The 288358-nt window shown below is 44.2% G+C and overlaps 1 protein-coding gene across 4 annotated transcripts; it reads left to right on the top strand.

Annotated features, from left to right (window-relative positions):
• The first annotated feature begins 24391 nt into the window (after window positions 1-24391).
• On the top strand, window positions 24392-210946 carry CBFB (core-binding factor subunit beta). Of its 4 annotated transcripts, none has more exons than XM_085639689.1 (6): window positions 24392-25137; window positions 34740-34826; window positions 53976-54092; window positions 124957-125073; window positions 139245-139340; window positions 204355-210946. In XM_085639689.1, the coding sequence occupies exons 1-6, from the start codon at window positions 25060-25062 to the stop codon at window positions 204361-204363; spliced, it is 504 nt and encodes a 167-aa protein (XP_085495815.1). In that variant the 5' UTR covers window positions 24392-25059; the 3' UTR covers window positions 204364-210946. The 4 variants fall into 4 exon arrangements, with proteins under 4 accessions (XP_085495815.1, XP_085495812.1, XP_085495813.1 ...); XM_085639686.1 differs by having other exon boundaries at window positions 204372-210946; XM_085639687.1 differs by having other exon boundaries at window positions 139245-139373; window positions 204355-208886.
• The last annotated feature ends 77412 nt before the right edge of the window (window positions 210947-288358 follow it).

Consider the following 288358-nt stretch of genomic DNA (forward strand, 5'->3'; position numbering starts at 1 on the left):
CGCTTGACCTCCTGCGGGACATCGATCTGCCCTGCCTGTCTGACGTAGATAGGGACGACCTCGATGGAGACATAACAGTCGATGAGGTGGCGGGTGCCATCCGTGCGCTGAACTCGGGTAAGGCCTCAGGCCCTAATGGTTTGCCGATTGACTTGTATAAGCTGTTCCCGGATAGGGTTGCCCCTCACCTGCGCGCCATGTTTGTGGAGGCGCGGGGGGGTGGGTCCCTACCGTTGGACCAGAGACTGGCGACGATTGTTGTAATACACAAGGAGGGTAAACCCCGAGATAAGTGTTCCTCCTATCGGCCAATATCACTCCTTAATGCTGAGCCGAAAATTCTGGCTAAAATTCTGGCAGGCCGCTTGGTCAGGGTGCTCGGAGACTTGATCCATCCGGACCAATCCGGCTTTATCCCGCACCGTAACACTGCGTTGAACCTTCGGCGCCTCCATGGATTGATTGCCAGGGCGGGCACGATCCGAGAACCAGCTATTGTGGCATCTCTCGATGCCGCGATGGCTTTTGATACGGTGGAATGGGCATATCTGTGGGCAGTGCTTGCCAAGTTCGGCTTTGGCCCTGGTTTTTTGAGCTGGGTGAGGTTGCTGTATGAGGGTCCCCTTGCGAGTGTTGTGGTAAACGGGCGGGCGTCGACTCCGTTCCAGCTTGGGAGGGGAACTCGGCAGGGGTGCCCCTTGTCGCCTTTGTTGTTCGCCCTTGCCCTCGAGCCGCTGGCGGCGTGGATACGCTGGCATCCGGATATACGTGGACTTAGGTGGTCGCCCGAGCACGAGGACCGTATATCGCTCTATGCCGATGACATCCTGTTATATCTCGCCTCGCCCAAGAACTCGCTTATAGTGGTTTGTGACGTTCTGACGTCCTTTGGCAGGAACTCGGGTCTCGTCATCAATTGGAGTAAATCGTATTTGTATGTTCTGAGCGGCGAGGTTCCGCCTGTCCCGCGAACGTGTTCGATCCAGATCGCCCAGCAGGGCTTTGTGTACCTGGGGATTTTTATCTCCACTGACTCCACCCTGCGGTATGAGAGAAACCTGCTCCCCCCACTGGCGCGCTTGCGGCGGGATGTTGCGGGCTGGCGGAAGCTGCCGCTCTCCCTCGTTGGGCGCGCCGCCTTGTTTAAAATGATGTCTCTCCCCCGGTTCCTCTATGCCTTGCAGAATACCCTTGATTGGGTACCGGCCAGTTACTTTCGGGAGGTTGAAAGCCTCCAACGATCGTTGTTGTGGGATGGAAGGCCGCGCATAGCGATTGCTAAGTTGACGCTTCCGTGGTACGACGGGGGTATTGCGCTTCTGGACATTCGACGCTATTATTGGGCCACCCAGTTGAGCGCGATTAATCATGGTTTCTATGGTCCGGCTCTAAGCCCCGGCTATGCCATGGACCGATGGTTGCTGCGCGGCGGTAATTATCATAGAGCGTTGTACTCTCGGGCGCTGGACTCGTCCCTCACGGGGCCCACTGGGGTGGCGGTGCGCGTGTGGAGGTTGGCGACTGACTCGTTGGGCTGGAAGGATAGGCTCACCCTAGCTACCCCGTTGTTTGAATCTGAAAAATTGGGGAGGCTCTGGCATACGAAAGGTTTTGATAAATGGGACTTGATTGGAATCTCCAGGGTTGGAGATTTGCTGATTAAGGGGAGGGTGAAGTCCTTTGAAGAGCTGCAGCAGGAGTATGAGTTGGGGAAATCCGAGTTCTTCCGCTATGTTCAAGTGCGTCATGCCCTGCGATCAGTTCTCGTAGACGGTGAGAAGGTGCCTGAGTCCTCTCCATTGGAGGATCGGATCCTCGACGGCCATATGCCGGAGAGTACGATTTCTCTCATATATAAGAAATTGATAAATGTTCGGGCGGACCTGCTGTTGGGGCTGAGGGACCAGTGGACTAGGGACGGGCTCGAACTGGATGACGAGGATTGGCAGTCTGCGGTCTCCTCTCCTAAGGAGGTCGCGATCCCATCACGACTGAGGCTGGTGCAGCTCAAAATACTCCACAGAACCTATGTCACGGGGCCTAGGCTGGTTCATATGGGGTTCTCTGAGGAGGGTTTATGTAGGAGGGGCTGCGGTATGGTGGGCACCTTTATGCATATCATTTGGGAGTGTGGCGTTATCATGGAATTCTGGAGGAGAGTCCATACGGTGATGGGGGAGGTGACGGGCATTGTTATGCAGCCGGAGGCGCGGTGCTGTCTCCTGAATGTTTGGGGGCCTACCGATCACGATGAGGGACAGACCCAGAGGTTGACACTGGGTAATATGGTGGCTATGCGAGACATCGCGCGCCTGTGGGGCTCAGCGGGTCCCCCCACATTGACTGCGTGGAAAGAAAACATGGACTGGAGTATGCTGAGGGAAAAGACAGTATATTGTGCTAGAGGGCGCCCCCGGAAGTGGCATGCCATTTGGGGGAGGTGGAACCAGTATAGGGGGGGCATATGTCTTGCCCCTGATTTGGATCCCCCCGATGAACAGCTCTCTCCTTAACATTCTTTCCAGCTTTTGTATATGTATCTGATTGTTAATTGACTTTTTGGGCCTCTGCTTTTCCCCCCTTTTTCCTCTTAACACAGTGTTGTGACTGTTAGACGAGGGGGGTCTGCTCTCCCCTGAGGGGCAATCACCAGTGGTATTCAGTGTCCTTCGCCTTGCTGGGGTTTTGTGTGAGTTTGTGTTTATTTAAAATAGAACCTTTTTTGCTTCTCCTCTATGCACTGTGGACGTTTCTTTGTTCTGCTTTCTCAAAGCTGCCGAACCTCCGGGATGTCGGCTAAATAGCTGTGGCCATGTTTTCAAGAATAAAGGTTTTCCAAAAAAAACAAACCAAAAAAAAAAAAACAGTATGGATCCACCAATGAGGCCTATAGTGTGCAGTATTGACTCTGTGTTGGAACCTTTAAGAAAGTATATTGACTGCTTTTTGAGGTCCATAGTTAGTGGTTTGAAATCTTACGTTAGAGATTCTTCTTATATTATTTCACTTTTAGAGGGGAAACCCTTTAACAGAGAGACTCAGTGTCTGGGGACCCTTGACATTGAGTCTCTTTATATGAACATCCCTCAAGAGAACACCATAGAAGTGGGATTTGAATCTGGAGGGGGTCAATAAGGATTTTGTAATTGAATGTACCTCTATGATTTTGAAAAATAACATTTTTCTTTTTAAGGACCAATTATTCAGACAAAAAAAGGGGACTAGCATGGGGGCTACATGCGCCCCAAGTCTGGCATGTCTATATGTGGGGGAGTTCGAAAGACAGCACATATAAAATGAATTGGCCCCTCTTTTCCGAAAATGTAGCTGGCTGGTACCTCTACATTGACAATATTCTTTTCATCTGGGAAGGGGAGACAGATAAGTTGGATGACTTTCTTAGCTGGCTAAATTTAGGTGACCCAAATTTGAAATTTACTTCTCAGTACACTAAGACCAAAGTAGACTTAATTGATATTTCGATCAAGGAAAGGGATGGGCATTTGGCGGTGGAACTATATACAAAGCCAATGAATAAAAACACACTGCTTCACTATTCAAGTTTTCACCCCAAATCTCAAAGAGACAACATTCCCTTTAGTCAGTTTCTCCGGCTTCGGAGAAACTGTTCTAGCCTTGATGATTTTAATAAGCATTCATAGGTTTTAAAGGGGAAACTGAAAGATAGAGGCTACCAGAAGAGGCTGATTTCACATTCTTTTAAGTGAGCCAGATTTTATTATAGGGACTCTATGACCAATAAAACTGGAAGGAAAAAAGATAAGGAAATGAATAGGATTGTATTTGTTAGCCAGTTCTCAAATGTCAGTAAGAACATTTAAAATGTGATAAATAGAAATTGGCAAATCCTCAATGATAAAGAGACCATTAAACTTGAGAAACCTCTATTTGCCTTTAAGAGAAATAGGAATTTGAGGAATGAACTTGTTCACACATATAGAGGGGAAGCACGCAATATGCAAAGAACGTTGGATAATACTGTGGCCAAAGGTAATTCTAGATGTGGATCATGCACAATGCATACAGATTAAAGAAATAAGCCAAAATGGATTGGTATTGTCATCTAAGACACTGAACAATTGTTGTGGCAAGAATGCTGTGTATCTACTAACTTGCCCCTGTGGATTGGGCTATGTAGAAGTGACTAAGTAGAGAGCTTCGCATGAGAATATATGAACATAAATCAGCCAGAAGGACTAAAAAATGAATGCCCCCTTAGTGGCCCATTTTGAGGAACTAGGCCATAAAGAACAGGATATTCAATGGTTTATTTTGGAAAAAATCACCATTGGTAGGAGAGGATGTGACGTTAATCTGAAACGAAAGGCAAGGGAACAATGGTAAATTTCCAAATTGAATATAGTTCGCAACAGTCTAAACTCCAGAGAAGAATGGGACCGTCTACGGAGTGTTAATTAACCACTTGTTTCTTAGATATACATGTGGTGTCCCGTTTTTTGACTAATAATCTGTTTCTGACTTTTTAGTATAATTATAGGTGGCATTCTAATATTAGTCCATGTGAGGTATCCGCCCATTCTGAGGGGGATTCTGTATGTTATTCTAGCTCTTTAATATACATGCATTAATTGCTTATTTTTTAATGGATAGATTTATTCGTTAATTACACTGATAGCTTGATATAGTGTCTTTTAGTTGAATATTTTAGGGAGATTTAGTTTATTATAATTTGTTTGTTTAAAAAATCATAGGGTTACTGCATCGCATTTATTATATAATATCTATGAATTGGAGGCAATAGCAACAATTGGATGATGCTCAAATAGGGTACTCTATGGTTCTTTATAGAATGGAGAGTAGTGAGATTTTACTACAAGATGGCACCCGCGGTGGTTGTAGGAATCATAATGTGATTTAGTCACATGATTGGCATCTTCCAGTATAAAGTAGTGTTGTTTACGTAATGCCATGTTTGAACACAGTGGATATTGTCCTGTAGAGACGTCACCTGGTAAGGAGAGGTAAGGAGCCCTTTTTCCCTTCTGAGTTCTGAATTGGCAGTATAGGAGTGTCTAAATAGGGAGTTCTTATTTATATAGTAGCGGGGGTAAAGGTATTAGCAAGGTCAGTGTACCGCTAACTAGAGTAACATAATGAGGGTCAGTAGGAGAGTACTGAGATTCTACTACAAGATGGCACCCGCAGTGTTTGCAGGAATCATGATGTGACTAAGTCACATGATCGGCTTCCACCGATATAAAGTAGCACCATTTGTGTAAGGCCATGTTTGATGGGACACAGCGAATATTGCCCCGTAGAGACATCAGCTTTTGTAGGTAAGGAGATGTGATGATCTCTTTTCCCTTTTGAGTTCTGAATCGGAAGGTTAGATTTGTTTAAATTGGGAGTTTTTATTTATGGAGTAGCGGTAATGGTATCAGTATGCTTAGAGTACCGCAAACTCCAGAAATGCAATTTCATCTCGAAAACCGAAATGGTAGGTTAAGAGAGGTCAAATAGGGTGCCTTAAATCTATATAGCGGTGGTAAAGGTACTAGCAAGTTTAGAGTACCGCTAACCATAGTAACATAATAGGGAGCGGTATGGATAGGGTCCCCATATATAAGGTTCCTTGAGGGATGTCAACTTCTTAGTTCAAACCCAGAGAGGGCTCCTATTGATTATATACTAAAAGCGAGAGTGAGCTCATATTTGTACATACTTAAGCCTGAGTTAGCTGATAAATGCATATACAGCTAACCATATGCTGATGGCTTTAATTCTTTAGAGCCTTACAAAGAGACAGTATACACCTTTTAAGTGTTTTGAGTAAAGATGAAATTTAGGATTATAAGCACTAATTACCCTCAGCGTCAGAATGAGAACGTATAATCATCTAATTGTAGGCTATAATCAGATTAGGAAAAGAAGATGGGATTATGTATCTCTTTAGATTAGGAGAGAAAGTCTCTAACCGTGACTGAAAGTAATAATGCTTATGGCTCACATATCTTTCACAGATGACAAGTGGCTTGACGGTGTGGTAGGAGTTGCCAACTGAACAAGGGACTCTCTCGAATGAGAAGTCTTTTTCCCTGTCTGAATACTTTCCTTGTCTGAATAACGACCGAAGGGAAGTACCATATACCCGATTTTAAGGTAAAAAGTGTATTTGGCTATGCAATATTATTCTGATAGCTTTCGCCTTGGTTTTAAATTTAAATTTAAATCTAGGTTTTATTTATTTTATTAGTTACAGGCACTGGAATCTCTAATCAATCTATTATTGCAACAGACAGCTTGTGGACGTCAGAAATAGGTAACCTCAAGGATTTTCAATAGTGCTAGTACAGTGGAATCCATTATTTATATGGTTTCCCAATTCTAAGCTTTTCAATCTGTTTTGCAGGTCCATGTGTGATTTATATTTATAAACTTTTTAGTCTTCAACCCTTACGGGTGGATTCTATTACCTGCAGTGAGGCCTGCTTGAAGCTTTATTATTGATACTAACAGAGGCACCCCGTTGATTATGTGTTGGGTGAGAAAATCTCCCATAGAAGTGGTAAAGTAATCAAGTGGTGGCTACTTCAGGAGGGTAGTACTTATAGCTCCCCGTTACTTTTTATCTATGATACCTCTAGAGAGGAAGGTTGGGAGCATATCATTTGTATGTAAGCTTTTTGACATTCCTAGCCTTTATTGATAACCCAGGATGGGTATTCCAACTGTGGATTATTATAAACATTGTATGTTTTTAATTTAAAAAAAAGAGTGGTTTTGATTAAGTTATGATTGTTGAATGTATCACTAGGATATAAATGTTTTGTTTGATTTTTGAGTCAGTGGATATGTGTAATTTATATATTTTTTGTTTTGTATATTGTATAGCGAACAAACAGTGAATGGGAGATTTCTTTTTCCTGAAGAAGGTGGCTGTGATACCATAATATCCACCGAAACGCGTAAACGCTTTGTTATTTCTTAGAACACTAGATCTTTGGGACATTTTGTGAGTCAAAAGACACTAACGATTCGACATGAAACAAATGATCCAACACAGACTAGTACCGATTTAATGACATGATATTCTGTCTGATCTGTTCTCCCACGGTGTTGTTGTCTTTTTAATGTAGTTATATTTATTTACGTAAACTGTATTATTTGCATCGTTCTATGTTTTTTTCTTATGATACAACTAATTGTTGTTTCTTTATATTGTATTTGTACATGCCTAAGCTTTTAACGAACAGTGTTATGTTTTTATAATAACGAGTATACAGAGGAAACTGGCTTAATAAATTTTGCTCCTTTGAGAGTAAAGATATTCTTAATAATTTTGTAACGTTTTTTCCACTTTATGTTTGTTTATATTTTGGTGATACGGGTGTGTGTAAATTGAGTGATTGATTGTGCCAAAGAGGATTTCTTTATTTGAACTTGGTCTTGCTGGTGCCCCACCTCTTTGGTGTCAATAGGGCCCCTCTCTCTTTTTTGAGATATTATTATGTTACCCCTAAAATATGTTTCTCATACTTTAATGGAGATTTGTCTGAAAGGATCAAAGGTATTAAGGATCCAGAAACAGATTTCCAATGGAGTGAGGTGTTAACCTTACCTGTAGAGGCAGAACTGTGCATCTGTAATCCATTGAGTGGGGGTGTTTCCAACAGTTTTGAAACATATACAGGCTACCTGTGCTTAATCTATATCACAGATGCAGATGGTGGGCATCAACACTTTTTCTTTGAGATCAGGACTTTTTTTTCCATCATCAGACTTTGAAGCAGAATAAGTGAGAAAAAGACAGAAAATAAAGAGGAGGAGAAAGATATAAAAACAATGAAAAAGGTAGAAAGCAGTTGGATGTTCTCTAATACAATACGTCCTACTTACCTAAAGTCACTGTATCCAACATCCCCCCTTATAGTCGTGCTCTTAGACCATGAGTAGTGCTTAGGTTGTAAAAAAATAATGAGTGGAGGTGTTAAGAGTCTTTGTTAGGAGAACGAGGTACACGCTGCTGATTGCCAGGCTTGCAAATACCGAAGCTGCCCAGCCTTGATTCTAGCTCATGCCTCTTTCTTCCACAACCCTCCACTTTCTGTCACGTTATCTCTCTCTTGCAGGTTCTTTTTCACCACTGTATTCTCCCTTTGTAACTCTTTTCCTGTCCTTCTCTTCCAACTTCTGTCTCTCTTTGTTGCCTCTTTCTTACTCTGGGTCAAATTCTGATGATGAAAAAAAAGGTTCTGGACAAAAAGGAGTGGTGGGGCTTGCCACAAGCATCCAATTTCACAATTTAAGCACTAGTTGGATCCCTTTCGTTATTTCAACAACTTCTATTAAACACTCACCAAATCTAGAAAGAATCCACACAATAGGAGTCAAATGAATCCAACCAAAGCAGATCAAAGACATTCACACAGAACGATATATGACAGATTTTAGAGGCCTTCTGCATCAAAGGCACTCTTTAGATCGAAGAAAGCAAAGCAGAATAGCCTTCCCTAGTGCCCATACAAGGAGATTGGCAAGAACAAATGGGAAATTTGATTAGCAGTTCCCACAAAGACCAAAAACAAGTCTTTAAGGGGCTAAGCACCTGGTCTTTTGAAGTGGAAGTTTAAATCCAGACAAAAAACACTTTTCTGGACGTCTTGAACTTCATATCAAATGGGAGATGGCTAGACTGGTAGTATGTATAGATTTGTGAGGGGGGCATCATGGCACACCCAAGGGTGAGTACAAAAAACAATACTGGGACTCGATGCTTCTTACAAGAAGCTGAGATACAAACAGTTTCAGACAGGAGCAGATTCCATCAAGACTCGCCTGCCTGGTGACATACAGCAACTACAACCACATTGCATACAGGGAGCCCCTCAAGTCTGCTCTGCCTTGCAACTACAACTCCACTGTCAGCTAGGAAGCCTGAAACCTACATCTACTCATCCCAGAGTAGGAGGAAGGCGAAGAAGCTGGCCAGACCTTTGAACAGTGCAACTTATTTGCTCACCTACATGCAAGGGACAACTAGAACAACTGGAAGCTCCTGTCCTGGAAGCTGAAAACTCTCACCACATTAGGACTTTGTGAACCAGCCTGGTGGTTTTCTAAATGCCTCGATCTGCATGCAGCCCTTCACTAAAGGCTTTGATTAAGCTTGAAATACAGTCTTAAGTGCAGCTACTCTGCCCTACCTCCCAAGGAGGCACATCTCTTGCTTCCCCTGGAGGAAATGACCCTGAGTGACAAGAAGTCATACAGCATCTCACCTTAGAAGATGACGAGTAACAATAACCTGTCCATGGATGCATGTGAACTCTACCCAGTGGAGTAAATCTGTCTGCTGAGCTCAGTCCTATGTACCAACATTTGCGCTTTGAGGGACCATCCTGCAGCATTTCCTGTTTCATTTAAGCTTGGGAAAGGGATTATGACCGGGTTCTGGCCTAGGACCAGAACAAGTGTCACTGGGGCACATATGAATGTTCACAGACACTGAGGAGATGCATGCGGGTCCGGTACCTGGCAGGCGTCTGTGCCCATGCTGAGGACCATGTTTTTGTCTGCCCAGTCATGCATTACACATTGCATCATAGGTAGAGTGATCCTAGCCTTCTACACAAAAAGGGAGTCTTCAGGGGCTCATAGCTGTTAACTCTGTGTCACCATTGCATTGTTCCAGAGAGACCCTATCCCTAAATTCTGGCGAAGTTGCCTTCTATCTACTAGCATGGCAATTTTTGACTACCTGAGTAGCCTGTAAAATTGCTCGAAATCCCTATAGGCCAAAAGGACCAGGATTTTGTGACTAAAATATTTTCATTTCCAGACAATGGTACCAGAAGTCCAAGGACCCCAGGATTTAAACGCTCAGTGCTGGCATCTGTTGTCATCTGCCATCTGCAGCTTACAAGTTCGAATCCCATGGACGCAGCTCAGCCTCCCGTCCTTCTGAGGCTGATCAATCGGGTGCCATTACATTATGTCATAGCAACACCTGCTATTGCTAGCGCTTAAAAATTATAATCCTGTGGCCAAGGAGTAAGAACCCAAGTGGAAACCAGACATGAACTGATTTTAAGGAAAGAGTATGCATTGTATAAACGAACACTTGATTACTGTGAAAATCCTTGACTGCAAGATAAGTGGCTTGCATCATACTGCCATACAAACTATGTAGGCAGGTCTCAAACATCTAATTCCAAGCAGTGACTAAGTTTAAAGAGTTTCAGGGTCAATTTATATATTTCTAGTTTCATAAAATGTGGTTCTAGACAAAGATGTTCGAGTTCTGTACTTACCAGTACCAGTATCTAAATATCCAAACAGTACCCCAGGGGTGCCTCATAAAATATTTCAGCACTCTGTACAGCTCCAATGAGGTGAAACTCCATGGGATAATGGTGGCCTGTTAGATTTGATTAGAGGTGATCTCCAAACCACAGACCATTACCCCAAATGGCTTGCTAATGATGCAGAATTTTGGGCCTACACTCTTACCATTTGTCCTACGCTGAACCTTTCTTATCCGCCTGAGAGGTGAGGAGAGTTACATTTAATCAATCAATCAATATCAATTAATAGTGTAACCCATTTGGCTACACAATAAAGACCAGGAATCAGTAACTATATTAAGAAGGTTTATTACAACTTAGCAATCAAATTGAGGTACACGACTCTCAACACCATGCTATAAAGATAAAGAATAACAACTGGGAAACCTAACTTCCTACAGAAGTTTATACCTAATAATATCAAGCAAACAAGAGGTTCAGTCACAGCAATACAAAAGATTAACATTAGTATCTGATGCTCAGAGAAGAGTCTCATATTTTCTTGTCTATACATGAGTACATCTAAATTAACTAAATTAGAGTACAAGCTAAGAGGATGATTCTGAACTCTAAAGGATCTAAAAAATCAGGGAACTTCAATAAAGGAAGAATAGATCGGGCAGGAAAAATAAATAGGCAGGTGTCAGCATTGCAGAAGCCCGGTTAAGAGTATTCATGGGTCAGGGGAATAAGTATTCACCTAAGCCACACTTAAGAAAGAATCAAAGGGAAGCATAGAGGTCTAACCTCTCACAGTCCAAAGGAAAGTGCACTATACGGTCCGGACAGGTTCTGAAAGTGTTTTGAAGAGAATTCTGGTCCTTCTGAAAAAAGATATGTCTGAACAATAGGTTAGAATGAAAGAGTCTCTCAGATAACACCTCTCTGTATGCATCACCAGGGGTACCATTGTCCTTCTCCGTTCTTACTTTGTAGACTGCAACATTAGCAAAGCATCTCACACTGGACAAGGGAACAACATCGTCCTCTCACACTCAGGTTAGATTGTAACATTGCTAAATAGGCTTTTCAGTGAACACACCGGCTCTCCATGTTCTTTTGTCAAGGTCTTCACAGGCTCTCTCTCTCTAACACTAGTACAGTAATGTATCTATTCTCAAACTAACAATGTGTGTCAATCTCTGCAACAAAAGTAATGTTAGCAGTAAATGGAAAAAAAGTATTTTATGCAGCTTTGAAAAACACAGGTTGTCTAATGTCAAATTCAACTATTTCAACCACTCAGCACTCTTGAAGATATGATCGACAGAGCACTGCCCGTCTACCCGTTGGGGAGGTGGGGGCTGAAGGAATCAGGTCGACGGGAGCAGGGCTGAAAGGAGAATATGTACTTAACATCGTTGAGCCTAATCCAACCACGCCTAAGTTCCTACCTAAGGTTATAAACCTGTTTGTTTTATACTCATTAAATAGGGAGAAAGAGGTCAGCTTAGGGGTTCATCCAGGTGGAAACAAAGGGAAATCTATGGAAAAAGTTACATACTCGCTCTTATTGAATCCCTTTACTAGCGAGGGAGACGTTAGCATGAACATAAGTGAACAACCTATTGATAGCACAGGGAATTTCACAGTTAACGGCTATACCATCGTTACTTGGAATATAGCCGGACTGGCAAGCAAAAAGGACAAGTTGGGCTGGGTGGATTTTATTAATAAACATGACATTATTTGTTTACAAGAAACCTGGAGTACTGATCACGTTTATTTTGAAGGGTTTACTTCCTATGATTTATTAGCTATACCCTCTATGGCTGGCAGAGCAAAGGGTGGGCTGTTAATCCTTCTGTCAAATAAATTTCCTTTGGTAGTCAAAATCGTAATCAAAGTACGATACCACTCGCAGATATTGTGGTTGCATCATAAAGACGGCTGGGATGTCTTACTGATTAATTTTTATAGTAATATTTTTGACTCAACTCGTCACAATGTAGTTATTGAATTAGAGAATGAAATAGATAATCTGGTTACAGCAGTTAATACAAACCTTGCTATTGTATGGTTTGGAGATTTTAATACTCCAATTTGTACATTGTCTATGACTAAAGTTTGTGGGTTTAGGAATGATGAAGGGGATGATTGTATACACTTCCTGCACAACAACTATGGAGATACCCTAAATACAGTTTTGGCGAAATATGACCTCAATTTAATGCAATGTGCACAGGATGGGTATGGGAGGGAGATACCAACCTTCACTGGAAGAAATGCCAATACCACGACTGACCATGTTTTAGTATCCGCAAACATTGTACATTTATATTCTACTCCATGGATTACCGAATTGTTACTTAGTGATCATAATTGTATTATCATGTCAATGGTTGTGTGGGGCAATACATTTGTAATACAACAAACGGTTACTGGTAATATTATCCCGTGTAGACCAAACGATACCAGAATCAGGTGGAAAGGTACAAACTCAGATAAAATTTTAAAAAATATTGTTTTAGAATGTGGTAAGGAGACATATGACAGTCTTGAAATGGAGGTTGAATCGGCTACGATATTAACAAATTTTAGTAAAATTAATTATACCATTGATAAGCTATTAACCGCACCACCGAGTAGGACGCATACACACAATAGGGGTTGGTTCAACCGTACCTGTACCAACTCGCTGAACCAGTTAAAACAGGCACTCTCCAGCAGACCCAGGGATAAAGTGTTAGTTCAAAACCTAAGATTAGATTACAAACTAGCCTTAAAACAGAGGAAGAAGGAGCTCCAAGAGGAGGTATGGGATAAACGTTTGTTGGCTGCGGGTACATCTAATAACAAGTTATTCTGGGAAACTGTTAACTCAACGTTTCTTAAAAATGAATCTTATCCTGAAATATTTTTCTAGCATTTTTAATCCATGTGATGAAGTTACTGAGGACTTTATAAATCCCAGTAAATGGCCCATTATTCCCCTAAATATCACCCTTGATGAGGTTGAGCTGGGAATTAGAGGTAGCAAAGGGGGAAAAGCGCCGGGCCAGGTTGGTGTACCCATAGATGTCTATAATACTGTGCTAGAACTATGGGGCCCGATACTCACTAGAGTCTTTAACGCTGCAGTTATAGAGGAAGTTCCCATGACCTGGGGCCAATCAGTTATTATCCCCATTTATAAAAAAGGGAATAAATCAGAAGCCAAGAACTATCGGCCAATTTCCCTATTAGACTCATCAGTAAAGGTGATGAGTAGAGTTTTACTAGTAAAATTGGAAGAGTGGGTTGCAGATAATGGGATTTTATCACAAGCTCAATATGGTTTTAGAAAGGGGGATGGGTACTTTAGAACAGTGTATTAACTTAGAGCTTTTAATTGTTAAATATACATATGCTAAACAAGGGGGCCTCTTTGTATGCTTTGCTGATTTTAGCAGCCCCTTCGATTTAGTGAACCATGCTATACTCTGGCCAGTTCTACTTAACCTTGGTGCCCCAGAGCCTATTATTTACTTTCTTGCAAGGCTATACGAGAAATTATCAACTCGAGTCCGGTATGGCCAATGGAGCGAATGCACTTCTAATTTTAAGGTTAAACATGGCATCCGCCAAGGCTGCGTCTTAGCACCATTGCTTTTTACTTTTTTTATTAACGAAGTTGACGCAGTCCTTAAGTTGATACAGGCAGATGCCCCCAAGCTGAGGGCCAGGATGTACTGGTTCTGCTTTATGCAGATGATGCTGTGCTTTTATCTAGAACACTGGTAGGCCTACAGCGATTAATAGATGGGTTTGCAGATTTTATCAACGGGAGGGAGTTGTTGATGAACAAGGCAAAACATATACAATGGCTTGGGGTATAAAACCCAGGAAAATGAAATCTTTTTTTATAGACGGGGAAAGAGTGGAATCTGTTGACAATTTTTGTTAGCTGGGGTTAACCTTCTCCGGTGACAGTAAATGGACACGCAAAATGTCTCATATCCGTGTTAGGATGTCAAAAAGTGTGCATGGGGTCTTTAGGTTTGCCTCCAAACTAGGGGACCGCCGTATTGAAGATATTGCATACATCTATAAAGCTAGATGCGCCTCCATTGCATTATATGGCGCAGGGGTATGTGGTTACCATTCCAGTCAACAACTGTAATTAGAGGAAAACTCTTTTTTTTAAAAGCTTCTGTGCCTGCCCGCATCAGCATCCTCTGAGCTAATCCATTGTGAAGTGGGGCTCAACTACCTGTCAGACTTGATCGCACTGAGACCTCTATTGCTCTGGAGATCAATTTGGTCTATGAGGAGACAATATTTACTCAACCAATTATCAAGGACTGCCTGCGATTGGACAATTGTTTTAAGATCCCTTGGCTAAAATATATAGCAAACGTTAATAGAGATCTATTTAAGCTCATGATCTTGGAAAATCCAACTGATGTGATAGGTCTGTCCAAACAGGGGATAAAGAACACTTTTGTGTCCCATAAGAAGGAGTGCAGGATGAGAATCGTGGGAAAACAAACCACATATCAGCTTTACCAATTGTATATAGACTTCAATGGCTTCCAAAGCTACCTATCACTAGTTACAAGACCCTCTCACCGCTTTGTATTAACAAGGATAAAACTAGGCCTTGTTCATTATCTAGTCGCATTCCCCGAAATGAAACAGCGACCACTCACACCATGCCCATGTGATGATCATACTAAGCAGAGTACTATGCACTTTCTACTTTTATGCGATCTGTATCTGAACTATAGAATTGTCTATTTAAAACCTTTGCTCAAGAAATATAATGTTATAACCACCAATGCTGCTATGAGCCTATTGTTTACACTAAGAGAGCCCGAGATTTATTTTTTTACTGCAACATTTATTTTAAAATCAATTCATGAGAGAAAAAGTATGGTCTTTTAATGTACTTATTAACTGAGATTGTATTTTTATAATTGCACTTAATCGATTCTATATGTATGTTTGCTACTTTTATGAATCTGTAATTGGATTTTAGTGTCTGTGTACGCATATTTGCTTTTATGGTTGCTACACAATCCGAATAAAGCTTACTGAACTAAACTGAACTATTCACTCAATGGTGCACATTTAATATGCTTTTGCACATTTAAACACAAATAAATGTAGATTGTCAGTACATTACAGTCACATTACATGTGGCATATAGTAAAATCTTAAATGTATATGTATAGGAACTACATTTAAATGCAAAATATGGAACATTTGAGCACGCATTAAATAAATCCATGTTGTTTCTAATATAAGTGAAATTTCATAAAGTGAGGATGATTTCTACTCAACATCTAACAATACATGTAATTTAATATATTGAGACACACCTTATGTAAGTCAATGTTATTCTTGTAGTGAGTACATGTCTACTAAGTAAGTGTGGTTTATTAATATTATCATTTAATTCGGTTAAGGCACACTGTATGAGTAAATTCACTAATCCTACGGTGAATGCACTTTTGTAATAATGTCCAGTGCAACACTTATTTTAATGTTGTTAGACCACACGAGAAACATGTGCTAAGTGCACGTTTAGTTCATGTAATTGTGACATATAAAGATGTAGCCAATTTTGCGCTGCACTACTGACTTGGACCCTGCTTAAACATTTAGTTTAACTGCAGTAGTTAGCACTAGAAACAACAAAGCTAGCATCTTTCATTCAAATTTTATTGTTATACAATTTTATGTTTTTCATTAAAGAATTATTTCTTTTTAATAAATAATCTTGACTAGACATTTGTGCTCATTGTGATTACCGGGCTTGCGCTGTCCTGCATCTGAGTGAACTTTTACACTACCTCTGATTAGATATGTTTTGACCGCTGGACCAAACTACTCAGAAGAATCAAGGCGGCTTCTTCGACCTAACTTTACATCACAAACTCTATACCAAGCATCCTGGGTCCGTATTATACTAAGTGACTCAAGGCACAAGGGTGAGTGTGCCCCTTTTCTGCACCCAAGGGCACTCTTTGTTATTACAGAAGGTTCTAGATACACTTGTATGTCCCCTGCTATACAATAGAACGCACCAGGGCGATATCAAGGGGGCGATCCCTCATTTCCAAGGGGGAGTGGGCACATGCAACTGAAGAATCATTTTGCTTCTGCACCTGAGCCATAATATAGACACATGGGCAGAGGCAGAAAAAGCTGTCAGTGGGCACACTGACTGTGCCCAAAATTGAGGTGGCAAACAGTTAATGCGTGGCCGAGGGTGCTCATGAAAAGAGGTCCCATGGATCCTAAAGTGATCACACAAGATTAACGCCACAACTATCTAGCAGAAACAACCTGATTTCACAGGATCTTAACAAATGAGCTGAAGCATGAAATAACAGATATGATTGCCATGTTACAGACAACCTTAGCAAACCAGAAAGATTGGCTTTGCAACATCTAAAAGAAGATTCAGAGATTATTATAAGAAAAGCAGATAAGGGGGCAATATTGTAATGAAGAGGGTACAATATGAAAATGAAATCTTGCCTCGATTAAACCACACCGCAAATTATCAGAAGTTGACTATTAATCTTATGCCGCCCGTAACTAGGCACATTAATGCAAGATTGAAAGCATAGCTGGGGAAATAATTAATGAATGCCAATAATGATGCCTATTTAAAAGTAGATAATCTTAGATATCTGTGCATATACACTTTACACAAAATACATAAAAAAGCTAAGTTCCCAACTGGATGGTCTATTATCTCAGGAATTAATTCACCAACCGAACAATTCTCAAAATAGGTAGATATCTTCCTGAGTCCATTTGTTAATAATGTGCCTTCTCATATTAGAGACACACAGCATATACTCAATATCTTAGGTGATGTCATTTGGGAATCTGGTATGCTATTAGTTACACTTGAGTTCATTTCATTATATACAAACAGTGAACATGAAAAGGGTATCCAGGCATTGTATTTTACCTTAGAAAGAGACCTGTAAACTTTTTTCATCTTACAGGCATGTTACTTGAGATAACAGCTATGATACTGCATAACAAAATTATCTGGATTGAGAGAAGAACATGCAGGAAAGAAACATTGTGTGATGCAGTGCTTCATGCTAGGAGTTCACAATACAAATCCCATTTGAAAGCTATACCGTTTGGAGGGATGCCTAGAGCATGAAGAAATTGTAGTAAAGAAGATGATTTTTTAAGCAACATGAGGGATATACACTATAGATTCTTCAAGAGGGTGTATAATGGGCAAATATTCATGGCTGACTCTAAAAGAACACTACAACTCAGAAAGGAAGCAAACTGAAAGACAGGATAAAGAGCGGAAAGAAAACATTTGATACAATAAGATTAAAAACATCATAAGGACAAGACACAGAACGACTGAGTAGGGTAGTCAATAGCTCTTGGGGCATTCTTACAAACGAGCTACAAACAGCAAAGTGGGCCACTAAGAACCCTAGTGTTACCTTTAGAAGAGGATTAACAATAAGAAATTGTATGAGCCCTAGCTATCCATGAGCACATAAAAATAAGAATTGGTTAACTAGATCTAGCAAAGGCTTTCATTAGTGTGGTAATTGTAGTATTTGCATATATGCAGATGACAAAAATATGATTTTCAATATAATACCAATAGAAAATACATAATTAAAATATAAATATGTCTGAATAAATGTGCTGTCTATGTAAGTATATGCAAATATGGTAGAATAAATATTGGAAGCATGATCAGAATTTTGAAAAGTCGAATTATGGAGGTTCCAAGAACAATTAGCCAAAGTGATGTTAGATATCCAATATCATCACATTATGCAGAATGTCAAACTAGAGAATGTGCTATCAGGATTAGGTTCCATGGCATGAAACATATCCCTATAGACCCAAGAAAAGGGAAAAGGGAGCTTATATTATGAAGGGTTCAAGCCATGTGGATATTGAAATTGAGAGCCATTGAAAAGAGCCTGGATATAGACCAGGAATTGTAATACTTCGGGGATACTAAATTTTGAATGAAATTTGTGATAAAGTTTAACTTTCTGTTAAGGACTAAAGAGTTGGGGAGAAGTTTGTTCCTTTTCTTCATTACATTATATAAGAGTGTATAAAGGGAAGTATAATCAGAAATGTTACTGTTGATTTTGATTTAAAACTTTATTTCGGTCATATACCATAAAAGTCACAAGTCAAAAGTGCAGTACATAAGCCCAATTAAGAGTACAGTTAATAACGAGACACAATGTTTAAAATACAATGTGGGCTTTGAGTGACAACTTGACAAATGACATAAAATCATAAAAATATGGGTTAATATCATAATTAAAATAATAATATGATAGAGATGATAGATACAAATGGATCACTTATCAGGAAAAAAAAACTGGGAAGAAGAAAAGTGGGAATCCCTTAGGATCGCCCTTAGTGATAAAAATCTGGAAACTTTCTGGGCCATAGTAAGCTTGGGTGACAGGGAAGGGAGATCGGCTAACGAGCCTAACATAGCGCCTGAAGTTTGGGAAACCCACTTTGGGTCATTAAATGCCATCGGGGATGGTGGCTCTGCCAATTTTACTCCCCCTAATATGACAGCGGAGGTCCACTTGGCGGGGTTTCTGGAGATCATCATGACCGAGGTGGAAAATGCCATTAAAAAGTTGCACCCCAACAAAGCGCCACGTTTACACAAACTACCAGGGGACCTTTTCCGGGAAAAACCAAAAATATGGGTACCCTATCTATGTGCCCTTTTCAATGCTGTTCTGAAGGGTCTGGATCCCCCTGATACCTGGCGTGGGGCAGAGATAGTGCCCATACTTAAAAAAGGTTGTCCCCTCTCACCCTCCAACTACAGGCCGATTAGTTTAATTGATATCACCCAAAAACTTCTCGGCCGGGTGCTCTTGGACCGTCTCCAGGGCTGGATGGAGGAAGAACAAATACTAAGTCCCTACCAGGCCGGCTTCAGATCAAACATGTCAACCGTAGATCTGATATTCAGATTACAACTACTTTTCTGGAAAACGGTGACAATAGAGGGTGGCAGCCTCTATCTTATATTTGTTGATCTGAAGTCGGCCTTTGATTTGGTTCCTCGGGAGAAGCTCTGGAAGGTGCTGAGCGATCTTGGGATTCCTCCATATCTTCTCAAGGTCATAGAGAGGCTGCACCTGGGAAACTTTGTGCAAGTACGCTGTGGAAAATATGGGGAACTCACTTCTCGCTTCCCTGTCCAAAAGGGGGGTACGACAGGGTTGCGTACTGGCCCCTACCTTATTTTGTCTTTTCATTAATGGTCTGGTCGACTATCTTACAAACATCAAGGACATTGATGCTCCCAAGCTAGCATCAGGGAGGGTGCCTGCGCTGATGTTTGCAGATGACACCCTATTACTCTCAAAAACATAAATGGGCATCCAGCGCACGCTCGATGGCTTTGCTCATTTTTGTAAGCTGCGAGGGCTGGAGATCAATCTAAATAAAACCAAATATATGGTCTTCAACCCTCCTAGCACGTCTAGGCCAAACCCTTCGCTAAGTGGTACTCTTTTAGGAAGAGTAAAGATATTTGACTATTTGGGAGTCACCCTATCAGAGCATTTTGAATGGGGGCCTCAGTTGGCCCAAGCAAGACTGCGGTTAAGCCAGACAGTGGGTGGTATAATGAAGATGTACAGAAGTTCAGTTTGTAAACCAGTAGCCCCTGTGGTGGAAATTTACAAAGCTCAAGCAAGGGGCGCCACGCTATATGGGGTAGAGCTGTGGGGGCATTTCTCCACCTCTAATTTAGCGAAGGTTGAGAATAACTTTGTGCGGCAGCTCATGGGCCTACCCCGTAGTACTCCTCTTATTCTCCTCCGCATGGATATGGGTATCAGGCACCTTGAACAAGAGATTGCCCTGAGACCACTGACATTTTGGAGGAGGCTTTGGGTAACCCCAAAGCTCTCTGTTTATAGGGCTGAGCTAAAGGAGCTTCTGACCTTAAGTACTATTAGAAAGCTGCCGTGGCTCCGTCACATATGGGATCTAGCCACCAAGCTAGGTAAACCGGGTCTCTGGAGAACTCCCGAAGCATCATGTGCCACGACATCGAGGCTTGAACTAGTCAAATGGTTTAGACAAACCAATTTAATGTCCCTAGAAGAAAGTGCCTCATGTGGTCATTTAACAGCAGAATTTTTGCTAGTTAAAAATATATACAGTTAGGAACAGTTTCTGGACTTCATCCAACCCCCACTGGCTAGGAAACTTTACTTGCAATTTAGACTAGGGACCCTCCCCTTATTAGCAATTACCAGCAAGTGAGTCAAAGAACAAAAGGGGGAATGCCCTGCATGTAATTATAAGGTGGAGTCCGAAATACATGTTCTGTTCCTCTGTTCAGCCTATCGGATGCTGCGTAAGCGTTGCTTAATACAACTCTGCAAGAACCTAGGCTTTGTGCGCTGCACAGAGGCCTACAGAGTTTTAAACTTTGATACTCACCCACCAATAGTCTTCACTGTATCCCGATTTTTAAATAGCATGTGGCACATTCGATGAGATATTCTTAAGCAGAACCACGGGGCTGTAGAAATGCATTGAATTTAGTTAAGGTTAATTAATTATATGTACGTTCTGGGTTTAGTGCCTCAGTCACACATTTGTTGCTGTGTATTATTCATTGAGTGCTGCTTTCCCCTTGTCGGCTGCACCTATCTTTTATCTCTTTTACTGGCTGATGACTGTATCATGAGCTTTTTTAGTTCCTGTGAGATTTTTAACCTGTGTATGTCCACTGGATGACTTGTTCAATATATGAATTTGAGAAATTTATAATTTTCTAATTACAAAATGTACCATACCTGTTTTATTGTGAACTGTACTTTGATGGCCCTAGTGGCCGAAATAGTCATTTGGATTGGATTGGATAGAGATAAAAATATTATCAATGTTAAAAATGGCACATTAGATTTACATTAGATTTACATAATTACTAAAATTCAGACACTGTGCATGGAGCAAGGAACAATATCCAGATCGACAAGATTGTGCTCAGACAGTAAGGGGTGAGAGCGAGATAACTTTGCACCAGATTGACCAAGCACTCTCTAGAAACTTAGCAATCAAAAACAATCGGATTGACGAGGTGTTACTGTCAATTAGCATTACATTCAGCATTAACATTATTCTTTTTTTGATAAATGGATACCACTATGGACTCTTTTCTTTCTATATGATTTTGAATGTGATGAATACCATGTCAAGATGTTGAGTATTTGCAGAGAGTTGAGATAACCACCTTGTACAATGAGAAACAGATGGGAATTTTGCAGTCTATATCATAATAAACTCATGGGTGTGATTTCACATTTGAGAACAGACACTAAGTGGATCATATCCAAACAATTACACAAGACTGAATTTCTGTGCCAAAGGGAGACGAAAAAGACCTGCTTGGAGGGTTGAGAGGGTTTTGTGCCTATAATGTACAATTGCACCACCTTTGCTTTCATTTTATCGGATTAAATAGATCAATCATGGTATTTAAAGTTTGAGTTTTGTAGAAACACCTAATTGATATAGTATACTCCATTTGATATCTGGAAATCTACAGCTTTCTCATTTCAAAATGGCACCTGACTTAAATTTGGTACTACAATGAGACAATACACTTGGTAGACACACTACCATCTCCCTCCTTGAAAGCTATTCATGCTGCTTTGGGTTGTGACTTTTTAAGTAATTTGATGGGGACAATTAAAACCAACTAACTAGACACCCATATTTTAAAATATACGAGGATTAGATTGTAAGACTTTTAAAGGTGACTGCAAGTTGTGACTTAAGGTCTAATGGTACTTTTTTAGTGCCCCTACTATGTGAATATTTCAAAGATGAAGGCCAACAAAGACGCCGAGGGCGGAAGATGAATGAACAGTGCAGGGAAATGACTAAGCCTGGGCAAAGCACTACGCTACGCTCGCGTAGTTTACGAAGTTTGCGCTACTTCGCACTACGTGAATTGCACGTAGCACAGTGCAAACACGTGTAGCGAAGCTTTCCGTAGTGCAGCGGTCATTTTTTGCTTGCTCGCGGTCCTCAACGTCAAGTTGGCGACCGCAAGCAAGCAAAATTACATCCCGGCGAGACTTTTTCCTTGTTCGCGATCAGCAACGTCAAGTTGGCGATCGCGAGCGTGGAAAATAAACATCTCGGCGAGATTCTCAACGTGGGGAGGTCAGGTTTCTCATTGCGAGTGGTCGCGTATGCTCGCGACCGCTCGCGATGAGAAACTACCAGTCCGCGTTGAGAAAGCTGCAGCTCGAGTAAAAATCTACTCGAGCGGCAGAAAACTACAGCTCGCACTGTGCAAGATGCTGTTTTCAATGATTGCACAGTGACGGATGCTTGTCCGCACTGTGCAATCATGGAAAACGGCATCTTGCACAGTGCGAACAGGGTACTACGCAGTTCGCGAAGTGCTACGCGTAGCTCGCGTAGTGTGAAGTGCACTTTGCGAGGCTACGCGTAGCGCTACTTCGCGAACTACGCCCAGGGTTAGAAACGACCCACTCTTGAGACGTGAGTACTGAAATGCTTATTCTTGGCCTATGATGGATAATTATACTGAAGAGCCTTTTGGGCCAAAGTTGTGACTTATGTTTGTATTTGATTTTCCACTTTTAGATATATACCTGTTCACTGTATAGCCGGCCCTAGGAGACATTTTCTCAGTAGGACAGGCGCAACAAGTTCTAAAACATAAGAACACTATTTTACTAATATGAGTTGTATAACACTTAGCAGCAGTAACCATGGAGCTAAAATACCAAATAAAAATTAATGTTTTGTGCCCGAGTAGGAACTTAGACAGTGGCACGACAATTCTAATCGAAGGAATAATGAATTTCGAGCATGTGGCACAGAACACAGACACAAGGTAAGTGAGTTTTCACTCGTTATGTTGACTTTTAAAGATTACCTGGGAGTTGACTGAATAACCAGCATATACAGATGTTTTCCACATACTGGTTGTTCCTGTGAGAAGACCACTGAAAATAGTCCTAGAATGGAGGTGTCATTTCATGCGCTAATATTGAGAGGGACAGAATGGTTTGGGTAACGTGGCCATAGATGTAGTCGCTTGATGACTTAAAGGGTATATGCAAGGAGGCAGCATTACTTGAGTTATGGCACCACCATGGTTTCCATGTATGGGGAGGTCAAAGGTTTCTTATAAGAGACACAGAGTTTAAGTATATAAGGGATGGTGACGATAAGATATAATTGAATGTATAGGAGAATAGAGTTTCACTACACAGTCAGTATGCATTTGATGGGTGTTTAATCTCACATAGAATATCAGTCATACATTCTGACTCCACTCGGAGAATATGCTGAGAAGAACACAATGTAACGGGTTATAAGGTTAGTGCACACACAGTCGACCTTAAACGTAGTTGGGGACATTTCACATTTACTATCTACACAATTTGCCAGATTCTCTGCAAATACGGATATTGCCTATCACAAACTTGCACCTGCACTTCTTTCATCTGCAAGGGTTAGTGCCAGCACTTCTCAGCACTGCTACGAAGCTTTTTAATGGGAGAGTACTGGCACTTCTCATCAGCAAACATGTACCCTGGGACAAGGATTACCCGCACTTCTATAATTTCATTTGAAACCCTGTTGCTGGTTTAAATGTACAACATTCCCAAACTCTGCTTTCGTCCGGGACGCACGCGACGACTGCTCGAATCCCCGGTGGGCACGTGCGCCAGCTCAGGAGCCGGGTCTCTGGTCCAGGACAAAGGGTGGATTTGCATTGTGCCGGTGCCAGCTGTATTGTCAGGACGTCCTGGGGGGCATGTACTTAAAACCCCATTAGAAGTGTCCCGTGGCAGAGGGCAGGGGTGTGTAATGAATGCCCTGGCCCTGCACTTCTACAAGTGCTGTATTTTCAAGCGGTGTGGGGCGAACGCGGAGCGAGTTAATCGCTTTACATAGAAGGAAGGGGCGGGTGGAAGGGCGGAGAGGAGGTAAGGAGTGGGGAGTGTAGGGGAGGGAGAGGAAGGGGTGGGGAAAGGTGAGGGAAGGCAGGGGAGGGGCGGGGGCGGAGGCGGTGGCTGCCGTCCAGCAGCCCCAGCACACACTTACTGTGCATGTCTAAGCTGCTGGAGTTTGCCAGGAGGAGGAAGTGAGTCCGAGGGAGTGCGCGAGCCCAGCAGCAGCCTGCCTGACAGGGTCTGAACTCTGAAACTAGCGCTGAATGTGATGACCGGAGACCGCAGTGAGAGCTTGGGGCCAGTCTGGCTATAGAATCCGCAGGGAGAGTCTGTCCTGGAGCGGGAGTTCTAGACATATATTCTGGTCAGAGCGCAGTGAGAATCTGCCCTGCCTGGGACCTGAATCCGCAGTGAGAAGCTGCCCTGCCTGGGACCTAAACCCGCAGTAAGAAGCTGTCTTGCCTGGAACCTGAACCCTCAGTGAAAATCTGCCCTGCCTGGGACCTGGACGGACCCTTAGTAAATATTTGCCCTTCCTGGAACCTGAACCCTCAGTGAGAATCCGCCCTGCCCCTGACCTGAGGTGGCTGAGCAGCAACCGTCCGCAGGGACCCCGTTGAGACAGTAGGACCAGTCGCAGGGACTGAGTCTGTCATTTCGCTCCGGGGCTCCGGCTCTGAGCTGCGGGGATACGCCGCATCCGGAGTATCTGGTCTGGAACTCGGGCAGAGCGCAGCGGGGCAGGGGACCCGGGCCTGCACCATCTCTCCGGGGCCCCCTCCCTCCCGGATACAAGCATGCCGCGGGTGGTGCCGGATCAGCGCAGCAAGTTCGAAAACGAGGAGTTCTTCAGGAAACTGAGCCGAGAGTGTGAGGTGAGACCCGGGAGTCTGATCCCCGGGGTCCCGGTGCAGGGGGAGGGGGCATCTTGAGGGAAGCTGGGAGGGGGGGGGGGGCTGGCAGCAGCATGGCGAGCTGTGAGGAGAACGGATCCTCTTCAAGGGATGAGGGTTGAGGAGATGGATGCAGGGGACGAGAGAGCTGTCCTTAAACACATGGAACCTGGCACCAACAGTAGTGCCTAGAGATTTATAGCAGTGTATTATAGCGCTACATACCCCAGTGCTGCCGTTTCTAAGGGTGTAAGTAGCATACATTACTGTTAAATGTAAGGGTGCTGGTCACTCTGGAGGTGGCTAGACGACGGGTGAAAGCGCGTCCACTCACTGACGGCAGTGGACAGAGACCACCAACACGAGCGGCTCCCAGGTAGGACTGGGTGGCTGCAGTCGAGGCCGCAGGCGGGACTGCGGGGCAGTCGTGGCTGCAGGTGGGCCAGTGGGCAGTCGTGGCTGCAGGTGGGACAGTGGGCAGTCGTGGCTGCAGGTGGGACAGTGGGCAGTCGTGGCTGCAGATGGTGCTGCGGGGCAGTCGTGGCTGCAGGTGGGACAGTGGGCAGTCGTGGCTGCAGGTGGGACAGTGGGCAGTCGTGGCTGCAGGTGGGACAGTGGGCAGTGGTGGCTGCAGATGGTGCTGCGGGGCAGTCGTCACTGCAGGTGGGGCTGCGGGGCAGTCGTGGCTGCAGGTAGGAATGTGGAGCAGTCGTGGCTGCAGGTGGTATTGTGGGGCAGTCGTGGCTGCAGGTTGGACTGTGGGGCAGTAGTGGCTGAGGGTGGGACTGTGGGGCAGTCGAGGCTGCGGATGGGTCAGTGGGGCAGTCGAGGCTTTAGGTGGGGTTGCGGGGCAGTCGTAGCTGAAGGTGGGACTGCGGGGCGGTCGTGGCTGCAGGTGGGACTGCGGGGCGGTCGTAGCTGCAGGTGGAACTGCGGGGCAGTCGTGGCTGCCGGTGGGACTGCGGGGCAGTCGTGGGTGCGGTGGGACTGCGGGGCGGTCGTGGCTGCAGGTGGGACTGTGGGGCAGTCGTGGGTGCGGTGGGACTGCGGGGCGGTCGTGGCTGCAGGTGGGACTGTGGGGCAGTCGTGGCTGCAGGTGGGACTATGGGGCAGTCCGAACACAGCAGCACCCATGGGTCGGCTGGAGCAATCGAGAGTGCTGTGGGGCGGGGGTGGGGGTGGGGGGTGTCTAGACATTACAAGGGTCCAGGTGTCGGAGTATGTTCATTCAAGTGCTGTGGTATTCAGATGAAAATGCTGGAGTACTTAAAAGTGCTTGGATGTGGGTTTTAGGGCAAAGTGCCGTGGATATTTGGGTGAAAGTGCCATAGGTATGTGATGCAAGTGCTGAGGTACTTGATTGGAGGTGAGTGGGATTTTATGGTGGAAGTGGTATGGGTATTTGTATTAAAGTGCTGGGGTATCTGATTGAAGGTGCATGTGGTTTTTGGGTGGACGTGCTTTGGGTATTTGTATGGAAGTGCTGGGGTATTTGATAGAAGGTGTCTGGGGTAGTTGGGTAGAAGTGCTCTGGGTATTTGGGTGGAGGCGCTGTGGGTTTTTGTATGGACGTGTTGGGGTATTTGAAGGTGCATGGGGTATTTGGGTAGGAACACTGATGGTATTTATATGGAAGTGCTTGGCTATTTGATTAAAGGTGCGTAAGGGCATTAGGGTGGAAGTGCTGTGGGTATTTCCATGGAAGTGCTGGTGTATAAGATTGAAGGGGCGTGGGGTATTTTGGTGGGAGTGCTCAGGGTATGTATATGGAAGTGCTGAGGTATTTTATTGAAGATGTGTGGGGTATTTGGGTGGAAGTACATTGGGTATTTTAGCACAAGTGCTGTCTGGTTGAAAGTGTTTGGAGGTATGTCGGTGAAAGATTGGGATATTTTGTTAAAAAGTGGCTGGTGTATTTAGGTGGCAGTGCTGGGAGATATTCGGGCAAATGCGCCGGGGGGCACCAGAGTGGAAATGCTGGGGCAAGCGATGAAAGAGATCAGGTATTTATTGTGGGTAGAAGTAAGCGACGCACGTTAAGACTGTGCAGTAACTTGATTGGCTATGCGAAGAGATGGGATTATAGGGGAAGATTAAGTAATTTATTGAAAAAGAAGAGGGGGTTTTACTGGGGTCTTTAGGGCATGGGTCTAGTACTGGGGGAGTAGACATTAGTACATGAGGAGAAAGGGCAGACGGGGTTGTAACGAGGTACACAAGGAAAAGCCACCAGCATTTGGGAAATAAGAGAAACGCTTCAAGGAAAGGGGGGATTTAGATAAAAGGGGGTGCATTTGAGAGAGACAAGATGAGGAGCTGGGATCGGAGTAAAGTTAATTGGGGTAGACATGGGGCGGCTAGAACAGTCAAGCTGTTGAGATCAGGTCATCAGGACATGTATGGAGTAGTGGTGGGGAGGTTGGGGTGTGAGGTGGGTTTTTTGGGGAGCAGGCGAGAGCTGCTGGGACCTTTGTGAGATAGATAGTTATCAGCCTTTTGGGGGAAGCAGAGATGGAGCTTAGGGGGGCAGAGGGTGCGGAGATGGGGAAGGAGGGGGGGGGGCAGAGGTGGGCCAGAGGTAGGGCTCTGGGGTGCAGCGATTGGTGTATCGGGGAGCAGTATGGGACTCTGGTGAAGCAGGGAATGGTCTGTTGGGGGCTGAGATGGGGTCTCTGGTGGCTCATAAATGGAGCTTTCAGTTGAGCAAAGCTAGGGCTGCTTGGGAATAGAGATGCGGTCACTGAGGGAGCTCCGGCAGGGAAACATGGGCAGAAGAGGAGGGGCTCCAGCCTCCAGGGTGCTGTCGGGTCAGCTCATGGGGCCGAGATGAGGCGCTTGGGGGCTACACATAATAGGGTTAGTGGGAGCCAAGATTTGACTATTGAGGGTGCGCGGGTTGGTTACTGCAGAAGCCGAGCTGGTGGAGCCGAGGAACGAACAAGGGACTATTGGAGCAGATTATGGGGATCCCGAGGGAGAAAATAAAAGGTTCTCGAGGGAAGATGATGCTGTGGAAGGGGCAGAACTACTGACGGGGCTGAGGCGGGGCTTCGGAGGGAGCCCCGGGGGGCAGAGGTGTGAATGTTGCTGAGGCAGAGATGGGTCTATTGGGATAGACGGGGTTCTGACTCTCGGGGTAGGGTAGCTATGGGCTGTTCCTGGAGTTGGGATTGGGCCACTAGAATCAGAAATTGGGATATTGGAACAAACATGGAGGTATGGGGGCAAATATGGACTGTTGTGGTAAACCTAATGTTATTGTTGGGAAGAGGGGAGGCGGTGGTCCGGGGGTGGGGGGTAAAATAACGCGTCGGTTGAGGCAGAGGATATTTCACACGTCACTGGACACATCGTTGCTCAGGGCCATGGTCAGATGACGTCATGCCGTCCAACGCATGGCACGCGCCTCCGGGTGATGCGCCTGTCCCCTCTCCCATTGCCTTCCTTGACTACTCAGCAGTGTGTAGGCCTCTTCCTAGTGCTCGCACTCTGGTAGTTTGTCTGACTCCCGTGCCTGACCCCCTCAGCAGAGTCTGCCTACTTCTCATCTTCTGCGTGCCTACTTACGGCACCGCGTCCTGTCACGCACCTGTCTGCTTCTTCACCCACCCTCTTAACATTAACGCTTAAGTGTGCTCTTTCCATCGGTGCTTGCCTACAGTGGCGTACACAGGGCATCATGGGCCCTGCTGCAAGCAAGGACGTGGACCCCCGATTCCTGGTAACTAGGGCTCAGTGGGCCTCTCTGGACTCTTGGCCCTGGTGTCACAGCCCCTGCCGCACCATTGAGAGCTACGCCCCTGCTTGTCTCACCACCCATAGCACAGCGCTGCACAGTGCACCTGCCTCTTGCACACAAGACGCGTGCCTCCCCACTACTGTAACACAATTCCTCACGTCACTCGTCCTATCAGGGGCGGGCCTAATACTGCCCCTACCTCTCCCACTACAGTCACTCTCCCCCTTCTCATTCGTAGGGACTTTTAAAGCACAGCGGTCACTTTAAGAGCCTCTTGGCGCTACGGGGTAGGCAGTTGTGCTGATTTGCAATTCCACTGGATCACACTGCTTGGAGTAGAGCAAGGTTTTAAGAGCCTTTCCAAATCCATATGAAGAAGGTTCGAGGCGCATTTCAAGAGACAGAGAATTCCACAATGGAGCACCACAACGCTTTCGCCCCCCCTCGTTTCATGTTTCATGAAGGGATTATATACATCGCTTTAGTTTGTTATCTGATTCCTCGAAGGCATTTAATTTCTTGAAATTCTTTACAAGAAATTTAGGTCCGATGTCATAGCACCTTTTTGTGAAAGACAAGCTGCCTTAAATAATCCTTTTACTCACAGAGAGCCAATGAAGCTGACGCAGGTAGCTGGAACCTCCTTCATTTGTTTACTTCACGCCCCAATTAGCAGCATGAATGAATCTCCTCCCCCCCCCCCCCCACCCCACACACTGGCAGTTCCCCACCCCGTACCTTTTAGATGTACTACTTTCGTCTACGCCCCTTTAACAGCCACCCTGCTGGACTAGCGCGCAGAATACAGAGTTCGCGGTTCCAAGGTGGCACACAGTGCCCCCTCCCTCCCCAGCGCATATTTCCCTTTGAGTTAAGCTGCCCCTCTGCACCCCCACCGCAGCTTAAAAGCAGACGCCTGGAGTGAGCCAGGCTGAGACTAAAGCATTTTTTTTTTTTACTTTGCAAACTTCCTCTCGCGCTCTAAATTTAAACTTCCTGTTTCACGCAGACAGGCGCATGAAAAGCCAGGCAGCAGTTGCAGGCCGCCCTGCAGGCACGGGAGGGCGCATGCATGTGGGAGCATTTCCCGCCAGCTGAAGTCCTCTGCTGGAGGCGCATGCGCGTGTGTGCTGCACCCCACCATGAGCCTCCAGCTGAAGGTGCACACACGAGTGAGCTCCACTGCCAGCACCTCTGCACTGCACTCCCAGCGGGGGCCCTCGTATGAAGGTATGCGCACGTGTGCCGCACGTCTGCCAGCGGCCACCGGCTGGTGGCACATAGATGCCAAGTTCCCAGCTAGGGGCGCTCGCTAGAGGGACATACATGTGAGCAGCACTCCCAGCAGGCCCCTGGTTGTAGGTACATACATGTGTGATCTGCACTAGCAGCAGGAGTCCATGTGCGGAGCTAAACACATTACACGAGCCCTTGACTGGAGGCTCATACATATCGTACTGGCAGATCCCCTTGGAACATGCATGTGCAGTACTAGCACCAGTCCTCAGCTAGAGCCACATGCGTGTGTGCACTGCATTGCCAAAAGGAACCATTCCCTGCAGGCACGTGTGCACTACCCTCCGGACTGGAGCCAATGCCTGGAGGCACATACATGTGTGCACTGCCCTCCGGACAGGAGCCCATGCTTGGAGGCACATACATGTGTGCCGTGCCCTCCTGACAACAGCCCATGCCTGGCGGCACATACATGTGTGCACTGCCTGCCAGACTGGAGCTAATGCCTGGAGGCACGTACATGTGTGCACTGCCCTCCGGACAGAAGCCCATGCCTGGAGGCACATACATGTGTGCACTGCACTGTGTGCACTACCCGCCGGAAAAGAGCCCATGCCTGGAGGCACATATATGTGTGCACTGCCCTTCAGACTGGAGCCCATGCCTGGAGGCACATACATAAGTGCACTGCACTGTGTGCACTACACTCCGGACAGGAGCCCATGCCTGGAGGTACATACATGTGTGAACTGCACTTCGGACAGGAGCCCATGCCTGAAGGCACATACATGTGTGCGCTGCCCTCCGGACAGGAGGCCATGCCTGGAGGCACATACATGTGTGCACTGCCTCCGAATAGGAGCCCATGCCTGAAGGCACATACATATGTGAACTACACTCATAGCAGGATGCTATGCCTGGTGGCAGGCGCGCAACGCCCATTGGGCTCAAAAGGCTTCAGCCCTCCCCATCGTGTGTGTCAGCCCGGGCTGAGAAAGCTTCCCGGGCACACACACAGCCGCACCCGAGTACTTCACAGGCCTTTAAAAAAGACAATTTACGTGTTAACGAGGCTTTGTTGCTGTTCACCCCTTCTTAGAGCCCCTGCATCTCCACTCTGCATATTGCTGGAAGAGTCAGCCCTCCCCGAAATATTTCGTAGCCCTCCAACATGGTGCACTGCACTCCCAACAGGAGCCACGGGCTTCTCACACATACATTTGTGCGCTGCACTCCGAGCAGGAGCCCTCACCTGGAAGCAGGCGCGCAACACCCAGGGCTTCAGCCCCCCCCCCCCCCCCGTCGTGTGTGGCAACCCGGGCTGAGACACCTTCCCGGGCAAAAAAGCAGCCGCACCCGAGCACTTCACAGGTCTTTAAAAGACCATTTGCATGTTAATGAGGCCTCCCTGTTGTTTCACCCCCTCTAAGAGCCCCTGCAGCTCCACTCTGCCTATTGCTCACCCCTTCTAAGAGCCCCTGCAGCTCCACTCTGCCTATTGCTTAAAGTTCAGCCCCCCCCCGAAATTTTTGCTCAGCCCCCCCGAAATTTTTGCTCAGCCCCCCCCCCCCCCGAAATTTTGCTCTAGTTGCGCCTCTGCCTGGAAGCACATACATGTGCACTCCTAGCAGGAGCCACTGGCTGCTCGCACATACGTGTGTGCGCTGCAGTCCGAGCAGGATCCCTCACCTGGAACAACATGCACGTGCATGCTGCTCGGCACTCCCAGCAGAAGCTTCTGGCTGCTAGCACATAAATGCATGCTCTGCACTCCGAGCAGGGGCCCTCTCGTGGAAGTGCATACTTGTTCATGCTGCATTGCACTCCCAGCAAAAGCCACTGGCTGCTAGTATATACATGTGTGCGCTGCACTCCCAGCAGGATACCTCGCCTGGAAACACATACATGTGCACTCCAAGCAGAAGCCAAGCCCACTGGCTGCTTGCACATACATGTTTGCGTTGCATTCCGAGCAGGGTCCCTCTCCTGGGACCACATACATGTGCACTCCAAGCAGGAGCTACTGGCTGGTAGCACCTACATGCGTGCACTGCATTCCGTGCAGGGGCCTTCGCGTGGAAGCACATACATGTGCACTCCGAGCAGAGGCCTTCGCGTGGAAGCACACACATGTGCACTCCAAGCAGGAGCCAAGCCCACTGGCTGCTTGCACATACATGTTTGCGTTGCATTCCCAGCTAGATCTCTCTCCTGGAACCACATACATGTGCACTCCAAGCAGGAGCTACTGGCTCGTAGCACCTACATGCGTGCGCTGCATTCCGAGCAGAGGCCTTCGCGCGGAAGCACATACATGTGCACTCCGAGCAGGGGCATTCGCGTGGAAGCACACACATGTGCACTCCAAGCAGGAGCCAAGCCCACTGGCTGCTTGCACTTCCATGTGCGCGCTGTACTCCGAGCAGAGGCCCTCTAACGGAAGCAATGCTGTGTAACAGGGCCCAGACCCAGTCTGACACGGAGTCCAGATGTTAACGAGCCCTCGGGGCGGCCCCTGTCACGAGCTCTCAGGATGTCTGCAGAGGCCGACATTATCAGATCCCTGCGGCTCGTGACTCCGTCTCGTCACGAAAAACACGCGTAGAGTATCTGTGACAGCTTTATTTGTGCGGGAGCGACAGATAAGGAGGAAAACTCGGCACATGTTTACAACTCAGTGAATAAATGTTGCGCGTTTCTATCTTTCCCTGCTTACAAATGTATCCCTGCAATGTATCAAATACAGGCAGACTCCACGTTGCTGTTGTTTAACTTTTTTGTTTTTCTGCACTTTATCATATTGGTTGAAATAAAATGCCAGAAATAGTATAAGATGTTGACATTAAGATGAGAAGTACATTCTGAGCTGAGTAAGCTATGAACAGAGATATGGGTTTTGTACAACGATAGTGTGTGAAATAATTTTTACCGAGCCTGAGCCGAATCTATCTTTCTAGATCACCTGTTGCCCTGTTGTATTCTTCCCAAAATGGAGGGTTAGCGGAAGTAACACCCCACACTCTATGACACCTTGTGATGGCGTCACAGTAATTGACAGAACATGGGCTTTGGTCCACTTTGAGCTTCTTCGACCAGCTATTGTCATTTTTGAAACCTCTGTTCAAAAATCCAGGTTGAAGTCAACATGCAAAAACAACCATCCACTAAAAGTAATTAGGCTTAAAAACAGTATTCTAACATCCGGGCCATAGGAATTATGCTTCATGGAAAGACCAAACGATGTGGCAGGGTTGACTAAATTATGCAACAAGATAAGGGAAATTATGTGACGTAATATGGCACATTTTCTGATAGCATTACTTCAATATTTTGTCATTTTACACATGGTAACACTGTCTGTGGAAAGATTTCTACTCATTTGTAGTAGTTTAACTACCAAATACAGCAATAAGCAACTGAGTGATAAACATTTGCGAATGGCCTTCTACTGTGCAGGACTACGTCACGTTTTTAGCAACGTTTGATCTGTTTGAGCTAGAAATGAATATTTTTGTTTAAATCTGCAGTTTATGCAGCAGATGACGGATTTTGTGGTAAATGCGGCAATCTATAATTATGCGGGAAATGCTGCAACTGCAGAACCACATAATTCCAGAAGCCCTGACTACAAGTTGAATCAAAGGATTTACATAAGTCCATGGGTGATGCAGGCTGCCGCATGGGGTGGGCCTTTTCTCCTCTTACTTCATAAGCCTCTTGTCTGCATGTATGTATGGCCTAGCGCAAACATAACTACAAAGCGACAGTGGTGCATGTGGGGAGCAGCATACAATGGCGGTGAAACAAGCGCTAATCGGTGGAGCTGGACTTCTTTGTGAGAAGTCCATATATAGAGTAGGTACAAACGATTTGTTCGCGGAAGGGTAGAGGTTCCTTTAAGAATCACTGGCCATTTAACCTAACACTTGTGTTGTCATATTACTTTATAATATTTAGTATTTATGCAATAGTAACTTTACTCGGTCTGTTAATATGTATTTCCAGATATATTTCTTCTCTTTTCCTTCTTAGTTTACATTAGTGATCCAATTAGCCATGATAGTTCATTACTTGTAAGCTTCTATTATGTTAATTGCATTCAAACTAGTAAATACACTTATCTATATTGTAGATATCGCTTTGTACTTTCTCTTACAGTAATCTTTAAAAAAAATATATAGTGCCATCATTTTTTTAAATAATTTAATACATTTAAAAAATAGATAATTGAAACAACTTTCATTCTGTCACTATACTTATTGGATATAATGTATTTTTTTCCTTTAAATCAAATATAAATGTTCTAACTTATTAAAAGAAAAAATAGTGGTTTGTGTGTTTTGAGTCATGATGTACTTCTTGCCTGTTTTGTTTTTCTTCTTCTATGGATCAATGTTAAATGTTGTTTGGATTGAACAAGGGCAGAGGGCCCTACTGCTCCAAGGATTAATGACAGCAATAAGCATTTATAAAAGGCCAATCTCATTTCCTGCGGCCTAAACTTTGCAGGCACGTAGGCCTGAATTGGATGCCCTCTCAGGCCATCCCTCTAGAGCCTGACATCTGATCACAGTAAGAGGCTTGACTCCTGGTGTCCTCTTCTCTGCAGATTAAGTACACCGGCTTCAGGGACCGACCGCACGAGGAGAGGCAGGCCCGCTTCCAGAACGCGTGCCGCGATGGCCGCTCGGAAATCGTAAGTGTCCCATGTCCTCTACCTTTATACAGAATTATGTGTAATACCGTAGATTTATTTTGTGATTTTAACCTGTGTGTATGTACTCTCATCGTATTGTAATGGTTTTAAATTAACTATAACACGCAAACAAATACCTTGGTTTTCAAAAGGAAGAGGAGGCAGGGAAAGAGATCAACCCAAATGAAATGGGATATTCCTTTTTAAGGACGATTTCCTGGTTCTTTAAATGGACTATAGAACTATGATGTGATACGTCCATGATCCTATAGATTTGAATGTTTACAAGAGCTCCCACTTTATTTAGATAAAGGAATTGAGTCACAAAGATGGAAAGAGGGTTGCCCTGGATCACACAGTTTGGTCAAATGCTTTAGCCAGAATTAGTGCGTGGGTCTCTTGATTCCACAAGTAACAAGTTAATTACATAGTAATTAAAGCACACTTCTAATATTTCAAATCCTAATTTGATTTTAGTATTTTCTTAAACAGGTGTTGCTTAGAGCTTTTCATCCTCTGTTCCACCACTCCGCATTCTTCCTCTTCTTTCTATCTTGCATATACTTTGAGACAACTCCAATACCGGTTCCTAAAATCTTCGTTGCCTCTCTAAATATTATGGTGGCTTAAAATGTCATATTTTTTGAAGATTTGCTTTATTGTTGTGCCCTTTTCCTTTTTTGTTTTTTTATTTTGAGATTTTCCATGTCTATTAAATTACCACTGTGCACAGATACCTCCTTTTATCTCACCACATCTTCAGAGCGCTTCTAGTAGTTTTCTGGCCCCAGTTTGTGGTAGAGCGGGGTTTTCACTAGTGTCTTAAGATAGTGTTTCCGCTAGCTCCCACATCCACCAACAACCTTTCTTTGCAATTTATGTGGCCTCTAAGAGACACCCAACAGTCCCCTTACAAGCCTAGCGGCAACAAGCCCCCTATTAACAATGGTCTCCGAAGAGGGCTCCTGGGCATCAGATGTGCAGCTTTGTCAAAGGCATGAAGCGATAAATCCGCTCTACTATAGCACAGTCGAAGACAAGATACTCAATGGTAATTAAATACCGAATTTGAAGAGTATAATGATGGCTGAGAGGTAAGCTGAAAGATTGTCAGTAAAATAAACCCGCGTCGGCAAAGCCAAAACTTGTGACCTTAACAAGTCCGTTTGATTATGAAATTAATTTTTTAAAAACTCACAAGCATATCACAAAAAATAAAAAGAAGAAAAACACACTGCTGCCTAAATGCGGTAACCATATGCTTGCAATAAGAAATTTAAATTCACCATTATATATCATTTTAACACGATGGTATGAGAGCTTCCTAAGATGCAGATATACTTGGAACAGGTATGCAAAACCCTTTTTAGCTTTGAAACATACCATAGGAATTCATGATTCTTACTGGTGCAAAAAAAAGGTAGCATTGGCTTTGAATTTCTCTAACCTGAAGACATAGTTTAAACACACAGGATACCCTATGAGATGGACACATGTTAACACAGACAGACAAAAATGTACAATGAGTTGAGCCACTGCACCTGATTTAGAGGGTGGCGGGTGGGTTGATCTGTCACAAACGTGGCACATATTCCTTCCGCCGTATTACAAGGACCATACACTTGTAGTAAGTCGAATGCGATCTCTGTCACATTTTTGACAGAGTATCCCTTCTGCCAAGTTATATATAAGGCCCACAGTCTTTACTATTGTATTTTTGATATAAATATAGAGTCTCTTGTATCTCAGCCATCCATGTGGCTTTAATAATGCTCTTTAGTTCAATTGATTTAATTGAAGTGAACCTAGGCTACAACTCCTAAATGCATTTCATTGCGACATGATAATTACGGCTGTAAATATGATGACATAGGGTCTAGCGGTAAGCCAATTTATGGTTCTCGGTTGCTATTGAGCTTGGTAGCTATTTAACATAACGATTTACGATCCGCGCATCTTTAGGCTTTATAAAATACAGTAGGATTGCTGCTTTCTCCCCCATTGCTGATCAGTGATCACATAAATTCTTTCTCCTTCCTGCCTCTTGTCTTTTTTTTTTTTTTATAAGTGTATTTCAATGTTATTTTAATTGGATGCTCTTAATTGCAGATCTTTCGCTCTCCTTGCAGTGCGCCTTGGCCTGTCCTGACCTTCGTTTTACGCTCCGCCAAACATCACAACATCAGTAGATGCTTGCTATGCGCGAGCTTGAGCAAAGCATTGGTGTTCTAATGATAACCAATGCTTGGAAAATGGAAATTGGCAGAATCTTCCACTCTCTTTTGCAGTCTCTGTAAAAAAAACAATGATTGAATGGGCATAGACACCGTCTGTCTCTATGCCACCCAGTCTTGTGCCTTTTTTACCTTTCCCATTATGATAAGTATAATAAGTGTCTTACTAGTCTTAGCATGCTTAATGTTGTTGCCTCAAATACCAATACTGCCTTAAACTCCACCTCATGACAGGGGATAGCTGGTAGCTACCAATGGGCATGGAGTATTAATACCGTCACGTACCCAAAGTGGTCTTTCGACACTCACAGTGACTAAACATACTGTAGAGACTTCAGGTTCCAGTACTCTCAGTCCTGGACCATTTCTGAGCAGATCATCCAGAGCAGATTTTGCTTTTCATTCAGAGACTTGTAGTCCTAAGTTTATAATGAGAGTCATAACTACAATTCCCAGAATGCAAAGTAAAACTCTAAATTGGACAAGCTACTCATGCATATACAGGGGAAGCTTGAGAGCTTTGACAGTCCACCCATCATAAAGCCTCACCAGTGGCGAAAGGTGCTTTGGTTCACTATAGGCAAATCTCACACAAGGACTGTTTAAAGAGCCCACTAGGTGTTCAAGTTTATCTTAAAATGGAGATTCCATTCTCAGTCACAAGTAGATTTAAAATTGCAGGTTTGTGGTAAACAAAATTATGTACTTTTTATTTTCTGGTTCAAGGGTCTTGCCAAGGTTACCAGATGATTCCATTTCACCTGGGACACCAGTTTCCAGTCCTGAGCTTGCTTTTAACTACACTATTAAAGTTTAAAAAAACATAAACAACATACTCATATGATATCTAACTTCTTAACAAACGCAGATATCTCAAATATGTTTTTACATTTAATGTTAACCTGCTTAAATCCACGTTTCTTTAGCGACTTTAAATTATTTTCAAGGAATACTGGGCAATTAATCACACTGAATTATTCATATGTCCATTCGAACCACCTACATTTATTTAGCAGAATTTATTTATGATATTTTAGCGTTACCGCTACCCTAGAAGGTGTCAGTGCCCTTTGCATTTTTGACACATAAAAAAAGATCAAGGTTCCTAAACTACATGTAGACAATGAAAACAGCATTGGTTGAATTTGAAATTCAAATAATATAAAGATTATGGTTAAGAAAGCGATGGAAGAGAGGTGGGTGAGAAAGAAGAAGGTAAGAAGACAGAGCATCCTAGGTAGAGACCAATTGTTCTTCATCTGTTGGTGAGGAGGAGGAAATGAGAATTAAACGTGTGTACTGAATTGTATAGTTTTCAGTTTTCTTGAAAAGTCAAGATTTATTTTGGGATTTCATGGTCTGGGAGTGAGTTCCACAATGAAGGAGCAGAACCAGAAACATATTTTGCCTTTGATTTTAGCTGTAGAATTTGTTTCCTACAGAGTTAATCAATACCTCTCAAAGGGCCTCATGTAGGTAGCATACCAGTTACCACTTCTAAAATACCGAACGATACCGAATCGGTATTTTAGAAGTGGTAACTCGTATGTAGGTAATGAGTCGGTATTTTTTACCGATTCGTTACAAGTCGGTAATTACCGAATCGGTATTTGGAGGGTATGCCTCATTACCGAATCGGTAAATACCGATTCGGTAATGGGGGGAACACATGAAAGGGTGGCAGGGTGTCACATTGACACCCTGTTGCACCCCTGATTCAGCCATGTGTGCACATGTGGCACACATACATGCCCTAAGGGCATGTATGTATGCCACATTGCACACTGCTACGCGCGTAAAAATGCTTAAACACATACATTAATTATTTACCACCAACTATAAGTTGGTGGTAAATACCGACTCTAAAACACACCCACACACTCCCCCTACATCTCGATTTTGGCTTCGGAATTTACCGAATCGGTAAAATTACCGATTCGGACTAGTTACCGATTCGGTAACATTACCGATTCGGTATTATTACCGAATCGGTAATTTTACCGATTCGGTAAATTCCGAAGCCAAAACTTGTCCCCCTACATACCAATAGCCAAAATACCGGTCGGTAACGGTATAATTACCGAAAATCGGCCGTTACCGACCGGTGTTTGGCTACCTACATGAGGCCCAAAATGTTTAGGTCAGAGTGGAGATATGCAGGTTGTTGATGCCTTTAAAGTCTTCCATTTTGTACCCGACAATTAACCTCATTACCCCTTACCCATTACCTTTAACCCCTTACACTTAGCCCATGCCTTACCCAGAAACCCTTACACTTAATCCATTGAAGTTACCTCTTTTCCTTCACACTGTTATCCTAAAAGTATTATTTTCATATTACTTTAATTTTTGTATTATTATACTCACAATGAAATGACAAATGACGATATGGTCTAGGGTGAAGTTGTTGTTCATGTTATGAGTATTTGTAGAGTGCACGTCTCACCCGGAAGGGTGTCCTGGCCCTGAAAAGCAAAAGCGGTGTGGGCCGAGTCAGGGTCGATACTAAGTGAAGGGCCCATGTCTTTAGTTTCTAGTAAAGTTCAAGAACTGAGGAGGTGGCTCTAATGTGCAGGAGTAGGTCGTTCCAGACTTTGGGAACAAAGTAGGAGATCCGGCTGCCAGATCTGCTTCTGTGTATGCTGGGGATGTGTGCGAGTAGGACACCGGCTGAGCAGAGGAGTCAGGTAGGAATGTGGAAGTTAACGCAATTGTTGAGATTGGTAGGGCCGATGTTGTGCAAGGCTTTGTATGTGTGCATGAGGAGTGTGAAGAGTGCTTGGTTGTGGATGGAGAGCTAGTGGAGGTCTTTGAGGTGTGGAGTGATGTGGGTGTGGAGGGAGGCATCTGAATGTGAGTCTGACAGCAGAATTCTGTATGTTCTAGAGTCCTCTGGTCAGATTTGCATTGATTCCTATGTAGAGTGCGTTTCCATGGTCCAACCTAATGGTGATGAAGGCTCTGGTGATGGTTCTGCAGGTGCTGAAGGGAAGCCACTTGGTAATTGTAGGAGGCTGGCTTAGTATATGGTGCTCAATTATGTAAGTGTAGCACCCTGCAGTAAACAAGACAACCCTTATGGTGATTTTAGTGGTCTTAGACAACAGTAGAAAGCTCTCTAAGTGGTAACTGTGGAGAGCAGCCTTCAGGCCTAGTCCAGAAGGAGTGTAAAGCAGCTTGTTTTACCAGCACTTAATCTTATGGTATAGGTTAAGTGAAAAAGAACCGCACAGTGTAGTTATAAAAAAAATGTATTTATTATTAACACTCACTAACACAACACGATATCCCCTACAATACACACAATACTTAGTCAAAAGATTACGTAAGTAGCACAAATACACAGTGGTCCCCAGGGGGAGACCAAACCATATACTAAAATAGTGGAATGTGAACCATGACTCAAGTCAAGAATGGACCCAGAAGACATAGAAGAGTCAGGGACCCGAGGTGTGTATTTAGGAACTTCACGGAGGCCGTGGGCAGAGTATGAACACGACCGTGTGATGAACACAAGTCAACGGGTACGTCGCATTTGCAGTTTTGAAGAAGGAACTTTCCCAGCAGACCCTGAAGAAACCACGTGGCAGATGAAAGGTTGGAGAGTCACCCCACTCGTGGATACCCCAGTAAGCAGGATACCTGCACCAGGGAAGTCAGGTGCATATGTGTCAAGTGACGTCGGAAACTGCCGAAGACCACAATGGAGGACTTCAGGAAAGATGCCGCTAGAGAAGAAGACAAAGGAGTCCGGTGGAAGCCAAAGGTGGATTCAAGATGGGAAGAACCTGAAAGCAGAGGGGACAGACTCTATGCCACTCAGAAGTGACCAGGCCAAGCCGTGGCAACAGCAAGTGGACACTGTGCACAGGGGTTCTGCTCTAGCGATTACGACAAGGTATACTGGCTTTCAACTTGCTAGGATGACAGTGCAAACTTCGACGGAGTTGTAGAGCCACCACTTGTGTTGCTGAACCTTTCAGAGTCTGTAGGAGCTCGGGATCAGCAGACCGGTCAGCTGGATAGCTGTGCCTGCAGATGCAGGGAAGTGACTCCTTCACTTCAAGGGAGATTCCATCAGGTGTCTTGGATGTCCACAGGTCCTGTGAGGAACCTGTATTGAGCACAGGAACAGACGTTGCAGAAAGACTGGCAGGACGACGAGACCAGGAGCAACAGGAGTCTTCCCAGTTGCAGTCTTGATGTCCAGAGCGAAGTCCAGAGTGCCCAGACGGTCGAAGATGAAGTGGTTTCGAATCTGAATCTCGTCCCACAAAGAATCTAGGAACCCACCCACAGGTAAGCCCTTAAGTACCCTAAGGAAATGGTTGGAACGATTCAGGGGTCCCTCCCAGAGGAGGAACTGGACAGTGGGGAGGATACTCCCATGTCCTTTGTCCAGTTTCACGCCAGAGCGGAAGCCAGCGGCTCCCTGAACTGGTTTGGACTGGAGTATGCAAGGAGGGCACCAAATGTGCCCTTCAAGCAGTCTGAGTGGTGCTAGTAAACGCCCCCATCCTGTCCCAATACACTACGTCCTGTCTGGGAGATGGTCACACCTCCCTGTGACAGGAAACCTATGGTCCTGCCTTCCCCAGGTCGAGCTTGGCTCAGCTGCAGGAAGGCATGTGGTCGGCAGCAGCCATAGTTTGCTGTGCTGGTCATAAAGACTGGTACGGGGAGCAATGAGGGCCTTCTTGAGCAGCTTTTCAGTGCATATGATTCCAACATGTTTGATACCAAACACGACAGGGCTTGTTAGAGCCAGTTTAGAGATAGCCATTGCGTAATGAAGCATGGCCACTCTATGTATCGTAATGGCTGATGCACTTACAACCCAGGAGAATGAACTCCGATGGTTGTAGGAGTGTCTTGCTCATGCAGGGGCACCCTCACACTTAGAACTGAGCACCCTGCCTTCAGGATTGAAAGGTCTGCCTTGGGGGTGACTTATAGGTTTTAAGTGCAGTGACCTCAGATATAAGAAAACTTATATCTGTCGTAAGCGGTGGTACCACTAGCTTACACAGGCTGCAATGGCAGGCCTGTAGTCACAACTTGAGTGTTCTCTCATGGGTGGCATAAGACATGCTGCAGCTCATGGGAGACCCCTTTGAACCTATGCCCTGGGTACCTCGGTACCATATACTAGGGACTTACAAGGGTACACCAGTAGCCAATCTGGAGTGTACCTAAGTACTCACCATGTCCAAACCTTCTCACAATAATCTTCTTGAGCTTCTTGAATGTGTGGAAACAGGAGATGGGGGACTGTGTTCACCATGGCCTGTTATAACGAGGCGGTCCTCAACTACTATTCTGAGGTTCTTTCCATGGGTGGATGTGTTGGGCGTGGATGCAAAGTCAGCAGGCCACCTGTGGATTCCCATAGCGAGATGTCTTTACTGAAGATGACTACTTCTGTCTTGTCTATATTGAGGTTCAGAACGTTGTTTTTCATCCATCTGGTGACTGCAGACATGCAGGCGGAGGTGTTGGTTTGTGTGTTCAATGGTTTATCGGTGAGCGAGAAGGTGATTCCATGAGGAAATGCCCTCAAAGAATTGGCATAGCAATGAAATGGATGCTAACAAAGGGTATGCCATCCATTGGTCTGTTATTGTGTCATTAACATTTTCTTCCGCTCACTACTGTATACACCATGGGGCAATGTGTCAGCCCACTTCAGCCATTGCCAGGGATTCTGCTTTTTCACAAGGAGCAGATCCACATAGAAAGACATTCGCATGACTTCTATGACAAGTTGTGCAGTTGAGACCTAAACAATATTTTCCCTTTTAATAAATGTCATTTATCTATTTTTTTTTATTGATGAAGGCCCAGCAGCTTCCTTAACAATAATGTTTTGCAAATGCTTCTTATAATATAGTATTAAAGATATCTACTTGGTATCAAATTACTACTGGGAGGATAACTGAGTAGCCTAACCTACCCGCTGTCGAATAACGGAAAGCATAGTTATTATTTTTGCAACATGATTTGTGGACAGAGGAGTGGCTATAGGTTCCTGATGCCAGACAACCTAGCCCTGCTATAAAGCTGTGAAAATCGCCTTTGGGTAAAGGATGTTAAGGCAGAGGTAGTTTGTCAAGGGGTAGGTATAATCTTTAGGACATGAAACCACTTGATTATATGGGAATGAAGCAGACGGACAATCAAGGGTGCATAAATTGATATCTCTGTGGGTCTTGCATATACACTTAGATGAAGCCATAAGCACTACTTATTCTCCAGCTGTATGAGATGGGTGTTATTTTGGCTGGCGCAGAACGGTTTATATTTCACCGGGCATGGTGTGAATAACATAATTCACCATGCACATTGTTTCAAAGGGCAGGATTTCTTCTGGCACATTATTTGATGGGTGTCGTGTCTCCTTGCAGTGCTTGGATGCTGGTTTCCATCCGCATAGTGTAGTTTCTCCTGTTATTGTACTCGTGATTGGTGACCTTATTATTGGCATACGAATTCAGTGGGTGAACATTATCTACACTGCGTTTACGATGGGAGACAGTTGTGCAGTGTGGCAATCACCCTACTCAACGCATCAGGTCTTTCACCAGTCCAGAATGTCTCTGTGGGAGCATGCCCATGTTCCTGGCTTCAGAGAAATGTTTCTGGGATAAAATCTGAGGATGTTGGGTGAATTCATGAGCTACCCCCTTATGAACTGCAAACATAATATATAAGCACCGCATGGGCACCCCCAAATGGAAGGAATATTCTGCGCTGAAGAATATCAAAGACCATGAAACACGTGTCTGGCTATCTCCTGTATGCACAGTGAGTTTTTACTGCAAAACTGACTGAAATGGGAGGACACTGAACTGCATATATAAGGCACTGCAAGAAGACTGGTGTAACATCAGAGAGTAGGAACCTCACCTTCTCAGCTACCTCCGATATAGTCTCTCTGGCTTTCAATGTGCACTCGTGAGGTGGTGCAGAGCTCTGCCATGGTGCAGGTACACCATAGAAGTGGTGCCTTGTCTCAAAGCACCATAGCTTTGCAAGAGGACTCCTTCTTGTGTCTTGGTTTCTCTGTCCATTCCGATTCCTCGTTGAGTTCCTGACCGCAGCTGATGATCCTGGACTGCATCCATTTCTTTGGCGCCTACTTGGCTTTTTGTCAGCTTCTACTCTTGTTTCAACCCAGCATGTTTCCAGGCGTACCTCAGGTTTTCCTTTTTTCCATTAACTTCCTAACTCATATCCCTGCTCTATTGCCTGAATGCTTCCTTCGCCCTCCGTTAGCTTTTAGCTTCCATTCCTGAAGCATAAGTTAATGCGAACATCTGGTCTATCTTGGGTGCAGTGAAAGCGGCAGTTTCTTTCTTTGCTGCCGGTACCAACCAATACGTACAGGAAGCAGTAATAATGTTCATTACAAATTTCTTAAGGTGAACTCTGATTATTGTCCTGCAAAATATTGCAAACAAAAAAAACATTCCTCGCGCCACAGCCGCCTCCGTCGCTCCTCTGTTGTTGCTGAAGAGTCAGGAAGCACACAGGCTTCCCTAAGACAATCACAAAGCAGCACTGCAGTGTTGTAATTGGTCTGAGCGCCGTGGTTCGGAGCTCAGATGGTGCCTGGGGCCTGGGCATGTTCTCCACCAGGCTGTGTAATGCAGCCTGGTGGGGGAACATGCAAAGTATCCTTGACGGTTTGGCCAGGCCAAGAAGGCTGGCCAAGCAGGTATGCGCACTTAGGGGCCTATTAGGACGGCGGTCGGAAATTCTCCCCGACCGCCATGGTAGCGGGAAAAGACCGCCCGCAAGGACCGTGGCATAACCGCCGGCCCAATTAGGATGCTTCGCAGTCGAAATCCGACTGTGGTGGTCGGATTCTGTCGATTAACATTGCTGCGGTTGCTGCTGCCAGCAGCTCCGCTGCGGTGTGAAAAGGAGCATGTCATGCATGTCACTGCACTGCGTGGCAGGCACTGCACAGTGCCTGCCACCTGGTACAGGGACATGTAGAGGGGTACCATGGGTACCCCCCATGTCACCCACACCCCCCCCAACACATTGGGAGACCGCAATGGGCCCCCAGAGACATTCTCCACATGTCGCTGAAAGGCTGGCTACCGCCGGCATTATAAGCATGCCGGGTGAGCCTGGCCCTGCACCGGCATCATTGTAGCGGTCCAGTTCCGCCCACTAGGCATGCGTGCGGACTGGTACCGGCAGAAAAGTGGCGGGTGGAGATTCTCACCGCCGCGGTCGTCACCACCATGCTAATGGGACCGGCGGTTTTCAGGGTTGCGATCGCGGGCGGATGTCCACCGCTGGTCCGGCGGTTACCACCGCCGGCCTGGCAGTGTCCATCCATCCACCATCCTAATAGACCCCTTAGTGTGCACAGTCCACTCCTCCTCTCTGAGCCACCAGCCCCGTCCCAACCTAACCCAGCCCAGCAGCAACGAAAAATAAAATAATAACATTATTATCATTTTATTTTTCCCTTTCCACTGCTCTGAGAGCAGTGGGGCGACACTCCTCTGCCACAGTTCCTTCACAAAGTAAATCAATAAACTTGTCTTGGACCTGTCCCTCTTCAAAGTAATCCAATAAACCTTTCTAAGATCTGTTCCTCCACAAAGTAATCCAATAAACATGTCTTAGACCTGTTCCTCCACAAAGTAATCCAATATAACTGTCTTGGACCTGTTTCTCCGTAACGTAATTCAGTGCACCTGTCTTGGACCTGTTCCCCCATAAAGCAATTCAATAAACCTGCCTTGGACCTGTTCTTCCACAAAGTAATTCAATGAAGATGTCTAAGACCTGTTCCTCCACAAAGTAATCCAATAAACCTGTCTAGGACCTGTTCCTCCACAAAGTAATCCAATATAACTGTCTTGGACCTGTTCCCCCATAAAGCAATTCAATAAACCTGTCTTGGACCTGTTCTTCCACAAAGTAATTCAATAAACCTGTCTAGGACCTGTTCCTCCACAAAGTAATCCAATAAACCTGTCAAGGACCTGTTCCTCCACAAAGTTTTCCAATAATCCTACCTAGGACCTGCTTCTCCACAAAGTAATTCAATACACCTGTCTTGGACCTGTTCCTCCACAAAGTAATCCAATAAACCTGTCTTGGACCTGTTCCTTCACAAAGTACCCAATAAACCTGTCTTGGACCTGTTCGTCCACAAAGTATTCCAATAATCCTACCTAGGTCCTGCTTCTCCACAAAGTAATTCAATACATCTGTCTTGGACCTGTTCCTCCACAAAGTAATTCAATACACTTGTCTTGGGCCTGTTTCTCAACAAAGTAATTCAATTAACCTGTCTAGGACTTAATAAACAATGTAAGACATGATGATCAAGGTGTAGTAATACCACGTTGTCGCGTCACGGTGACCAGCACATTGCCTTTCATAGATCCTGCGGTTCATGTAGCTCTTGGACTGATCCTCTTGCTCGGTAGCCGTGCAGGCGCAGGTCTGTGGCCTTGAAGCACTCGCGTCCCCTGTAATACCATGCCACCGGAACATGGCCATAATTGTTGGTTATCTCGGCATGTGCAGTGGCCCATGGTTGATTTTACAAAAACATCGACATACTTTTTAAATCTCTAAAAACAGGTTTGTCCATTTCTTTATTGTGTGCGTTTTCGCTATAGGAGAAAAATACAGTTTTTATCTCTTAAATCTGAGATCTGGCAAACAAGACCTTATTGCTGTCTGATCACACACGCTGGATGTGTATTTGAAATACATTGATGAACATTGGTCTCTCAATCCGCAGGCTAACGGAGAGTTTTCCAGGAGCGAAACTAGCAGGAGGTTTTTTTTAGGTCTTGCCTAGAGGCATCTTTAGTAATATTTTGTTTAAGAACTGTTGTGTACAATACAATGTATGGAGGGGGCTATGGGTCATCCCTTTCCTCATGACTGGATGCAGTGCTTGAAAAGGAAAATTCTTTGTTCCTTATTCAATGGCTTTCCTTCCCATTCGTGTTTGTTACACCTATGGGGAATTGCTCCTTTACACTGCTTCTGATTGGATGAGTTCTAGACTTCCGCTGCTGGTTTAAGGGGACTCTTTTCAGATCTGGCAATTGAGACAGCTTTACTCGCTAGACTATTCGTTTCCAACAAATGTAAGGATAATATACACACAGAAAGGGACTTTTGGTCAATAGACTCCATTCATTGGTATGTTTAATTGTCATTCACAGTTTGCTTCCACCCACCAGCCCATAGGGCGATGGGTCAGACCACTCTACTCACTGGCTACTTTCACTTTGAGTAACTGCACAACGGTTGGGCACGTTGGTCACTTCTACTTGAAATAAGTTCCCCTTTTTTCAGTCACACAACTCTTTCAAAGTGTGCTTTTTTATTTTTAGTTTTGTATTTTATCCTTAATTTTTTTTTATTTGGCTTGCTCTCAAGATGATCAGTTATATGGTGATTTATATCCTGAATCATTTTTAAGGTGGCTGTTAAAATGTTTATGTGACATTGCAGCTCTGTAGATGCCTGCAATTTGAGGACTTCGTTGGGAAATTTCTTTTAATCGCTTAATAAAAAGTGATGGTAAAATACATGGCACAAAGAGACTTGTCTTTAAAAAAAATGATAAAACACAGAGATCAGTGATTGTTTTTAAATTTTTAAATGTGTATTGCAAGAATATGTGGCGCTTTGCTTTTCTTTTCGTGGCATATGTGTGCAATAAAAAGTGCACCTCTCCTGCCCCCTTGAAATGCATAGCCATTGCACCAGCATGTTAAGGCAAGCTCTCTTAGCTTTGCCAATGCTTCTTTACTTTTCTTTCAGCACTTTATGAGAGTGTGTGTCGTTCCATATTCTCTACCTCATCCTTGTGTTCCCTTCATATCTCTGCTTGCAACTCTCAGCTTTCACCATCCCTGCTCATTCATTGCTCTCCTATCCTGCTTCCAATTTTTTTATTTACTTTTTTAAGATGGCATTTCTTTGTAGGGCACCTCCCCTGTATCCTCTCCATCAGTTGCTCCCAGGAAATATGAGAAATATGGTGTCGTTTCGGAGGTGCTGTCTATGCAAGATGTGGACTGATATAGTGGGTGTTGCACAGCAAAGATGCATAGTTTTGGAGGTGCTGTCTGTGAGGGATGTGATGTAGTGGAGAAGGTGCTAAAAAGGGGTTTGTATAGGAGCACTCAAATAAACTTGTACCAAAAAATAGTCCACAGAGGTTTTGTAGTGAAACATTATTCTATTGTCTTGATAAATAGATGAGAAATAAACATCAACACAGTCAGCATGTGTTTCGTCTCATTGGACTTCCTCAAGGCTAATGTAGAAGATTTCAGAAGTAACCACAAAATAAGGTGGATGCGAATAATAAGAATTGTGGTAGTTCCGACTACTATGTGTTGAAGATGTCTGTTGCTGATCTTCACATAAGATTTGTAGGGGAGTTGAACCTGTAGATAAATCGATATTGCAGCAGCACAGTGGTTTCAGCTCAAAATTGGCAAGTGCCGCGATATAATGCAGAGTTACATTTGAAATATCGTAAAACTAACTCTCCAGGGTAAATGCAAGGAGGCAGGCAGAGTAGATGCTATGATAAGTCTGTTATGCCTGTATGCCGGTGGGGTTTGTGCATGTACCTGGAGTAGTTGTTGTATGGGAGAGATATGGTGCACTTTAAAATGTGCTGCCTATGGGTGATGTGGTATAGCCCAGAAGGTTTTATATACGAGACGTGGTTTAGTTTAGGCGTTGCTGCCTAGAAATGTTTTGATGCGGTGGAGGGAAGTTCTCTTTAGTAGATATGGGGGCTATTTGAAAAAGTATGCTCTAGGGAACATGTGGCGAAGCAAACGGTTTGATCTGTGTATTCATTGGGAATATGTGGTATATGGATGATGTATGATTTAGTGAAAATGATGAAGTCTAGTGAAGCAGATGTTTAGTTGAGATGCGGTGTAGCATGGGAGGTGTTGTACAGAAGGGATCTGGTGTAGTGGAGTATGCGCTGCATAGAAGAATTGTGCAGTAGTGTAGGAGGTGACGTCTGAGAGATATGGCGTAGTGGAGTCAGTAGTAGAGTTGCATAGGAGAGATGTGGTACAGGTTTGTATGTGCTGTCGATGAGAGATGTGATATAGCAAAGAAAGGTTATATATATGAGATGTGTTAATGTGAGCCATTGCTGTACAGGAGAGATTTGGTGTGGTGGAGGGAAGTGTTACTTAGTGGCTATGGGGTGTATTTGAAAAAGTATTATTTAGGGAAGATGTGGTGCAGGTAGAGGTGTGGTCTGTGCCATCGTTCGGGGGAGATGTGGTACAGGGATGTTGTGTGAACATGATATGGTCTAGTGAAGCTGATGAAGATGTATGTAGTGTAATACAGGAGGTATTTTAGAGGAGGTACATGATGTTTTTGTGGAATTGTGCACAAGAGATTGCTTTGAAGCAGAGGATCATTGATGGGATTTGGTGTATTGTGGTTTAGATGAGTTATGGTGTATTGGAAGAATTGTAGTTTAGTCAAGAGGGGTACTGTAATGGGTAGCAATGAGTCTGACACTAGGAACCTTGATGCTTAACATTGCTTTGTGGCTATACCATTAAGTTTCATTGTCTCAGTATTAAAGTTAAAATGCAGAGCTGAAAGCCGGTGTTTAAGAGGTTTAGAACCCGTAATACTTACTTTTAGGCTGGAAGGAGGAGAGGGGCTCAAAACTGATAATTGCATGAACCTTTCTGTGTTTATGAGTGACCTGTAAGCTGTTCCAGCAACCCCTGTTGTGGCTCTTTTACACGTCAGTACTTGAAGCCTTCACTCAGACTCCAAAAAACAGGAAGGATGCTCTCACCGTCAATGGCAACAGAATAACCTGTGAGCAATGTAGGTGTGAAGCTTTTCAAGACAACTTATTAGCTACTGAGTTTATGCAAAAAAGCATAAAGTGCACATTGGATTGAGAAGAGGCAGCATCACATGGACAGAATGGAAGGGAGGCAAACCAAGTGCCTACCAAGGGAAAAGCAACTGAAAAGTGGACCATGTTTAATTTTAGCCTGGTTAAATACAATCTGTGTTCAGGATTCATGATCCAAATTAGATATGGTTCTTTGCCTGAGGTGGTGGAAATTGCCATATAACTGAGGACTGAAATCATGTCAAGTGACCACTCAATTCTAACCTCCTCTCTATATGAGATAAATCTATGTTTTACCAGATCTTTGGTTTGGGGGCCAATACATTCTGGGGAATCAAAAGAGAAGGCTCAGCCCCAAGTTATAAAAAATATTCCTGATGTATGCCAACCGGGGTATGGCGATCATATTATTTAGATTTAAACAATTCTGTAACACCTTTCTCGAGAAGCCAGCGTCTGGAGTGCCCCATAGGTTCAGCCATAGTAGTAAAGGGGCCATACCAACATGGTCCTCCAAAAAGCGCATGCCCAGTTCTTAATGCGAGATAAAGCTAGAAGTAGTTTTGGGAGTGGCCCAAAGCCTAGACAGAAATTTATTTTTCAGCTGCCTGCAGTTTCATTGGAACAGCATGGCACCAAACCCCTGCCCCATTAACTCCAAATGAAAGGCATTTGATCTTATAGAGCTGACACATCTCCTTAATCAGCTTATGGCCTAGCTTTTTGGTAAATATAAAAATAATTTCACAGGTAGCCCCCATCTTCTGAGTTATCTTATTAATCTGCCTGTACCACGTCCCATTAGCATCAAGGAAGATACCTAAATAATTGAAAAAGGTCCTTTTGCTATAGGGGTCTCCCCAATAAAAAACATTTGGACCTTGTATTTTTGGGGCCGCAAGCCATAATAAATGATTTTTGATAATTCACCTTAAGGTTTACATTTGTCATAAAATGAAATCATTAAAGTCATTCAAAAGATTCTGGAGACCATTAGCTATTAGTGCTAAAAGAACCGCGTCCTCCGTGTATAAAAGTACTGGGACTGCGCAGGAGCGAACTCTGGGAACGTCTTCACTACAGGGGCCAAAAAAAGGATCTAAGAAATTGTAAAAATATAAAAGCAAAATAGGGGCTAATATACAGCCCTGCATTACCCCTCTGGTAACCTTTATTGGATGTGTACAGTTCCCAGGCTGTGTATAACGCACTTTTAAGGTTGTGTCCCAATGTAGGCGCCTTACCAGGTCCAACAATGGAGGGTCAACTCCTGCATGTTCCATCAATTACCACAACGTCCCGATAGCTACTAGGTCAAAGGCACAGGAGAGGTCCATAAGTGCACCTCTCCTGGCTTTAATGTACTTCCCCAGTATTAGGGATAAATTGGGAGTTTGTTCCACAGTCCCGGGTTGTAAGCCATATTGGGCCATTGAAAAAAGAGACTTGGCCTCTTCCCAATCCTCCAATTTTCCAAAAAAGACTCGCCCTAATATTTTTGCCATGGAATCTCATACTTAGATTGGCCGGTAGCATGCTGGGAGGTTCCTATCACCTTTTTTTTTATAAATTGGCACAATGATGGATTCACTCCAAGAGTCAATTGGATTCTACCTAACCATTGCCCATTAAATATTTATTAATGGTGCCCAAAAGTTTACATTGTACTTAAACAGATCTATTGGGAGCCCCTCGGCACCTTGCGCATTTCCACTTGCAGCGCTCTAAACTGTTTTGGTGACAGTTGCTAAGTCAATACAACTTCCTACCCATTTGCTCATTAAAAAAGAGCAGATCTACCCTAGTGCCCAATACATACTCCCCTCCCTGATTACAGGAATTAAAGATAAGATAAATATGATCAATGCAGTCCTATATTTAATTTAAATGTAGAACAAAATTAAACATTTTGAATTAAATATTTAATGTAAATATATTAATTAAAATTAAAATCATTTTTTAAAGATTTATTTAGTAAACTGTTTATATTTATTTATTATGTATTAAAAATCATTAACATTTATGTTACATTTTTTTTATTTGAAATGCTTATTAAAATAATTTTAAAAGACTAATTGTTTTTCATTTATTTGTTAACATTTCAGAAAATGTATATATATTTTAAAGAAGTCTAAATAAATATATTTATTTTGACATTATTTCCTATTGGGTTTATTTTAAGCTCCTACCTCCATTATTTTCCATGGAAGGGTGTTGCAGTACCAGTGGTTGGCTTTGTGAGGTGCTGTACTTACTCCAGGTCTGAGCTGGAGTACATTTACTACTCTTTTGAGTCCCTTTTTGTCAGTACTAACTTTAGAAGTGGCGTTTGTGACTAGCAATGGTCTTACTGTTTAGTGGGCGGGCCATGTTGCTCCCTAATCCCCTGCTTAGCCCTCCCTTACCCCTTCCCACTCCTCCTTAAACCCCTCCTTTTTTAGTGGTAAGTTTTCCCTATTCTCCAGCCACTCCCCATCCCTCCCACATTTACTTCTAAATCGTAGGTGTTCGTATCTAGAGATCACAGGTAGGAGATCTCCACACAGAAAAGATAGAGGCGAAGGCCTCCGTATGCAGGTTTGTGAGTAGCATTTTGTAGTACATGAGTGGTACCATTTTAGAACTGGTAAATGTACAACAAAATGCAGCTTGTGAATAGAGCCCATTGTGTTTGGAAGCTACGGCAGAGCCAACACAATCTTAGGTATCGTCATCCTGGTGATGTTTTCTTCATAAACATAGCATCTTGTTTTATTTTGTTTACTGGGTGGAGGCACTTCTAAAGTAATTAGTGACATGGTTTTCCTTAACACAATATCCACCCACGCAAGTCATTAACCCAATCTGTCCCCAAATAACAAGCATTGGCATAGCCAATAGGTCTCGCCATTGGGACCTCATAAGTGTTTAGCCATGCAACAGTTGCATAACTAAATACTTATAAGGTTCCAAAAGCGAGACCTATTGGCTATGCCAAGCGGCCGTGCGGCCGCGAAAGTGAAAGTGATCGTGATCGCGATCAAACATCAAAGCGGCCGCGAAAGTGAAAGTAATCGTGGTAAAGCGTGGCGCCCGCGCACAGGCACTGTAACTCTAGGCTGGCCTGGTAGCACTTTTTGGAGCCCTCTCAATAAGTCTCGCCAGACCAGCGCATGCGCTGGGTGAGGCGAGACCTAAAAAAGCATGCAAACTGAAAAATACACTTGTGGTAGAAAGACGTTCAGTTGCTTTACCTGTCAGTTTACTTGCATGACTCGTGGGATGGAGAACAGATGGATAGGACACCCAAGTATGTTGTTACATATTTTTGAGTGCTTTGTGCTTTTAAAATTGAACTGTTCCTAATTTAACAGCTTTTCTGTTTAAGTCTCTCTTGTAGAAATTGGCGTGGTCTTATTGTCTACTGTAGTTAAATCTCGGCTTCTCCCTCCAAATTGTGTGATCTTGGGCAAATCTATTCCTCTCCCTTTGCTTTACTTCTATTATCTAACAAAGACTGGGAATACATAGAACAGGCAATCCATTTAGCATTATGCACCACACCTAAAATGTACAAAAAAATGATCCAGTGGCACGCGCTCAGGGCTACAATGCAAACATCTAAGTAACCATCTGACTATGAAGCCAAAATAGGAAATGGAAAAAACATATTGCATAAAGGAGCCTGTTTTGTTTGGCAAAGAAAAAACACAAGCATCGGTACCAACAGCGATTTAAGCTGAAATCTAAAATACCAGACTGTAATGTCAGCAAAAATAGCCTTGATTCAAAGCTATAATTTATATCTGAACGGGCAATGGAAAATGACGTTAAAATGGAATCAGATGTTTGTAACTCGATGCGGACGAGAAATGATGAGTGTGTGCTTTTTTGACTTTTAAGAAGTATTGTCTTTACTGCCTGGCTGCAGACATAAACTGATGTAAAAATAAATGGCTGCTTGCATAATTTATAAAATGCCTGGCTCCCTGATCCTGTTTGTATTGATTTCTCTAAAAGGCTTTTGTGGCCACGGGAACCAATCTGTCTCTCCAGTTTTTTCCGGCCAGCTGGCAGGCTGAGCAGCGGCAGGCACCGACGCGGGAGTATGTGGACTTGGAAAGGGAGACGGGCAAGGTAAGTGGTGCGCACTCTCAAATGTCGCTGTGAAGTCTGGGTAAGCTGTTTGGACCTCAAAATGGCGCTGTGAACTGGGGTACACATTATGCAACCTAAATAGAGCAGCACGGGTCTAGGTAAACTGTGTGAAACCTAAAATGGCTCTATGCAATGTGAATAAACGGTATGCCCCTTCAAATGGCGCTGTGCAGTCTGGGTAAATTAGGTGCATCGTCAAAAGGGGCTGTGAAGTGACTTATTGGCTTCCATTGGTGTAAGAACCCTGACCTCGTGCTGGGTTCCAGGGTGAACCCTCAAACATCCTTGTGAAGTGGGCAAGTGAGTGAACATTATGGCTTTGAGCTTTGTATGTGGTATAAACCCTGATATGTGTCCTTAGGTATAAACACTTTGGCTTTTCTCTGGATATGCAGTGCGTCCTTTCGAATGTCACTGTGCAGAAACACTCAGGGTTCCATTTCGCTTAGCATTGTGCATTTTCAAACATTTCCTTGTGCGCTATCGCCATCACTTCAAACTGGGTAAGCATGGTGCCACCCCACTCCTGCTCTTAGGCAGTACCATGACGTCAAGCTGGGAAGCAGCATGCACTCTCATACGTGTGCTTGGACTGTAATATGGGCGTTAGTACTATAACATTGATCTGGGTACTCTGTGCAGGAGAGCCCGTGCAGGTAAGAGCGGTGGGGCCGGGTTGGGGGTGATTTGACAGATGACCACGAAGGAAAATTAATTAAATAATACATTTTCCGTCATCGTCATCTATCGAAAACCCCCCCTGACCCCGCTGCTCTTACCTGTATGGGCCCTGCTGACTCTGCATGCACGCCCACATTAACAACATTGCTTCGATTTGGATAAGTGGTGTATGCTCAGATGTCTTTGGACACTAACATCATGATGCACCATGATGATTTCACACATTACTTACCTTCCCCAGGAAGATTGCAATGATTTTAAGTAATTGTGCAATAAAAGTATCTATCTATCTATCTATCTTATCTATCTATCTATCTATCTATCTATCTATCTATCTATCTATCTATCTATCTATCTATCTATCTATCTATCTATCTATCTATCTATCTATCTATCTATCTATCTATCTATCTATCTATCTATCTATCTATCTATCTATCTATCTATCTATCTTCCCCAGGATGGATATGGGAAGGTTCAGAATGTCTGCTTTCGAAACAACCCTGTGATTGGACCTTGTTTTGGCCAATAAGGACCTGCCCCCCGGTAGGCAGGATGCAAAGAATAACATAATGCATGCCACTGTAGAGAGATGAGCAGATTTCCCTAAAGACCCTGTGTCTTCCTTCCCAATCCAAATGCAATTAAAAACAAAGATAATTCAATTTACTGTAATGAGAATTAGAAAATATACTTACAGCTTGGATTCTGTAGCTGTAATCGAAAGAATGAGCCCCAAAATCAGGCCCACATGGAAGAAGTGAGAAAGCAACAAATGGTTCCGGATATCTCACAAACAAATTCACAGCAACGCCATAATCAAAATTAAGTCAACTTTCGAGCACAACTGTATTTCCCAAGGACAAACGTCTCCCTATGATGTTTGATAATCACAGTCATGTTTTGTTCAGATTGTGGCTCGTCATTCTTTAAGAATTTATTTATTCTACTGGATCATTTAGTACATTATAAACACTACACCATTAACAAATTCAAACAGTGGGGCCATCATCCCAGACATGTCGTAAAACAGCAGTAATTCCATACAAAGGGACCAGTGTGTGCAGAACATTACAGTAGGAATAATCGCCTGTTAATCCTTCTCCCCAAAATATGTGCACCACTCCCCATGGCTGCCGGTATATGCTTAACCCTCAGATTCCTGCCTCTCGTCTGCACCTCCCCCATCTCCTCTAGTCAATCTGATATAGCTGACAGCCTTTGAGGTATTAAAGTTTACTCTTGGCTCACACCAAACAACCACCACGCTTGATATTCAGTATGCAAAAATCATTTCGATGCCCTAAAGGAAAGACATTTCTGCGGCAGTAATGACAGGGAAGGTGTCATAGGTGCTATTTTCAGATGACTGAAGGATGAGTTTCAGAATCAGAAATGAAAATGTGTTTCTCCAAAGAAGACTTTTAACCACTAGTTTTAGGTTTCTAATCGTAAGGAGATTGTCTACTGTAGAACAAAGGGACGAGAAGATCACACTTGGACCGTCAGACTCATAGGGGTGCGGCGGTCTCCCAACCACCCTATTATGATATGGATGGCCGGACAGCCACAGCCCGCCACAGTTGCCAGAGAACCGCCGTTCCCTGGTGGTGTTGCGGCGATCAGGAGGCAGTAATATGCTTGGCAGGACCACCACGGTTCCAACTAGCACATTACAAGTTTGCTCTCCACCATTGCTTTCATGGTAGTTCCACCGCCATGAAAACCGTGGCCGAGAGGAAACATAGGGGACCCTACAGGGCCCCTTGTTGCCTCATGCCCTGTGAATGCACACAGGGGGGCAGAACATGTGCCCACCTGTGTGCATGCACATCAGTTCCTGCACGGCATGGACTTTACAGTCCATGCCATGCATCAACTGTTTTTGGCGTTCCCATTGCCGTGCCCATTTTCAGGGCACCTCGTAGGAATGTCAAAAGCATAGCGCGTTAGACAGGAGGAAACTCCTAATCTGGCGGGCTGTCTGACCGCAGCTTTGCCTTTGTGGACCCGGTGCCGCACTGCCAAAGTCATAATCAGGTCCTTAGTGTTCGGGCAGTCATTAAGAATTCCTCGTTAAGAATTCTAGTTGACAAGAGCTCTCTATTCCCATGGCAACAAAGCATAGGGATGCTAAACGTGTAGGATTGGATCAAGTCTTTTTTATGGCTCATAGTTTGATAATGAACTCCTGCTTGAGAATCCTCCGGGAGACTAAGTCCCTGGTGGGTTTGATGCACTTGCCATTTCCTCCAAGCCATTGCCTCGGTACATGAAGTTATTTTTCTGAGCAGCTGTTTAGAATTTGTGAAGTAAACCCATGGCCATTTGTCTGAAAAGGTACAAACACACACCTGCTATTTACGACTCCGCCTTGGGAGAAATTCTTTGTAATTGTTACAACCACAACTTCATTTAACATTTTGGGAGAGGCAGTCATTACTTTTATTTTGGAAGTCCAAAATCTGGTGTGATTAAAATATTTCAAGTCTTCCTACTTTTGTGGGTGGGAAGTCAAAAACAGGCTATGCATAAAACTTTGGAAGCCAGTCCGTTTTCTGGAAGCCTAGTAAACATGACTTTCCTTACAGTTTCTTGTACTAAGTGACTTTTCTAACAAAAAAATAGAAGTAAATGCATAGCACGCTGTGCCCGACACCAAATTCTGCTCTCTTTTCTTCTTCTTGTCGAAGAAAAAACACACAATGAGGATCAACCATTAGATTGGTAAGATTCCAAATCTGAGAACAAAACCATCTGGGTTCCTACAAATCCTACAAAACCTATAAAATACATAAATAAAGAGCTCCGGGCTTTGAATACAGAAGCTCACCCCACCTGCCAGCACTCTCTGGTCACCTATGAGCCCCTGAGCTGCTCTGTCTGCGGTTTCATAGCTGAGACCGGGGTTCAGCAGGGACAGGGCGTAGGGGAAAGACAGACCACACTAATTATTGGAAGATGGGACTAATAAACTGCAGATCCCTCCCAAAACATGCAATCGAGTTTAGGCTTCTAATTGAGGAGGAAGAGCTGGAGGTTCTGTTTCTAACAGAAACCTGGCTCCGAGAAAGCTCTATCCCAGAGATTGTAAACGCCCTTCCCCAGGGCTTTGAAATATACTGCCTTGAAAGAGCGGGTACAATAGGAGGGGGCATATCTATTATTTGCAAATCACATCTAGCCTGTGTCATCACCCCCCTCAATATTGCTAAGTGTGAGGCCTTTGCCTTCAGACTGTCTCCCACCCCGGCATGCTCCTTTTCAGGCTGCCTTATCTACAGGCCACCAGGGACCTGTACACCGTTCCTAGAAATAGCCCCAGACATCTTGGCCGGCATGATAATAGGGAAAAGCGCCTTTACTGTTCTAGGTGACTTCAACATCCATTTGGACAATCAAACTAATCCTTCGACTATGAGATGTCTAGCCAACTTGGATGCCCTACAACTCACACAACTGGTGCATCTGCCCACTCATGAAAAGGGCCATATTCTGGATCCCAATTTCTCTAATGACCCCAGACTGGAGCCATTGGCCCCCATACGTATGCCATGGACAGACCACCTCTTCATCCCAAACTGGTTTCTAAAACCCCATATTACAGAGCCCAAAAATGTAAGCCCTGTACTGGGACGTAAATGGCCAAGGCGAACTCCCGAAGCCTGGATCACAGACCTTGAGTCGTCCACCCTACCAGAAACGAAAGACTTGGAAGAAGCCCATAAAAATTGGCTAACCTGGATAAACGGATCCATAGATCGGAACTGCAGGAAGCCAGGTCCAATAAAGTAAAAAAACTCCAACAGATTGTCCTGGTTCAGCCCTGAGCTGGTCGCTCAAAAGAAAAGCTGCAAAAAGCTAGAACGAAGCTGGAGAATAACTTATGACCCTAAGCTCAAAATAGCCTACAAATTAGCTATCCAGCAATATCATGAGAATATCAGGAAAGTGCAAGCTGCCTTTTTAGAAGAAAAAATTGAGAAGTGCCCTAACTCTTCAAAAGAGCTGTTCAAAATTGTAAAATCCCTCTCTACAATTGACTCAGGCGCAAACGTCTCTCATTGCTCAAAAGAGGGATGTAATGGGTTAGCCACAATTTTAAGTGCAAGGTGGAAAATATTTACAATTCACTCCACCCTAACATAAGCTCACCAGCAGACACCTAAGCCCCCAACACCTCTCCTGAACCCCCCAAGAGTGCAGAACAGTCAGTACTCTTCCCCTCCCCTGTTCTACTCACCTTCCCCAAACTGAGTGAGGAACAGGTTGGGTCCCTGCTACAGAACATTAAATCAGGGTCCCCTCTGGACCCGGTGCCACCTCATATTCTCACTCAAGGGGGGAAATGTGTCCTAACTCAACTCCCCCACCTTGTTTCCCTATCCCTCGAAAATGGCAGAGTGCCCAAAGAGTGGAAACATGCCATTGTAAAACCTCTACTGAAACAAACCCAACTCGACCCAGCCTCTCTGGCGAACTACCGCCCAGTTTCACTGTTACCCATCCTGGGCAAGATCGCAGAGAAGCACGTGAAGAGCACTATTTCACAATTTCTCGAAGACAATGGTATACACCAAACCCAGATGGGATTTCGACCAAAACACAGCACAGAGTTAGCCTTACTTGTTGAAATTGAAAAATTAAAAAGCATCTTAGACCAGGGAAGAGCCGCCGCGATCGTGCTATTAGATCTAAGCGCGGCCTTCGACACAGTAGACCATGCTGTATTGGTCAACAGGCTCAAGGACATTGGAATCAGAGGCACAGCCAACCAATGGTTGGCCTCTTTCCTGAAGGGCAGATCTTTCCAATGTATGGAGGCCAGAATTCTATCAGACTCCTTTCCAGCTTCTTGTGGGGAGGGGGGGGGGGGTAGCTCAGAGATCTTCTCTGAGCCCGACTCTCTTTAATATCTACCTGAGCCCACTAGCTCACATAGTTCAGGAGTTTCGTTTTTCCATTGTGTCATATGCCGACGACACACAGCTAGTTGTCCCAATCTCAGATTCCATCAATTCAGACCATAGGCAACTAGCCCCCTGCCTAGAAAAGATTGGTTCATGGATGGCCGACTGTAGTCTTAAGCTGAACGGGATAAAATCGAGCTTATCATTTTGGGCAGCAACTTCAGCCCACGCTCGGAGAGCCCTTGGCCAGCAAAATGGGGTCCGCCTCCCCCCCCCCCCTAAAACTTACATAAAAAACCTGCGGATGTGGCTGGACCAGAACCTAATGATGGAAATCCAAGCTAAAAAACTTTCTAGTACCTGTTTTGGGATACTTTGAATGATTAGGAAAATAATGAGCCTGCTCCCAGAAAACTTAAGGAAGATGGTGGTTCACGCCTTGGTGGTGTCGAGGCTTGACTACGGCAATGCCTTATACCTGGGCTCCCCCAAATATGTCACAGACAGACTGCAGGTAGTAGAGAATGCAGCAGCTCGACTGCTTCTAAAGATACCCAGACATCAGTCAGTAAGAGCTTCCCTTAAAGAGCTACACTGGCTTCCGGTCCAGTCCATGATCAAATTCAAGTCACTCTTCTTGGCCCATAGAGCCATGTACGGGTAGGCCCTGCGCTGGTACGAGATCTTATCTCCCACTACTCACCTCGTCGCCATCTCAGATCAGGATCAAATTTTATGATGAATACCACCAGAATCAAGAGATCCAGATGGGGTGGAAGGTCGTTCAAACACCAGGTACCCAAACTGTGGAACAGTATGGACCCAGAACTCCGAATGATTGAGAACAAACTGACCTTTAAAAAGAAACTTAAAACATGGCTGTTCCCCTAAATCTCTGTGCATGATATCTCCCTGTCTTGTTTCATACTAGCGCTGGGATGCCTATGGGTAGCCATGCACGCTATAAATCCCTAAACCTAAAGTAGAGAGGTTTGCAAGCAGCACAGTGAAGACAACTGTATGGCAATAATACTATCAGGCTCTATATCCCTTCTTCAGGATCTTGAGTGGGCAGCAAATTCTGAGGGGATCATTTGCTCTAGATATGGCTTTGCTGTTTGGCCATGGACAATGCAAAGAAGTCTATCTCATGGACATTATTGGCTTGAGTTGTGGGTGGTCAGTGTCAAGCCAGCTGTGCAGAGTCAATGGGATAGTGTAAATTGCCCCTATTGCAGCCGGTAAGGTAGCGTTCCTCTGGTCCTACAAAGGTCCATAAATGACTCTATAAGAGGATTGGATGTAGAGGATAGGATGTAGCCTTACAGCTAGAGCAGTCGACATCGAAGCTGGGGAACTGGGTTCGAGTCTCGGCAACGACGCTCCACATCCTGTGATTGTAGGCAAATCACTTAATCTCCCCATGCCTGACAAAAATGAATGTGTCCATCTGTAACAAAACTTGTGCTCATTTAAAAGCACTCTGATACCCGATTTCTCTGGTCTAGTTCACGCTATATAAAACTATATACTGCCCACAACTGAGTCGCTTTTTATGTATGTATTTGGTATTTGTAGGGTGCAAACTTAGGCAAAGTTAGTATAGAGCTGTGCAGAGTCAAAGGCATAGACACAGGCACCCAGTGATTTGAGAGGTATCTGGTTGGTGGACTGTTACTGCATCATCATGTTGGATTCTTTAAAGAGGTGTGTATTCAACTCTCTCCTAAATTGGAGCAGCTCTGGGGTGGTCCTGATGGATGTTCTTCTAGGTCCTGGTTGCACACTCGGAAAAGACCTGTTGCCTTGTTTTTCTTTTACTTTTTGTTGTTGTACTTTTGGTGGCTGTGTGTGGGTGAGCAAGGGAATGTCCTAAGAGGATAGCATGTATCACAACCATACCCGGCATTCGCGCCCACCATTAGCCATGTTCCAAAAGTGGATAAATGTTTCTTAACCGCGTCAATGTCCGCACGCACTTGGATACCTCATTGTGAGTGGTTAGTGGAGGAGTAGCATCCACAATTTTGATGTTTGTCATGATGTGGCATTTGATACATGGCAAACTATGTTTGTGTAGTCTCTAGCCTTCCCAAAGAGCACAGCTACGGGTTAATAGCTGATAAATGTGTTCAAACGTGTTCATGGCCTTTGAGGAGAGGGGTTGGGGGGGGGGGGGGGGAGATCTACACCTCTCTCAAAATGTATCCTTTAAATTATGCAAGCACTAAATGTCTAAACATTTTTGGATTGTGAATTGTAGTTTTGTGTGTGTGACATTGCTTGCTCTGTTTAAAGCCCTTTGGCCATAAATGCAAATGGCGGTATTCAAATCCGTTGGGTAAAAGGAAGTGATTGGTTACCACAGTTCTGATATTTGCAATGGGTAAATAAAGCAGCCCCTATTATTTGAGATGTTCAAATATTGAAAAGCTGAAAGAAGCGTAATCTTTGTTTTAGAAAACTGGTAATTCTGGTTTTGTCTTATAATGCCAACTACTATAGCAAACATTTTGCATAAATCAACTTTTCAGTTGAACAAGTGTTTATGCGGAATTGCACTTATGGCCAGCCCTAACTAAATGTCTTCGTTTTGTTGGCAAAGAATACCCTGACTTTGATTTTTAGATTACACTTCTGTTTTTGTGTCATTGGAAAGGAAATCATTTAAATTATAAAGCTGTGGTCCTGGCCTTTTCCCACCTTCCGTTTTTATTGCCCATTTGTCTGACCTTTATTTGCGCTTGATTCAACTAACATTAAACGTGTGTGTGTTTTGCATCTGTAAATTTGTTCACACACTAAAAAATACAAGATTTATTATTTTTAAATAAACTGAAAAATGTCAATGAAATGACACAATCGTGGTGGATGCCCGCAGTCATGGGAGAGTCTCTGCACTCATGGTGGAGGCTCAGCAGTCGTGGGGGAGTCTTCGTTCTCGTGGTGGAGGACCCGCAGTCATGGGGGAGTCTTCGCACTCCTGGTGGAGGCCCAGCAGTTGTGGGGGAGTCTCCGCACTTCTGGTGGAGGCCCAGCCATTGAGGGGGAGTCTCCACACTCGTGGTGGCGGCCCAGCCATCGTGGGAGAGTCTCCGCACTCGTGGTGGAGGCCCAGCAGTCGTTGGGGAGTCTCCGCACTCATGGTGGAGGCCCCACAGTCGTGGTGGAGTCTCCGCCCTCATGGTGGAGGCCCGCAGTCGTGGGAGAGTCTCTGCACTCATGGTGGAGGCCCCGCAGTCGTGGGGGAGTCTCCTCACTCCTGGTGGAGGCCCAGCAGTTGTGGGGGAGTCTCTGCACTCCTGGTGGAGGCCCAGCAGTCGTGGGGGAGTCTTCGCACTCGTGGTGGAGGCCCAGCTGTCGTGGGGGGGTCTCTGCACTCCTGGTGGAGGCCCAGCAGTCGTGGGGGAGTCTCCGCACTCGTGGTGGAGGCCCAGCTGTCGTGGGGGAGTCTCTGCACTTGTGGTGGAGGCCCAGTAGTCATTGGGGAGTCTCCGCAATCATGGTGGAGGCCCTGCATTAGTGGGGGAGTCTCCGCGCTCATGGTGGAGGCCTCGCAGTCGTGGTGTAGTCTCCGCACTCCTGGTGGAGGTCCAGCAGTCATGGGGGAGTCTCCGCTCTCGTGGTGAAGACCCCGCAGTCGTGGGGGAGTTTCCACACTCGTGGTGAAGGCCCAGCAGTTGTGGGGGAGTCTCCGCATTCGTGGGGGAGGCCCAGCCATCGTGGGGGAGTTTCCCCACTCGTGGTGGATGCCCAGCCGTCGTGGGGGAGTCTCCACACTTGTGGTGGAGGCCCAGCCGTCGTGGGGCAGTCTCCGCTCTCGTGGTGGAGGCTCCGCAGTGGTGGGGGAGTCTCTGCACTCTTGGTGGAGGCCCAGCAGTCGTTGGGGAGTCTCTGCACTCATGGTGGAGGCCCCAAATTAGTGGGGGAGTCCCCGCGCTCATGGTGGAGGCCCCGCAGTCATGGTGGAGTCTCCGCACTCATGGTGGAGGTCCAGCAGTCATGGGGGAGTCTCCGCTCTCGTGGTGGAGGCCCCGCAGTCGTGGGGGAGTTTCCACACTCGTGGTGGAGGCCCAGCAGTTGTGGGGGAGTCTCTGCACTCGTGGTGGAGGCCCAGCCGTCGTGGGGGGAGTCTCCACACTCGTGGTGGAGGCCCAGCAGTCGTGGGGCAGTCTCCGCTCTTGTGGTGGAGGCCCAGCGGTCGTGGGGGAGTCTCCGCACTCAGGGCGGATTCTCCGCAATGTGAACTCTCATTGCGGAGATTCCTCCCTCGCGTGGAGAGTCCCTCACGACAGGGGAGAATCCCCCGTGACTGTGTGGCCTCTGCCATGAGTGCGGAGGCCCTTTGTGAGTCAGGCCCTCAGTCTTTATCTGGGCTGAAGGATGACAAAGAGAACATTTTCCATATTTGGTGACCAGAGTGTTTTAACCCTGCAAGTATTTCCATTGATCTAAATAAAAACATAATTGTGCCTCCTTGGGGGAGTGAGGGGGGCACTAAAGGGTTTCTGGCATTTTGCAATAGCATCTTTGGCATCGTGAGATTATGCCCTATAATGCATATCATGGGAACAAATCCCCTGACAGAGCTTAGAAGTCCCCATATAGATGAACCCTCCCCACCCCTTTTAATTTTGTCTAGCATAAAAAGCCAGTGTCACCAGACTTTAAGTGATCAATAGAAAAAGAGCTTTAAGAAGCGCGATTTTCCAGAGGCGATGTGGCTCCGCCCACATGTTGATCTTCCTACCTAAAACATTTGATGGGGCTGAGGTTGTGTGTTCCTACTGAGAAAGATTGCTCATGTTGCACCTTATTCCTGGTTGGAAAACTTATGGGCAATACAATAGCCCTGTGTTGGACATGACAAGCCAATGATGCATTCATCCTATGCCATAGTTCTCATCTGTTTCATGTGATAAGTAACAACGACAGAAGTAGGTTTGGCCTATTCCTTATGAAAAGCATATTTTAAAGTCAATAGGCCGATATGGGTGGGTTATTATTCGCTGTTTTAAAGCTTGTGGGCGGGTATTTTGTTACATGGAAACTCACAAATTGCAGTAAAAGGTACGACTTTTAACATTGGTTATTCCGTCTGACAAGCTCCTAGTGTGGAATATTTGCACTGCGAGGAACCGTGTTATGTCCCTTTGGGACAGGTTGTATATTGTTTTGTCAAATGTAATTTTCTACATATTTGTTATTTTAAGACTGTATAGCTGCGGGATGCCTTGTACGAAAGCTTATGTTCATACAGTAGGTTTGAGTTGCTTATGACGGCAAAGCTAGGGGTAAATTCTACAGACCAGGTTGGTTCATTGAGAACATTATGTCCAATGCCATTGGTCTGAAATGTTTGTTATGAAAAGTTCAGGCATCGCCCGTAGTCCTGTCTTGCGTATTGTGAACATCCAATGGACCTTTAACCCCTTCAGTGCCCGCCCCTTTCCCCGCCCTGTGCCGGCCGTTGCATTAGCGGGCGGGGTCTATGACGAGCTGGACTCGTCATGGGCACAGCGCAACCGCGGCCCATGACGAGTCCAGCTCGTCATGGGCACTGAAGGGGTTAAGAGTGAATTATTATACTTTGTTAAACCCTGTTGACAGGTATTTAGATACATGGAATCTTGCAGACCACAGGAGTAGGCAATAGTTTTGTTGCCATTTGGACAAACCCTGGGAGTAGAAGATTTGCACCGTGATATTCATTGTTGGGCCCTCTGAGGATGGGTTGTATATTGTTTGCCAACTGTAATTTTGTAAATATTTGTAATTTTATGACTGTATACCTGATGGGTGCAAATCGGTAACGTTTCTATTCAGTGCAGTAGCCTTAATTGCTTATGATGACAAACCATTGGTAAAGTTTATTGGAGGTTTACAGACCAGATAAACCCGGTACTGGTGGCCTGCAGATAGTTCTGTGTTCCCCACTGAAAGTTGGTGCTTTGGGCATGGCTCCAGTTTGCCCTTTAAGGCCGGCCATATTTGCCATAGTACCAGGCAACAGTTACATTAAATGTACAATGAGCACTCCTGGTTTGTGCAATGCTCAGCCTAGTACGCTTCTCTAACGGTACTTACTCACTAATGGTTTCCATGTCACCTCAGTTGTTTTTCAGTGCGGTAAAGTTCTCTAGCACTACATAAGGCACATGTTTCCGACCCAGTGTACCTCTCTGCCGGTGATCAACTCGATACTATAAATTATGTGGGCCATACTCTTGGAAAACTTGAATCCTCTCCAATGGCTGTGAGCTACCTATGGAATAAAGATGCATGCGTGTTTAGGAAACAGATCTCAAACGTCACACAAGATGCCACCGGCTCCCCAAGGAGTCCGCCGCCATCTTGTTGATGTTAGAAAATGGCATCACAGAGTGCCTTGAAGCTGGGCAAGGGCGAGCTTAAATGATCTCTGCTTTTGGACTGTACTATTTGCTTTGCCGGTGACTGTGATATCCGTTGAGGGAAGCTTACACTGTTGTTTTTTGTGCTATGCATGTTCTGTGTGAGAGAACATAGCAATTGACCACAAACTGCATGGTATATGTTCTGGCAAACGCTCACACTGCAGCTGGCTATACAGTACCTTTTCTGTGTAGTTAGACGCATGTTTGAATACATTTCATTATAGAAATTTCAAATTCCCTAGTCTGAAGGTGGCCTCGGGGGTTAGAGGATGTCTGTGAATTTGTGTTTTTTTCCCTCCCTATTTCTGTCATGCTCATTCTTTATAGACAAAGGTGGTGACGGAGAGGGAGACTGTGTCTCTGGGATACGTGTTGAATTAATGTGCCAGGAAAAACACAAATCAGTGAGGAATGTGCGCATGATCTGGGTTGGTATTGTTGTGCGTGGGTAGGATCTCCATGACATCACCAACTTAGTAGGTATAGGTGCGACGCTGTGCTTCAGGCCCCCTTTCCTACTTAAATTGCCAAAGAAGACAGCGCATGGCAGGAAACCTATGTGAAATCACATACACAATCCTGGAATCGCCTTTGCCTCTGTTTTACCCCTCACAGCTTCCGTCATACCCCAGGGCACCTTTGTGACGCAGAAGGTACGTCCTCAGTGGGCTCTGCTACCCTCGGGTCAGCTGTACGCATCTGGCCTGTCTGGGGTTGGGGAGCCATGGGATAGGCACACACGGGTGCTCACTGCGTGAAAGAGGCTAGTTAATGCAGATTCCTGATGTGCGGGTCATAAGTGTACCTGTTCGGGTAGAGAGCAAAAAACGCTCTCATCTGTGTCTGAAGGAAAGTAAAACTCCTAAAAGTCCTTGCATCTCTGCAGAGGAACAGTAAGCAGAATTTTTAGCCCCAAATTGATGAGCTTGGCATCAATATGGGCGTTTTTAGGTCGAGCCTAGGCAGCTCGCATGTGCTGTCTGCAAGACCTGTTGTTATCACCTCTATCGGCTTTTGGCATGCCCATGAATTGCCATTTGTTCGTTGTAGTGCCATTTAGAAATACCGGGCTTTTATTGGTGCATTGGGTCTGGTTCTCCCGCCTTTGCGTGCTTGGGTCACGGCCAGGTGACTTCCCTCATTGTTTGCTTGCGCTGGCCATCCCAATACGTCCCACGGTTCCTCCTGGTCATCCTGATCTACCTTCTTAATTTGTAGGCTATCAACATCATTTTAGGCTTTCAGGCCGTTCCACAGAGCAATGCTCTGCTCCGCACGTGCAAAGTGGCAATTTCTGTCCGGTATCTGTTGAGCTATGCCAATAGCTCTAGCTCAAAAAAAAATGCGAGACCTATTGCATTTCTAATGCTTGTTTTTTCTTGTTGGGCCACCAGAATTTGGACGCCGATCACAGGTTCAAGAAGGCTTGTCAGGCCCAGAAGCTGTCCTACTGGGGCCCTCGCGGAGCTGCACGTGCTGCACTTGTTCGGGGCAGGGCAGGTCACTCTTCCTAATTCGTACCAAACCCGAGGCCGAGCATTGGCTCCACGACAGGGGTGCCAGCACATTGTGTTTCTTTTCTGCTTGTCTCCTCAGGCACTTTACCTGCTGCTGCTCCCCTTGTTCTGATGAATACCTTTTTACCAGGCCCATTTGTTTATCCAAGGAGTCTTTATGTTAGCCCATTAGCAGTGAGATGTTCACACCTGCAGTTGAAAGGCTATTTCTGCCCTCTCACCCACTGGGCTGTTTCACCATGACTGTCTACAAGAAAAAAAGAAAAGGTCTGGAACTAAATGTTACTTTGCACAAGTTTGCCAGTTGGCACTGTGACATATAATCAGGGCCGCGGGAATTATGCGTTTCTACAGCCACAGCAGTTTCTGCATGATCATGTTTTTTCCTCATTTTGCCACATTATGCACCTTCTGCTGTGTAATTTGAATATTAAACAAAAAAATAATTCTGTTTAAAGCTCAAACAGATCAAACATTATTCAACAAAAAGATCTACACGTAGTTTGAGCAGTGACAGACCCTTTTCAAAGATTAACCAGTCACCTTTCAGTTGCTGATAGCTGTTTTCAGGTGTTAAACTGACTCTAATGTATTGGATACAGCTCTGCCAGACAGTTGATAAATTGACAAACTAAAGAAATAATACTGCTACAGATTGAGCTACATTATGCCGCATAATTTACCTTCCCTAGCTACATCATTTTGTCAACCATTGCCATATAATTCCAGTGGCCCTTCATATAATACAATTCACCGTTCCTGACTTTTCATTCAACAGCATGTTGCACTCTGGGCTTGTTTTGCTTTCAACACTGCCTTTATTGGTTCCAGATCCAAGCATGCAAATTTCTGTTGGCTATGACGCTAGAATTTGCCTAAGGTGTAACGTATAACATTAAGTCACACGCCATCTACGCGTACATTTTTTTGCAAAGTCATGTAGTCCATTTAAAATAACTGCTTGCTTCACACCTACAACTAAAAGTAAATTTTGCTCACATATTTTGCAAGAGTTCACACTCTAATTTACATCATACATTAAAACAAGCATTGGCAATGTGAATCATTTTGTCTTTTTCTGTAGTGGAAAATGTAATGCCGAGCTTTGCAACGCAAAAAAGGTACAACATTGACAGCAGCAGCACACCCTTCCCTAACATACAAAATAAGTAAAATACATGTTGCAGAAACAGGAGGGATATCACACGGTTCTCTCATACATACAGAACAGGTACAATACAAGTAGCTAACACACTAAAGAGAGAGTGGGAGGAGTTAAAGGTCTGTTGTTCCTTCTCCATAAACAGACATAGGCGTGCAAGAAGTACAACAGTCCTGAAGAAACAGCCAAATCTCTTATGGATTAACCATACATTTGTGTACTTACATATGGTGATGAACGCTCACCTACCTAGTGTGGTACGCTTCATCAATGGGTTACACCTCTAGCACTGGGAGGCATCTAAGAGAACTACTGTTCCTTGGTTGAACAGTCTCCTGTTTACGAGTGTCCGACTTTGGCTGAGGTTATGGCCCTCAAGTCGATATTTATGTTCTCACTCAGTCTTATAATAAATTCTGTGTAGGTGAGCTAAAAATGATTTTCACTGGTGTTTACTGCTACAAGATTAACAAGCATTGGCATAGCCAATAGGTCTCGCCTTTGGGACCTTATAAGTGTTTAACCATGCAACAGTTGCATAAGTAAACACGTATAAGGTCCCAAAAGCGAGACCTATTGGCTATGCCATTACTTGTTTTAACTGCTGCAATCTATTGAAGCCTCACGGAGAACATCAAAGCGGTCGTGCGCCCGCGAAAGTGATCGCGATCAAACATCAAAGCGGCCGTATGGCCGCGAAAGTGAAAGTAATCGCGGTAAAGCGCGACTCGCGCGCCGCGCACATGCACTGTAGGTCTAGGCTGGCCTGGTAGCACTTTTTGGAGCCCTCACAAAATGTCTCGCCAGACCAGCGCATGCGCTGGGTCAGGCGAGACCTAAACACAGGAGGGCCGAGCAACACACAATGCTTATCTTTTCCATCACCATGTTTCGGTTCTCGAATATTGCCCCTTTTGGGTCTGGTGCCGCATACAGGTCTTGGTATCTCGCATTGAATATTGTGAAATAGTCCCTGATTCATAAGGCATGTTATGCAATTGCATTCGATATGTCCTTTGTGTTTTCATATGATGGGGCAAAAGGAGTGGAAACAATCTCTCTTCATATAGCAAGTACATCCCGGGCAGAAACAGTGTAACCTTGCGTACAGCAGAGGACAGATACAACTAGAGCCGCTGAAAGTGCTGCTGCTGTCACTCGGAGACTCGCTGTCACTGCTGTAACAGTGTCATATCCTGAAGTCTTGCTGTTGTAATGTCCTTTAGCTCCAGCTCTTGCCATTCACATGCACATTTGTCAGTGAACCTTAGACCTCAAAGCTGAACCCTTGCTAGACAAATTCAGAGGCTTTCACTCCTCATGGAACCAAAGGGAATGAATGGAGTGGCATGTGAACAGTAGGCAGCACCAGGGTATCCTCCTGGGTAATAGTGCGCTCTACAAATCTGCATTACATACCATAATATGCCCCATATAAAGAAAATTCGACAACAACAACAAAAAATGCTTCTGTGCTGTTCTTTTGTACCCCCCACCATTATGCCTTCTGTTTCTATAACCCCCCTCTATTAGATATTCCTTGCTCTCTCTTTCTGTCCAGCCTCTAACTCTATCCATTCACTAATTTCCTACCTTTCCCCATGTTTACCTCTTTGGTTTATGCTTTTGTCTCTTCTGGGTCTTTTCTCATCTCTTGTTTCACCTTTATTTATCTTGTTCTCCTTTTATCTTATTTCATTTCCCTCACATTCCTCATCAACACCCGTTTCTATCCCAATTTAATCTATTATAGATACCCCTTATAGATACCCCTATCACACCCTTCTCATTTTTCCCACTATCTCACCCTCTCTATCTCTCACATACGCCCCTGAAGGTCCACGCCATTTGGGCAGAGGTTGACCACCGCATGTCAGCGGGATGGATACGAGATTTCTTAGACTCACATAGATAAAAATGTGACATGATGGATATGAAACCCCCCTCATGAAGGACTGTGTCCAACATGCACTGGGATTGCATACACATCAGAATGGACAAATGATTACTTTTAACCCGGGTGGGAGAACTGAAGCATGTGTGCCCTCAAGGCGAAAGAGCTCCTGATTGGAGGCACGGCTCATATCCTCCCCAGCTATTCCTACCAATCCTGTACTAGCCATCCAACATACAGTCACTGACCAGGGCCAGCCCCGTTATCCAAAAACCTATTTATTTTTTATTTTTTTAAATAAAATTTGTCGATTCTTTCGTAGCTAATTTTTTTGTCACAAATTCTAATATTAAACTTTATAGACTTGATTATGGCTGGCCTGGAAAACATGAGATATTTATCGCATCCGATATATTTCAGTACAGCGGGGATCGGATTTTCTTGGGTCTGAACAATAGCACCCAATTGCTATTTTTGACAGACAAATGGGGCATAACATGTAAATATTGGTACTTAATGCACCTAAATCCACGTGTTTTATTATTTACTGGGATTTTTCCCATGATAAGCTATGGCAGGTTTTACCAGCGAAAGATGCATAAAGTGCAGTGCTTATCACCCAAGTCGTAATTGCAGTACGTGTGATAAAAGGAGATATTGCACAGACCGTATTCGCAGCCGCAGTCCGTGCAAGTAACAGTGGTGGGGCCGCGTGGGGGGAGTTTCGAGGGACGATGCAGAGAGAAAATTAAATAATTTATTAATTCTCCCTCTGCATCGTCCCTCGAAATCCCCCCCACACGGCCCGCGTCCCCACGCTGTTACCTGCACAGACCGCAGCTGCGTATTTGGGCCGACTGTGGTGGAGGCCAAAGCTGGATATCTTGCATGGGCAGAAATGTATTTCCTTGCACACAATTAGTTTGTTTCGAAGGACCCTGGTTGTTGGATCCCACTCTAAATATGCATTTCATATGGACAGAAAAAAGGGCCTACCTGCCAGGGCTTCGAGCGACAACCTTACCTAGATTTCCACCAGCTTCAAAGGCAAGTTGTAGTTGGAATCCTGGCATTCAAATTATGCAATTGCTTATGTTAAATGGTTTTTGATTTTTTTACAATGCATATATATAGCTGCCCTTTTAAACAGGACCAAAATTGGCAATCTGAAGATTAGGAAAGATGGTGGTGAACCAATGTTTTTTGTAGCTGCTGATCCATGTTAGTTGTCTCTGCTGATTTCAAACCTTATCTTCACCCCAAAAAATTGTATTCTGATGAAAAATTAGGTGAAGATGCGTGCTTGGTTTTCCCAGCTTCATGTGCATGTTTAATGGGCTTGATGATACGTTTAGGACTAAATTCAGATCTTTTTGCAGGATCAAAATCCAGAGTTGTGTAATAATTCTAACAACTGTGTGGTTTCCTTCTGACAGAAACCAGCAAGTTATACCCCACAATTGTCGACACAACTTGTATTCAGGGTCTGCGTAGGGCAAATGTAGTGGCTCTTAGTAGGCGCAGCCGCGGCTGCTGCACGTAAGAACGGTGGGGCGGTGGGGCCAGATGAGGGGGGATTTCGAGAGACAACCACGAGGGAAAATTAATTATTTATTTAGTTTTCCCTTGTGGTCGTCTCTCGAAATCCCCCCTCACCTGGCCCCACCGCCGCTCTTACCTGCAGCGGCCGCGGCTGAGTAGGTGGCTGTACCTCCTTAAATTTGAAGCGTAAGATCCAAGTCCCTCATTCCCTCACAACTAATCTTTAGATTACTAGGAAGGCACATCTGGATTGATTATATTTTCATAAATACCAGTAAGTGGGCCTTATATGATGATTTAGAGTTAAAACAAAGACTCAAGAGTTGACTGTGGTTCGGTGACAGATCTTCCCGAGACCACATAACGATGATGAGTGTCTGTTGCAATCAATAAAAAAGCAGGACAGAGCAACAGATGCACTTGGCAAATGAAAAAGCCCATGTAGTATCAACCTCCCCACCAAAAATAGGTGCCTGGCAGATGAAACTGATCTATGTAAATCTGCTGATGCTCACTCCCTACTACTGTAAATTCGTTTTACAAAACATAAGCCAAATTAGGCATACAGGCTAACTGCAGTGCAATAAAAATACCAGAATATGAAATAATACTCCTTGTGGCATAACAAAATCACAGATAGAGGAAGATTGGGTGGTGGAAAGTGGAAGGCAAAAAACTGAGCTCTATGTGGCTAGTGGAAATATTCAAGGCCCTGGGCTCGCCTCAAGTTGTGCTTGTGGAGGCCCAAGTTATATTTGTAAGACTAAGAACACGGGCTAGTAGTATTTGGGTGAGGTTGCCTCTTTCTGCGTAAGAACAAATTCTGAAGACTGGCGAGCTTGGGGATTGTTTGCCCAGTCGTGTGCCACATTGCATCACCCCAATGAAAATCATTCCCGCCTTTAGCAAGTGTGGTAGCTAGCTCAGTAGGTTGGGAGCTGGCTGCCATGTTTTGTGTGGGGCCTGCTAATAATAATTTTGAATCCTGGCCAACTCTGCTTCCAGTCTTCTGGGGGATATTATGAGCACTACTTATTATCCAAGTGTCCAGAGATAATTTAGCTTGTGTCCAGGACTAAGTAAAATTAAAATATTGTGATTTAAAAAAAAGTTGTAGCATATTGTGCACTGGAATGCATTTATTTTGACACCATGTTTCACTTCTCAAAAGTGAGCTTTCTGGGCATGTTACGCGGAGTGTGTTAGGAGAGTGAATACATAGTCCTTTTGCTTTCCGAGCGTTTTTCATGGATGAAGAAAGAAGGGGCGGCTGCAGGACTATTTATGCATGCAGGATTTATGAAGGTTGTTTATCTAAAAGCACTGTCGCGCTGCGGCTAAATTTAGAAGGCCCTGAGTAAATAACGCCCAGACAGTTCTGTGGGATGACTGGATAGATAAATACTTGATGGAATTTTCAGCTCCGCGTAGCTGCGGGGTAAACCAAGCGCTTGGCAGGCCGGCCATGCATAGTTGTGAGGTCGCCAAACAGGTTGGCAGATGAGCCCAGTAGGACACAGAGTCTACATTGTACGGGCAGCGCCTGGCCAACAATTTACGCTAACATCGCTCATGGCGGATACTCTGGCAAGGCCCGCGTGTGTATGTTGGCCAACGGCGGCTGTGTCAGACACAGCGGGCACTCTGTATCATTTACCTTCTGAAAGCTCCTTGTGAAATAGCAGAAATGTGCATTTCAAGATGGGGAAATCTGTGCTGTGGAGTCCATGCTGTCTTCTAGGCCTTTAATCTTGTATCCTTAATTCATGTAGCTAGGGCTGGTGAACCACTAAAACCCATGTCTTGATGACAATCACTGCAGATTCAATTAGTCTGAATTCAGGGGAGGTCTTCAAATATATGCTAGAATTTTCAATTGCTCTTTAAGAGTCTTCAGGTTGCTGAATTAGATGCACACCTGAGTGCTGTTTGCACCGCTTGCCATTTGCGTCACGGCCAATCGCAACTGTCTGCTATTTACGGTGAAGGTGTTGGCCTAATCGCTTACCGAAGAGTTAGACGCGCTACACTTGTGTAGGTTACACAAAAGCTAGAGGGATATAATGTCCACCGTAACATCAGGATATAAGTGTGCTAAATTTAGTGTGAAATCAGATGCCTGTGCTTGCATCTTTGCAGTCTTTTTACATTAGAGGATGAACAGGCTTGTCACAATTTGCGTTCCTTGCACCACAGTGAAAGGATTTCACATGAAATTGACCTTGAAACATTTGCATAGCACCAGTGCTTGAAATGGAAAAATAGAAGTGCAGGTACTCTGCACCAAAGTACCTGCTTGTTTCTGAGAAGTGCCCGTACTCTCCTATTAAAAGTATTACGTCTCTCTTAAGAAGTGCAGGTACTCTCCCTCTCAAAATAAAAAAGTGGGGTACTCAGTACCGGACAGTACCGGCCCATTTAAAGCACTGCATAGCACTCAAGTCGCCTTAGTGTCCGAATGCTACAACTGACTCCTTCCGTCTTTCGTCTCGGGTACCTTAGGAACCGATCCCAGTACCTTTCCCAATAACACCCGTGAAATTTGTGGTTACGGAGCAATAGAAAGTTCTATTACTACCTGCCTGTCATCACTGTATGTTGTCTTCTGGCCAACTCAGTAGGAAGAGCGTGTGCCGGTGGCTCCAGGTGGAGAGCACAGGTGCTCATTTTTTCTTCATCGTTCTTTGACACTGACAGTGCTTAATTTGAGCAGATGTTTTCCGGCGCTCAGCACCAGCACTTAATCATCAAAACCGGCGCTTTTCATAAGCACCATTTAAGGACACATTTGTTTATAGGGGAAATTAAGTGATTTGCCCAGAATCACAGGATGTTGAGCTGACGCAGAGACTTGAACCTCATTTCCCAGCTCCGAAGTCAGCAGCTCTAGACATTACGCCCCATCCTCACCCCACTTTCATGGTTAATAGTTGGTTCTGTTTTAGGCTGTGCTATCAGGAGAAATGAGCTGGTGCAAGCTGCCTCCTGGCGAGAGCTCCGGCACTCATTTTTTCACAAATTAACCATTTGGACGCTGAGCGAAAGAGAGCAAGCCCGAAATGGGAGAAAGAAGGAGGAAGGGAAGGATAAGAAAATGGTGACAAAGGAAAAACGCAGTGATGAAAAAGAACAGGCAAGAGTGAAATAAAGAGACAGGAACTGAAGGGTGTCAGCTTGCTGTGGAATTAAAACTAGACAGCCTTGGTATTCTGCTGCACTGAAGTTTGGCAGTGCTGGTGGTGGTCTCCTAAACAACTCTGGGCCCTTGCACTTACATTTTTATTACAAATTAAGTACTGGAACATCTGCTTACCCTCCTCTATTACTTAATTTGAGCCAGTGGTTTCTGGTGCTTGGCACCGGCCCTTAATTGTCAACACCGGGGCTTGTAACAGTAAGCCAGCTGTCAATTTTAAAGATGAGCATAACAACAGTTGTTTATTAATTCAGTATTCATAAAAAATGACTTGACTGCTGCTCAAGCCATTCTTATAGCTTTGGGAGCCTGGAAGAGGCTGAATTGTCACACTGTAGTGTTAGTAGTTGTATGGGTGCCGCCACTGGCAGCGCTGACAGCGGCACGCTGCAGCGGTCTCCTGACGAGAGCCCTGGCACTTATTATTTTACAAATTAAGCACTGGCCTCCTCCCTGTGCAAATCTAAGTTTCGAGTTCTTGTAAAGGTCTGGATCGTGTTGTCTCTCTGGGATGTCTCCAATCGAGGTGGCGGTGGGTGAAATAATGACAAGATGGCTCCCATTTTTTTTTAACAGAATACAAAAGTAAGCCATGGAAGACTGTCTTTGGGTGTAGTTCTTGGTCTCAATATTACACGAAACCCCAAAAATAATGTGTTTACAATCACAATGTCTTCTTCCAAATATATGATTAACCTATATATTTTAGCTGAGACAATATGTTGTTGTTATTAATTTATTGTATCAGCTAAAAACCATAAGATAATCACAGTCTACTTCAAATGATGTTTTTTAAAAATGTTTTTCAAAATGAAACATTTCAGAAATCCCAAAATAAAACCAGTGCATTCAATTGTTATTATTATTATCGTTATTATTGCTGTTGTTATTATTATTATTGCTATTGTTGATGATAATAATAATACATTGATATTAATAATAATATGGCTAGCTTCTGCAATGTCTCTAGGTTTTGTGTCTGGCTGCTAGCTAACCTTTGTGTCTGCTGTTGTCTAGACTTTTTATAACTGAAGGCTTTGTGCTTTAGGCTTTGTGTCTGCCACTCTGTAGGCGTTGTGTCTGCCACTCTGTAGGCTTTGTGTCTGCCACTCTGTAGGCTTTATGTCTGCCACTCTGCAGGCTTTATGTCTGCCACTCTGCGGGCTTTATGTCTGCCACTCTGTGGGCTTTATGTCTGCCACTCTGTGGACTTTGTGTCTGCCACTCTGTAGGCTTTGTGTCTGCCACTCTGTAGGCTTTGTGTCTGCCACTCTGTAGGCTTTATGTCTGCCACTCTGTAGGCTTTATGTCTGCCACTCTGCAGGCTTTATGTCTGCTACTCTGTGGGCTTTATGTCTGCCACTCTGTGGGCTTTATGTCTGCCACTCTGTGGACTTTGTGTCTGCCCACTCTCTAGGCTTTGTGTCTGACTAATCTCTAATTGTGTGTCTGACTAATCTCTAGGCTTTGTGTCTGCCCACTCCCTTGGCTTTCTATGCTGGTTCTTTGTGTCTGACACTCTCTAGGCTTTGTGTCTGACACTCTCTAGGCTTTGTGTCTGACTAATCTCTAGGCTTTGCGTCTGACTGCTGTCTGGGCTTTGTGTCTAACAGTCTCTTATCTTTGTGTCTGCCCACTCTGTAGGCTTTCTTTGCTGGTTGTTTGTGTCTGACACTCTCTAGGCTTTGTGTCTGTCCCCACTCTATATTCTTTGTGTCTGACACTCTGTAGGCTTTGCGTCTGCCCCTTCTCTATATTCTTTGTGTCTGACACTCTGTAGGCTTTGTGTCTGACACTCTCTAGGCTTTGTGTCTGCCCCTTCTCTATATTCTTTGTGTCTGACACTCTGTAGGCTTTGTGTCTGACACTCTCTAGGCTTTGTGTCTGCCCGCTCTCTAGGCATTTTGTGCGCGTTCTTTGTGTCTGTTCTCTTTATAGCTGCACAGTATTGAACATTCTGCAGTTTGCTTTCAGTCCAAGTAACACAGCTAATAGAGGTTTTGCTGATATAGTGAATCTTAGAACTGATAACAAGCAATGGCAAAGTCCATAGGTCTGGTTTTAATGTGCTAACCCATACTCTGTTAACACATAAGAGTTAGACATACGGACAGGAAAGAGCCAGCAGGACCGTAAAGAGCTATTTATGCTACTTTTGTAAAGTAGTCATTCATACCATTTAATGCAGGCACTGGAGTGGAGGCTGAAGGAAACCCTCAATACTCAAAAGCTGTAGGTGAGACAGGAATACTCCACTGGACTGATCCAAGATGTAATTGACAAAGTCTCAAGCCAGGAGCCTTGTTGGGGAAAGCCAATGACTGATAGGGGTGGAACCAAAGCCCTCTCTATGGATATCATTAGCAATAGGTCATTCCAATAGCTATGCTGTCAAAACCCAGTCCTGAAAGTGGAGATAAAGATGGATATGTGTACAGCCAGAAATCAAGGCACTGAGTATTGTGATTAAGTGGACTGTAGGTGTGATGCTCGGTTTAGGTGGAAACAGCCCCAAAAAGGAGTAATTTTTTTGGCTGCAGTCCCAGCTCTCTATGTTTCTGTCGGGTGCAATGAGATTATAAAAGATGGTAAAGAAAGGTCAGATTGGGCGAATATTTGGAATACAAAGGAGAAAAGATCTAGCTCAGTTCTTTAGTTCTACGTTTTTCGCTCAGTGCAATATATGTTGTTTCCTTGTCTTCTTGGAGCTGTTCTCTGTCTCGCACAGTAGTGCACTGGGTCTACTTCGTCCATTGAGACTTAATGATGTTGTGCCTCCTTTATAATGCCAATCCTACATTCATTTCTTCATTATAGAGTGAGTTGCTGAGCCACAGGTGGTTAGGTTAGCTGAAGGCGGGCGGGGGGTCTGCTGGTGGTTGATGATGGAGAGGGACATTCCAGGGATAGGTGTGTTGCATCTTCACCTTGAATATTAAATAAGTAATTCCAATGAAGAAACTTCCACTACCCCTACTTAAGTGACAGTCCAAAGCGACTGTTTCCAAATATGTTAACAAATACACTGTTCTGCTTAGAAGTCATGGTTGGCCATACTTACAACTTCTCAAGCATCACATTAAGACATGCTTTTTTTGCGTACACTGAGATCTTTATTTTTTGTACTCATGAGGCAAGCACCACACTTATCTGGTCCCCGTTTTTCTGCTCCATTATTGTCCCTTCTAATCCCCTTGTTGAATGCTGCTCAGGCTACATCATTAGCTTTGAAATGTAGAAGTATGTGTGATGTTATGATGCAAGGGTCCTGACATGTCAGTAGCATTTGGTGCATAAAGAGAGCAGGAGCTGCTGCCTCCCAAGAAGGTATGTATATAAACAATTCTCAGCTGTTTGCTACACTTTACGGAGAATCTTCTTTATTTTGCCCCTTTTCTCCAATTCCAGTCTAATTTTTCTCTTCTTACTATGCATCTTCCTGCCATTTCCCCTTCCTTGTTCTTCGCCCTCCTGTTTTCTGAACCCTTTTTTGTTGACTTTTGGGACCCTGTGCACTTTACCACTGCTAACCAGTGCTCTCACCTTGAAACATCGTGAAATTAGGTTATGCTCCATTGGTACATTTAATATACCTGTAAGTCCCTTGTAAAGTGATACTATTTGTACCCAGGGCCTATAAATTAAATAACCCTTTTGCCATGCTTAAAGCTTCCTTTATGATGCATATCAGTCACCACTAGTGTAGGCCATTAACAGCTCAGAGGGCAGGGTGCTGTTTATTTAAAATGTTGGACATGTATTTTTAAATTGTACATGTTGTGGTAGTGATAAACTCTTAAAATCGTTTTTCACTACTGTAAGGAATACCTCTCCCATAGGATAACTTTGGGCTACCTTATTACACATACTATGTAATAACTTTCAATTGGGAGCAGGTAGGAATTTCGAGTTTGGTCTCTAAAGAATTGTAATTTAAAACCCTCTTTAATGGTAAAATTGGTCACAAGTCACAATTCTGAAAAAGCCATTTTTCAAAAGATTGCATTTTCTTGTCCTAACCATTTTGTGCCTGAAGCCTGTATCCTGGGTAACATGACTAGGTGTAGCTGGCAGTTGGTCTTTGTGTATAACTCCCAGATAGTGAGACAAAGGGTTAATAGGAGTTGGCAGGACGAGCGATCTCTGACTTGATATGGGGGCGGGGCAGTCACCTACTACCCTTGCACATCACAAAAACTCTGCCTAAGTACACTCATAAAGAGTTTTGCACTCGTTTTTTGTGCTCTCAGACAAGCTGGGGCCAGGGCAGGGATGCAGGATATTCCAGACACGTCTACAGGAGGAGGGCTCTATAAGCTTCTCCCACTTCAAAGTGGGTACCAGGTATAAGTAGTAGACCCTCAGACCTAACTTTTCAGTATACATCTGGAAATGTGAAATACTCAGAAGAAGGACTGCTGTGCTGCTGTGCTCCTCTGCTGTGAGAAGGACTGCTACTCTGCTGCCCTGCTGCCAGTATGGGAAGGACTGGACCTGCCTCTTGAACCCTGGACCACCCTTGTCACTCCAAGGGCTAGTTGGCGCACCTCCTGATCAGAGCCCCATGGACAGAAAAGGCTCCAACCATCTTAAACCCAGCACCTGGACTCGTACTCTGCCTGCTGTGAGTCCTAGCCGCCTAAGTGGTTCCTCTGCAGTCCTGGACCCTTGGAAGTGGGGATAAAAGTGCTCTGCTTGTCAGGTTTTCCATACTCCTCAGGGTCCAGATGATGCAATAAGAGGTCCACCCCTTGACATCCCCAAACTCCAACTAAGAAGTCACAGAGCATTAGGGCGATCAAGTGAGGGAAGGGAAAGGTAGGGAACAGCAGGGATGAGAACCTATAAAACAAAACAACAGAGATCAAAACACATATAAACATATATGACTACTCTCAGTAAGGTCTCACTAAATTCCATAACTACCTTATCCACCAAAGCGTTGCACGTCCGAGCATATCTCCAAATAAAAACAACCGCTCATGTTCTGGTGAATAATCCTATAAGATAGAACACAACAGTTTAACACATAGACCTCTCACTTTCCTCTCACACAGGCCCAGTATGTGTGCGCCTAACACACCCTGTATTCTCACTTCTCAAGCCTTCTCATCAGTTCTTGTTGTGGGCATCATGCTACATTAATATCAAACCAAGTCTCGATAGAAGTAAAATCATAAAGCCCACAAGAAATTTTGCAGGATACGGGGCCAATCGGTAGCACTTACGTAGTTGATTTTCAAATAGTCCAATTCGCTATAGAGCGCCTGTTTCCTCCTTAGTATCCAGTGAAGAGCAAAAAGAGGGGAAAACCCCTTGAATTCAATAAGTCAATGTCACTCTTGCCTACCAGAATTCAAATGTGGTTTTCTCACCGCTTCGCCCAGAAATAAGAGAACCGTCTTTTTGGGGTAAAGAAAACACAATGAACAGAAAAGGCAGCTTCCGTGGTTGCTTCACCGCTGCCCCTTCAGCCGAAAATTGACGCGCGTTCACCGTCCAGGGTATGCCGTCAATAGAGGTCTTTTCCTCAATTCAAACAAGGCGCCTGCACTCACCGCTTCCGGTGTGTGAAGCAACCTTCAGAATCCGTCCATACCAGGACTGCAACTAGCTCCACTGAGCTAGTAAAAGCGGATTCTCCCTCTACGATTGTTCACGCCGCCGAAAACTCCAAACCTCTGAGTTCCAGAACTACGCACTCTCACGTGTGCGCGCAGCGTCGTCTTGTAGACGCTGACTCCCCCTCCTCCGTATGCCTCCTAGGATTTGTAGTTATTCAGTTAGGTAGGCGCTCTTGGTCTTGTAATCCTGACACTCCTAGCTCAGCTGTGGTCCCCATTGCAACCAGTCAAAGCAACGTTTCATCAGGATCGACAAAAAGCATTGCATAGCCTCTCAAAGCCTTGCTGCACAGCTGCTAGCTTCATTGGTACTCACACATACTGATGCAAAGCCTCACCAAACTTTGCAGCACAGCTCACCAGAACCGACACAGAGAACCGCAAATCCTCTTTGCACATCTTCAGCGGAACGTATGATGCAAAGCCTCGTAAAGCAATACCGCACAGACCTTAAGGTGCTTTTTTCATCTGACCTAGCTTGCTCCCCATATCCAGCCCACTCTCCATCGTGGTCAGACTAAACGTGTGACTTTGTCCCAGTCCGGTGCCACCAGGTAACAACCACAGTTGGCGTGTTGTGCTTTTAAATTCTACTTAAACCTTTAAAATTGCATATCTTCAGTTTTACTAATTGGATTTTTGTCGGTTTGTCCTCAACTAATTTATAACATTTTACTCTATTTTTCTAAATTGGCATGGGATTTTTCTTGTGTTGTGTTTTCACTTTATTTCTGTTTGAAGTACTGCATACATACTTAATAAATTGCCTCTAAGTTAAACCTGTCTCCTTTGTGCTAAGCTACCGGAGAGTTGAGCACAGGTTGATTTAGCGTTTGCTTGTGTTTTACCCTGACAAAAATTGTGGCGGCTGCTTGAGTAGGGTTTCACGCTCCTCAAATAGTTACCCATTTTCCCACAGTCCTCTCTTTCTCTTCTCAACTTTACTCTTCCCTGTATGCCAACTTTACCCCTTGAAGATTCCTGTGACATCACAAAGATTGACCAGTGGCCTGCTTCTTGCAGCTGGGACCTGTTGTGGTTCAGCAGTCAAGGATCAGTCCATTACGTGCAGTCCAATCTCATACGCTGTACATCTCTTCCCACAGTTCCCTACGTCTCTGTCAGTCAAAGATAGCTTTAAGAACCCTACCCAGAACCCATTTTGAGCTTGTTATGTGGCTCCTTGTGATGCATCAGGATGGAAGGGGAGGGCGAGTCCCAGGTTGTGCAGCAGTGCCAGGCTGCCATGAGGCTGGGCAGGCTGGCACAGAGGGTGAGACAGATCACAGAGCTCCTCTTCTTAGAAGTTCTGGGTCTAGAGAAAGCACTAGACGCTACACGATGGAGCTGTGGAGATGGAAGCTTAATGCCCTGCTGCAGGAGGCTGCGGAAACTATAGAGCATCAGCTCTGGGATAAGTTCAGGAGGCGCTGGGTGGCAAAGAGGGAGCAGCAGTGCCAGGCCCAGCTCCAGTGGTTGATCTAGTCTGTCCATGCAGAGGAAGGAGAGAAGGCGGCAGAAGGCACCTGGGAGAATACAGTGAGTCAATAAACATTGACAATTCAGTATCATCAATCGATATATGTGTGAGTTTCTTTGAACTATCTTATGTGCGACAGACCTTGTATCTGTAAAAGAGGATTCATGAATTTGGAGGTGGGTCCTTGATGTTTTGATGCGTTTGCAACATTTGAGAGGAGTTCATAAAGTTTGAGGGACCTTTGGTATTTGTGCAGCGTCTTAATATTGTTTTAATGGTGATGCACCAGAATATTTGATGGTGTTTTGGGAAGGGCTCGATGGGGATTGGATGGGAGCTTGGTGGAGTTTGAGCGACCTGGTGCCATTTTGAAAAGAGGACTGTTGGTGTTTGGGAGAGAACCCAGAAGATTACCTCTGGCTGCATATGCATCTATTCACCTCAGATCATTTTGTTTTCTCTTATTACTTCTCTGCTTTGCCTCAAAATGTAGTGTAAAGAAAGTGAGGATTTGTTCTAGCGCTCGTGGCCTGACGCATGCTCTCTAGTGCCATAATGTTCCTTACCTGCAGCCCCCATGATGCTTGTGTCTCTGTTTTACCCATACAGCTGTCAGGCTCTAGTCTTTACCACACTGTCGGTCTATTAATCATCGGCAGTACCACAGACTAGTCTTCTAGCCTCGTGCCTGTTCCTGTTGTGCGGTAGTACCACACATAAGTGACATCCGTTGCGTGAGAACGCCTAGTGTGCCAGCGCTGTGCAGTATCTTTAAAGGCGCACTTCCTGTTCTGAGTTTCACCACTTCCTGTTCTGACTTTTCTAATTCTTTGTAGACGGGGCTTCAGCTATGGAAGCTTAACCCGTCTGTTAATTTGTTAAGTCGTGCCTACAGTCCTTCATCCTTCACTATGGGTCTACCAGTTCTTGAATGGCCTCAGCTCTTAAACAAGCTGTGGCTATTTAGCAATGTGGTCATCACTTTCGAGCCTTCATGATATTGCCAGGTTTAAGTTTGTAAATCTGACAAATTAATTGCTTTTTCCCATCTCCCTCTTGACTTCACTCTCCTTTTCACTCTCTCTCTGTGTTATTTTGTGTAAAAACCATCTTTAGTTGCAGAAATTAAACCTTGCATCAGCATGGAGTGGCAAATATGTTGTTCTTGCAGCGGCTACCATACACTTTGTCCTCTGTCACATCTTCCCCTGTTTCCCTCTCATCGTTTTCCTTTTTTCCCTTTCTTGCTCTTTGTCCTATTTTCTATTCTTTCATTCATAGTTTTTCCTTTCTATATGTGTTCTCTTTTCAGTGTATCGCTGTGTCTCTCCCTCGTTTTACCAACTCTTTACATCCTTCCTTTTCTTATCTTTGCTTCTCTTTCTGTCTTCTTTCCCTATTTAAATTCCTTTTGTCTTCTTGTGTTTTTTTACCCTTCTCTTCTCCTCCTTTTCTTTCCTGATGCACTCCTTCTTCACCTCACCTCACCTCACCTCTCCTCTCCTCTTATCACATCTTCCCTCACATTCTCATCTTCTTACATCTTTCCTGCCGGTAAAATGTATTTGTCTAAATGCCATTTTTCTTCTTGTGTTTTATTGCCCTTACTTCTATTCACCTCATTTTCTTTCCTCAATCACTCCTTCTTCATAACTCCCCTCCTCTTTTCTCTTCCCATCTTCCCTCATATTCTTATCCTCTTACATTTTTCCGCATCCTTTCATGTCCTACTGCCTAATATCGTCAATCTACCTCCCACCTCAGGGGATTATCTCAGACAGCGTTCAAAATGTCCATTGTCTATATATGAGCAGATCATTCTTTCTTGTTTTTTTTCTTTTTTGCATTGTGGTACTTGTAGTCTTTCTCTTACTACTGGTAAAATGTACGTGAACCAAAATGCAAAGAAAAAAAATAGGATTATATGAGCATTCACCAATGACATGGGACACTTTGAGAGCTCTTCAAACAATGCTTTTTGATCTTCTTAGAAGCTAAAGATGTTTTACAGACTCTCGTGAGAGAAGAAAGTGAAGAACTTGATTTCTGAACACATTTTGTACAAAATACTATAAAAAAATATAATGTATTTGGGTGGTGATCTGAAGGTCTTGGTCTCTCACACCTGATGGTGATTGGAGTGGAGCCTGTGAAGTCCATTCTGTGAACACTTGCTACTTGCAATTTCGAGTGATCCCATATAAGATGAACCCACATTTATGCATGTCAATTGCATTGTTGACGACCTTGATCATACCTACATTTTTTTTTAGTACCAGTTATTTCCTTTTTTATATACATAAAACATTATTATAGTTCAACATTTGCGGAGTCCCTCAGGGCTTTTCATTCAGCCCAATGCTCCTCAACATCTACATGAACTTGCTGGCTGACGTCATACGAGCTCACAACATAAACATCCTCTCTTACGCTGACGACATGCAACTGATACTGTCCCTCTTGGACAAAGCACCCAACGCCAGGAACACGTTCACCACATGAATGGCAGAAGTAGCCACCTGGATGAAATCCAATTGCCTCAATTTGAACTCGGACAAGATACAGGTGGTAGTCTTTGGGAAGAATGCCTTGCCTTGGGATTTCACCTGGAGGCCCACAAGCCTTAGTCCCATGCCCACACCCTGCTCGGAAGTGAGAAACCTCTGAATCATAATAGACAACAAACTGGAAATGACCATCCAAGTCAGCATAGTGGTCTTGGCCTGCTTCAACACACCAAGAATGCTGAATAAAATATTCAAGTGGCTACCAGACAATACCAGGAAAAGGATCACCCCAGTCCTCATTGTTAGCAGACTAGATTATGAAAACACCCTGTACCCAGGGATTACCAACCAGCTCACAAGATGGATGCAGACTATCCAAAAGAGCAGCAGCCAGACTAGTCCTCAACTGCTCGTGATAAGCCCATATCACTTTAGGGATCTCCACTGGTTCCCGATACACAAGTGTGCACACTGTAAACACCTCACCTGCCTACCTGAACAGGCGCATTCACTTCAACCAACCTGCCAAACGCCTCCGCTCTGCCGGTATCTCACTAAACACACCCCATGCATACACAAAAGTAGAGCTGGTGCCTTCTTGTACCTGGCCCCTAAAGCCTGGAGTAACCTACTACAACACATCAGAGCCTCCTCTTTTCTTCTTGACTTTTGCAAGAAGCTAAAGACCTGGCTTTTCCAGTAAGCCCCCAGAGCTGGCCTCACACACATGCTACAGAGCGCCTGGATACCCTCACAGGTGATTAATGCACTATTGAAGAACCAATAACATAACATCGCATAACATTTAATTTAGTTCTTATCTTAATAGTGAGATGTAGTGTATGTAAACCTTTGCTTATGTACTGAACAGAATTATCGATGTTCCAAAAGCAAACTATAAGCCGATTTTAATGTTTTAAGTAAAAGAAGATTTTGGGAATTGAAATCACCATATTTGGTCCTTCTGTTCTGCTTAAGGGGTTATTGTAGTGTAATTGAATGTCTTTCAAACATTGCCCCCTATGAAGCCTAAGTTATTAGTTATACCAAAAAGAGGTATACTGACTGGGAAGGTGATTGTTTTCTTAATTTTAATAGTGTATATTCAAGACTCCTAAGTATTGCTCTGTTTTCTTTTCAGAGAATGTATAGCCTCCTTTTTCTGTTGGTCAACATGTTTTAGCCTTGTTGCTGTTTCTTTACACTAGTTCTTAGTCAGGACTGAAAACCAACCAGAGAGTGTTGTTGAGTTTATGGATACCTTTGTAAATAACGTAGGGGTGGGTGGTAAACTTCGCTCCGCCGGTGGAGTTTGCGGAGTTTTGCAACTCTGTGCTCCACTTGAAGCACAGAGTTCCGCAAACAGTACTCAAATTGAGGCGTGAAGGAGTTTGCTGGCACCCACCACTGCTAATTTTATATTTCTTAGAGCATTGCTCTATTTCAGATGTCATCGGCTCCTTTGCCTGACCTAAAGATGATGATTCTACAGGAATTTGGGAGCCGTGGGAGCTCATTGCCTCGAAACGCAGCGAAGCTCAGGAATGCTCATGTTCACAATGGAGTCCGGAGAGAAACGTCCTCAACACTATGTGGTTCTAGCACTTCTGACTCACATTTCTAGACTCACTAAGGCACTCCCCCCTTCCTCAAGCTTTCCATGCACTAGAACGTTCTTGCATCTTTGCATCATCAAATCAGACCTTACGTAAACTTTCCTGACCCAATCAAACTTCTCCAAAGTGAAGCAGCAAGGAAACCATCCTTGTGGTCGCTTCACAGAACCATTGGACACTCATGGAGGCACTGCCAGTCTCTCACCATGCCAATGGGCTTTTGCCTAGGGCTTTGATCCTGTCCCACATTGTCTGATGCTGCCAGCACCACGGAGGTGAGGGCAGTCGGGGTACAGGTGGGGAGAGGCGGGACTGGCTGATGGTCAAAGTTAAGATGGCCGCCATGTTTACAATCACGCATGGCGCTTTAAGTTTGTTGTCCTTTTTTTGTTAGTCCTTTGTGTCCATGGCACGAGACAGACAATCGCTTCCCCACCCTGGACTGTGCTCAGCCCTCCGGCGGAGGTGACACTCCCCTGCCACTGGCACAGCTAGTGCACTTATACATTGCGACAACACCATCGCATGTATTAGGTGCAATAAAATAAATGACCCCGCTGTCTACCCAAGCACCGACCCATGGTGTGCTCCACTATTCCCAGCTTGGGTATGTTCCCCACGTTGTTGGTGCTCTTTGGCATGCCCTCTGACCACGAATGCAGTTGTCCTCGGACTGGCGACCAATGCGCTCAGTGAGGGCTGCAGGGCAAAGCTGGGCCGAGAAGATCATTGTGAAGGAGTGGCCACTGACTATGCACAGGTTCGACAGCAGCAACATACAGTTAGTGCTGTTTGTGGAGTTTTAGCACATTAGTGTGTGTTTGTGGTGTTTTTGCCCCATACATAATACTGTTTGTGCTTGCTTGGTTTCGGGTGTAATGCGTGTGTACACTTTTATTTGGACTTCATGTGTGTACCTCTGTCCTGGTATTTTTCAAACCGTTCCACCAGAACGGCAAGTTAGATTGCTTGTGAATGTTGGTGCAGACTTAAGCTGTAAGACGATATGCACCTCCAATAGTTTATTCCTTAGCTTGGGCCTTTTCAAAATTATTGGAGATGTGTGAGAGCAGCTTGTAATACTCTGCCCGCTTGCGGAACTCCATGGAATTTGACAGAGTTTTTTGGCAACTACGTGGAATTCCGCAGAGTGCAATTCCATGAGTTCCGCCCAGCCCTAGAATAAAGACCAATGGAGTCCCCTACAAAACGATTTTCACAAACCTTGCATGGAATGACTCCTGGACACCTCCCAGAAACTTTCAAGAATTTCAGTTGTTCAAGACCTGACCGTGGTTTCCCTGACCTCCTCAGACAAACATCTAGTTACAAGCATTTTGGGGACATATGCTTCCACATACAAGGATCTTCATCATGGAATAAAATAGTATGTCTGTTCACTTTAACGCCTAGAGAGCAATTTCCTGGAATCACGTAGAATCCTGAAACACACCCTTTGCAATCCTTCTGAGTTTGTTGAACTTATCATATTCCCCTTGTTTTGTAAACTTTCTTCAGAACCCTATCCTCCTCAGGATTTTGAGATACCTGAGATTGCCGTGTCACTCATACTTCCACATATATGGCAGTTGTGTACCCTCCTACACATTCTGTGCCAGCCCCAGTCATCATGCAGTGCTTCACACAAAATCAATTCACATAAAGTAGAAAAAATAATTAGGAACAAAGTGGTCTTGGGGATACCATAGTGTCATTTTGAAAGGCTGGCCGCTTGACAGCTTTGAGAACTCTGTCACTAAGGATATACAAAATTTCAATTTCACCGGCCACTTTGCAAAGCTAACAAACTTTAAAATCTATAAAGTTTGTGTTGTTTGATCATTTTGCTGAACTGACTTGTAGGATGAAATTCACATGAAGTTGTATTTAATTTCTAAATTTAAATTAGGATTTGCTTTCAAAAGATGGCCAAATTAATACAAAGGGCCTGATTTAGATCTTTGCGAACGGGTGAGTTCATCACAATGGTGACGGATGTCCCATCCGCCGAAATATAAATCCCATAGGATGTAGTGGGATTTATATTTTGGAGGACTGGATCACCGTTGTGACGGAGTAACCCGTCCGCCAAGATCTAAATCAGGCTCAAAGTGCATCAAGGGGGCGTTCCATTGGTTGTACATGGATGCACCCGTGCAGCCAGCCATGGGGGTTGATGCAAATCCCTATATCCTAACATTGGTAGACAGGGATCTGTGCCAAAAACATACGCCTCCTTGAGCAGGTGTAACTGTGGAGAAAGTTGTGTAAAGAAATCCACATTTTCCAACTTTGCTTGTGTGCTTCTCTGCACAATACACACACAAAGTGGGTAAAGTAATAAGGAATCGTTTTTGTACTGGAAAGGTCTCCTTCCAGTGCAAAACTTATGCTTGATAGAACTCACACATCCGTGCACTATGATGGGCTTGGCAGCCTAAAGCGTGTCCGGGCAGGGACAGAGGAAAACATCGCTATATCATAATAGATAAGGCACTGTTCTGCTCGCTGCCTTTCTCATAGTGCATCAACTTTGTCTGTTGCACTGCATTGCATGAAAAGTTGCTACATTTTTGCGAGACCCGACTGAACTAATATTCGGAATAGTGTGTTTCTGCGTAGTTATATTGTGGAATGTTATGTCAGATGTAAAGATGCTATATGTAAAGTAGGGGTGGTGTAGGTGGGCTGAGGGCAACTTTTACCGTTTTGGCTAAGCGGTAACGCGAGTCTACATAATTAATAAAGTAATAAACTACTACTGTTATTGAACTGTCAGGAGCGACATTTATTGCCTACAAAACAATTATGTGCGATACTATGAGAAAGATGCTTGTTCAACAATATTGTTGTTTCAGATTGGAAAATAAAGTGTTAAAAAAAAAAAAGTTACTAAATTTGCCCCAAGTTCTGTTCATATTTACTCACTGTGAATTTGTACCTGTGACTGATTCAGAATGTCTGTGAAAACAATCCTCTTTTGACATACTCTTAGCTTACTTGGAGGTCAGGGACTTGTCTTCAATGAAGTATGCCTGTGGAAAATAGTTGTCATGTTATGTTATATTATGTTATGTTATGTTATGTTATGTTAAAGGGTATTTGTAGCGCACAGCTACTCAGGAAGAGTGTCCCGGCGCCAATGAACCTCAGAGCTGGACTGTTGCTGTCCATGAAGGTGGAAAAACCTTAAGGTTGTTGCTGGGAGTTGTTCCCCCTAACTTGGGACTGAGGGTGGAACATCCTAGTGCTGGGATGTCCTGCATTTGAGGTGTTTGATATTAGGTTTTAATTTGAGTACTACAACAAGTCTTGGCTTTCTTTAAATACACCCCAAGCAGTGATAATACTTGCATTTCAGTGTACAAGAGCCTCCCTGCTGTCTTAGAGTGGCACAGCACATCACACTTTCAGCTCCAGGAGCTGCTGGAGAGGGATGTTGCCCAAGACTGGCATGGATGGCCGTGACGCTGGCATCTTCTTGTGCAGAGTGAATTATTACAGATAAATCCAGTGTGAGTGTCCCATGCTCTGCTCTTCAACCCATAAACATCGATGTTCCATAATGCCCGAGAGTGAAAGCGACATCACTCATCCATTCACACACACATCACAAGGGTGAACCATTGTGCCACCCTCAGCCCCCGGTAGGACTTTATGTGCCGCTGACGGATTACAGAGTGCAAAGATGGCTTCTTTAGTCCTATTTACTTCCTGTTCCGGCGCTTCCTTCAGGACCACTCAGACCAGGGTCTGCAAGGCCGGTGCCAGGAATAGCAGTTCCTATCCCTCCCTAACCCTAATTGATGTCCATGCTCCAAACTCACCCACAGAGGTGTTTGTCCCCGTAAAACATTTATTTCCTGGAAAGTGGTACCTAGAAATTGTTATGCCACTTAATCATATTGTTCGACGGCTCTAGTTACACTGTTTAAAAGCCGTCTGCTCATTTTTACTTTTTCCTATACCTTTTTGCTTTAACTGTATTTCTGCTTTTGTGAATCGGGTGTATTTCTGAATGCTTTGTTGTTTTATTTTCAATCGTTCCCTTTTATGTACTCTATTGAACTGAGTACCACCTGTTGCTTATCCCCATGTGAAGGAAGGCTTTAGCTTGGCCCTGCTACCACAAGCTCTGGGCGTGGTAGCCGTAACCGGCCTGAGTTTAGGTTTCAGAAGATTACTAGCTCCTTCCAGTGCCCAAGTCCTTGGCAAGGGGAGAAAATTCATTTCAATAATATGAAAGAATATTAAGTATGCATTTTGGGGTGCTTTTGGTCTCTTGTGTAATATTTTATAATCCAAATTGAGGTTTCAAAAATGCTTCCAGTTATTTCTATAGATGTTGATACACCAATCGCATAGCAAGGTACATACATGCACCTGTGTTGGAGAGGGAGAAGCTACTGTAAATGATCATATATAAAACAAAAACTGGCAATGCCAATAAGTCTGTTGTTACTGCCAGTCGTTTGACTTTGTCAGTGCTTGTTATGTCATGCTTTTTGTAGACTGGTCAGACCCTCGCTGATATAAAAAATAAACATTGGCTAAAGGCAACAAATATTTTTGGTAGGGAAAGGAACTACTTTGTGCGGATGTGCTCTGTGTGAAAGAATACAATGCTGTCGTCATTCACAGAATCTAGCCAATGACTGAAGGGGCCTGACCCACAGTCCCATACTGTATGCTATAGTGAGCAGAAGAAACATGTGAATGACACCACAACAGAAAAATAGGGGAAGAGGGCTGGCTGAAAGCCCCTAAAAGTGTATTACTGATATAATTTTAGTAAAATCAAAAGGTCTTGGTTAACGCCAGACCTAGTTAATTGATGCGGCTTTTGATATAGCTGGATATACGCAATACTTTGCCACTGGATTCAAGCAAGCCTGGCTGAAGACGGCTGAAATGCCAGAAACCGGTCCTAGGAAGCTTGTTTCCGGTCCAGGGAAGGCATGGCTTGGCAGTTCGGGCTGGACTGTTCCCATGAGGCACAGGGTCAGACTGATTTGCATATGGCCATGTCTGAACTGGGGTGGCAGAGTGGGTTAAAGAACGGTGGTGGATTAAACGCAGATCAGTTGACTGGGGGTGAGTGTTTCATTTGCTCAAACGCTCCGCCCATCATCCCCTTTGGTATTGCTGAACCAGTGCTTGTTTCTGGCACCAGGTCGTTGAGTGCTTGCAATGTTCAACACTCCGTCCATCATTTCCTTTGGTTTTGCTTTATACTCAAAACAGGACTGTCTTGTTAAAATATGCCAGTCATGGCTTTTTGTCTTCGGTCTTTGCATGGGGGAACTTGGGAGCCCATACATACTGCTGGAAAAGAGAAACTACAAGTCCCAGAGTGCACAGTACTGCTAACGGGACCTGATTGTGTTTCACAACCTGGAAGTTTTGCTGGACTCATATTTTTATTAAATAAAAGCCACCCACGTCGCCTATAGTTCGTTCTGGAAACCTTTCACTTGGGAACGGAGATCCTGTTTTCACTGGTCAGGATACAAACATAGATTTAAATATGACATTGTGCACGTTTAGAGTTCTTGACGCCACCCTTCGCACGACTACCTAAACCGTCCCTCGTTCTGCACACATTAATTATTCTTCTGTGGAATTGTACAACTTTTCCTCAGCGGCTCGGTATTAATTGCTCACAACTTCGCACCAGAGAAATTTACGTGGGAAACCGCGGGCACCTGGGCAGGGTAAAGTTTGCACGATGTTTATTTCCATAAAGCACACGATTGAAAATGATCGTTTTTGGAAAAATATTAAAGTTGCCTCATTGTAAAAGCAAACCGGGAAATGTGATTCATTGACTCGGGCGTTGGGCTGTGTGTTCCCGTTCTGGCCAGTTCGCTTCTTTGAGTGAGTGTAGGCCAGTATGTGGGTAGGACAGTGGTGGGCTCGGTCGCTGGACATGATTCTTGCGTGTTCTTGTGTTTGGCGGGATGATTCAGGGTCAGGTGGGTGTCTGGTGCTTGTGCGCCTTTGCAGACAGACAGCTGAGTGTGTGCTTGTGAATGGGGGAGCAGCATGTGATGGGCCCGGGGCTGTGAGTCAGGGATGAGTGCCCTCACGAGGAATGCCCCCCCGTGCAGCGTGCTGGGAATAAGGAGTGAGACACACACCACTTCAATGGGCCTCACTTCCGGGGCATGCAGGGCCCCGGTGGACGCTGCTGAGTCATTCATTGGCCCGTGGGCGTCCAACACTGCTCGTAGTCTGGGAGACCGGAAGTGGCGCAACTGCCTGGGACACTCTCATTCATTCTATTCATTAGCAGATTAAGCGTGTTGAAAGTACGTCTCCTGACACTTTCGGACTCGGAGCCGAATGGCCACCAGTTGCGTAGCTATCAATAGTGCAGCAGGTGAAGTGGCACCGGGTGTCCAATAGACCTACTCAGCCACTTTCTATCTGATTTTACATTTTCTTAGCTGGCATTATACGTCGTGGTACCCATGCTACGCTACTTGTGACTACTAGTGCCACCTTTTACTGATTTCGATTCTCAAACGTGTTTTAACTTTCGCTAATGTTTGGAAAAACCCAACATTAGTCTCGTGTTTTCACACTTTTCCTGACAAAAGTACTCCTTCTCCCTTTATGTCTGATTTAGTGGCACAAGTTTATTTAATCTGGTGTACACAATCCTGTGTAGCAGCGGTGTAACAATTGTGCCATAGGTCCCAATGTTAACCATAACAACGCCCTCAGGCCAGTGGGTTTGCAACGAACACACTTTAGTATTAGTACTCAGATGCAGATCCATATATTTGTTTTTGGAAACTAAAGTTGAGAACTGATATACATTCTGAAAGCAACAGAACGCTCTTGTATAGCTCTAGCTTTCATTCTCATCAGCATTGCTCCTGCAACTAAAGCTTCAAAGCCAAATATAACCAATAATACGAAACATGTAATGTCACTTTACAAAATGCTGATTCTTGAATTCAAGTAATTTATCTGAATAGTCACATGAAGAAATTCATCATTAAGTAGATGGCTTCCAGCAAGTGAATATACAGATATAACAGCCTCCCTGCTAACCATCAAATCTTTAGTTTTTCCTTTCGTACATACCAGTGGCGGCTGGTGTTAAGGGGCGAAAGGGGCGTTGCCTCACTAGCTTCGGTGTCAGTCGGGACTAGGATCGGGGAGGAGAAGAAACTGTAAACAATGCAGCAGCCTCAGCTCCCCCTAAAAAGAAAACGGAATTTGTATTCAACTTGAAGCAGTGAGCATTTGATTTGATTCAAATGAAGTGCTCACTGCTTTATGTTGAATACAAATTCCGTTTTCTTTTTAGGAAGGGATGAGGGCAGAGACCTCCTGCGCATGTGCTAGTCAGGGCGAAGAATATTGCTCGCCCTCGAAGCACATACGAGAACAGTGATGTCAGCCTGAAGGGAGTGGCCAGAGAAAGGGAAAATGGTTCGGTTTAAATGGGGCGCTTATGCTGTGGCCCAGGCAGTTTTAGCAGCGCGCTATTGAAATGAATGGCAAGGGGCAGGGCTTGACTATCTAAAGACAGAGTAGTGGTGGGTGGCAACAATTGGAGCTCCCCTTGCATTCGGCACGCTCCTACCCCTCCATGCTCGCGGCCCTGCTGCTGCTCCTGTCCTCCACCGACACAGGTAAGTCAGATCAATGATGAGTTTTGTTAGCCATGCCAGGCCCTGCAGCGAGCCTCCGTGCAGCTGTGCACGACTCCGTGATAGCCATGGTATCTAACCTGGGGGTCATCACTTGGAATGCCCGACTTAGCCTTTCAGCCGCCCAAAGCCTCGAGGTCGCGTCCACATCCAGTGATTCTGGGCAAATCACGTAATCTCCCCGTGCCTGAATATGTAATGTAAATACGGTGCTATGTAAAGCGCTCCAATACCTTCGGGTCGAGTTCGCGCTATATAAAAGATGAAGAAAAAAAACGAAAACTGAAGAACCGATTTGCTTAATTAGAACACTCACCGACCGGTTAAGCGCCAAGAGACAATAAATCAGGTAGTCATGAGTGCTGTATAATCGGTTTTACTTAACTCTGAGCTGATAGATTCCACTCTACGCACAGCACTTTAGCTATGTCGTCCTTTGTCCGATTCCCCCTCCAGCCCCCTGCTCCGGTCTATCGCACAGCAGAGTTCACTCCCCTTTAAGGTGGGCGTAAGATGTTGCAGTCCTCCGTGTGCTTCAGTACAGGGCTGTTGTAATGCACGAGGGGATGTGTCAGTGCAGCGCTCATTCACGCCGGCCCCCGCCAGTGCCTTCATTCCGGCAGGGATCAGTGGAGTCAGTATGGCGCCTGGGCTCTGTTATATCTCACGCTGGGCTCCGAGGGCTACCAACACCTGGCCCGCACAGTGTCCCTGCTCCGGAGCTGCCCCTGGTGTAGGTGAAGTGAGGGCGCGCTCGTGGGTGGACTCCAAAGACTGTGGACTGGAAGTTTTAAAGGACGACTCTCCTGTGCCCTACTCAGAGGCCCTTAGAGTAGACTTGACCGTGCCGCGAGGACTTCGGACCCAGGAGAGGTCACCAGCGGTCAGCCAGAACCCAGGCATAGGAGTTCAGTGCCCAGACCCACACATAGGGTTGCTGGTCCTGTGCGGTGACCCAGAGGCCTGCCTATTTACTTCTCTTGCCCTGGAGGCCATGGCAGTACCTTGCCAACCAGCCCTTAGCTAAACCGTCTCTGTGCGTGGTTGAACCAGGTACCCCAGAGAAATAGTGTTTAGATGCCCACTCTGGGCCACCTAGTCCACGCCTGTGCTGCATCTGTATCTGCATCTGCTGTAGGTGCACATTACTATCATACAAAGAGACTCCTCATACACAACTCGCTAAAAAAGATGATGCCCGAATCACAGAATACTGCAGGTATGCTGTATTCCATGTCTGTGTTTATTGCTTGGGACGGACACTGGCACCGGCTGCAGTCACAGCATAGCACTGCAGATTATTGACAGGCTGGGGTGTGACAACAGGTAAGTAATTTCTGGGCAAGGACAATCTCTCACTGTATTTGAGCCGACTTTTATTTATAATTTTCAGCAGCTACGAGAAGCCTCCGAGTCCGAGCAATTACTCTTAACTCGGCTCTCCTCCTGCACTGAAATAACTTTTAAAAGTTTGTTGCTGAAACAATCAAGATTCTACATTAACCACATGGGCTACCATGGCATTAAGCATGTTTTGTTTGTTGCATTGAATCCTCACGTGGGGATTATTGATCGACGAATGACATTTTTTTCACTCGTCGGATATCACATTTTCATATGCTGCTATTCGACTGTGGAACTACATTTATTCCCTCACAGCATCGTCGTTAAAGGCAGTGCATGTTTTTTATTGATCTTTAACGTGAATTTTGAGACTCGCTGGGTCTTGTGTTGCCTCTATTTTGTTTTTTATATTTGCATCAGAGGAAATCTGTGTTTTTTCCAACATGGCTTTAATTGTGGCTCCTGTATGTGATACAAAAAGGCTGAGTTTATTATTTGACTTTCTCATTCCATTTCGTTTGAACTATCATGTGCTGTGTGACTTTTTTGGCAGTTGCAATTGCCTAATTGATGTTTCAAAGCAATTTATTGATCATTAAAAGCAGATTCATTTTCTATTATCTTTGTTATCGTGCGGGCTTTGAGGATAGTTTGGGTGTTAACCAAAGTGAGAGGTGAAACAACAAATACTCATTGTCCCATATCAACCCTTTATTTTAACAAAAGCAGCTCCAGTGAGTATGTAACAGAGTGTTTGTTTGTATAGTTAGTTGATTCAAAATTGCTTTATTAACCTTCCTGCTTTCTCAAATTTGCTTGAAAATGCACAATTTGACCTTTCTTTATTTAAAATTTTCTCCGTTGACTGGGGGTGAGTGCTTGCAATGTTCAACACTCCGTCCATCATTTCCTTTGGTTTTTGCTTTGTTCGCCATAAGTTGCCAGGGTATGCTCAGACGTGAGTCCCTTGCTCACTTTGCCACTGTATTCAAGCAAGCCTGGCTGAAGACAGCTGAAATGCCAGAAACCGGTCCTAGGAAGCTTGTTTCCGGTCCAGGGAAGGCATGGCTTGGCAGTTCGGGCTGGACTGTTCCCATGAGGCACAGGGTCAGACTGATTTGCATATGGCCATGTCTGAACTGGGGTGGCAGAGTGGGCTAAAGAACGGTGATGGATCAAACCCAGATCTGTTGACTGGGTGTGAGTGTTTGATTGGTTCTAATGCTCCGTCCATCACCACCCCCTTTTGTACTGCTTTGTACGAAATGGAAGCAAGAGGGATTGATGGAATGTCCCAGGGTCACAAGATGTGACTAAGAGGAGAAGCTGAGATTAACACACACATATGATGCATCCCTGACAATTTAGCCTGTACCGCCAATTTCATGTCTATTGTTTGTAATAGGCCTGCACTGGTTGTTCTATAGCAATTGTTTGCTCCAATATAATCAAATATGTTCAGTGCTTGAAATGGAAAAACAGATGTGCAGGTACTTGGTATCAGAGTACCTGCTGGTTTCTGAGAAGTGCCGGTACTCTCCAATTCAAAGTATAATGTCACTCTTCAGAAGTGCAGGTACTCTCCCTCTCAAAATAAAAATGTGTCTGTACTCAGTACCGGACAGTACTGGCCCATTTAAAGCACTGAATAAGGTTGAATCAAGTCAAGTGAGAACATACACTGCTGACCAGTGATAAAAAGAGGAAGCCCACACAGGAATAGGTGGAAAAAGAAAGAGAAGAAAGCAATTTGAAAAATGTTACTAATGTACCGGTGTGCACTGATAGTGTAATTCTGAGATGCCCCGCTCAGACCAAAATACGAATAACGCCTATTCCTGCAGTTTAACGTGACAGCTCTGGACTCTCAGCGACACTGGCCTTAAGTGACATCCAGGGCCAGGAGAAGTGCCAAAGTCCAATCTTTGCAGATTTGGAGCCCTTTTTGTTGTGGTGTGGTATAGGGCCAGGCTCCCTAATGAACAGCGCCACCACATGACGTTCCTTCCGTCTATGCATCCACAGAAAATGATCACCTGATCATGACAGTATTTTTATGTAAGGATCTTAGAGAACAGTAGGGGCCAGGAATAATAAATGAGCCGGCATGGACCTTGCAAAACTCATTTCGTGGTCAATATCCCAGCAGCGAATTCTCTTCTCTCCGAATCCTAACTGTGAGGGACCATTAAAAAACACTTGAGCAGATTTGGAATTGGTGGGGCATAGGGCAGGAGTAGGTCAGATTGTTTCCAGGAGTGGCTGCTGCCAAAATAAAGTGGTAGGGCAGCGATGGGGCAGATAACAAAAAGAAAAGCACTTACCTGCTACTCCCGCTGCCGGCTGCCTCAGCACTCCTCTATTCTGGAAGTCCCTGGGCCAGCAAAAGCTCCCAGAATCTCCACCCAATCCAGATGCTGCTCTCATGTTGTGAGAGCAGTGCCTGGATTGGTCTGAACAGCCTGGTTAGGTGCTCAATAAGGGACTGGGAGCCTGTGCCATTTCTCCACCCAGCTGTTCAATACAGCTGGGTTGGAGAACTCTAAGTGCACATGCCTGTTTGGCCGGCCTAAAACAGCCGGCCAAACTGACATGCCCACTTACAAGTGCCCTCCACTCCTCCTCCCAGTCCCTGCGCTGTCAAGAGAGGATGGCCTGGCCCACCCTAGACTCGGCAGCCAGTGAAAAATAAAATGATAATAAAAAAATGTTTTATTATTGTTTGATTTTTTATTCTGCAGGGGGCGTCGGTCTGCTGCCCTCACGCAGGAGTCGCCGCTGAGTATTTCGCAGCCTTCACAATGTTGCAGGTTTGTTGTGCAGCTCCTCAGAGGGGGTCTGGGTTGAGTACAAGGAGCAGAGATCCAATACAGTGGAAAAGAGGGTAAGCAATGCACAGCAAAAAGGGGTTGACGGGAGCAAGTCAATGCGACCAACAAGCCGCGAGGAGGGACATTGGAGCAATAAATAATGATGAGTAATAAAAAGAATACCCGAGCTGGATGGGGAGAGAAAGCAATGGGCCACGAGGAAGATAGGAGAGCAAAACTGAGAATGCAATGGCTCTGATTGAGGAAGCCGCACACAGGGAAGGGAGAGAAAGCAAGAAAACACATGCATTCTCATGGAGGGCTGAAACCAAGTGAAAAAAGTAGTTCCCTGAATGAAAGCACTAGAAGGATACAAGTCATCCAGTCAAGAGAATGGTAAAAAAGCTATGCACCAGGGGAGGAACAAACATGAGAATAGGAAGTTAAGAAGCAAGCAAAGGAGAGACAAGAAAGACAACTAATGATAAGCTATATGCTGACCCAAAGCCCACTGTAATGATTGGCATTGTACAGAATAGGCATTTCAATGGCAGACTGGTAGAGCACTGTCCTTCACCAGGGGGCATCTGGTGCCATGCATTAAACATGGAGTCAGTGTAAACTTGCACTAAACAGCTGAGATTAATTCTATCTGCAAATCACTATCCTGTTCAATTAATAACTCAATTCGAAGTATATTTACTCTGAGAGTTAAGTCTCTAACCCATGTAAATCCCTTGTTTTTCTGTTTTCAAAATATTGATGCAGTTGTCCTATTTTCTCAGACGTCTCATTTCAGTACATTTATTTCCTATGAATAAATCAAACTTTGTCTTAGATTTTAGATGACAATCTCTGCCAAGGAATGCACATTCAGGCAATCCATGTTCTGTTAATGAACCACAAGTGTAATAACCAGATACACCTACCACCTACCACAATGTCATGAGTAGATTCAAGTTTACATACTCTCATGTTTTGAGTTGGAAGCCTTGATCTTAGTAAGTCATAGAGCTTGGCTATATAGTAGGTCTTCTTTTATTTTTAGGTTTGGCTTGACAGCACAGTATCCTGCCATACTTGTTGTCTCTACTCTTCTAAAACATATACTTACAGTGGGCTTCAGAGGAATAAACATCTCTCGCCTAATGCTATTTGCTCTTTAATGTATTGCTACGCCTCCTAGGAAGTGCTTCCATTAAAATGTGTGAGGGACTATTTAGCAAAGCAAAAGTACACCAATCATCACAATTTTAATGACCTTCAATTCCTTATCTCATAAATGCATTATACACAGAAATTACTAAATTTTGTTTTTTTGACTTCAGCAGCCATTTTGTTTATCATTTGAGAGGACTCACAGGCAAACCTACCTCATTGATGGCAGTCATCTTGGCTTTTGTTTTTGCAGATATGGACAGCCTGGCCCCAAGATGGCCACACCAAGTCTTGCAAGATCAACAGCAATGCTCCAGTCTTCCAATACTTCAGGCTACCTACCATCTTGGGGTCAGACCATGTCGATCACAAAAAGAAAATACACCCACAGTCTTTTAAACTTTAGTCTCCAAATAACTTCTCTGCTTCTGGTGCCGCCACCTTCCTACCGAATGCCTTTTACTAGTATATTTTTTGAGCTATGTGTTGGTCACAAACTTTGCACTTTAATCCTTTTTGGTTGAATTATGGTCTTTTTAGGTCTCGCCTGACCCAGCGCATGCGCTGGTCTGGCGAGACTTATTGAGAGGGCTCCAAAAAGTGTTACCAGGCCAGACAAGAGCTACAGTGCATGTGCGCGGGAGCGCTTTGCCGCGATTACTTTCACTTTTGCGGCCGCTTGGCATAGCCAATAGGTCTCGCTTTTGGGACCTTGTAAGTATTTAGTTATACAACTGTTGCATGGTTAAACACTTATAAGGTCCCAAAGGCGAGACCTATTGGCTATGCCAATGCTTGTTTTTATTTTGACTTTTCTTTGAAATACACCAAATCATAAATGTTCAAACCACACAGTGAGTTGGTAAACCATTTCATTCCATGATATGAGATTTCCTTGGCATTTTCATACTAAGTAGAAAAGTAATGCCTGCTGTGAAGAAACCTTCCTTCCCGGTCTCCGAAGTCATATTTCAGGCCAGTTGTTTTCTTTGCAATAGCTTACGTGCACAGTAAATTCTGCTTCATGACCAGGGACAGGCCAAATCGGTGGAACACAATTTTCTGTGGAAAACAGATTTCGAAATTTCCTGCAGATATTGGAAATCTTCCACATAATTTATATTGCTGCCTAAATCTCCAGCCAGGGAGAAAGTGTACTGAAGTATCAGAAAGGAAGGAAATATGACTGGAACCAATGAGGTGATGGTTGCCACAGGGCAGCGGTGGTACAGTCATAGGGCCAATAGGATTCATGTGATGTTTGACATCTTCAACCAGTCCTGGCTTTTAGCAAACAACATTTTGCATGTTGGATTTTTTATCTCACAATAACAGAGTGAAAAGCAGAACTACAAGACCCAGACATAAATTTGTGGTTGATTAAAAAGTCATGTTTGGCTAAAGGTGTCACGCGTGACATTTACATCTTGGTGGCTAAGTGAGGGAGCAGCTAGCAGTGGGCGGCACAGCGCCTAGCTATGCCACTGTTTCCTTTTTCAGTTCAGCCAAGAGCTCCCTTTCTGCTGAGGGGTTTGTCCGGCACATGACTAATAAACGGGTTTCCCCATTCTGAACATGTGTTCAAATGGCAGCTGTGCCTGTTTTGATACGGACACATTTTAGGGGTCAGTTGAAAGAGCATCCCACTAAAAGGGTAGCCTGAGGCGGGAAAAGAAGTAACTCTACCCCTTGGAATAGTTTACTCGTGCATGGAGTGTGGCCCTGTGGATCTACACACAAGGCATGTTCATGCCTACAACGCGCCCTCTATTCCTCAACGTTATGAACCATTTCATAGACTGGAAATCCTTATATGGTGTCACCTACTTCAAAAGTGCTTTTTGGCAGGTTAGAATGGGCGCTGTAGGACTTCCCGGATCTATCTGGCTTGTACTTGCTGGTTTTACTACTCATCCAGATGCACACAAATGTGGGGAAGTAATGTTATTAATGCAGAAAATATGACTTCTTTATTTGTTTTGCTTTTTAGGGGAAGCGTAACTTGGTAAAATTATTTTTGCCTTTAGATCACGCCCTCTGTCCCGCCAGATGGCCTATGTAGTCTTACTTCCTGTTACGTATATGAACTAGCCAAACATAGCAGGCGACCAAAGGAAATACAAATCCGTAGCAGCTTCTTTACTTTCGGAAGCCTATACCAGACTTCCAATCTGTTTTGAGATTGTGTTTTTGAGGATAATTCAAATCCCTCAAGACCTCTTCTGATTGGAAGAGGAAAATGTGTCACAATAGTACTTGAAGTATTATTTCACTAATGGAAGTAATATTTCTTATGTATAAATGATAAGGACTAATGTGTCTTAATTAAGATCCAGTGTATCCTATTTCATATTTGAGTTTAGGATTTGAAAGTGAGTCTGAATTTTGCTTGAGTATGCTTGCTGTGACAGAGCCTACGCATGAAACCTACCTGCTTCTGTGTCACGTAGGCCGCATTGTGAGGGCTCCAACCATAAAGTGCAGCAGTGCTGAAATCATGACTTTACACTGTTAATCAACTATGACCAGTGCTTAATTTGAGCCAGTGGTTTCAGGTGCTCAGCACCGGCAATTAATTGTCAACACCGGCGCTTGTGACAGTCTGCCACAAGGTGGCACTGTCTGGCTAATTTAGAGATGACCACAACAACACTAAATTAGTAATTCAATATATAATAAAAAATGACTATTATCTGACACCAAAGCCATTCTTATAGCTTTGGAGGTCTGAAATAGATCGAATTGTCACGGAGTGTGATGATTAGTAGCTGTATTGTTCCTATCATTGGCAACGTGGCAGGGACGATGTGTGGCGCAAGCTGTAGTGGCCATCTGACGAGATCCCTGGCACTTATTTTACAAATCAAGCACTGCAGCCATCGTAGCCCGTAAGGGTTGCACGGGGATACGGTGCTGCTGCACCCACTCAACCTCAATTTCCAACTCTACTGGTTGCGTTAGGGAAGAATAGCACCTACGCGCTACCTTCTCCAAGTTGGCAATGTTTTATATTCATGTACTTCCCGAGTCTGTGCCTTTTTTACTGTCTCCGATGAGAGCAAACACAGCATTGCGCGTGAGTGTGCAGAGGACAGAAATTGTGGTCCAGGGGCACAGGTGGTCAAATGCAACTTTTTTTTACCACTATTTCACACTGAGATGCATGTGACCCATGACAGTTTTTTTACAACTTTTTGGTATACATTTTTTACCACAATATTTATTTATAGGTCTTTTTTTTTACACACAATCACAAAGGAGCACAGGTGGCAGCAGTAGGTCTCAAACCCTCTTCCCACCGCTGACGTTGCAACGGTAGTCTGTGTGGTCATTGTGCAGTGCCTTGTCATTCTCGGCATGATGTCAACCTTTTACTGCAGGTACCTAAATACCTAAATACCGAAGGCTGCCACTTTTGGACTGTCCCCCCATTGACTCCTTCACGTCACCCGTGTGTCAAAGGTCGTGGGGTCAGCAGAGGACAGACCAGGCCCTGACCGCCTGAGGGGAAGTGCCAAGTGGCTGGACCTCTGTGTCTGCTGCTTGCTACTGTATTCATCTCCTTCGTGGACTCTTCTAAAACTCCTGTCCAGCTTCCCTTTTTTGTTGTATGAAAAACTATTTAAAGAAGGAAATGGGAATCGGCTGAAGTTTTGAAGGTCAAACGTGTCTAGACGAGAGGCCAGGGGATCTTGTGTCACACACAGGGGAAGACATCTTTAAGTTTTTTTATTTAATTTGCAAAGGTTGAATGAATTCTTTTGAAATGAATTGGACCAGGGCTTTAAGTGGGCCGTGTCTCACCGGTGCTGAGCACCAGCAGTTTTTTAAAGGGGCCTCGAAACGGGTCTCTATCGGGCTGTTTTATGCCCTGGCACAGGCGGTCCGGAAAATGTGCGCGTGGTGAGCATTGTAGAAGAAGGGAAATCCTTTAAAGAGTGTAATTTTCTCTCTGGATTTCCCGTCCCTTTTTGAAACTCAGGAGCAGCAACATTGTCGTGGTGAGACCAGGGCTTTAGGTGGAAGCTTTTTCAATATTATGTACAAGCCATAGTTGCTGCTTATTTATCTTATTCAACTAGCAACTATTGACAAAGCCAATAGTCCTGACTTGTAGGTTTGATGTGACTTGTTGTATCATATATCTGGATGCAATGACAGGAACAGCAAAATACAAGTCGGGTGGCACATTGTGCTAAACACAGATTTTTAGCTTACGTGTTGTTAAGCCACGCCCTTAATTACATTGACCACGCCCTTTGAGAGACCCCCCAGATTTTTCATCCCACTTAAAGCCCTGAATTGGACACAGAAAGTGTTTTGAAATGTTGCTGTCAATTACGCACCGCCCCCTCCGGAATTTGGAGCGGAGGCAGTGTTGTTCAAGAGTGGGAAAGATTGAGCCACAAACAAGAGGGTGGGAGGAATGCTTGAAATAAGTCTAACCAGTGGCATTCACTCTGGTAACATTCCAACTCATTGTTCTTCTACCCACCATGCCACCTCAGTTTGGACCTAGCCATATACAATCAGCCTTGGCGCTGTTGCAATAGGAACACTGCAGCGGAACACAAGCAACCCAGAACAGGTTTCACCCTGATGGGGGTTCATCACTCATGTGTAGTTTGGTTCCAGTTGCACTGTGAGCCAGGGACCCACACCTGGACATACTCTTGCTACTTTGGGCGGTATATCAGACACACAAAAGGTGATGGGAGCAATGCTTGGAATTTGTCTAACCACTTGCAATAACTGGGGCCAGCATTACAAACCATCGTTTTTGTGCCCACTATGCTACCTCAGATTAGACCCAGCTATATGCAAATCAGTTTTGGTCCTGCTCCAATAGGAACAGTCTAGCCTGAATTGCCAAGCAGTACCCGAGTGATTGCCAGTGGTTAGACTTACTGCAAACATTCCTCTTTTCACTTTTTGGGTGTCTTTTGTACGCCTGAGAATGGATGTTTGGCAGAAAAATGCAAGAGGAATTCTACTTGTTAAATACAAGTAGCAGCTGACCGTGATAGACTCCATTAGTCAACACCAACCTGTTCCAAGATGGAGGTGGAACGAGTTGTAGTTTCTCTGTCACAGTTCGCTACCTGCCCAAAAACCCATATGTCAGCATCTGGATCCAGACACAACCAACTGTGAGTGGAGAAACTTTCACCAAGAAATTACTGCGTTAAGTTGTTGAGAGGACTTATGGAATCTCTATTCCCCCTTCGTGTTGACTTAAATGCGCCATTGATAACGCTTCATACTTTCATAATGTATTGAGGTTTATGGAGATATCACGTTTTTGTATGTTAATTGTGAGGGAAGCATCCATTCCGGTTTACTTTATTTCATTGTGGGATACACAATTTTGATTGAGCCATTATTTATAAATGAATATCTACAAGTAGAGTTGTTACGCTACTTCACGAATGCTGAGCACTATGTCCGGTTTGGAATTTCCTTTTATGAATCATTGTTATCAGGCATGTAACACCTATTAGAGCCATTAAAACAAACAAGGACTACAGCTCCCACAATGCACTGATGACTTAAATAAAAGCTAAAGTCTGTGTTCACGGTTTTCAAGCTTTTATAGATCTTTCTGACAAATGAAGAAGTAGGTTTTGGGAGCTAATCAACACTTACACATGGTCTCCTTGTGACAATGTGTAATGATTTGCTGAGTTTTAGTGATATAGGGACACATGTACAAAGGTTAGTGTTTGTGATTACCAAATAGCAAATTTTTGCGATTCGCTATTTGGTAATCGCAAAGAGCCATGTACAAATGTGTGTTTTATACATTTTGTGATTCCTAGTGGGTCGCAAAAAGATCTACCTCATGAATATTAATGAGGTAGGTCTCAGTTTGTGACCCTTTAGGAATCGCAAAAATAACAGGGATGGTGGCCTGCTATGGTCAGCAAACCACAATGTCTGTCATTGCTTTTCAATAAAGCAATCTTTCTTTTTTAAAAATGCTACCCATTTTCCTTAAAGGAAAACGGAATGCGTTTCAAAGAGAAAAATGAATAGAATTCTTTGAATTTTTTAAGAATAGGCACTGGTCCACTGACTGCTCTTAAAAATGTTTCTACAAATATTCATAAAGAGGAAGGGGTCCCTTGAGGGACCCTTCCCATTTGCGAATAGTGGTAAAATGCAGATATTTTGCGACCGCATTTCGGTCGCAAAACATTCCTTACATACCACTGCGATTCAGTATTAGGAATGGTCGCCCTAAAGCCACCAATTCCTAATACCGAATCGCAAACCCAATTTTCGATTCTGTAATAGGTTACCGAATCGCGAATAGGCATTGTATATTTCAAAAGGCCTTTTTGCTTTCACAAACGGGCTGATTCTTTGAATCTTTTGTACATGTGGCTCATAGTCACACATTTTTTAATGGTTTCGTTTACAAACATGGGCAGTGCAGTCCTCTCACATAAGGAATTACCGGGGAACCCCGCGCCACCTGCAGAAATGGCCAAAGACTGATGTAATTGGGTAATGTAGTGGGGTTGCACTTTAGGGTAAATTAATCTCAACAGAATCAAGTGTGTGGTTAAACTCCTTGAACTCCTCGGACAAGCAATTTCCCTCCTACAAGCAACAGATCATGATGAATAAGTTCCGCGCGCCATTTTTTTTCCACGGAGCGGAAATTTCACGGATGTGCTCGATTAAACTTTGTGAAAGGACAAGTGACGTCTTGGGCTGCGGAAGGCTGAACCACACCATTCAAATCCCTGCAGTGATGGAACATTCGGAAATTAGCGCTCCTCGAGTTTCCCTGTGCTTCAACTGTACTGTGTTTACACTCGGAGTTGCAAGCACTTGTCCAGTCACAGGAAGCTGCCGAGTCATACTCCGGAAGTAGCTGATGCCTGGCTGTTCTCCAGGAGGTCAACCCTGCCTTCTGATTGGATGAACCGATTGCTTAAGTGGACGTGACTGAAAATATTTCTCAGAGCAGCACGTATCCCGCCTTGCGTTCCAAGGGGAGCTGTAACCCCATAGCACAGCCTCGAATCAAAAAAGAAATAAAAGAGTTGGAACAGTTTGAAAATATGCCGCCTCTGCACTTTGGCTCAGAAATGATGCCATTCATGTAAAATACGGTTCCTTCCACAGACCCCCAAAGTTAGGCGCACGCTTGCAGCTTTGGCAAGGAGCTAGGCCTTAATCCAAGGCAGCTTTCCTGCAGTGAAATTCTATCTCGCATAGTCCTGCCTTTTTTTCTTTCTCTTTAAATTCCACTCTGATCCTATAAACCTTGGCATGCAGCCCATGTGAAATTGCCGCAACCTTCTAGAGTCAGGGAGAGCTTGACTCAGAGATGTTTGTCTTGTGAGGAGCTTTAAGAAAGAGATTCTATTTGAACTTGAAAAATCAGCTCTCCTGTCGTCGTTGATGGCGGTCCATGGACGGAATGCGCCTACTAATCCAAAGGCAACTTTACTGAATGGGATTCCCTATTACTAGCAACATCTGCGGACTTGGATTCATATTGCCAATTGCCTGGATTGAGTGATCAATTTAGATTGGTTAATCGATTCATTGTTTTGTGAGAATAGACTTCCAGTAGGGCACCAGGCTCATCTCAGGACAATTCTGATTTGTGAGACCTGTTGGGGTGAATGTGAGGTTTTATGCCACTTAATGAGGACTCAAAGCCCCTGGTCTGTAATAAGGGCGAAGGTGATGAACTTTGTAACGTTGTGTGTTATTGTCACAACGTTTTGTTTCAAGGTGAAATTTTGTTCAAAATTATACTTGTGATTAAAATTCCCCAACAAAAGAGTAGAATTTGTTTTTTATCCCTTTAAAAACCTGTTTTGTGATTTTTTTCACCTGTTATCCCTTAAATCCAACATCTCAAATTTCACACACTCACTTTCAAAGTTTGGTGTTTTACATAGAGCCCTGTACCTAAAGAAGCGCTCATGTTAACCGCAGCTGTTTTAGACATGCTGGGCTTATTGTCTGGGAACTGACTTTCCCCTGTTAAGAGCAGGAGCACACGGCTGAGTAATGGTCTGTTCTAGTAAAGATCAGAGAACTAGTCAGCACAATTCTGTTGGGGATAAATTGTGACAGTTCAAGGGCAATATATTCCATTGAAGATATCAGGCTGGAAGTAAAGACATTTTGTGGATTAATTCAGAAAAAAATGCAAAGGGCACATCAGGACAAAGTCACATTGGAAGCACATAGGAGCCTTAAAGATTGAGGTAGGACCCAAAAAGGGTCTCTTCTGGCTTGTCCAGTCCTAATAATCTGCACTGTAGTTATAGCCTGCCTGAGATTGTCTACAGTGGAGTGTTCCAGGAACTTGTCGCTGTTGTCATATTATGTTGCTTGGAGATTTCCAGCCTACTGACACCATAGCACGGCCACGCCCACATAGAATTACTTCAGACACAAATGTCAACCAAAGGTATTGGAGCATTTTACATGAGCACCAATTACGTTACAGATGGACACATTAATTTTTGATAGGCATGGAGAGATTAACTGACTTGCCCAGAATCACAGGATGTTGAGAGTCCCTGCCGAGATCCGAATTTGGTCCTCCAGCTTCAAGGTTGACCTCTCTAGCCATTAGGCAATCTCCGTTGCAGCTAATTGTTTGCCTACAACTTCCTGCAAAGCTGCACAGTCAGTAGGAAGTGAGGTGAAGGTTCCTCCTACCTCTATGCTGACGTGACAGTGGATTAAAAAGCATACTCATGGGCCAGATGATGACTGGCATGTGCCAAGAATCTCAACTTTGTGATACTTTTTTGTTTTTGAATAAAACCATGTTGTCCCATTCAGTGGCGAGCATATATGCTAGATGCCAACTTGCTTTTCTATGGATACTTAAGTGAAGAACCAGAGGCCTGAGCAACTTAATGCGCATCACAGGCAGTGCGCCTCGTACAACAAACTGCGGTCAGTCACAAATAGGCGTCTAAAGCCGATGCAACAATACCTGTTCTCTGACGTCTGCTTTTCTGGTCCCACCAGCCCCTCATGCGGAAGAAAAGAAGGCAGTGAACTTCGCAATCCCTTTCATTATCGTGGAAACCAACCACAGAGGTTCCAAGTGGCCAGGTGCAATGATAATTTTAAACAAGCATTGGCATAGCCAATAGTTCTCGCCTTTGGGACTTTATAAGTGTTTAGCCATGCAACAGTTGCATAACTAAATACTTATAAGGTCCCAAAAGCGAGACCTATTGGCTATGCAAAGCGGCTGTGCGGCCGCAAAAGTGAAAGTAATTGCGGTAAAGCGCGGCGCGCGCGCCCGCGCACATGCACTGTCGCTCTAGGCTGGCCTGGTAGCACTTTTTGGAGCCCTCTCAATAAGTCTCGAACAGACCAGCGCATGCGCTGGGTCAGGCGAGACCTAAAAAGCACAACAGCGCAGACCACATACTGACAACTGAAGTGCCTCCTTCATGCAAGTGAGACGCTCTCGCCAAAGTCAAAAATCTCAGAAATTCCCCGGAATACTTCCTGGTGAGCAGATGGGGTGTCCTGGTGGGAAAAGAGTTCATGACATTTTTGCAAAGCCAATTGGGGCAGACCAATGAGGATGGAGTTGGGGTCTTTGGAGAGAGCGGGTTAGAGTATTGTGTTCTTTTGGCAAGACGTCTTTCAAAATTTGCCTAGCAACTTTCTCTGCCAAAAGAGACCCAGTAGGTTTTTAAAGTAGTTTCTCCAATAAAAACGTATCCAGAATGAACATATCCTGTGGATTTTCGGGTGGTGGAAAGATAGCGAACTGGAGCTGGAAAGTATGTGGGGTTGGAAGTGGGATGTATCTGGCACCCTTTCCAAGAATCACACAAGTGTGTCTCTGTGGTTATGGGGCAGTGTGAAAAACACTGAAAAGTGTCTGCCCCTTGTCTTCCTCTTTGACCACGCAGATGTCCAGTGAGCGCTTTTCTGATCATGCAGCATAGTAGTGTCCCGTGGAGGGCATAGGGTGTGGAAATATTCAGGGGATGGTTGCATTGTATAGTTGGATGAGCTCCAAGTTGGGCAAATATAGCATTGACTCCATTGGGCATGTGGGGAATGTGGTAAGGACTTGGTCGGGTGTCTGAATAATTTAGAGGGGAACCCATTGTAAAGAATTTACAAAAACAATTCTTTTTGCCCAGTTCTGCATTTTTAACAATCAGCAATAATAGGCCTTCTGGAGTGTCTGTTTTGATTATGTTAGTTGTGGTTCTGGGATCTATTTTGATATAATTCACCAGAAGGTCCCTTTAATGAAGAAAAAATATATCCAGAGAACGTATTAGAGAAATTTGTCCTCGGAGGAAAAGAGATCTTGACTTGAAGTTGATAGTAAGAGATTCATGGGGTAAAAAAGAAGTATTTCTTCAAAGACACAGCAATGCGAACATTGAAAACTCTTAAACACAGTGAGATGGGTATCTACACAAGCAGCAATAATTCAAGAAGTCTTCGCGTGGGCACAGAGAAATTTAGGATTGTAAGAGGTAAGAAAAGCTGCAGCAAAGTGTGCCCATGGCATCGGAGCGGGCAGGGCAATGTCCAGATTGGATAGCCGGGTGGTCCTCACCTGTCTCCGGTTGCATTGATGCAAGGGTGTGAGGATGTGTGTGGTTGTTGTGAGACGAGTCACCTCCAGGCAGGCTCTTCCTGCTGTGAGACTGACACTTGATAGTCACTCATTAAAGCCGGGGGTTCCCTCACTGCTGACCCCAGTCCCTGGAGACTTCAGAGCGCTGGATATATTTGCATGTTTCTGCAGTATTATTTTTCGCTGCTTGAAACTTCCCTTTCGCACTATTCCTCCAGTTTTTCACTGGCTGTGCAGAGCAGCTGCAGTCACAGCCAAGGGGCTTTTTTGGCTGTTGTATGTGTGAATATTGACTGACATAAATATTGTGTTCGTTTACACAAATATCATCCCCTTGTGCGTAGAGTTTCTATTACTAACTCAAAGTGGTCAAGTTTTGCAGATTATATTTTGGTACCAATATGTATATTCTGATACCGCACTGGTGTGATGCTGCTAGGGAGAATGTAATCACTCAGCTCCTCAGTGAAGGGTTTTCAGTATAATTTCTGCTAGACAGAGAGTTTGCTTGAAGACAGCTGTATATTAATGTATGTACAAAAAAGCACCGAAACAATACAGATGACTAAGGGTGCCACCAGAAAGCACAACTAACCACAACCTACCGGGCAATGGGGAGCCTTTGCCAATTCCGCGTTTCATACGGATGAGAGTTCTAAGGCTAACTCACTGAGACACAAAGCGCACCCCACAAACTTGTGCAAGCCTAGCACACTATACACACACGCAGGAGTCTTCCAGCAAACCAATAGGAACCAATACTAAGCGTCAGAGTGAAATGTGGTGGGGTCTGGGCTCTTGTCCCCATGAGTGAGTTCTGAGGTTGGACAACCTGTGATGTTAGCAGTGGGCCTGCCGGGCATGAATGGCTGCCTCAGAGTGTCACATGTGTGATGCACACTGATAATAAACACATATCTTGTATTTCTACCATGCCTCTGGTCACACTATGTGTCATTCAGCCAGGGGCACAGCATCTGTCTCAAGACTAATAACTTCTACATGTTTTCATCATTTCATAACTTGAGTACACTGTGGCACCGGACATGCCTGGTTTATTTGTCAAGCCACCCAGGCAAGCATTCCTTCTGGACCCCATGATTTCCATAAGCAGGAGCTCCCCACTTCTTGAGGAGACCTTTCATTGGCTGAATAGCAAAGGGCTTGTGAGTCTACATCAAGGGGGCACTCCCTCTAGATCCCTTTCAGTAGACTTGATACATGATTGGGTTGCCAAGATATCGTAAGTGGAAGCTGTCTGGGCATACCTCAGGCTTGATGTCTCTACTTGGCACCAGCCACTGCCTTGGATTTGACCTCTAGCTACCTGCTGCCCAGACACACCCACTGCACACCCACTGGGTTGGTAGTTCTGCAGTGATCACTTAATGAACGTGCCCTGAGTGTCCTAAGAGTCCAAGGTGCCTTGTGCCAATGGTTCTGGACCACTGCATCCTCTAGAGAGGAACATCCACCAGTGGTCCAGGGAACATCTACTAACCACCTATGCTAGGCGTGAGTTCGTACTAGCCGTCCTGTAAGGCTTCTGCCACCACAGGCCCCTCCTGTCATCCAGCCAATCATTCTGAGTGAGACAGGCTGCCGGCACCCCATCTATCCATCTGGCCAATCACACTCTCACCCTGTACACAAGCGCAGCGAGGCCATAAAAGGCGGTCCATCAGACCACCAGGCGGACCATCAGACCACCCTTCTTTTGCTACGGGAAACTCACAGTTGCTAAGTTGCATTAAGCTGTGTGTACCACTGCCACCTTAAGGGGGCAAGAGGAACATGGATACAGGTCACTCGCCTTCCAAGCAGTGCCATTCACTCCTGTGATGTAGTCACAACACTCGATAGAGACCTCAATCTGTAAGGAGGGGGTGCTTACACTTAGTATTCTGTGCCGTTTTAGGCCTGTGCATAATTGTAACTACTCCAGCAAAATTTACATTTGTTTATTTCGCATCACGTTTAATTTCCGAAAGTCAGAATATTTTACAGGTGTGAAATTTCATACATATGCGTGGGCGTGAAGGGGAGATTCAGGCTGGAAGATGTCAGGGGAAACACTTTCTCCTGGAACCAGTCCCTTTTACAGTACGTCACACGACATTTGAATGTACTTATGCCGTTGCGTTCAATTTTCATGTGACATACCGCAAAATAATTTTGTGGAATTTTGCACAATTTCACATAATCTCTGAAAATGTTTACAAAATGTCGTGAAAACCATTCACGGTTTCGCACAGCATTAGCTGTGTTTTCTGTGAAAGCACAGTATTCAGAGGGTTGCTTTCTTTAATGGCACTGTATGCAGATGGGCATTCGTGTCGATGACTTGGTTGCATCAATGGCACAGATAGGCATTTGTTTGACACTGGTCAGCGTAGGGACACTGACACTGTGCTTTCTTCCAACAAGGCACCACTCTCCCATCTGTACCTTTTCATCCCCACCCCAGTCCCTAAGGCCACTCTGATCTATGTCTCATCACCAAGCCCATGACGACAAAGTGCTTTGAGCCCATAAGATTACATGGGCTTTGTCAATGCTTGTTTTGGAAGCCTCACTGAGGAGTGGCCAGTAGCAACTATAGACATTAGAATTATGAGGCCTTTTTAGATGATTCACTCTGCGTCCAAACAAGTGTACATTGATATGTACTTTGAAGGACGAGCTATGCAAATACCTGTGTGTATGTGTGGCGTGCTGGTGTCCTGTGAGACACAACCTTGCACATAAAGTTATTGTATTTTCTGAAAGCCGACCCTGACAACATGGAAGCCCCCACAAGACTGGCACCACTCCCAAGGGTGTCCAAGCTGAGCAGCAACTCTGTGGGAAGCTTACTACCAGGAGCAGTACTCTGTCACTGATCTGCAAGGATATTGTTATGATGCTGTGCTCTTTGCTCACTGCTGTCAGATCTGCTCCACCTGTTTACATACTCTTGGCAAGTGAACAAAATAAACTACTTCCCTCTTTATCACCTTGATCTGTTGTTTAGTTTTATTCTGCAAAGAGATTTTTTTGTGTGATTAACTTTCATCTTTAGTGCTTTTGTTTGTTCTGTGCCCGGATGTTTGTCGGTGTTTAACCCAAAGACACTACTTACCTCCACCCTACATCAGTTTATCAGTTTGATTAAGAATACAGGGCAGCACTTCATGCCCAGCCATCTACCTCTAAAGTAAACCATGCGATGAGGATGGGCTGGTTTTTGTAATCGGGGAATTGCTGGCAAATAGTTTTTGTACACAGAGTAGTAAGGATTGTAGAGCACCGTCTGTTGACCTCCATACACACAGCTCCAAACCACCCTGCTTGAGTGCTTCACTTTTAAGGTGCCTGGAAGGCACATGATGATTGTAGGTGATTTACCTCTAGTCACTGCCTGTTAGATTAACAGGAGGCTTGTCAGATAAATTTAATAATGGGCTTGAAAAGGATGCAGACAGATGCAATTTACCCCTTAACTGTGCTTGGATCTTCTGAAAATATGGCATGGGTGTGGCCCAGCATTTGACACCCCTGGTCAGCTCTGCCTGAGTGTTGATTGACATCTCTGAAGAATAGTTTCATATTTATGAATCATAAATCATTCCCACGTGAAAGAACTTGAACCAACCTTTTGGAAACTATGCGTTAGCCAGAGTGAACTGTTGGTGGATTATCATAAGCGCCCATTTCTTTCTAGTTATTGCAGATTAATTACAGTAATTAGTAGAAATAAAAAATGTTTAGTTTATTCCAAACCCAGCTCACACGGGGCCTAATACACAAAGATCCTCTGCACTCGTGACCGAGGCTCCGCATTCGTAGCGGGATCTCCGCACTGCAGTTTCTTATGGCGGAGATCCCACCATGAGTGGGGATCCGCGGCCACAAGTGCCGAGCCCCTGCCACGAGTGCCGAGCCCCTGCCACGAGTGCGAAGCCCCGGCCACGAGTGCGGAGCCCCTGCCACAAGTGTGGAGCCTCTGCCACGAGTGCGAAGCCACTTTCACAAGTGCGAAGCCCCTGTCACGAGTGCAGAGCCCCTGTCACGAGTCCAGAGCCCCTGCCACGAGTGCGGAGCCTCGTCCACAAGTGCAGAGCCCCTGCCATGAGTGTGAAACCCCTGTCACGAGTGCGGCGCCCCTGCCACAAGTGCAGATCCTCGGCCACGAGTGTGGAGCCCCTGCCACGAGTGAGGAGCCCCTGCCACGAGTGCGAAACCCCTGCCATGAGTGCGAAGCCCCTGCCATGAGTGCAGAGCCCCTGTCACGTGTCCAGAGCCCCTGCCATGAGTGCGGAGCCCCTGCCACGAGTGCAGAGCCCCTGCCACGAGTGCGGAGCCCCTGCCACGAGTGCGGAGCCTCTGCCACGAGTGCAGAGCCCCTGCCACGAGTGCGAAACCCCTGCCACGAGTGCGAAGCCCCTGCCATGAGTGCAGAGCCCCTGCCACGAGTGCAGAGCCCCTGCCACGAGTGCAGAGCCCCGCCCACGAGTGCGGAACCCCATCCACGAGTGCGGAGCCCCTGCCACGAGTGCGGAGCCCCTGCCACGAGTGCGGAGCCCCTGCCATGAGTGCAGAGCCCCGCCCTCGAGTGCGGAGCCCCGTCCACGAGTGCGGAGCCCCAGCCACGAGTGCGGAGCCCCTGCCACGAGTGCAGAGCCTCGGCTACGTGTGAAGAGCCCCGGCCATGAGTGCGGAGCCCCTGCCACGAGTGCGGAGCCCCTGAAACGAGTGCGCAGCCCCTTCAATGAGTGCGGAGCCCCTGACACAAGTGTGAAGCACCTGTCATGAGTGCAGAGCCTCAGCCACGAGTAAAGAGCCCCAGCTAAGAGTGCGGAGCCTTGGCCACGAGTGCGGAGCCTTGGCCACGAGTGCGGAGCCTTGGCCACGAGTGCGGAGCCTTGGCCACGAGTGCGGAGCCTTGGCCACGAGTGTGGAGCCTTGGCCACGAGTGCGGAGCCCTTGCCACGAGTGCAGAGCCCCTGCCACGAGTGCACATCCCCTGCCACGAGTACAGAAGCTCTTTTTAAATCATGCCCACAATGTCTTACTTCTGAATTGCACCATAAGATAGTTATAAAACTCGTCAATGTTTGGTTTAGAAGGAGGAGCTGTGGGGCAGGAAGGCACAAGTTAAGCATTTTCTGGGCTAATTTGAGGGGGTGAAACATTGGAAATGTTTTCTTGTTTTTTTGCCAAGAATGAGGCAAATGAGATGAAAGTTAGGAAAAACGACTCGATTTATGTAGCAGCTGCACTGCAGATCGGCGCTGCATTAGCGAGCAGCAATAGTTGTGAAACACAATTGACTCTGAAGGTGAGAAAAGACTCTAGTAGATCACAATGTAATAACTGATGGCTTTGGCACTGGGAGCGGATTGTGTATCTACACACATGCTTGTTAGTATATGAACACCAGCGTCCTGGGCTTGTTCAAAGCTAACAGCAAGTATTAAGTTCCACAGAAATGTCCTTAACTAAGTCAGGAAACCCACTGACGAGAACATAGGAACATGTTTCCACCCTCGAGGGAATCCTGACAGTGATCCTGCTGCTGTTCTGTCCATGTTGGTCAAGGTCTCCGCTTGGTACTTGCATTTCTACAGCAAGAACCAAGCTTGGGATCTATGGATTGTGGTGTCATGTATCTGGGGTGCTTAGCAGTTCAGGACCATGCACGACTGGGGGGAGGCGTGGTGGGGAATGTTATGCTGTTAGGCACCAATGGTAGAGGAGCAGCGGTGTTCCTAATTGGGGTGAATGAGATGCTCCTCAAAAGTGTGTGCGTTGAGCTCCTGTCTTATGCATAGGAGTAAAGGGCGGGGTCTTAAGACTGAGGATGTTATTGTTCCAGGTACCACCTTAGAGTTCATTTCCTTCTACCTTTCCAAAATATGCAACTTTGTATAGCTTCTGTTTTGTACCTCAGTCCCTTTCAACTATTACTCCAGGGCCCCACAAGGTACCACTTTTCTCCTTTTGAGTGCATAGCTTGGCCACTACCAACCCCCATTGCTTATCCTTACTTTTCCCCGCTATTCGGAAAAAACCCAAATAGATCACTCTAAAGATTGGAAATGCACCAGAGCTTGTCCTCTGTTCCATAAGCCAGTGGGACCACTGGATGTCAGCCAATCACCTCACGGTGAAACCATCAAAAGCAAGGACTGTGACCAGTGGAAACTGGACAAAGAGGCACCTCACTGACCTCTGTCCAGAGTCACTTTCCAACCACCTGGTGGAAGTGAAAAATCTGTGTGTGATCACGAACTCCAACCTGTTGCTTGAACCAAAAGTGAATTAGGTGACTAAAAGGGCCTTCTTATCCATGCAAACTCTACACCATATCTTATCTCACCTAGATTTCCCCCACAGGGTTCATCCCACCATGGCTTTAGTCTTGTCTTGTCTACTTTATGCCAGTGGACTGTACTTCTCTATTTACTGCAAAGTCTATAAAGGATCCAGAATTCAACCATCAGATGACTTCCCCATCTTTGCTTGTTCGATCCACCCTCACCCGGCCTGCAACTGTCCGTTGTCTGAGACAGTGCCCACTTTGCCTTTAATGTTGTTGACCCAACTTTCTTTAAACTCAAACTAAGTCCGTACTTCCAAAGAAGAACACTTTTTCCAGACTGAACCCCCACCTGATCATCCCCCCATTCCAAAAAACGTGTATATATTGTGCTTAGATTGCCACATCACAACTGGAGCACCCTTCTGAAGCTCACACAAGACAGCCAATGCTTTCCAAATAGGCCACTCCACAAACCCTAGATTCTACTAAACTTGCACAACAAACGTGGGATCCTCTTACTGGAACCCCAGCACAGAATGCTTACAACTTGGTGACAGGAGTCTGTGGATAGCATGCACAGTTATTCCTACTAGTGAATTTGCTTCCAGCCCAGTTAAGCAGGCATTGGTGTGACCAAAAGATTATAAGTACAAACCCGGGGGCATATTTAAATGCCCCTAACGCCACCGTAGCGTCACTTTTTCTGACGCTCCAGTGGCGTTGCTCTCTACCCTATATTTATGAGCTGGCGTTAAGACACTTAACGCCACCTTGTAAATATGCCCCTTTCTGCAGCAATCCACTGAGCAAATAGGCTGGTTATGGGTGTTGCTGTGGGCGTTCCACCGCAACACCCATTGCTTTTTGACGCTGCTACATATTTACAAGGATGGGGCAGTGCCAAAAACTAAGACCAGGTAAAACCTGGTCTTCAGATGGCGATACGAGGAGAAAATATCAATTTCTCCTTGTATTATGCTCTTTCTGTGTGGGCTGCATTCTGCAGCACACACAGAAACAACAATTTGCCCCTACAGATTTGTTATGTGCAGGAAGGTTTCTCTTCCTGCACATGAACAATCTCCCCTGCAGCGCAGGCACTCTTGCAACATGGCGCAAGGGTGCCTGCGCTGGCTCTAGGCAGCTTTTTTAGGTCCAGGCTTTAAAAAATGTCCCCCCAACCCGGCTGTACCAACTCACCTTTTTACCCTTCGGAGGTATTTAAACCGAGTACCATCAGGTTGAGTAATGGTAAAAGTCTTTGGAAGGCAACACTGTGGTATTAAGCACCACCAAGAAATATATAAATCCGATTTTGCTCACAAATGAAATGTTGTATCTGGAACTGCCATCCAATATGGCCCATGTTTATTTCTTTTTTCCTTTGGGTTTGGTGGAATTCCTTAAACTGCAGTTCATACCCCTTCCATTCTCCCAATAAAGTAAGCATGTTTTATTTCTGTGTGAGGTTCTGTTGTGCTGGGTAATAAAAGGCACATCCAAGGTGTTACCAGCCTGTATCCAACAATAGAAGTCCTGTGGCTACTACACTCAATGCAGGAAGTGACGCACTGGCTGGCGCCCAGTCCAGGGACCTGGCCCCATGCTGCATGCCTAATCTTATGGATCTTGTGTGGAAAATGTATTGCTCGCCTGGGTTATCTGATCCATCTCAGCTGCTGGTAATTTCCTTACTTAAGCTCTTAGGGAAACTGCCAGGAGGAAATTGTTGTTCATGCAAATGGTAATACCGGCTGAAGCACTGATAACAACTTTGGCCCTGTAGGCCAAGTGTGTGGAGTAAACCGTGCACATACTTGCCTCGCTTAATTACAACTGCCTGTCTTTTTATATTACTTTGTCTGACCAGTGCACGTGTTCTTGTGGATAAAAACTGCTTGTATTACAACTTCTGGGTTACCTGGAAATGTCCCTCTCTTTGCCTGCAGTAACAGAAACTAGAAAGCTGCCAGTAAAGAGCATACGCCTGTCCTGTCTGTGAGGTCTTGCGCAGGGCAGGCTTTAGCGCTGGTGGCACCCCTGTGCGACAATCTTTGTTGGCCCCCCCCCTTCCAAATGACCACCTCCACCAAGGATTCTCACTAGCACCCTTTAACAGTGACCAAGTCTCCATAACCACTCTCTCTCAGATGCATTGAATTCGTTATATAGAGCCACTCATACCAGTGTAGGGTGAAGGAGCACTTTGCATCACACAATCAATCATACGTGTGTAAATCAGTGTATAGAAAATGTTACATAAGCCAAAGGACTAAGGGGCACATGCATCAAGGTAGGCTTTTGCGATTCCTTAATTGCGATTATTAAGGAATCGCAAAAGCTTACGCATGTAGGAATCTCTAAAAAAATAGCGATTCCTAAACATTCCTTAATTGCGACTCGCAAATTGCGAGTCGCAATTAAGGACAGACTTCCCATTCCTTCCTATGAATGGCAATTGCATGCACAATTTGTGAGTATCCAATAGGTACTCGCAAATTGCGCATGCAATTTCAAGGGTGCAAGGGTGCCAGAAGGATACCCTGTGTCACCCGTGAAATTGTAATGTGCATCCATGGTGCGCACACACATGTGTGTGTGTAACATGTAACTTTGAAAAATACACTTTAGTGCATTTTTCAAAGTTTTTGCAAATTACCGACCAATTTTTTGTCCCGGTAATTTACGACCCCTAATAACGAAATCGCTATTTTAAATTGCCATCTAGCATTGCATTTAAGGAATCACAATTTGCGAATTTTGCATATGGGATGATGCATCCCAAATGCAAAAATACCGGTCGCAAAGGGGGAATCTGGCCGTTTGCGACCAGCTTTTAGTTTGATGCATGGGGCTCTAAAAGTGTAGGAGTCACATGTCATCCATACTGGTGGGCAGTATAGTTTAAGACTGCTTGGTGTGGAGAAGCACAAACTTAGAGTCGAAAAAGAAACAGCATAGTTGGGAGTTTTCTTTAATAATAAGAATCGATTTCTAGCCAAATTAACCCTTTTGCAACATTAATTAATGTTCTAATGTATACTTTGCAGTGTGTATGCTGTTCTATGATGAAAGTTAATAGCTCACTGTTCTATATTTGGACTTTAAGTTATAAATTGCAAGGAACAAAAGGATTTATTGTTTAAAAGCAGTAACCTGCTCATCTGTTTACATTATATGCACTCTGTAATCTACTTGGTACACGTTCTTTGCAGCAGGCATAATAACCCTCTGCACTAACTTCACACAAGTCAAAACCTCAACTATACAAAACTCTGATCTCTCCCCGGGAAGAACATTGATCACAGGAGTTATTTTGGCATTTTTGTGAGGCCTGTTAATTGGCAATGAAAGGAATGCTGCAGCAGGTGCTTTAAAAACGTAATTAACTGGCAAACACTGCACCCCCAGGAAGTCAGCACCCGGTGCGGTGGCACCGTTCACACCGCCCTAGAGCCGGCCCTGGGTCTTGGGGGCTTCAGGGCTGCACTCACAGCCTCACTGCCTAGCTTAGTTCTTGAAGAGTGCACTTTAGGTCTTGCTGAAGAACGTGTGCTGGTGATGCTGGCAAAGATACCTTATGCAAACGTCTTGAGTCATACGAGCCGAACGCTATTGCGTTATTTTAATGAATGGTAAATGGTAGAGGTAGGCGAGCCACCAAATTAATTGAGTGAACTGGGGCAGAGCCGAGCCAAGGGTCTGGCTAGCCGCTTGGCTCTAAGAGAACATTTATCCCAGACGACCTGATTACGATACAACGCAGTCGCAAGCCCCTGCGCCCACTCCCCGGCCAACCTCGTAGAATGTTCTGTCGACACTGTGTGCCCAAAGGACGGGAGGATCACGTCCTCCTCTCGAGGAGCATCTAAAACGAAAGCCGGTGGCCAATCAGCCTCCGCCAAAAGAATATCATAGGTGGAGGTCAGATTATCCCAAAAAACCAATGGCAGTTATTAGAAGTGATAGAGTCTAAACAAGAACTTAGACACATTCACCTCCCCCCTCCCCCCAGCCCCACTTCCCTGACGCTGATGCCATTAGTGAATCAAGAAGCAAGTCAGTTGTTTTGTGTCCCCTATGCGTAACATAAGGTGTTTTTATACATGGAACAAAATTATAATCTATTAAACCATGTACAAAGAAGTTTTTTTACAATGCACACCCTTAACTGATGTTTTTGCTCTCATGTGATGATGAAGAAAAATGTGAAAAACAGTAACTGCCTAGAATCACACAATTTGTTCAAGTGGACGCCAGGATTGAATGAAAGTTTCCTGGTTTCGCAGTGTGCAATTGAGCCACTACATGGTTATCTCTTTGTCTTTCCCATTTTAGAACAAAGCATAATACTTTGTGTTTAATTCTTAGAGACACCAAATCAGAGCATTGTGGTAAAAATACATACACATATTAAATGTTAAATAAGACTGACACAAGAGCTCTTGCTGAAAAATAATACTAAGTTAAGAGAAGCTGGGTATTTTAGTTTAATGTTGATATCTCTGGCTTTCCCTAACTTAAGAGAAAGACCAATTTTAATAGGGCTAAACATCTCACCTGTTAGCAAAAGAAAAGGATGGAGCGAAGGAACAGAGACACATGTCTTTACATCTACGCAGGTGAAGCTCAGAGCTCAGCTGCAGACAGACTCATGAAGAGCTCATGCCTTGTTAGCTTTTAAATTTTTCGTGCGGGACAGATCTTCAAGACCTTCTATAGTGCAGTGAAAGTGCTCACGGATAAGAATCATCCACTTTCACAACAAAGTGATAAATTCTGTAGCATTACAAGCACTTCACAGCACTCCATGGGTCTTCAGCATATTCCCTACTGTCGTGGCACTGCGCTGGACAGCAATTCTGCCTCAGGACAGGTTGGGGAAGAAGATCCTTAGACGATGGTGGGTCTTCATGAAGGCTCAAGATCCCAAGAGGACCTAGAGCTGAGCCAGGCCCAGGCATATGTGGTTTGAGATCCGCTCAAGCCTCTAGGAGCTTGCCCATCTCTATTAAATGCGCAGTCCATTTCATTTGCATTTCTGTGCCTCTCCTTTCTTTAACCAGTCCAAGGTGACGTTCACAACCCGTAATATCACAACCCCTCTCTTTTAATGATTTATTTTTCTATTTCTCTCCTTTCTCTCTACACTGGGTCAACGTAGCTGCTGGCTGGTGCACTGGAGGAAAGAAATAAGGGAGTGCTTGCACCACAGACCCAGGATCTGGAATTTCTTGTGTTGCTGTATACAAAGGAGGACCTGGCCTAGCAGCTTGGGCTGGGCTGTTTTTGGGGCAGGACTAGCCTGATGTACATAAGGGTGGCCTCTGCCTCCATTAGCGGAAGCCTGGATTTAGTCCTGAGTAATTAATGATAAAATCAAGCATTAAGACCGTCACTGTTTTGTTTTTCTGGGGCACAGGGTCAGACTGGCTGATAGGGCAATCCATGCTACAGCAACACATGATGGATGGAATGCTAAATAAATCAAACATTCACCCCCAGTCAAGAGATCTGGGTTAAGATCCATCATTCTTTTGCTCAGCACCAGTAGTGGCTGGCATGGAATGAGGGTGGAGGGGCAGAGGATAAGGGGTTTGTGGGGGGGGGACAAAAAAAATACTACTTACCTGTTCTGCCGGACGCATCTCTCCTGCGCCTCTCCGGCAAGTCCCGGAACCCGGAAGCACCCCGGCTCCCCATAGCTAATCACAACGCTGCAATGCAGCATTGTGATTGTAGTGAGAGGCATGGATCGGCACTCAGATGGGGACTGGGGGCCTGGGAATGCTCCACACCAAGCTGCACAGCCTGGTGGGGAACATGCAAAGTGCCCAAGATTGTTTGGCCGGGCCAAGACAGATGGCCAAGCAGCCATGCTCACTTGGAGTGTGCAAACCACTCCTTCCCTGTGCTCCCAGCCCCGACCCCACCCTAACCCAGCTCCAAACCTGTGAAAAATAAAATTATAATAACTCTGTTTGTTTTTCCTGCTCAAAGAGCAGTGGGACAATGTTCCTCCACCTTAGCGGAGGAGCCTCCCCCGCTCACTACGCTACCCCAGTTTGGACCCAGCCATATACAAATCCGTCTTGACCCTGTTCCTTATGGGAACAGTCCAGCCCGAGCTGCCGAGCTGGGTGCTCCGTGGACCGGAAACAAGCATCCTGGGACTGGTTTTCAGGTATCACTCCTCATCAGCCAGGCTACCTTGAATCCAGTGGCACAGTGAGCCTGGGAAGTTCGGACCATAGTTTTCCCATGAGGAGCAGGGTCAAGAGTGATTTGGATATGGCTGGACTATTGAAAGCTCATTATTTTCCTTGTGGCAAACAGGCGGTGGGGGGTGTGTGGTGCCTGTTTGTGTGAATGTGCAATTATTGCACAAAGGACTAAGGCAGAAATGCCGAGTTGCGAATGCACATCTACAACCTTAGTTTGTCGGGAAGTACTTTTCAATGTTTCAGTATATTGTGGTGCTCTCCAGGCTTTGGGAGACCAAACCAACTCTCTAGGGAACAGACAATCCCCTTTGAGATATACAAATATATTGCACAAATGCCGAGGCACATCCAAAATTAGTCAAACTGTGGAACCGGCTTTAACCACCATAGTAGGAAAGAGGAAGTCCATGAGTCGATCTTAATATTCCTTCTGTGTATCCTTTATTCCATATCAACAATTCCAATACAAAAGAAACAGGCAGCCGAAACGTGTTTCGTCCGAAAGGACTTTCTCAAGGCTAGAAACACTAGTAGAGCACGTCGTACTTTCAGAGTAGTATGCTAAAAAATAATCACAATCGTTTCGGCAATAGAAAACCTTAAGTGCTGGGAACCGGTATGTATCCGCTCCCGCTACCCCAGTTCCGTTTAAACACGCCTTGATAAGCCTGGCACGGTGATGACTCAGAGTGTGTTTTCCTCCGATGCACAGCTCCCTCTTTCCTACTATGGTGGTTAAAGCCTGTTACACAGCTTTGGACTACATTTGTGTGAATGTGCATTTGGGGGGGTGTCTCCTTTTGGGAGATCCTGAAAGAAGAAACCATGAGGGAGCAGCAGGGGTGATAGGGAGGGTGTTGTATGTTCAACTGAAACGTTGGGTTGTTTATTGTCAGGGAGTCAAGAAAAGGGGGTTAAGAAGAGAATCAGGGGGACACTATGCAAGTACATGTGATGAGGAATGTGATGTGATTAGATTGTATTTGGGTTCTTTATTGGAGTATCCGGAGGATGAATGCTTGTAGGGGTTTGCTGTGATTATGCTTGCAGGAGTTATTTGTTGCCCATTTTGTGATTTGTTGGGGCCACATGACTCGCTGGCAGTATTTGTCGATGTAGTGGCGTTGTTGCATGTATTATTCACCTCATTGAGTGCCTGGTTACATACATAAGGCATCCGATTGTAGGACTATTGCTTGACATTAACAAATAGTTAAATAGTTCACTGTGCTTCAGCCATGAAAATGAAGCCAGGCCAGCAACTGGCGTCAGGAAGCAGGCCTCATCTTTGGGAGACTGTGCCAGCATGTCCCTCAATCAGTGCCGGGGTCTGAAGGGAATCCCATTGATGTTTATTTAAGTCGTAAGAAGAGCCAACACATATTGTTTTCAATCCAATCCGTTAAGTGAAGTAGGCTCCAGATTGAACTAGTCTCTGGTTTTATTCAACATCTGTTTAATGTGCCTGCGTCGGATTAAAAGTAATTATAGTCGGCTGCATAAACTGGAAGATGCAGGAATACCGGATAATATATTGAGCTGATCTAGGTCCAGGGTTTCCGTAAGCAGAGGCGCCACTAGTCGGACCCCAGTGGTTCCCCGTCCTCTGAAAGAATGGGTGGTGGGTACCTTGGGTTGGGCAGGATGGAAGCAGTGCCAATGCATGCCAGTAAGCACGCTCCACCAAATCCCACTTGACTCTCTAAGTCATGACCTGTTGGATATCTTGGTGCTGCTGCAGTAAAATATCAAAAAAGTGGATTTTTCGTCAACACTGAGACACATGGGAATCATTAATGAGTGTTAGAGTTCAGTGTTATTCATTGATAGTGTTGGCATAGAAGGATAGCCGGCACACTGGTCCTCTGACAGCACAATAGCATAAGTGCCCATGTATCCAGTTTCTCGTGCAAACTCATTCCATTATGGAAATTGTGTTGGCTGTTCACAGATTCCACCTAGCCAGGGGTTTGTGGTTGAAATGCTCTATTTGTGTATTTTCATCATTATTGAGGGGTTTTAAATTTAGGGATGTTAACTGGGACTCAAGTATAGTTTGTTGGTGACCACATCTCAGCCAGTCAAGACCTGCTCTTTGCTGCAAGCATTATTTAGATGATAATCGGTTCAGATACATCATGATCCACCTTGCTTTGCTGAGTTCTGATTTTTCTCTGTTTTTCAGGTGTACTTGAAGGCGCCCATGATATTAAATGGAGTCTGCGTTATCTGGAAAGGCTGGATTGATCTGCAGAGACTCGACGGAATGGGCTGCTTGGAGTTTGATGAAGAAAGAGCACAGGTAGGTTGGTGTGCATTAAATCCCCTTGAAGTGTTTGGTTGATAATTCATTCAAGATATGTTTTTAAATCTATGTATACCTACTGGGCACCGGGGAATGGCTTACGGTACAGCCCGAGGAGGAAACAGCAGTCTCCCCTACATCGTCTTCATGTGGATAGCTTGGGCCCGTCAAGGCATAGGCATCCTCAGCGGTGAAAAAGAACAGTAAGAGTCATGCTTTGTGTGAGAAGTTGGCCTGGCATATGCTGTCCTCTACTTATAGGGGACACCTTGCACCAGTCCAATTCGACTCTTACGGTGATAGGTTAAAGACAACCTTTAAAGAAAGCTATCCTAGTGGTAGCTGAGGAGAGCAGCCTTCAGGCTAAGTCTTGAAGGAGTGTTAAGCTTATTGTTTTACCATAGATAACCTCTTGAATGACCAAATGAAAGAGTAGTCCACACAGGTATATATATAAAATATATGTATTTATTCTAAACAGAATCCCACAAGTCTCTTTATGAGGCTAGAGGCAAAGTTACAATTCAAACAAGCATTGATAGATACAAATAAATAGCACTGGAATCATAGGGCCCCAGGGGGGGACCAAATCATATATTATAAAAGTGGTATAAGAACCACGACAATTCTACAGACAATGCCTAGGGCATTTAGGATTGCTGGCCCCTTAAGAATCCTCCCCAGGTTATGAGGGAGGGGACCCACGGGAGGCGCGTGCAGTGGAAATAGCTGCTATCGGGATCTCTATTATAGCCTATGGAGAATGTCACGGTTGGATTTAAACAGATTACAGACACTTCTAGCAGGAGTTCAAAGGTGAAAACTTAGAGTTAAGCTTTTGAGGAGCCCACTACCACGAGTGTACCGAGGTACCACTGTTACCTGCCCCAGGGAAGCCGGGTGCATAGGTCGTTTTCGATGTCGGGTCGCGGGCTGATTTTCAATGGGAAAATGTACAAAACTGCTGCTAGCCAAAAGCGTCGATGATGCAGTGAAGATTGAAGTTGTAGATCTTGTAGAGAAGAACCTGAAAGCAGAGGGGACAGAGTCTGGGTCACGGCACAGTGACCAGGGAGCTGAAAGGAAAGAGCCCTTCAATGTCGGGTGCTTCAAGTGGAAAGAGGTGTAGCTTGGATCTGCAGCCACGGGCTCCGGGAGGCTTCAAGGAAGGCCAGCTTCTGGAGGGCGACTGTCCCACGTCGGATGAGGGTCACTGAGGTGTTAGTGTCCTGATTGGATCCACTAAGCCTTGGCCACCGCAACCCATGCAAGATAACAAATCAGCCACTGGTGCAGACCCACGAGGTCTGTGAGAGGTCTCCTTCGAGGAGACTGTAGAGCAGGCCAGGAGCAACCAGGGGAACTCTTGAAAGTTAAGATTGTCCTCCGCCAGGGCCCACAAGTCGAGAGACAAGGGACCGCAGAAGGCAGCAATTTGGAGTGCGTAAAAGGAAGCCCACGGGCCACCGGAGTGAGCTAGGGTGCTGATCTTTGGCACAGTTGCTGCAGAGAGGTTGGCTCAATTTTGGGCCAAAGCACAACTTCCCCACTGGTCAGGGTCGTGTACTATGCAAGAGGTGGCCGGTGTCCTGGGGTATTGGGGATCTCGGCACCCACGCGGTCCACGGTGCTCAGCCTTGCTGTGCACACTCACTGGTCTCTGGGATGCTCAGGAAACCCACCTCAAGGGCACTGGGAGTCGACGAAGTCCGTTGGAGCAGCAAAGTTCCAACCGGGTCACATGCAATGTATCAGGTTTATCCCAAGGGAGATTTCTTCCGTCAGCTGGGCAGCAGCTCGTAGAAGGTCAAGTCTGTAAAGTCCAAGATTAATCTGAGGCTCTGGGGCCACGTTATTCACCTTTATCCCCAAGATTAGGGGAGTGTCCAGAGTAGTGTCCACCAATGAGAGGTGAGGCGGGAAAGGGTGGCTACACCCTCTCCCCTTTGTGTGTTTCCCGCCTGGGCGAGGGGCAGCATACCCCTAAACCGGTTCCAGGCGGTGTATGCAGAATGTAGGCGCTGTAGCTGCCTACGTGCAACTCTAAAAGGCATCCTAAGGTGCACCCACACAGTGCCAATCGACATAGTCTGTCTGGGGAGGTGCTGGCACCTCCCTGCAACAGGAACCCTATTGTCCAGCTGCCGAGGCTGGGATTTTCCCCAGCAACAGGCAGCCAGAGTCGTGTGGGTGGCTGGTAGCATCCATTTTGTACTACGGGTGCACTTTTAAATTGGTGTCTAAATTCTGCCGCTTTTCCAATATCGCCCCTCTAGCAGGGGGGACTCGTGCCCTCATGCCCATGGCTGGACTGGGGGTATGATTTCTACATGTTTGACACCAAACACGATATGGTTCTGTGTAGCCATTCTCAAGTTATCGCGTTGTTGCGATAGACTTATAATGCGGTTAAGAGTATATGGTATGGCTACACTACAAACAACCCAGCAATGATTTTACGAAGGTTGCAGAGGGGCCCTACTCAGGTAGTGGTCACCCCTCACACATACCTCAGCACCCTGCTCTGGAGGATTACCAAGGCCTGCTATAGGGGTGACCTATGAGAGTATATGTGTTGTAATGGGGTGGGATATAGGGTACCTATATCCCTGTAAGGGGTGCTAGCACCACCTTACCCAGACTACAGTAGTGGTCTGGGGGTGTCAGTTTGTATGGCTGTCCCAGGGTGGCACAATAAGTGCTGCAGCCCTGGTAGGCCTACTGAGGGACCCATGCCCTGGGTACCTAGGGTACCATCTACAAGGGACCTCCAGGGTATCCTCAGTATCCAACTGGTTTGTACCTAGGGTACTCACATTAGTTTTAGGGAGAAAGCAGATAGGCTGGGGTCCTGGATAGCAGGATCCCAGCCAGACTAGTCAAAAACCACTCAAATACCAGGCAAAATGTTGGGGGCAACCATATAGTCAGATTCCACCTTCACTTTGAATTATACCCGGCCTTCGTCTTGGTATCAAATCCACAAGGAGAGTGTATATCACCACCACAGATAAAGATCCCGCACTGAGATGAGCTAGTTGGGGCCAAGTTAACCTGGCTCCAGGGTGTTGTGAATCTCCTCTGTTCTGCAAACATTCCACCAGATTTCAGAGACCAATCCAGAACAAGCAGCCAGTCTCGCTTCTCTGTTCATGCCCAGCTCCAGGTGAGGCCTCCATGTGGAGTGAGGGGTTTTCCTTGAAGCTGGACCCATCTAGTAAGCTCTCCTAGATGGGTCCAGATCTTCCCCTCCCCCACCATAGATGTCTTAGCAGAGCCAGAGCCTGGCACGATAGACCCCCAGATCTGCCCCTCTCCGACCATAGATGTCTTAGCAGAGGCAGACCCTGGGGCAATAGGCCCCCAGATCTGCCCCCTCACCATAGATGTCTTAGCAGAGGCAGAGCCTGGGCGATAGGCCCCCAGATCTGCCCCCCACCACCATAGATGTATTAGCAGGGGCAGAGCCTGGGCGATAGGCCCCCAGATCTGCCCCCCACCACCATAGATGTATTAGCAGAAGCAGAGCCTTGCGTAATAGGACCCCAGATCTGACCCCCCACCACCATAGATGTCTTAGCAGAGGCAGACCCTGGGGCAATAGGCCCCCAGATCTACCCCCTCACCATAGTTGTTTTAGCAGAGGCAGCGCCTGGGCGATAGGCTGCCAGATCTGCCCCTCCCCCACCATAGATGTATTTAGCAGAGGCAGAGCCTGGGCGATACGATCCCAGATCTGCCCCCCCCCCATATATGTCTTAGCAGAGGCAGAGCCTGGCACCATAGGCACCAGATCTGCCGCCCCTCCCCCCCATAGGTGTCTTAGCTTTCTATTATTGGTCTGTTTAAACAAGCTCTAAAACGTACTTGTTTTGTTAATGTCTCGTCTATTGCTCTTGACTTTTTCTTCCTTTCTTCAATGTCTCCAGAGTTCCCAGTGTCAGGACGCCCCGCAGGGTGCACGTGCGATGTATAAATAAAAACATATGCAGTATACAATATCTCCGCACTGAGCACTGAAGAGCATGAGGTAACAGTCTGGATTTATCTATAAAAATCCAGCTGCCTTTTGCGGCTTAGTCGAGCAGTGATGGGAAGACATGCGTCTGAAATACTTCTTTTGATGCCCGCCGGCACCGTTCGAGCTGCTAGGGTGCCCTTGTGCGCGTGAGCTGCAGGCTTCATACAGCTCAGCCGCGAGGACATGCTGAAGCAACGGGATTGGGGCGCTTGATTCATCGCTCGAACAGGTGCTGTGTTTTATCTCTCCTTCTAGGCGCTGTTCCCCATAGTGTGGGTCAGGACAGCCATTAGTCATGTGCCTCACAGGGGCGTAGCTAACAATGGTGCAGCAGGTGCAGTGACACCATGGCCCAGGAGAGTTAGGGCCCCAGTTCACTGCAATTTGTGATTGTGCTTTTACTGCAACACACGGGGACAGAAAGCCCAAATCCGTCGCTTGCATTCCTGCTCATAGCACCCTTACTACGTCACTGATACCTCAGACATGGTTTATTTTTTGCATTTGATAAAGCTGTGGGTGGGGGGGGGGATCTCTGTCTGTCCGTCCATCAGTATCCACACATATGAACACTTGCCTTAACAGGTAATTGTTTGCACAAGAATGAGTTGTTGTTACTTTTCTCTAGGGCCAGAGATTAGGACCTGGACATCAAAAAAACACCAAGATTTGACAAAAAATATATTGATGTTAATGTCACAACAGAGCTGGTTCTGGGTGTTTCTTTGCTGCAAAAAGCTGTGCATTACAATGTTTTAATCAAATTCAGCTTGGCAATCCGTAAATTAATGAGTTCTGGTCACCAATCGGTCCTTTATGTCACAAATCAATACATTTATTGCAGTTTTCTAGGGAGAAGTGCACCCGCCCTTTGAAAATCAGCAGTATTCATGCACTTTCTCACAATTTTTGCAGCACTAGTATTAGGGTGTATATTTAGCAGTGATGATGAGTGTAAGGAGCATTACATTAGGCAATAGTCACAAGTGTTACAGTGCTTAGTAATGGCAGACGCGTGGTAGGAAGCACTATATAACAAACCAATTATTGCCTGCACTGCATATCGTGACCATAACAGTGACATTCGCATAGGACTGCCCCTTGCAACTTATCTAGATGGTCTTGTAAATGTGAAAGGTACAGGTACTTTGTTTAGGTACCACTTGTACAAACCAGCATTACAAGTGCTATTCCAGTGCTTCCCAATCGCTTTAGAACAATTACTCCATTTTTATAACAACAAACTTTTGGGACCCACCTAGCTTTAATGTACATGAGGAGGAGGATTTTTTAATGCAACCAAATCATTGTGTGCGAGCACACTGTGATTTACAGACAGGACATTTTCCATTGACATAGCCAGTAGGTTTGCACAGACATACAGCTTTACTGATAAAACTATATTGCACACAAGTGATAATGTGTGGAAATCGGGGTTCAGTGAATATTTATCATTTGTGCATCAACAAGTAAAGTGTCTTGATTTGTTTTGATCCTATTAAAATCTTTTGTTTACATCGCACCTCAGAATTACAAAAAAGTGATTCATTTTTGCTTTACTAATTGCTGCATGTGGACAATTCAGTTACAGGTATTTACATTGTGTTATGTGTTACAAAAAGGTAACAACTGCAAAGTGAGAGGAGTTTGGAAACGCCAATCCCCATGTTAAAAAAAATAAGCAGCAATTTATAAGAAGACATAGTCTGACATTCAAAAATTGGCTCCCGAACACCACAGTTTGGGGAACACTGTGCTATTCTGTCACATATGTGCTCAAAAAAGCCCTGGAAAGTGTCCCATGACAGCTTTACATGTGGTCTTCTTTTTACTTTGTTTTTTTGGTTTTTCCTCTTTTTGCTCATGATCCCTCACAAAAGAATGAAAAAAAACTGACATTTAAATAGAGCCCTTTCCACCTTTAGATGGGTAATACCACAGTAGAAAATCTAAGCACAAATAAAATGTAAAAGAGGTACACAGGGGCATAGGTTATTCGGTGAGATGCAGAGGGGGGGGGGGGGTGAAACTCACGTTTTCCAACTAAGCAGGAGGGAAAACCGACATAGGCGCACCGGACCCCATTCTGGACCCCAGAACCAGCTACCAACCTAAGAATGAATTTATTTGGGGCGGATGTATCACCCCAAACAACCCCCCTGAAGTTACTCTCCTGCAGGTACAGTGAGAACATTTGCAGCCTCCCTCACCACACAGGCCCACCATGACTGCTGTATATGTGTGTGTAAAGCTGGCACACGTGGCCACACAGACAGCGGCAGCAGCCTGTAACGTGGGCCAGCCTCATGGCCAGGAGTCAAAAACACTAGATGTAGAAGAAAGCATTACATTTTAATTCACTTTTAATATGAAACATTTATTCACCCAGGCATTCATTTCCTCTGAAAGTTCAGGGGGTAGTTGGGGTGAATTTGCCCCACCTGCAAGGATGAGATTCAAGAGCTGTAAGAAGGGTAGAACAATGTGTGCGGCCGATGTAAGAAACCAGGGTTTGGAAATACATTTTTGACATAATTGTATACTGCAGGGGTGTTCAGGATAGGTCCATGTCGATGCTTGAATTTTCGGCTAGCCACCTTAAATAAATTAACATGTAGCGAATTTAAATGGAAATTATTTAAATATTCATTGGTTAAACTGAGGAGGTCACATGGATGTATTTTGAACATGCATGGCACAGTTGAAATATGTTTATCGGTTTAGTGCATTCTTCCTGGTAGCAAGTCCAGGCCTTCTCCCGCGCTTCCGCCTGGAGGTCAATTTGTGACGAATCTGTGACTGGCAGATGCCGCCATATGGTGCGCGCGCTTGCACTCTCTTGCGTCATTTCGATTGTACCCTGAGGCGGCAGGACGGCCGCCTCGGGCAAAAAGAAGCAATTTTGTGCTTTAAGTGGCTTCAGACGTTTTAGCTGTAATAAAAAATTAAAAAGCTCAAATCCCTTGTTACCGGAAATGCTAGGGCTTGGAAGCAGCTGAGCTGCTGAGTGTTCCAGGCTCAAGGTTATATGATAAGTTTGATGTGTCATGTGATAGGATTACATAACAGAAATTCCATTTATTGCATATGTCTGAATGACTAAAAACAGAGGTGTGAAGCTTTCCCTCTCTGGGTTTCCAAAGAAATGGTCTTCATTCTAATGGTCACTATTACTTCGGTCGCCTTGCACGTGGTCTCAGTCACTTCTCCTGACTGGGATAATGCAGACTGAAATTCTTTCCTACAGCAAAACACAAGAAAGGCCAAACATGCAGATTTAGGTCTCTATATGGGTTGGGTCTTTCTCAGTTTTGAGTTTTATGTCCAAAGTGTTGGCTTTGAAACGAAGGTTCAAGCAAGCTCTGGGCAGGAAATGACAATCTGCAAAGATGTCTGTGACTTCCGGCAAGATATCTTTTGGGGTCGATTTTTCAGAACAACTAGGAATTCTATTACCAGTTTTCTACTATTTCAAGCCTTCAAGATACCAAACAATATTGAATTATATGTTAAATTATCAGAAACAGAGAGAGACAAAAATATTCAAAATGTGTCTAGGCGGGGCCCAAAATCCTTAAAATGATGCAAGGTAAAGAGAGATAGAGTCTGAGGTAGAGGTAGGTAGGCAGAGTGAAGAGGTTGAGAGAGGCGCAACTATAGCCACATTTCGGGGGCTACTAAAACATTTTGGGTGGCTAATTCTTCCAGCAATAGTCAGAGTGGGGATGCAGGGGCTATAAGAAGGGGTGAAAAAACATCAAAGCCTCGTTAGCAAGTACATGGTCTTTTAAAGACCTGTGAAGTTCTCTGGTGCAGCTGTCTGTGTGCCCAGGAAGCTGTCTCAGCCTGGGCTGCCACACACAATGGGGAGGGGGGGGGTTGGAGCTCTTTCAGCCCAATTGGCGTTGCGCGCCTGGTTGAGATAGATATGTAGAGTAAGTCTGGGCGGTGAACTCTGCTCCGCTCGTGGAGTTTGTGGAGTTTTCCACTCTGCGTTATGTGGAACTCGCGGAGTTCCCAAAAACTCCGTTCCGCTAAGTTTTTTCTCTCGCTTGCGTTCATCAACGTCAAATTGGCGAGTGTGAGCAAGGAAAATCCACCTCCCGATGAGATTTTGCCTTGTTCGTGATCATCAACATCAAGTTGGCGAGCGCGAGCGTGGAAAATCCACATCCCAGCGAGATTTCTCAACGCGGGTGGTCTTATTTCTCATTGCGAGTGGTCGCGTATGTCCTCGATCACTCGCGTTGAGAATCCGTCCGTTCGCGTTGAGAAAGCTGCCGCTCGAGTAACAATCTACTCGAACAGCAGAAAGGAAGCAGCGCCCGCTTGCGCTGTGCATGGTGTTGTTCGCGATGATTGCACAGTGCGGACAAGCACCTGGCACTGAAAATCATTGCGAACTGCATTTATCTAAAGAAACTCTGCCACTTGCAGAGCTCCCCATAGCGCTGCGGGTTTGTTGTTTGCACTTCGCAAAGTTCCGCGATCTGCGCTTAGGCTTGATATAGAGGTGATGTAGCGAGACAAGTCACTTTCTCAGGAGCTCCTTGTAAGATGGCAGTCGTTGGCAAGTGCCCACTTTACCAATGCCTTCTTAAAACGTTTCTTATCTGTGCACATATCCCCTGTCACGATTCTCTGCCCTCAGCAAAAGAGTGTTTTCTCCTTCACTGCCATGCATGATCTGAAGTGCCTATTTGTCTAATTTTGGTGCAGTTAATCTAATGTATGCAAATCAATAGATAAACATAGGAGCAGACTGCAGCACTTTGGCAGTCCAGCGACTCATTGCTTTCCCCCACAAGCACACCGCTCTTGAAAATGCGCTCTTATTCTTCCTTACTCCTGTGACAGTGGTGGGTCCACTTCCCTCCAGGTCATTATGGATACTGTTTCCAGTCCTGGACCTTTGAGTGATAACCTAATACATTCTGGGCTTTTTAGTGTTGTTTTATTTCCACTAAATTAATTAGACAACCACAACAGAAATCAATGATTTGTAAGTGGAAAGTACAGGACTGGAGTGAGGTGGTCACCCAACTCCTGTCCCTACCTGTAAAAGTGCTCATCCTCCTTACCCTGAACTATTCATGCTGCTTTGCGCCAGTTTCCTCTTCACCACCAGCACTTATGTTTATGCAAATCAGTCTAGGCCCAGCTTCCCATGGGAACAGTCCACACAAACTGGTCCTAGGATGCTAGTTTCCAGTCCAGGGAAGACCTGACCTGGCTTCAGGCTATCCTTACTGATGAGCCACCGGAGTTAAGCTATCCCGACTGATGAGGGGTGATACCCCGAAACCGGTCCTAGGATGCTTGTTTCTGGTCCGGGGAAGGCCTTCTATGGCATTTCGGGCTGGACTGTTCCCGTGGGGAGCAGGGTCAAGACTGATTTGCCAATGGCTGGGCCCAAACTGGAATGGCGTGGTGAGTAAACAAATGATGGATTTAGGCCCAGATCTCTGTACTGGGGGCGAGCGTTTGACATTGTTCAGCATTTTGTCCATCAGTTGTTCTTTTTGCATTTGTCGCCCTAAGTGGTACAGGTATGCCCAGACGTGGGCCCCGTACGCACCATGCCACTGGAGTCCAGCTATCCTGGCTGATAAGGGGTGATACCTCAAGCTATCCTGGCTGATATGGGGTAATACCGCAAAACTAGTCCTAGGATGCTTGTTTCGGGTCTGGGAGAACACTCCCACCCTGAAGACCACGGACACCCCGCAACTGCTCCAATGTATATTACTCAACGCCCGCTCTCTCTATAACCATACCACGGAAATCTGGGGCACCATCACCCTCTTTAGAGATGTCCCCTTCATCGCTGAAACATGGCTCAGCCCCTCCTCAAACCCTGACATCACAACCACCACTCTGAAGGTTACAAGATGATACACCGAGATCGTGCCAACAAACAAGGCTGAGGCATCACCATCCTCTTCAAGGAAAACATCCAATGCACCATCACCAATGACGACCCCACGCCCCTCATGGAACACCTCAACTTTCTACTACAAACTGAGCTGGAGAGTATGATAAGAGGCATCCTCGTCTACAGACCCCCGGGACCCCAAGCAACTTTCTGTGACCCCAACCTCATCGCTCCCTTGCAATCAACTCTTACCACTACTTTCTACTTGGTGGCCTCAACTTTCACACAGACAACCCCAACTACGCCAACTCCATCTCACTTCGGGGACACCTGAACAACATCGGCCTCACCCAACTGGTCACTGAACCCATGCACAAAGCCAGACACACACTCAATTCCATTTTTACCTCCAGCAACATAATCAAATTCAGCCACATCACAGAACTCACCTGGACCGGCCATGCCATCATACACTTCACTATAACAGACACCCAGCATACCTTCACCGAGAACCAGATCATCTCCAACTGCAGCTGAAGCAAGGTCACCGATATCAAGTAGTCACAGGGCTTCAGCACCTCCTGACCCATCTTGTCATCCATCCACTGTGGGGCGCCCACCGACCTCTTCCCCCACCACCTCTTCAACCTAGGAACAAACCTTATCAGCACTCAACTCACCAGCATCCTCAACGCCTCCATTGCCACAGCAACCTTTCCAGACAAATAAAAACATGCAGATCTCATACCCCTCCAACGACCCCAGCAATCTCAAAAATTACAGCCCAATCTCCTTGCTCCCATACCCCCCAAGTTCTGGGGAAAGCCATAAACCAGAAGCTTACCGAATTGCTGAAACTAAACCACCTACTGGACACCTCACAATCAGGATTTAGGGCCAACCACAGCACCAAGACTGCACTGATTGCTGCCACCAATGACATCAGAACACTCCTCAACCACTGAGAAACTGCGGCCCTCATCCACCTCAACCTCTCCGTGGCGTTCAACACTGTCTCCCACAACACCTTCATCAACAGACTTCACAACCTGGCCATAGTGCAAGATGCCCTGAAGTGGATCACCTCCTTCCTCACAGGATGCACACAGAGCACCTGGCTGCCCCTTTTCACCTCAGCACCCAAAGACATAATTTGCAGCATACCCCAAGGATCATCCCTCAGCCCCACCCTGTTCAACACCTACATGCCCTCCTCGCAGGCATTGTCAGATCCCACGGCCTCACCATAATCTCCTACGCAGGTTACACTTAACTAATCCTCTTGCTCACGAGGACCCCGCCAACGCCAAAACCAATTTCTCCAACGCCATGACCGACGTAGCCAGCTGGATGAGAGACAACTGCCTCAAACTCAACTCTGACAAAACAGAACTACTGATCCTCAGAAACAACACCTCTACCTGGGACCGCAGCTGGTGGCCAGCTCACTGTGGACCAACCCCCACACCTACAGACCATACACGAAACTTAGGGATCGGCATCAACAGTAAACTGATCATGAAACGACAAGTCAACGTAGTGCCACCTCCTGCTTCCACACACCTCACAAGCTCTGCAGAATCTTCAGATGGATCCCAACCAACACTAGAAAGACCATCACTCAGGCCCTTGTCACCAGCCACCTCAACTACTGCAACGCTACCTACACGGCATCTCCACCCAGCTCCAGACCATATAGAACTCCGTAGTCAGACTCATCCTGGACCTCCCCAAATGGACATACATCGCTCTCCCACCTGAGAAACCTCCACTGGCTCCCAATCTAGAAGAGATGCCAGTTAAAGATCCTCATGCGCTCGTACAAAGCCTGGGACCTTCCTACATTAACCATCGACTCAACTTCCATAAATCCTCCAGACACCTGTGCTCTGCCACCATCGCCCTCGCACCTCCCCCCCCCACACATTTGTCACAGTTGCAGCTGTGGCTGCTCCTTCTCCTACATCACTGCCAAGACCTGGAACGACCTGCCCATCCATCTCCGTACAGCCCCTCCAGAAAGAGACTCAAGACCTGGCTCTTCAATGGAGCCACAGCGCCCAGATACCCCTAAGACTAAAAGTGCTGTGCTTTACAAAAGCTAATTGATGGACCTGGTGTCACAGCTCGGGCTGGACTGTTCCCATGGGGATTAGGATCAAGAGTGATTTGCATATGGCTCAGTCTAAACTGGAGTAGTGTGGTGATCAAAAAAACGATGGATTTAGGCCCAGATTTCTGAATGGTGATGAGTGTTTGACATTGTTCAGCATTCCATCCATCAATTGCTTTTTTTGCATGTCAAATGGCATTTGAGGAGTCAAAAAGTATTTTCTGACTCCTAAAAATACATTTGCGATTCCGTACCAAATCCCTGTTTGGAAGGGGTGTGTTGTATGTATCTCTTCCAGATAACGATTTAATAGGAGGTGCATCAATGTTTTGTGACCAAAATCCAATTTCAAAACATTGAAACGTTACAGACTCCCAAGTTGGATTAGTAAGTCATTTGCCAAAGGGAAGGGGTTTGTTGAGGAGACGTTCCAGAGGACAGTTGCCAAATCTAAAACAAACTTTAAAAAAAAGTAAACTTTTATTTTTAAATGCTGCCCCTTTTCCTTAAGAAAAACCATCTGCATTAAAAAAAGAAAAGTTTTCTTGGCTAAAAGACAATCACAGGCATGGTGGTCTGCTCACCCTAAGAACCCACCATCCCTTAGTTTTCCACCAATCGGAGTCAGTCGCAATTTGTGACCCACCTAATTATTAATTATGAGGTTGGTCAGATTGCGACCCACTGGTCAATTCATAACTTTATTTACATGTTGCAAAAATACTGGTCGCAAATTGCAACCAGTTTTAAGTACATATTGCCAGTTTAATTTATATGCAACCCCCACTAGGTTCTGTGGCAAATTATGCCTCTTAATGAACTTTTCAGAATGTTTGGCTTTACCACCTTTGGGTGGCACTCGTGACTTTTCTGACAATTTATTTTTCATTGGTACCATTTAATGGGAACAAAATGCCATTGTACAAGAGTATGGCTAAATCATGCAGCAATAAATCATGTTGTAGCAAAATATCAAGGTTTTTATATTGACTTACACTTACTTTGTATAGTATAGGCAATCAATATATTGTCAAGATAGGTTTAGGTAGAGTTAGAATAGTAAACCTACCCTCTCCAATGTGCGCTTCCTTGAAGATACATTGAAAGTCGATATTGTGCCATTGACATAAATGAAGGTCGATATTTCTGACCTTGAAACTCTGACACTGAGGCATAGGAAATAATCCTCGGATACAAACTATTTACTTAACCCAGAGTCCAACCCTGATTCGTGTGTAATCAAGAACAGCACAGGACCGCTCTTTCATTTGTTACTATCCTCTCAGAGTCCATTTTCTGTTGCAACAGCTTGTGACAGTATAAAGTAACGAGAGTTACTCTCATTACTCTCAGGCACGGTTATCCCGAGTAATCTTATGTGCAGAGTCTCCCCCACTTCAAGTGTCAGGAACCCCACATCCCAACACTCATGATACGCAGGATTGCTCAGTGAGTTAAACGCTTGTGGCTCTGTATCTGACTTGGATGCTGGCAGTGCCAGTTAATTCAGTCATCCTATTGAGTTCGATACATTGGGTACATTTAAATTGAGTAATAGTAAGACCATCTATTTGCAGCCCTACAAATGGACAAAACTGTTTCCACAAATGCTATAACAAAATACCTAGTTTTATTATAATATACTGAAATGTAAAAAGTTAGCTCAGGTTTGAGAGCTGGCGGTTTCAAAAGGCTTTATCACGACAGTAAGAATGCCCTAGCAACTAACATGATTTGGTGCAAAAACAATTTTCTAAAAGAAAAACCATTTTTTTTTTTACTTTCTTCATTTGTGGTTAAGGATAACGTTTGTGATAGTGATAAAGATTCAACTTCATTCTTGTTGTCATTGCTGGAGAACCATTGTATCAGAGGCAGTGAGTATTTTTTCCATTTCTGTTGTCGGGAGTGGACAATGTAAATTGTGGTTCCTGTGGCCGTAAGCTCCAGGCCAGGATCAGTGCGGTTTACCAAATGTCTTGGCCAGCCATACTGGCAAAAATGTGTCTGGATGTAAAGAAAAATATGTCGCCTGACGTATAAAGTGCATGCCTGGTAAACTCCTGCCTGCCCTGTGTCCCCTTCAGTAAACCCACATGGCTCTCTGCCCTTTAAGTGCGCGGCGGGCGCCTCACTGGCCTCTCTCTGGTCTTTTCTAGCACGAGGACGCCCTGGCGCAGCAGGCCTTCGAAGATGCGCGCAGAAGAACCCGCGAGTTCGAGGACCGAGACCGCTCTCATCGAGAGGAAATGGAGGTGAGAGTTTTACGGCCACTCTGCCAGTAACTGGTTAGTACCTTCCTGTAAATACTCTTTTGTTTCCAGTAGTTGTCGTTCATGTGTCTGTGCGGTTTATCTCTCTTGTGATGGTTACTGCTTGCTCCCTTTCGTGCTGTTGTTTAACATAGCTGCATAACTTCGATTTACCAAACACTGATTTGGCACGTGTGTGTCTTTTCCGCTTCTGCTCATCAGTCGAGACCCTAACACGACAGCTTAAGACATGTATTAATAGTTCTAGAGACCTAGCACACATCTTGGAAGTTTGTTGGTTAGTTGTCTTTCAATTGGAGATGACAGAGAAATAAGTAAATAAGTTGGTGATTGCATTTTTTCGTTGTACACCATGGAGGTGCCGACACGTTTCGCTCGGTCCTATAGTATGCACGAGCAGTTTCTCAAGGTGTGCCGTAATAGTAGAAATATGCTAGATTTATATTATTGACATAGAACATGAGCCATGGCAACCTTGTTGGGTCTGCAGATTCAATCACTGGTCAGCCATCCTCCCTTGCCAGTTGTGCCTTGTAAGAAATGCTATCTTCCGGCATTCCGTGGCCAATGAAAAGAGTTGGAGGTCTCTGCCTAATTTATAGTTAGAGCCAGGCCCAATGTCTTTCTATCACGAGCCACATGACAAGTGGCAGTGATTGCCATGGTTGCTGGTAGTCCCAGCAGAGAGGCCAAAATTGAGAGGACGAAGGAAGGACTGCTATTTCTTCCTAGGTACACCGACTCATGTCCCCAGCCTCCGTGAAAGACTTCCAAAGCTTGTCTCGCACTCAAGCGGGTTCAGTTTGGAGTCAGCCCAGCTGAAGAGGCCTCTCTGCAAGGCTTTGGGTACATCAGCGGCCGCTGGTGACTGCTTCTGGCAAGCCCTAAGCTGAAGGTTCGTATAATAAACAGCTGGGTGTATTAACCGTCTCTCTACGCCACTCCCTTTTCTCACTAATTTAATTTTTTTTGGGAGGGGGGATATTCACCCCGAAGCTACTTGCTCCGTTATTTATTATCGCAGGCGTGTTCCGTTGGTAATAAGCTTGCGAGCTGGCCCCCAGGCTTCTCTGGCCCTTACCCTCTCATTGACCCGGTCTTCGCCCTGGACCACTCGCAGCCTGAGTTGTGCAATAACGCGCCTTTTGTTCCGCGTGCGTTACACGGGAGCGTGAGAGGGTACGTTCTGCCTCCGAACTGTTCTCGCAAGCCCCGTGAACAAAAGGCACTCTGTAAACCGACCCAGACGGTGTATTTTTACTGGTGTTAAAATGCCCCGCGTGCAATTCCATCCGACTGGAATGAGCGGGAAGTGAGGTGATTTGGACGCGTTCCATGCTAATATGGGCGCGTGTCACCAGCTCGTCAGTTTTAATCCTGAAAGGGATGGTGTTTGAGTGTGTCGTGTCGGGGCACGCAGGAGTTGGCAAGTGGCACTCACCTTCCCCTCAGAACCTCTCAACGTTGTACACACAAAGGGAGCCTCAAGGCGGCCGTTAATGGCCCCGTTTTTGAGAAAGGGGTTTCCGCCTTTGTCTGGGTTGCAGGAGACTCGTGTAAGAGCACCTATGTATAGGCCACCTGGAGATATATCCTATTTGGCGATTGGTTTTGTGTAGAACACATTGCCTGTGTGAGCTTTGGAAAACCAGCATGCACTAAAATACACCTGTAGGAATTGTTGTAAGCCTGTCAGTCGAGAGGGCCTGTGGGTTTGAAGCCTGTCAGTCTAGAGGGCCCGTGTGTTTGATGCCTGTCAGTCTAGAGGGCCTGTGGGTTTGAAGCCTGTCAATCTATAGGGCCTGTGGGTTTGAAGCCAGTCAGTCTAGAGGGCATGTGGGTTCGAAGCCTGTCAGTCTAGAGGGCCCGTGTGTTTGATGCCTGTCAGTCTAGAGGGCCTGTGGGTTTGAAGCCTGTCAGTCTATAGGGCCTGTGGGTTTGAAGACTGTCAGTCTAGAGGGCCTGTGGGTTTGAAGCCTGTCAGTCTAGAGGGCCTGTGGGTTTGAAGCCTGTCAGTCTACAGGGCCTGTGGGTTTGAAACCTGTCAGTCTACAGGGCCTGTGTGTTTGAAGCCTGTCAGTCTTGAGGGCCTGTGGGTTTGAAGCCTGTCAGTCTAGAGGGCCTGGTTGTTCGAAGCCTGTCAGTCTAGAGGGCCTGTGTGTTCGAAGCCTGTCAGTCTAGAAAGCCTGTGTGTTTGAAGCCTGTCAGTCCAGAGGGCCTGTGTGTTCGAAGCCTGTCAGCCGAGAGGGCCTGTTTGAAACCTGTCAGTCTAGAGGGCCTGGGTGTTCGAAGTCTGTCAGTCGAGAGGGCCTGTGTGTTTGAAGAATGTCAGTCCAGAGGGCCTGCGTGTTCGAAGCCTGTCAGTCTAGAGGGCCTGTGGGTTCGAAGTCTGTCAGTCTAGTGGGCCTGTGTGTTCGAAGCCTGTCAGTCTAGAGGGCCTGTGTGTTTGAAGCCTGTCAGCCTAGAGGGCCTGTGTGTTTGAAGAATGTCAGTCTAGAGGGCCTGTGGGTTTGAATCCTGTCAGTCTAGAGGGCCTGTGGGTTTGAATCCTGTCAGTCTCGAGGGCCTGTGGGTTTGAAGCCTGTCAGTCTAGAAGGCCTGTGTGTTTGAAGCCTGTCAGTCTAGAGGGCCTGGGTTTGAAGCCTGTCAGTCTAGAGGGCCTGTGTGTTTGAAGAATGTCAGTCTAGAGGGCCTGTGGGTTTGAATCCTGTCAGTCTAGAGGGCCTGTGGGTTTGAAGCCTGTCAGTCTAGAAGGCCTGTGTGTTTGAAGCCTGTCAGTCTAGAGGGCCTGTGGGTTTGAAGCCTGTCAGTCTAGAAGGCCTGTGTGTTTGAAGCCTGTCAGTCTACAGGGCCTCTGTGTTTGTCAGGGATTCCTCGTGATCTAAGTTGGCTACTGCATGGGCATGTTTTTCATGAATGGATGGCCCCAATTAGGGCCTCCTTGGGGATGTTTGGAGCTCCAAGAGAGTTAACATTTTGCTTCTGGTGCTCTCCTTCCCCTAAGAAAAACGACAGATGTATTCAGGCCATTTATAGCAATTGTGCACCACCACTAGGTGGCGCCGTAAGAGTGATTCCCTGCCCACTTTTATGGGAGTTCCGACCAGACCACATAATACAAGGCTCTCTTCAATGCTTCATGTGAAATAATGTCTTGATTCCACCGCGTTTCTTTCTTGCAGCTCCCCGCTCTTCCTTTATCTCACAACTGTAGGTTCTTTTTCATCCCTGGCGTCTCTCGTTGTCACTGTTTTTCTGTCTTTCTCTTCCTACTTCTGTCTTTATTTTCTGCATTTCTCTGTCATGCTTTGGGTCAAAGTCTGATGATAAAAAGTAAGGGCCAGTGCCACCACCTGCAACTACCAACCACCTGCACAAATCAAGCACTGCTCCCACTCCAATGACTTCTCAGAGCTCCGGACAACCAAAATCATTTCCTCCAGGGGTGCAGAATACATCGAAGGTGGAGAAGATTGAGTGTTTCCCCAAAAGCCAACATCCCATCTCTTGAAATGTTTGATTTTTTTTTTTCTGCCAGGGCATTTGTCGCCCTAAGTGGGAAGGGTATGCCCAGACATGTTTCCCGTGTTCGCTATGCCACCAGATTCAGGCTAGCCTGGCTGATATGGGGTGATACCCCAAAACCGGTCCCAGGATGCTTGTTTCCGCTTCAGGGAGGACCTGGCTTGGCAATTTGGGTTGGACTGTTCCCATGGGGAGCAGGGTCAAGTCTGATTCGCATATGGCTGGCTGCAGGGCTTTAAGTGGGCCAGGCCCTGCCAGTGCAGAGCACCAGTAGTTCTAACAAGCATTTTCAACGCAATAGGTCTCGCATTTACAATGGCAATTGCTCAAACTCTTGTAAATGTGATACCTATTTCACTTTAAAGAAGCGGCCGCCATTGTCCGGGGCCCATTGAAAGGCGCATGGTGAGGAAAGCATGTCGTGCCTGCAGTAGGAGAAACCCATTAAAGAAAAGAGTGATAACAGACTAAATAAGACATACCGTGTCGCAACAGAAATACAAGGGCCAGTCGCCATGGGAGGTCACAAATGCAGGCAAGGCCGTACCAAGGAGGGACTAACAAGCCCAATAACAACTTGCAAGCCAGCGTTTACGAAGTACAATGACACAAGCCAATGACAAATATGGGTCGAGAGTGGGTGGGGCTTTAAATCCAAACTTTAATACTGCATGCCTCGCAGCAACGCATGCGCTGCCCAGGCTCGAACTAAAAAGTATGTTTGCCGTCGCCATCAGGTTGAAAACAAAATCTTAACTCTGCAGCAGTACCACTTGTCTCTTCCTTTGATTTAACTTCAAAGAGACTCATTATAGTTATTTCACATTCTCATCATTTCAGAATGGAAGCATTTTCAATGTTATATACAAGGAAGCCATAGTTGTTGCTTATTTATCTTATGCAACTAACAACCATTGGCAAAGCCAATTGTCCTGGCTTGTTGTAGGTGTAATGTTACTTGTTATATTATATATCTGGATATAATGACAGAAATTCCAGTTGGGCAGCGCACTATCCTAAGCACAGATTTTTCCCTTATGTGTTTTTAAGCTACACCATTAATTACATCGGTCACGCCCCTTTGAGAGACCCCTAGTTTTTTCATCCCACTTAAAGCACTGGCTGGGTCTAAACTGGATGGATGTGGCGTGCAAAAAAACCCGATGGATTTAACCCAGATCTGTGACTGGGGGTGAATGTTCGATTTGTGCAGCATTCTGTCCATCATCTGTTGTTTTTGCCTTAAATTCCAAGAGGGACTCCACCAAGCCAGTGCTGAGACTAGAATTAACTAATATAATGAAAGTATAAACCTTGCCTTTCAACAAGGAGGGGCAATTGTGTTTTTCCAATTAAATTACCAAATACCCTCAACTAAAATATTTCTGAGCGGCATGTTTTTCCTTTTGCAGTAATGCTGGCCACATCACTGCGACATGAGAAACTGTGAATGTGGTTGACTGGCTTAGTGCCTTACCTGACACTCCCCAGACAGGCATTCACACCCACACTTCAACCACTTACGAAAACGTGTATGATTTGGGTTAATCTCTTTATCTCCAGGGGCTACACCTTTTAAATATGTGTAATATGATTAAGGCTCCCTGTTTTCCGTTTTTACTGATTTTTACAGATAAATACAGACAGGAACCAATACGTTTTCTGTCTGCGTTTATTTTAAAAAGTGGATAAATACAGAATATTCTGCTTCTTTTAGGTGACTCTCTATGCTGTCTTTCGTGAATTATAGGACAGCAGCTGAGCAGATGGACAGCATGGGAAAGTAAAAGACAGGATGACATTTCTTTTAATAATGGCATATGTCAACATACATTTATGATATAATGCTAGTATTTACTAGTGGCTGTATTGTTATGTAATATTTGACAGCTTAAATAGCTAAAACACAACAGACATCAAAGTATGAGTGCGCGTCTATCAGTTAAATAAATATGGAAATGTACAGTTTTTCAACTTCATTTATACGCAAAACACAAAATAAATATGGATAAATACAGATTAAATGGCCAAAAAATAAATATGGATAAATACAGATAAAATGGCCAAAAAATAAATATGGATAACTACATATGGAAATGTTAAAAAAAAAAATACCGTGAAACCAGGAGCCCTAAATATGATTCATTTTGGGGTACAAAATAACTTACTGTCCCATTTAATTGTGCCGCCATCTGCTGCAGCGTCACATCCTGGCTTCCAGAATCTAATTTTAACCAAACTTCACACACCAAGATTGCTATATATATAGATTCTAGTCAATGAAGCGCATCCGGCTGTCCTTTTCAGTTAGGTTTGCAGTTTAACAAAAACTTAAAATATATAGGGCCTAATTAAGATCCTAGCTCCCAAATCTTGGCATTTCAGTGACCTGTGCGGGAGCACCTGGCTGTGGGATCCAGAGACAATTGGCAAGGCTTGCCACAAGCAAGGTTTGCCCTGTGCAGATAAGCGCCCCTTCAAAGCCCCAGCCCAGGACCGGGCATACTGGCATCACACTTTCTCTTGTTGTCCCTGTGGCTCCCACACTATCCTCTTTTTAGTTGTTTTCAATGTTTATTGCATTAACAAACAACAGGTTTTTTGCACATCCTTAAATTACACAAACAGTGCCTCCATGTGGCAGCTGTCATAAGGGCAGGTTCCGGCTATTAAATGTTGGTGCTGAATATCGGAAACCACCGGCTCATATTAAGCACTGCCACCCCTCCTTCTGTCCCTAAAATTTGACTTCATCCTAACTTTTTCCCTTGTCCTTGTCCGTCTCCCCTTAACTGGTCCCTTCTGAACCTCTCTGTTTCCCCCATCAAATCTTTGTCCATGTCTTTTTATCCTTCCACTCCTTATTCTCTCTCTCGAATTCTCCTTTTTTCTTTATTTCTCCCTCTCTCTCTCACACATACACGCACACACTGTCTCTCGCACACGCACACACTCTTGCTCTCACCCACACACTTACTCTCGCTCTCTCCTACACACACTCACTTGCTCTCTCACACACACACTCTCTCTCGATCTCTCTTTTGGTGGGCATTTTGTTGTGGCTTTGAAGTTCGGTTTACAGTTTGAAATTTGAGGCAGGTCTAGTTTTTACACCTTTTGCTCGTCTCTCGCAAGAGTGGTTTGGTGGGGCCCGCCCCTTTTCGTGTCTGTTAACCACCTGCTCAGCGCGAGGGGCGATTCCATAACATTTGCCTGAAAGTTTAAGATACATTCATTTCCCCCGTCTTGCTCTGAGGTGTAAGATTTCGTTTCCATCGTCAGTGTCACTGAAATCCTTGTTTCGAGTCTAGCGTGCTTTTCGGTTCAGTGGGATCTAAATATCCCCTTTTGCAGAAGTCCACAGTGCTGAGCGTGCATACGGCCCAGGCGCAGGCTCCCCTCACCCCCTCGACTCTCTTTCTGCTTGCATAGTAAAATACAAACGTATAATTGGGATAATGACCGTCATGCGTCTGCGATGCATAAATCAGTGCAGACTTCAGGGTATCATGTTTCCCAGTCAAGGCTGTCGGAGGCGGCCGCGTGCCAGGGCCTTCCAGTAAAATGCAGTTCAGACAGAGCAAGCGGCTGCTATGAAATCGGTGTTGTGTGAGGAGAAAAGCCAGATTTATGTCCAAAACCATCAGAAACAGCTCACATTTTTTTCATTCAGCCTGGCTTTTCCCCCAAGATAGTTTGAAGTTCTGCTGCTTGTACAAGGCAATTTACTTTTTACTTATGTTTTAGAAATGTTTCCAATGGTTTTAAAGAAAAAAATCTGTTTCGGGGTGTGGGGGGAGGGAGCAGGTAACCGAGTAGGTTTAAGTTACAGGTCTTCATTTGAAGATTGTTTGTGTTACCTAAACAATCCCCGAACGTAGTAAAGCACATAAGACAACTTTGAAGTTGACGCAAAAGTCCCTGTGGGCCTAGGTAGATGACCACACACATGCAACGAAAGGGCACACACAAGTGCAACATGTAAGATACCCATACATGCGGGAAAATGCTGGAAAGGACCCAATTACACAAGGTACCATTGGAGCACACAGTGAAAGGTGGCTGTCTGCTGGAGATATAAGTGACATGATGCACAAACTACAAAAAACATGCATTGGCAAAGCCAATAGGTCTCTCCTGTGCAAAAGCTATTGGCTTTTCCAATGCTTTTTAGCCAAGTTGTACAGCAGGGTGGCTATGCAGCAATGCTTAAAATTGAGTTAGAAAAAAAGTGCAATGACTTGACCAGCTCTGGCTGCATCATAGCCATTTTTAGGTTTTTAGGTTTCGCCTGCACAGTGCCGCTTGCGCTGTGCTTGTGAAATCTCTTGTATTTAATATATCTTAAATGGGGGCTCTTATCAGTTCCCATGGCCAAATTACTGTGTTCATTCGCTTTTGTGTGGAAACATTTTGTTAACTTCCCCTGGCTGCAACCATTTGCGATATTTCTACTAAAGCTGTTCACACTGTTTAAGCCCCTTTCACTTTCAAGAGAAGATCGTTTCCCACGAAAAAGGCAGACAGCTTCTAACAGTATGCTGGAGTGCTTGAGTTTTATTCCTTAGTTGTGTAAAGCAGATGCTTTAGCCTTACAACGTTTGTGGCATTTCCTATTCATGCATCAGTACCTTTCTTTGCAGTTTCTGGGCATTATAGGATTGATTGTGTTTTTTCAACTTAATCTATCTATGATCAAATTCTAAATGTTGTAATCAACATTGCACGTTAAAAATAAAGTTAATATACAAGAGCTATGCTATATTTTACTACTAACGAGGCAGCCACAAGTGCAGTTACCTTGCAGACAACAGGATCATGATTTGAATGGTGCAGCAGGTGCAGTAGCACCAGGCCCACAGGTTGTCAGAACTCCTCTAAACACATATAATTGTATATTGGAATACTAAATAGGGAGTCACAATTGTAGTTACCTTGCAGTTAAAAGGGACTTGGTTTCAATAATGCAGAAGGTGCTGCGGCACCGGGGCCAAAAGCCCTAGCGACCTCACTTAGCCCAGATTATTGCTAAAATGTAAAACTAAACAGACAGACACAAGTGCAGTTACCTTGCAGAAAAGAAGGCCATGATTTCAGTCGTGGTAGCAGGTGCAGTGATACCAGGACCAAAAGCTCTAGGCACCCCACTAAACACCTACAATTGTTGTATTTTACTAATAAAGAGGCAGTCACAAGTGCAGTTACCTTGCAGACAACAGGGCCATGATTTGAATGGTGCAGCAGGTGCAGTGGTTGTCAGAACTCATCTAAGCACCTAATATTGTTCTATTTTACCACTGTACAGGCAATCACAATTGCAGTTACCTTGCATTTAAAAGATGCTTGATTTAAATGGTGCAGCAGATGCAGTGGCACCAGGGCCAAAAGTTGTCATAACTCCACTAAACACCGAATATTGCTATATATCACTACTAAACAGGAAGTCACAAGTGCAGTTATCTTGCAGGCAACAAGGCATTATTTGAATGGTCCAGCAGGTTCAGTGGTACTGGGCCCAAAAGCTCCAGGCAGCCCCCAAACGCCGATTGTTGTTATATTTTACAACAAAACAGGCAGTCATAAGTGCAGTTATCTTTCAGGCACTATGGTCATAAATTGAATGGTGTAGCGGGTGGAGTGGCTTGGGCCAAAAAGTTGTCTGAACTCCTCCAAACACCTAGTATTGCTATATTTTACTACTAAACAGGCAGTCACAATTGCAGCTGAAAGGGACTTGATTTGAATGGTGCAGCAGTTGCAGTGGCACTGGGCCCAAAAGCTCTAAGCACCCCACTAAACACCTCATATTACTATATTTTACTACTAACCAGGCAGACGCAAGCACAGTTATCTAGCAGGCCCTAGGGCTATGATTTTAATGGTGCTGCAGGTACATTGGCACCTGGGCCAAATGTTTTCAGAACTCGTCTAAACACCAAATATTGCTATATTTAACTACTAAACAAGCAGTCACAAGTGAAGTTACCTCACAAGCACTAGGGTCATGATTTCAGTGGTGCAGCATGTGCAGTTATACCGGGACCCAAAGCTCTAGGACCCCTCTAAACACTAAAGATTGCATTATTTTATTACTAAAGAAGCAGTCACAAGTGCAGTTATCTTGCAGGCACTAGGGGCATGATTTGAATGGTGCAGTAGGTGCACCAAGCCCAAAAGTTGTCAGAACTCCTCTAAACACACAATATTGCTATTTAAAAAAAAAAAATTTGCAGAGTTTTATATAGCGCGAACTTGACCTGAATCCAATCAGGTATCAGAGCGCTTTACATAGCACCAGTTAGGTTACATTAGGACACACATTCATTCTTTGTTAGGCTATTATATCAATTTATTCTATTACGTCCCTCTTTCATTTCATTTTTCAAAATGTTGCTATTGCTTACTTGCACTATACCACTAGTAACAGCACAATCTATTGCCTATTTGTACATAAACAAGTCATAACAATTTAACAGACTTTCTGTAACTTATATTGTACAACTACTCAGCAAGTTACAACTTATATAAAAAAAACAGTTTATTATTATTCACATAGGCAAAACCAAATGCATTTACTAATGCTTATTTGCTTATGGATTCTGAGCTTGTCGAGTTTCCCTGAACTTGATCCTGTATTCTTGAGGTCATAGGACTCAGCATCTGCCTCATTCAGTGGCAGGAGTCTATCCCTATACTTTGCTGAGAACAGGACCCAGAGAAGAAAGCCCCAATACTTTTTTCTTTGCCTCCTTTTACTGGCCCTCTCAAAGGTTGTAAACCATTTGGTGAGATCATCATCCTCTGTATATTTGGGGACAATCACTTTGGGCATCTTAGGGTCAAAAGCTTCATCTTTCTCAAAATGTATTATTTTGCTGCCACCAGAGATGTGTCCTAGGCCCCTCCCAGCTCTTTCCTTTTCTATAACCAGCATTTTGGCTTCTAAAGCCACCCCCCTGGCTTGTCTTTCTAGAGTGAGTTCCTCTTCTGGGGGTGGGGACTTTACTGTCTCCTCGCTTCCAAAGTCTTCACTCCGACCCTCAGGGAGATCAGTGCCATCCTCTGGATGGTTTTACCATACTTTGCCAAGAGCTCCTGGAGCTTTGCCTTGGTAGGAGTTGGGCCTGTTTTTATTTTGTAAATTTTACAGAGGCTCTATAACTGCCGCATTGTAAGCTGCCGGTAAGGGGTCAGTTTGAGCTCCTAAACCAGATCTCTGTAGAAAACATTGGTATTAAAGCTGGGGCATTTTTAAAAAACAACAAAAAATGCTCAAATACATTTTTTGGGCCTAGCTAGACTTTTTAAATTATAAACAGTTTAAACTGGGGGACTTACCACAAGGCCCTAACAGTTAGGTTAACCAATTAAAAAAACATATCTATATTGAAAAAAAAATGCTTTTTAACTAAAGGACAATTTTGGTTCCGTTAGTGGAATCACCGATTAACCAAGTGGAACAGCAGATGTCAAGTCTTGTACCCCGCTGCTACACCACAAATGTAGGAAGCTGTCTCATCATACGGTATGCCAAAAAGGGGTATACCGTGCAAAGAGTCCAGATATTCCCTTACTAGAGGACAGGGGCTTGCTCTAGCAATCCCAAGGTGCTCTATTAAGGGGTTTCTGACACCATTGTCCCACTTCAGCTCTGGCTAGGAAGTGCGGGTGCAGTGGTGCTGTGCAGCATCAGACTTTTGCGGTTCTGGAGTCTCTCAGTCTTCTTTGGGGTGTCTGCAGGATGCAGAGGAGCAGAGCCACTGCTCCACAGGAATGCTTGAGTTTTATTGAATGCAGTCAGTTCTCCCAGGCTTCAGAGGCATGACAGCTTGCAGGATGGGACAATTTTGGTGCAATTCGATGGGGAAACAGCAGATAGGGCTGTGGCCAAACCAGTTGCTCTTCCTTAGTCTTTGCTTTTGCTGATCCTCAGTGTCCTTCTTCCTCGTAGGTCATCAGTATCTGAATCGCTGGTGCCAGGGTTGCCCTAAATACTGAATTTAGCGGAATCAGGGGAAAGTAGGGTAGTAGCTAGTGGCCTAACTACCCTTGTGGTCACTACACCCCTATATGACCACATCCAGGGGAGGTGGTCATAGCTCTTTCCCATAATTCCTGATTTTGCCATCACCAATATGGCTACCTTTCAAAAGTCGTGTCCACTTAAGGTTAGCCCACCTTAGGGGTGGTACTAGTCTGGGGTGAGCACACCTATCGGACTAGATACCTTTTCTACCTGTCCAGGTACCAAATTGGCTCTGGACACAGGGGATCGGCTTCTTCTCCTGAGAGAGAAACCAGATTCACTACCAAAGGCGGTAGGCACTTTGAAGGTCCCCTCCCTTGGAGTGTTAGTCTGCAGGTCATCCTTTGGGAGGAGGTGAGAGCACCCCTTCCCACGCAGGCTTAGTTTATGGCCCCCGGAGTGCAGAGGTCCTCACCCTTGGGGGTCAGACATTCATCTCTGGTTGCAGTCTGATGAAAACCAGTCAGTCAGCACCAGGGCTGGTAGGTTTTCAGGGGGAACTTCTGAGGTGCCCTCTGTGTACATGTATTACTAAATCCAACACTGGCATCAGTGTGGGTTAATTAATATGAGAGGCTTGATACCAAACATCCCTATTTTCAGTGGCGTCATCATGTAGCTGGGGAACTCGTTTTCACCAGCATCCAGTACATGTTTTAACATGAATTCCCTGATCACTGTTACCAGCAGCAATGGATCTAACTGTCACAGGGGCATATCTGCTCATGCATCTATGTCCTCACATGTAATACAAGGCACTCTGCCTTAGGGCTGTAAGACCTGCTCTAGGGGTGGCTTACAAATATTACATGCAGTGTTAGGTAACATGACACCCAGGGATGTGTGTCATGTCGTGTTTTCACTTTTGTCTTCACCAAGACACGCAGCCTGCGTTGGCAGTTTGCATGAGCTTAGTGTGAGGTCCTTTAGGCTGGCACAATTTGTGCTGCAGCCCTTGTGGACCATCTTAAGTGCCTCAGGCCCTAGGTACCAAGTGTACCATTTACTAGGGACTTACAGAGGGTACTAAAGGTATTGCTAATTGGGGAAAACAATTGCATAGTTTTGGGAAAGAGATCTGGCACTGGGGACCAGGTCAACAGGAACCCAGCGCACTTCCAGTCGAAATCACATAAAATACCAGGCAAAAAGTGGGGACTGATCATGTCAAAAAGGGCACTTTGCTACACCCAATCAGTCACATGTGTATATTTTTGTATCTAACACAAGTGCACTTTTTATTCACTCTATATCACTTCCACTGTGCCGTCACTTGTTAGAAGCACCTTGTTCTTCGAGAAATGTAAATGTTGTGTCATACCGTTGTGAACCGTTTCTGCATTATATGAACGGAATTGGCAAAATAAATGCACTTATCGCATAACTATAACTAACTCACAGAGGAGTTTTTTATGACATTATTGCTGTGGAAGTCCAAGGCTACACTTCCCCATTACGTACCACCTTTTTTGATAATAATTTCTGGCCCAGGTCCCTGGGTTACTGGGTTGCCCCATTTTTCTAACACTTTTTAAAATCTAGGCTGGGAGAATCATCTGCAGAATTCTTGAAACCCCTCTTGATTAATCTTGGAATCCTGTAAACAAACAAAGATCTAGCTCATTTGATCTGCTGCTTCTAGGGAGTTTTAGGTACTTCCCCAATGATCTGCTGGGATGCCAACAATGCCAGCTGCATTGCCTCCAATTCCTTTCTGATGATAATAGTAATTCTCAATTCTTATCCAGCGGCTCTGGACTGATATGTGTGCCAACATTGCATCATCAATGTTGCTGGCATACGTGGTTAGCAGTCAAGTTCTGATGGGTTGTCAAGGCAAGATTAGTGTATTCTGATTCTTGGAGGAAAAAATTCCAATTCAAAGCAAGTTGATTTAAACGTGAGCTAGTCCTTTATTTGCACTCATACATAGGGGTGGGTATGAGAAAAAACCAAGGGGTGGCACAGCCAACACGTGTTTCGCCCCCTACATGGCCTATAGGCCTGGGGCTTCTTCAGGGCTGTTCATTTTAAGGGTAGGTAAAAAACATTTGGGATATGCGAATGCATATGACATGTTAAGCACAAGAGTTAAAGAGAAAACAGGCCAGTGAGTCAAAATGTAAGAACGTTAATGGGAGAAGAAAACAGAAAGAACAATAAGATACACATTTAGGAGTAATGTTTAACAGCGGAGAATTAGTAGGGAAAAGGATAGTGCGTTTTATAGAAGAAAGCCAAAGGAAAAAGAAGGGGGGTTTGTTTTAATTATTTGGAGAGGTCACGTGAGGGTTAGTGTGGACGGTACAGTAGGTATCAAGAATAAGTAAGTTAAAGGTACAGTGTGTGACATATTATAGGATACAATACAATATTGTGCATGTCCATATTAGAGAAAGAAGAATCACAGGACGTAATGGAGGTCATCAAGACCAAAGAAGTCAAAGGTTCCATATGCCACAGATCATTCGAGTGTATAAACAGAAACATTGTCATATATCGAGAAAAATACGTTATTTGTATCAATTTACAGGGTAAATGTAATGTGATCCACATACGCGTAACGGTATGAAATTTTCGACAAGTCATAGAGTATGGAACACGAGAGTGAATAAATAACAGTGCCAAAAAAGTATACATTGGTGAAGAACGGCAATGACGAAACGTATATATGACACATTGTGGGCCAACAAAACATTAAAGTTTGGTGTGTAAATAAGTAAAAGTTATATATTTACAGGTTTGTACCGGGTCATGGGCATCAGGGTGATGAGTTGATATTGCGTCGGTAGGGTTTGTCACGTTTGTCTGTTTGTGGTTAGCAGTCAAGGACTGGGAGGCTGTAATTAGACTCTTAGCTGCCTGTCTTCTGCCACTGTTGGGGATTTGCACAAACTGATTGTGATACATATGCCCTTTTGGTTGAATGTTTGCAATGAGTTGTGCAGACGACTATATGTCAATGGCTTTAAATGAGTGTGCACCTTCAGGCCTACAGCAAATTCCAGAACTCACAACAATTCTTTTTCAAAAGCCTCCATTTTCCACCCACAGTAATGCAGCAACATAGGTCACCATCTTCAGGGCTCGAGCCTCTGGTAAACAAACCAACCCACATCTATCTGAAAGACTACTATGATGAATTCCAGTGTCCTTGGTGGTTCCAACATATACGTTTTCACATTGAATAGAAACACAAGCTGATATTGATCGGAGCAAACTCAATTGGTGACATCCTCTGGCTGACTGACTGAACAATGGGAGATGAATGAGCTAGTCAAGATGTAGATGGACTTCTGTGCCCTTGAATGTAGTAACCCTAAAAATATGGCTATGGTCTTGGTGATGATACAAATGTGGCTATCATCTTGCCCTATTGTTATCACAAAACATAAAGCTAGGGATTGGAACAGTTTAACAAATCAGTGAAAACACCTGTAAGGAGATCAGACTGAGACATGACAGTATGGCTCATGCAGGTCAATTGCTGACAGAAGTCTCTCGATTTCACCTGTTTCAAGATATTCTGGAGGGTTTTGTTTTTGAATTTTGTTGTCCAGACCTACCTGTTAAATGTCTTGATGCTCAGAACAAATCAAATCCATTGTACAATATCCCCACAATAAAAAAAATTGCTGAAGTATCCACAATTCCTCTACTGATATTGGCACAATTTACCCCTTCAATGGAAGGTACTGGATTCCTTCTTGAAGGCTATCCAGCACTCTACTGAAATGGACGTGTAGTCTGAGCAATTCTTGAGCAATAGCGTTGAGGTGTCCTCTTTGAATGCATGCCTATACATCTGTTAAATGAATCCATTACCTATTGGAAGCAGGTTCACATAGGTCTCCTGCCAGGACCCGGAGCACCGAGTAATCTTCATCGTGGTCAGGGCTACTTATGGGGCATTTTTTGCAGCAAGCACCCAGAAGGCGGTGGTGGATATTCTGAGGGATACCGACGATGCTCTCAGAACCCAAAATCTTCCTCTTTGATGAACTGTTCTGTGTTGATCACTGTTTTGTTTTGGCTATGGCTAAAATGGAGTAGAATGCTTCCTATGTTTGAACTCTGTGTAAACTTTTTTGCCTTGGTCTGGGTCAGAGAGAGCATTTCCTTCCAAGGGAATGTGTAACACAATTTGTTTCTAATTTCTGCTTGTTTTCCAACTGTGAGAAATAAGGGCCACCCTACGTGGACCGGGTGCTTACCACTGCTAACTAGAGACCCCATTTCTAACACCAATCATAAATACATATGTTCAGGCAGACTGCTACTGCTGTTCTATCAATGCTGCAGCCCGTATTGAAGCAAAGGTGACACTTGAAGCTCCTCATGTTGTTCCATGGTGGACAATATGAAAAAGGAGTTGTGGCCTAGTGGCTATAGAAGCCTTTATCGATGGGGCGGAACCAGGTTTGAATTCTAGTCTCGGCTCAATATTGTGGGGATTCTGGGTAAATCACTTAACCTCCCCTTGCCTAAAGAAATTGTAATGTCTGGTTCTCATGTATAGTGCTCTAATGCGCTTAGGTGAAGTTTTCACTATATATTGAGGAAGCATATACTAAATTGCCAGTTGACCTTTCAGCCAGATTTGGTAGCATTGCATTCACTTGTGATACCTTTCATCTTTTAATCCGCACAATTGACATAGAAACACTAGTATTACTTTCTCAGGTTGCTTCCATTTTCTGCTTAATGCTTCTTGAAAGACCAGTGTTCAGGCATGATGAATACAGATGCATGTCCATGCATATCAAATGAATCAACCCTTCGGCCTCTAAGACCACTTTTGGGAAACCAAGGTTCTTTCATGTGTTCTAGAACCTCTTCCATGTTTTTTCTCTGGTCACTTTCTTTGACCTTTCCTGGAGACGAAGATTCACAGGACTTTAACCTTTTAATGCTGTTCACATCTTTTCCCCCTTGTCGTGAACTAAGGTCTTTGCCACTGCCAAACCACTCATGTGCTGGAATTATTGATGGAACTTTGCCAGTTCTGGAGAGGGAGTTCACTTGTCCCTCTCCTTTAAGGAATCCCTCTTTCTGTATCGCTGCAGGGACAGGAGTGGGCCATGCACAAACGGCCCTGAACCTACTGTGCCCACCTTCAGCTGAGTTGACTGTGAATTGTTAATAATGATGGCACTGGCACATGAACAATAAAAAGGCAATCGCATCATCAGTGTGATTACCTTTGGAACTGACATAAGTGCATACATGCCAACAGACCTAATTCAGACCTTAGATTCCCTATTTATGTAGCCAACATTTGCTTTATTTTAGCTGTCTCCCACCTTAAATTGTCAGAAGTCAATGGGAAAAATACATGACCCCAATTCTTTTTCAAAGTTCCTCACTTTCCTGATCTAAAATGTTAGCATTGTATGAAGGTGTCAATCCGATTTGGTGGGTACCACAGGAGGACCGTGAATCTGAAAGATGATACCAGGGGATCATATTGTGATGTTACAAGAGACTTGGGACACAGGAAATACTTTTTATTTAGATGGATATACTTCCTTTTTTTTCCCGGCCATCCCCTCCCCTAGCCAAAGGTGGCTAACTTACAATGGTTTCTCTTGATATTCCCTGTAAAGTGTTCCAAGTTAATACAGCTCAGAGTTCTTATTGGCGGTCAACTGTTTATTTAAAACATCACCTAGTTTGTAAGTGATAATGTTTTATAATTTGTATATGCAGAACACCTCCATTGATCATTTACTGGCTTTAAAAAACAAGATAAGGTTGAACCTGCTGCATTGGATTTTGACAGAGCCTGTGGGTTGGAATGAAGTTGAAAATCTGGCCCCTTATAGCTGTGACAGCTTTTCTGACCAAACCACATTGCACTTTGTTTTATTCTGTGAATATTATAGTACTCAAAAACACAATATAAGGAGTCTGAGGGAATTTTATAGACTCAAAACGGATTAAATCCCCCTATTCTATTTATCACAAAAACATACATATAATCCATGGTCTAGAATGATAGCTACTTATCCAAATGTGTGCATTATTGATATAGAACAATGTGCGCAAAACTCTCAAACTGAGTGGCACCAAAAAAAGATCAAGATAAAAAACAATATACAAGAAGAAGAGGAAATTACAGAACGAAATGACCCTTCAGGATTATTGGAATCCCATCAAAGTGATCATTGTCATCATTTGGGTTTCCAACCAACCTCCCATCAATCCTCTTGTTCATAGAGGAATACTGGGTGAATTGTATCCTCTATCGAGTCTTTCAGAGGAAGAAAAAGAGCGTAGAAGAAGGTTAGAAATTGTGTCTGACCCCTAAGGATATTTCCAATAAGGAAAGTGCAGTGCAAAAATTAAAGTGCGTAATTTAAAATAGGATTTGCAAGAGAGAAAAAAAATATTTTTTTGAAACATCAATTGCATTCCTAAGTAAAACCAGTGCAGAAAAAAATAGCAGTTCAAACGATAGTACTCTCCAAAACCAGTTCATTTTATCTTTACTAAGAGGGAAACAATTCATGCAAGCCAAAACTGTTTTGGTTTTTATACAGATTCTGCATAAGGAATATGTTTGCCTAGTTGTAGGAAATTGTTTAGTCGGTGCAATCAGGCTTATAAAGAGAAGAGGTTTATAGTGACTCTGGAATGGATTGTATGTGACGTCATCTATGTTTTTAATAAAGTGTTTAATTTCTATTTATGAAGGTATGTAATTTTAACCCCTCCCCTGCTCATGACGGAACCACTCCGTCATGAGCCACGGTCGCCGTGTGCTCATGACGGAATGGTTCCGTCATGCCGCGGCCGTTGGCGGCCGCTCCTCCCACGCTGCGCTGATTCCCCGCCTGTGCGGGGGATTAGCGCAGTGGGCGGAGTCATGACGGAACCACTCCGTCATGAGCACAGCTCAACCGTGGCTCATGACGGAGTGGCTCCGTCATGAGCACAGCGCTACCGCGCTGCCCCCAAACCCCCCCCAGCGCTGCGGCGGAATTCCCGCCGCAGCGAAAGGGTTAAAGGATTACAACAAAACTTTTTTACACCGTCAGATTGATCATGTACTTATGTTTAACACTTTTTAACATTGTTTACTGTGTGTATCTTTCATGGTTTTAAGTAACCGAATAAAGCCTATTTTGATTGCTTGACACCAGGACATGGTGTGTCTCTTCACTGCCTCCTCATGCTTCCCCATGTCTAAATCAAAATTCTCCATTTGTCATCTACTAAGGTCCCTTGCAGTCGTTTATCATTTCATCATTACGCCGTGCAGTCGGATAGTGCTTCATGTAATATTCAATTTCAAAAACAAGAAGTTTGTGACCGGAACTTTAGAAAAATATTTATTTCTATTTTATCATAAGATCATACATTTTGTGTTATCTTACAGTATTCTATGTTAATATTTGTGGAAAATACTTTCTTCAAACCTTGGTGGCCTCTTGGAGTTGGGAAAACCGATTACCAGGTGGACCAATACACCAGAAAACTCTGTGACCACTCAGTGTCCAGAGACAGAGGCATCCAACAGTCCTTGGGCTGAGTGGGAAAGCCTCCAGCCTCCAGCCTCATCCAGGCAGTGACTTCCAAACTACCTGCTACGAAAGGCTATTTAGGTGGGGGCAGGGAAGTGTCTCAAATCAACATTACGAATAAAGAGGCTTAACCAAAGACAAATGGGTGCTCAATATTGTGCAGAATGGTTATGTGTTACATTTCAAGTCACACCCACCAGCGTGTTCACCAAGACCAAAGCCCAAGCTGTGTTTATTACCGCATGGTAGCCATAGTACAATCCAGAATAGCAAACTAGGACATGGCATTCTGTAAAAGAAGATAAACTTATATTACCTTGCGAAAATCTCTCTTGGGGCGAAGTGCGTCAGCTGTGAATGTCCAATTGTTAATGAATGAATAAAAGAAATAAAGACTTGGCATTAAAACACATTAATATATTTGGAATGTTCATCATTATGGACTGTCCTTGGACCAAAAGAGTTTTAGTAGTTACAAAAGTATGGAGTGCACACTAGTTTTTTATGGCATTCATTTTTGCTTGCAAAGAAAGTTTAAACTCATTTCAAATTACAACATTAGGCAGGTTTTTAGCAATTATAGATTTATAATTTAGTCTGCAATGATGACCCTTCAATAAGGAAGACATAATACTTTCCAGGTAAAAAAACATATTGAAAATAGTAGTATTGAGATGACTTGAGCTTTATCAAAATGTAAGGGTTAGCTTTATACCAAAGAAAATAAAAAAAATAATTCATATAAATTACTATAAGTGGAATGATAGTCAATATGGTATCTGTCTGCATATAATAAGAAACAATGCTCTTGTCTTGCTCATCATGTGCCGGTGTCCCGAGGATGGTTTCTCATTGCATTTAAAAGAGGCTGCATCACTAGAGAGAATAACAGACAAGACGGTGCATCATATTGATGGAATCCATTGTGGTCACGCCATGCTGTATTTCTGCAGAGGAGTTGTACCATCCAAAACACTGTCTCGAAAATGTTTGGCTGTCTTTCTAGCAGGTATGGCCTCCTTACACATGTTAATACAATGAAAAAGTATTCTACAATCTAGCTGCAAACTATTAATAAGAGCCCATCCAGGAGTAAGACCTGATATTCTTGTATCAATGTTGAATAGTTGATCTTGATAGCTAGGTCTTAACATTTAGATATAGGTTTTAGTATACAAGTTTATAAAGGCTGTAAGGTGATAAAACAATCACACTGATAATCCTTCCATTTTTGGTGACCAAACCTGCAGATGTCAAACAGGAGTGGAAGAACACTTGTATGCAGGCCCTTTTAAAGTCAGCCAGCAGAAGTGAAGCAGTCTAATTAATATGTGGTTAGTAACATTCAGCCCTATTCTTGCTTAGGTTGGGTGATTTACCATGTCTTACAGTGTCAATGACTCTTAGAATAACATTTTAAAAAATCTCTATTGCAGCTGTAGCTATTAATCTAACATTAATATTATTTCTAGGACAATATCAAATTGTGGCCATAGATGCATCCTTACTGTGTATACTAGTTGTACCCGAATACTCTAAATCAACTTTCTGTTACCAAAGCAATAGTTGTCCTAACTTCGATACCGTAATTATTTCTTAATTGCCGTGCACAAGCTTTTATGAAGTATTGCCTGTAACAAATATGTCAATTCAAATAATTTGAGCTTGTATTAGTTGTTCTGCAGTCTGAGTAGGGTCAGACATTTAAGCCATCGGACTTTCACAATTTACCATTTTATCTGTCAAATTTCAATGGCAGATCTTTGTTTATGAAATTCCAGAGATCCTCCTCCCGTATGATGCTTTTAATGCTTCTGATTTCAATGTATTTGCTTATAGAAACTGATGTGTGCATTTTTCAAAAAAGGAATGAGTGTTGCTCTGTTATAACCCCGCAGGGGTAATCAATATCCAATCATTTTAGAAATAAATTAACATTGTAGCTTTCAAAATTTTGAATCATTCTAGGAAGTGCTTAATTCTGTGCACCCAATCAAGACTATCATATATCATCCAAAGTCCACAATATGTGATAAACTGTTTTTCCAGCAGAAACAAATGAAGGGGAACTTTTTCTAATCCTTACTAATCCATGTATGAATTAAAGAAAGTAGAATGTCTTATGTTTTTTTTTACTTACCATCATGGTTTCAGTCACTCAGTGACATAGACTCGAGTTTTAAGCCTATCCACCAGCCTGAATCTACGGCCTTCTTGTTAGCATTGTCTAAATTGCAAATCATCATAAAGACGATATGACTCTGAATATGAAATATTTATAGATACCTGTTCTACACATTTTTTTGTTTTTGATATATCTATTATGATTGTCGGGTTTGAATAGTGTGGAATCAGAGTGAATGATGACATGGTTGTGGTGTGCTTGTGGATTGGTTTAGATTTGATTTGTACATATATTTCTTGCTTAGTCTCTAATGAAAATCATTTTTGTATTTTGCAATATACACAGCTTGTTCTTGTCCCTCCTTATGTCAGAGAATGATTATAGGTATGTTGTATATTAAGTTTGAGTTGCCCTAGGAATTTGCATTGTGTTTTTTTACATTTTTAATCCAATTATTTTCTGCCCCAAAGAGTGGCAGGAAGGATTTTTAACCCTCCATTCCTCTTTATTCCCAACACAGCAACTCATTTATCATGATGTTTTGCACATGCTTTTCCATGATCTCAATGGCACTCAGCTGTAGGGCGGTAAATAGAAGGTCGTGCGTGGTCAATAGCCGGGGAAGTCCGAAGCACTAGTCGTCTTGCTTGACCACACTTGGTGGTTCACATGATGCCTCACTCACATGTCAATAGCCACAATAGCACACTCTGGATTGTCTTCATGTATCCCACATTTCAGGTCCCTAAAATAATCACACATGCATGGATTTAGCACATCAGATGTCAATGTTGCTTGGGAAACTTACAAGACAATCTGATCCAAGGATTCACATTTGCATAGGACAGTCCCACTTAGAACAGGCAAGGGGGTCAGGGTTATTCAAATCTTCTACGCCCATGTAACACATTGTGGCATTTAAGATGGGAAATCCCTCCAGTGATCAGTCTGACCTTTATGTGCCTCAATTTATCAAATCTCATCTCATCCCCTCTAAATCTTCTCTCCTCCCTTTAAGCAATTCCCTACACTTTTCTATCCTGAAAGCTTTAACTATAGCAGTAGTCCTTCCATTGCTTAAAAAGCCCACTTTAGACCCTTCCTCTCATCCCAAATACCAACATGTGTCCCAGCTTCTTTTCATCTCAAAATCTTGAACAGCTCGTGTCGAAGAGACTCATTCAAATATCTCAATTTCAAGACTACTCAAACCACTATAGTCCCACTTCCACCAGCTTCAATCCACAGAAAGAATCCTGTTACATACCTGCACACGACCATAACCTTTCCCCTGTCAACAGAGATGGGAAAGGCACTCGACTGATTCAGCTCCTGCCTCACAAATTGTTTGTTCTGCATCTTTGGTGCGCCTCTCCCTCATATTCGATTCATCTGCCTGTTGTTGTTATCCAGTGACCTTGTATGGTTAATCTACTCATTTATTTATTAAAACAACCATTGTCAATATCATATCCTCCCTCAGATTGTCTTCCCATGTTAATTCTGATGACAAATAGCTCAGTTTAACTTTTTCCAGTTTTTACCAGTTTCGCTCCTCTTGTTCTATGCAACATCTCTACTTGGCCTCACAGCCATTTGACACTGGATGGCTCTACACTCTCTTATACTGATCAGCTCATAGAAGACTGAAATAATTTGCTTTTTGGCCACATCAGCTGCAAGGTCCCTCACTACCCTCATTATTTTCCTCCTGGCATTCTTACGCTCTCTCAGCTATGAATCTACGGGTTCTATTTATCATCTGGTTAGAATCATATTCCAGCTGCTCCACATTATGGAAACCATATCCAGCTCAGATGCCACACAACCAAACCCCTTAGCAATATGCAAGGCATGAGCAAATTAAACTATTGCCTTAAAGCAAGGTTCCTATATAATGTGCTGGCACAAAATTAAGAACTCTCCCTGGAATACACTGAACCATCAGCTCTGGCAAGAACTCTGCAACATATCCAACTCGCCGGCCAGGAAGTACTCGGAGGACTCACTTGCTACTACCGGGTTAGTCGATGTATGGGAAACTCAAACTTCCCATTCGCTCTTTAACCAAGTAGTAAAAAATGTCATCAAAAAAATCTCCCTTGTCGAAGACAAAGCTGTCTTTGCCCACAGGAGCCAAGCCTGGATGACTGTGAGCGGCTACAAATTACTTGGGTCACAGGCATACTTCAATATGGGGAACTCCAGGAAGACCAAAGAACAATTCTTAAAATACAGGCTAGGAATCCTGCCAGCCATTCCGCTCCTTCCACCCTGGCCGAGGGGGAAATGTGGAAACACATGCAGACTATGTGGAAAGGGCACTGAAGGCATGGAACATCTAATCTGCTCCTGCACCAAATTAAAGGAGGAAAGGGTAGGATTGCTCGAAGCACATTTCAACAAACGAGGGATTCAAACCCGGAGACCGGCTGTGATTGCATGCTTTGACTCCAAGGACCCGCAGCTAAATGGAAAGCAAGTGAAATTCCTGTCACTAGTAGAAACCAAGCATGTAAGCACAGCGCCCTGTGTAAATGCAAAAAACATATAATGAAGTTTTAACCCACACAATTGAAGACTTTGTGCACATACCTTTGAACCTCTTCAGAAGAAGCCGAACAAAGGTGATTTTTACATCAGGGACTTTCAAGTTTTTAGAACTGCATATCTCTTGTTTTAATATGTATGATATCTTTTTTAGCGTGTATTTTTGTAATGGTCTTAATTAACTAAAAACATTAAATAAATTACGTAGATATATACATATATATATATATATATATATATATATATATATATATATATATATATATATATATATATATATATCGAGAGAGAGAGAGAGAGAGAGAGAGAGAGAGATTTAAAATTAGAATCTATGTCTTGTGAATGTCACTGCATGTCATTACGCGGTCATGTTTCATCCATCAAACTGACACATCATTATTTCTTCACCCAAATTGCATCATCAATTTTTGTGTACCACGCTGGTCTTAAGTAAGGCACTTTGTTTGTAGGACTACGTTAAACCCTGTCAATAAATAATGAGAAGAGCTCCTCTAGTTTTCAAGTGTTGCACCAGGTAGAAAGATGGCGGGTATGGTACAATAGGGATCTGCCACAGAGGAGAGTGCCCGGAGTGGACTCGTAGTAACGGTCACGAGTACTCTCAATTATTCGTGGAATCCCACTAGCTAATACTGACATTTTGCTGGTAGTCGTACCCGACCCCCATTGACTCAACTCAAATTGTTTAGGTTTGCACAAGCTGCATCACTGATGTTTATGAAGCGTAGTTATTTTCCTGTTTGCCTCTAGACTTGTCACACATCATTTTAAACACAGCCCTTAAAGCCCTTGACCTTGCTAGTATATCAATTGGCTTTGCTTTTCCACATGAAGCTTTTGAGGTAAAATAGTAGGGTGATTTTTCAGTAATTGTTTCCCCTTACCTAAAAATATAGGCTCTGCTTCCTACAACCTCTATTTCTAAAATTATTAAATTGGTTATGAATTCTAATTGTTAACCCTTTCCCAGTCTAATGCCCATCCCTGGGGCATTGATCCTTAGATTTGAGTAATTCTGCTTTAAATGAAGGCGTTGTTAGTAGATTTTGCTTTGAATGAACGTTCCTCTGTGAAAATGTGTATTCCCACGGTTTCTTCTTCTGACATGATTTTGGGCTGAATTGCGTTGATAATTTGTTGATGGGGGGCTGTTCTTTTGCGTATATAATAAAGTGCAATATTTATTTTCCATTGCACAATATTGAAATACTCAAGTGGACATGCACTCTAAAAGGCCGCGAGATGGACTAGAAAACGTTTTGTGTCAGACTGAATAAAAATGATGATGCACAAGTTTCATGGAATGATGTGGACCAGCAACACTGTGACTTTCCATCTTTGGAACCCAAATCTTCCACGAAGTACTTTCCTGGCTCTTCTATTTTGAGTTCATGAAATTGAAAAGAACAGGGGACAATGTGGCAGCAGGAGTGACTTCTAATTCAGACCAGATTGCAGTTCAATGGAAGGAAAAAATATGTAATCCCCCACCCTCCCCGCACAATGGAAGGCGCCAGCCCCACTCTCTGGAAACCGTCCGCCACAGCTTGGCAGCATATGAAAATAATCATCTATTTAATGCTTTATTTATACAGCTTTCTAGTTCCTGCAAGGGTGACATTCATATCCCCTAAATCTGCTAGGATTATCTTTCTTTCTTCTTCACCATAGCAAATGATTTAAGATCCTCCCATACAGCTCCCTGTTCCTGGTATTTCAGCATTCACAAGAAGTTACTTATGGTTTCTGAACAGAGTCTGATGTCTACAGATGTGTCTTGACGAGGCAGACAGAGATTAGACATAGTGAGGCTGATAATTAATGTTTTTGTCAGTGAAAGAGACGTGGGAGGGGGTTTATGGGAAGGTGTAGCCTAGTGCGGGAAGGAGAATACAAGATTTGTCCAGGTTAAAGTATTGCATGTGCTCCATAATTCAAGGCCTAGTTGGTCTTAATTCTTGTGTGCTGAAAATTGATTTCCGCTTCCGGAAGAAGCAGCTTCGCCAGTGCACCAGCATCATGCTTGGCAAACCTTTGCTCTTGGCAACGTGTGCTTTCTTTACCGCCCAGACTGAACTCCTGTCCAGTTTTCAGGTCCTAAACCGATATGTAATACATAACACTTGTGCGGTAGTTCTGTTTTTATCAAAAATGGCCGCACGCCATACATTATATTTTTCACAGTCCCGTAGTCGTTAAATAATGAAAAGTGTCAACAGAAGCTTGTGGATGTTTGATTAGTTTCTATATGGTTTGATTGCAAATGGTTTTGTCTGACGATTAACTTAATCTATGGAGTCCCAACTAGGCGACTGTGTAATATTTATATGCTCATTCAAGCAGGACGATCCTTTTTGCAAATGTTTTTCCGAAGCGTATAATTTTTAAATCATATTATGCCTCATAAGATTCTAACCAGGGATCTCTGTTTTTTTTAACTGTTCACGGGTGCATTGAATTTGGCGATCAGATGTGGCTGGTTATAATATGTTAAAAAATTTAGTGTTGACCTGGGGCGCTGTGACGGTGAAAGGTGTCATGAAGGAGAATTCCTACTGCATGTCAAAGGCCCTCGCAAGGCTTTCTGACTGTATCGGGGCATTTATTCTGTCATTTATTTGGGGATTATGACTCCCGAGCTCACTCGGGTAACCATCATAATTGGATCCTTGGTGAAGCCCAAATAAGATAATGGCCACCGCACCATACAGCTCTCTTTATTACTTTTTAGGTTACCAACTTGATCCCACTCATAATGTCTTGTGGGTGAACTTGTTTCAGCTCTTTATTATTTTGGACTGGCTCCCTGTTGGAGTCAAGATAAACTTTCAGATCGTTTGGATAACTTATTAGTTCTTTCCTGGCTCTGCTCCACCCAACTTGCATAGTAACATCGTTCACTCTGCACCTAGTATTTACTGGTTAGATCATCGGTGTGTGTCGATTTGTGTATCAATGAAATAGCTATGTGTTTGTCCAGGCCCCTCAGTGGTTGAACTAGCTGGCACTCACTGTTCAACTCTCTTACTCCCATTTCCAGTGAGAAGATATTCAGAACCTTCCCTTGTCCTTAGTTTGGTCCAGATGTTGAGTCATAGTGAGTCTGCATTGAACACAATATGAATAATTTGCATATGTTTTCCCCCAAGCCTTTCAAGACTTGCCGCTCAGTGGCAAAGAATGCAAATACAGACATGTGATCTGTGAGGGACTCTAGCAAATTCCAGGTCTCAGTTACCAAATACTGGAGCAATTAGTTGTGCAGGCGGATGGACCATGCTGCCAACCACACCGCGCATATCCCGGACTTAACTCTAGCAACAGGAAGCATTCAGTGGGCTAAATCTGTTACACATTGACTTTCAAAGCTGCCATATAATTTAAACCTAATGGTTGGCGTACGTTACTCTTTAGCGGCTTTTCAGTTTGCCGTATTTTAACATAACTTTTGATGTAAATTGCCCTTTAGCCAGTTGCGTCACTAGGGTTGGTGTCACCCGGTGCGGGTAACTCATGGTGTCACCCCCTCACGACTTACTGCATGGACCTCCTCCGCCCGAGTCCGCCAGTGGACACAGTTGGCAAATAACGGGACCATACAGAATCCTTAGTAACGTTTGTAAATGTAGGTCCTATATTTACAAAATGTGCCTGTTAACAACAGTGTGATAATGATTCATTAATCAGGTTGTACAGTGGGCTACCTGCTAGTCAACAATTTATTGGAATTTATAATATCATAGGTATGGTATTTTTAACTGGTGTGGTGTTCCCACTATCCAGCAACACGATATATCAGTGGTCGAAGTGGGGGGAAAAAAGTAGGGAAACTGTGGGCGGAGAATCAGAGGGCGGGAATAACCCAAGGATTGGATCAGTGGGCAGAGCCAGAGGCGTGGCCAGAATGCGCAAACATCCCAATTTTTTGTATTTGTTTGGTTTCATTGCCCAGTTTTATCAACCAATGGATACACATGATTATTTATGGTTATAATGAGTTATTGACAGTAAAATGTGTTCACAAAGTGGGATATGCTTCTAATCACAGAATGTCCACAAATACGATAAAATGTGGAAGCACAAGCCATTTGTCTCCGAGCCATGGAGTTTCTGTCATCAGCACTTCTCCCTTTTCCAAAATAGCAGTTCAAACATGAATGGCTAAAAATCCTAGTTTGCAAATGTTTTCTAAATAATAATGGCTCTGCCATATTTGCCTCATAATGCAAGATCTGCAGCATGATCTGACCATTGAAACTAATAAATTGTTTGTAGCTCAAACGTATCAAAAGTTAATAAAAAATTTGACTTGTGTTGCTGCGGAGTAGATGACACTTAATAGCTTACTGTTCTATGTTAGGATTTTAACTTATAAACTGCAAGTAACAAAAGGATCTCTCTGACAAAAGCAGTAGCCCACTGGCCTATTTACATTATGTGCACTTTGTGATCTGCATGGTACATGTTCTTTGCAGCAGGTACATTAACCCTCTGAGCTACCTTTCCATGAGTCAAATCTTCCATTAGACAAAATTCATCATGACATTTTTATTGTTACCGAAAATTACTGGAGGCCAGGAAGGAGACAGCAAGCGCTTTTAAAACCATAATATACTTGCAAAAATGATGCCTCCACCTAAAGTGAGCACCTGGTGCGGTCACACCGGTTGCACCGCCCTAGAGCTGGCCCTTCTCAAGGGTCCTGTGATCTCAGTGACAGGGTCACTGTTCTAGGGTGTACTGCTTCATAGGCCTGCCCGCAAGACTGGAGGTGAACTTCAGTATGAATAGTGGTGGACAAGCCTTGAAGGTTAACCTACACTTGTCATGCTAGGGTCCACCTGCTGGTGCTACGACACCGGGGCTTCTAATGTCTTGCGAAGCCTTCTAAGGTCTAGCATGAGATAGTGCTCTCTCAGGAGAGTGGTCTGGCGGACTGGTTATTAAGGCTGAACCTGGTTCCCCAGTTCCAAATTCAGCAGCTCTGGCCATAGTGCCACATCCTCTCCCCCACTGAACACCATAGTGCCCCACTGAGAAAAACTCAGACTGCCTTCCACTACAACCCAATTGTTGCCAGCTATAAACACCTGGATGCGGCTCAATTTAAATTACGCACTGGGCAAGAGCAATAGGTGGCCTACAAAAAAAGTGACAGCATCCTGGAAAAAGCAAACAATCAAAGGGAATGCAAAATTTAGCAAACCATGTGAAATGCAAGCAGGAACAACATGGTTACCTTAACGCTTTTACACTCACTGTTCAGAAATCAGTGAGTGCTTTTGCCTGAAAAGTTAAGGACATGACAACAGGGCCCTGAATGGACCCATTTCAATGGCCATTGCTTATATCCTTACAAAACGTAGCAGTATGGTAAAAAAAGACAACATCCCTAGATACAGAGCAGCAGTACAAATTTTGTTTTCAATCCTCACATTGCAGTACCTCCAGGATTGGTGCACTAGTTTCAAGCCCAGGGAAAACAAAGCCAAGACAACAAAAATAGCGCTTCACTGGCAAACTCTGTAAAAGTGGCGCTAATGTGTTTGGGTGTGAATAAAATCAATCTGGACAGTTTGCTACCACTCTGTCTTACTTTATTTAGTTATTTATTTTTCATATTTTTAAACTTTTAATCCCGATGCTGCATTTTGGAATTAAATGTCAGAAAAATACGACATTGATTTCCAGCAAAAGTGATTTTCTTTTTTGGATCCATTTCACAGGGAAGCAAATAAAAGAAAGGAGAGGAGACAGTGCGCACTGCGCACAGGCACGTCCTCCTCCTAAAAGGTTAGGTTGCTCTGCGCACACCGGCCCTGTTGGTGTCACCCCATGTGAGGGTGTCATCCTGTGCGGTCGGCACCCCCCCGCACCCCCATAGTGACGCCGCTGCCTTTAGCCTTTTTTAAGGTACTTTACATTTGTCTGTTATTAGAACCACTCTATACCTTGATCATTGTGTGTCCAGCATGAGGGAGAGGAGATAATGCAACAAGACTCTCCATATTAGGGTGGGCTGCGGGATCCAGCCGGCTCCACCGCGTTACTACTAGGAGACACTCGCGGAATAGATTTACAGACCAGACTACCTTAATGCACAGCTTTATACTTCTTGGAACCACAAGCTTCACAAACACAGCCCTTTCCATTGGCTAATAAAGCGCCATGAGCCAGCTGACAAGAAGCCTCTAGCACTTAGCAAGCACATAAGTACATGCATGGGATTGCCATGCAGTTGAATCGCACACGATTGTGTTACTGTTTGCAAAAGTTGTTTGTTTTTTGCAAGTTTATATTTTTCCATAGGTCTTCATGCATGAAGATTATAACATTCTCTGAGACCATAGGGGATCAGCTTGCAGTTGTCTGCTTATAGAACAAAAGTTGGCTTCCTCTTTAAAAGAGTTGCCAAGCTGATGTGTTTTTTGCACTCCAATGGTTTTAATTTGTGCGGATTTTTTTGGCACTCGTCCATCCTGCTTTTAGATTTCCTAGCAGTCGGTCCTCGGAATGAGAGTTTAAGTTATAGTGTTGTTTATGGCAGGCGTACCATTATTCTTGAAAGGGGCTGTGATAGAGGACTGAAGACAGACATGCTTATGCCTACTGCCAGCAAAAAGGAAGTCACGTGGCCTATAAAACCCATGCAATGTCTGCCAAGGATCTGAGCATTAAGCCTTTTCAAGGCTGCGGACTTGCATTTTTCAAAACGTAAAAAACTTTTTGCATTGAAATGTGATTTATTGTATGTTGAGGGCCCGACTCACAAAGGGACTTACGACTCGTAAATTGGAGACGACGGGAAATGCATGCGACAATTGCAGTTTGTCCTGATTTTTGGGTAGTTAGTGCCTTAGGAGGATACTATATGGTGGAAGGAACAAATAATAGGCACCCCACCGCTTCTGATTTAGAGACTTATATTTCTCTAATAACTATAGGGAAAAATGATCACTTTTGATTAAAAATATCAACGTTTTGATTGAAACATTATGATATTTCTGGGCCCTGAGGCATCTTACCATGCACACAGGGGCCTACTTCTGAAACCTGCACAGCAGGCGATCACAAAGCTGTGATAGAGCCTTTCAGACCTTGTTCGGGGTTTCAGGAGGCAGGACCTATTAGGCCATAACCATGGTGGTTGGGGTTGCTTAACTCTGGTGTCTTGTGGACCGCCTTACAATGGGTCTGCAAACTGGGCCAAGAACACCCTTTGCACTCTTTAATCTCAGGGAAGCGAGGTTGAGCAGCCAAAAGCTACTCAGGGAATTAACCATTACACCAGCTTGACAAGGCTGTCCTGTTGACTTTTCCAATACTTTCTTTAGGGAAACAACCATTACAACGCAGTCATTACAACGCACTACATTTACAACGCAGTCATTACAACGCAACTGCCTTTATATTGCATGCCATAACAACGCAGCCATTACAACGCATGTCACTACCAAGCATTCCATTACAACGCATTATAAGGTAAGTAATGGGGAATAGTAATTTTTACCCCTACACTTTCCAACCCTTACCCTACTGTTGCACTCACTGGAGTGGGAATAGTAAATTTTACCCCTAGACTATCCAACTCTTACCCTACTGTTGCACTCACTGGAGTGGGAATAGTATTTTTTACCCCTGCACTATCCAACACTTATCCTACTGTTGCACTCACTGGAGTGGGAATAGTAAATTTTACCCCTTCACTATCCAACACTTACCCTACTGTTGCCCTAAAAGTATTATGCGTTGTAATGGTATGCATTGTAATGGAATGCATTGTAAATGTAGTTTCTAAAAATGTGTTGTGATGTCATGCGCTGTAAAATCATGCATTGTAATGGATGTTGCGATATAAAAACTGCATTGTAAAGGCATGCGTTGTAAAAGTTTGCGTTGTAACGTGTCCTATTCCTTTCTTTAATGCACTACCTCTAGCAGCTGTTTCTGGCCCCTTCACATGTAATATAGATAGCTGGGAGCGCCTTGCAGTGCAACCAATGCATTTAGTACTTTAAAAGAATCAAACTGAACAAAAACCTTTTGGGCTGTTTTAGGAATTTTCTGAAACTGAAAATAGTACATTTCTATCCTGATGTTCAGGCAGAGGTTGCCCAACCGCCTTTTGATCTAAAACTGATATTTAAATAGAGGGGCCTACATTGTGATGGAAGAAGCACAAAGGGCAGTCCTAGATGGTTAGGATTTATGAGCTTGGCTTTCAAATGTCCTACTATCTAACTAAGGGTCTAGTTCAATATTGATTTGTCAACTGTTGCCCTATTTCTGGTCTTTTATTTAGATCCTTAATCTTGGAAAAAATAATGACTACTCAGTTTTCTAAATTTCTGGAGCATAAATGCTGCACATCATCTAAGGGTTTATGAACGAATCAGAAACATCTTTACATTTTCATCTTTGCTCTATTAGGAGCCAGAGCATTGATCATGAACTTGACATTGCATGACCTCTACATGGGATGACAAGTCTAGCTGTATAGTTCTCGCCTTTACATCTGCACTGCACCAGAGTAGTCCCTGATAGAAGTCTCAGTGGCCAATATCAGAGTGTTACAATCAGCTACATATTATCACGGTCAAACCTTATTTCATTACTCTCTGTTAGTAAATCAATTACTTTTTTATGCCCTCATATGCGAGGACAAAGTGTATCAAAACAATGCCAGTATGTTTTTGTTTTCTAAACAGATGCAGGTTGAAGGTCGGTACTGGGAGCCGGTGAAAAAGCAGCAGAGCCACCAAAAACAGTGGCGTAACACAGGCCCCCGCAGCCCCTGCGGAGCGGGGGGCACCCTCAACACAGTACTCTGGTCAGAGAGCTCCTTGTTGAGTCTGAAGGGGGCCCTCCACGTGCCTTGCTGGGGGGCCCCCTCAAGTTTTGTAACACCAGTGACCAACAAAATATATTTTTGTCCATTTTGTCCATGATGGGACAGAAGGCGTCCACTATTCCACTCTTTGACACTACCCAGACAGTGATCCTCTGCCTCCCAGCCTCTAGATTCATGCCAAAGCAGATACGTTTGTGTGCGGTTGGCATAAGTGTGATATCCAAGCAGTAACTAGGATAGAATATTGGTCAGAAAAATTGTCCTTTAAAAATTGAATAGCTGTGTGACCGTGTTGACCCCAAGAGTGCACACACCCAATGAGAATTGCCTTTCAGAGAAATCTTGACCATGCAAGACCTTTTACATAGAAATGAAGCAAATTACACTAATACCAAGCTCTCAGTAACCACAAATTCTTCTAGCAATTTAATAAAGGTACAGTGATCTATTGCATCAAAGTTGTGCACAAATAAATTATAAGAGGTGGCAGAATGGATCTCATGGTCTCTAAGTTGCCATTAATTCTGCTCCGATGGTCAGGTTGCTGTTGTTGGTCCCCTGATGTAGTCTAAATCTTGACTACATTAATTCTCCAGAAATGAAGAAACCAGAGTAGTTGCGATTTTTTCCAAGTTTATGGCTCTAAAATATAACAGGCCAGAAATAGGGATGTTGGTGACCATGTCAGTCCAGCACTAGGTATTTAGTTAGATAATTGCTTGCTTTTTGCTATTTATTTTAATTTTGTTTGCTGCCCAACTCTTACATATTTTACATTTTGACACTTGAACCCTCTTTCTTTCAACTTTTCCCATGTGCCAAAGTCTTGCACGCCAGTTCTGTACATGGTCATTGCCAGACGCCATCTCCTGAAAAAAAATATGATAAGTTGTCTTTTTTTCTGCAAGCTGCCACTGGTTTTATGCCCTAATCCTCATTGGGAATTGTGCTCTGCAGACGTCAGAGTGGAAATTGGGTCAAGCCTTTCGCCCTGGATAAGGGCTGAAAGGGCTTGTCTCTGACAACCAGTGGCCCTCCTATAATTCTTAATCTCCCTAAAAATCCGTAACCTTTATGTTTCCTGAAGCCCAAGCAAAGTTCTTAGGAAAGATTAGGTGTCAACCGTGGACTATCCTCCCCTTCTCTCTCTCTCTCGGTATCATCTCTTGACTGATCATTATTTTGGGGGGAAGGAGAGCATTCATTGTTGAGTTTAGGAACTGTTAGTAGTGGCATCTAGGCTCTTTCAATGATCTTAAGAGGATGTATGATGGTCATTGAAGCATCAGTCATGAACAATAGTGATTTCCTAGTTTCTTGAAAAGGTCCTTTTTTTGTCTTGGAGAGCATAGATTTTTTTTCATGTATATCTGATTTTTGAGAACTGCAGCCACTTAGATTTCAAATGACTGTGTGCTAAGTAAAAACAAAACATGTTTGCCATCTATTTCCCATTTTGTTCTCCTCTCCTGAACATAGTCATGTCCATCAGACAATATTGTGAGTCACAGTGCAGTTGATGAAATGGAAACGTTCTTAATGGCCATGCACCTGCAGAGTAGGAATGGTCCCTTTTGTTCCTGTTGTAGTACCGCCGCCACATTTTCTCTCATGGATACCACTTTATAGTGCATGAAATGGCAGAGAGACCACCTATTGTATCCAGAAACAGTGTCTGTTGTGAGATGAAATAGACCATCTTAGAAAGTGATCTTGTGGTTATCATGTCGGGTGACCTTGAGGTGATGGGACAGTGCGATGCTATTGTGGGGTAAGCAAGAGGAAGCCTAGAGGCGATAAGTGAGGAGGTGGGACAAGAAGACAGACTATGTTCGACCACAGTGCACATCAGTAGCAAGGCTTTACCAGGAGTAGCATGGCCATTTCTGGGGCCACATTTGTAGAACAATAGATTGGTGATGGTCTAGAGATCATACGTCTAAATGGTGCACAGTGTAAACCCCAGATCCTGTCAGGTGCAAAGATCTAAACATGAATTCACCACCTGCTCTGATGCAAACATACAGGTCATAGGAGCAGCAGGAAATGTGGGCATTAATGAAATAACCTCCTAGCAAAATTGAAGACATCCATTTAAGTAAGAAGTTCTGCAACATACACATGGAAACCATACTTCTGAGACACCAATGGAAAGCTGGCAACCAAGTAGAACCCAAGACGTTTCGAACTGCACTTCTTACAAACCATGCAGGTCCATGCACACTATCTAATCTGCAACTTGCTCGTATGGGCAAAAGAGATGAAATGATGAAAAAAGTGGTAGGTTATTGGAAATTCATAGACATGCATCAGAATTACTGACAGTCACAGGCAACAATCATTGTTGAGTTAAGCTTGTTTGGATACCTGAAGTTGGGAACTTGAAAATAGATCACGGCGCACATTCTGCATCTTCCCCTGAGAAATCCAGACAGCAGAACACATGGCTAAATAATATATTGACCTTGAAATTAGGATCTTGTATTTTAAGGTATGACAATATAGATGCCGAAAAGACCAGAAAAGAAATTACACTGTTTCTGCTACGTCTACATTTTTCCTCATCCCTTTCCCGACACCATAATTGAAATAGTAAAGGCCCTGTGGAGTTGAACACCTGTCGCCTTGTGTTTTCAGAGCATCAGAGAACGGGAGGAGGACCAGAAAGCATCAGAAAGGTGATTGGCTACAACCCGGGCTCAGTTGTTTAATGTCCACCACCACCACCCCCTTTTATAAGGCATTTTTTGGTGACCAAAAGATTAGTGGTATACACCAACATATAATCCACATTGAGAGCAACCGGCGATGTGACCACAGGCTGCAAAGGAATCCAGCATTTCAAAGACTCCATTTGCTACTCTTGAAATTGTTGAGTGTTGAGCAACCAGGCTTAGCGCTGTGAACAAGCCTAACATTACATGCAGGAACTGGAAAAGAGGTTAACGGGGATATGTTCCTTTCCAGGGAAAGCCCAACTGAATGCTCTTGCCCTGGTACGTACACTGCCCATTAAACATTGGATGACTTCTTTAAAAGAAAACTCACCTTCTTAAATAGGGGCCAGGCAAATTGCCTAAGGTTCTGTTACGCCATAGGCTCATACAAGAGACTTTAAGGATGGAGGAAATTTGTAAATTGAATTAAAGGATTAGATGCATAATGAGTGAAATGGACACTATTTGAGAACTTTGCCTCAATTTGAGTTTGGTAGTAATGAAGACTATTTCAATGTCTGAAGGCAAACTCTAGATATGAAGTGAAAGTCATTTGGCTGAAATTCGCCTTGTATACTAACTAACCCAGTAGTGTAGGAATATCAGCTGGCGAATTGCTTGTGTGTAGCATTTCCACAGTATTTGATGAGTTTTTTACCATCCTGAATATATGTTGGTAGACAAATGTGGGCATCTGTGGTTTACACCTTTGCATTGCCCAGGTTTAACCGAGTTTTTAAGCACACCTTTTAAGTGCTTAATTTGTTTAAAAAAAAGTGCCGGGAACCAAGTTATTTCATGGGAGGTCACTGCAGAGTGTCCACCCTGCTAATGCTGCCAAATGCAGAGCGTATTGAAGATCAAAGCGATCTGCTGATGTGCTCCTCTGAAAAATAGACCACCAGCGCTACCATGTGGTAACTGTCAGAAACAAGTCTCGGTGTTGACAATTAAGTGCCTGTGCTGCACACTGGAAAACACAGGCACAAATTAAGCACTGATACTGGGTGGCACCGCGGCAGTAAGCCTTGTCAATGAGCGAACCATGTGTTAGTTGCCAATCTTATTAAAATCACTTTTGGGAGGACATACATTTTTACATGAATAACAGTAATTGAAATCTCAGAGCATTTTTGTATTTTTCCACGACTTGCAGACGAACCCAAGGACCGAAAAGGCTTTAAAGTCTGAAAGGGACTGTTGAACTCAAAGCAACAGAAATACAATACAGCCTTGGTAAAAGCTTACAGTTTACTGGCTTACCAGCTTTGAGCAAAACCGATATGGGATGAGCTTTACTGTGTACAGAACCAACTCCAATGGGAGAGGAGTTGGCCTAACGGCTAGGGCGGTCGACCGCGAATCTAGGGAACTGGGTTCGAGCCTCGGCAATGACGCTGAACATCCTGTGATTCTGGGCAAATTACTTAATCTCCCCGTGCCTAACAAAAATGAACGTGTCCTAATGTAATGCAACTGGTGCTATGTAAAGCGCTCTGATACCCAATTCGGGTCAAGTTTTCGCTACATAAAATTCTATTTAAAAAAAACTGTATTTGAACTGCGACAACTGTGTTTTAAATCAACTCATAGTTGTTGTTCAGTAACAATATTCGAAGAAAGAGTATTTTGCTTGCAATATTTAAAAATTAACAAGAAAGAGTGCTGGAGATGTAACCCGTTTTTCTATCAATTAAGTTTCCTAAATCTGGATTTTTTTTTCCAGCTTCAGTAAAGGTTATCACTACTGTATCAGGATCTCTAAAAGAAATTCTGAGATTCGGCGCCAATTTTTCCAACGTTTTGACCCATGTTTCCAAAATAGCATTTGTGCGTAATGATACTCACTGGAGTTTGAATGTACTTATTATTTCAGTTTTAAGCCAGTGTTTGTTCGCCAGATGATGCATGCAGTGTAAACTAGACACTATAAACAGTGTCGTTTGTATTGGGGGACTTCGCTTTTCTTGGACAGATATTGGACTTTTTAAAACGGATTAAGAGATCCCACTTGACAAAGATATGAATGGATCTGAAATCTCACTCACCACGCGATATTTCCATGGTATGCAGGTCCAACCATAGTATAACTATAGTAATACATTTTTTAAATGAGAATCTGCTTCTAAAACTGAACACGTGTTAAATGATGATGCACTGCATCAAAACAACTTTATCACAAATTAATATATCCCCACAGTTTTCATTCTTTCCCCAGTGGTTTGTGTCTGTTTTCTTTTTTCTATCTGCTAACGTGCTTTCCCTATGAGGTAATGTTTTCTTTTTGCACATGATCATAAAATGAGTCCAATAGTCTTTAGTCCTGAAAATAATAACAATAACGTCATGTGGTCGATGGAAGCTGCAGCGTGTTTTCTGTCCTTGCACAAAGATGCCGCAGCACGGTACATCCCGCTCTTTTGGCCCTCAGGTTGGTGATGCAAGAGCATTGATATTGTTTCTGTTTGATAGCTTGATTTACTGGCTGTGCAAAAGGGGGGTGGAGGGGAGGGAGGGGAGGGCTGGAGAACCAGACATGCCACCCTCATCCTTCCGCGAGTGAGGCATTTAGCAAACTGCAGCAGGCGTGGCCTTCTTAGTTTGAATGCTTTTGGTATGCCAGTCAGATGTGTATAGCTTGGGCCTCAAATTGCCTGGCTTGCTTCATCTATATTTTACAGCGGCGGTTCATCCATAGTGGCAAATGAGCCTTGCCCTGCCACTTATGGGCCAAACAAACATTTATAAGTTATGTGCGGGCGTTGCGTAGTGCAGGAGGAGGTGGCGTGGTCAGTAGCAGCCGGCATTGCTTGTGGGCGAGGTTGGTCGGGACGCCGCCCAGCCAGGGGCTAATGGGGTGACCATGTTCCCTGCATGGAGAAGGGCAGAGTGAGCATGACTGGTTTGGGCGGCCTGAGAGGGCCGACTAAACAGTCTGTTCGCACTAAGAAGTGGCCAAACCACTCCTCCCCTGCCCCACTCAAAGAGCAGAGCAGCCTCGACCACCCACCCGCCCACCATGCGCAAAGGATACATAAAATGGTAATAACTTTTAGTTATTACCATTTTATGTTACTACTTCTCGCACTGCGAGAAAGCAGTGGGGCGGCGCTCCTCCACCCTAGTGGAGGAGCCGCCCCTGGGCGTGGTCCTCCTCCGGTAATGCAGCTATAGATCAAAGGCCTGCCATAAATTAAAGTGCGCATGTGAGGATGGACAAAAGCTCGAGTGAGTCCAATCTGACATGTGCACTTTAAAGGCCTCTGATACTGCACTGTTAGAGAGCCTGAGGGGCAAAGACGGCAGTTCTTTGGTCTCTGATAGAGCGCTGGGTTCCCCTGCTCAAGCCAATCCCAACGCTGCTCTCGTTCAATGAAAGTCTAATACTCTGTATTTTAAAGAGCAGCGTTGGGATTGGCTGGGCTGCGCTGGTCCGACATAGGCAAAGTCCACTGGGCAATGAAATCACAGGAGGACCCGGGTGAGCAGAGCAGCTGTGTTTTGGATCGGAATCTTATTGATATGAAAGGTAGGTAACATTAAGCCACAATGCGGAAATTAGGTATGCGTTCCTTTGTGTTGTGTCACTCCAAGAATAAAAGGAATTCAAAGAGGTGATAATAGTTTGCATTCCGTTCATTCGTGGAGAGACACAAAAGAAGCATGTGGCTCACCACTTTTAAATGGCACCAGCCGCCACTGATATTATTTAATGTTCTGCTTTGGGAAATTTGGAGAAGGAACACAGTTATGAGGGAGTGGTATAGTGTAGGACCAGGCAGCATCTGTGGCCCCCGCTGAACAATGGGATTTCACCTTTCCGGTCGATTCCACTCAGTTTCCAATTCACCATTAGCTTTCATAAGCAAATACACCTTAACTTAATACATGGTGTTTGGCAGCTAATTTGTACATTTACATCAGACTTTTTGAGAACAACATGTGGGTGCGCACATTTGAAGATAAGTACTGTTGGCAAGATTATGAAAGTTACAGTTTTTGTGGGTGTTGGTTACTTTCCAAATAGTCACGTGCTCACCCTTCCTCTCGGGCACTCATGTTCTGAGCCTTTACCCTAAACTTTCCTTCGCTGATAATCTGCTGTTCCAGCGAATTTATCGCAGGCAAATGTGTGCATGTTATTGTGAAGTATGTTTGCGTTTCCATTTGCACGACCTAGGCTAGTGCTGGACATTGCCTGGCACAACTGAAGATGCCTTCACATGGTTTTCCCTATCCATTCAAGGTTGGTCTTAATCCATGTCCTTGACTCATGGTCTGTGTGTACTTTTGTGATGCAGACGCACGGTAGAAAACAAGTGATTGTCTGTATTCAAGATGCTGGTTCATGAGTGCGTGTGGGGCTTAGTTGTGCAACATGATCATCCTTCTAAATGCCTCATAGTATGGTGATAAGCAGCACTCCTTGTTTGCATAGGCACACGCATGCTTTGCTGCTGCGGATAAATAATGCTGCTGGGTGCTGTGCTGAATAATCCAGTTGCTCTGAGCTTGTTGGTGGCTGAGGTGTTAATAAATAAAGCTCCAGAGAACTACTCACAAACATAGAGGGGCATATTATCAAGGGATATTTCGCCACTTTTTCGGCACATAGCGCCAAAAAAGCGGCAAATTTTTTATCGCGCGATTTACAAGGACACGGTAACAAGCGTTAGCGCGTGTTTCCTTGCTACTTTGCATGTCAGCGATCAATATCACTAATGACATGCAAAGTAGGCGTTCCTCAGATAACATCATGGGGAAACCTCGCTACAACAGCTTCGCGGTATTTACAAGGTTGCCCCAGACCGCCGAAGCGATATTAGAAGTCGCGCTAAGGCCCCATTACCACAGGATTTTAACTCTTGCTAAAAATACGACTTAGCCATCTGTAAAACGGGAGGTGGATTGCATGGCTGAGTCTAAACCTCCCTATCACTAAGGTTTTCTGTATCGCTAGTAAATTATCGCTGCTTTTATGCCGCTAAAGCATGTTCTCACCCTCTATCGCTGGATTTCACATCGCCTAGGTGAAAAGCGTTGATAATACGCAGCTAACCCGGTGCAGAAATCCAGCGATAGACGGCGATAATGATAAACGCATTTACTTGATAATATACCCCTGTATTTGTATACTTATTACAACAAGTCTAGAATTGGCCACGAGGTTGGGATGGTGTGCAGCTGTAACACCTCAACATCCTGTTTTTATTGGAATCTATACATCACTCAAGCATTTTTATCAGGCACTTACTGTGACTTAAGAGTTGTGTATGTGAAGTCACCATGGGTGCTACTGCAGAAGATGATGGGAAGGCTGAGATTGCCTAGCATCTCACAATGTCAAGAGTGACGGAGACACTTCAATTAGGTGATTACACCAATTTGGATAAGCCATGGTCCACGGTCTGAGGGGAGCTGTCAGTGGATAAAGGTATTTTACTGAGAGACACAAGATAAGTACCTCTTGAAGGTTTACATGGTAAGCTGCTTACTTCCACTCATGAAGAACAATTGGGTATAGCCAAAAGGAAGGAGAGGTTACGTTTACATTTTTGGTGGCCAGGTCTTGAGTACGAATGGTGTGAGATTGTATAGAATGCAATAGCAGTGATAAGGTGTTGCGGACAAAGCATATTTCAATGGCTTGTGGAGAACTTTTGATATTTCCAATGGATGAGGTAGCTGTAGACATCATGGGGCCATTATATGGAGAGCATCTTACACCCTATCTCATAGTCTTGATGGATTTGTATTCAAGAAGTAGCTTGTGTACATGACATTTTTACAGTGAGTGTCATCAGATTTCTGGAGGAGATATTTAAAAGAGAAAGTTATCCAAATTTAATTTTCTCGCTACCTCATTTATCAGAAGACAAAAACAAGATAATCTGCTGAGAAATATTGTACTCCTGGAATGTACTTACCGTAAAAATCAAACTCTTGAAGAGCAATTACTCATCTTTATATATTAGAAGAAATAGAGTCAAGTCCTTCTTCAGAACACCTCTCTCACGGGTTTGTGATCAGATCCCACTTTAAAAGTGGTACCACACACCAGGTTTCTAAACTTACCTAAAGCCCAATAAATAGCAAACACTTATTTCTAGATAACCAAGTAATTCAACTCTGCACCTCTGAGAAACCATGATGCACATGCAGTCAAATATGTTCTGTACCATGTCTTCTTTGAACAACAACTGTAACTGCACCTGCACCTACACCATTCAAACTGGCATCAGTTATGATATATATCTCATCTTCAGGTACATACGCCTGTAACAGTATGCTGTTATTCTGTCTAGCAATACTCCTCTTCAATCTAAATTGTTCACTCTGGCCAACTTTATACTCTCTGGTAAAGTCTTATTCATTCTCTCAACTGCCCCACTGGTCTCCAGATGATAAACAGTACTTGTTTGGTGTTGGAGTCCACATTTTACAAAGCATCTTTCCATCTCAATTGAACAGAATTGTGGACCATTATCCAATAAAAATGAATTTGGATGACTTTTTCTTTTAATTATCTCCTTCAGAAATCTGATAACACTCACAGAGAATTTAATTTCTTTATTTCGCTTATTGTTTATTCACAATTTACTTCTTGACACATTATCCTCATTATTACTTTAATTTAAAACATATTCACCTTTTCTGCTTTAATACCAGATTTTTCTTTGTTCTTTTGTTTACTTAATTATAACACTATTTAGCTTCTTTGTGCATGTTTTCAATATCATTTATGGATTTTCTTCAGTAGCACCTAAATGCAGCTTCAAACTGGCAAATGTTTGATTCACTTTTTTGCCTTAGTGATACTACAATCTTAGCCTTGTTTTTACTTTTACCAAATGCACATATAGAAAATAACTTGCTTCAATGATCAACAAAAGATACCTCAGTCACCCTTATTTCAACTTAGCTGAAAGCAATAAGTGTATTGGATTGGATTGTACCAAGACTATGGTGCTTTATACCTGCGGTCTACAAAACATTTCTGGTGGTCAAATAAAAGGGTATCCCATGTATTGTTCTTGGTTGGTAGAGTGAGGGGTAATAGCAGCGAGGCCTAAGTGAGAAAGATTTGTTGTTATGCATGAGGCCTGGAATGGTGCTCCAGTCATGTTACTACACACTTGCCATTATGCATAAGCATGGAGGTGAGCAGGGAGATGCAAAAAAAGAGACGGTTATACATATAGATTCACACGATCTTCTGTGTGGTAGGAAAGCGACCACATAGACTTTTCTAAAAAAACATGTAACGCCTTACACAGGATTGCACATGGTGCGTAAAATGTGTGTTAGTAATTGGCTTATGTGGGAAGCACTTGTTACATGCAAACGGATCAGAGAAGTAGTGTTGATCTTGTTGCGCTTATTGGTGAAAAACAGCGGAGAGGTGCAGATACAGACTGGCTTGCTGATACATTCCATTTTCTGGGCTGTGTCTAAGTTAGTTGTGTTTGGGAACGCGCTGGTCTTCTGCGCTATTTTGAACTTAAAGTGATTCCGTCTTTAACATCATGTGTATTGTCTGAGTTGAAGGAGAAATGGCTCAACACTAAGGATGGGCCCAGTGGGTGATATAGGAAGCCTTGAATGAGGCTTTGTCCAGACACAGCTAGCCAGTGCAGGGCCAGAGTGATGTGGTCAGGCAGTAGGTGCAGTAGTTGTCTGGCTGCGGTGCTCTTAATTCAGTCAATTGGCATATTCCCCACTTGACTAGGCAAATGGTGGCCGCACCATATAAGGAAGCCATAGATGAATAAATATGTGCTGTATAGTTGCACTTGATGTACTTATGTATATGGTCCAAGGGAGAGGTTGGAAAATCCAAGCTTCCTCAATCCTATTAAGGATGAAGTTCTGATGAACCAGGCACACATGACTAATAAAGGGCATCAAAAAATCTCAGGTCAAAAATAGTCGTTTGTGCTAAACATTAGTGACACTTAAACGGTGCGCTACATTTAATAATATTGAATAGGGTTTGACTTGGTTTTTCTTCTTGGTAACACAATTCCAGCCTAATTACTTATTAATCTTTATATTTTTCTTTTTAATAAAACAATGTCAGCCTCATTGTGTCTTTTGGTATTCCTGTTTCTTTTTTATTGAATAAATAGGTATAGCCTCGTTCTCACTTTTAACTAAAGTGGAAATAAATGCATCCATTGATCTTTAATAAAAGCAGGAACATGTTTCTGGTTCCCTTTAAAGTATTGAACAAGCCCACACAGAGATATAAGTTATTATATGCAAGAGTGATATTTTCCTAGTTTTGTTTTCATAAAGTTTTCAAACAAGCAACATTTAGTAAGGAATTTTGCTAGATCCAGCCTAAAATGGGCATATTCCTTAGCAGACAGTGTAGCATTTATCCAGACGTGATGGAGCTGAATAGGTGAGACGGCATTGACCGATCGACACACCAAGTGTCCCCCACTGATATTGGGACCCTCCTATCCGCCTATGAAGTAGTAGACTCCAACCTTCGAGATGGAGTTTTCACATTGGTTCCACACCATGGACTAGCTACATACTTAATCTGGTCATCCTTGAATAGCGGGGAGACCACCCGCCTCACTAGGGGGTACTAAATTTAACCAAGGTCCTGAAGAAGTGCCGCCCGACGGTTGGGCCTGAATGGCACGAAACATGTCGACCACGCATCTATAACGCTATCCTGGTACCTAGGGACCACAAGATAGCACCACTGTTTTTACTTAGTCCTGGACCCATATTTAATTAACATTTTCTACGTATGGGTTCCGGTGCCTATTTTAAGTCACTTTCTACACACCACTATTCACCACTTATTGCCCACATGAACCCACCACATACGGCATCTTCAGATCAAAAGAACTCTGCCAAAGTGGCCACCAGGCCCGTCAGACATTGCAGCGCCGGTCTGACGAGGAGCGCCCTATGATGAAGCATGACACCCTAACAGGTGTGTGAGGGCATCACAATCTGAAATTCAGATCTTCCAGCGACTTAGTTTCCAGCCACGTAGCACCCACAAGTGCACCAGCTAGATGGAGGAACGACCTCCTTTTTGTGATATACCCAAGTGTAGCATTTTAGCCATGTAGAAAAGTGTATTACATACTGCTTTTCTTCTTCAATTCTTGTTATGTAGTGCAAAGTACAGATTAAAACAGCTGTTTACTTGTTTAAAAGAGAGCCTAAACAAACCACCCTTTAGCAGCCTACCATACTAACAAACTCACCATCTCTGCCGGCTTTCAGTGCTATCGCAGCCAGGACACCATCACTTCTGTGGACACACAGAAGTGTAAAAGGAAAAAATAAGACAAATGCCTTCTCCATCTGTGCACCCAGGATCTAGAACAACATCCCTGTGTTCATCAGGACCGCCCCCAACATTGGTCCACTTTAGCGGAAGGGCAAAAGACACACCTCTTTAAAGAAAGCTACACCCGATAATGTAACAGTCTATTTCTGCTCCCAGGTACCTCTTGCTTCACTCGCTGGCTGTATCTTTGCCATAGAAACAGTACCACGTTCTGCTGTCTTTTGACTAGGTTCACCTAAAACTTACACCACACACATGCATATATACTTGATGTCTTTCCTATGTCCCCCTCCCCACCACCACCTCCACAGCCTTACCCAATACATCTGTACCTCTACATCACTTCAAGATCTTGCACAGACTTGGAAGGAATAAACATGCACATTTTCCATAGGCACAATATTAGAAACCTGAAACAAAGCCATTGTGACTGGGCTGGCAGAGAGGTTATAAATATGTAATCAGTATTGATTCGCAGCAAGCTGCTTCGCTCAGCCCCTTTCTACCCTTCATTGACTGAAAGTAGATGCTGCTTCAACTCTTGGGTGTTGCAGAATTGATTGTTTTTTCTACTATATTAGTGATTGATTCTTTGCAGAGGGGTTTTCTTACTCTCTATGATGGAGAATAGATCCTTCTTTGGTTAGGATGAACGGGAGTTTGGAGAGAAGCTAGCAGGGTGGAAATGGTGATTTTAGGATGATCACATTTTTAGGCAATTAGCCCGCCTCTTTGATCATCTTGTCAGTGCTTAATTTGTGCAGCTGGTTGGCATTGGCAGTGATATTTGGGGATGGCAACTTATGTTTATGTCTGACTTGGGAGCGCAGCTGTCTGCAACATGTATTATTAACAGTTCTCTAAAATACTCATAGTTCTCTGTGGCTGCACCTAAAGCAGCCTGTTTCCCCTCCTGCATGCTATTGGCTGTGCAGTGCATCATTCCACCTCCTATGAAGTGCTTAAATTGGATCTTATGAGGGATTATGTTGCATCTCCAAATTACCCTCAGGCATCACACATTAGATTATTTATTTTATAGTTGCACTGTATACAGAAAGCAATCATTTTGTTTTTTCAATATAGCGTGTGTGTTTTTTTAATGAGTTGGCCAGGATTCAGAATTGAAAATAGACCTTTTGGCTTTGCCAATGCTTGCTCATAATTAGATTTTGATCCAGAGCGATAGAGAGAAAAACAGGAAATGGTGAAAGAAGGAGTAAGAGGACGATAGTAAAACAGTGACAAAGAGAGAATACAGGGATGAAAACGAACTTACAAGCATGAGATAATGGTGTAGGACGTGTAGGGTGGTGGACAAAAGAAGTATGATGAGGAGTCAAAACTGAGCAGCCCCAGCAATTGGCAGTGCCAGTGGTGTTCTCCTGAATAAAACTTTCGGCCCCTGCAAGCAAGGATGCAGCTGATAACCAGAGGCTGCTCCTCCTCAGGAGCGGAGGAGTGGTACCCTGCCTGCTGCGAGCGCAGCAGGCAAACAAAAATAAATAAAATGGCATGTCAATGCCACTTTATTTATTTGCCACAGCACCGGCTTACACTGTGTACAGCATGAGGGTGGGAGCTGGGATGAATCCTGCAAATGCAGGATGACAGCACTGGTCTACAGTGTGCATGTCGGATTGGTCGGCCGTCTTGCGACGGCCAGCCCGCCATGCGCACTGTAGACCCAGCAATCCAAACAGGGGTGGCTCCTCCATTAGGGAGGAGGAGCATCACCCCACTGCTTTCTCGCAGTGTGAGAAGCAGAAACATAAAATGGTAAAACTACCATTTTATGTTTCTGCTTCTCGCACTACGAGAAAGCAGAAGGGTATGCCTGGTTGGGGGCGGACGGGTGGGCGTGTCATGGAGGAGTGGCTTGCCCAATGCTGTGGGCCCTGACTGTTTGGTCAGCCCTTTGGGCCGTCCAAAGCAGTCATGCGCACTTTTCCTTTTCTCTATGTAGGTTGCAAGCAGCCTACATAGAGAAAAGGGCCTCCCCATTGGAGCCCGGCTGGGTGTCGTCCCCACCAATCACAACGCTGCCATTGCAGCGTTGTGATTGGCTTGGGGAGGGGAGGGAGGCTGCCTGCTTCCTGTTCCTACTGAAGGCAGGAGAGCAGGAAAGCAGCAGGAAATGCCGGACCTGGCCAGGAGCGGAGGCGGTGCGGAACCCGGTAAGGTAATTTTTATTTTTATAAACCCGCGAACCCCTATGTGCCCTCCCCCCCCCCCCCCCACCCGCGACTGCTTGGTAAGACAAAAATAAAGAAATAATGTTGATTTGTTTTTTGGGTCTCTAAGTTTGAAAAGTTTAGTATGTAGTGGTTGCTTCTCATCGACGGGAAAATTTGTGTTCTATTTCTATGTGTCATTGTTGCAAAATAAAACGTTAAGTTTTTTATTTAAATGCTCTTACGCTGTTCATCTTATTATCCCCGACCCTCCCACATAGAGGCACTCCTTCCCCTTAAAGTGAAGCTTTTTTCGTTTAGTTCCGCACTGTACAGTCCCAACTCCGTTACTTTACGAGAGGCGCCGAGAAGCATGTTCCCTCTTCACCATTAGACTGAGATGTGAATGTTACTCTACATAAATCTTACTTCACAAGTAAATGGGCTGCGATCAATTCAAGTGCCGCTGCCATTTACAGAGTGGGTGTGCCAAAGATGCCGGACTGGACCCATTGAGTGGTATGGTGGGTAGAAGAACGTAGTCCAGTGGTCTGTTTTGGAACACGTTAATGAATATTGTGAGTCGTGCATATTGGGAGGTTGTGATATTTATTATTTAAATTAAAATTGTTCCATTTTTGTCAGCTTTAATTTGTATATTATTTCTCACCATCCCCCCGCCCGCCCCCGCGGACACCCTACCACTTTAGATAGGTGGCAGCCGCCACTGAATCCAAAGGCTGCGAAACAGCCTGGGGATTGCTGGTAAAAAGGAGCGCTGGGTGAACCTGCTCCCACCAATCCTGAAGCTGCTTTCACAGTATGAGAACAGCTCCAGGATTGGTTGGAGTTGCGTTCGACAAGCAGAAAGGGAATACTTCCTTTTCCTGCTCATGGACAGCAAAAATAAGTGCTGCACCGTTGGCGCTCCATTGGTGCTCCTGAATTTATGGTGAGTTGTGTGTCTTCATGCCTCACCATTTTTTGTTTAAGGTAGCCGCCACTGCTGGTAACATTATATACTGTTAGGTTAATAAGTGAAGTGCATTTAAAGTCATGTGAGCTCTGTCATCTGTCTGGGTTTTTGGTTGTGAACATCCTGTCTCTGCTTGTTGATGATTTTTTCCAAATTATGGAAGATCAGCAGGTGTAGCGGACCCACCTTAGACCCGCCTGATACTGATGATAGGAAAACTGGCTTTGTACATCAACTGCACGCAGAGGTGGATTCATCACATTTGTGTTTTGCATGTTTGCAATGAACATTTTGTTGCACCAGGGACATCTTAAAGATGTTGGGGGCCTCGGGCCAAACGCATTATGGGGCCCCTATTCGGAACAGCTTTGAATTTATGATCCAGTATCAGCTCTTTCATCCCTCTTTGGCCAGGTCGCTGACAGTGCGCAAGCGCACTAGTTCAACTTCTAAATGTACTTATATCTATTGCTCGGGGATAGTGATGTGCGTTTTCAATACTTTAGCACAGAAGCATCTCACTATTATTACTGCAAATACTTTCTGACACCCTCCCATTTTTCATATGTGAAGTCCTGTTTTTATCTAAAAGAAACTGTTTTATGGATGTTGCATGAAACAGAAACACAACATTTGTCTGCAAAATGTCTGCAATAGACTTTCATGCATCACCCAAATTAAAAGTAAATTAAAGGAAAACGCTATTTAAAAACAATCTGTTTAATAATTATACAAGTCATCGGGGCAAAAGTCTCTCCAGGAGAGAGCTGGCTCAATCGGGGGAGGTGCTCTGAAAGGCTGGGGCCCTGGGCCAGAGCCCACTTTGCCCATGCCTCAAAACGTCTCTGTGTTGCACTCCAAATTAAATATGTTTACAATCGCGTATCTTCAATAATTAATGTTTGAAATGTGTGTACGGTGCTTGGTTCCCTGCTAGCAATAGTGAGCGCTAGAAATGCTTAACATTTTCAGGCTCTGGTTCCAGAAGCTGGCTCTGGTTTCTGGTGCAGGAAACCCTGCCCTCTGCTGGTCGAAGGTTGAAGTGCATATTGCTGTCCTTGCAGTTCAAACCTTAATATTACTAGACATTATATAACATCTCCTTCTTGAAAAGACGTCCTAACTCATGCGTCGTGAGGGACGAGGATTTAGTTTCATGCTGCTCTCAAAAGATTCAAGTGTAGTGCCTCATACTGCAGCTACACACGCACTCCGCTTACCTTATATCCCTCAATTTACCCTCATTTGGAGGGAGTCTCCCTCCTTGAAGGAACTGATATTCAGCCTTCAAGCAACTGAAATGTCTCCTCGGTCTTCAAGGGAACCCCTGCCCGAAACACCTTTCTCACCCTCCAAAATATGTTTTACCCTTTATTAATTTCAAGAGGATCATCACCCCAACCCCCCCCCCCCCTCCCCCCCATAAAGATTTGAAAGGTTATGAAGCGTGTTAAGGGTGTGCTGCTTTCTGCTTATGCAATTAGTACAGTGTTCCTGTCGAGTGTCTCTCAAGGCAACAGACCACCTTCCAGGTGTGCCACACGCTTTTGTGGAGTCTGGGCCTTCAAACTGAGGCCGGCCATTCAGAGGACAAGAACCTGTTTCAGAGTTAAAAAAAAAACACCCTGCACACCTGTCAATCAGGCGGCTCTCAAAGGAGGGTGGGGTCAGATGAGTACGAGGGGGACCCGTTGACAGTGAATGGAGAAAAATCAGTTTTAGGAGGTGATACCTACCTTGTCGTTCTTAAAGAGGCAGTGGCGGTTTGTGACATCAAAATGCAGTGGGGCGGGGCGCTACATACATTAACAAACACATAAACAATTACAATAAAACACGTTAAAATAAACATCTATGAAAGAAAAAACTGAAAGTTACTTACCTTATCCTGCAACACGTACTCGATCCCTGGCTGCAGACTCTTCAGAGCGCCAGGTGACGTCACACAGCCAACTAACTACCTTATTCAATCGAGATGCAGCGTCTGGGTTGGATGGAGCAGGCTGCCTCAGCGCTCCAAAAGGCACTGGAGGCCGGTGCCTGCTCTCCAACCCAGATGTCTAAGACAGCTGTGGTGGAGAGCTTTGAATTTCACATGTCAGGCTGGGAGTAGGAAGACAGCCGGCCAAACCTACACGTGCACTTCAAACGAAAAGGCCCACACTCCGTTCAGCAGAGAGTAAAAAAATGAAAGGGTAATAAAATCATTAATTACGATTGTATTTTTTACGTTTTCTGCAGCAGTATGGAGGGGGGCAACACTTCTCCGCTACGATGGAGGACCCGCCGTTATAATGAGGGTTAATTTGCTTTAATACCTATAAATAAATAGGTTGCAGTGCCATCACTCACAGGACCCTCCGAAAGGGTGGGCTTGGGGTATAAATGACGCCTCTGCCGCTGCCCTCCACCCTCCCTTCGAACAGACCTGCTTCCTTCCAGTGATAGGCCTCAGTTTCCCTGCACAGACAGTGACAGTGCACCAGGGGACATGCACTCCATGTCTGAGTATCTGCTTTGGGAAACACTGCACCCATCACCTGCGAGAAACCTGCATGTCCCTGTAAGGGTGAGTGCAGTATGGGATTGCACTTACTTTTGCGGGGACCTCAAAGGCTGTACATCAAGAACCAGATGGCATCTGCACTCAAACATCGAGTGTATCACACAGAGGAGGGTCTAAGGGAGGACTCTGCTACAATGTAGAAGTTCTATCCTATACTACTACTGTAATAATGTAACTCACACAATATATAGGGTAGCAAAGAGGAGAAAAGAAATGAAAAGAAGAAACCGGGGCACAACAGAGTTGTGGACGAAAACCCTCACTCACCCGAGGGTGACATGGTTCATCATTGGGTTCCTCCAACACACGGGGACTGCAAGGTACTCCGTGTGGGCTACAACTTTACCCAAGAGGGCAGGAGCAGGAGTGCAAAGCACGTGTTGGATCTACCAACTCGAGATGGTAAGGAGGGCCAGAGTGAAGAAATAAAAAGTGATTTAAAAACTACCTACATAGGGGCAACAACTTTATTCTTCCTTCCTATGTGGTAGTGGTTAAAAAGCAAGTGAATAAATAGGGTTAAATTTATATACCCTATCTATTGGTCGGTCAACATGTTTCTGCCTTAGCGACAATTAAGTTCTGGGCATTCATCAGGACCTGTATAATTTTAGTCACTCTGCTGTTGAAAGTGCATGAATGAAAATGGTAAAAAATGTGTAAAGGTACTTAGGCCTCTATGCTTGACCAAAAGTTGTATACGTTCATCAGTATAGTTGGTCAGAAGGCTCTGTAAAATAAATATGTTTAACAAAATGCATTAGTTCAGCCTCTTAGATAGCAAATAAACATTTCTTATAGTATCAAAACACATAAGAGTATTTAACTTTGCATCGCGAGTATGGCGCAGTCCTCAGAGCACATTGATACAATTGGTGCATGGCACTCTAGAATCAGTCAGGCCAGTTTGCCTAAAGATGGCTTAGAAGCAATGAGCTCAACGTGCATGTCTTGGAAGGAGCTCTACAAATTCGAGGTAAACATTAAAGGCCAACAGCTAGGCCCCAAATCCTCGTTAGTTCCACTTCATGTTAGTAGATGTTTCAACCCATGTGTGACAAATCCAGGGGTCAGTCTCAGGGCACGGTTTACGTCACGAGCATCTGAAAGTAAAATTCACCAGAGAAAAGGTTTGGGGCCCAAGGATCTCTTTATGAAGCAGTCAAAAATAAGTTCCAGTTATCAATATTTATTAGAAATATTGAAACACTTCTATTTTGTCAATATTTAGTCTGAGCTGTCTACAGGAGGAAATGTGAGTGAGATCTATTTAGCCGCTCTGATGTAGCGCCTACAAGAAGTATGCACGTAACACTGTCCCTCTCAGCAGCTAACTGGGACTGCTTGACTTGCATACCAGTGTTGACAAGTTATTACCCAACCCTGATTGAATTACGAAACTTACCAGCCACCCTACAGAGACCGTGGGCAGGAAGGCCCCAGCAGGCCCCTGATCCACCTTATTAGAAGATTTTAACAATTCCCCTAAAATATTACACCTACCATTTAATATGTAGTAAGAGAATAACTACTGACCAGTAATGCGATTTTTTGCAGTATGTTTCTTTCTTCTGTATACAGCCTCTTATCTACCCTCCCCAAAACAGCTTTTAACTCACAGAATTGAGGGCGTAGGCCTGACCAAGTTGATTTCTAACCAAAATGATGTATTACGGAAGTACCAGCCACACACAGCAAACTTCAGGTAGTGCAATGTACCACCTAGCATAAAGCATCACCGGCGGACATGCGCAGATGCTGCCCTGTGGCCAGGTGGCACATTTGAAAGGGCTGCCGACACATTTGAAATAAGCATACAGGAAATGCAGTTGATGATTTACTGGAAAAACGAGTTCCCCAGATTCCAATTTACTGCCTGGAAGAACAAAAGCGATAACGCCCCAAAGCACAGCATTGTTCCGTCGTCTTTTAAGTAAACGTAGATACGTACACACCCACGTGCATGTCTGCCTGTGTGTTTAACCGAAGAAAAAGGTTCAGTGGTGCTGACAAAAACATCCAAGTCCCAAAAACAGTGAAATACTTTCATCAAGGTGTTTAAAAAAAAAAAAAAAATGTGATACTCAAAGTCATGAAATTCTTATGTTAAGTGCAAAGTTAATGTTGTGGAGTCGCAGCAAAACTACATTTAATTCTCTACAAATTGACAAAATAAACCTAAGTTGGTTATTATAAGTCACTCGTGCTATGCTGTGTGGCGGGCTATTTCTTAAGTTCGAAGTGTTTAGGATATATTTCTGAGGTCCTATAACTTTGAGGTGTGCATTACTGGGTGGTCGGGGTAGCATGTCTGGGAGGGTTGCGGGGCACAAGGGGGATGCGAGTCCAAACATTAAATTTACAGTCTGTCTTCAGTTGCTGCGTGCAAGCCAGAACAACTACCTGTGAAGGGAAGGGCAGAACAAGCTTAATTCACATGTGAAAAGAAGAACAAATGAAGCTTACCCCACACAATGATGATAAGTTTGTTGCCATCAATGCGTGGGTTAATCTAGCTTTGTTCTTCTTTTCATGTGTAGTAGGATACAAGCTTCGTTGCCTCTGTTAGCTAAAGTTAGGTCTGTTTAAAGAGAACACCACATGGCCAAGGGGCGCTACCATAAACTTGATTTCACCTCCAACATCCTGAAATACCTGGAGTGCTATATAAGAGTCAGTAACATGGTATGCTAGCTCTGCCCAAACAATACTATTCTTTCAGAATCCCTTGCTTCCAGTGCTTAATTTGAGCCGGTGGTTTTTGGTGCTTGCCGCCAGCACTTAATTGTCACCACCGGAGCTTGTGACAGTCTGCCACAAGGTGGTGCCGTCTGGCTAATTTAGAGATGGCCACAACAACAGTTCATTATTAATTCAATATACGTTAAAAATTACTATTATCTGCTGCGAAAGACATTCTTACAGCTTTGGGGGCCTGGAATAGTCCGAATTGTCACACTTATAAGAGTGTGATGGTTAGTAGTTGTGTAGGTACTGTCATTGGCAGCATGACAGGGGCAAAGTGTGGTGCATGCTGCAGTGGCCTCCTGATGAGAGTTATGGTACTTATTGTTTTCAAAATTGAGCTTGAAAACGGTGATTATAGAAGGGGTTGTGGCTTGGGTGTGATGGGCAGTAATGAGAACGGGCAGTGGCAATGGTGGGAAGGTGGGTAGTTATTTGACAGAAGAGGGATGGGTATGATGTTCCCTCTCAGAATGAAAAAGAAAATGGGCAGCAGCAGAGCAAGCGTGACTCACACCTGTGCACTGCAGCCAGCAGCAGAGCAAGTGTGACTCACACCTGTGCACTGCAGGCAGCAGCAGAGCAAGTGTGACTCACACCTGTGCACTGCAGGCAGCAGCAGAGCAAGTGTGACTCACACCTGTGCACTGTAGGCAGCAGCAGAGCAAGCGTGACTCACACCTGTGCACTGCAGGCAGCAGCAGAGCAAGCGTGACTCACACCTGTGCACTGCAGGCAGCAGCAGAGCAAGCGTGACTCACACCTGTGCACTGCAGGCAGCAGCAGAGCAAGCTTGACACATAGCTGAGCACTGCAGGCAGCAGCAGAGCAAGCGTGACTCACACCTGTGCACTGCAGGCAGCAGAAGAGCAAGTGTGACTCATACTTGTGCACAGCAGGCAGCAGCACAGCAAACGTGATTCATTCTTGTGCACTGCAGGCAGCAGCAGAGCAAGTGTGACTCATACTTGTGCACTGCAGGCAGCAGCAGAACAAACGTGGCTCATACTTGTGCACTGCAGGCATCAGCAGAGCAAGCGTGACTTACACCTGTGCACTACAGGCAGCAGCAGAGCAAGTGTGACTCATACCTGTGCACTGCAGGCAGCAGCAGAGCAAGTGTGACTCATACTTGTGCACTGCAGGCATCAGTAGCTGCACAAGTGTTTTTCACACACACCGAGTTAGAGAGAGAGCATCAGGTGAGAGCCTCACACACACAAACTAGGTATATCTTTGGTAGCAACTGTGGAAACTTTACCCACAAAGGGATCAGGAAAAGTAGGTAGGCAGCAGAGAGAGCTTCCCTCACACACATAGAAAATATAACAGCACCAACGTCTGCTGGGCAAGCTTCTCTAGAATGAGCATCAATATATACTAGGTGACAGGCACAGTATTATCAACAGGAGGGCAATTCCATTCTCTCAAACACACTGAAAAACACTTAGCACAGGCCATGGCAGTGCAAGCTTCCCTCACACACAGAACAAACGCAATGCAAACTTCCTCTAGACAGCGAGGTACAACATGAACATAATCTGTGTAGGCTTCCCTCAAACCAAACATAGAACAAGTATATAATTGGTGGAAACAGTGAAAGCTTCTCTTAAACAAACAAGAGCTAAGTCCTGCAATATTCCATCAGCAATGTTTCCTAAGGACACTCGTGCTACCCTAGAGACCCGGGCGGCTCCTCCGTAATGGCGGTGGAGCCCAAAGCCAGCAGATGATAAATAAAATGATAATAACATGACTTTATTAACATTTTATTTATCGATGTCTGACATCGCAGTGAGTCTTGGGTGGGGCAAGCCGTGCTGGGCCATGGCATAGAGGAGGAGTTTGGCCAGACATGCGCACTTATGTTTCTCCAACTCAACTGTGTTGCACAGCTGGGTTGGAGAAAAGCCACAGGCTTCAATTCACTGTCTGAGTGGCAAACAAAGCAGCTCAGACCAATCCTGGTGCTGCTCTCATCCTTGAGAGCAGCATCTTGATTGGGTAGGGAGCCTCTGCCTTGAGGGCCCATCCCCTTTCGGCCTGACGAGAGGAGCTCGTGGCCGCTTGCGGCATCACCGGGAGCAGAACGGCAGGTAGCTATTATTTATTTTCCATTTCTTCCCGCCCAAATTCCCCCTCAGCCGCCCTACCTCTTTTGATAGGCGGCAGCCGCCACTGCCTAGAGACAGAAGAAGACCCCTGCAAACCAATCTGCCAGTATAAAGAAACCAGAAGCTGGGAGAGACACTGAGTCATTTAGCTTCACACCTTATTGGAAAATGTCCCCATTTCCCCTCAACATTTATGCTTCACATTTAATATTTAGTGAGGGGAGGGGGGCTCCTGGGCACCACTGGTGTTGTGATGTGTTATTATGTTTTCTGGAATGGTTCTACCATCTCATTAGAGTATTTTCTCCCTGTGCATCTCCTCACTTACCCACAAACAAACAAATAATTTGTAACTTACTCACAAGATTGAGGGGCCTGACCACGTGGATCGTTACCCAAGGAGGGCTGTTCTGCAAGGCTTGAATACTTACTCCTGTTATTCAGGATTTCCCACGTTGCCTTTTGCAGCGTTATCAACAGCATGCGCCTCAGAGGCATAGTATGCACCCTATGCGGAGAGGCACATTTTCACTGCTTTTTTTGTTTCCATGGCGTTAGGCGAATGCCTAGGGCAGTGTCATTATGTAAAGCAGTGCATCTCTGAGGGCGGCCTTTACAGGCGAAGAATGGCCTGCCTGAGAGTCGACCATCTATGTCGCGACCATCTATGTCGTATAGCAGCTTTTTAATACTGGCCGCACAGTTTAAATCTACTTGTAGTTGGGAGAACCTCTAATACTCTATCATATTATTCAGTCATTTTTGTTCTAATAGTTTTGCATTTCTCTGTGAATTTGTGCCCCACCTTCTTGGCTGAAAACTTGGTATTGGTCTGCCCGGGGCGCGACTGGCAGAATGTTATACTGATTACATGTACAGTGCATAATGTAATATTGAGTCCACCTCACACCCTGTTAGTAGCAGAAGAAAGAAGGATCAAGGGAGAGGGAATTCAATATTTTTTCTTTTTGTGATTTTCTTCACTCAACATGAGTTTGAAACTCTTGATTCAAATCGTCAATGTGATACACTAAAGTGAGGTCTCACCAAAGACGACACGCTGGCCACATGCCTTTGCCCTTATCAAGATTCAGATCCAAGTTTAGCAATTCATGGGTTCAACTTTGTCTACACCAAATATATTGAATTTTCTTGTTAAGATAAAGAACATATCTCAGTTGTATCTGAGAGTGGTACCCTGATAGATACTGTAGTTTTCTCCCGGACTGTGCTGTGACCACGATACAAATTCATGGGATACAAATTCACAGGTGTGTGGGGGGGGGGGGGCGTTGGGACTTTCGGTGGACTCCTGTAGATGGGACATTGGGGTACCACAACCCACTCCTTGGGTGAATGAAGTGAAACGCCGCCCATTTCTACTCTGCTTCTGAAGGTGATAGCGTGTTCGTTACATGTGCGCTGTGTCCATGAAGGTTGCAGAACTAGCTAACATTTTTAATGATCGGCAAAAAATGAAGCGAATAGCCAAGCGCACACTGCGCTAGAAACTGAAGCTAATAGTATTTAATGAGGGGTTCGGCTGGAATTTAGCACAGTTTTGGGGGGCACAGAGTCTATATTTTATTGGTAAACAATCCCATTTTGAGGGCAACAACAGCAACTTGGTTGCGCCGGCTTCAACTAATGAGCATGGAAACTCTCCAGTCACTTCACAGCCTTATCCTTAAGGGTTATCCTATAAAAAACAGCTGATTTACATTTTGTGACATTGAACGATTAATCACACACACACATTTGTTTGACATTTTTTAAAAAGGCCCTCCAACACATTAGCAGTGGGTGACGAAATCTTGAGTAATTATGTTACAAGGAATATATTTTCCCTTTCACAGTTTGTGTAGAGTGTGTTGTGTTGTTTTGTAGAAGGTCCTAGCAACAACAGAGTGTATCCTTTCAATGAGTGGATTTGTCAAGGAAGCTCACAGGAACATGTCTAGCTGTGTGGGCGTCCTTCCTTTGTTCATAGTCACTTTTTTGAAGTCTGGTCCATGTCTCATCTTCATTGTTGCCTTTTTATAGATGGAAAAAAATGTGATAACAAAAGAGGAAGCACCATGGCAACGTTTTGCGAAAATTCGACATTGTGTTCAAGAGTAATAGCCTGAAGGTCAGACGGCTTGTTGCTCATCTGCATGACCTTGACTTACCCCTGGCACTGAGTGATGCTGTCAGTCAGTTACAAGAAGGTGCCTGTCTGTAAGCTGTTGCTGCAGAACCATCTATACCCCTTTTGGCTCAGTTCACAATGGATTTTAAGGGAGTGAGTGTGACTTACTCGACTTACCGCTGTCTTATTCGTGAATGTCCAGGAGTAAGTCTCACCTACTCATGGAAGGAAGTTTGAATTGTAACTGTGTTAATAATGAGTCTGTAAAGCCTCTGTAACACAATCGATTTTGCTTAACAATGTAAGTTGACGAATAATGAAACTCGGTCAAACACCCATGGGTATAGTTTACCTTGGACGCTTCTCGTCTACACCCACGTTAGACTAGACTTGTTAAGTTTGTCGCGCAGAGTCACTCAGGAGATATGGTGACCTGTGTATCCATTCTCTGGATACAACTCTATGGTACACAACTTGACAAACCCAGTGTAAACAATGTAAAAGCAAAGAGATTGATCAGGTTAAAGGGCTTTCATCACTTATCCCAATTTAAAAATAAATAAATAAATAATTCGTCAGTCAAGAGCCTAAAAACAGGGAGTGTTCATTTAGGAGCCTTTTGGTGCAACTGGTTCAGCTCTTTACCACTTGCTGCTCTTTCCCTAAAAGAAAGTTTTCCACAAAAGAGTACACAAATTGTTCTTATGAAAACTGAAGTTAGGCGAGCTTAGATGAAAACTGAAAATCATTACATTGTTGATGGCTCCAGGTTAGTATTCGTCTTGAAATGGCTGCAACTACCATTACCTGTCTAAATGGAGTGTGAATGGAATGTTTAATGTTAGCTTTAAAGCATTACATTGCAGAGCGCTCCCTTTATTTTTTTATTTTACAGAGTTTTATATAGCGCAAACTAGACCCTAGGGTATCGGGTATCAGAGCGCTTTACACAAGCACCAGTTGCGTTACATGAGGACACATTCATTTTTGTTAGGCACGGGGAGATTAAGTGATTTGCCCAGAATCACTGGATGCTGAGCGTCCTTGGCGAGACTCGAACCCGTTTCCCAAGCTTCGAGGTCGACCGCCCTAGCCGTTAGGCCAACTCCTCTCCCTTTACGTTCAAGATCAATTTTATATTTATTGTGAAACAACAAACTTAACTAAGTCTGATTGGGGGATTCCATTACTTCACCTCCTCTCCAGAACAAAGCAATTGAAAAGGATCCGCATCCCCTTCAGTAAGGACTACAGCCACTGAGTCTGCATGGCTTGAGCCACTGTTTCATTTTAGCTGTGGAACCGGCCACCCAGGATAACTCCACTTGAGTTAGGCTTCAGTGCAGTCCCTCCATAATTTCATATAAAGCCTGCTGCACTCGACTTAAAAACAACTCTCCTTGCGGGGCACCTGGATACATGGTTGTGCATCACTGGATCTTGGCCTACATTAACAGAGTGGTAAAGCCGTTCCATGCTTCCATCATGAGTACAATCCCATTTCTGTAACATATCTTTGAAATTAAATCTAGCTTCTGCTTACCCTTTATCAGACACCAATAAAATTCCATCAATTTCTCGCAGGTGTAGAGATGCATGGTGGGAAACATCTCACCCACATCAAGCATGGATGCAGTTTTGCTATTTTCTGGCGGGGATGGATGAGCACATTATTGAAATCTCCCCTTCTATTGTGTCTGAATGTAGTTTCAAGGTACCATTTTAGCTGTAGAGTCTCACCCTGAAAAAAGATCTGCATCGTCCCATTAATATCCGCTTATGTCCTTTCCTTTTGAATCTAGAGCTTCAGGCTGTGAGACATTTGGACCACATTGGACTACACTTTGTGCCCACCACTCCTTCCATGATGTAGAACTCCTAGAATTTCCTCCGACACTTTGTTTTTGTCTTGCAGCATTTAGTTATTTATATTGCTTCTCGATGGTCTTCAACCTCTCTCTAAGTAGGCGTATGGAATATCTAACTGCTTAGAGAAATAACATTGTAAATAAGCTGGTGGTTAGGATGTGAGTTCACGGACAAGTGAGGTTTGGTGTGAGTGGAGGGACTTTCAGGTCTCTTTTGGGTATGTTCATTGTTACCACCTAATTACAGTGAGTAACATCCTACTAGGAATTTCCCCACAAATGTATATGGTTTCAATGTCAATCTCTGAAGCAGTAACTGTTGCTCCTTCCATCGGAAGGACAGTGCGTGGTATCCATCTGTCTGCATTTACCAGGCTGCGGTTTGCATGTCTTTGCGGGGTGTGGCTCACAATGAGTGGAAAAATGAAATAAACGAAAATGACATCCAGAAATCCTGTTCAGTGCATGAGACATAGGGAGAAAATTGATTTAGCTTTTTTAAAATGCTCATGGCTGCTTGACTGGGTGTTTTTTTTAAGTGGAAGCAAATTGTGTTAGTCATTTAGTAACAAGCTTTCCCTTTTCATCTTAACGTCAGCATGTTATTGATGTCAAACAGAAATATCAAAATTTGTAATAGGAAAACACCCAAATCTAAAAAAGGATCTGAAGATGAACTTTGTGGTCACAAAAATGGTTGTGGGTTAGAGAAAAATTGAAACAGACTCAAGGTCTCTGTTTTTAGATTTGTGTTATTACATAATTCATACTTTGGCATTCAAACTTAAATTTGTGGCTAAAAGCACCATTCTTTCATGTACTTGTAGAGTCCTCTGTTTCCACTGAAAACGCAACCTCTCCAATCCCTTCCTAAGTGCAGTAGAGCCAGCCGTATGCAAATAAGTGACAGACAGAGCCATATTTCATCCGACCAGCATTAAAATACGATAATTGTTAGAAGCATTAATCAAAATCTCCATTGATTCTACGTCATGGGGAAACTGACCTTAAAATGCTTCAGTGGCTAAGATATTGAATGCCTTCCGAGGCAGAAAATATTCAATCTAGCTCACATCAGAGTGGTAAAATAGCAACATCCAATTGTTTATTGTGTGGCTGGAGAAAAATATCTGAAACTCATATTGGCAGCAGCGTTATGCTTTTAGCAATTTTGCGTCTCTTCGCAGAACTACTTTAACGTAAAAAGTGAATAAATTGACTTTATTTGATATTTACGTTTCTCGTTAGGACAGAAGCATTTATAAAGCATATATTACTTTTTTTTACATAATGCTTTCTGAGAAAAAGCAAATCTATAATACCTATGTGTAAAAGCTAGCAACGTCTTCCAGAATTAACGATCAAACAGGTTCCCTAGTTTCATGCTCTAAACACAAGCTACTTTGTTCACTCTGAGAAAAAATGAGGCACATTTTAAATTCTTTAAAATCATTGCCGGTTGTATTTGCTCTAGATGGTGTTATACCTGAATACCAACATCAGACAACTGAGTTTGTTACCTATTCCTCATTTACAAGCACTTACAGTGATATTGATTCAATATTTGTGCGGGGGCCCCTGCAGCTCGGGCCGCCCCGCACTGCAGGGGCTGCGGGGGCCTGTGTTACGTCCCTGCCTAGCACTTCAAACCCAGCATGTTTCCTGGTAGTCGTATTATGAGGTAGAGCTGCATTAGACTATTCTCTGCGGATCTATGGTACTATCTTTGTTAAGGTGAGTAAACATTTTGCATCCATCTGCATGAGAGAAGCTTGTTGACTGAAGAAGAAACTCATTTTGCACTAATGGCGATGGTAACTATTATGGATATAATTATGAAATATACCTACGTGTCCTGCAGATGTAGTTTTTTGATATGCCTAATATATATATATATATATATATATATATATATATATATATATATTTCTTCAAACGTTTCCTCGTCAAAGACACAAGAACGTGGCGCACACTCTCGATGGTATTCAAAATTTCTTATTTATTCCGTTTCAAGGCAGACAAACGCGTTTCGGCCATGCAAAAAAAAAAATATATATATATATATATATATATATTTAACTTTTAGGGTGTGTTTAATAACCCTACACCTGCATTGCTCATTCTAAGACTTAACATACAATTGTCGAAAATTCTTACAAGTGCTCTGGTTGCCATAGGCTGGCATCCATTAATTTCGTAGATGAAACTGAGTTTATACAGTGGCTCTGATATCTAATTTTAGTCTGTATGCATCCATTGACTCTGGAGATATACCAGTATTCATAGGTCTTGCAGCAACACAACTCCCATTGGACCTTAAAATCTACTTCTGACAATTGGCTGTAGACATGTACCATTATCTCTAGATTTGCTACTTGCTTTTGTCATGGAGCGGGCCAGTACTCATTAAAACAAAGATATGTTCATAATATTTACTGATAAAGAAGTCTTATCGTTTTATTGCTAATATGCAAAATCCCTGTAGCTTCCATCCACTGGCTCTAAACATGTACTAGTCATTTCTTTTGTGCTGTATTAATAGTATTAGTTGATCCTGAAAATATACTGAAGCTTATTTTCCGTACAAATTTATCAGAAATCCATTGGTGTAAGAAAGTGCCCTCTTTTTTGCATGGCTGTCCCCACTTTTGCCAAACTGTTGTGGGTCGAGAGCCTGCTGCTCTCAGGGGTCTGAAACAATGCACATCCTGGGACGAGGTGCTAAGCCTTCTCCCCCAGGAGGAGCAGGGTCCCTGAAGGAGAAGCTTCAAAGGCTTGCCGCCTTTGTGAGCTACCCCAGCCATTCGCTGCTTCCAGCAACTGGCCCCCACCGGTTCGGACCCCAACTTTGGGCGGGAGAATCGGTGGGAAAACCAAGTGAGGAACGGAGGGGGCCCACCTTTGCCAACCCCACCCCTCAGGTGGGGGAAGCAAGGTGAAGCAGAACTATCAGTCCCTGCCATCTTGCAGATGGGGGACCCAGCCAACCAGAGAGAAGCATATGCCCCCCCCTCCCTCTGGAGGGTGGTATAATAAGGGGTGTACCCACCCCAAGGAAGAGACCCATCAGTCCCGACCTATACCTACCTGTAATGCCCTTAAATTTAGTATTTAGGGGCCTCCCTGAACCTTGCCTCCTCAGACAGGAAGAGAGAAGAAGAAGGACCGAAGAAGCTGTGCTGAATTAAGAAGAGGAGGACGCCCACTGATTCGGCCCCAGCCCTACCGGCCAGTCCCCACCATGAACCTGCTCCAGCGAAATCCCAGCGTGTTCTACAGCCAGCAGCCCCCAAGAACTCGGAGGACCTGCCTTGCCTTTCAAAACCAAGACTTTGTCTCCCGTGAGCACTGCATTTGCTCACCCACAGACTCTGGCTTCGTCCAAATCAGCAAGTCTGCACCACTCTGCACCCGATGCCCGCTGCCTGAGTTCGAGTGGCCCAACACCACAAGGAGGTCTCCCCGGCGATCCTGACCTGAGATCTGGTGATCTTTGACCTGCATCATATCTCCAATCAACGCCTGGAGTCCCTTTCTGGATGATCCCTCCGACCGCAACCAGAGCTGGTAAGAAAAACCTGGCGCCTAAAGACACCCCAGCACCTGACGTCCCACAGCCTTCGGTGGCCCAACCGACAGTGTCCCAGCATCCCCAGGCATCCCAACTCACCTCTCCAACTAGTGGTCACCTCCAGAAGATATTTATCCCCAAGCCTGCAGTATTTATTGCAACCGGAGAATCCCCATTGAAATCAACAGGGCATCCGATGCCAAAACAGCACCCTGCACCCAGCCGCTCCTGTGCAGCGGCGGGTGCACCTTGTGTTGGATAACATTGGGCCTCAGCATCCAGCTGCCCTAGTGCCGCTGAGGGTGCTTTAAGAGTGCATCCTTGACCATGGGGGAACCCTGATGCTAGCCCCAGAATACCAACTTCCACAACAAAGTACTTACCTGTAAACCGATAACTTAATTTCCTCCCATGGGATTGCATTGACTGCTTTTCTTTGAAAAATATTTTGTGTGGAGTGGGTTTGTATGAAAACTTGAAGAACCACAAATATACATAAACTGCATTACCTATTTTTCACTAGGAAATATCCTAGTGTAATATCTAGGCATATCACACTGAGTAGAAAAAGTAATCTAAAAAAGTACTCTAAAAAGTAATCAAAAGTAATTCAACTGTAATTTCAACTGTATTCAAAGTATTTACAAACCTATAACAAAGCCATTTCCATTCAGCTTGCTTGTATTGTTGAATCAGCCTTGAAAAGTACCAGACCTGCTTGGTTCTAGACATTAAATATACCTAAATAATATTTGTATACAAACATGTTGGTTTGAGTTCAGTCTTTGAGTGTGTGACATCATTTCTTGTCTGGATGTGTACAATAAATGCTTAACACTACCCTCTCATAAAGCCTTACTGCTTGCCCACACTACCACAAATAGAGAGTAAGGTATTATCTACTTTTATCTCTACCTACCTTTTGGTTCCACTGGACTCTGTGCACACTCTACCTTACTTTGTTATAGTATATACAGAGCCAGATTAGTACAATTGGTCTTTCAGAAGTGCTGAAATCATTGGCATACATTTATAACGGCATTATGTGGCTCTTATTCCTTGGCCATGAAGATTATCCTAGTATTCAACTTTGGCAAAGTAATACATTAGCCTAAAAGAAGTTATAAAATTAATTCACCATGCCAAAGGACTGGTTTAAACTGGCAGTGTGAATCTCTTTCCATCCATTAGTTCTAGACATGTCAGTACCCAGTCAATGGGAGACTCTACATAAGTACCCAGAACACCAAAGTATGTCTGCACTGCTTCACGTGTTTCATGACTTAGTCCTTTGTTGCGTCTTCAGGGCATAGTAAACCCTTGGTTCTGTTTGGATGCCTAGGTTTGCTATGTCCATTCTCACAGTGCAATTTATGCAATATATGTAATATATATTCAGGTAAAAAAAACAATGAAATAATAGTGATCTTTCGAGGAGCAAGCTAAAATCTTTGAGGCTTTAGAATGGATATCGGTCAGATAGAGTGCCTCAATACAAAGTGCCTGAAGTTCATTGAATTTACACTTTCTTTGAACTGAGAAAGCAACAAAGTGTTAAGTTGTGAAACACATATGGGCAGTCCTATAGTTTTGAAGGTAATTCCATATTATTGATGATTTATCATATAAGCAATGAAGACATACTTTGGAGAACTGAGTACTTCCATAATGTCTCCCAGTGACTGGTGTGTAAGTACTACAGAGGGAGCTTTACATCGCATAGAGTGTGGCACTGCGCTTGTCCATTTCACAATTACCACATGAATGAGCTCTTGACGTGTTGGGCATGCATTGATTATATATCCTCTATGGGTTTACACCCATCACCCTAACAGATGTACTATTATCTGTTGGATCATGTCAGGATTTTTCCATGCGATAAATGCATTTGACCAATATCTTCTGTGTCTTTGATATTGCTTAGTAGGAATACAACCATTTTTACAAATCTTAATTATTCACATTTGTTATTACTTCCTGGTTGTATACTGTATCAAGAAGAAAGATCTCAGCCCCTGTGTTCTTTGTGTTAGTTACAATAAATGGTGTCTCTCTATACCTCCATAATGTGCATGTTTAGAATGTTTTTGTATCTTAGCCTTGACTTCAGAACAATAAAAATAAATAATATTCTGTCTTTGTGACTGCTAACTTTGACTTTGAAATCTCATGTTCTAATCCTAAACAGTCCTTTTGATGATGCAGGCAAGAAGACAACAAGACCCTAGCCCTGGCTCAAACCTTGGAAGTGGGGATGACCTCAAGCTACGTTGATCCACATGAGGCACAAATGTACAATGGGTCTGTGAAGATGTATCACGTGTACGCAAATGAAGACAATGATATCAAAGACCAGAAACTGTGATTACTGGGTGTATATCTCTTCCTCGACATGCGGCAGACACAACCTCACCACGAACTGCCACAGTTTGCACTATGTTCATGTTCGGATACTCACGTTTGCAATTTTAAGCATGTAGACAATAGTCAATCTGTGTGAATTTTTATATATTTTTTTCTATGCAAGCTTATTTTGATGGCACTATCAGATGCGAATAATATGTGATTGTCTTACAAGAAAGACAACACAGGTCAAATACTTCTCATATGAAGCTGAAAATGTCCTTCAACTTCTTGGAAGCCATGGAGTTCCAATGTTCTTAGGTTTGTAATTTTTTGTGTTAGGTTTTTTAAAGTGTTTTGCTATTCATGTTATTTTGCCTTATTTTAGATACTGTATGTGTATTTAGATACTGTATGTCTCATTAAGGGTTTCAAATCTGCTATGTATATACACGCTGATATACAACTGGAGTACATGTCCAGGCCGAGTACAGCAGCACAGAGCCATGGATATCTGACATTCCTGTCCTGCTCCTGATCAATTATGTCTGCACCTTTGCTGTATGTTGGCTTCATCTTGAACAGGCCTAACAGCAAAATCAGACACTGTGTGATGCCAATACTCATGTGTTTACCCAGCTAAGGGATTCCTTTTCCGATTGCTGCTTTAATGTTGTTGGATACGGTTTACTGCGAATGAAGTATATATCCTATTTGTGACTTCACCCAGATGTTAAAAATGAATTTTCCAGAGGTTTTCAGAGAAATTTAGCATTGACTGGATCATCCACATTCAATCATCCAAACAGAAGAACCTGAAAGTAAGATGCTTCTGTAAATTTTTCACCCGCCAGTTACTCAATTCCACATCTGACGTAAAGAGAGTGGTTACAAATGGGCTATGTATAAATATCTGCACAAATGGAGTAGTTACAAGCAAGCAGAATTCTAAGTTATCCTTTGATTGCGGTTTATGAAAAATGAGAACTCTGATGAAATGGCAGCATTATAACCTAGTGACTGCAAAGTAATCTTAAAATGCAGGGCCTTGAAAGCGTCATAGAGTATAGAATGGTTAAAAACAATTTATTTTTTAGTGACCCATGTAGTGATCTTTTAATTTGTAGATACAGTAAGCTTCCTAAAAACTAGCGGCCTACTACCTAAAAATCAATCGTAATTAGGACTAAGGCCCTCATGATGGCTGCAATAACCCCTTTCTTGTCCCACAGAGTGGCATTGATGCACGGTAAAGCCAAGTGAAGAAGAACAAAAGGATGAGTATTGATACTTGGAAGCTCTCAGTGTTTGGCTGAGTCTCAGGGAATTAGGTCCAGTCTCAAGAGGGGCCCTTCCTCAAGGCCATTCCTCCACTTACCCTCAAGAAATATGTAATCTAAGGTACTTAAATGGGGAGTTAAGAATAGTGGATCCATACATGTCTATATATACTTACCTTCACAATAGTGTGGTACTTGATGTTCTAGGTACAATATTTTTGTAGCACAATGTTTAAACTCAATAGTCTGATAGTACACCAAATCTGGGAGTAATCTCAGTCTGTATTTCAGATTTATTCTGGTGGCTAATTTATAAACAAAATACCAATATTCCCAAGTTCTGTTCCCGGCGGTCCCACTTGACCACATTGTGTTACTCAGGGGAAATCTCTTCATGCACCTTTGCTAGACATATATGTTCAAGTTTATAAATGCTGTAAAAAGACTCAACTCTATTACAAAGCAGAGATGTTATGTTTCCACTGTTTTAAAGACTGATTTCAAATATGTCTCTCTGGATCAGACGTGGAGGCCGACAGAAAATCACTCTATCCTGGAACATTTCCTGTTTGTGGATTCAATTTTGATTACAAAAGTTATCCTACAATTTGCTCTTAAAGTACTTAACTTCATTTTTCTCTGCCATGCTCCTGTAGTTGTTTTTCTTCCTGGTTCTCCCTTTCTCCATTAGACAGCACAGTGTGTAATGCTATAATGTGCCCCCCACTTCATGCTGTCAGGTATAGACTGTTGAAAGCTTAGTTCCTCAATTTAAGTTGAGCGAAGATCATAACTTCTGAAACTTTTTCTGTCTGACAAACGTTTTTATAGGAAAAAAACTGTTTTTGCAGGACATTTTATCACCACTCAGACCTTTTCTCCAGATGTAGTTTGACTTTTTCCCCCCAGAAAATAACCTTTTGTGGGATTTTCTACCTGCTTTAAAAAACAATTACTAAGTTTGTGGTGGTAATCAATTGACTGAAGTTAAACAAAATTAGAAAGGGGGAAGAAGCAAACTTCCCTAGCTTTGCAGACTCTTGTTCATTGCTGATAAGAGGGAAAGGTTACAGTCAAGTATTTCAGCTCAGGTAATTATTACTAATATATATTGAAATAAAAAGCCGAGAGCTTTGTTCGGCAGGTACAAATTGCAATACTGACTCCCAGAACTCTCTAAAAAATTTGTGTTGCTAATATCAGGTTCTGCCTTTTTGTTTTTTTAGTCAATTTGATGTTTTTTGCATTTTGTGCTCACGGGTACCAACACCCCTTCTCATGCACTGCCCCCTTATTAGCACATAATTTGTATTCTGTTTCCTTCTGCCACTTATCAGGAGACACAGAGTCTTAAACCTCCAAGGGGTCATTTCTAAATGAAGGGAGACTTAAGAGAAGATCTGCATTATTTCATGGGCCCTAGATGTGCGGGAGGCCAGCACTTTTACGCAACTATCAATAGTGCAGCGTGCACAATGGCACCTGGACACAAGGACTTCTTTTACTAGCTAACCATGGGCGGTGGGTGTATTTTCCTTGCTCCCAACAGACCCTGTGGCTTTCTTGTTCGCCACTGACTTCTACGTTTAACTGGTAGTCCAAATGATTCTATGGTGGCAGCTTGCACCCATTAATTAATGGGGAGTTTTTCCACTCCTCCAGTCTCAGCAAAAGCAAGCTCTGAATCAGTGCTTAATTTGTGCTGATGTTTTCCAGTGCTGGGCACCGGTACTTATTTGTTAACACCGGCACTTCTGACAGTCTGCCTCATGGTGGCGCTGTTTGCCCACTTCTGTACAGAGCACATCATTTTAACAATTAAATGGACATATAAAAAATAATTCTAGAACATCCAGGCCATTCTTAACTGCTTTGGATGGCCTGGAATGGTCCAAACAGTCACATTTATGAGAGTGTGATATTTACTAGGGAGTGTTTATACTGGCATGTGGCTGTGACTGCAGTTCCAGTCGGTAGTGTACCCTACAGCGACCTCCTGAGCAATACCTTGGGCCCTGGCTCTTGTTTATTTACAAATTAAGCACTGCTCTGAAGAGACGGAATAATTCAGGCTGGAGGTTCTGACTTACGTCGCGGAGCTTCAAAGCACACGTCTATTCAGACAGATGGAGAGCCCTTTGTTGACACATTTCAAACATGCAGTCTGTCGTTTCTTTCCATTCTTACCCGCAGCTACGTACGAGCGTGCTCTCTCTTACCACGAGACTGGGAGGCCTTCTGCGTACTGCCACCAATCCGTCCCGCTCTGGTCTGAGCCCACCGCAGCTAGTAAATAAGAAGTTTAGACTGCACATCTGAAGTTGCAGGAAATCGTGTCAGCTACTTTTTAATTCTCCACAAATTACACCAAAGAGAAATCTGGGTGACATGGTGCGTCAGCCCGACTGCACAGCGTTTTCGCCTGAAGGCTTTCTCACAGCAAGTTTTCTCTGTTCAATGGAACTGTAACACAGCAGCAATTCAGGGCTTTCTGTCAAGGCAAGATGAGACACAAGGGCGTGTTTTTTTATAGGAATTGGTCAGTCAGAAATCCCCTTTGGTTTAGGACTTGCAGTAATGTACACCTCTAATTGTACTACTGAATATCGACAAAAGGAATGCCATGATACAAGAATATCATTGACAAAATATCGAAAAACCAAAATATAGAAAGGTAAGTGCATATAGAGGAAGTATAGATTTACTACTCCTAAAACATATATCTACGTGCTTGGAAGTGATATGTATCATTTAGGTGCATATATGTAGAGTTAGGTATAGAAAATCTTACTCATCTTCCGATATTTTGATTTCAAGAGTCTGCCACGATATTTCCATACCACCATAGTCTGTCTTCAGTATTCAGGGGGCCACACCCACACGACTCACACCTAGATTGTCTCAGCATAATTCTTCAGTTTCACTTGTAGATTACAAAGAAAACCAGGTCGATGTGTGCACATGCTCTGCTTACATGATTTCTCAAAAGAAACTGGAAAAGGAGATGAATGTACCTTGTGTACGGTTTTTATTAGTCTTACTCATGAATTTATAAAATGTATTCTTTTCAATGCGCATAAGCGCATGCTTAAGTGAATAGCTGCATATGTCATGTTTGTTTCTGCAAGTTCATTTATTTTGTTTGCAAATCAGTAATGATGGAAAAATAGATGTTTTTCAGTCTGCCAGTATGGATACATTTCTGCATAACAAATATTACACATGTTGCATTGTCTGTCGTGTTTCTGCAAGCCTTTAAAAGCATATAGCACATTTATTGTTTTTGGTGCAACATATTTCTCTATGGCTGGTCAATACTATTACTGAATTTTACAGCGAAAATACACATTTCATGCTGTAGTGAGCTGGCAGCTTTAACAGTCATCTGCCTGGAAGACACGCCACTCTCCCTGAATGACCTGTTGTTCCCATCTCCAGATTCCTATTTGGTACCAAAGTTTTACATTTACTGTTATAGCTGCTGACCAAAGGCTTACACAGCGCCTCTGTGACCTCACTACACAATTCATAATATTGAGAGTGCATTTATTGTGAATTTTTCATATCCTATTGTATATATTCTGTTTGCAACTCATTCAGGTGTTCGTATGAAGCTGGTACAGTCATATTTTGTTGTATTTTAAGAGTTCAGTTTTGTAAAACTCCAGTTTATAAGGTACAGGACATTCACTATGTGTTGGTTATATCCAGCGACAATAGATCATTTGTTGATCACCCTTAAAATCTCAATGACAACCTTTAAATTGCTGTTCCCCTTCTTACACTGACTCCAGTCCGATGCCACCAAACACAGACCTACCACACACGCATACCACAGTGTGTCCACAGTATCAACTCCCTTCACAAGGACACCCGGTGAAGAGCAGATATGACATGGCGGATCAAAAGGTGGACTTGACACCCCTCCATGGGGTGGATTTCAAGCTCGTGTTTGAAGCCTCTGCACAGACGATGTCCATTACGGGGTGTGGAAACACTCTGGACCCAGCATCAAGCCCGCCTGCCTAGGGCCCTAATCCGCTACTCTGACAGGGTGAAAAATGTGTAGAAGTTGGACGGTCTGGAAATGCTCAGTGGTCACAGTGAAGATGGGAGTGGACATTGCAACAATCTATGAAGATCCAGGTGATGAAGATGTTGTCACCATAAAAAAGGATGGCACCATAAACAGTGCAGAGCATGGCACACATAAAAAGCCTCAACATTAACCCTCCCCACCCCAAACACTCTTGAAATAAAACAAGCAGCGAGTGATGCCATCCTTTAACTGTCTTGCATAGTTTGTGTACATTTGGTTTCCAATTGGCCATTTACAAATGGTTTCCTATGGCAAATGTGTTTTTGTATATCTACTTATCTGGTATAAAAAAAACACATGTTGATTCAAGTAGCGTCTTAAAACCTGCAGCTAGTGTCTATTTGTCCTTTCAGTTGTATTTTCTTTTATCTAGCATTTTTCTTGCGTTTTAAACTGGCTGGCGTACATTGTCCACTGTCCAGAAGCCCACATACCCAAACAGGTACCTAAAAACCCTTTAAACTAACTAGAATTACAACTTTGAAAAGACATTTGTGATATAATAAGGGTTAAATAGCTGTGAAGTCTTAGAATGCATGCCTTCAGTTGTATGGCTTTCCTTAAACATTGCATAATGAGACAGTCTTCTATATGCTCAGTGGCTTTTGCAGTCTGCACCCGATCTGCACTGCTGTGTTATAACTCCTTTCTAAGTCTTCATTGTGACCGTTGTGGAGAGTGGTTTCTAACCAAAGAATCCTGGAAATGATGCTCTATGCCGATAAGTTCACAGTCCTTGTTAATGTTCCTGCTTCTCTTATCGTACAGCTCACTGCTGCTCACTATAAATCTTAATGCCGGCGTTAAGATCAGGAGCCCGTTATCTTTTACTTTTGTGTGCAAACAATATTTTTTAAGTCCTTGTCCTAAATTATTGTTGCAATTTGCTATTTTTCATATCCGTACTTTCTATTTAAACAAAAGTTTCTTCCTAAGTATTGAGTTCCTTTTACTCCTGAGAGTTGCTTTAAGGTACACACGTGCTTTGGCTACCCCTGTTTCTGTTACTTGTAATGTGCTGTAAGATATCCGGCATAATAAACTTCTGAGTAGTTAAAGTATGACTCTCATGCTTTTTTCAGACTTTGTGCTTGGATTATTGTAACTGAGGGTCCAGCAGTTTCAATTAAAAAATGAAGCAGCAATAAAGAACATGGGTCTTATTAATAAAATACTGACACAGGAAGTATTGAATGAAGCACCTGACCTATCAAGTCAAAGCCTCAGTCCAGAGGATAGCAAAGATGCTAACATCTTCTACAACTATATATGTAAAGTCTGGCTCACCATCATGATTTTATGTGGCGTATACTGAATGTCAATGTCATGATACTGATATCAGCATATTTGACAGTATGACATGTGGCAAAAATACTGGTGTATAACCTCTCATCAAGATGACCTGAGTCATGGCTGATTTATAGGATAACCACTGACATTTAATCATTTCTGATGGTGTAGGAAGAGAAAATGCTTCCCCTTACTCCCTATGGTAGTAAAGGTCTGCATGTGTTAAAACTGGAGTGCCTTGACTAATTGAAGAGATTATTCTGGAAGAATCTGCTGCTTCAAACTATGGTTTACTCTATTGAATCATTAAGATTGGAATTTGGTATAGTTGGGGTTTATTCCAAGACACCAGGAACTAGGATTCGACAGCCAGTGACAATATGATCCTGTGGGGAATTGAAATGCTGAGCGGTGGGAGAGAAAGAGGTCACAGTCTTGGGGTGGACTGTGGCTGTTTTCAAACAAGGCGAAACAATCTGTCCCACTGTTAACCTCAGTGGTTGATTTATGGAATAATAAGTACCAGGGCCCTCATCAGGAGGCAGCTTGCACCATCCCATTTCTCTTGTTACTGCAGCCTAAAACAGAACCAACTACTAACCCTGAAGGTGGAGTGGGGATGTGGTGTAATGGCCAGAGCTGCTGACTTTGGAGCAGGGGAACCAGGTTCGAGTCTCGGCATCGGCTCAATATCCTGTGATTCTGGGCAAATCACTTAATCTCCCCATTCCTACCATAAGTGAATGTGCTCTTACGGGCACATTCATTTATGGTAGGAATGGGGAGATTGTTGATGATTGTTGGTGAAGTGCCGTTGCTGAGCACCGGAAACCACATGCTCAAATTAAGCACTGGTTAACCTGGCTGAAATGGATCTTTGGCTTACCCCTGCTAGCTTAGCTCAAGCAGTAAGGCTTTTCTCAGAGAAATCATATGTAGTACTTGTTCGACAGCTAGTCAAACACAGCACATTAATGATATACAAAACGTAAAGGTCCAAACGAAATTAGTTGAAAAGATTGCAAATTAATAAAACATGTGAAATCACACAACGAGGAAAAGGAACAAAAATGGTGTATAAGTATAGTATCAGAAATAATCAACAATAATAAAGAGACAAAAATAATCCAGAATAATCTAGAATTTCGATCGATGTCTAGAGTCCTTTATGTGTGGCATAATGGAAGAGACTGTGAGTGGAAAAACTATAGTTGTCGAGTGTTGGGCTCCACGGGGATCCTGCCTATGCCAGAGGTCTTTAACATATTTGTTCGACCATCACATGAACTATTCAGAGCTGCAAATCGAATTTCAAAATTTTGAGTCGGATACACAAATTGTTTTTCCCTTATTCAAGGTGAGATCAAGGACGACAAGAGTTTTAGCTAACATCTTTAGTGGAATGAACAACAACTAGCTCAGCCTCAATAAGACCAAGACCAAATCCATTCATTTAATTAGAACAAAGGTTAGGATAGAAAAACATGGATCCACTTAAGTCTCATCCAAAGTTGAAAATTTTGAGATCACAGTCAAAGATAGAGTAAGGATATTGTGGTCCATTTTCTACTCTCAGATGTCTATGGAGAGTAATGTCAATGATATTGTCTCCCAAATACTATCCTAAACCAATGGGAAAGTCTTGTCTGTGGCACCTAGGGATATTGTTGCTAAGGCAAACACAAGGAGATGATGGACGGAGTGCTGAAACTTTTCAGACACTCACCCCCAGTCACAGATCTGAGTTGAATCCATCATCATTCTTTAGCTCACTTTGCCCCCTCGGTTCAAACCCAGCTATATGCAAATCAGTCTTGACCCGGTCCCTTGCTCACTTTGTCACTGGATTCAAGCTAGACTTCGTAGGCCACAATGCTACTGGGTGGGTCTTTTTCAGGTGGTTCCCAGCCAGGAGAATTACTAGCGTCTTTCAATCTAGTAAGACAGGTCATGTGGGTGCTCATACTGAGCTGTTCCATGAATGCCCAGGCTCCCATCAGTATTGGCAGGGTTCTACCTCTGGATACACCTGGAACACTTTCCAGTGATGTAATGCTCAATCCACCCTCCAACAATTTAGACACACTGGGAGCAGATGGGTTTGTTGTTCCACCATGATTTCTGGCACTGATGAGTCTTCTGTGGTTGGAAGCACTTGTTGATAGTAAACCCATGCATGAACTTTGTGGCCCATGCACATAAAATGGTACATTATAGTCCATGCCTCCTGGGTCCAGGTGGCACCAAAAGCAGCACTTGCAGTAAGTGCAGATGCTCACCTCACTCTCCTTAAGGGATGAGTCATGTGTACCTCTTATATGTTGCAGGAATTCAATTAAATCAACATGCAGTGACTTAACCTGGCACCCCCGTGGTATGTATGATCAGATATACACACATCAGACCTGCTAAAGAAGAAAAATACAGGGCATGCAGTAGAATACTTAAAGACACTGGAGAGGTTGGATTCTGGTTACCTGGAGTGTGTAACTTACCATTTGCACTCGCTAGACTCTCACTTGAGAGCCCCACATCAGAAGGACAAATGCACTATATGGTTGTAAGGCCCCAAGGCACTTACCGTGTACCATCTCATTCTTCATTTAAACATTCTATTTAACTCTGTATGTTTTACCTTTCAAGCAGCTTGTGTGACACAATTTTGGATGCTGCTGACAGTGTTTTAGACTTTCTTTGGCATACACCCAAAGGGGTATTCTTTTATCATGAGTGTTGGAAAACGAGGCAGCATCTGTGAGGCCTGCACAAATAACATGACTACATTTGTCCTTTACTGGGAACCAATCACCCAATTGTAGCGCCTGACTCTCAGAGGGTAGCGTTGCAGAGCAGTCTGAGGCTTACTCAAGGGAGGTGGTGTGGGCTAGTAATCGCCATTTGCAGGTGCACAAAAATAACACTCAATAATTGATTGTCCAGTCTGTACTTTGCTTTATAAAAGTAAGAGTACATTTATTAAACACACACACTACTCAATACTATGCACCAATTTACAAATATGCATAAGCTGTTGGAATTACTTTGTGACATTGCATAACATCTCCACCCCTCCCGCAAAGCGGGGGTGGGGTTTAGTACCACCACTCTCATGTATGCACATCAACTTCCCCCAATGCAGATAGTTGAACATAATCTGAAGCGAGGACCCTGCGCACTGGCACCATCCCAGTGGCGACCCACCCCATTACCTCAACAAGCATTAAAAAGGGGTAAACCTGCCTTGGTTACACATGACCCTGACTGAGCATCTCATTCTGACCCTAAAGTATGCACCTCTATATCTTAAGGGCTAGCAGTCTGGGGTCTTCACCTAAGCGCAGCAGCAAGAATCCATGTTTACGCACACTTTAGAACGACAGTACTCATCACCTTGGTTGATCATTTGAATGCATTGCAATTACAGCCCCTAAATGCATCACAGATGAAATCACAGGATTGCGCATATACAGCCAGACACCCTAGCAGGACTGTCTGGCAACATAGCCCCACTTGGCTTATGACATCTCCTTACACATGTGACTTACAGTCCCTTCAAAAGAAGTACTCCTGGCAACTACACTTCTCCTGCAGTGCGCCTCTTCACTTTAAAAGGAATCACAGGTAAAAGCATGGGATTACGTAAATACAGCCAGACCTTGTAGCAGGAAGGTCCAGCAACATAACTCCATTTAGCTTAACATCACCTTACACAGGTACTTCACTTTACACATGTGACTTTCAGTCCACCTAAAAAGAAATAACCAATAGTAAATGCATTTCAGGGCAATTACACCACTTCATCTCCAGGGGATGCACTTCTTCACACATCCCCAACTCAGCCCTTCACTTCATGATGCACTTCTCTACACACCCTCAGCTGTAGAACAAAAGTTCCAGCCTAGAATGTGTTTAAATGCTAGCTGGGCCCTTGAGGGGTAGTTTCCTTTAGGTCTCCATGACACTGAGGGTGGGACTTTTCTTTGTGCTGGGGGGGGGGGGGGAAGACTGCGCTTCTCTAGCAGCTCCCCCAGCACCTTTTCACAAGTGAGGGTGACACCCCTCCTCTGGGGGCCACAAAGCACCAAAACGGCAGATTTCTTCGTGCTGGGGGGGAAAGACTGCGCTTCTCCAGCAGCACCCCCCAGCACCTTTTCACAAGTGAGGGTGACCCCCCTCCTCTGGGGGCCACAAAGCACCAAAACGGCAGATTTCCAAATGCCTGGCTAGGCATTATGGGGCGCTTCATGCTCCTCTTTACCAGCCCCAGCCACTGAGAACACTCTCCTCTGCCCTCTGGGTCTCTGAGAGGGTAGATTCAGCAGTGTGCTGTCTTCACTGGCTCCCTGCGCCAGCCTTTCGCCAGGCTCTCCTTCTGGGCCTCTCTTCTCCCTGCGCAGAGGCCCCTGCTTCTGTGCACTAGTCCTGGGCTCTTATTCTGGTGCTGATAGGGTCCTGGGGGCAGTCAGGGGGTCTCTCCTTCCAACTGCCCATTGCGCCAGGCTCCAGCACCTTCAGCCTCAGCAGACCACACCCCAGAGAGAGCTTCTCTTCCTGTGCAAGCACTTTTTAAAAGTTGAGTAGGGGGCTGGCAAGAAGTCTCTGTTGGTCCTATCAAACAACGACACATCACGTCCCTGCCCCTGCTCCCTCCCTCCCTCCTTGTCCAGCCTCTGGGTTTGTTCAAAATGGCATTGTCCAGGGTCTCTGGCCACATGTCTGAAGCCTCATCCCCCCATGCTGCCTTCCCTTCTTGGTGCAGTCTGGTGCCTGGCACCTAGTGATGGATGAGCCTGTAGCCCCACCCATCATCTCTTCATGGAGAGGAGGCCCTTGCTTGTGGAAGAAAGGTTATCAATCCATCAAGCTGAGGTCAGCCCTCAGCCTGGGTCTGGTTATGGCTGGCTCAGAGAAATATGACAGTTCTGGATGACCCAAAAGGAGTACAAATATGACTTTGGACTCTGCAGAATACTTATTTTCACATTAGCTACATTGGACTTAAGTGCGTGTCTGGAATCTGTAGGCCTAATGGAAGTTAATCTAGCCATGGGCCCCACATTCCCATAGGGGAGTAATGAAGTGAAAACACAGTAAGACACACTGACTTTCCCTGGCATGTTTCTCTCCAGTGTATAAAGCCTATTCCATGTCACCACCCAATACTGCATAAGTCCTGCCACACCATTCACTTTGTAGCTGCTCCTGGACTGCGCACGCTAGGAATCTCCCCTGCACAGCCCGTACATGTGTGCACACGCATGTACACATGTGTCTGCATGTAACCAGCCCGGTGTCCCTTACTCCAGCTGCTGAACAGTGGCCTGGCCAAGCCAGGGGAACACCAGTAAAATCCCCATGCAGTCTCTTACATCCTGAGTTCACTGTGGGTGAGTCCCAACTTATGAGGCTCCCCCACAGTAAAAGCTCAACAATTAGGTGCTCAAAAAGCGAAAAATCCGGGCGGCCCATAGAGTCAGAACCACCTTCTAACAATGAGTGAATACTGTCCCCATGATAGCTGGTCCATAATTGTGTGGCACATGACTTTTTAGTGAGTAGACTGCCTACTGGCTCTCCCAGAAAACATCTGTGTCGTCTGTGATGACTGGCCCCATATTAACCTGACTGTGTGAGATGTGTACACTTGGATACTTAAGGGGTGAGTACCCTCTGTTGGGGTCCCCATATGGGTAAGAAGCCCCTAAAGGTTGTAGGGTGCTTCATAGATTTCGTAGTAGTCAGAGGTATGCAGGTCTCATTCTCTGCATGCCTCTTTTGGTGCTCTCCTCCCCAATGCTGCAGTTGTTGTAGAGCCAAGTGTATGCCTCTGTTTTGGATTCACATACCTTTCAATGAAGAATGAAGAGAACTCTTTGTTTTCACTATTCTTCGATCAATCGATTTTCTGCAGGTGAACCTGTGGTCCAAGAAATGAAACATCTGAGCCAAGGGCATGGCCCATGCTGGGCTCCTAGACACAAAGATGAAGGGATGTCTGTGGACCCCCCACATCTTGTGAGCTGACCTGTCCAATTGTGATAGACCAGTATCATCTCCTTGAAGGAAGTGGTCTACTAGGGTCACTCTCAACCTCCTCTTGCCTTCCAAACGTTGAAGAGTCGATGACGTAGTAGAGAATACAAGCAAATTTGTTTATTCACAAAATACACTGCAGTGGAGACCAGTCTGACCAGCCTCCTGTGATGGCTGACGAGGGACTGACTTTAACAAGCATAAAGTTATATTATGTAGGTTGTGGAGCCCACAAAGACCTGCGTATTATGGAAAACTACTGGTAGCTGTCATAATACAATGGGGGCACAGAACATAAGTTTTGATTCCGCAGCCTGGTATAAGCTATCTACTATCCAAGGTCGTCTCGCCTATCCTCCCTTCTAGACAGGTGGGAGAAGGCCTCTATGTAACAGAAAAGGCATGCGTTAATGAGCAAGTTTCAGCATTGGAGAAACAAAACTTACCAAGAATCATTTCTCGTAAATGAGCAAGTAACAGTTTCAATTGTAAGAGAAAATGGCGTCTTCGAGAGCTAAAATGGTGGCACAGATATCAACCTAACTAACACAACAACTGTATTTACTGATTGCATCTACAATATGCAGATATAATGTATTAGCCATATAAATGCTAACATAATATTGGATAAACACGAGTAAAATGACCATGTTACGGTTCAATTCTATCAGACCCTCTTTTTAGCATTTTATGCTAATATGGATAACCTTTATTCTTGCTATCAGGTAAGGGTCTTCACAATTTTAACAGAGGAAAGAAAGTATAGCTATACAGACGATAACATATCAGGTACGAATATGTATTTGAATATAGCCAGCGTAAAGAAAAATATATCACTACACATTTTTGGTACCAGTAGCATCAGGGACAGAACCTGCAAGGGAAGTAGTTGAACCAAAAACCCCTTCATCCAGCTGCATGAAGGTATCGAGCTCTTTTTGAAGCATTATCGTTGCATTTGTATCATGAATTGAAATTCTTTTGGGAGTGAGATAAGTAGTACAATATGAGCAACATAAAGAGAGACACTGAATCAAAACACCGAAGCATATTAAAAGGACAATGAAATATATCACCTTTTTTAAAATCCAACCACCGAAAAAAAACAGCTCCAAATTCCGCTCTCCATTCCTTTTACATTTTCCAAAATGTCTAAAATATGCTGTGTAATATTCTTTTCCATATTTGTAATACCGACCACACACTGCTCTCCTATGATGGCGCATGCACCACCGTTTTTGCCCAGAATAAAATCAACTGCATCTCTTGTTTGTTCAGAGTATATGTGCATACTTTCCAACTGAGTCGTGATGTCCCGTAAAGATGCCACCGTAGAGTTCGATAACATTTGCAACTTACACTTAAAGTAATCTCTAGCTCGTTCACACCGGGCCATGGCTTTGCCACCAAACGTGATAATGGAGGAAAGAATATATCCAAATGTGATACCATTACTATAATTATTAACTTCCAAATCAGTAACTCCCTCACAGAATTCCTTGGTCAATGTTCTTTTAACCTATCTTATATTTGGTCTACTACACCTACAAGGAACCCCAAGAGGTAGCACCATTCCCAAAGCCACATCCTCTGTACCATTGTACTTATTATAATATGTACCATTTGATAACAAATAAAAACCTGGATGTGCATAGAGTGGACCTTGATAATCTAATGGGGCATATCTAGTATTCATTCCCTTCATACTAGGATCATCCTTTTTCCCCAAACACAGTACATTTTTATACACTATTTCTCTGGAACAATTTAGATACAAATAAGCGTCAGTACTGTTTATTTCTTGGCAACACACAGGATAAATACCTGCCTCTTGAGTAACAGTCAGATCTTGGTAGTGCCAACCTGTCAGAGTGATATTCCTTTTACCAAGGTACAGATCACCACAATACATTTAGGTCATGCATCCAGGGTACCCTGTTCCTCTCGGCTTTCTGTAATATAAGCAAGGTCCAGGATATCCCAGGCCAAATTCACTTTTTACTTCTATGAATTGGGGAGGATGAACATATGTATAATTCATCAATGACATGGGGTAGGTGGCCCACAAACTTGTAACAGAATCAGTGGGATAACAACCTGTGTTATCCCCAAAGAATTTTCGATGTGTGTCTAAAAAGACATTACTATATGTGGATCTTTTACTGCGATCTGAAGAATCAGCCTGGTATAGGACACATGATGGGGTCACTTCAGTGCCCTCCAAAATCCAGAACAGCCCCCTCCCACCAATAGGAACAACACTGTGCCTATAACCCAAAATATTTTTTGCTTGAGCAACCATTCAAAACGAATTTGCCCCGGACGCAGGGCGACAAGAAACTGTTCATCTTCCGCAAGAAGGCTACCAAACAGATACCTGTTTAGTACACTTCTACAAAGCAAATCACCAGAGAAAGAGACATTATATGATGGAGCCAATGATGGAAAGGACACACAAGAAAACAAATTTAAAAAAAGAAATGTCAAGAAAAAGATCAGGGTCCGTTCTAGGCCTCCCTGGCAGGCTTCTATTGACCAATCCTCTGTGGTGCTATTGAGCACGCCGCAGTGGAGCCACACTGTTTTAGCTCATCTGCTATTGTTCAATGTTCTCAGGATAGGGCACTCTCCCTCCTTGGAGAATACCCTCAGCTTATCCTGTCCTGCATCACAGATAGTGCACCAAATCTTCCACTGCCTAGTCTATTGGGAAAAAGGCAGAAACAACAGAGGCATTGGCACTACGCTTATCCAATAAAGTCTATACCTAGCTACACTCACTTCTCTGTCGGTGCAGTACCATTCCGTCAAGGACACAAATTATACTTTTCTACTCCAGACACTATCTCATCTCGAAGAAAAATCAGAAATTCAGGGGCCACCAGGGACTGAGACTCAGGCTCCTGTGAACCAGATGCAATGGAACCCTGAGCAGCTCTAATTTCCGGGGGAACTGCCTCAGTCAAAACAGCATTGTTTTCCTCTTCTGTCTGTATCCAAACTACTTGGGCATCAGAGAACGGAAGGAATTTCGGTACCTTTACAGTCTTGTGGTCTCCAATGCCATCACGAACCTAAGCATTGTAGGGAAGCGGTAGCGGCACCCGTCTACAGTGGGAAGCGTGGATTCTGTGCTTCTGACCTTCCACTCTTACTGCCGTCCTCGTTGTGATGAGGACCAGATAGGGTCCCTTTCATCTAGGCACCAAACTGTCTTGTCTCTGGAAACTCTTTGTCAAAACATAGTTTCACGGCTGAATGGTGTGTCCAGGCCCCGCAGGTGCTGAAGGTAACACCTCGTGAATCTGTTGGTGAATAGAACGCAAACTTTTAGTGAGTTCATACAAATAGTTGATCAATAATGGCTAATCTATCTCAGAAAACTTCTTTGATCTAGGGACACCCCACACAGTCGCTGGACGGCCAAAGATCACCTCATAGGGTGATAATCCTGTTCTAGAATGGGCTGTCATTCTGGTGGACAATAGGGCAAGAGGTAAAGCATCTGGCCATTGCAACCCAGCACTTTCTTTAATTCTTTCCAATTTTAGCTTGGGAGTACCGTTGTACTTCTCAACTAAACCTGCTGACTGAGGGTGGTTAGCCGCATGGAATTTCTGTTTGATGTGCACACCATTGCACACCAATTGGATTGCCTTCGCATTGAAGTGACTTCTGTTGTCACTCCAAATCAAACGGGGCAAGCCGTAGCGTGGAAAAACTCTTTAATGAGAGCCTTCGCCATCGCCATGGCAGTAGTTTCTTTTGTTGGGTAAGCTTCAATCCATTTACTAAACGCACAATGTACTACTAACACATATTTCGAATTATTAACTCGATTTAGTTCTCTGTAGTCCATCTGGAGTACCTCAAAAGTGAAAGGAGGGGGTGCAAAATTACCAGAAGGTGTAGGGGTACCCTTCCCAGGATTGTGTCTCTGAAAAATCATACAGTGCTTCACTATATGAGCAGCAACCTTTGAAATATCTGACACACAGGTTCTAGCAGTTTACAAATACCTTTGGCGCTAATATGGACCGGACCATGTGCCATAGTAACTACAGGAAGTACATATGCATCTGGTAGCATCCATCTCTGTTTCTCAGACTTGTCAGTCCAACATCCTTCGTCATCCAGACGCCCTGTACTCTCTTGCCACACTTCCAACTCCTCTACTGTTGCCTCACTCTGTATCTCGCTAACACTTTCCAGCGAACTCTCAAACATACCAACATCTGGTACCCATCTAGCAGGAACCTGCCACAAACATTTTCATCGTTCTCGACCTGGCTGTTTCTTTCGCTATCTGATCTGCGAAGGCATTCCCCTCCCCGCATCATCCGTAATTGCTTTATGACCACTACATTTGACTATTGCTAATAGTTTGGGAAGAGTCAATGCTGTCAGAAGTCTCTCTATCAACGGACCATGTTGAATTTTGGTCCCATGTGAAGACAAGAATCCTCTCTCTGCCGAGAGGCATCCAAAATTATGGGCCACCCTGAAGGCATACTGGCTGTCAGTATAAATATTCACAGCCAGTCCTTCACGTAATTAACATGCTCGCAATAGAGCTATCAATTCCGCAGCTTGTGCTGATTGTTGAGGAACATGTGACATCTCAACTACAGTGTGCAGCGTGGTAATAGCATACGCTGCTGGAGTGGTGCCATCTGACAATTTGAAACAAGAGCCATCGACATATAGTTCCCCTTGAGGATCAGATAAGGGAACATCAGTCAGGTCTACCCGTCCCTTCATCTTCTTCTCTGTCCTAATTAGTCGATCATGGACATCCTTGTCCTCTTCTTCCGAAGGGAGGGGTAGTAACGTTGGTGGATTCAGTGTGGCGCATCTTTTAATAGTAATATGAGGTGCAAATAATGTTAATTCGTACCCAGTCAGACGAGCACTGGTAAGGTGCTGCGTCTTTCTTTTATTCAAAAGTACATCCACAGCATGCGGTACCATTACTGTGAGATCATGATTGAGAACGAGCCCTGCCAATTGTCGGATAGAGATCCTGCAGCTGCCGCAACTCGGGGCTCCGGCGACAGGGTCAAGCGTAGCAGAAAAATAAGCACACAGCCTCTGCTTACCTCCAAAGGCATGTGTTAACACAAAAAGTGCACATCCAGCCACTTTGTGTACGTACAACACAAAGGGTTTGTTATAATCAGGCATGCCAAGCACAGGTGCAGAGCAAAGCACAACTTTTAATTGTTCAAATGCATGCTGACATTCATGTGTCCAAGGCAAGGGTTCATGCACATCCTTAGTTATCAAGGGAAGCAGAGGCTGTATTAATAAAGAGTAAGCAGGAATCCAGTGTCGACAATACGAGGTGATGCCTATGAAAGCACGACATCCCTCTGAGTCACAGGGACAATCATCTTAACGGCATCAACTCGTTCCGGTGTTAACCTCCGAGCCTCCTTCGACAGCAGGTGACCTAAATAGGTGACCTGCTGTTGACAATATTGAAATTTAGAAAGGGAAACCTTATGTCCATTTGTCGCCAAATGCATTAACAATTGAACCATGGCATCCCAACAAACCTCTTCGGTATCAAAAGATCATCCACAGACTGCAATAATACGTTACCTGCGGGAAGAGAGAGAGAGTCCAATTGACTTTTCAAAGCTTGGCTATAAATACTAGGACTTTCGGTATACCCCTGAGGAACCCTACAGAATTGGAAACTTCTACCGGCTAAAGTGAAGCCGAATAAATATCGGCTGTCTTAATGGACTGGAATGCTAAAAAAGGAATTTTTCAAATCAATAACAGAAAATAATTTAGCTGTGGAATGAATCATTGTCAAAAGGACAGTAATGTCAGGGACCCCTGGAAACTGAGGAATAGCAATCTTGTTTATTTCTTGTAGATCAATCACAAAACGATAGACATCAGAATGTGCATCAGGGGAATCCACAAGTGTCTTTTTAAGAATAGGGAGAATGGGGCTATTGCACACATTCACTACTGTCTCCTCTACCACCCCTGATTTGATGAGGTCCTGTATAATCTGCATCAAAGCCTGTTCCCCAGCCTGAGATATTTTGTATTGGGGAATACGAGGAAGTACAATATTATCTTTGACTGTTATTGAAACTGGTGGTATCTGTAACAACCCCAAATCCGTATCCCCTGTCGTCCACAATGAGGATGGTACATCCTTAAATTCAGCAGGAAGCAGTGCATCTTTCACCAAACACTGTTTTGTATTAACCACAAAAGGTCCAAAAGTCAGATAAACACCATCCGGGGAACAATAGATGGCGGCATGTAACTTCCTCAACAAATTCAATCCTAATACATTTTCCCCACAAGTTGCCGTCAACAGAGATGGGGAGTCCACGGTAAAGGGACCAACAGTAAAAGCAAGAGATCGGGATATGGGGCACACAACCGGTGGGTCTGAAAAACCTACTGAGACATTATTACGGCCAGACTGGGCTGCCCCGGGGACCAGCGAATGAGAAACAGAGCTATTCATTGCACCGGTAGCCACTAAATATTTCTGTGCCGAACCATGCAAATCTGCCGTGACATAAGTACCACGCTGATCTACAGGAATTTGGACTGGTTCCTCACCCTGTCCCTTGCTGTCCTAGCTATAGGACATCCCAGTGCCTTCCCCTGGGGTCATCGAATTAGTTTTTATCTGAACGACCCCATGAAGATGTACAAACCTGATCTTCATCCCGACCAACCTGTCCATTGTCCCTTCCACCTGGACCCTGCCCTCTGGGTACTGCAAGTTTCTGTAACAGTTATGGACACTTGCTTCGCCAGTGTCCCTCCTTTTTACAATACGCCCTGATTCAGCCCCAAGGGCACACCACCTCTACCGGCACCCCGTGACTTTTGAGCCAAACCAGAGCCTTGGCCCCTTCCAGACCCCCTTGCAACCTGCTGCAGTAACACCTTTGTCTTCAAATCCTTACTCTTTTTCTCCACTTTATTCTTTTCCTCATTTTCTCAATGCTCTTAATATTGAGCCATACTCAATATCAATGAAGTGGAGGAAGAAGTCCAAGTGCTCTCAGAAGTTTGCAGCCGAGCCACAATTTTAGGAAGCAAATTTGTAACAAACCTGTTACCAAAACACCGAACACCACCTTCAACTGACAGATCCTGCCCACTAAAATCTAAAAACACCCCTTCAAAACGAGTGAAAAAAATCGGATACACTTTCCTCTTTCTTCTGACGACATGCCGTTAACTTGTCCCAATCCACCCGCCTAGGTGGGATAAGAGAATACATATAGGTAATAATGCAGCTTGGCAAGGCCAAAATTTCAGCTTTGGGCTTCTCACTAGCCTTTCTCTCCTTATCCTATACCCTAATCTCATTCCAAGTGCCAGCCAGCTCCGCCACACGACCCTGTGTATGCACCTGCCACCAAATGTCCACTCGCTCCAAAAGCCCTAAAAACACATCTCAATGTCTACTAAAGTCATAAGTGACGAGGAGGCAGCCTCTGTTAATTCTTTGTAGTATGTAGTAGGATTTTTCCTAGGGTCCGGTAGCTGACTTTTAAGAGCGCGCACCTCACTTCTCTTCCATGGATATAGACCCATTGTTCAGAAAAATGAGCTTTCACCTGCTGCTGAACTACATCTCCATTCTGGTTATGCTGTTCTGGAATCTCAGGATAAAAACAGGGTGCACCTCTCTCATCGGAAATTGGGACTCTGTAGTTGGAGTATGATTATGCAATCTTTCTCGATAACCGAGAAGTGTCCCAACATTCCCAAAAATTTGTGCAGGGGCCATACCAACCGAATATACACCATCTTGAATATTATAAATAACCTGAGGAGCTGTGCCTCCAATAGACTGTTCCCACAAACCAATCAATGTAGCCGACATATGCTGAAGGGCATGCTGCTGTACAAACGGGTCAAAATCTTTCATCACACTCCATATATCTTCCACATTATAAATCGGATTCCGAACCCATTGTGCTGCCTGATTTGCAACCATCTTCTTCTCTTCCTCACCCACATTGGCCCGAATCAATACCCTCCCCATTCTCTCCCGTGCCGCCGCCCAATACCCTCCATCTGATATTCGCACTGGTGTTCCAAAACTTCCCAAACCCACGAATGCAATGCCCGGGAAAGACAAAAGAGGTGCAGACGCAGGCGACAATGTCAGCAATGGCTGTGTGGTGGGTGTAAGAGTAGGAGGAGAAACATGAGGGGAAGCAGCAGACACTGCGGGGTGCCTGCAGTCATCACACTCGCATGTTGTGATACTGGAGGGGAGACAGAGGGAGCTGGAGCCGAAGCTGTCAAGCCCGCAGAAACACCAAAAGGGGTTGGTGGGGCAATGAAAGGTTGAAGCAACGGAACAACTGGATATATCTTCTGTGGGACATAGGGGGTGGGGGACGAGTGTCCCACAGATCCGAAACAAAAGGATCTTCATCCTCTTGAACAACATAGGACTTATTACATTGCAATCGAAACTTCCTATCTGCACAATCAATACCCTTTTCAGTTTGCTCCTTATCATAAGCAACCGCTTTCTGAACCACTGTTTGCATCGCCTTCTTCCTAGACTCCTTTTCGGCACATATATGCCTTTGTTTAGCTTCTTTCTGCCATACCTGCAAAGTATCAAGCATCGACTGCCTACTTCTTCTAGCAAATAATTTGTCCTGTGAATAATTCCATTTTTGTTCATCAAAGGTACCCTCCAGTGGCCACTGAAGCTTAATATTGTCCCTCGTATACTTGTGCCACAATGTACGAAACATAATAGGGCCAATTCTGTGCTTCATATACATCTCAAAACTCAGAGTGCCTGTCGGAGGCGCAGGCTGCCTTTCTTCCAGCCGATGCTCTGCAGAACAACAGCACAATACTTTAATCCAACTAGGCATTCTAGCATCAGACGCATTCACTCTCCACCTAAATCAACACACACACACACAATAAGAGCATACAAACAAAGAGCTCTCCAAGTCAAACCGCAGACTGCACCAAGACATGATAGGCTCTAGCCCCAGGCCTTTTCAATATTTAACCAAATTCAGCAAGTAGCCTGGCAGAACGTTCAGAACGCTCCATATTACAAGGGTCCACAGACCCACCAAGTTAATCAAGACGGCGCCGCACTTATCAAAACTCACCCGATGCACACAGGTCAGACAAGACTATTCTCCACTACCGACTCTTCGGACCAAACAGTCAGATCCATGGGTTTCGCCTTTTCAGGACCCCAGCCGAGATGACCACTAGACGAGGAGCCACCCGATCAGACAGGCAGGAAAGCTGCGAGAACCAAGCTCTATCAGATGGGATCCCAGATCCGACCAAACGCAACCCCGGCCCCCTCAACCTGTTTACAGGTGGGATGGGTCACCTGGTGGGGTCCCTGTTCGGGTGCCAACTGAAGGAAGTGGCCCACTATGGTCACCCGGGTCACTCTCAACTTCCTCTTGCCTTCCAAACAATGAAGAGTCAATGAAACAGTAGAGAATACAAGCAAACTAGTTTATTCACAAAGTACACTACAGTGGAGTCCAGTCTGACCAGCCTCCTGTGATGGCTGACGAGGGACTGACTCTAAAAAGCATAAAGTTACATTATGTAGGTTGCAGAGACCACAAAGACCCGCCTATTATGGAAAAGTACTGGTAGCTGTCACAATACAATGGGTGTTACAGCAAACAAATGTTGGACGGAATGCTGGCAATGCAAACATTCTCCCCCAGTCAAAAGATCTGGGTTAAATCCTTCGTTTTTTTGCCCACTACGCCACCCCAGTTTGGACCCAGCCATATGCAAATCAGTCTTGACCCTGTGCCCCATGGGAACAGTCCAGACCGAACTGCCAGGCCAGGTCCTCCCTGGACTGGAAACAAGCATCCTGGGACCGGTTTCAGGGTATGATCACCCTTCTTCAGCTAGGCTAGCTTGAATCCAGTAGCACAGTGAGCAAGGCACCCACGTCTGGGCATGCCCATCCCACTTAGGGTGAAAAGTGTTACAGCAAACAAATGATGGACAGAATGCTGACAATGCAAACATTCTACCCCAGTCAAAAGATCTGGGTTAAATCCATTGTTCCTTTGCCCACTACGCCACCCCAGTTTGGACCCAGCCATATGCAAATCAGTCTTGAACCTATGCCCCATGGGAACAGTCCAGACCGAACTGCCAGGCCAGGTCCTCCCTGGACCGGAAACAAGCTTCCTGGGACCGGTTTCAGTGTATGTTACCCTTCTTCAGCCAGGCTAGCTTGGATCCAGTGGCACAGTGAGTAAAGGACCCATGTCTGGGCATACCCATCCCACTTAGGGCGAAAAGTGTTACAGCAAACAAATGATGGATGGAATGCTGACAATGCATTCACCCCCAGTAAAAAGATCTGGGTTAAATTCATTGTTCTTTTGCCCACTACGCCACCCCAGTTTGGACCCAGCCATATGCAAATCAGTCTTGACCCTGTGCCCCATGGGAACAGTCCAAACCGAACTGCCAGGCCGGGTCCTCCCCGGACCGGAAACAAGCAACCTTGGACCGGTTTTAGGGTATGTCACCCTTCTTCAGCCAGGCTAGCTTGAATCCAGTGCCACAGTCATACAATTGGGGCACAGAACGTAAGTTTCGATTCCGCTGCCTGGTATAAGCTATCTACTATCCAAGGTCGTCTGGCTTATCCTCCCTTCTAGACAGGTGGGAGAAGGCCTCTATGTAACAGAAAAGGCATGCGTTAATGAGCAAGTTTCAGCATTGGAGAAACGAAAATTGCCAAAAACCATTTTAGGTAAATGAGCAAGTAACAGTTTCGATTGTAAGAGAAAATGGCGTCTTCGAGAGCTAAAATGATGGCATAGATGTCAACTTAACTAACGCAACAACTGTATTTTCTGATTGTGTCTACACACAATATGCAGATATAATGTATTAGCCATATAAATGCTAACATAACATGAGTAAAATGACCATGTTGCGTTTCAGTTCTATCATCCTGACTGACTATTATGTTTTCTGGCTACAATATACAAGCGAAGTGGTCTTTATGAGATGCTTGCTTTCGCTAAGAAAGTCAGTTGTTTGCTAGTGAACTGTACAGTACCCGCATGAAAGATGAACTTTAGATTGATTGGTTCCAATTTTCCGTTTGGGAATAACTTTGAATCTGAGTGGCCACATGACCAGGGCCTAACTGCCAGTATTCTGAACATAAGTTAGCCGTGTCAAGCCAGAACGCACCTTCCTACTTGAAGAATCACTCTACACCAGTTCATACAAAGAGATGAACCGGTGGCAGGATATCTTTGCTGGCTCCCCTGAAGCAGCAGTGAATATACTCCAGGACTGAAGAAACGACATGAGGCTGATGCAAACTGAAAGCAGAAGGGGACAGGCCTCCTGACATGAAGAGAATCTGACTTAAATCATCCAGGATCTCCTGGTTCAGTTGTTTAAAGTGCTGCAGTTAGGAACCTTGAGCTACACATTCTGCTGAGACTGGAGATATGTGATCACTGACCAGCCTGACCTAAGATAGTAAAGATTGTAACTAGCTAAATTAGGTATAGTATAAAGTCAAGAAGTCATCGTGGCAGAGTGCTATGCCAGACATGGATAGTGGGTGCAAGGCCTCTCTCCCTGGCATTCTTTGGTGCTGATACAACTTGCAGAGCTGGGGGAACTTCAAGAAGAGGATGCTGCCTGTGTGGCTTTTTTTCTCCTTTATGACTTGGCTCTCCTAAAGTCGCAAGAGACCCTGGATTCCCCAACTCGCTTCTATTACTGCCATATCCACTTTCCCCCGTTGTGACGTGCATGAAGCAAAAAAAAGAGAACCCAATACTCCTAGGAAACCTTGGTAATGATAAGTTAAAGAAGACACAGAGTTTCCGTCAGAATAATTTATATGTAAAGTCACTTCACTGATATTAAGGTATCAGGGCATTATTATACCTTTGTATGTGTGGCATCAGCTTATAATTTGTGACAATCAATAAACCACAGGTGACAATTATACTTGGGTTAAACCTTATAATTGAATAACTAGGCATTGGGCATTTATAAGAAATTATACAAAAACATGTATCCATTTTTTCTTCAAAACTTTTCTACATATAGTATAAAGCAGTGCAGCACATGTAATGGGTAAATGCGTCAAAAAAGTGCATAAAAGACCACGTAATTTATATAACATTGACTATTTCAAAATATATGAGCTAACATAACTGAGAGTCTTAAACAAGGCTCAAAACTCAACCCAAACAGTTCAGAATATAATTATAGTCGACGTTTTGACCCATGTAGTTCCCAATTAACCATAGTCTTCATCAGGACGGGCTAATTCAATACGAAGCAACCTCTATCAAAATAAATCGAAGACTATGAGACAGCTAAGCATGATTGCTAATAATGTGGTGCCCGATCACGACCATTAACATGTTCTACTTGATGCGGAAATGCACAAACAGTGATGGCTTCAAAAAGTGGTGCACAGCGAGTCACTAAAAACCGTGGTTAACTCAGCTTTTCTTTCCACAAGTCTCTACACAATGCACGGAATGAGTCTCTCCTGAAAGGTGGTATTCACAAAGATTTTTATGGTGCTTCGTGATCTAGCACAGTAAATGCTTTTTGGGCAGTATAAGAAAGGTGTTGTCTACATCAGTACACTGCTCATTTTGTGAGCTTAGCCTGCAACACATATGCCAAACACTTAAGTAAGAAAGGAGGGAATGTGACTCTTACATGGTTTCTCCTACTCCCCAATCAGCTTTTACATTCCTGGAAGCAGAAACAATCTTTAATGGAAGCAATGCATTTGCCCTAGGTCGTATGTGAGCAGAGCATCTAGTCCTTCTTCTTTCATTGCATTATGGGACCTGTAGGCCTGACTTTGTATATAGATAAAATTACAAGTACCAGGATGCTAAGAACAACTCAACTCTATAAACTACTGACCTGTGGTATCTTGACAGCTCTGTCAGTGGGTGGAGAAACCCACTTATATGGGATGAAAGGGCATCGACTTTACATTAAAACTATACTGCAATTCTCCTCAGAGTTCTGTGACTTTATAAAGGAACCTGGCTTGGGGCCTGAACCTTCAATATGATCAATGAGCTTCTCTGCGACATGCAATATCCTTTAAATCTCCCATATATTAATGCCCGATAAACTATGTGAAGGAGTTATTCATGCACTAATACAAACTGTTTTCAGATTTTAGAATGCAGTGCCTTAAGAACTGCACCACCACTTGGAACCATATACCCAAATGTCTCAAATAGGTAGAAAAAAAGGTATAGGACTCCAAATGAAAAGTTGTCTATTTAGGCCTAATTTAAGACAACCATCTCACGACATGTTAATGAAAATAATGTTGACCTCTCTGCCCATTTTGGATGCCAGATGGTCACTGGCAGAAAGGGCATGGGACATTCTGTTACGCACCAAATACACTGTGGAAATATGATTGCAGGCACGTGGAAATAGACACTAGTTTTATGTCCCTATTAGGGTGACCTCAGCATCGAATAGTAGAAGCTGCAAGTATCTTCCATTATAAGCCCTTTCTCTGGATAGGAATCTGAAAGCAGAACTCTTGCTCGTGTAATGAAGGCTCTTATGCAAATGACTGTAAGCAAAATTCCAGATTATATACTTAGTATCAATCATTTTAGTCACATTAAATTTAACTGTTACATTTCATGAGGCTAAGCAATTAAAAGTGATTAACTGAGGTATATCGAGCAGTGCAGAGTAGAGTGGTGCACAGTGTACTGCCCTCTATGCCAATGCACCCTACTCCACTGTACTCTACATCACTGAAATCTAGGCCACTGCACTCTACATCACTGCACTCTAGGCCACTGCACTCTACACCACTCTACTCCACTCTTCGTCATTCCACCTTACGACACTCCACGTCACTCTCCTCTACACTAACCTTTAGCCATGCTGAACAGCAGCCACGCTGATGTACAACATGGCTAGAACACACTGGCAACCCCAATAGCTCTTGCAGAGGGAAGACCTATTGGCTTTGCCAGTGCTTGTTTGTTCAATCATTCCACCCATACTGGTTTGCTCTCCTATGAGTGACAGGTTTGATTTACTAACACACCCTATATATTGTAATTTACATTTGAAACACTGGTTATCTCGAACAGCCAACTAATCATTTGACCTCTGTTGATGCCGCACTTTACACTAGAAATCTTCAGGTAATGTTTCCAGTACCATAGCGTTTATTTCACAAGAAACTGTGATGATCAGTTACTAAACATGTCACTGAATGTCAGTGCCCCAGCCCTACCGTTCTTTCGGGGTCATTGGCCTTTAAGGATACCTTGATTGCCAAGTCAGGCAGTTTGCGTTTGGTTCCACTTCCTACACAACCAAACCTCCTGACGCACTCAGGCTTGCGGTTACTGGGCATGCATCCCACTCTCACTGTTGTCAGCCAGTGACGTTGCTCAACCACTGTTTGCCTGAATATATAAAATAGATTGTAAAAAAAGCACAAGCATTAAAATAATATGTCTTGAGGGCATCACACACCTGAACAATCATTCTACAATTACTGTCAGCACCACTGCTTGTGTGCCGACGTAAAGCTTCCCTTTGCTTCCACTGCAGAGTTTAGCTGGCTGCTGAACCAGTCATGGCCATGTCTGAACTGGGGTGGCGGAGTGAGATAAAGAATGATGATGGATTAAACCCAGATCAGTTGACTGGGGGTGAGTGTTTGATTTGCTCAAACGCTCTGGCCATCATCCTCTTTGGTATCGCTTTGTTCGCCCTAAGTTGGCAGGGTATGCCCAGATGTGGGTCCCTTGCTCACTTTGTCACTGGATTCAAGATAGCCTGGCTGATGAGGGTTATGAACCCGAAACCGGTCCCAGGATGCTTGTTCCCGGTCCAGGGAAGACATGGCTTGGCAGTTCGGGCTGGACTGTTCCCATGAGGCACAGGGTCAGACTGATTTGTATATGGCCATGTCTGAACTGGGGTGGCAGAGTGGGCTAAAGAATGGTGATGGATCAAACCCAGATCAGTTGACTGGGGGTGAGTGTTTTATTTGCTCAAACGCTCCGCCCATCATCCCCTTTGGTATTGCTGAACCAGTGCTTGTTTCTGGCACCAGGTCGTTTATTCTGTGGACTGTGTCCAGACAAGATAGCAGCTTCTCCTTGGATCCTTCCTCTGGAACCAGAACATGAAGGGTAACGGAACCCATGTCCCCTCTTGTGTCCAGTATGAAGGCTTATACCAGAGGCGCAATGTAGGCCCCTGGGACTCAGGGAGGGCCCCAGTCCTTTGGGGTGCCCAAACCTTCATAAAGGCCCCCATCAACCCAAGAACAATACATATCTGGCTGTGAGTGAGACTCTGGGGCGCCTCATCACATTCTGCGGGGGTGGGGGTTGATTTAGCGGTACGACACTGGCTTACATCTTCCTTTAGTATCCTTGAGGGGATTTGCACCGTGCCTGCCCCTCCCCCACCAACCAAGGTCCCAAATAATAATTGAACAATGCATGCTCTCAAATTTAGACACGAGGCGGTGGTCGTGAGATGAGTTGAGGCGTTTGACTCACATTGAATTTGTAAACCGCGATGAAGGTAGGGTTGCCACATTCTCAAAGAAACAAACATGCCATTTTTGCGTATTATATACTGGTCAAGTAGCACCAGTACACGATGGACAATTGGACATGTTTTATTTAGTACGCATAACTCGATTCTCGGCCGCTCATTCTCTGCAGATAGGATATGAGCCTACAGAAATATTTGATTAAAAAAAAAAATCGTTGCCAGCCTTTTTGGACTGCCTTTTCCTTTGATTCTCCGTTCTTCTCACGGAAGTTGATAAGGAACACATCGGTTTCAAGAAAGGAGCAGGTGTGCCGGCTTCGGCGACAGGTTTGTCGCGGCCTGCCTTCCTCTCAGGGCGAGTCAGGACAATCTCGCTATTGGATAGGCTCCCAAGTGGCGGAAATAAGACACCTAATCCTATACGAACATTCAGTTCATTGCTTTTCGGTGCTAATTACTTTGCCACCCTTGTGTTTGTTGTGAAATGTCTTAGCCAGCCATTAAATCACAGAGCTACAGCAGAACAGAGGGAAAAGATGGCGCACCACTAAAAAGCGGTGTGACAGGGAAGGAAGGCCCTCGTTGGAACGTGACAGAATCTCAAGTGCTTTGAGGAAAGACTATAGAAAGAACCGTGCCCGCGTGTAAAGGCTTCGCCAGCTGGATGAGATGAGGAGGAAACTTTAATTGTAGGCATATCTGCCGCCCCTTGTGCACATCTAGCACCTTCCCCAGGTGTTATCTCCCTAGGGTGGTGCATAGCTGTCAAATCCGCCTCGTCATGAGAGCAATTTTCAACAAGCCCTGGTTTTTCAGTCAACTGCCCTGTGCCTGCTGAAAGTTGTAGATCTTACATCGAGGGCATAAAACTACAAGTCCCATCATTCTAAAGGCTTCTGCCTAAAAACAGCCCTGGCTCAAAGCTGAGTTAACTTGGAGCCAAGTGTCAGCCATTTTGTCTTCCTCGGCCTACTCTTGTCTGGAATCACCTGCGCCAGCTTACAAAAGCGGACTTCGGTGATTTTGTTTGATGTTTTTCTGCATGTTTAACCTCATTGTACTCCCTGGGACAGGTGTGTCTGCAGTGTTTTAACTGGTGCCATAGGCGGGCATTCGGCTAAGTACTGGTGTCACTGTGTTCCACCTGCTCCCACACACTATTTCCTCCTACGACTAACGTATGTAATTTGCAAATAAAACAACGCACCGAGTCTGGGCCTTTCTTCTTTGAAGGTTTTTATTTACAAATCGTTTTTAGCTGTGTTCGTTCAATGGAACAAATGAAGTGCACCAGGACAACAACTCCCACAAATCATTAAGCTATTCAGGGATTTAAGTGCGCCGGGTCTCATCGGTGCTGAGCACCGGCAGTTTTCTAAAAGGGGCCTCGAAACGGGTCTCTACTGGGCTCTATTTTGTGCCCTGGCTCAGGCGGTCCGTTTTTTCCCGGACTGCAGTGACAGCAGGCGCATGGATGTGCGCGTGCTCACACTGCTCACTTCTCACTAGGGGAGACGTTACGGCATGACATCATGCCAGGTGAGCGTTGTAGGGGAAGGGAAATCTTTTAAAGAGAGTCATTTTCTCTCTGGATTTCCCTTCTCTTTTTGAAACTCAGGAGCAGCAACATTGTAGTGGTGTCACCAGGGCTTTAAGTGGAAGCTTTTTCAATATTAGATATAAGACATAGTTGCTTATTTATCTTATGCAACTAACAACCATTGACAAAGCCAATAGTCCTAACTTGTAGGTATGATGTTACTTGTTGTATCATATATCTGGATGCAATGACAGAAACAGCAAAATACAAGTCGGGCGGCACACTATGCTAAGCACAGATTTTTAGCTTATGTGTTTTTAAGCCACGTCCTTAATTACATTGGCCACGCCCCTTGGAGAGACCCCACAGTTTTTTCATCCCACTTAAAGCCCTGATGTTATTAAAACTGAACCCCGGTAGTACGGAGCACTGCATTATTGGTGAAATGGAGAAATCTGGCAGCCTTAAAACAATTGCTGTAACAGAAACACGATTACGGAGGGTCCTCACAAGGTGAGTAGAAAATGCTGTCTGGGCACATATCGCGATCATGAGATTTGTGATAGATATCGGAAGGTGAAACCTGCTGATATTTGTTGGTGGGTGGGGGTAGAGATGTCCGTATTTTGCAGTAGAAGCTTATTTTGGACAAGTGACAAGCTCAAAAATACAGCAAGAAAAACCTGCATGTTATTCCGTAAAAACTCGTAATTGGATGCTATTGTCGCACCCAATAAATCCCAACTCGGCGAAGTCGGAGCTTAACAGGTGCGATAAACATTTCACCGATTACCGGGCCACCCTTAATGAGGGCCTAGATCTCTTCCTCCCAGGTCCATGCGCAATCCACAGCACTCATCCACAGTGGTCGTTTTCCCTGCATTGGCAGCCATGCCAGGCCTGCCATTTTCATCAGTACAAGCTCAAAGGCTGATTGCAGACAGTAGTCAATATAGATTCAATGCCCCCCACACAGTGTTTTCTTTAACACATTACTGTTTTCAGGTGCATTAATTCAATTGTCTCAACTGAAGCGAGCAAGGAATACAACTCCCACAATGCCTTAGCTTGTTCATCTAAACTGTAGGAGAGAAATATTGTATCCTAGCTGACATGGAGTCATCTTGTAATCCTAGGTTTATTGCTAGCCAACAACCCTGTCAGTGCAGCAGCAGATTCAGCTCAGTCATTTCGTTGGCCGTCTTCCATGTGACATGTATTGGCCAGGATGAGAGATCAGACCATTAGAATTAGGCAGGGCTTTAAGTGGGATGAAAAATCCAGGGGTGGTCTCTCAAAAGGGCATGGATGATATATATAAGGGCGTGGATTAAAACACTTAAGTTAGAAATCTCTGCCTAACATTATGTGCAGCTGCCCGACTGGTATTTTGCTGCTTCCTTCTGTCTTTGCATCCAGATATATAATACAACAAGTAACATTACACCAACAGCAAGCCAGGACTACTGGCTTTGTCAATGGTTGTCAGTTGCATAAGATAAATAAGCAACCTCAATGGCATTTTTGTATAAAATAGTTAAAATGATTCAGTTCTCAAATGATGAGACTGTGAAATAACTTTTACGAGTCCCTTCATCAAAGGCAGTGAAGGGTAGTACTGCTGGCAAGATCTATTTTTTATTCAGAAGGTGACGGCAGTAATAGAGAGCCCGAAAGGGACCCGTCTCTTCACCTGCTTTTTAGAACTGCCAGTCCTGAGCACTGGCAGGCCCCGGCCCACTTAAAGCCTTAGGATTAGGAGACATGGGCTAAAGGGCTGTTGTGAGGTGACGTCCTTGTCAAAGTTCCATTCTGCAGCTTGTGTCATAACCCAACACCCTGCTATTGATAGCTACTACATTTGCTAAGGAGCTCATGGAGCTGCAGAAATTAAGTTGTGGCAGCAGGAAAATAATTGACGGTGGAATTCAATAATCTGTAAAACGAACCAGAAATGCACCTTTGGTCTAGGGTGACCAGATTTTGAAAACTAAAAACCGGTACATTTCGCAGACACAGAAGAAGGACTACAATTTTTACATTCGCTGAGGGCACAGAAGGACAGCGCTCATCACCATAGAAACGCAGGAGGCACTAAGAAAATAAATAAAATGCAATTTTTAATTAAATTGCTTTCTTAGAATAGCTGCTACCAAGCCCTGATTTGGAACACATACTGTACATCCCTCTGTCTTCAGTTGACCCTCCAAAAAAAAAATGGGACATGAGACAAATTTACCAAAATCTGACAGGACAGCTTGTGAAAAACCATATGGTCACCCTACCTTTGTCTGAAGTTGTACACTCAAGAGACAAATTAGAAGGGACCCGTACATCTCACCTGAATTAATCTAAATAGTATGTGGCTTCCTTCTGCATGTGAGTTAGTGAGGGACCTGACCTGCAACACTATGGGGACAATTCACAAACACATTTAAGCGTATTGAATTGGTTCCCAAAATCTCAAACAGGGATATTCAGGGAATATACATTTATAATTAGTACACATAGAAAGGGCTGTGCATTTGGGGGGCATTTCACAAGCCATTTGGAGGCACGTGAAGTAGTGCTGTGCCTTTATGAATTGGCCCCTATATTTTGTAGTTTAGGGAAAAAGCCCACCTGTAAGTAATTATTAGTGCCCATAATTTTGCTCAGAAACCCTCATCAGCACTCTTGAAGGTCGGGGGTGCTGAATACCAAAGCGGTGCAGTCTTAATTCCATGTGATGTCTCTTAAATCAACCAATAGACAATCCCTGCCTCTTTATCTCACTCTTGCAGGTTCTTTTTCATCCCTGCTTTTTCTCTTTGTCAATGTTTTTTTGTCTTTTTCTCCCTCCTTCTTTTCCCATTTTGTGTTTTTCCCTCTCTTGGTTCTGATCAAGGTCTATGGAGGAAAAAAGACCGCCGGTCCGAAAAAATGAGTGTCAGTGGGCACCGCCTTCAACCACCAACTCAAATTAAGCACTGACCGGTAGGAATTTAGGGGCAGATTTACAAGCCTCTTGCGCCACTTTTGCGTCACTTTTCCCATGTTAAAAGTGGCGCAAGGGGCTTGTAAATCTGCCCTGTAAGTTTTAGAATTAGTCTTATACTTTATTTTTTTTACATGCACTTCTACAGAAAAGGTAAGGGAGAGTGGGAGAAAAAGAGAACACCACTATAGAGCATTGGTTCATAACCTGTGGTCCGGGCACCCCTGGGGGTCTGTGATGCCTACTCGGTGAGTCCGCGAACCCTTAGAAAATGAAATAATATTAATAAAGTAATTAATTTACATAGAGATGGCTGAGGCAACCATTATTGCACTTCACACACTTATAAATACTAAGGGTAGGTGACTAACTCCGCACCGCCAGCAGAGTTTGTGGAGTTTTGCCAGTTCGGAGCGCGGAGTTAGGCAAAAAACTTCAATTCTGCCACGTGGCAGAGTTTGCCCACGCTGCCCACCCCTACAGTCCTTACATGGATCTCGCCATGCATTCTCTGTGCCTGGGCTATCTCCTCGGTGGTGCAGGATTCTTCTCCTGGGCTGTAACTAATGAAACCCCTTCCTTGCAGGTTCTTGTGAGGTCTGCGCATGCACGCGCCTGAAGAGCGGAGACCAGCTTAAGTCTCCACTTTCTATGGGCGCGCATGCGCAGTCCATGCAAGTCCTGTAGCGAAGCAGTTTCATTAGTTACAGGAGAAGAACCACCATGGATCACTGCCACAGCGGAAGGAGGGGTGACAGTACCGTCGGCGCAGAAGAGCAGCAACTAAACCGGCCGAGAGGTATGCCAGTGAAAGCTGGAGGCAGTCTTGGGGTCAGGGGGAAGGGGGGAGGAACCCTCCTTGACAAACGTGCGGTGTGCTGCCAGCCAGGTCTGGGAATTTGCTGCTGCCATAAGGCAGAGCGGAGCTCTGCGGAATTCCACAGAGTTTTTAGGCAACTCTGCGGAATTCCACGTATTGCCACTCTGCCAACTCCGCCTACCCTTAGTAAGTAGACGGTTAAATAGAGAATGAAATAGGTGTAAGAGTCTGTGGGATCAGCCACCGTAAACTCCCTCATTGGACAAAGTCCACAATAAATGTTTGCAACACAAATGTCTCTGCGCTCAAATTGTCAGAAAAAATATTAGAACACAACCATAAATCTTGTAGTATATGTAAGATATTGATATGCACAGAGTCACCCAATGCAATAACTTGTCCAAATGATTTCAAAGATTGCTTTATTCATGATCTTCTTAAAAACCTCTTTTGACCGTAGCCATAGCCAACACATTTCGTGCCTCATGGGACTTCTTCCGGGCAGATCTTGACATCTTTATGCAGAAATTGAGGTACAAAGTTGTCCTTTCCGTTAAGCATCCTGAGAGTTTAATCATGTAGTTTCCCCATCTTGTGTAGGAATAGAACATTTACAGTCCTGTGAATTCATGTAATTCACATTTGGCAATCTGTGCAGCATCCATAAAACCGTAAAACTACAACTTATGGTTGTGTTCTAATATTTTTTCTGACACTTTGCTGAGTCACTTGTGTTGCAAATATTAATAAAGAATATATAAATAAAAAAAGCAAAATGGAAAATGTTAAAACGTTCTGTAAATGTGAATGATTTTGAAATTAAAGGCTAAAAAGTAAGTTGGTATCCTCAGATTAATTCATGAATGCAGTGCAAGTGCTTTAAAAAGAATGCAGTATGTATTATGGGTGATCTCAATTGAATTTAGGAAAGCTCCAATCTTCCCATTAAAATTAAAATGTTGATTTTTGATTTATGTGTTTGTGAATTAAATAAAATATTTCACCTTGTTATCTTGACTCACTTGCTTTTACGAGTTGTGAAATTGTATATGTTGCATTATCTCTATGCTGTCATGAAAATATGTATTTAGCTGGGCATTGATTCACTGCTGCTGCTGTGAGTTATGAGCCTTGTTCACTTATCTGTATCCACACCTCCCTCCTGTGGGTGCCTTAGACTGCTTGTTCACATCTACCGCTGAGAGTCAAGTGCAAAAGGGATACTAGCCCAATTGCTCAGAATCCATTGCAGGCTGGGCCTGGGATATCAGCAGTGAAAGGCCTCAACCCCCACGATTTGCCCAGTAGCCCCTGCGTGACTCGTGGCCCTCCGAATCGGATTCTGACAGCAAGATCATGTATTATGTTTGAGAAAGCATGAGGCTGGTGAGACAATTATAACAGTGTTTTGGCCAGACCTACAACACACAGAAAAGATTGAGCACAGGGAGCAGGAACACGGCAGGTCCTCAGCTCACATACATAAGACTAACAGGACTGGTCAAGAGCATCACAATCTGCCCTGGAAGACATAAAACAAGTGTGGTACTGTAGGACCAGTTCAAATTTCATTCAAAGACATGGAACACGTGTGGTACTGCAGTGCCATCCAGGGCAAGCTCCCTTCAAAGACACAGAACAAATGTCCTCCCGCAGGACCAGTGCAAGCTTCATTCAAAGACACGGCTCAAGTGTTGCACTGCAGGGTCAGTACAAGATATCCAAAGACCAGGAACCAATGTGGGATTGCAGAGCCCGTGCAAACGTGCTTTAAAGACACGGAACAAGTGTGCTACTGCAGAGCCCGCCAGTGCAAGCTTCCTTCAAAGCCATGGAACAAGTGTGGCACTGGGCAGCACCATTTAACATCTTCCTTAGATACAACACATAAGCAGCATTTCATATTTGTTACAAGTGTAAAGAACAGTACTGTGGGGTATGAGTACAAGCTTGACTCACACGCATAGCAAGATTTCCACACTCAAAACAAGTACAGCACCAGAAAGGAGTACACGCTTCCCTCTCACCCATAGAACACCTACCTATCTAGCCAGAAACAATGTACGCTTCCCTTGCATGCACAGATCACGGACACCATCAGCAACTGTTGCAATCCAAGCTTTAACATGGTTTTAACATACTCTACAAAACTAACATTGTGCACTGAACAGTCTTACCATATTTGCAGTCCCCGTTCCACCGCAGCTGGTGCCGTTTGAGTGGAGGGCATGCTCTGGGACCTGCACGTGATAGGAAGGCTTGTACACTGCTTGCGCTATTTTCGTCTGCGGGCAGCAGACTAATCTTCCATCTTCTTCCTCCGTCACCCAGAGGAGCAGGCTATTTAGGGCCGGAAAGGGCGCGGATATGCGTAGCAGCATGCCGGCGGCATGCCAAAGGTAACCCGTCTGCGCCCGTCTGAGCCTGACTGCCGCCAGGACCCCTGCCCTTTTTCTATTCCTTACGGTTAGTTTAAGAGATGAGAAAGGTCTCATAATGCCATCATTCTGTTACTCTAGCTCTGAATTAAAGCAAATTAGAGAACATGCCACAGCTAATTGCACCTACAACATTAAATGTAAATTGATACTTGTATAGCACACTACTCACCCGCAAGGGTCTCAAGGCGCTTGTACAAATACCGCTGTGGAACCCATCCTGGCTTTCCCTGTGAGGTGTCCACTCCTGTGCACCCCCAAGGTGGAGGCCAGGCATCCTTAGCGTTGTGGGGGCCATTGTGGAGATTAAGCAAGCTATTGCCCAGAGTTACAGAGTGGGACTCCAATAGGCACCGAGGCGAGAATTGTCAGGTCCATGGAATTTTTGAGCCCAAGACCCGCCGAGGCGGGGAATTGAACCCTGGTCCCGGGCCAGACCTCTGCATCAGGGTCTGCCGCTCTAACCATTGAGCCACACTTCTCCACTTTCTCAACATTGGCAATACACTCAACCCAGTCTCAGAATATGATGGCCCATACTTCTGCCAGAAATGTTAGTTTACTCTTTCCCCTCCGCAATCAGGGATCAATACCTCAGGATCTAATGTAAAAGGCCACAAGCAAGAACTTCAGGGTTTATACTGTAAGGAACACTCAATTCCTAAACACCCTTTAGAGTGTGGAATCTGCTGGATACAGAAAAACTCGATATATGCCTTATAACAGAGGCCTGGCTACATACAGCAGCCCTCCCAGACATTTCATTAGCTTTTCTCTCCGATTACAAACTGATAAGACAAGATAGAGGCAATAAAAGAGGATGGGGCATTACAATTGCATTTGGCAATCAGATAAAGGTTAGTATAGTTGAATCTCATATTACAGACTGGGTGAAAATGTGTATTTTTAGACTGGAATTATCAGGGAAGGGTACCTGGAGAGGTGCCCTTGTGTACAAACTCCCGAGACCAAAGCAAGACTTTAGTAACAAATTGACTGAATTTATAGCCCCACATATCTTCGCAGCAGATAACTTCCTAATGGTCGGAGACTTTAACTATCATGCAGAATTAACGTTGGACCCCGACACTACCCTTCTAATCACAGACCTAAAGTCACTAGGTCTATATCAAAAGGTGATTTAACCTACACATATTACAGGGCACACCCTAGACCTACTGTTCACAATGAATCAAAAATCAGGGCCAATCCCCCTTCCCCAGTGGGCTGTTCTGACCATTATGCTATCAAATTCCACTTTCAGTCAGGAATTCCAGTGGAGGGATGTCATGCAGCTGGTCATCACAATGGGACCCAAGGCGGAAAAGACTAAAGTAAGATTCCGAGACTGCATGAATCATATTGCTAATTGGATGCAGCAGAATTGTCTACAACTTAATGCAAGAAAAACAGAGGTTGTACTGTTTGGGAATTCTCATGAGTTCTGGTCAGATGACTGGTGGCCTATTAGGCCCCATTTCCATTCCAACGGCAATAGTAAGAAATCTAGGAATAATAGTAGATGACAAATTGTCAATGAAGGAACATGTAAACCACATCTCAGGTACATGTTTTGGCATTATGTGAGCTCTACGGAAAGTATTTCAATAGATTCCACTTAGATCTAGAAAATCCCTAGTCCAGGCCCCTTTTATCAGTCCCCTGGACTATGGAAATCCTCTAATTGCACTCCATGAAAGAAGAACTTTTCACTAAACTTCAGGTGGTCCAAAACACTGCAGCACGTCTAGTATGCCATCTTCCTCCTCTATCACCTTCTGGTCCCATCCTAAGAAGCCTACATTGGCTACCAATAAAAAAGTGTACTCGATTTAAACTCCTTTGTCTGGCACACACGTTTCTATATGTAAATGGTCCCCTGTATCTACAGAGAAAACGTAATTGGTATGCCCCCACTAGGAACCTATGGTCCTGCGGGAAGCATCTGTTACATCCCCATCCGACTCGCGCTGCCAGAAATGGTGGAAGACCTTTTTCATACTTAGCCCCCCAATGCTGGACCCAGCTCCCCTCACAGCTCTGTGTCAGCACTGATCATAGACACTTGAAAAAAGCTCCAAAAACATGGATGTTCTAACCTGTCGCAGCTACACTGTTAATATTCCTCCAGAAGTCTCACACCAGCACCTTGAGACCCTTTCAGGGTGAAATGTTGCGCTTAATAAGATCCAAATAATAATAATGCGTGTAAACACATACACATAGTGTGCAGCATTTGGCAGCAGTGTAAGTTCTACTCACACACTGCACATGTACGGTACAAGATGATCAGAAGCTGCAGTGAAAAATAGGTCATCCTCCTTAAAAATCAGGTATCATGGTAGGAACAGCATCTAAGCCTATTTCAGGTACATAATACCCAGAGTAACGTGTAGAAATGGATGAGACACTGAAGTCTCAAGCCAAATGCCAGGCTCTGGTTCCGCTCAAGGTTCTCTTGAGCCCTCAAGTCCAAAATGAGTTGAGCTTTTATGTTTCTTCACAATGCTGCGGTATCAACGAGAGGTGTGTAGTTCCTACAGGGTGAAAAGTCGAAGGGAAATAAAGTTTTCCGATAGCAGACTTTCACCTAGTGAATGTAAGTGCACAAGGGAGGGGGATCCCTTAAGGGTGGAACTGAAACCCTCACACACCCAGCAAGCTAGGTGTCATGCTTCATCATCTGGGTTTTGCTCCTCGTCGGGTCGGCGGTGCAATACCCGACGGGCACCCATACAGGGGCTCTTTATCGGAGATCTTTTGTTCCCTGCCGTATGGTGCATGCGTGTGAGGGCCCGGAAGTGTAGATGTATGTGGATTAAAAAAAAAGGTTGGTTAATCTGAAATGTAACTTTATTGACTCAGTCAACCACCTTGTTAAAACGGGGTGAGTGGCGTCAAAGCTATATTTGCTCACAAAAGGAGGAGTGGCTAGCTACGCTCTACTCTTCTGGTCAACATGTTTCGCGCCCAGTCGGTCAGAAGGATCTCATGGCGCTTCGTCAGGACCTATAATGCTAAAGTGAAATGTGCTAAAAACTATCTACAGTGTGGTGTGAAAACAAGGGTGAAAATAGTTTGTTAGTCAACCCTTAATAGGTGCCCCTACCTTATGTATTGTTTATGAAAGGGGGTCACCTAAGGAAAAGAGAGAAATTGGAAAAATGTATATATCGAGAACCACCCTTGGCATCTGTAAAACATTTAAAAAAATTAGTTAATTACCACCAGTTCAGTAAACCAGATTTCAATTTGATATAATCCATACTATAATTATACTGGATTACTAACTGGATACTGACCAATCAACCATTGATGATTTATCAAGGAAAGAAAAAACGGTTAACAAAGGAAGCATAGCGAGGCTCTGATTAAAAACACAACCATTATTACAGTTGTAAAGAACAAATCATGGTTAAGTATGGACTCACCAATTCTTTTTATAAAAACCTCATCATCAGGTGCATGGCGCGTCAACAGGGGGAGAAACACATTCGTTCCCTATGGTATAATAATATAAAGGGAAGAAGTAGAGGCACAGGCAAATTTGCAGTTAATAAGGTCACCAGGGAGAAATCTCCATCCTTAGTGTCTCTTATACATATTGATCAAGCGTGTGACACCTCTCGTGTGTTATAATAATATGGTCCCAAAGGTGGTCAACCAGGTGCAGCTAATCGAAGCTGAGACATAATGGTGTATGTCCCGATTGAGTCATCAAAACAAAGCCTATGATAAATTACAGGACACACCATGAATGTGAATACAAGAGGCAATGTCTATCTATGTGTGCGCCCGAATTAGTCATGGCAACCCTTAGTGGGAAGTCACAGTGCAAATGCGCGTTTCGTGAAGAATAACGCCCTAGATGTGAAAAGGTCACAATCACGGACCCGTGTTGATCGTATTTCTGACCATTACAAAGTCCTATGAGAGAAAACATCTAAATAGCACAACATGGCGGCAATACAAGTGTGTGCCGGAGTTAGACAAAAATCCGATGAAAGTGCGGTTTCTCCTTAAGGTGTCTAAAAAGCCCCAACAAGTGTCTAATATTTAAAAACCACCCGCATGAAAGAGTTGTCAAGGGAACCCAGGATGTACTTACACGGCAAGATTCCCCTGGAGGTTAGTAAACCTGCCCGCGTCGCCGAACCCGGAAGATGAAAGATGGGTCGGTGGCGCTGTATTTTATTCAGTCAATAATTGGCTGGGAGCTAGTCACGTGTGATGATGTCACGTCCATAGCAACTGTAACTAGCGACGTGTATGTCATTCCTGATGTGAATGAAAGTTTATTTTGGGCGCCATGTTGTAGTCGTTAATATGTGTTTACAAATACTTCAAAGAGAGGCATAAGTTAATACCCAATCGAGCGGAATAGCGTCGAGAAAGGCTAACCAAGGAAGTATTCGGTAGCGTAATTCCACCCAAACATGTGCACCATGTGTTATGCCTATCGTCGGTGGTTCTTATCAGGTCTGGTTAGTTAGGTAACCCAAACCGGGCGCCATGATGGAGTGGTGTGGGTCTAGGAGCAAGGTAAAAAGGTATAAGGGAATTCGGCTCTATTAGTACATGAAGCAGTGCAAAATAGGTGATGCTGTCATCCGTCCATGCTGTAGTGGCTTAATCACGGTCTCATGATTTAATGGTGCAAATGTTGGTAAACATAAAGGACTGAGTATTAGTAAGACCATAAGGTGGTACTGGTACTATCCTATCACCTCTTCACAATGCTGCCCATGCTCTAACCTCACACATCAAGAATGAAGGATAAATCCTTCAACTTTTATATCAAACAGGAGCGAGAAAGGCAGTGCTTAATTTGAGCCGGTGGTTGCCAGTAGGACCCACTGGTACTCATTTTTTAGGCCAGTGGGGCCCACATGCACTTATTTTTCCTTATCAGACATTCCCGGAGAGCAAGAGAGGGGAAAACATACAAACTGGGAAAAAAGAAGGAAGAGGGGCCGAAAAAGGGAGAAGGCAGGAGCCTGCGAGAGTGAGATGAAGGAGCAAGGTGTGTCTGGCAGTGGGTAAAGAGCATGAGGTAGATTCAAGCCTATGCAGCCTTGGTATTTGATGCAGGACATTTAATAGCACAGGCCGCTGTCTTTTGAGCAAGACTTTGGGCAACCATTATGTTACAAATTTAGCACTGGAGAAGGGTATACCAAACTAGTGCCTGAATTGCACAATGTGAAACCAGACAATTTAGTTCTGGACACTTGACCAAATTGTGTGATCCTAGGCAATTATTTTATTTTATTGTGCATCCTATTTTGTTCTTATGCATATGAGAAACCTTTGAAATACTGGAGGATGTTTCCTGTGTGAAAAAGCTCTTGTTTTTGATTTAATGGACTATAATGTTGCTCTGTGTAAAATACACATGAAGCCATATGACATGTAACTTGCCTCTTTGTTCACTAATGGTATTGTCATCGGTGTGGGGGCATGAACATTTCTAAGTTCATGTTTAAAAACAAATGTTTAATAAATGCCTCTCAATGCAGTGATATAAATTGATGTACTAAGGTGAAATGCTTGTTTAAATATAGTTTTTTGAATTTTAAAGACATTTTATCATACTTTTACATAATATTTCTTGCAAGATTTCCATTACAAACGTTCCCATGGCTCAACTCTTGGTTTGACAGACCCTTGGCTTGGTTCTCCCTGTTAATTTGCCCCTTTTTTTTTTTACTACCGTACAGTGTATAATAGTTACTTGAGTTCCCCCTCTCTCAGTATCTCGTTCTGGGAAGCAGCATTTTGTTTTCCAATATTCTGGACAGTTCCCACAGGCCTCGGAAGGATAACTATTCCCGCTTTTGGTTTTAATAAGGAAGAATTGTGCTTTAGTGAGCCAAAGAAGTTGTTTTAAAGTTACCTGTGCAACTTTAGTGTAAAATGAAAGATTAAAATTATTAATTTTTCCAATTCCACCACTCTGTCCTAAGTAAGTCTATATTCTTTTACTAACCGCCTTGGTCTGCTCTCCACCCGTCAGGTTGATCGCAGTGATTACTGTGACTGTATTGTCTTCAGAAGCCACCAGCAGCATGGACATAACTACTTCTTTGACCTCTGCTGGCAGCAGGCAACCAGGGGCGAATGGAACACTATGCATTTACAAAATTGAGCATGGGCACTGCTCGGCTATTCAATGCGTGCATAATGAGGCCTTCACAGAGCCTCCCGCAGGTGCTTCAGTGGATTCTTCCGCTCGGAGTGTGACTCCTACATCTGAGGGAATCAGACATGGCTATCAGCAAGCTCCCAGTGCTGTAAGAGCTCATGTGGCCCTAGTAGGCAGTGGTGCTGGAACAATTTTCAGACTGCAGGTGCTGCCACCCGTGTTATGTCACCGAAGTCACCGAGCCACACCCACTAAGTAGGCGATTGTGAAGAGTGCAGTATGTAGCTGAATTTGCATTTAGGAGCACACTGTCACAAATATATTACTAAAGCATGGTGTGGTAGCACACTGTCATTAACAGACAGCACATTTTCCATAGAATTGACCATTAAATTGCACAGGCATACAGTTTTTTTGATAAAACTAAACAGCGCACAAACTATAATGTGTGTAAATTGGGCTCCAGTGAATATTTGTCATTTGAGCATTGCCAAGTATAATTTCTTGATTAGTTTTGATCATATTAAAATCTATGTTTCCATCACACTTCGGAATTTGAAAAAAAATGTGTGTCATTTGGGCTTTCCTAACTGTTTATTTAATTTGAAATACGTGTACAGTTTATTATAGGCATATCAACTTTATTGTGTATCAGAAGAAAACAGCATCCTGAAGGATTTCCTTTCACACCAGCAACACTGTCACATAGTTCACTTTCTAAAATCCCCACACTTTTCAGTTTGAGAAAGAAAAGTATAACCTCTTCCATGCTCATGACGTCTCCCGGCCGTCATGAGTCACAATGGGCGTGTGCGGACGACGGTCGGGAGACGTCATGACCACGCCCACGAATGGAATTTCCAGCACTGCGGCAGCGCTGCGGCGGAATTTGCGCTGCAGCGAAGAGGTTAGACAACAGTCTTCCTATTGAAAGAATAAGCAGCAATTTGTCAGAAGACTAGAATGACGTTTCACCTCGATCTTTAAACGCATAGCAAATGCGGCAGAATAAAAAGAAACTCTAAAGTGATCTTTTATGCTTACTCCACCTCCGAAGTGCAGCATGGGTATTTTGGGAATGCTGCAGCACTCCTCCACACCACTATTTCCAGCGCCTATGCTAGTAGGCGCCCTCTGAGGGCTCAAAGGGTTGTTCTATTTGGGCCTTCTCTCCGTGCCCGGTGCATTGCACTGGCTGCACCACTGGTAGCAACACCTTTAAGGGTCACAGAGCCAATCTCGGTTGCTCGCACATTCAGTTTGCAGGTCAAATAGTACGTGGCCTGCCTGGGTAGTCTCTTTGGGGCTTCAAATTGCATCCTGCACTAACACCATGAGCTTCTCGGCCTTTTGGCTCCGATCAAGTGTAGTTCACTTGGTGGTCCCTAGAGGGAGGACGGTCAGCTGGGATGTAATCATTGCACTTTGCGTGGCAATGAAACTCTCGCGCACGATGAAGGAAAGATGACGGTAACATCGTAATGTTTTTAGTAGCTGGACGGCTGGACTGCTGGGTGGCTCACTGTGAAGTGGGCTGACTGTCAGACTGGCTGGATGGTGATTTTTTACGTAGGTCAGCAGGCTTGGCTGGACTGCTGTGCAGGTCAGCCATGACTCACGGCCAGGCTGACGACCCCGGTGGAACGGCAGGCCCGAACAGCATGGCTGGAAGGCTAAGTCGACCCCCTGTCTGGCAAACCCCTCCTAGGTCCGACCAGAGCAAGGCTGACCGGCTAATGGCTGACTGCGGATTGATTCCCCGCAGTACGACTGGGCTCGTTGGCTGCTGGAGGGGTGGCGGAGCTGGACAGACCGGGGAGGCTGAAAAGATAAGCCATGCCTAGTACCCCCTGGGTTAGTACGCCGAGTGAGTTGGCCGGGACGGAAGGCTAGGCTGGCCGGTGTGGCAGACTGGCTTGACCAGCTGACTGAGGGCTTGACGGGTAGATAATAAAAAAAAAGAAAATTAGTACAGCCAGAGGAAGGTAGAGGGCTTGTCTTTTGTGTAAAGTTGGTAATAGTGTCAGGCAACCTAATTTATATTGTGAGGCAATCGCATTACACCTTCACGGGACAAGGTCACTCTGTCGGTCTTGAGGACCGCTCCCCCTCCCCCAGCAGACAATGGCCAATATTGACAGAGCACAGGACTAAGCCCTCTCGCGAGACTTCGGGGAGCGGCAGCCATATTGGATGTGGTGGGCGCAGCCGCTATTTAAGGCCACGCCTGTATCTAAAACCCCTGTTGCTATTTCAGACTCTCACCAGTGGCCAGCTCGTGTCTTTGCTCCGCTGCAGCATTACATCAGGGGGGGTCTTCTCTTGCCCATCGCTCATTTGAAAACAGAAGAAAAAGGTAAACAGCATTCAGGACTGGTTTTGGCAGTAACGCTTGTTTTTAAAACTTACCTGATGTTTGTTTAAGCAGCAAAGCCCCTGAACCTAAAAAAGAAAACAAATACTTAGTTGCAGTAACTTTGGAAGGTGCACGGGTGAACAATGTAACAGTTTTCAATACTTGGAGAACGAATCAAATGGCATTGTATTTCTGTGTGGTTAACCTTGTAACTCTTGTTATACTTTTGGCAACTCATGCAGCTAACAGTGTTAATGGCAACTGTTGCTAACCCAGTTTGGAAAATATGTGAGACTAACAAATGTTTTCACTGAGACACTGTGTTGTAGTGTAATACTTACCTCTGCACTTGTGATATGATACTTACCTCTGTGCCCTGATATGTCACACTACTAAAATGGGCATTGTGAGATTGTTTTCTAACACATTTGAGTTAAGGAATCTGGACACTGAGATGACATAGAGCAGATACGGATTTCCAATCAAAGAAGTAGACCCCTTTGAAAACGGGTAGGTGTAGTACATTGAGGTAGAGGTTGCGGGGCTAGTCCATACCAAACTCTAAAGGTGCCTTTTCTTTTAGGTCGTCCTGAAGAGACACCATACGGAGGGAGAGAGAGCCACACAAGGGGGAAAGTGGGAAAGGGGAATCTCATGGCGTTTGGAATCTCCAGAAGCGCCATGAGATCTACCGGTGATATGTGCGCTATATAAGATTTTCTGACTTCACAGGTATACCATAGGACCTTTGAGAACTCAGGGCAAGCAAGAAAATGTTTTAGGATGTAATTACATCCTTTTTAGGTCTCGCCTGACCCAGCGCATGCGCTGGTCTGGCAAGACTTTTAGTGAGGGCTTAAAAAAATGCTACCAAGGCCGGCCTAGAGCTTGAGTGCATGTGCGCGGGCGCGCGCCGCGCTTGATCGCGTTCACTTTGCGGCCGCACGGCCGCTTTGATGTTCTCTGTGAGCCAATGCTTGTTCTCCTAGCCACAAAGTATTTTCTTGCTCCAGGTTGCTTTAGTTAAAGCCTGCACCGTCTTCGGTCCGCTCGCATTCATTTACACAATGAAAACAGGACAATTCATGCATTTGTTTGGAGTGCAGTCCATAGTAACTGCAGGTATAGGTTGTCAGCTGCCTGCTGTTACATAGACCAAAGCAAGGGAGAATGCAACTAGAATCGTGGTTTTAAACCTTATTAACTGTGCAGACAATCAGTTGCACCAGTTAATGGAAAGCATCAAGTTAGTCTAGGTTTAATAACCAGCGTATTTGACTGACTCATTGGTCAATGGTGCAATGGAATAATATGTGTCACATAAGCTAGCTAGCTTGCTTGCTTCCTTCCTTCTTTCTCTTCCTTTTCCTTCTTATGTTCTTTCTTGTTTTCTCTTTCTTTCTTTGTTTCCTTTTCTTTACTTTTTCTTTTTTGTCTTCTTTTCTTTTCATTAATTCTCTTTTCTTCTTCTCTTCCTTCATTTCCTCTCCTCTTTTTCTTCTTTCCTTTCTTCTTCATTTCGTGGCTTAATACATCTATTTAGTTCTGATTCATGGCTTTTAATGCAAAATTAATACTAGTGTGCCAAATGGCTTTTATGAGGTAGCTCTGACTTTACAACTGAGAAAGAAATTAACCTAGGTAGTGCATGTCCCACGTTCTTTCAAATAGCTTTGAAAATGTGTAGGCCATCCTCCCATTTACTGGCCCACGAGAACTTTTATTGTTGCACATTATTAAAACATGAAGTCACAACTAGAAAAAAATTGGTGTTGTTTGCAGTCCCGGAAGTGGCTAATATTGAACGGAAGGAACTCTTAATGCAAACCGGGAATAATAAACAGTCTTTTTTTGCTTTCAGGCAGGCTTAATTATTTAAATGATAAAATACGCAGGGGGGGGGGAAATTAGTGCGGAAAGGAAGAACAAATTGGCGAGATCTGTGTCGATTTAACTAGCACAATTTCTAGGCAAGTAGTACAATCCGTGTTTCATCACCAGTGCTTTATTCTGTCCGTCACCCCTCATTCCGTCCCTGCCTACGGATTGAAAACAGACATGGATAATAGTATGCGTCTACCTGAGGCCCGATGCAGAAAAGGCGCGAAAATGGTGACAAAATAGCTGCTCAGATGTTGGTATTACTGATGAACATTAACTGGACTATCTCTAAAGGGTTTGGGGGGGAACGAACAGCGCTAAAACCTTCGACTTGCAGCATGACAAACAAGCATTTGCATAACCAATAGGTCTCGCCTTTGAGACCGTATAACTGTTTAGCCATGCAACAGTTGATGTTGTTGCACCAAGGAGATTGTGCTCGATAACTAAACACTTATAGGGTCCCAAAGGCGAGACCTATTGGCTATGCCAATGCTGGTTTCTTTATAGCACACAGAGCGTCCTGGGAAGAGAGCACCATGTGGACGACACAAGGTCTCTCTCTCTCTCTCTCTCTCTCTGTATATATATACATAAACAGTGTGGGTAACAGGAATACTGCCCGGCCCCAATAGTACCTCAGACACTGGTCCCCACCAGTATTATTTATAGTTGTATATAAAAAAAACATCACTGAGATATACCCACACAACATCAATAATAAGCAATTCTTCTTAGTTTGTCTCTTTTTCTTGTCATTCATTTTTCTTAAACAGTCAGAAAATAGCCGCAGTCAGAAAAACGTTAACACGTGTTTCGCGCTCCACTGCGCTTCTTCAGGGCTGTTACAAACATAGAACATTACAATTAGAATCTAAACCATAAACAACAAAACAATAAATCTATTTAACAACACACATGTGGACTCAATCCACATTTGTTAAAGCACAAATTATATATGCCCAAATGTTTTTTTACATAATCTCCTTTGGGGCTACATAGAGGGCATTTCTTTCAATTAAACATACAGTTAATCTGCCACCTCTTTTCATCAAAGTACCTAAACATCTATTTCCTTTATCATTGTGCTTCGATTAAAATTATGATTATGTCTCATTTACCTTGTGCAATATCTTGATTTTTGCTATCTCTGTTTCTTCCTATATTGTCCGGACATATACTCCCATCAAAAAAATATTTCTATACAAATGAAAACAAATATTTCCATTACTTAAATTTATATATTCTAAGGACTTCTAATTATTCCTTTTTAATTGTTAATTTATATAGTTCTCACCTTATAACATTTTTTATCTCCAAACTTTAACTTCATCACTCTCAATTTTGCTTTGTAATGTTTTAGACAGGGTTGTTTTTAGACTCTTCCCCTTGATAAGGTCTGTGCAAAGTAAGTGAAACATTTGTAGATTTCCACTTCCTTGACTTTACCCTGCATTCTCTATTTATGGCACATATATTCATTTAAACTTGTTCCACTAGCCACTCCTCTCCCTTTTTACACTCCTTTTTATTAAACAGGAAACATATCCATTAGTTGTAGCTAACTTATTCCTTAAAGTCCAACATCTATCTCCCCAGACCAATTACGTCCTATCCCAGTACTGCACTCTTACCTCAACTCCTCGTCCATCTCCCTTCGATTCCTATCGCATGTTGCTCTCCTGTCTTTAAATACCCTCGGGGCTACTTAATCTTCCACACCTGTTGGGGCGCGAAATCCAAAGTAGTAAGACCGCGGTAAAATCTGCCTCCTTTTTTCAAGTCAGGCGCGGATCGTCCATTGGGGCGTTGGGGCGTAGCCCCCCCGCCCCGCGTACCCGCCCGCGCCCGCAGCTCCCTCGGTGTCTCTGAACTTAGTTTACTTTTGTGTGGGTATATCTCAGTGATGTTTTTTGATATATATATATATATATATATATATATATATATATATATATATATATATATGATCTACTGGCGACCGCCAGTAGATAGTTATAGTTAGGACCAATTTTCCATAGGAAATCCGCAACATTCTATTCCCAATAAGTCTGGCGCCGGTTGACGAATCCTCGCGAAATTTTCCAAACTTTTGGCCAGAAGAACCCCCTGGGGCCCCCTTTTTTTTTTTTTTAAACTGCGAAATGCGCGCAGGGTGCGCGCATCCTATCGCGTTTGGTACACGGATCCTCTCGCGTTGGGTGCGTGGATCCAAAATCATGGGATAAAAAACTATATAAAATAAAGTTTTGAACATACTATTTTGAAAAATATTTTTACAAAATTGAAAAACCCATTAAATTCAAATAATATTTTTTAATTTTTAAAAGAATTAATTGAAAAAATAAGTTTAAAAAATGGTGATAAAAAAGTATTTTAAAAAAACATAATTAATGAAATTGACACACTGAATTGGAAAAATATAGAAATCCAATCAAAATCATTAAACATGATATCTTTAGAGATCAGTTATAGATAGGGATTAGCATTTAAAAAACCTTTGAAATTCACTGAAAAAAACATAGGTTTCATACACGTTATAGTTAGGCATTGGCATTTAAAAAACCTTTGAAATTCACTGAAAAAACCAAAGGTTTCAGGGGCGTTATAGTTAGGAATTGGCATTTAAAAAACCTTAGAAATTCACTGAAAAAACCATAGGTTTCAGGGGCGTTATAGTTAGCTGGACATTTCCCTCGTACAAAACCGTAGAAATTCCCCTGTTATAGTTAGTTCAGCTAACTATAACTCGCGCCCCCGCAATGCACTGCTGATGACGTCACATATTACATCACTCATGACATGGTCAGTGACATCACTGATGACATCACTGATGACATCTCAAATGACATCACTGATGACATCACTGATGACGTCATCCATGTGATAAATTAGTGCATCTTCTCACACCCTAATATAACCTTTGATACACCGACTCAAAATTTCAAACGGGCATTTTGAAAACCATAGATACTCCAATACCAATAACTACATACCCACTCATTAACTCTTAGGTCTACATACACCTCCACTCACTCACCTGTACAGTCACTCATACTTACAGTCACTCCGTTCAAGACTATCATATGCATTTATACACCTATATAGACACTCACACACTGCCAATCATCCATTGAGGTACTGACACACCTAGTCAGTCGTGCAAATAATTAAACACAGTCCAATTTACTCACCTATACAGTTAAACACACTCAAGTTCACTTACTCATAAAAATAGTACCACATTCTTACGCTCTTATACAATCATTGATACAAGCACACACTCATCCATACAGCCACTCTCACAATCGCACACTCTCACATATACCCACTTATATACTCTTACACACATATATACTGCCTTTCACATATGTAGTTAGTCAAGCATGTACCACTGAGATATACATTCAATCCCTAACACACCCATACATACACTCACCCAACCATACAGTCCATCACTGATGCACTCTTAAAACCATGCACCCATAGAATCACCCACTCACACATCTATGCATAGAGTCACACACACCCTACCCACACAAACACTCAGGCACCCATACAGATACAACCAATCAATAACCCATATAGACACTCATATAGCTATTCACAAAACCATGCAGCCACTTATACACCAACACACAGACACATACAGATATTTACACAGTTTAGTCACTAGTCTGCAGTAAGATACCTTTAATGACTCACTTATAGAGTCAGTTACGCACCTAGAAAATCATCCATTCACACATTTGTACACCCACTCATTCTTCAACAGACCTTTCCCTATATATATTAAACATATTAAAACTGTACAGAAACACATACTCACTAGATGATGTCATCAGTGATGTCACTGACCATGTCATGAGTGATGTAATATGTGACGTCATCAGCAGTGCATTGCGGGGGCACGAGTTATAGTTAGCTGAACTAACTATAACAGGGGAATTTCTAGTGTTTTGTACGAGGGAAATGTCCAGATAACTATAACGCCCCTGAAACCTATGGTTTTTTCAGTGAATATATATATATATATGTATATATATATATATATCATGAAAAACTCCCTCCTCACGAAAAGAGCAGAAGCCAGCTAGGGAAAATCCACGGAAACACTTTATTGCGGCAAATGCATTCCGGCCTGACGGCCTTCCTCAGTGCCCAAGCAAAATTTCAGGAGGTTTCGTAGTCCCAATTTGAATATGCCCAGCTCCGTTCTGATTGGACAGCATTGGCTCCACCCCCAACCATGTGTATCTGCTCACGGATAGTAGCTCACAGGTGACGAGTGAACTACCAGTCCCAGAATGCTGTTGGCTATTCAGGTAAGTGATGCAGGGGGGTATCTTGATGCTGAAATGGTCGTGCTGCGTGCTGGACAAACAGTGGGAGTTCCGAAATCACAGTCCTGCTGCGGTGTTTGTCGAGCGCTCCCCTGGGTCCCTGGACCACACCAACCTCTGTGCCTAGAAATCCATCCGGCGGGGGCAGGTATGGCCATGCATCCCATCCAGTGTGAGGCGAAATCACCTCACAACCGCCATACTCCTTCCGTGGAGATGAGGCGAGCCCCAGCTTATCAATACCTTGAAAAGAGTCCAAAGACCGCCGAAGCAGCAGCCAGTAGAGTTGGGGCCAACTTGAAGTGTGGGGGCCTCTGTATCACGTCACTGGCTGACGTGAACAACATCACCAAAAACTCCCTCCTCACGAAAAGAGCAGAAGCCAGCCAGGGAAAATCCACGGAAACACTTTATTGCGGCAAAAGCATTTCGGCCTGACGGCCTTCCTCAGTGCCCAAGCAAAATTTCAGGAGGTTTCGTAGTCCCAATTTGAATATGCCCAGCTCCGTTCTGATTGGACAGCATTGGCTCCACCCCCAACCAGGTGAATCTGCTCACGGATAGTAGCTCACAGGTGACGAGTGAACTACCAGACCCAGAATGCTGTTGGCTATTCAGGTAAGTGATGCAGGGGGGTATCTTGATGCTAAAATGGTCGTGCTGCATGTTGGACAAACAGTGGGAGTTCCGAAATCACAGTCCTGCTGCGGTGTTTGTCGAGCGCTCCCCTGGGTCCCTGGACCACACCAACCTCTGTGCCTAGGAATCCATCCGGCGGGGGCAGGTATGGCCATGCATCCCATCCAGTGTGAGGCGAAATCACCTCACAACCGCCATACTCCTTCCGTGGCGATGAGGCGAGCCCCAGCTTATCAATACCTTGAAAAGAGTCCAAAGACCGCCGAAGCAGCAGCCAGTAGAGTTGGGGCCAACTTGAAGTGTGGGGGCCTCTGTATCACGTCACTGGCTGACGTGAACAACATCACCAAAAACTCCCTCCTCACGAAAAGAGCAGAAGCCAGCCAGGGAAAATCCACGGAAACACTTTATTGCGGCAAATGCATTTCGGCCTGACGGCCTTCCTCAGTGCCCAAGCAAAATTTCAGGAGGTTTCGTAGTCCCAATTTGAATATGCCCAGCTCCATTCTGATTGGACAGCATTGGCTCCACCCCCAACCAGGTGAATCTGCTCACGGATAGTAGCTCACAGGTGACGAGTGAACTACCAGTCCCAGAATGCTGTTGGCTATTCAGGTAAGTGATGCAGGGGGGTATCTTGATGCTAAAATGGTCGTGCTGCGTGCTGGACAAACAGTGGGAGTTCCGAAATCACAGTCCTGCTGCGGTGTTTGTCGAGCGCTCCCCTGGGTCCCTGGACCACACCAACCTCTGTGCCTAGGAATCCATCCGGCGGGGGCAGGTATGGCCATGCATCCCATCCAGTGTGAGGCGAAATCACCTCACAACCGCCATACTCCTTCCGTGGCGATGAGGCGAGCCCCAGCTTATCAATACCTTGAAAAGAGTCCAAAGACCGCCGAAGCAGCAGCCAGTAGAGTTGGGGCCAACTTGAAGTGTGGGGGCCTCTGTATCACGTCACTGGCTGACGTGAACAACATCACCAAAAACTCCCTCCTTCCGAAAAGAGCAGAAGCCAGCCAGGGAAAATCCACGGAAACACTTTATTGCGGCAAATGCATTTCGGCCTGACGGCCTTCCTCAGTGCCCAAGCAAAATTTCAGGAGGTTTCGTAGTCCCAATTTGAATATGCCCAGCTCCGTTCTGATTGGAGAGCATTGGCTCCACCCCCAACCAGGTGAATCTGCTCACGGATAGTAGCTCACAGGTGACGAGTGAACTACCAGTCCCAGAATGCTGTTGGCTATTCAGGTAAGTGATGCAGGGGGGTCTCTTGATGCTAAAATGGTTGTGCTGCGTGCTGGACAAACAGTGGGAGTTCCGAAATCACAGTCCTATATAAATATATATATATATATCCAAGCTCCAAGTACCCAACGTACAAGGAGTACTCAAGCAGCAACATGCTCCTAAAGAGCCTTTATGGTATACAGTCCACCGGTACAACGATAACTTTAAGCAGTTCAATGTGCCATGGATGCCTGACGCGTTTCGAAGTGTCCCCACTTCCCTTCAGAGGCTTTGACAATTGAAGGCGCATAGGACACCACCCTCATCATTTAAATGCTCCAATGCATGCCCTGAATGGGACGTTCTGCAGCGACTAGCAGAGCATTATGGGCCTTGTACTGTCCTTTGTCTCCAAATGGAACGCGCAATGTTGCTCTTGTGACATTGAATGCCCCCAGGTGGGCCTTGGTGTGCCGGTGGATATGCTAAATCCGTTGCTGCCCCACGAAATCGGCCTGCTCGATAACAGACTGCGCGGCCCCCGCATCCTGGGGTGGTGCGACTTTGCGGCATGGTGTGCCACGTATTTATCCAAGCACCCAACGTGCAAGGAGCACTCGAGCAGCAACATGCTCCTAAAGAGCCTTTATGGTATACAGTCCAGCAGTACAACGATAACTTTAAGCAGTTCAATGTGCCATGGATGCCTGACCCGTTTCGAAGTGTCCGCACTTCTCTTCAGAGGTTTTGGCAATTGAAGGCACATAGGACACCGCCCTCATCATTTAAATGCTCTAATACATGCCCTGAATGGGATGTTCTGCTGCGACTAGCAGAGCATTATGGGCCTTGGTGTGTCCTTTATCTCCAAATGGAGCGCGGGATGTTGCTGCTGTGACATTGAATGCCCCCAGATGGGCCTCGGGTGTATATATATATATATATCTCAGCTGGAAACCCTCAAGTTTCCTTCACATCTCTGTGGGATCGAACACATCAGTGCTTGACAGAACCGCAAGCACACATTTACAATCCCACCTGGGTCTGATGGAGGCGGCAAGACATTTTGTTGATTTATCTCGGCAATATGTTAGGGAATCTACAACATAAAACACAAGTTTGGCTCATAGGCTGGACAGCCAACAAATGAGTCAGTCAAGTCCACCCCCAAAAAACACCTGAGACACTTCTCCAGGTGTTATGAGCCCATAGTTAGGCCTCCAAGCTTCATATTTCCGATGGCTGTGCCAACCCTGTCAGGAGAGAGCGATCCTAATCCAGTTATCCACATTACCACTCTTCCTGCTTTGCCCCTAACCCATTCAGAATGCTTTTTGGGAGACCAAGCTAGATTTGCGGTCTTTTTAACTCAGTGTCAACTACATTTTTGTAACGTTGGCCAGTCCTCAGGATCGGTTTGTTGCAAGGAATGGTCCACCTCTTGATCTAACCAAGCCTACAAGCCATAATGGCAAAGGTCATCGGAAGGATCAAGTGGGGGAAGGAAAGGAAGGGAACAGCGGGGAGGGAGATCTGAAATGAGAAAAAAGAAGAACACACACTGAAAACACTTCCTTCACATATAACAAATCATGCGAAAGCCTGGTATATAAGCCAGACCCGGAGACTATATCTCCTATACCTGTAAAGTAAAAAGAATAATCCTTGTAGGGATTTTTGTAGAGACAGAAGGAGGGGGCGCCTTCTGTGTGGGCGGACTTGTAGTGTTATCATTGCAGAAATGAGAGAAAGAACAATAACCATATAGACATGAACTCACTCCTTTCCTATAAGTATCACACTTCAATAACCTGGCACGGAAATCTTTTGCCATAAACCTACCCTTCTCTAGACTCCACCATTCGTCACAGGGATAGAGCGTAGACCTCTACCACTCTTACCAACCCCTGTTAAAGATAGAGCCAGAGACAGCACTTATAACAAGTCTGTGGGTATGTTCCAATCACATAACACAGCAAGCCACATTCATCCAGCCACAGCAGTAACATCCCCTTATATGACACTTGAATTCTCAAAGTTATCTTTTGTTAATCCATACGACATTATCAGCATGTGTTTCTTGTGTAATACATCTTACACGGACATCTTTAGGAACTGTAGCAACCAAAGCGTATGGGACACACTGGGGAGCGCCTATAGAGTGCGCTCAGAAGGACCAAGAAGAGGCATTGAGTAGGAGCGCTTGTAGCCGCTCTCCATAAGACCCCCCGCTGGCCGACAATGCAGGCCGAGCAAATCCACAGCGCCCCCTCGCCGCAATGCCGAAAATGCCAGCCGACACTCGACAATGAGCCAGCCTCCGCACGAGCCGCCACAAGGCACCCTTACCAGACTAGGCCAACAAAAACGGGAACCTTTGCAGGAGTATCACCATGACTGAAGAATTTCTGACGGCGTCACGGGAGTCTGTTTCCTGTTTATGCCGTCCTCTCGCGACGTCGGACGTGACACGCGAGGAATCCTGGGTAGTGTAGTTGAGAGCAATGCGGCGGAATACCGGTGAGGTGTTCCGCCTCTGGAGACTTGCGCTCGCAAGGAGAGGGCTGATGACAATTTTCTTTGTAGGCCAGTGTTGTTTCCGGATGTGCAATCCAAGGTAGCTTTTATTCTTTCTTATCTTTCTAGTACTGTTGCTTCATGGGCCATCTCCTAAGTGGAACAAAACGATGCTCTGTTATATCACTACCAAACCATCAAAACTGAAAAGAAAAAACTCTTCAACAGGCACACCTTCATGCAGTTCGTAGAGTCAGAATTATGGAACTTAAAGCAGGAAAATAATACGTATATAACTTCTTTTAATGGCCTGGTAGTGGAATCTGGATAGCCAACTGAAAAAAGGGGTTCCTTATTTTATCCTGAGTTGAAAGATGAATTAAAATATCTGTTAACCCAAGTAGTGAGCCCCCAGAGTCTTACAAAGAGTTAATAGAGCCAGCGGTTAAACGTGATCATCATCTTTCCGAACGGCGCAGTGATTAGGGACACTCAGATAACAAGGAGTTAGTGAACCGTGAGAAGAAAAGCGATAGTGTAAAGACCTCAGTAGAGGTAGCGCCTATGCAGATAGGTGGTATTAGGGGACCCCTTTCAAAGGAAGAGCGGCAATAAAGACATGATCAGAAACTATGTTTATACTGTGGCAAGAAGGTAGTTTCCTCAAAGATTGTTTAGCTAAACGTAGGAAAAAAAGACAACGAGACAGAAAAAAGGAGGTGGGAAACTAACACACCCTACAACGGTGGAGACTAGTTGATCAGGTTCACATTCTCATGAAGTCTCCCATTCCTTAGTCCAAACCAGTTCTCAAATTGGTTATAAACATTTGTATATTCCGGCTCAGTTGAGGTGGAGCAAAGACACTGAACCGATTTCTGTTGAGATCCTATTGGACTCCGGAGCCACAGGGAATTTTTTAGATTTTAACATTTGCTAAAGAACTAGGCAAACCTCTACTCACCGGAACTAGTGAAAACTATTGAAGGCATTGTATTATCATCAAGACCCATTACCTATACCACAGATGAGGTTACAGTACTAGTGCAAGGTTCGCATCAAGAGATGGTAATATTCGATCTCATCAATACTCCACAGTTTAAGACTATCTTAAGTATTCCGTGGCTACAAACCCATAACTTCCATATTGGCTGGGTAAAACATAAAATCACCTTATGTTCCCAGTTTTGTGAGGATCATTGTTGGATATATCCCCTCTATAGACAACCTGGTATTGGTGCTATTGGAGAGGTGATATCGACCAATGGTAGTCAATTACCACAAATCTATCAGGATTTCGCATATGTTTTTGATAAAGGAAAGTTGACCACATTACCACCACATCGCCCTTTTGATTGCAGAATCCATTTACAACCAGGTTTTCAGATTTCCTGCAGTCTCATTTATGCTTTGACTGAGAAGGAAAGTACACATTTATACCTAGATAAGAGGCTAGATATAGGTTTTAGCATCCTCTCCATTATTCTTTGTTTCTGGAAGGGATGGAGTCTCAGAAATTGTATTGATTACAGGGCTCTGAAAAGAAATCACTGTAAAAAGCAGATATTCTTTACCTCTGATCTCCACCTTGCTCAATCAGGTCAAGACTAGGGGTGGATGGATTTTTATTCCGCCAGCGATATTGGGGAATTTAATAATTCTCCATTACTGTTGTAATGCAGAGTTACTAATAAATTCTGCCACTCGTTCCATTGGCAGAATGAATCAGCACTGCATATTTGCCCTGATTGCAGAATCAGCATGTGGTGCTCTGCCAGGTCTGTTTCCCAATTAAGCGTGTCTATGTAAAGCCTAAAGTCGGCAGGTGTTCTCACAAGAGGCACGAAGCAAGCAGAGGCTAGACTTTGCCACACTTTCAACAACAGACTCAGTTTCTGTCACCACCTACTTTACATTTGAAGATTTTTTTCTCAAGCAAACATGCTACCTCAAGTCAATCTTTAATGATAAACATTACACAACAGAGCCTGTCTGTCAGCAGGACTCAGAGATGACTTGTTACTGGTCAGCCTCATTTACAGTAGTCTCCAATGAATCTGTGAGCAATCAGAGTCAGCGTACTGCTGTATGTAGATCAGTGTGCCATGGGATTTCATTCTCATACAGTGTCAGTCACTAATTTTAAAAAATCTGAATAACTCAGATTGCTGTTGATGTACTGCCGTCATGCAATTAGAACGCTGACAAAATATTATTTTAAGAATTTTCGTGTGTGAATACTGAAATGGAAACGGGGAAATAAATAAATAATAAGTTGTTAAACTGTACAGTTACAATTCATCTTAATTATTCCTCGTGTTATTCCATGCAATACATTACACATTCTTGTTAGTTTTTCATCTTCTTTCCGTCTCCATGCTCTAGGTCTGGAGACTGGTTGCCCGTGGTCTGAGAATAGAGTGAAGCACATTTGACCTGTGTGCCTACCATTCCCACAGGAAGTACAGAATCATAGTAGCCTTAGTTGTCATGATAGCTGGTAGAAGCCACAAGAGACAATAATTTCGTGGCAGCCTTTAATCTTGGGCTCCTACTGGTGCCTGGTTGGAGTTCCTGGGACAACATTTTGCAGAAAGCAGAGGCCCTCCACTGCCTACCAGTAATGTCTATAAATAGTTTTAGGTGGGGTTAGTGTATTAGGAATGCGGAGACACACGAGGCGCACATGTTTGAATGACCTCACCTCACATACAATTTTAATAAAACATTCTGGCACACAGGTGCTTAATCAACCTGCAAGTTAATGGGTTGGAAAGAAGTTCAACAGCAACGGTTACTAGATGCTTCTTTCAAAATGTCACACTTGTAGCAAGCACTCAGCCACTTTAGGCACACATTGTCTTACAAGAGAATACTTAATTGGCGACCCATTCTGCTAAGGACCTCCTGCTGTTTGGTGTGCTCTACAAGCCCTACTTAATTGCGCAATTGTTGGCTCCGAGGGAGTGAAAGTCTGACGATTGTCGCCCAACTGCTCTTGCTTAAACAAATGACCAAGAAGGTGCCTCGATTCAATGGCAGCTCCAGACATAGTTCTCTCTTGGCCACCATGACATTGCGGTAAAATAATGTGAATTAAGTTACTGCTTTCGTGCTGATGGTGTCTGTTCTGGGGTTTTTGTGGTTGGAAACACCTTCCTTCAGACTACTCATCGTGCTGTATAACCCTTGCCATAGTTAGTGCCTACTGGTAGTAAACAAAGGTGGGGAGGCTAGCTGGGTTGCTGCTTCACTCTGTGAAAGAGAGTGTGCTCATGAGTGAGAAGAGTATGACCTCAATCGAGTACGAAAAGAAAGCTAAGAGAGCAATGTAAAGAAGGCAGTGCAAGAAGGGGTGTGGGAGGAGAGAAGTGGAAAACAATAAATATATCGAGAAGTAGGAGGATGGCCGCAGTTACTTAAACACTGCTCTCTGAAATGCATCCCTTCTCCTGGGTAGCGCACGCCCCCCCCTCATACCCACCCTGCTGCCATTCGCAGCCGTGAATTTAGATGTTTTGGGAATCGAGACTGCACAGAGGAGCTGGTGCTTTGGGGGGCAGAGGACAGCGTGTATAAAAGAGCCGGGCATTTGAGGGCGGAGATGATGTGCTGCGCTGAGGAAGGCGTGTGGCACAGGCTGTGCCTGCGCACAGTGGGTTGTCACCTGGCATGAGCCCCGAGGAGCAACAGACGATGGTCCCCAGGTGCCACATGGATAATGGTTTCCAGGACGTCCGTTGCTTGCAGGATCCATAGCTGTGGGTAGCAGAGCAGGGCTGGACATAACTCCATGGAGTTCCGCCTACCCCTATTCAAGGCTCCACAAATTTACACCAAGTTTGATCTGCAGAGTGTGTAGCATCGTGTAAGAGTCTAGGAGGGTGAAAAATGTTAACCTTTATATTATGACTGGTCTTTTATATGATTACAATATATCTTCTTTGTATCCTGTTGGTGGTTGTGCAATTGTAATATTTAATGTGTTTTCTGTAGTATGCTTTTATTTAATTAACCGAATAAAGTGAATTTGACTGACTGACTGACAAGTGGAAGGCGGTATTTCGTATCAAATATTGCCTCTATGAATACTTGATTATGCCTTCCAGTCTCTGCAATGCCCCTGCAGCCTTCCAGCCTTTCATAAATAAAGTGCTGCAAAAATTAATCGACAATTGAGTAGTTGTGTACGTTTATAACTTGTTCATTTACTCTAACTCTTATGCACTACATTTTAACAATGTGAAGGCCATCTTAGATGTTTTGCGTCAACACAATCTTTACACTAAGTTTGTAGACAAATGCTGTTTCCACGTACAGGAAATAGTTTTTCTAGGATATATACTGGCTTCTAAAGATTCAAATGGATTCAAGGAAGGTTGAGGCAACTGCGAGCTAGAAGTCTCCACAGAGCGTGAAGGAAGTCCATAGTTTCCGGGGCTTTGCAAATGTATATAGAAGGTTCATATATCATTTTTCCACTATAGTCTCCCCAATCACCAAATTGCTGAGGAAAGGGGCATGATTCCAATTGGGGGTGGAAGGATAAGTTCATTCATGTTCCTGTTTGGAGTCACCCAGACTCTACCCAAACATTCATTGTTGAAGCTGATGCCTCTCAATTGTCAGCAGGAGGGGTTCTTTCACAGCAAGATCAAAACTTCGGGGAGTTTAATCCCGTAGCATACATTTCTCGTAAACCGAACCCTATTGAAGTAAACTATTCTGTAGCAGATCGAGAGGTCCTGCCCATAAAACGAGCTTTCGAGGAGTGGCGGCACTACCTCCTTGGAAGTCGGCAAACAGCTACAATTTTAACCGATCATAGGAACCTGCAGCTGCTGAAGGCAGCACGGGCATTGTCAACTAGACAGTTGCAATGGTCTACATTTTTCAATGATTACGATTTTGTGATACATTTTCAGCCAGGTCGTAAAAACGGAAAGGCAGGCGCCCTTTCAATAGTCAATAAAAAACGTTATTCGAATCTTTGTTGGATTCATAAAAGTACATGCAGTTTAAAAATTATATTCACATTTATAAAAAAAAATACAATAAACTTTAGTTAAGAACCTCATCAGTCCACATCATTAAGTAGTCCCACTTAATCATGAAATACCTTATATCCAGAGCCATCCTTCATTCTGTTTCATAAACAAGTTGGTCTAAAAACTTTAAGGATTTCCTTCTTTCTATGGCCCGAATTTTAAAACCAACAACAGCACTACAGATTAGTTCATTTTCAAGGGTACATATAAATTTCATCGCATCCTTATAGAAAAAAAATTTCTGTGAGATAAAGATTGGACGTAAATATAGTTTTCTAATATCTTTGTAAAACTTACAAAACAACATAAAATGCATCGTTGTTTGGTTGGCTTTTCCCTCACATGGGCATTTATGTTCTATTTTTTGCCATTTATTAAGTTTGGGGAAAGCCACCAATTCATGGACTATACCCAGCCTCAATCGTGTCAAATAAAATCTATCCTGCGTGTTTGTAACTTTTACCAAATAATTTGGTAGGCCAAGTGACTCGGTCTTAGCCGCATATCTTAATACGCTAGCTTTTACTTCCTCTATCCCGGCTCTAACTTGGCTTACTCTCTCCAAATACATTTTCTTCACATCATTCTTACTAAATTGTAATATGGCTGTGGGTTTTTTTTACAGATAAGTCTCTGTTAATGCTCTTTAATAGGCTGTCCATATAAGCTAGCCAAGGTATCTTGTTTGTGTTCTCTAGTGCCAGACAGTCGATGATAGCATCCCTAGTAAATTTTAAACCTTCCGTGTGCCAAATGTTGTGCCAAGCACAAAGTGCTCTCACTTGAATTTCGAGATATGGACACGTGATTGCAGAACAGCCAGAAGAAGCACCCTTATTAATTTCTCCAGATAAGGTACAGAGGGCTATCATACCCAGCATAGACTTTTCACAAGAGGTTTGTCAAGACAAGAAACAAAAGACGCCCTAGAAACATTACAACACTATGCTACAGATACCATAGCTCAGGAAGTGCTTAGATACATAAAACACAGACTCTATCATCGGAAACCATCCTTCACACACCATAACAGAGGTAGAGAGAGACACACAAGTGGGAGGAAGAGAGAGGCACACAAGTGGGTAAGGGGAACCTTGTTGTAGGATGTAACCATGTCCAGGGCCAGACTGGCCAAAGTCGGCACCGGACATTTTCCTGGTGGGCCAGTTTTGGAGCGGTGGGGGCCATTCTTTGTTACTGGGTGCTAGTTTTGCAGCAGTGCTGAAATATCGATCCCCTGTAACAAAATAGCAAAAGCAGCAGCAGTGTTTCCCACCAGCATTCCCCCACCCGTGGCCGGTCAGACTTAATTGTCAGGGCTGGTTTGCGGGCTCAGTCCGGCCGTAATCCCGTCCATTTTTCCTTATACCAGACAGCGCGCCCTGGAAGGAAAGAACCAGGTGGATGACATATTATCGACTGATCTACATCTCCCTCTCTCTCACTTCATCCCAATTCCCTTTCCCCTTAGCATGCCCTTGAGCTATCCGTGTGAGTTCGTGGGTAGAGCTTGGGTGTCGGGACGGAGCTGGGAACCAGCGATTCAAGTCTCCATACAACTCTGTGGGATCAAACAGGTCAGTGCTTGACACACTCCTTCTGACCAAACACTCAATTCCACATGAGGGGCTGAGGGTTGCATCTAGACTGTCTCCAAGGCAGCATCCTCTGTTTAAGGCATTGGGAGGTAGAGACAAGTAGGCTCCATTGGAGTCCAGGCTTGTGAGTTGAGCAATGTCTTCTCTTTCCACATCCCTTTACCCTCCCCTGGCATGTGCTAGGGTTATCAAGGGTGACTCTTTCAGTATTCTGTTTGCAACAACAATCTGACAGATACCAACCTACATGTTGTTGGTAATCAGTAGGTTGAGAATCCATAACATATTGCGTGCATATACCCCTCAAAAGTACTAGTAGTATTATGCTTTAAAATGAGAAAATCATGTTTTGGAAATGGCCCTCACATAATTTTCTAAGTTGAACAAATATTTAAAGGCTTGAACTGAAGTGAGTCAATGTATGTAAAAGGTTTCACACAGATCTGTCAAGCTGTGTCCCAGCTTTCTTAAACCCTGCTGTAGACATAACAGCACACCAACCAGGGTTTTTCCCCAGTACATTTGCAACAGATGTGTGGGTGTTATACCCAAACATAACAATATCTTCGATTTAACCTTGATTTTCAGTGAATTTTCAGTAGTGGTAATAAGTAAATGTATTTGTAATACGTACATCTTATAGAAATACACACAATAAAATAATGCAATGAACAATTACATTCACAAAAATCATACAAAATGCATATATTAAATCACTTAAAACCATTCAACTTCCCGGAGCCTCATAGAGTTAGAGAGTGTGTGACTTCTTGGTCAGTAGATTGTGTAGGGTAATGGCGCTCCTGGAAAATAGGCAGTGAGCATATATTCTAGTGTACAATTATGATTGCGGTGCATAAGGGTGGGGAGAGCCACCCTCCTCCCTAATGTGTGGATAACCCCTGATAAACCAAAACAACAGTCCCTTGCACACGCCAACAGTATATATTATGTATCATTGGCAATAATACAAAAATCTCTTGTTCCTCCGTTGTAACAGTCCCTTCAGTTTAATCTTGAGATCCTTAGTCAACACGTGTTTCATCGCGCTTAATTGTTGTGCCCCGCGACTTCTTCAGGGCTCTAATCTCTTTGTATAGATCCTCAGTTCTGGTTGTATTTCCGACCCGGAATAGGTTCTATTACTCCAGTGATATTTGCACAGTATAGGGCAACAGTGATTACTGTGTCCAAGATTTAGTGTATTCCAGAATTCTTTTCTTAAGTGTGGATCTTGTGTGTGTTTAAGTCATAAATCCATCATGAAGAATGACGGCGTGGTCTTCTGCGGACACGCCGGAGGCAGCCCTGCGACTGGACAGAGGGTTTGCATCTACGCGAGCAAAGACTTGGTTGCTGGCAAGAGGGACTCACTTAGCCCCCAAAGAGTGGTTTTACTATACCACGTCGTCATTCTTCATAATGGATTTATGACTTATACACACAAGATCCACACTTAAGAAAATAATTCTGGAATACACTAAATCTTGGACACAGTAATCACTGTTGCCCTATACTGTGCAAATATCACTGGAGTTGATGCTCTGCTTGCCAGATAGAAGAACCTTCCCCTGTTAATATTAGGGAGAATAAATTCGATCAAAATGGTGATACTGCCCAAGTTGACATATCTTTCTAATTGCATACCCTTGACATTCCCGAGAACAGCAATAGACAAGATCCAGGGGAAAATAGTCAGCTTCATTTGGGCATCTAAAGGAGCTCAGCTTGCATGGAAAAAACTGAGGCGTAGGCTTGAAAAGGGCGGTTTAGCTTTCCCAGAATTAAATTTGTACTGCATAGCTTTCCAGCTGTGCCCATTCTTATTCTTCCACTCTAATTATTCCCACAGAATCCAACCCTTGGTGGATCACACATAGAAGTACTCTACTGGCTTTTGGTTACCAGCCCCACTGGTAGGTCTTACAGACCATCGGTTTTCCTCTGTGCATCATGTGTAACTCACCTTCCTCATGGTCAAATTATTTAACCTTGCAGACTTTCCCCCGTGTCCTGAAGAAGACCCGCCATGACTCCTTCTTGAATCATGCACTTCTCTGGGTCAAAACATCAACGTACCTGTACATTCTATTCCCTACCCTCTCCATGTAAAAAGCGGAGCAAGCAATATCTGGACTTGAGATTCATGTGTATAGGGACGGATGTCCGTTTAATTGAATATTTTAGATATCTCTTGGACAGCACTGTATATAGTATATTCACTTAAAGCACTTTGCCACCTCTAGATCACCTTATCACCGATTAGTTTGCCTTGCATTGTTTTTCAATAATTGTTTGCTTTCTGTGACAGCCTGACTATGTTACAACCAGATAAAAAGGTAGAAAGAAAAAATTGATTAAGTTGTTAATACATTTCCTTTTGATTAATTCAAACTTGGTGTGTTCTTCTTTCTTCATGCATAAATGTTTATAATAGATTAAAGTAATTTCTTTAACTGACAGAACCAAAATTAGCATATACTCTAGACACCCAAGTTCTGAGGGTCACCCCATTATACTTGATGATCTCAACTTGTGGAGGCATGCTGGAAGAGATGGTAAGGGAGTGGGACTCCGAAAATGTTTTGTACAGGTTTGGGACATTGAAATATTTTAAAAAGGTCTGGCTGAAGATCCTAAAGGCAGCATTGACCCTTTGGCTTGGAGTCAGAAGGATTTTAGGAATGGGCTATTTCTCATGTTTCTCCCCAATCTAGGATTCACCAGGCACCCAGAGTGCCTTAAAGATGGGCTGAGTCTCCCTCTATGGACAGCTGGGATAGAAGTCGGGGGGATTTGCTAACCATGCAGGGTATATTGCCCTGAGAAGTACTAGCGGCTAAGACTGGCAATTTCCTTTCCAGATTCAAGTATCCCAAGTTATCTTCTTGGGTTGCAGCCAACACACAGGAGAATTGGAGGCACATGGGAATTCGAATCAGAATTGCAGGATGGTTTCCCTATGAATAAGGAGGTCACTTTGTGGTATTGGAAGCTGCATGATGCAGAGGACAGGAAACAGAAGGCACCGTATTCTGTATGGGAAGGCGTCATTCAGGGGACTGAGCTTCAACCAGTATGGCAAACCTCCCTAAAATTACTGTATTTGGTGGTAAAACCAGCCAATCTTAAGCACTACCACATTTTACCGTCAACACACTACATTGGACGCCTCAAAAGATAGCCAAGTTTGTACAAGAGCCGACTCCCAGGTGTGGTCTTTTAAGACCTGTCGACCAACATATTTTTTTCATCTGTCCATCGATAAAGAAGAAGTGTGGCTCAGGGGTTAGAGGCGGCAGACCCGGAAGCTGAGATCGGTCCTGGACCAGGGTTCAATTCCCCGCCTCGGCGGGTCTTGGGCTAAAAATTCCACGGACTCGATAATTCTCGCCCCGGTGCCTCCTCGACTCACGGGTTCACACTCTGCGACTCTGGGCAATAGCTTGCTTAATCTCCACAACGGCCCCTCGCGGCGGGATGCCTGACTTTCACCTTGTGGATACCCTGCTATCTCACAGGGGAATACCAGGACGGGTTCCCTAAGCAAGCGCCGGGAAACCCACAGCGGGTAGCTGTGCGCTATATAAGCTCAACTACATTTACATTTACAAGGCCTTTTGGAAGGAGGTGGTGAATGTGGTTAAGGATATATTTTAGGCAAATATAACGCTAAACTTAACACTAGTTCTGATGGGTGTGGAAGCCTGCCCCAGCCAACCTCTGACAAGACCGGGGAGGGCTCTGTTATTATATCTAATGCTCTTAGCCAGGAGGAAATTCTGTAAGTGCTGAACGGATCCATTACCCCCTAGAGCAACGGACTGGCTTCAGGCTGTAAGATGCATATGTCAAATGGATATCAGTTGTAGACCCTGGGTGGGCTAATCAAAGTAGGATGTGGGTCGACTTCGAAGATTGAGTGGAATGAGGGTCATGGCAACAACTTAAAATATGGTCCTATGATTACACCTGGGCGAAGCCAGAAACCAGGTACCTGGTCTGACTGATGTGTCAGGGACAGCAAAAGTATGCAACAGGTCTGAGGTCGGGACAGTATCGCAGAAATGGCCTGGTTTTGCAGACAATGGTGATATAAGGACAAAAACAAATCACTTAAAACCTGTCAACACTATTTGCAACCTTATTGTTAAAAGACATAATTCATAATATCATTCAAGTTCCTTGTATTCATGATATCATTAAAATGCTCAAGTAGATTGGCAGTGATTCATTTTGCACCCATGCAATTTAAAACTCTCTTTTTTGTATGAGCAATATGTACTTGGCAATGACAGTAACACAATCTAATTGCTTTATAGCCAACAAAGTGAGTAGTGCATCATACTGTCATCATAATCCAGACCTCACAACATAAGGGAACAAGGCATTTTTCCTTTCATCCTAAAAGAGGAGACAGTCTAACAATAAATGAATTACAGAATATTTCATTTGCAAATTACAAATACAAAGACTATTGTTATCCAACATACTCCTTTTAAAAACGGGAATCCTCCAGCCAGGGCCAATCCCAATCCAGAACTGTAAAATAACATTCCTTAATTGCTTTACCAGGAATTGACCCAAGTAAGGAAAAGACAGCCCTGTTCTAAGATATTCTAGGAATTGGCTTAGAGACCTTTTTGTGGTGAGGTATGGTTTATCATTGGCTAGTGAGTAAACCTTAACTCTCACCCGAAGGACTCTCTTAAGCTGATACACCATCATCTAATCACCTACATCCATTAGATCAAATACCATGCCAATTTCCCTCACTGTCTTTATAACATTTGAAGGAGATTTACTGGTAGACAACTTTATATCCTGCATTATCATAGACAATAATTTATCTTTAGAATCGTCATCTCTAAGGCCATGCAAAAAACGCAAAGCACATGATCTGACAATCGTAGACCAGGAGTCAAGATTGAGCTCCAACCTCATTGCCTGCATTGAATGTTTAGGGTGCATCAAGAGGATCTTCAAGCAAAGACTCTTCATGGAGTCCCAATTGATCCGCTGGTCTAAAACCAGCAATTTCGCCCCATAAAGGCACACTGGAGATCAACTCCCAGCTTTGGCCTTCATAGGTGGGTCAACAGATAATCCTCCATACCCCTGGGCAAATCTCCTCAGGGCGTCTGCTGTACTAAGTAACACCGTTCTCACCTTCATGAGATATTTATCCCATTTCAGGTTCCAAGAAAAGGTAATACTTAGATATTTATGTTTATATACCCGTTCTAAGGGTGAAGAATTCAAGTACTATGTATACCTCTTTGGCCTATTTGAGAAGATCATTGTCTTGGTTTTAGCCACATTTACAACTAGGGAATTCATCTCACAATAAGCGTTTAAAGCGTAACTTCCTTTTTGGGCCAATAGGTGTCAAATCCATCAGAACTAAGTTGTCCGCATACATAAGACAATGGGTATGCACCCTACCAATGTTTGGGGAAAACAAATTCACTGCTTCTAAAACATCTGCAGGATTGGAGATAAAAAGACTAAACAGTAAAGGGACTAAGACACAACCTTGTCTTAAACTGTTAGTCTCAGGAATTATATCCATTAAATTTCCCAGCCCGTTTAGATCGACTTGTACTCCTTTATTATCTTAGAATTCCCTAATCATGGGCCAGCAAATCCTTAGGGTTATTCCATCTGGAAAATCTTTCCCATAGTATCCTGCGGTACAATTTATCAAATGCAGCCTTAAAGTCGACAAAACAGCACAGTTTACCCAATGTGCTTATAGCCCTACTGGCTTTCCCTGCCCACTTAGGAGACCATTCATTATGTTTTCAGGACATGGGGGGCCGATCCTAGTATTACATAATAGCGGTTGCAATATTTTTCTCCAAGTTGCAACCAGCCAACCAGATCTTTCAAGGATCATAGACCCAGGTGGGTTTGCAGACTCACAATTGATGATTATTTTTCAGATTTTTGGTTTGTGGAGTTATGTGAAACTGAGTTTTCACAGCATTAAAAATTAACACTAAATAGAATTTTATCCCTTCATGTCCACCCAAATGCTAATTTCTTGAAAACTATTGAATACATTTAAACCAATCCAAGCAAATAGGCTGTGTTTTTCCTGCATTGGAGGGAACATAATCCTGTGTGAATTAAAATGTGAAATGGCACCATTTTGGCACACCCTGTTTTCTATATATTTTGACACCTGCTTTACAGATCTGTGTGGCGGATTTTTTTTTAAACGTTTTGTGCCGTTTCAGCAAATGATTCCAAAGGTATTAAGAAAAGATAAATTAATTTCCAAAGAAACTCTGGCCTAACCATAGCTACCCACTGGTTAGCTTAGATTTGTAAATAAAGAACTAACAAAAATGTCGCTCGCAACATTCTATAGGAACGCACATGCATTGTGACATATGTGAGAGCCTACAGAATGATGAATCCGCCATCAGCGACCATTGTGACTTTTAAATTGTTTTTGCCAACATTAAAAACATCAGAAAAAAGCATTGGTAAAGCAAGTAGGTCCAACAGGCTAGTCCTATTTAGATTGTTAATAATTACCATTGTTGATCGGTAGTGGGGCTGTGGCTCAATAAAGGTGAAATCTTGAGTTGTTCCGGATGCCTCTTCCCTCTCTCAACTATGGTTATAAATAGCATATCACTCTCTGCATATCTGCATATGTTGTTTATCCCATGTTGCTTTTTTCTTGTACATTTGTTATTATTTTGAAGTGATTTGACCAAAACTAGGATACAATGGGTTAATTTTGTGCAGTGCAGTGAAATCATACTGATGAAGTCTTGTGGCTATTAATATGTGGATGCAATGTTTATAGCATAATTATGGATTTTAAAAAAATCTGTGTAATTTGCATGATATGCAAATGTAACCAAATATGTATCTTCTAGCTCCCTATTTCACACGAACCATAAAATATTTTTCCCTATGACATGAGTTTTTATGCCACGGAATCTGTGCAATAAAAGCATCCAAACACGTTTTTATATGTATGTAAAACATGTATGTATTTTTATATATGACCATGCCAGTAAAAATAAGCATGGCAGATAAAACATAATTTAAAAAATTGCAGATAATAGCAGGCTCTATTCAGTGTGATTTTATCTGAGTGCATAGATTTAACGCCTGCCTTTGGATCTGTCACTTGCTGGGAATGACGTGTAGAGACAGAATCAACAACATGTTAGTTTTGCCCCTGAGAGGCAATGGGTGGATGGAAGTATCGACAGAAATGATCAGTCTTATGTTTCCATGCATCAGTCTAGGTAGTGTTCATAGGACATGCTGCCGTAAATTACAACTACCAAAGTCATTGTTTCTATGGCGACCGGTATCCTAGGTCACCCCACTGTAGGGGGCACCTCCTTTTTTCACTATCCTGTGCTCTCACTTCAATATGAAACAATTTAAATAGCTTTTGAACACACGAAATCCTCGGGTCTGAAAACACACAGATATGCCTGGAAAGGATACAGCAAAGATGATCTCAACGTGCTACTAAGGGAATCCCTTAATTAGGACGTAATCCCATCACCCACCGAGGTGGCATGCTAGTTAAGGGATTCCCTTAGTAGCACGTTGAGATCATCTTTGCTGTCTCCTTTCCAGGCATATATGTGTGTTTTCAGACCCGAGGATTTCATGTGTTCAATTGATAATGTATAGGGATTCAATCCTCGCTGGTCTCTAAATTCCCTAGGACCCCCCTAAACTGTGTTATTTCACAATTTAAATAGCTCCACAAGTTCCCATTCCCAAGTCCGTTCTTTTTTTGCATCCATCAAAGGTTAGCCTGCTGGTTTTGCAATGCCCATGCACGGTAACATTTCCTATTTCACTTCCAAACTTTCCTTACTAGCAAAATCCTTCAAGTCCATGTACATGTTGTTTTCACTTCCCAGTTTCTTTTCCATTGTGTCCTCAAGAGCACTAGTGGTTCTATCCCTGTTTGTCCTTCTTTCCGACACTTCAGGAAATACGTATCTTGCAACACTGCTCCTGCACCCCACACTCAACTCACACACTTCTGAACTGTATGCTCCCTCTATTCCCGTGCCTTCTCGCCGCCTCCCAACTGCACTATAAACTTTATTCTTAGTGCCTTGGAGGCAGCCTGCCTGCTCCCAGCTTTAGCTCCTTGTTCTGCCCCAGTATCCTTTCCAGCCTCCTTTTACCTTTACCTCTATTCGTTTCCCCTTCCTATTCGTCAAGTCTATTAGCCATCATAGCCATGTCTCCACTGATTCACTAGTCCCCTTCTCAGTCAATGTTCTTCCTCAAACCTTGCCTCTTTCAATCAGTAACCTCCTTTCCTCCATGTCTTTATCCTCCTGTAACTCCCCTTCCTCAAATCTGTTTAATTATTTCTCTTACCAACCATGGGCCGTATTACACTAAGTGCCCCGGCGGTGCAGCAGGTGATTGAGCATGTTTTGTGTGCCCCTGGCGCACTTTGGTATTACAGAAGGTGTAATACTGAAAGCAATGGCTATCATACAGCACCAGCGTTTTCTCAAGAGGGTGTTCCCTCATTTGCATGGGGGCATGCCCCATGCAAATGAGGGAATCCCTTTGCTTCTGAGCGCGTGCCCTATTACAGACATGAGCACAGAGGAAGAGAAGCTGTCAGAAGGGGGCACTGTCAGTCTGCCAAGGTGGCAAACTGTCAGTACACCCCCTGAGAGCAGCCCTGTGGAGGAGGTAAAGGGGGTCCCATGGACCCCCCAGACATCCCCTTGCAGGTGGGTACAGTCACTGACTGCACCCGCCTGCAAGGGGATCTCTAATCCCCTTAAGAGTGCAGGTGAGTTGCTGCCTACACTGTGAAGCACGGAGCGCCTTTAAAGTAACTGCTCCGTTTTTCATATGAATGTGCTGCCCCAAGGGCAGCGCGAGTTTGCGGCTGCCCTGGGGGCAGCACCCATCATGTAAAAAGGGCACACTTTTCATCTCCACTTTAGCCTCTTCCCGCCATAAATATGTCTTGTTTAATCGAATAGTCATACTCTTCCCTGCTCACTTGTATTTAAGGCTCCCTGTTTTCCGTTTTTACTTATTTTTACAGGTAAATACCGACAGAAAACCATTTATTTTCTTGTCTGTATTTATTTTTAAATGTGGATAAAAACGGAAATTGGGTGCTTTTTGAGTGATTGTTAATACACTTTGCCAAGACTGCCAGGCCAATAACTGTGTGGGTTGATAGGTAAGGGGGTTAAAAAAAAGAATTTTAGTAAAGAGGCGTAAACAGTAGTAGATATGCACAAGGCATATACTGAAATGTGCATATTTTCATATGAGTGCATTAATTTATCTTCTGCTGGAGTTCATATCACTGAAACCTGGCAGGCATTCAAGCAAGACTGCATATTTATTGGTTAAATAAATGTGGAAATATACCAGTTTCAGCTTTATTATTTTCAAAAAACCCACAGACGGAAATGTCAAAAAAATAAATACCATAAAACCGGGAGCCCTACTTGTATAACCTATTAATCAATATTCTTTCTGGCACACTCCATTCATTCCTGGTGGTAACCGGTGTCACATAAGCTTGATCATACGCTCTTGCATTTTAAGATTTGCATCCTTCCTGCAGGAATCTAATTACTGCCCCCACCTAGGACTTCGCAGACATACTAAATTGTGTCTACCCTACCTTCTTCCTCTTACCATCAGACGGGGGACAGTTAAACTAGCCTTTTCATGGTCCTCCCAGAATCAATTGGATATAATCCATGTCACCATATCAGATTATATTCCCATTCATTACCTGAGCCCTCATCCTCAATGGGACATGAATGTTATGTAAGAAAGGAGCTGTTCAAACCTGCTGGAAATGTATGGCACAAATACAGGCTATAGCAGCATGCTTAAATAACCAGACAATAACAAGCAGACAGACCTGCCAAGACCAAAGAGATCTGGCACAAATTGCTGGTCAATGCTGAAATGTAACATAACCTACTCTCCAGATCCTAAGTAGTCACACATTCTGAGTATTGACAACCTCTAGTTGCAAAAAGGATGACAATAACGTAGTCCATCTTCATTTCATAATGGCAATCATATAAATGAGGACTGTAATGCAGTCTAAACGGGAAGATCTCTGATCCCAGTGAACTCTTTATCTAGAGCTAGTTAAGCCAGTAGATCACAGAGTGGACACCTTCCTGTCACACCATCAATGAAATCTAGAGCATAGAACATAAACTACCAGCTTTATAAAGTAGGCTTCTTCTGAGCTAATCAGTGTTGCTAGCTTGAAACATTTCATAGAAAAGCAAGCCAACTCTCTCACGCTTCCTAGAGGTGGGCGAGCCAGAAAATTAACAGGGAGAGATGAGCCGGAGTCAAGCCAGAAGTCTGTCTAGGCTCTAAGAACACATCTACCAGCCAAATAATGTCAGTGTTTGGCATGTAAATTGTGCAACAAACATCATCTAAAAATACCATAGCATCTCTTCAAAATTAAAAAAAGTGTATTTCTTTCTCAAGCATTTCACCTTAGTACATCAGATTATATCGCTGCATTGACATGTATTTATTAAAAGGGATAGTAATAGTTTTTAAACATGAACTTAGAAACATTCATGGACTCCTCGCCCCCTGGCATGATGACAAGAGGCAAGTCAATAGTCCTGTACCCTGTATGTGGCCTGGAACCTTATTACACATGAAGCCACATTATAGTCTATTAAATCAAACACAAGAGGTTTTTTTACAACACACATTTTTGAAGGTGCTCTCTTGTGTGATAATACAAGGCAGGGCGGAATAAAAATATTTGCTTTGGATCTCAGAATTTGGTGAAGCGGAGAAGCTGAGATTGATCCCAGGTTTAAATATATCACATTGTGTAGTTCAGATACTAGATGGATATCACTTTCTCTACCCATTTTACACAAAGGACCCTGCGTAATCTTTCATTCATGACATATGAGATTAGAGCGTGAGTGGCAAGCCACATTCAAGCTTGGCTCATTTTGGGCTTGAGGGTCCAAGAGGACTTCCAAGTCAGCCAGGGCCAGGCATTTTGCTTGCGTATGGCTGAAGCTTTCAGTGGCTCACCCACCTCCAACACATCCTCTTCCATCACACCGCTAAACACTCCATTTCATAACACAATAACTACACCTCGGTGGACAGCACGCACAACATAGAAATACTTGCCACAATGGCTCAAAGCAAAGATAGCACAACAAATAGCATAATAAGATGCAATATAATTCACAGTTGACTTTACTGTCACCATTCTGGGAGAAGGGCTACTCTTCACCCCTATCACTCTAATCATGATCCACACTGGTTGTCCCTCTGTCCACCAGGTTTCTTTTTCATCTGGTGCTGAAAAAGACCCATCAACCTCTCCCTTGTTCTTAACCTCCTTAACTCTCTGTTCTTCTCACCATACTCGCCCAATGATATATCAGGCTGCAAAGTCAACAGTAGCCTTGCTGAGTAGGAACTACAAGTATTGACCATCTGATGGTGCAGCAGAAGGATGGCACAGGCTCCAATTGCAGCAACCACAAGATCAAAAATATAACATTCAGTTGTCATGCACCATAGAACACACAAGAAGGGCACATGGCAAAATAACGGTGACATCGCTAAACATCATCCCCTTTATTAAATTAAAGGATATAAAGAACAGTTATTTAAAAAAGTTAACAATAAGCGAATCAAAAGACAATTGAACAAGAAGCACAGGATTGATAGCATGACATTGAAAATGCACTAGTCTAGCACATAGTCACAAAGCTTTCTGGGTTAGACTATAACCTTTTTTCCCAAAGTGTGGATAGGAGACTAGGGGGTATGCCAGTCAGAAGGTGTTTTGTTAGGCTCACTAAAAGAAGGAGGCCCAAAAGCAGCATTGATATCAACAACGTTCTCTTCATCGTTTTCCTATTCAGGAACATTCATAGAGTTTTCATCCTCCACAGTGGGAAACAATGAGCTATCACCTATGTCCTTCTTTTCTTTATCCATTGCTAAGTTAGGTACCTTGCGGGGGTGCTAGAGGGTGCACGGCAAGATGGGTACGCATTAGTGCAGCTTTGCTGGTCAAGCCAGCAATCCGACCAGTATCCTGCATCCTGAAGAGGCAAAATGTGCCATCGGTGAGGAAAAGTGACACAAATTAATCTGCCCCTAATCAGATTTAGCATGAGCCCGGTTATACGCATGAAGAGTACGAAAAACTGGGGATCGTGGCTCCCGGGACACTGAACACCGGGTAGTGAACTTGTAGAGGTGATTGGAGATTCAGGGGGCAGCTGGGCTGATAACGGAACCTCAAGGAAAGGCAGTTGGTGACTGTGAGACCGAGGCCGGAGCCTCTGGACTGCATGAGGGCCTGAAGGTACAGCCAGCGGGAATAAGGAAACCAAAACAGGCCGCCGTGCCTCTTTGGCAAGAGGTGCCGATTGAGGTGAGAAAATAGTTCTGCGGAAACTGCCCCGCTGCTGTTGATTCACTGAGGCGGAGCGGATTACGGAGTTACAAGGGAAGGCGGTCGGCGATCACATGACCGAGGCCGGAGCTTCCAGAATGCATGAAGGCCTAAAGTTGCAGTTTGGGGGTAAAACAAAAGGAAACAGAAACGGACAGTAGATCCTCTCTGGTAAGACAGACTATTTGTGGTGAGAAATAGGCAGCCGACACTGCCACATTGCCGCTGAATTGCTGAACCTGTCTGTTGGGTCACAAATTCTGGTGCGAAGTGAGAGGCTGTGGAACACAGGGGCGCGGAAGTCCGTGGTGCGGCTCTAGTCCCTGGTGGTGATATAGGACTGCCGAGTGGGACAAGAGTGCATCATAAAGGCCCAATATTGTCTGCACCAGCAAAACACAGGGATAGGCGGCCGCCCAAGCATTGGAAGATTGAAGATGTAGATCGGCTGTGGCACAGTGAGGCGTGAGACTGCTGCCTCCTGCTTGAGAACCTTGAGCCGACAGTGCTAATTTGGGAGCTGAACTGTTGCAAGCATTGTAGGGGCTGGAGTTACAAGACATTAGATTGTGGAACATTACAGTGCAACAAGGCCGATAATATATTGCGTACTACTTCACCACATTGCAAGAATACCAGGGCAGGCGGAGGGTGACTGCTGTAGCTTGATTACGTAAGTGAGACAGGATGGATAGCTCTGCAGAGGATTGTGCATTATGGGCAAGCCGGATTAGTCTCATCCGCACCTCACATTTAAAGGTAATAGGATGCAGCAAAAAGCAGCATCGGAGGCGGAGGCCACATCGGAATCCACCCCCACGCTGAAGTCCACACTACTTGCGATGCAGCATAGTCTGCAATCCATAGATGGGAAAATTGATGCGCTGAAACCTGCGGATGGACAGTATAGCTGCTAAATTAGATAAGCAGGGTGCCAGGCCGGAAGAGGTAGAACAGCGAGTTTCCAAGGTGGAGGATGGGATGCAAACGGTAACAGACAAAACGTTAAACATGGAAAAGGTGCTTGCAGTAATCCAAGCTAAGAACGAGGACCTAGAGGCGAGGTCCAGGAGAAATAATGTAAGTATAATAGGGCTACTGGAGTCAACAAACGTGGGCAAAATGGAACAGTTTGTGGAGGGGCTGTTCAAAGAGATTTTTGGAGCTGATAATCTCTCCCCAATGTTGGTACTGTAACACGCTCACCGTTCTCTAGCAGTACGCCCAAACCTGGGTGCCCCACCTCGCCCCATCATTGCGAGACTATTAAACTATTGGGATGTGATCCATAGATTAGCTCAGGAGAAGGGGAAGATTACGCATCAAGGAAATAACGTGGTGTTTTTCCCAGACTTTACCACTGTAGTACAAGCTGCCAGGAGAGAAGGTATCCAGACAAAAAGTTACTGCAAGCAAAAGACATCCCATACGCCATGCTTTATACAGCGCGATTGAAAATAGGTCCGGAGGGTGCGTCCTAGATATTCACGAATCCGCAAGCAGCCATGGAACATGCGAAAACCTTAAAGAAACGCCGATGGGAATCCCCTGCAGGACCAGACGAGGAGGAACAATGAGGTCTGAACTGTGATCATGGACTGTAAGTGCGGTGATGGGGTTGATGTGGGATGGCTGAGTTGCCCGGGATTTATGAACTGTATTTTGCATAAAGGCTAATTGGTTAGCTAAAACAGAAACAAGTTAAGGTGTGTAATACCACAGGGATAGACGGCACTCTGGAGAGTGAGCACAAAATGTAAGTTTGTAAAAGGATGTTCTAATTTATTGCTCATCTGTTAGATGAGGATGCCTTGTCAGGTGTCAGATTAGCTCGACCACCTCCCACTTACAACGGGAGGCAGATAGCACTCTTGTGTCCCCTAATGGGTGTACCCCAAATGTGCTTTTAGGTTAATTGGGTAATAGGCTGATCAGTTAATACAAATTGGGATGCCTTTAGCAAGTTGGCGGTGCTGAAGTGGGTGGGGGTTGCAGGGGTGGGGGATACCTGGCGGATTTTGGGGGATACTGATGCAATGTCTTTTTTCAATGATTTGGTTACATCAGAATGTTACAAAGAATGTACTGTGCGAGTGTATAGGATTGCGCGGTTCGGGGTGATTGCATTGTTAGTGAGATGGAATGTGCGTGGGCTAAATAACCCCCCAAAAATCCGAAATGTGTTAGCCTTTTTAGGTAGACAAGATGTACAGATTGCGTGTCACCAAGAGACACATCTAGCTAAACATAACGAATTGAAGGTTGGTGCCCACTGGGCCACGGTGAGGATCGCATCATCCTTCTCTTCATATTCGGGGGGAACACTGCTTCTCATTAAGATAGAAACTCCATATTCTTTCATCAAGTCTGAGGCAGATGAGCAAAGGAGGGTTCTTTAAGAACTGGGCATGCTTGGAGATACGTTGGTGCTCTTTATCAATATGTATGGGCCCAATATAGATGACGCTGCATTTTTCAATGATGTATGGAGGCGTATCGCGTCCTACCTGCCATCGGTGGTAAAATGGGGCGGGGACATGAATGTGTGCTTAGACCTTAGAGTGGACCGCTCCATTAACGTGGATGGGTGAGGAAAGCAGAATACAATGGCATTAGGGGAACTGATTGATGCAGAAGGGCTAATGGACATATGGAGGGCCCATAACCCAGGTGTGAGAGAGGGCACATTTGTATCACCGGTGCATGGTACGTGGTCCAGGCTGGATTACTGGCTAGTGTCCAGGGAGGCGGCTTCTTGGACACTCTCAGTTAAGCATCTGGCCAGGACGCTTTCAGGTCACTCCCCAGTGTTGTTGGTATTGAAGGTGCCGGCATGTAGTAGGCCTCCATTTCAGTGGCGACTGCAGCCATCTTCCCTAACAGATAAAAATAGGCGAAGCAATCAGCAACTATTTTTCAGAAAATGAGGGCTCAGTGGACAGAGTAGGCACACTTTGGGAAGGGTTTAAGGTCACCATAAGGGGGGAGTGCATGGGTGCCCAGACTGGAGTATTAAAAGATCTGAGGGCCAGGATGCGTGTACTAGTGGAAAGGATTGGGAAGCTAGAGCATGAATATGAAAGGCACCCCAAGTCTGACACCCAGGCCCACATACGGGAGCTGGTCACAGAAAACAACCACACAGTGGACCAAGAGATACTACATAAACCCAGGAGATCCAGGGCAAGGTATTATGGCGTGGGAGGGAGGCCGAGCCACTCTTTAGTGCATAAACTAGCATTACCCAAATGACAGGAGTACATCACGGAATTGCTAGATGAAAATGAGGTCCTCTAGCACTCTACCCCTGAGATAGGTACAATTCTCATTGGTTTCTTTTCTAAACTGTATGAGACCATACAGACAGCTCCTGATGATGAGTTTAAGAACTATCTAGAAGACATTGTGGTTATCGAATGGGCAACAAGAGTACCTGACCCAACCGTTCGATGTAGGGGATGTTAAAGAAGCTATAATGGCCCTACCCCCCTGCAAGGTGGCGGGAGTAGATGGGTTGCCCAGTGCATTCAATAAGGCCTATCGTGAAGAGCTGGCCCCACAATTATTAAAGGTATTTCCTGAGGCGTATGAGACAGGAGTATTGCCCCCCTCCCTCAGGGAAAGCTTTGCTGGTTACGCTTTTAAAACCGGATAAGGTGGCTCACAAATGTAATTCTTAAAGGCTGCTATCACTTAGAAATATAGATACCAAAATCTTGGCAAAAATGATCGCATGCAGGCTGCAACAGTTGATACCCAAACTGATTCTCCCTGACCAGTCGGGGTTCGTCCCCAAGCGCTTCACAACACTTAATCAGCGCACAATTTTCGCGGTGATGCATCACTTAGTCCATGACACCCCTACAGTGGCGGTATTGCTAGATGCCGCAAAAGCTTTCTACTCATTGCAATGGGTTTATATGTTTGTAGTGTTACAAAGAATGGGAATGCCGGCATTCTTTCTGAAGTGGATACGCTTGTTATATACCGACCCCTGTGCTATGTTGCGAATCAATGGCTGGGTGACCGATGCATTCCCAATTTGCAGGGGCACCCGGCAGGGATGTCCACTGTCGCTGATATTATTTGCCCTGACATTAGAACTACTGGCATGCAAAATTCGTCAGAAACACTCAGATGCCGCACAAGGGTTCAGGCAATGCCCTTTAGTCATTTCACTTTATGCGGACGATATGTTATGTTTGAGTGGCAATCTGGCTTGAGAATAAACTGGGCAAAATCCACCATCCTTCCATTAACAGATAGTACGCAACAAATCCCGTTGGGCTATCCATAATCCTGGTCTGTGGATCCAGTGAAGTATGAAGTGTGTGGGTGCACAAAGATCCTGAGACGGTATTAAAAATGAATTATGGGAGAGCGGTGACAGTGATTATGGAACAAATAACACGCTGGATGTACTTACCGCTGTCCCTAGCAGACAGAATCGCTGTGATAAAAATGACTGTACTCCCTAAGGTTCTCTACTTATTGGTAAATGCCCAATAAACTCAACATAGCATTTTTTTAAACACTGCAGTCCTGTCTGCTGCCACTGGTATGGGCTGGTTAACAACCGAGATGGACCTTAACATGCAAGCACACATCAGCAGATCCACACACAGTGCTTGTTTCCATCTCAACCCCCTCAAGAAGGTAAAACCATTCATACTACCACCAGACTTCAGGACCGCAGTGCAATCACTAGTAGAATCTGAACTATAGTCTTATGACAAGGAATACCAAAATCGCAAATGGCACCACCCATGGCATCACTCAATGCCGCGGCAAGACTAATAACAGGAAAGAGAAGGTTTGACTACTTCACACTGTCCCTTGTGTCTCTCCCCTGGCTTCCATTCAAAGCAAGGATCCAGCTGAAAGTAGCCTGCGTGACACACAAAGTCATCCACCAGGGTGAACCCAGGTGCCTTGCATGAAAACTTATGATCTTGTGAAGCAGCAAATCTACAGAGCACCAGCTCCATCCTGCAGGATCCTCCGAGATTCAATAAAAAGAAAAACTACGCCTGGACTTTCACCAGATCTGCCTCGAGGATATGTAAGTCTCTCCCAGCAGAGATTCGATCTAACCCATCTACCCACACTTTCGAAAAAGAGGTCAAAAGGATTCTACTGAACAGATAACATAGGGTATACCACACTGCCCAACTCATACAGTGGTAGGCCCATGCAGCCATAAGTCATCCGATACTTGCGGTCAATGCAAAGACGACAGTAAGCTTGGTGAGAAGAAACTACAAGTACTGACGATGCAGCAGTGGGAAGGTACAAGCCGCATGTACTTCAACTGCTGCAGCGAGAACAATGAATATTATTGAGGAGGTACACATCCTGGAACACAGAAGAGGGGTGCATGGCAAGAAAATTGAGACAGCTCTCATTCTACTCTCCCAGTACTATATCAGTCTTTCACCAACCCCTTAACCATCCCCTCTCCTACATTGCCAATTGCCTCTCCTCAACAGGTGCCCGATACCAAGCCCTACCCCTGTCACTCAGCTCCCCAAAACCAGTCCTCATGACCACAAACTGCCTGTTCTCTCCTCACTTGGCTTAGCAAAGTAGGGTGTGAGGAAGGGAGCTCCTATTCCCCTTCACACATTGGTCCTCCAAATATGCAAGGGTCCCAGATGGTATCCCATTTTCTCCAAACAGAGAGAGGGATACTGTGGTTTCCCCAATCATTACCCAAGGCCAGTTACTAGAGTATTCCATTTTATCATCCAGAGCAATTCAGGCTCACATCTCTGGTTGGATCGGCCCTGCTGACCCTACCCTTCCTTCATCTTCCCTCACTTTCGAGGGACAGCTGTCTAGACTCTACGGTCCCCATCCACCTTTACATTCACATCACTCTCATGGGGTTCATATACCCCTGCCATGCAGCTGGAAACACCTGCATCACCATTGCCCGCTCATGGGCACCTCCCATAATTCCAGTGCCATCAATGCACTCAAGCTGACATAACCTTGAAGCCGACATCTCCCCGTTCAGCATACCACAAACCAAAACTGTATCCAAAACTATCAAAGTGTGGCAAGGTCTGCCCCCATGCACCAGCCACCTCCCCAACCTGTGTAAGTGCTCCTATGCATAATTGTATTCACACAGTGTTATCAACTTGATGAATTGAGATATTTTACTGAGAAGTGATGTTTATTTACAATTGATAATGTAAGCCTCAATTTATAAATAGGTGTTTTATAGTCAGATGCCATCTTTCTTTGCTCTTAGTCAATTCTCTATGGTAACTACATTATATGAATGTGTGGGACAGAGCTGACAAATATGATTCTAAACTGTATCATTCTTTCTTTACCCTCATTGGGTGGGATTCCTGGGGCTTTGCCCTTTCATAACAAACATACACACCTTGTTGTTTTTCATCCTTTAAAATGAGCTTTACCCAGAGCGAGTTGGGTTCACTTGTTGGTCTGATCTCTGATTCATGACTTATTTACTGAGTTGCATTATACTCTATTCTGCTATTTCATGATTTGCATTTTATTCTGAGCTTCCTGCTTTAATATGGCAAATGACTACTGGCTGACTCCTGTAATGCCTTTAACCTTTCAATAAACCTTCATGGGTTTCATTATAATACTTGGCAGTCTTTATTGTGAAGCCCAATTAGCATTAGCTCTTTAGACTGAGCACCAGGCAAAAGGCACTACATCACCAGTGAGGAAGCAGAAGGCAAAGTGAGCCCAACATCCTTCACACCCTGCTTCCATTATTTGAAACTTGGCCACCTTGTAGATCAATGGATCAAACTGAGCTAAACTATTGAATATACCCTAGAAAAAGAAAGCTCCCTTTCATTGACTGCCAGCTAAACAAAAAGTTATATGCAGGTTGGAAAGATTGTAGGGTGCTATGGTGAACCTGAGAGCTGGAACTGTCCAGAAAGGAATGTTCTGTCGGAATCCATTGCTGAAGATATCATAATGCCAATCTCTATGACATCATAGGATAAGATATACCCAGAACAAATGATGGAAAGCAAGTGGCATTTGCTACGCGGTCCGGTTTGGACAATACCACCATAAAGGTTGTGAATTGGCGCTGGCTACAGAAGGGAACAAATACATTGAGGTAAATGTGTCTCGGTGAATCTTACTTCATCTGTGTGTTGTTGTGTAGATATATGCTGGTTGTGCATTTCCAAGTGTCATGGATGTGGGGAAGAGTAGTACCCTGCAACAGGCGATACAAGTGAAATACATATGTGTCTGTTGATGTGAACTAATAAAGAGTAATACTCTCATGTGAGAAGTTGCATCGGGGAGTACCCCATAGTCTGCTAAGTTGAGGAAGAGTAGAACCTCATTGTGAGATGTTGCATGGAGGAGAACCCTTTAGTATGCAAAACTGAGATAGAGTAGTACCCTGTGATGAGAAGTTGCTTGAGGGAGTACCCAAAACGTCAATTATTGATAAAAAGGGGCAGTATGTTGGAACTTGTACAAAGTACAACGTGTTGTGGCTAAAAAAAACGGAGGGGCAGCTTGTCCTGCATCGACAACTTCCTGGAACCTCAAGGAGGCACAGTAAGGCTCAGGGTGGGAGGCAGGCCACAAAAGGTTGCCGGAACTGTGCAGACACAACTATGTGTTGCCCGGTTTCCACACTCTCAAGCACAATATGGCATTTCCAGAGCTGCCAATCTTAAAACAATTTTGACTGTGTGAACTACAGTAAGAGGAGGGGGCTTAGATGGCTGGCGTCTTGAGAAGTGGAACAGGGACTTGAGACTGTGTCTGTCTGACAGCCATAAGGAGCAGACATTCAAAAAAACATAAAGTAAATGAACTGTGAATATTTAACTCTTTCCACCATCCTTCTCAGCAGGAGTTGCGTTTGACTGGTGTACATGTGCACATATGGGTATCTTCAGTACCTGGAAGAGAAAGAAGAGGGAAGAACATTATTGCTCTCCCTGTGTGCAGTAACCTTACACAACAATTTATTGCACATGAACAGATTAACCAGGGGCAGCAGATAAGTGTATTTTGCACCACAGTGCCAACTTCAAACAGATACACTCAATCACCACATATATACATTCCACTGGGACATTCCGTGTATGCGTCCAAACATTCATGCCACACACCCTTAACATTTCACCCTCTCCCACTAACACTGGCTACTGGCGCATACCACAGAAGTGTGCAGCTTAGTTTTGATGCACTATTAATGCAAAGTTTAGCTCTTCTACCTTCTCAAACCACATCCTTGCTATATACTTTAAAAAGAATATTTCTTTATTGACATTTTCAAGAAGAATACAGACCGGATCTTGTATAATAGTTATCACTTCAGCTTCTACATAGGAGACATAAAGGAGGCTGTAATTCTCCACTTATCCGGTGTTTGTAGCCATCAACCCACCAACAACAGACCAGGAACTCCCCATCTCCCTTCCCAATCCTTCCCCTTTGACTTCCACAGATACAATGAAATATTCCATTGTGTTGATCCTATTTATTTTCTTGTTTGTGCAACTGTTTGGACCGAAGGTCAGAGGCCTCTACATCACCCCGATGCTCCCCAACACACCCTTGCACCGGGGGTACTCGCATGTGGGTCGGAATCTGATGATTCAAGCAAGGTATTTCTCATTGCGGCCCAGGCTATCAGAACATCTAGTGCTTTCTCATCTCTCCTCATCCTCTTCAGGTGAGTCTCCTCTGCACCTGTCCAATCTACTATATTTGTCTCCAATGCTTTTTGCATTGGGGGATGCGAACCCATCCAATGTATGGCAACACGTCTCTTTGCCACTGTGAGGCCTAGTACGGCATAGCGTATACTGAGCTTCTTTTTTGGGTTCTCCAAGAGGAGCCCCAATAAAACATTTAGCAACTGTGCTGGGAATATCCCAGCTCATCACTCTTTTTAGCTGGACTAAAACCTGTACCCAAAAGAAGACAAGACGAGCAGTGCCATACCACATGTAGAAAATCTGCATCTTTGTCCTGTCAAGGGGTAAGCAGAATGTAGCCTTTTTGAGGATAAGTACGTCAAATGGACTATAATATATTGTATCTGCTTGAACCAACAACTTCCCGCCACCTTGCAAACCCCTGCATGTATTTTAGACTAGTCTTTCAGGGTAATAGGTTCATCAGTGAACTGTTGCCATGTTTCCTCTATTCATAGCAGCCGAAGCTGCATCTCAGAGCGCAGAGCTCGATCTAAATGAGTATGAAGCCTGCAACCCCCTGCCATGGATAAGAGCATTACCAGGGTTTGCTTGAGCTTGCGGGCCTTCAGAAATGTGGGCCACAATTGCCGAGCTGTTGTTGCTATTGCAGTGTACTAAAGGAACTGTCCATGGCCTAAATTTAATACTGAGTTTCCAGGTAAAAGAACCTAGCTTAAAAAAAGAGGTGTCAGAAATCAATTTAGTTCTGAGATTCACCAGAAAAGAAAGAAAAGGATTCTTTCTTTCTTGAGTCCCCTCACTCACCAGGGTTTCCCCACGGTGAAATGCTTCATCATTGGGGTCCTCCCAGTCCTCTACGGAC

Source organism: Triturus cristatus, chromosome 12, assembly GCF_964204655.1.
Source record: "Triturus cristatus chromosome 12, aTriCri1.1, whole genome shotgun sequence".
Lineage (NCBI taxonomy): Eukaryota > Metazoa > Chordata > Amphibia > Caudata > Salamandridae > Triturus > Triturus cristatus.

Coding starts and splice junctions, on each gene's coding strand:
- CBFB (XM_085639686.1), top strand. CDS start 25,060: ATGCCGCGGGTGGTGCCGGATCAGCGCAGCAAGTTCGAAAACGAGGAG. Junction 25,138..34,739: donor AACTGAGCCGAGAGTGTGAG/GTGAGACCCGGG, acceptor TCTTCTCTGCAG/ATTAAGTACACCGGCTTCAG. Junction 54,093..124,956: donor TGGAAAGGGAGACGGGCAAG/GTAAGTGGTGCG, acceptor TCTGTTTTTCAG/GTGTACTTGAAGGCGCCCAT.